This window comes from Theropithecus gelada, chromosome 8, assembly GCF_003255815.1.
Source record: "Theropithecus gelada isolate Dixy chromosome 8, Tgel_1.0, whole genome shotgun sequence".
In the NCBI taxonomy this organism is placed as follows: domain Eukaryota; kingdom Metazoa; phylum Chordata; class Mammalia; order Primates; family Cercopithecidae; genus Theropithecus; species Theropithecus gelada.
The window spans coordinates 39,758,116-40,046,473 of NC_037676.1; the positions used below are offsets into that span (position 1 = coordinate 39,758,116).

The window sequence follows — 288,358 nt, forward strand, 5'->3', positions numbered from 1 at the left end:
GGAACATTAGGAAAAGTGAAGATAACACTCTTCTACTTCCTACCCAGCCTTACTATCTTGTCCTGAGTCTATTTCATTATAGTCCGTCTTCAAAAGCAAGACCAAGAACAGAATGGGGGCACTCCAGAGATGGTCTACCTGAGGCAGAGGATTGCCAATTCCAGTGCCAACCCACAATATCGTAGTCATTTGTAATGGTCTCTATTCACGTCCCAGAATGTAAATGAAGAAGAGACGTTTTGATGATGAGAAACTGTAGTACAACATTTTGAAATGCCAAATGGGAAAAGAAAACTTACTAAGGTATATTTTTTAAGCCAAGCTCCTATAAGTGGTTGTGTTTAAATATTATCGTGTTCCCTGCTATTTCTAATAAAGAAGCACACGAAAATAGATTCACGGGTGACCTCGTTAATAGGAATCTCCAAATTCACTGCACACTCCTTCCTCATTATACAACCAACTGCAAAAATCAAACACTGTGAAAGAATATTCAAGGTATGTGTCGGACCAAGCAGGCCCGTAGGAGTCTGAGTCTCGGTAAAGCAGCTGTGCAACAGAAATAGCTTTAAAGGCAGAATATAAAATGTGTATACTAAAAAAAATTCAAGGGAAGAGAAAATATCATGGCTTTTTCCACTGTTTTATATAAGAATATTGGTTCGAACAAGTCCGTATGCAATTTTTAAAAAGGCAATAAGAACCCCTCTGAAATCAATGACACCTGAGTGGAATACCTGAACAAGTTACATTCCAGTGGGAGGCAATTAGTGGACAAGTGTCAACCTTGTTTTTACATGAGGGCTTTCCTCCAGAAAGAGAGAGCTCTGTCCATGTAGCTCACTTTAGACAACCAGAGGGTCTGATTTATGATGCAAAGACTGGAATTTCCAAGAAGGGAGGATGTCACTTGCTCCTCTCCCCCGGTTTGTTTAGAAGAGGATTTTAGCTTTACTAGCCTTCACTGTCTTCACCAAGACAGCTGGTAAGAAAAAGGAAGAAAAAAAAAAAAACAAGATTTCCAGTTTTTTTAGCCTTGTCCATGGTCCTGACGAGCCCATGCTCTACTCCAGCAGCTGGAGTAGAATCACTGATCACTTACTGGTCAGTCCAATCTGTCCCACCAGATCCAGTGTCTAGTGACCTCCCCCCTGGAAACATTTGTATCGTGCTGTGCCATGAGCCCCTGGGAGATTCTGAGGAGGGATAGAAGAGTAGAGGAAGAGAGGAATTTGATTTCCTGGGTCTGAAACAGAAAGCACCATTTGTACTCCCAGGCCCAGCACATTGCAAAGGCACATTGCAAAGCCAGGCACATTGCCAGGCAACCACTGGAGGATCTGAATGACCTCTCATCACTCTGAAGTACTCACAGAGGATGGCGCTATCCCCAATGGAGGTAAGAGGCCTCCACCTGAGGTGGACGCAGTACTAGAGCAGGGAGTCTGGTCACACTCTCACGTGCTGTCCTGGGGGTCTGAGTTTCTACAGATCTATGTGTATAGCAGTGACAGTGTGAAGCTCAGAGGCGCATCTAGGTATCAGAAATAAAGGGAGCATCAAGGAGGAGTGCTTTTATTGATTCTATAATGGTCTGGGGAAATCTACTATGAGTGAGGCTCAGGGATAACAGAGGCACAATCCCTGTCTTCCAAATCTTTCTGAGCTACTGAGTAAGAAGAGACATACACACACCAACACCTAAGGCACAGGCAACTAATTCCAGCAGAATTTGGCTGATGGAAAGTGATATAGGATTTGAGAAGACAGAAAGCATTATCAAGAATCTCTTCAAGAAAGTTCTACTAGGGTTGAAAATTTGAGGATGGATAGGATTAGAGTGGAGAGAAATGAGTTCCAACTCAGAAGCTAATTCTTTTCCCTGGCACAGAGAAAAATCTTACTACCACTAGGCATGAGAAGATATATAGGAGGGGCATTGGTGGGGCTAATTTGGAATAATTTAACATAAGGAGGAAGGCAGAAAAATGCAAGGAAGAGAATCTCAAAACCTAGATGGAAGAAAAAGAGGCTGGGGGAGAACAGCCAGGTCCCAAAATGTTTCTTGAGGTGCAAGAAATGGCCTTTTTCAGGATCCTCAGATGCAGATATGAAACCTTCCTTTCTGCTTCTTTCTGCTTCTCAAGAACAGATTGAAGGAATGAATGCAGGCTAAAACTCCAGAGAGATCTGGGGCTTCATGGAAAAGAGTCATATTCTTTTCAAATTTTTATTTTAGGTTCAGGGGGTGCAGGTGCCTGTTTGTTACATATGTATATTACATAATGGTGGGGAGAGCACACCTATCCTTCAAATATTAAACACTGTGCCTGCTAGGTAATGGTGTAACCCTCACTACCTCTTCCACTCCTCCCCACTTTTGGAGTCCCCACTGTCCTTCTCTCCATCTTTATGTCTACGTGTACCCATTGTTCAGCTCTCACTTATAGGTGAGAGCATGCAATATTTGATTTTCTGCTTCTGAGTTAGTTCACTTAAAGTGATGTCCTCTACCTCCATTCCTATTGCTGCAAAGGACACTATTTCATTCTTTTTATGGCTGTGTGGTATTCCATGGTATATATGCACCAGATTTTCTTTATCCAATCAACCGTTGGTGGACATTTAGGTTAGTTGCATGACTTTGCTATTGTAAATAGTGCGGCAATGAACATATAAGCACAGGTGTCTTTTGGGGCATCTGTGCAGAGGAAAGAAAAGCATTATTTTAAAAAGATTAATATTCTTCATTCCATTCCATTTCTGATGGTACTGAAATAACTTCTGACTCAGAAAGCCCAAAACCCATGCAGGGCTCTTCAGAGGGAAAGACATTGGTTCAAATCCAGGCGTGGTTGCTTGCCAACTAGGTTGTTCAGCAACTTACACAGCCTCACTGAGCCCTGATTTCCTTAGTTGTAAAATGGGAGGAAAATTCTCACAGGGTTATTGTGAGGATTAGAAATAATGTGGATAAACCATCTAGCACAGACTGTGGCATAGCAGAGACACGCAAAAAGGGGATATTACTATCATTATCATTAATATTATTAATTTTGTATTATCATTATTCTTATTTTCAGAGGAATGCTGTAAATATTTAAGAATAAAAATCAATAGAACAACACGAAAGGCTAAGAGGGAAGATAACACAGTCGGTGTACTGAAATCATAGCTTTTATTGCTATTATAGTCTTTCTCTTTTGTGTCAACAATGCCATCCACAAAGATGGCTCGTTTCCACTGAAATGCAGCTGCCCACTCCTCCTGCCAGCTGAAACTCGGGCCTGTGAAGACCCCTTACTGCATAAACGTTTAAAAATCTATTTTTGTTGTCACAAGGTGCTGACCCTGATAGACGGAGAAGTTTGATGAGAACTTTGTCTCACCCTCTCATCCTCCCATGGGTGCTCACCTCCCATGACCTGCTTCCCAAGGGGATGCAAAGGGAGAAGTATGTCAATCAAAGTATGGCAGAGGCCCAGGCACTCCAGCAAACAGAACCCACAGCACTCACCGTGGCAGGCCCCAGGCGGCCGCAGCCATCAGGGCCCCAGGGTGGCATCTCCTCCAGCCCAGTCCCTTGGGGAGAGAAGACCTTGGCTTGGTGTTCCCCACCAGGTGGGCATCCTTCTGTTACGATTTGGGCTATTTCCTTATAAAGCTTCTCTAGAAGATCTAATAACCTACTTTCCCCCCATACCATACTTCACTGGCCCTTTAAAGATACAATTTAAGACTCACGGGCACTTCAACTAAAGAGCAGCTCTTGCCTTTAGGGTAGGATTTCTGAATTTCCAAACTGCCACTCCGTGTGACTGTGCAAGCTCTCCAGTATCAGGGATTGCGGCTCCTCTAATGATGATCCCAACGGGACCTGGCCCCCTGTGAGAGCTCATGACCCAGAAGGAATAAAGATTTCACTGAAGTGCTTCCCCTGAGCCAGGCCCTGTGCTGAGGACTTTATATAAATCAACCAATTTAATTCCCTCAAAGAGCTGTGTAGACTTGCCTAAATGAGAAGACTCAAGGTTAGCAATTAAGTAACTCATCAAGAGGTCACTCAGCTCCTAAGTGGTGCTCAGTTTTCCAAGCCAGGGCCGACCCCTGTGCCCACAGCCTTTACCCCTACCCTGGGCATCTGTCCTCAGCCCTGGGCATGCCCTTTGGTTTGTCCCTTGCCACCTCCAGCTAGGGACCACCATAAAAATTCATAAAGGAAAGCCAAGGATAGACACTCGGTGCAGAATTAATATGCTGGGGCCTGAGGAGCCTCGACTGTCCAGGTAGAGCCTTGGAAGCTGTTTCTGACCTCAGTGCTCAGACTCTCTTTTCCACATTTGCCTGAACTGAGCTGAGACACGTTAACAACGGCCTGGACATTCTAGTTCTGCTTCTGCCTGCACAACCACGATTCTGCATCTCTGCAGCCTTACTCACCCTCGGTAGATCCATGACCTATTGCTGCCCTCCAATGCGGCCTGACACCTCAAAAAGCCACGGTGCCCTCTGCCCAGTCCTGCTGGACCTTCTCCACTCAGTCTGGGACCTCCCACCAGAGGATGCCCCCTGCCCACCCACGCCACCACCAAACAGCCTGGCTCTGAGCCCAGCTGCCTTTGGCAGTGCTGGCCAGCTCACTGGCTCCCAGAACCGAAGGCAGAGAGACTGAACTTTTCTCTCCTTCAGTTTTGACAAACTCCACAGCAGACTAAAAATGCTACCAATTAAGATGAACTATGACCTGGTTATGAATGTGAAACAGACAGGAGGACTTCCACTGCTGTTTAAACTCAGCCCAATTTAAAAATTATTCATCTCAAAAAAGCAATTGAACTTGTTTCTACTTTGATTTATTAAAACAAAGAAGAGGGGATAAGACTCTGCTCAGAAGGGAGGGGAGTACAGGAGCGAGGGCAGACTTGTTTCCAGACTTGGTTTGCCCTTTTATTATCATTTCAAGTTTTTATTCCCTGAACCTTAAACCCATATTTGGTGCTTTGGTGGCTGTCGCCTGATGTTTGCTCCCTTCCCCCTGCCACTGTCCTTCTGAGGAAAGAAAAAACTCCTTGCTCTCTAGGCTGTCTACCAACAACAGGAAAAAGATTCGGGAGGCAAGCGAGTGGTTTTCGCAAACATCTCTGCCAGGCCTGCCCGTGCAGGAGCCTCAGAGAATGGGCTGGAAGCAGGGTCTGTCCTGTTCTTGTCACACCTCCCTCCACGTGAAGGTGGGTAATGCAGGGCTGGTTGCCGTGGCAGCAGACAAAGCAGACTTAGGGGGGAAAAAAACAGAAACAAGAAAAGTACTCTAGAAATAAAATCATCTGGCCGGGCGTGGTGGCTCATGCCTCTAATCCCAGCACTATGAGAGGCCGAGGTGGGCAGATCATGAGGTCAGAAGTTCAAGACCAGCCTGACCTACATGGAGACACCCCATCTCTACTAAAAATACAAAAATTAGCCTGGAGTGGTTGCGTGCGCCTATAATCCCAGCTACTCCAGAGGCTAAGGCAGGAGAATCACTTGAATCCGGGAGGCAGAGGCTGCAGTGAGCTGAAATTGTACCACTGCACTCCGGGAAAAAAAAAAAAAAAAATGAAATGAAATCATCTTGGTCTTCCACAAAATCATGCCAGAGAAAGGGAACAGCAGGCAGCTGGGGTGCAGCACAGGGGAAAATGTCTGACCCTCACTCCCGGGACCACCGGCTCCAGCACACACTTTTCTTTCATTCACACACCACCTGGGCTGACAGGCAGGGGAATCCCCCATGCAGCATCGGCGAGCAGGGTGAAGGTCAAGTACACAGCCAGTTTGAGGGACATTTTCAATTCCCTGTTCCTCAGGATGAGGACCTTTCTTCTGGTCTGAGGCTGTCTTCCCCATTCCTGATGTTGCTCAGATAAAGGAATCTGGCAGTCTAGGTAGCTCACCATACATCACCCAGATGCAGGTGCAAGCTCTCTTTCCAGCCTGAGCTTTGTTTAAAAAGAGAGAGAGGGAGAGGGAGAGGGAGAGAAAAATGCCCACACCACTGCCTTCTCCTGCCTGGCGTTGCCAGGAGCTGCATCGCTGACTCACACCACTTGAATAATTGCCTTTTAATGGCACCATTTTCTTCACTTATAAAACCAGGCTGTTTGATTCCTGACTCAGAGGCAGCGGCCACTGCTGGGCACATGTGCCTCACCCCAGCCCCGGGCCGTGGAACCATAGCTGTCAGTCTCACATGGCACAGGCTGGCCTGATGACATCTGGGAAGCAGAGCAGCGAAGGCAGCCCCAGCCTGCAGGGTGGTTCTCTGGTCCAACCTCCCAGGGCAGGCCCATGCAGCTGATTCCTTGCCACCTCTCCCCTCTCTGATCCCTTGTCCTTTGTCTGCGTGGACAAGTCTGAATTGTAGACTCCAGGGGGCATGAGCAGAGCAGGTGCTGACCAGCCCAGCTCCAGGCTTCAGATTTTCACTGTAAATTATATGAAAATCCCACAGATTTTCTATGTAACTCACCAAATGGCCTCTGCTTAAGTCCTGGATGTACAACATCACTTGGATTCTGTCTTTATTCATGAAACGAATTTTTATTGAGCATTTACTACATGGCTGGTGCTGCTCTAAGCACTCAGTCTGCAGCAGGGAACAAGATTCTGATCTCATGGGAAAGGTTCACATTCTGGGCTCCAGCACACGCCACCCTCCATAAACACAGACAGACTTCCCACCTGCTTCAACACATAAATAGAATATTCACGCCAGCTGGAAGACAATGGCTTTGGCAGGTCCACGTGTCATGCTTCTGGAACATCTCCTTACCCTGTAGGTCCTTGCTAAGGCTTCAGTACTGTACCTTTGCCTCCACCTAAGAAGACCAGGGACCTGAGTGCCAGAGGCAGGTAGGGACTAGCAGAGACTCTGCAAGGCAAAAGTTATTCTGTCTGGCTTTCCAAAGGCACCCTGCCACGGCAGCTTTGAGGAGAGCCCAAGGTGTCAGGCGGGGACACGCAGCAAGCCCGAATGCGCCCAGCTGATGGGTCCGGGCAGCACGATGGAACACGGTTGTCAGGGAAAGCGCTGGTGCTTTTGTAGGACACTAATGGATAAACTCCAGCACCTTCTCCAGTCACAGCGGGCCCAAAGCATCTGCTTTCTCTTTCTGCACTTTCAGAGGGAAGAAAGTGAGTGATGTGTGGAGAGCTTGGATTTTCAACTAGTTTGCCACTTCAAGTCAGACCAAAAACAGAGCCCATATCATGAGGGAAAGCAGAGGCAGAGAAACAGAAAAGATCACTAGCCTGCAGAGAGAAGCGAGGAGAGGAGGAGCAAATATGAGGGAATAAAACATGCTCCTTATGTTTCCCGTCGCTCATTCCTTCACACCAAAGGGCTGTGCACACAGGCAGAAAAGCCACTTACATTTTAAAGAATAGGTTCCTACCCTCCCCCACTCAATGGAGAAAAGCCCACGTGGATTCCCCCACTTTACTATGCATTGGCTACCTGAGTGAAGCAAGTACCTGCTCCAGACAGGTGGATTTTCTTAACAAGCTGAACGACTACAGGACCCTTCCTTTCAACGTGGATACATGCCTTCAAAAATACAGTTTCTAAATAAGTACTCCATACTGTAACTTGTTTACATGATTTATCTTCACAAGACTGCCCCTATGAAACCAGACAGATTGAGGGCAGATTTAAATGCCGCAATGGCATTCAGGGCCTGGGGAAGCATAGTTCCGCACCTGTATTCAACTGCAGAGGAAGGCACCGACCAGACAGACCAAGCTGCTGCAGGGAAAACTATTATTTTTATTTGAATCCATACTCCGAGGTTGCTGCAAGTGCTGTCAGTCAGCCAGCAGACATTCTAGCTCCCTTCTCCTCTATCGCATATTAACTTGACTGGGCTTCTCCGAGGAATTCTAACTGCTTTGTGCTGATTTGTCTCCTGACCTTCCCAAAATCAGTGAAAATGTAGAGTTCATGTAAAAGTATCTAGAGTGGCCAAGACAGGAAGATACAGGAATTTAAATGTTGCAAAGGCAGAGGAAGGGACTCACCATCCAGTCACTCCCTACAAATGTCTACACAGCAGCCTACCGCATCAGTCCCATCAGTGAAATCTTTGCATTAGAACTTCCTTTCAGATTTCAGAGCTGGTTTGAGATCCTGTGATACCCCCTACTTTGGGATGCAGTAAGAAATTGGGAAAATAATGATTGCTTTGGGAATTCAGCCACTATGGGAAATTAACCATCGAAAGGTTATTGCATGTGTATTAGGATCATCAATAAACAATGGGGAGATTGATGAAAGTTAACATATTTGGCCACATCAAGAGTTGGAGAAGGTTCCTGTATACATTTTCAAGTTCCTGTATACATTTTCACAGGAGGATAAGCTGAAAGTTAAGCATCATCTCATCAAGTTGAGCAACACAGCAACTGCACTCCTAATTTCAGGCAAGAAAAAGTCTTGCTCACGTACGACACAAGGCATGTAAGAGATGATGATAGTAGCATTGTTCAAACAGCAAAGCCTGTAATCAGCCCAAAAGCACACCTACAGGAGAGTGGATGAAAAAACTGAGGTACAGTCACAGCATGAATGGAGCATAGCAACAAACCAGAATATAGAGGAATCATAGCAATCTAATATTTATGTGAAAAATTTGAATCCAAAGGTCACATCTACAAGATCCTTTTTATAATGTCAAAAACAACTGAAATGAAAATATCGACATCTTGGGCATACATATAGAAAAGATACAACTCTAAAAATGTTTGGCAAAGAAATGAGGACAAGATTCAGGATGACGATTGCCTTAGGTGGGGAAGACAGAAGGGATGAGAGAGAAACACAAGGACAGATGTAAGCGGTTGCCAGATCTCAGCTTTGCTTTAGAAGATGTTGTACGGGTGCTCATTCTGTTATTAACGATGGTAACTGATGTTAGTGATAGTGAGATGATGATGATAGATAGAAAAATAGATAGAAACATAGGTAGAGAGAAACTAGATAGATGATGGATTGATTGACAGAAACACAGATACATACATACACAAATAATGGCTGGATAGATAGCATGTAGACAACAATGATGAGAGATTATTTTCTAGAAATGAATCTTCCACACCCTCTGCAATAGAGACATTGTTTTTTTTCCTTTCTCCTGGCCACAAAAGATCAGACTGGATTTCTCAGCCTCCTTTGCAGTTAGTGCACCATGTAATTGAGTTCTGACTGATGAAATGTGCACAAAAGTGATGGACACACTTCCAGGCCTTGCCCTTAAAAATCTGCTGTCTGATCTAACCTCCTCTCCTTCTGCAGGCTGGACGTTGCTGCCCCGGTCAACTTCGGAAGCCACATGGTAAAGAAGGCAGGGTCTCTGAAAACCTTGGTTCCTGGATGACTGTGGAGCAGAACTCCATTTCCCCAACCCCTGGTGCCTACTGGACTTTTGTGTCAATGGGAACTAAACTTCTAAAGCACTAAGCCACTACTATTCCAGGATTTATCCAGCATGACCTTAACTAACTCTACTTGAACCTGAGTAACTTGGCATGGCTGGGGAAAAAAAACCACGAAGTGCCTTTTTACCCAGTGAAACCTCTTATGTGCTTTGTAGGGGAGCATTGGAAAAAGCCAGAGATGTTCAAGGGTCTGAGAGTCCAGAAACTGAACCTGATCTCGTCTCTCCAGCTCAGCTCTCTGGGTCATGGCACTAAACAGTGCAGACCTCACTGAGAATGCTCATTCAGGTCAGTACTACTCGATTTCTCATTTGAACAGTGTGGCTTCTGGGGGCTAAAATCAAGCAACTCATGGGAAAGCAGAGTATCATCACAGGACAAGGTGTGTGTCCTGGCACACAGACCGGGAGCATCTTTACAGGTGCACGGACCAGGAGGATGCTCTCAGGTACCAGTGGTACCTGCCAAGAAGTCTGCTCTGTTTCTCTCTGGTTCAGAACAGACCCACGCTCCTCACCCCTGGCATATTGGTGTTGGTGCCTTACGGAATCTGCTTCGCCGTCTTGTGAGGGGCAAACAGAGCAGATGGCCCTGACCACTGGGATGCCAGGTAATGAGCAAGTGCCACACATTGAAGTCGCAGGGTCTTGTCACCTTGCCAGAGATGACAGCTGGGCCATCTGGCAACAGCCCTGATGCTGGGGAGGAGCCACACATTTCATCACTCCACCTCTTAATGTAGTTACACTGTCTAATTCTTCCCCCAAATCCATTCTTCGCACCTTTTAGCTGAGGTGAGCAGCAGTTGGCCAGTTTCCAGGAAATGAGACTGTATTGATCTAGATTTTGATATAGATTCATTCCCTGGCTGGGAAGTTCCTGGCTTTGGGGACAGCACGGAAGCATCACTGTGAGCTGGTGGTGCCCTTCTTTTGTTTATTTTTTTATTTCTTGAGACAGAGTCTTGCTCTTTTACCCAGTCTGGAGTGCAGTAGCATATCACGGCTCACTCTAGCCTCAACCTCCTGGGCTCAAGCAATCCTCCTGCCTCAGCCTCCAGAGTAGCTTGGACTACAGGTGTGTGCCACCATGCCCAGCTAACTTTTTGATTTTTTTAAAGATGGGGTCTCACTATGTTGCCCAGGCTGGGATGATACACTTCTAATGCACTCCTCACTCTCCTCGTCAGCTCCCCTTAAGCCTGGCAGTGAACTATTGGTATCTTCAACCATCCTGCCCAGCTCATGGCCAGACTGACTCTCAGTCAATGCCACCAGTCCTGCCCCTCCTAACACCCTCTCACACTTGCCAGGTGGGGGAAAGGTGGGGCTGCTCCATGGGGGAAAAGACCAGCATCAGGGAAGAGATGGGAGGAAACAGAAGACATGAACACTTAGGTGGGCAGTGAAGGAAGGATTTGGAAGGGGAAGAGGTCAAAATGAAGGGGTGGGACATGAAGGCAATTGGAAGTGAGTGGCATAGAGAGAATGAGGTCACATTAATGATGGAGATAAGAATGAAAACATCACAGCACCAGAAAGGGCCTTAGGGACCATCTAACCTAACCCTTTCACATTCCCAAAGATACAGAAAAGACACCCTGGAAATTAATGAAACTTATCCAAATGTACCCTGTACATAAAAGGCAAAATGGAGATCCCTACCTCCTGAAATAGCATTCTTTCCCTGCAGCTCATGCCTCGTCCAGAATATTTACTACCTTCCTTTGAAGAATCACCTTGGGCAGGGAGAAACCAAAAGCACCCTTTTAAGCTTTGGAGAAATAGGCCCTCTATGGCTCTGACCAGCAGAAGCAGTGGTGCAGAGATGCCTAAAAAGACCAGCTTCCAGGTCAGATCCCCAGAGGCTGGCGAGAGGGAAACAAGGGGCAGCGACAGGCAGCTGTGCTCAGGTGTGCCTTGCCTCTTGTGGCACCCTCCAGAAACTTACAGGTAAGCATTTTGTCTAGAATGGCAAAGCCCAGAGATCTGTGACACGTGAAGATGTTAGGGTCAAATTGAAAAGTACATTTAAGTAGAGATTCCACCTCAAACTGAGCGCTAGCTACAATCCCACCACTAGGTATCTACCCAAAGGAAAAGAAATCCATATAAAAAAAAGATACCTGCACTTGTATGTTAATTACAGCACTAGTCACAATAGTGAATCAGCCTAAATGTCCATCAATGAATGAATTGATAAAGAAAATGTGGTTTAGCATAGAATACTATGCAGTCATAAAAAGAATGAAGTCACGTCTTTTGCAGCAACATGGATGGATTGGAGGCTATTATCTTAAGTGAAACATGCCAGGCACAGAAATTCAAAAGCCAGGCGCATTCTCACTCATAAGTAGGTGCTAAAAAATGTATAACACATGGACATAGTGTGGAATGAAAGACAATAAAGTCTTGGAAGAGTGAGGGTGTGGATGATGAGAAATTAGTTAATGAATGATGGCTAACCTAAAAACTCTGATGTTACCACTATGCATTCTATGCATGTAACAAAATTGCACATGTATCCCATATATTTGTATGAATTTTTAAAAGCAGTTCCTATTATAAGCAGTAATTTCTATTTCCCACCAAACAAAACTAAGTGGTGATCCTCTCAAGTGAGTTGGCTGTGAGTTGCTTACTGATGGAGTGGCCTGGACTCACATTAAAATAAGTACTTGGAAATCTTGTGGTGGACAAGGGAGATGCATGGCTGAGGTGCCCTTTCAAGGAAGAAATGCTTGCCTTGATTTGCTGAGAATATGGTTGGCACTCAGCCTTCAGCAACCTGTCCCTTCAGGAACGGCTTGCTTCAGAGGGCCATGCCCTCAAAGTCACACTCCTCCAGGACACCCACAGCTACTAACTGACAGCTGCAAAGGTGAAAAAGCCCAGTCACTGCAACACAACATGAACCAACCCTGACCAGCCTTTTCAGCTCCACGACTCCTCATGCAGTTGGCTGAGGCTACTGTACCTGCACCAAAGCCCAGTTTCTCCCTCTTCCCAATCCTGCTTCTGCTCCTGCCTTCCATTGGGTATCCCTCCCAAGAGCCATCTGGTAGGCACCTTAAGCACTAAACTCTGCGAAGTCTGTTCCCTGGCAAACCCTGACTGTGGCGTTTCTTCTCACTCGCCTCCCCATGAAGCAGAGCTCACACAGCCCTACTGTGGACCTCACTGCATTAGACACTGGCAAAGTGCTACATCCTTTAGTCAGAGAGCAGATCCATTCCCAAAGATTCAGAACTCCTCCAGGCGTCCAGAAACGCATTGTCTGAGTAGCATGTATGCAATACTAGGCAGGGCATTGTTTCTAGTGACGCTGTATTCCGAGATAGGTTCAACACTATTTAATCATATGCAAAAGCTAGTGCTGAATTCTAGTTCCCATTCTTTTGATCTCAGTCCCCCATGTGGTTACAGTTACTATAGTACCATCTGACTTGAATCGATGATTCTAAGTTCCATAATGTCAAATAAGTCATATTTCAATAACACTTCCTACCCACTGCTAAAAATATTGTTTCTTCCCACACAGCTATTCCTAATGAGATATTACAAGCCACCTGGCACCCGGGGGAGTTCCTCGGCTAATTTTCTATTGAGCCCCACATAATGGGAACTGTGTATAATAGAACCCTGTTGGATGCTGGCATCAGGGGCAAAAAGAAGAGCAACATCACAGGCTATTTAGTCCTATAGGAACAATGGTCCTTGGCGACGTCATTCGATCTGCAGCTCAACTCCGGGGTGAAACGTACTACAGTCTAAAGTGTTTTGCGGTGAGCTCACCAAATGAGGAGCTGGCCCCAGTAGCGGGTGCGCTCTCCCCAGGACCTCAGTTACCCCTCAGTTTCTGATAAGAGACAGTTTGAAACCTGAATAACTGCTAATTCCTGCTGGATGTAAATGCATCTGGGACCAGGCAAGGCCTCGGGCTCAGCTGCACAACCAACCAATCCCAGCCACTTCAGAGGCCCACGCCGCTGCCACCAACAATGTGCCTGCTCCCTGTCCCCTTCACATCTTGTTCAATGCTAGACTGTGTTCTCTCCTCTGCATCAGCCACGTGCTAAGCATCACCTCTCTGAGACATCCCTCTACTCCTCTTACCCAAGCTGGGTCAGTGCCTCCTCCCCAGGCTCCCAGGCTCCCTGTGCACCCCCGTAGGTGTGCGCCCCACAGATGTCGTACACCCCTGCAATGCTGTGCTTGGCTGCCTGCTTCCCCTCTAGACTGTGAGCCCCTTAGAGGCAAAAAGTGTCTCTCTTCTCTGTACTCAGTACCCAGCACCATTCTAAGCACTTTAGCCGATAATAATAAACTGATAAAATAACAAGATAAAGTGCACTGGGAGTGGAGTGATAAAAGTAAAATGCACTAGTGTAATCTATTGTGTCTCAATAGAACTTCCTGTTTCTATTTTGAGTCCTACCCTGAACATTGTTAAGAAGAGTCCGGAGGGTGGTCCTAAAGAGAGCGCCTGCAGGATGCACCTCTGCACTCTCCTGGCACAGAGCGGTCTCCAGGCAGAGCCTGGCAGCACGTGCCCACTGGTGTAGACATTCCAGTGTCTAGAGTCAAGGGAGGAGCTCCACTCCTGCTTAGAAAATGATGCCTCTGTGATCAGAAACAGGTCTCAGTAGAAAGTATTAGCTCTTCCCTCTCCCCACCCCAACAAGGCCCCCCTGTAGGTGAGGCATCTGAACCTATAGGTGACCCTAAGAAAAAGAAGCAAGTGTGACTCCTGGGGCCAGCAATGGCAGTCCCCCAAGGGACTGAGCAAGCAAGTGCCCACCAAGTGCGCCTCTGTTCTGAGCTCTACCCTCCCATGGCCTCATCCACTATTCAGACCACAGTGAACTTGCAGAAACAGGGCAGGGATTCAAACCCACATGTCCGGATTCCAAATCCAGGGGTCTTTCTAGAACTTTTAAATCAAACTATTGGTTTAGAATTTGCTTTGAGGGTCTTATAATCTTTATTAAAGCATTTCAGTTATCTTCCAGTTAGCTTTCTTTCTTTTCAATAGCTGAAAGGAGAAATAATTTGTGGCTCTGACAAAATTCTAGATCTCGTGGTCAGAAAAGGCAAAGTCAATTGCAGGCTGCTGTCCACCCATCCTTGCACAGTGCCTGCCTGCACTCCTTCACTTGATTTGGGGGTCAAGAGAAAGCAGTGATTTACAAGTCATCCTCACCTGCCAGTGACACAGAGTGTCCATGAACAATAGGCACTTCTCATCACTTAATTCCACTTTAAATTTCTGCAAGAAGAAGGAAACAATGATGGAGCTCTGACCTGGCTGGTCCTTGTCTGATCTTTAGTCAACCAGAGTCCTACAGGATATTATAAAATACATTTATTTTTTGAGGTGGAGTTTCACTCTTGTTACCAAGGCTGGAGTGCAATGGTGCGATCTCTGCTCACTGCAACTTCAGCCTCCTGAGTAGCTAGGATTACAGGTGCCCACCACCACGCCTGGATAATTTTTAGTATTTTTAGTAGAGATGGGGTTTCGCCATGTTGACCAAGCATGTCTCGAACTCCAGACCTCAGGTGATCCACCCACCTCAGCCTCCCAAAGTGCTGGGATTATAGGCATAAGCTACCATGCCCAGCCTAAAATACATTTTTAAATGACTTCTCCAAAGCAACAGTTGCTCTGAAATTCGAGCTCCTGGCAGAAAGGCAAGGCCAGGAAGCAATTTGGGTTTGTCTTCTACCCCTCCCTTCTAAATGCAGCAAAACTATGTCAAAGTCTCTCATTGCTAGGACTTTGTTTATAAATATGAACCAAATCCTTCATTGTAACACATTTCATGTGGGCAACCTCTCCAGTCACTGCTCGACCCCACGGCCCCATGACAAAGGTCAAAGGCCACAGATGTACAACTGACCAAGTGCTGGTTGGATCAGAGACCCAGCAGGAGTTCATGGGGCCCTGTGTCCAGTTCACTCCAAGGTGGCGTTTGTATGTTGCAAGATGGGTCAGAACTAGAAGGGAACTGAGGAAGAGACCCATGAGATCCTGCTTTTCCAAGGCACAGAAGGCTTCCCAGGAGAGTAGACACTTCCTCTTCCCGCTGGACTAAAATCTCTTCTCTGGTCTTTGTAAAGCAGCAGCAGCAAACCCTAATATTTTGGGCTTTTATCTCCAGGCTCTTAGCACTTTTCCAGCCTTCAACACTCACAGTCGTTACTCCACAGAAGTGCAATATTGACTCAACAGCTGCCAGCTCTAGGATCTCAAGGAGACTCAAGAATCACACCTGAGACTGCTCCTTGTCTACTTTCTGCAGAATGTGTGCATGCAAGTCATCATTACTTCATGGTAGCATGAGACGGTAGAAGCTATCAGAGAAACGAAAATCAGTTGAGTGGGTTTGATGCCAGCCTTGAGTTTTGGCAGATTGGGCAATTGGGGCATGACTGGAAAATAAATCCAGCAAGAAAGTGTACACATTTTTAAGATTAAGATCAGTCCCTTCTGTTTTTCCCGTCCATTTTATAGGCTATGTACATAGTGCACCCAGAAAACCGAGACTCATATAACTGGAAATGGAACAATTCAGCAAAAGTCCAACTAATAGACCCTGGGCTTCTTCTTTAGCCCAGTCTGGAGCACTCTGGAAAGTGCCCAGGGATTCTACCAGCCGACCTAACCACTGAAGAGTGACAGGAGAAGAGAATATTGTTTTTTCTAAAGAAAGGAGGTAAATGAAATAATAATTTACCTCATGTGGCAGGTAATTTTATGTGTCAACTTGACTGGACTAAGGGATGCCCAGAGAGCTGGTAAAACAATATTTCTGGGTATGTTGACAATGGTGTTCCCAGAAGAGATTAGCATTTGAATTGCATAGACTGAGCAAAGATCACCCCCACCAATGAAGATGGACATCACCCAGTTGTTGAGGGCTAGAATGGGACAAAAAGCCAGAGAAGGGTGAGTTTGCTCTTTCTCTCCTTGAGCTGAGACATCCATCTTCTCTGGCCCCTGGGATATGGGTGTTCCTGGTTGTCAGGCCTTCAGATTCAAGTTGAATTATATGACTAGCTTTCTTGGTTCTCCATCTTGCAAATGTCAGATTGCAGTCCTTCCCTTGGCCTCCATTACTATGTGAGCTGATTCCTAAAGTAAACCTAATATATGCATATTTACTTTTTCTCTGTCCTCTCTCTCTCTCTGCTTGCTCTCTCTCACTGTGTGTGTGTGTGTGTGTGTGTGTGTGTGTGTGTTCTGTTTTTCTGGAGATCCCTGGCTAATACACCTTGCATTAGCAATAAACTTTCCAGCATTTCAAAGTGATCCCATATCTGTCACATTTTAAACTCACTTGGGGTAGTAAAAGTATCTTTCTTATATCTGGCAGATGAAGAAACTGAGGCCTTTATAATGTCACATGGCCTATGGCAGAATCAGGGTAAGAACTCAGGCACCTATTGATTGCATTGGTGTGATCTCAAATAATAAGATTCTTCCAGTAAGGACGGTCCATTGGGTGACCTCATGACCATAAACTGCACATACTCATGCACCAGAAAGACAAAAGCAAGACACTGAATTCCCTGGTCCACTAGGAGATTCAGTCCCAGTTAACATGACTGCAGGTGCTGAGTGAGTCTCTGAGTAGAACATCAATTACCAATAAATATCACATCTACAGCTCTTACAACTTCACCTTTCAGTGAGCTCAGTTCCTCCATTTTTGTGTAACTTGGATCTCCTCCTGAACGAAGTGCGTGGATGCCCTGGGTCTGTTCCCAGATCAATATGGCCAAACAGCTCCAAAAAGAAAAAAACTTTAGGCATCTTCATTACTATTTTCAAAAGCTTTGCTTCTCTAGAGAAAATGCTTTTACTTCAAGATTTGACAGTCTGTTGATTGCCCGAGGAAGAGGATAAAAAGTTAAAAGTTATTAATGAGTACCTCCAGGCAATTAAAAACAAGCTGCCCTCAGGTTTTGGTCTCTCCCAGACGCTGTGTGCCAGTTGACAATTTTTCTGCATCTGAAAAATAATGTGGCTTTTGCTGAAGTTGGTAAAATGGTCTATCAATAGGCAGATTATAGCAGCCTTCTGAAAAAAAATAGCAGTGTCCTGTAATCTAACTACAGGTAAGACAGGTGCTTATGTTCAGGCAAGATAGTCCTGACACAGTGAGAACCCCAAGAGACGACTGGGAAGACACAGTGAAAACCTGTGTTCACCATCCCAAGGAATTGCAAAAAAAAAAAAAAAATGTTTAAAAAGCCTGCTATGAAATATTTCAACCCCACAAGTTCAATATACTTGGTAGTTAAAAAATAAAATAAAATTTAAAAAAATAAAAGACTAAGGGTGGAGGGGGAAGTGAGGGTGAAAAATGTACTTAACCATGACAGAGCCAAGCATCAATTACAATCGGCCCCAAACGACACCGAGATGTCAAGAGGAGAACCAGCCAACTAACAGATGGCCCTCCAGCAGGGAGGAAGCAGGACTTCTCCTAATCTGTGAATCCTGGAATTTGAAGGTTTAGACTTCAGCCTCTTTCAAACTCCAGAGACAGCACTTCTACCACAGCCTTCCTGAGGCATTAGGAGAGAAGACAGCTGGATCTGCCAAACTTTCACTAAACAGTCTGTAGACCAGCCGGCCCCAGCTGAGACGGGGAGATAGCAACTATTTGTACACCTTCTTCCAAACGCACCCCCCCCCATCAAAAAAAAAATACACTTGCAGTGTTTCTTTTCTTATATATAACCTTTTACATCTCTCTCTCTCCCCCTGATCCATGGTTCATTCCACCATGGCCCCTATCATCCCACTCAACCCAATCCCTAGCCCACGAGGAAGCCAGATTCTCCCATTTCCATAAATTCTTCTGGGACATACAGGCAGAGCAAAGGTGCAGAGCTCAGGGGCTGGGACAGCAGAGCTCTGGTCCGCAGAGGGAGAGGGTGTCCTGGACAAGGCTGAAGCTGCCGCGGAGCTGCCTGGCTCTGGATTTCATAATTAAAGTCACTGGGTGTTTGATCACCTCCTCGATGCAGAGTAATTAAACTCATTGCACTGTTTGTTTTTCATTTCCTTTGATAAATGGTGAAAACTGCTAACGAGCCACGGCAGCGTCGTTCCACCTCACTCCCCCTTGGCATCCCCATTTCCAGGAGCATTCTGCATCTTTCCAGGTTGGGACTGACTCAGGAACTGCAGGAGTAGGGCTGGGCATCGCCAAAAAGTGGGGACTTGGCAGGGCAGACCTGTACGGCTGCTGCAAACCTGTATGAGACTCACCTCTCAGAGAGATCTGCTACCATCGGTTCCAATGTTTAATGGCAGGAGGAGTTCAGGTAGGTCATCATTTTATAGGGAACACTAAAAGCATAAGCTCAGGCTGTTCTGCTTGGCTTTTAAACACACACACTTTTCCCAATCCCTTATGAAAAAGAAGTGGGGAACGCCAGGAACAGTGGCTCATGCTTGTAATCCTAGCACTTTGGGAGGCCAAGGCAGGCAGATCATTTGACGTTAGGAGTTCGAGACCAGCCTAGCCAACATGGTGAAACCCCATCTCTACCATAAATAGAAAAATTAGCCGGTCATGGTGGTGTGTTCCTGTAATCCCAGCTACTCAGGAGACTGAGGCAGGAGAATCGCTTGAACCGGGAAGGCACAGATTGCAGTGAGCCAAGATTGTGCCACTGCACTCCAGCCTGAGCAACAGAGAAAGACTTCCATCTCAAAAAAAAAAAAAAAAAAAAGAAACCTGGGGGAAATCCACTTACCTCGGAGAAAATAGCCTCTGTAAGTTTCAGCCTTTCCCTCTAAAAAATGGGTAGAGTCATATTTGCTGTTGATTACACTAAGGTGTTAATGAGAATTAAACAACATGTTACCCAGGAAAGTGCTCCTCAAACCACAATGTCCTACATGATATCAGGAAGTTGCTGGCATTGTTCTTGCCTCCTTGCAACTCAGAGTGGAGAAGCAGAGAGCTTGGCACTTTCCCAAAGCAACTTAGCCTCCCTAGTTAAAGCCAGGTGCGCTAAGGAAGAACAAGGAAGGGGAGGACGTGGGAAGGCAATGGGCGTTCCTGGGAAATTTCCACTTCTTCCTCTGCAGCATGTCAGGTACGCTCTGAGACCTCACTATCATGCCCCTTAGGCTTGAGGCAGCCAGCAGAGCTCGCAGATCACAGACTGCTTTCCCAAGGAACTCCTTTGCCCCTAACTTTCACGTTCCCTATAGTTGGGCTGTGAGTGAAATGAAGTCACCTACAGAGGTGACTTCTGTCCCAGGAGTCTCCCCTGGCATCCCTCTATGTGGCAGCTGAAGTCCGTCCACCAGGTACAAGCTAGCCCTGCTTAATCAAACTGACGCCTGCAGGGCTCCAACAGAAAACCCTGAGGTCAGCCCTTCTTTGCCTCCAGGGAGTGCTAACCTACCCACAGATTATGTGAAATCATTTTGAAAGCACACATGATGTGGCCTCTAATTTTACGTTCCAGGCTTTTCTCGGAGCCACAGGGACCAGGCTGCCTTCCGGCAGTGGGCAACATTGTAAATAAGGAATGGTTTATCCGCCGGAATGCTAGATTTTGTCTCCCCTTCTGTCTACCTCCTCATGTCATCCGCTGTCCTGGGAAAAAGATGTTAATAACCCAAGCAAAGGAAAACGAAACCCAGCAGCCTAGAGAAACAAAAGGAGAGGGCTAACAATGGTGGAAAATAATAACTCTTGAAGGGAAATGATTGTCCTAAAGCAACGCCAACCCATAAGAAAGAATACAAGCCTATGGGTGACACGTCTACCCTCGATGCGGAAGTCAGACTTTCCACTCTGGGACTCCACCCTTTGTCCATCACATCTGATTTTTAGTGCGATGATTCCCAGGAACACAATACAATGTTTGAATTAAGGATTCTACCAACACCATCACTGAAAAAACATAGTTATTTTCATCTGTTATTTGGAAGGACCTGAATCTCATGGAGAAAAGTGGGAGGTGGCCTGGGCATGAGTCAGGCAGCCATACATTGAGGAGGAAAAAGCACAGGCTTTGGGGACACAGGCAGCAAGCTGTGAATGCTGACCTCACCATTCGCTAGTCATATAACTTTGGGGAAATCATTTAATCTTCAAGCCTCAGTTGACTCATCTGTAAAACAGGGATAATAATAACCACATCATAACATTGTTAACAAGGAGAAAAAAATATATAAAGTACCCAATGGTTCTTGGTGCATAGTAGGAATTAAATAAATGGTCGCTAATATTATCTTTATTACTACCAGTACTATTACTCTTGGTAATACCAGTACTATTACTCAGGAATTGGGGGTGGTTGTATAATTCTTTATTCATTTCCTTCCTTAATTCAAAAATCCCTCCACTGTGGTTCCTGGTTCCACAAAAACAAAGTCAGCACCTACATCATTCCAGCCACCCCCAAATGACCTGCTTTGGAAACGACTCCAGACTCAGCAGCAAGGAGCACTCCAAGGTCCCCTGCAGGTCATCGTGCTGTGTCCTGACAGATGGCGAGCCATGCAGGAGGACAAGCTGCTGTCAGACTGGAGGTGCCATCCCATCCCATGGGATCCCATGCCATCCCATGCCATCCCATCCCATGCTGGCACTGGAAGTCCCCAGGTCAAGCCTGCACAGCTGCCTAGAGACAGCCAGGAACCCAGTCTGCAAATCTAGGAACAAAGTTGGGGGCTAAGAGGTGTCGGAGGGAGCCACAAAGCCTGTTAGCCTCTTCACTGGTTCTGCACTGGCCTCAGGCCACTCTCAACAATTGCCCTGTTTTCATCATCTTTAAGCCAAACAAACACAGCCAACGCCACAGAAAAACAGTTTTCCCTTCTGCCTTTCTGAATCTTTTCATTATTTACTCGTAACATATTTATAAGTAATGACATTTTCCCACCCACCTCTCTCCCACAGATCCAGGAAGAAGGAGTAACATAAAATGCTTGAAGCCTCCCAAGACAAAGAGATAAAAGATGTTCTATTTAAATCTCTTGGGTCCCAAAAACTTGCAAAATGATTCCCCAGGGATGCCACCTGTCCCTTGAAGAACACACACCTGCCTGGATTCTCAGATGTTCTCTTGTACCTCAGTCACCCACAACATAGCCCCAAGAAAAGGGTGGGGAGAGAAGACAACTTACCAGATGGCACCACTCACTCTTTCCTTTCCATGTCCACAGCACCGAGACAGGAGAGAGGGATCAACACGATCTTTTATTATGTGTGTGTGTCTGTCTCATTCATGAGGATCTCCTTCCATGTCTAGATCAGTGGTTGGCACAGAGTAGGTACGTGACCAATATCTCCTCAATTACATAGCAGTTTATGTGCCTCGATATCTAAAGTGACTGAAACCTAACTTGAGCCCAAAGAGTTCAACCAAATGCCATCAGCAAGTGTGCTGCCCCACAGGCTTCCCCACCTAGTGCATGGCACAACCATTCACCCAGCTGCTCAGAATGGAAACCTGGGATCCCTCCTCATCCACTCCCTTTTCTTCCCATCCATCCAATCCACGAGCAGGACATGTTGCTTCGACCTCTGCAGTCAATGCTGAATCAGACAGTATGTTACCGTCCTCACGCAGCACACCCGGGTCTTAAACTGCCACTGTCTCTCACCTGCAGGACACCTGCCCTCCCTGCCTTCATCCAGACATCTCACAATCCATTCTTCACAAGATCGATCAGATCCCGGCCCTCCCTTGCTTCAAGCCTGGAAATGCTAACCAGGCAATGAAAGTAAACTCCACAGCCCTCGGCTAGACTGTGATCCCCACCCAATCTGCACCCTCCTGGCCTCCCCTGCCACTCACAGCCCTCCTTACACACTAGCCTTCCCCTCATCGACTGTGAAGCAAGCACAGATGTGGAATGTCTGTCTCTGCAGCGAGCCCCCATCTGCACGGCCCAGGCCTCCCCTGCCAACATCACTCTACTCTCCTTTCTCTGCTTCACAGGGCGGATCACTGCAGACAGTCATGGAAAGCCTCTGTTTATGTGTTTTTGTCTAACTTCCACCCTGCAAAATGTAAGCTTTGTGGGGTAGAGATCCCTTCTGTCTTATGGATAGCTGTATCCCCACTGCCAGGCACACAGTAGACACTTAGAAAACATTTGTGGGCTGGCTAGATGAAGTTCTTCATCTAGTGCTGTCTCCAATCCCTGACTTCTTTCTCACTAAATTTATTTGTTTACAGATCACATGGGGTGCGATTAAACTCCCCAGAGACACTACATAACCCTCACTTTATACCTCTCCTTACAGTCCAGCAGTTACACATGTAAACATTCTCCTCATACAGAATATTCTAGGTCAGCAGTTCTCAAATTTTTTATTCTCAGAACGCTTTATGCACTTAAAAATCATTGTGATTTCAAAAGGGCTTTTGTCTATGTGTGGCATATCTATCATTATTTACTGTGCTCAAAGTTAAAACTGAGAAAATTTTTAAATCTTCATTAACTAATTTTAAAATAAAAATAAACCATTACATGTTAACATATATAATAATAATATATATAATAATAATATATAACATGTTAATATATTTCTATGAAGTTAACTATATTTTGGCCAGGCGTGGTGGCTTACATCTGCAATTCCAGAACTTTGGGAGGCCGAGGTGGGCAGATCACATGAGGTCAGGAGTTCGAGACCAGCCTGGTCAACATAGCGAAACCCTGTCTCTACTAAAAATACAAAAATTAGCGGGGTGTGGTGGCGGGCACCTGTAATCCCAGCTACTAGGGAGGCTAAGGCTGGAGAATTGCTTGAAACCAGGAGGCGGAGGTTGCAGTGAGCTGAGATTGTGCCATTGCACTCCAGCCTGGGTGATAAGAGTGAAACTCCATCTCAAAAAAAAAACTTAACTATATTTTAAATGCAATGTAGTATCCTAGGTTGGATCCTGGAACACATAAAGAATATATAATAGAAAAACTAATTCAAATAAAATCTACTATCTAGTTAATAGTTATGTACTAATGTCAATTTCCTAGTTTTCACAAGTGTATCATAGTCAGGTAAGATGTTAACATTGGGGAAAACTGAGTGAAGGGTTTACAGATACTCTTTGAACTATGCTTGCAACATTTTATTTTTAATTTTTTAATTGACATATAATAATTGCACATATGTATGGAGTACATAGTGACACTGTGATACATACGATATACAGTGACCAGATCAGGGCAATTATCATACATACATATCTCAAACATTTACCATTTCTTTGTGTTGGGAACATTCAGTGTCCTCCCTTCTAGCTGTTTGAAGCTATGCAATATATTATTGCTAACTACAGTCTTCCTATAGTAGTAGGATGTTAAATCAACAGAACTTCCTATAGAACACCAGAACTTGTTCCTCCTATCTAGCTGCAGTTTTTTATTTATTTTATTTTGTTTTTTGAGATGGGGTCTCACTCTGTTACCCAGGCTGGACTGTAGTGGCGCAATCTTGGCTCACTGCAGCCTCCACCTCCAGGGTTCAAGTGATTCTCGTGCCTCAGCCCCCCAAGTAGCTTGGACTACAGGTGCCTGACTAATTTTTGTATTTTTTGGTAGAGACGTGCTTTCATTGTGTTGGCCAGGCTGGTCTTGAACTCCTGACCTCAAGTAATCCACTTGCCTTGGCCTTCCAAAATGCTAGGATTACAGGCCTAGCTGTAATTTTGTGTCCTTTAACAAATCTCTCCCTATCCACCAGCCCTCCTGCCCTCCCAGCCTCTAGTACCCTCTGTTCTGCTTTATATTTCTATGATATCAACTTTTGTTTAGCTTCCTGCAACTTTACTTTAAATATAAAATTATTTTAAAATAAAAGTTTCATTTTAAAAAGCTATATTCTTAGAAAAACTGTGAGAGGAGGGACATGGTTTTTACATTTTTGCAAATCCCTTGTATGTCTGCCTTACTAGATGATAGCTGGATTTTCTTATCTGCATCTGTATTCAATCTGTTGTGATATACTGTCTTAGTTGAAGTGTGTGAAGAAAATCCAGCTTCACACAGATATATAGTTGGAAAAGGGAAGCTTTAATAGCCTTATCAGGTAGTTATGAATGTTTTTATTTGTTTTTTCACCCAAATTTGAAAGGGGTAGCTCCTTAAAGGTTACTTGCAATAGGCAATATGAAATCATACCAATGAACTTTTTATACTCCATTATAAAACTTATTTTGGTGCATCTTGCACTTCAGAGGGATCCTTTACCCACCCATGATTGTGTAACATCATGCCTTGGTAAAACTGTTCACTGACTTATGTAGATCTTCCAAATTTTGATATATTTCATTATATAATACACAAAAGGAACACTCATTAATATCAACCATTTCATCAGAAAAGCATTTAAGATTTGGGAAGCTGTCAAGTTCATCATGATGGAATTTTCCAAACTTTAACACAATTCTAATTTTTGTTTGAATGCTTGAATTTTATCACTGGCAAAAAATAAAATAAAATAAAATAAATATGGTCACTTATGTTCCTTGAAATGGCAGGCTCATTTCATGCCATTTTAAGAAAATGTCTCCCAAATATTTAAGTGTGAATAGCCATGATTTGTCTACCAGTCATTTTTTTTTTTTTTTCAGGTAAAAATGACATTCCATGAAAATGGCTCTAGGTCATTTCACAACTCAATTGCATTAGGCGTTTTCCTCAAGACAATCTTTGTACTTTGGTAGGAGGCAGAAGTCCTTTATGTATGCTTCTCATTTTGCAACTCAGAATGTTAAAAAGATGTGTATTCAAGGTTGACATTTAATAATTTGTGGGCTGGGCACAGTGGCCCAAGACTGTAATCCCAGCACTTTGGGAGGCTGAGGCGGGCGAATCACGAGGTCAGGAGTTCGAGACCAGCCTGACCAACATGGTGAAACCCCATCTCTACTAAAAATATAAATAACTTAGCTGGGTGTGGTGGCAGGCGCCTGTAATACCAGCCACTCAGGAGGCTGAGGCAGGAGAATCGCTTCAACCCAGGAGGCGGAGGTTGCAGTGAGCTGATATTTTGCCACTGCACTCCAGCCCTAGTGATAGTGCAAGACTCCATCTCAAAAAAACAAAAAAATAAATAATTTCTACCACTTCAGCAAGGACATTCCTAAGTAAAACTGGCAGTCTTTGTTTGTTTTTGGTTTCTTTTCTCTGTGGGTGTGAGGCAGTTGCACTGATTTTCAGTGATTTGGTGCCACTGCCTTGATTTGGATGTAGGCACCCACAGTTTCACCCATCTTTGCTTTTACCTCATCCGTCTAAGCTTCAACAGAGTGAAAAAGGCAAATAATGTTTTAACATCATTAAGCAAGTAGTTTTGACCTCAGAGAACCCGTGAAAGTGTCTGTATTTGTCTGTATAATGCTATAAAGGAATACCTGCGGCTGAGTAATTTATAAAGAAAAGAGGTTGATTTGGCTCATGTTTCTGCAGGCTGTACAGGAAGCATGGTGCCAGAATCTGCTTCTAGTGAGGCTTCAGGACACTTTTACTCACGGAAGAAGGTGAAGGGGGAGCAGTGTGTCATATGACCAGAGAAGGAGCAAGAGAGAGAGGAGGAGGAGCCAGTCTCTTTTCAACAAACAGATTTCATATTAACTTATTACCATGAAGAGGGTACCAAGCCATTCATGAGGAATCTGCCCCCATGACCCAAACACTTCCCACCAGGCCCCATCTGCAATACTGGAGATCATATTTCAACACAAGATTTCGAGGCGACACATATCCAAACTATCTCAGAGTCTTAGGAAACCTCAGTGGTCTATGGACCTTGTGTTCTGAACCACCATTCTGGATGACTTGCCAATGAGATACTCCAAAATGAAAACATGTATTGAGCACTGACTTTATGTAGACACAATTGGAAATTCCTATAGAGAGTGAAGCTAGGACAAAGGGAATGAAGACCAAGACACTTCCCTTTAAAATATAGTTATGCAAATAGCAGATGGGTAAAACAACTCTGAGGAATGTAAGATAACCTCAGTGATGACAAATGGAGGTTGTGGTAAGAATTCTAAGTGCTGAAAGGATGCAGACTGTGGACCTCAGGGAGTCCGATGCATCAGGCAGAAGGGATTCCAGGAGTCCAGTCCTTTGGCAGAGTTAGCTCAGGCTTGTGGGTTTCTTCTTCCATCTCACTCCTGAGAATGGACTTCTGACCTGAGGATCCCAAACACCAAGGCCTCAGTCCACAACCTGCAGGTGGAGCTGGCATGGACAAGGCAAAAGGATAGTAGGCAGGACACATGCACACAACTCCTGGCAGTTAAAACAGTACAGAAGGGAAAGGCAAAAGCCCCTGCCTAGGGACCAGTGGTGGTCAATTCCTGCATTTGGAAAAGAAAGGAGGAGAAATACTGCAAGAAACCTAAACGGCTAATTATAAAAGGGCTAATTATTTTTTAAAGGACTCAATTTTTGAAGGGCTAATTATTGTTTTCACATGCACACACGCAGAAAAAAACAAAAATTGATTTAATGAAAGATCAAAATCCAAGGACAGGTAGGGCATTTTTGAGATGAAGTTTATGCCAAATGCATACTGTACACCAGCAATATCTGAAACTCCCACAGCTAATTGGAACACAGTGGCATTCACGGGTTTTTGCAGTCCCCCACTGTTTGTGTTCATTTCAAACAACACTAGACTTCAAAAACTGGCCACCTGCCCACTTAACTTAGGCTCTTTGTAAGTGGTGTGTCCAGACCAGGAGCCATTGGAGCCTGTATTATTTTTCTGACAAGCTGTGGTTTTACCCTGCATAGCTAGAACATCCTGCATCCTAATGGAGCCCACTGGAGCCCATCAGAGGTGGTTATGGGCTTTTCTGCTGCCTGATTTTGGCCCTAGTGCCAAATGACTCAAAACCCCTCTGGCTCTCTGTTGCTAGGCTCAGATGATTCCAAGCAGAGGGCCCAAGACACTTTTAACAAAGATAAATACTGTCTCCCTCCCCAAAACTCCACAGGCTGTGTAGGAGTAGAGAACCAAAGTGTTCCACTAGGTAGCCAATGTCCCTGGATCAAATCCAAACCAGGTCTCATGGAAGTTGGGGCATTTTCCCAACCAGAATTGACTAGTGACAAATCTTGGTGACAGTAAAACTTGTCCTTCAGTCCCACTCTAGATCTACAGGTGGAACCTACTCTCTTCCACCAGCACACCAGCATTTGGTGCTGTCATTCTGTTCACCAAAACTATTTTTTTTGTTTGTTTGTTTCAGACAGGGTCTTGCTCTGTTACCCAGGCTGGAGTGCAGGAGTGCGATCACGGCTCACTGCAGCCTCAACTTCCTGGGCTCAAGCAATCCTCCCACCTCAGCCTCCTGAGTAGCTGGGACTACAGATGCATGCCACCATCCCTAGCTAATATTTGTATTTTTTTTTTTCTTTTTTTTTGTAGAGATGAGGTCTCGCTATGTTGCTCAGGCTGGTCTCCAACTCCTGAGCTCAAGCGATCCAACCACCTCGACCTCCCAAAGTGCTGGGATTACAGGCATGAGAAACCACACCCAGCCACCACCACAACTTTTTAAAGCAGGATCCAATTTAGTTATCCCTCCCACAAGACCCTCCACCATAAGGAATAGTACATGGGCCCCAGTAAATCTTGGTTCACACAGACCCACAGGACAAGCAGAGGGGATGTACAATGAAGTCTAAATCATGCGGCTACTGATCTCTGCATTTGTGTTTTTCTTAACTCTCTAAATAGATGAGCTTCTTTAATGGGGAGCCATTAGGAAAGATGTGAGCGCCAAAGGAATTTAGAGATACTAAGTAGAGGAGAAACATTGGGGCACTGCTAGATTGGGTGTCCTGAGAAGGTTTCATGGAGGAAGTAGAATTCAGGGGCCAGTGCAAAGCTGGGAAGGGTTAGAAAAAGAAAGCAAAAGGAAGAGAGAACTCCAGGTAAGGGAGGACAACATGGGCAAAGGTGTGGAAAGAGAATTTTGCACAGGATGGTCTGTATACCACTTGGCAGGAGTACAGGTTAAAGCATGGAGATAAGTGGAGCTAATGTAAGAAAAGTAGGTTGAGGCCATAATATAAAGGAAATTGAATGTCAGACTTCTGGGCATTGCAGAATCAAAGGTGATTATGACTACAGGCAGGTGATAGCACAAAGCCAGGAGACATCAACCCTGAAGACCTCCTGAAGGATGAATGCTGGAGCATCTTGTCATAAAGGATGTCATATTTCCCCAGGTGACACTGGGAGATGAGCAGGCGTCCCTTTCCAGTGACAGGGAAGAGCATTTTGCATTCAGGGGCTGGAAGAGAAGGTTAAGGAGATGTGGGATGCTCTACACATGGCAGGTACCGGGTCAGGGAGATCTGGTCAGTAGGCGATTTCCAGCATAGACTCCAAAGAGTGCAGGAGTCCCACTGATGAACCCCAGAGTCTGCCACTGGAAAGGGATTGCAAATGGGGATAGGGAAGAAGCTGGCCTCAGCCCTTTTTTAACCAGGCCAGCTCTGCTCTGAAGGAAGTGTTCTCCATTAAAGTCATAAAGAATTAAAGGTTTGAAAATCCTGATGTTGGTGTTAGTTATTAAAGGTTTTCAGCAGCAAAGGATTGAGATGATCAGGAAGCTACCTGGGCAATATCAGGATCGAGCCTGGTTGCCTAGAGGGAGGCAGACAAGTGACGAGACCACTGCCTAGTTCAGACAAATTGATTAAGACTGGGTTACAACTATAGGCAAAAAAAAAGGAAAGAAAAAGATGGATCTACAGTCCCAGCTACTCAGGAGACTGAGGCAGGAGGATCGTTTGAGTCAGGAGGTGAAGGCTGCAGTGAGCTATGGTCATGCCTGTAAATAGCCACTGCACTCCAGCCCAGGCAACATAGCAAGACCCTGTCTCTTAAAAAAAGCAAAAACAAACAAACAGAAAAGATGGGTCTAAGAGACAATGTCAAGAAATGATTCTCTGGAACTTGATGGTTACTTCTATATGAAGGACCACAGTGGAATTCCACTACCCATTCATTGGAATGATTGCAATTTAAAAGGCTGACAACACATAGTGCTGGGGAGGAGGTAGAGTCCCTTGAGCTCTCATGCACTGTAGGTAAAACGAAAACATGGTTCATCCACTTTGGAAACTTTCTGCTAATATGAAATACATATCTACCCTACCACTCAACAATTTCACTTCTAGATATTTGTCCAAGAGAAATAAAAACATATGTCCCCAAAAAGACTCATATAAGAATATACATTGAAACTATGCAAAAAACTGGAAATATTCCATGTGCACATCAACAGAACATGAATAAGCACACTTGGGTATATTTACACACTGGAACAATTAAAAAATCAGCAATATGAAGAATGAACTACGAATATAATGGGCAATCTCAAAAGACATTATGTGAAGTGAAAGAAACCAGACATTAAAGTGTGCATACTGTATGATCCATTTATATGAAGTTGAAGTGCAGACGAGGCCACCCTATGGGAGAGAAATAAGAACAATGATTGCCTCTGGAGAAGGGGAGTTATTGACCAGAAAGGGGTGACGGAAAGGTTGTATATTTTTATTTGGGTGGGGGGAACACAATGTAAACATTTGTCGAAGCTCACTGAGCTCTACACTTAAGATCTATGCGTTTTATCGTATGCTTTAAAATAGACCTCAATACGGCCGGGCGCGGTGGCTAATGCCTGTAATCCCAGCACTTTGGGAGGCCGAGGCGGGGGGATCACGAGGTCAGGAGATCGAGGTCATCCTGGCTAACACGGTGAAATCCCGTCTCTACTAAAAATACATAAAATTAGCCGGCCGCGGTGGCGGGCGCCAGTAGTCCCAGCTACTGGGAGGCTGAGCCAGGAGAATGGCATGAACCCGGGAGGTGGAGCTGGCAGTAAGCGGAGATCGCGCCACTGCACTCCAGCCTGGGGGACAGAGCGAGACTCCGTCTCAAAAAAAAAAAAAATATATATATATATATATATATATGTGTGTGTGTGTGTATATATATAAATTTATATATATATTATATATATATCTCAATACTTTTTTCACATGAGAAGACTAGAAAACGGGAATGTCAAAGTGACTCAAGAGCTCCAACAGACAGACCAGAAGAAATTTGCCACTAATGAAACAGGGGAATCAATGGGGGTGAGATGGTGCTCATTTTCAGCTTTTATGAAACACTGTTTGCACTTTGCAACATTGCTTTTGTCTTTTGCTTCCTATTAGACCACAGGTTCCCTGAAGTCCCCTTAGTACAAGGCTGTGTGCAAAACAGGTCTTCAGTAACTGGAAGCTGGCTTGGAATTGAGATCAGGTGGTAAATTTTCCTCTTCCCTCTGGATCCTAAGATTAACAGGTTTAATAAGCAAGTATATGGATGCATTAATGAATAATGACAGGTTAAAGTGCTACTCTGGTTGAGAAGATGGCTTCATTTTTGGGGTCTTAAAGAGATTCAATGCCTGACCCAGAGGAATGACTAACTGAAAAATTTTAGGCTCTATGGAAGATCAGTCACAGAGCTAGGGTGAAAACAGTTTCCCATATCGCTCGGTTCACAGGGCTCGTTCCACCAATTAAGAGCCCACCTCAGTCTTCAAGGTACTAGCAAAGTCCTCTCATTAGAGATTTCTTCTCCCTAATCCTCTCCTCTTCTCCACCATGCTCATCTTCCTGCCCTTTGTCCTCCATATCAGCACAATCAAATACAGGAAATCTGTCCATGCTCATTTGTACATGGGTCTTTGCTATTCACCTGCCCTGGGAGACAAAAGAGGACCCTGCGGAACAGCCACATTTACGATCCATGGTGAAGCATGTCCTGTCATCCTCTCAACATTAGGATGCACTTTGTTTGCACCTAACTAAATTGAGGAGATGCCAGAAATCCAAGGAAAGCCTCTGCCATTGCCCTTGAGGAGCAAATAAACACTACGTAAATACTGTTTCCTCCCTAGCTGGACCAGGGCTGCTGGCATCTGCCTTTCCGGTCCTGACCTCAGCAACTTCAGAAGGATTGTGTGTTCCTGGGAAATTAGATTTATGCAAAATACTCAGTGAAGTCCAGTGCCTTCAAGGTGCTCTGATTCCCCCTGCCTCAGAAGCTGCTGAGGAGCCATGCCAGGTAGCTCTCCCTTGCAGGAATGCTGTCCCCACCCTCGTCAGCAGGTGAAGAGGCTGCTTAGGTGACACAAATTCACAGAATGAAAGGCGATGCTCCTTCCTTTGCTTCTGCCCTTTTTCCACCCTCCTCCCCCAGCAGGAGTGCATGTATGGAAACCCAAATCTTCAGTCCCTCAAAATCCCTGCCAGTGGCACTAGAAGTATCTATTAACACACACACACATACACACACACACACACACACACATACACACACACACACACACCCCTTAAGGATTTATTAAGAACAGAAGTTCCAGGTAAGAGGCAGTTTCTCCTCTAAGAGTCTATACGTGTCCCATCAAATATCAAAGCAAATGCTGTGTGTGCACGTGAGAGATGCACTAATTACCAATGGGTGGTGAAGAATGTAAATTACCCTGCATTATAACCAAGCTTCTAGAAGAGCCGTTGATGACTATGAGCAGCCAAGTTAGGTCATGAGGGGTGTGTGGAAAAAAAAAGGCAGGAGAGGTCACAAAAGTTCCTGTTTTGGTGTAATGAGATCACAAGAGCAATTTCTGCAGCACCTCCCGGATCTACTTTCCAGTCTTACTACCTAAGCAGCTTTAAAATAGAGAGAAAGACGTCGAGGTTAGGCTGAAGGAAGAGATTGTTAACTCTATTGAATGAGAAGTAACAAACTTGTATGTAATATGGTCTAGAAAAGGATTCCATGTGGCTAGACCCATTAAGGACTAATCCCAGCTCTGAGAGCTGTGCCTGGAGCAAGACACAGATGTTTTCAGCCTCAGTTTCCACATCTGAAAATATGGAGAATAATATTTACTTATATAGAGTCAGTGTTCAGTAATGACACCTGCCACAAAAGGCTGTTTTGTAGAAATCTCCCAATTCAAAAGAAAATGATGATGGTTGTCATGGCTTTCACAGCCTGAGGGGAGGTAGTGACCATGAGATGAGCAGAGGCCAAGCTGGACCCAGATAGGATCCAGTATTTATCAGGGTTATTGCCACACCCTGTCTCCAGGATTTACAGGCATAATTAATGTATTGATTAAAACAGACAATTTTTCACTTTATTTATCCAGTATCACCTTAGGTCCTTCAGAGGATATAATATTCCTTTTCACCATGACATTGTTACATTGGACAACAGCAATATTCCTTCCTAAGAGCTTCCAGGCCCACACATGAGGCTCTGTGAAGAGCCACAGGGTGAGAATTGCACCCAGCCGTAGATCTGTGTGTTTGCTGCCTTGGACATTAGGATAACAGCTCCCAAATCTTTTCAGTCTATGGAGAATTTTGGCAGAGAACAGAGACTGCATACTACATGTCTCTCACTTGACTGGGAAGAGCTTCCGGTTTTACCCAAAGTGGTCCACAGGTGTTCATGAGTGACCCCTTGTGTGTTTGAAATAGGAGAAGCATCAAGCATCTCCTCCTCCTGGAGTCTGCAGCCTGGAGGTGGAGAGCTAAGTGCAGTGCAATCGGACCAATGACCTACCAGCGGGAGCACCTGGCCCTATGTGAGCCCTTAGGAGGCCGTGGGACCCACCATTGGGAAGTCCAAGAAAAGCTTCCCAGGAGACAGACCCAAAAGGGGAGCAGATCTCAAGGTCAGCGTCACTTCTTCAAGGAAGCCCTTCCTGACCACCCCTCCCAATCTAAATTCAGGGCTTCTGATACTCTCTTATGGTCCCTGTTCTTTCTCTTACTGATCATTATCGGTATTTATGTATTCATAGATCATGCTTCCTCTTCGATTAGTCCAAAACTCTACTAGGGCCAGGGGAGGACCCTGTCTCTTTTGTTTAGCAGCACTTGGTCCAGTACCTGGCACATGCTAAGTGCTCAGTAGGTATGAATTAGATGAATCATGACTGATGACTCTCCTAGGCTGAAAGAACAGCCTGTGCAAAGCACTGAGGGTTGGAAGCAGGTGATGCAGCCAGTGCAAAGAAAAATCCATTCTGGTGAAGTAGAGGTCATTTGAGGGTGAGGAGAGTGGCGAGACCCGAGACTGGAAAAGCAAGCAGTGAGCAAGCCACGCAGCACCATGGAAGATCTTACTGAAAGGGTCTGGGTGTGATCCCAAGGATGGCACGGACCTCAAAAGAGCTTTAAATAGGGGAGTGAGGTGATCCGATTTGTATTACTCTTGCTCCAATATGGAAAATGTTCAGAAAGGAGAGAGAAAAAAAACTGGTTAACAGCATGTGGATTAAATCATGTGAAGAATTATGGAGGGCTGTTCCAGAAATGGAGGAGAATTTGGAGAAAGCAGAGGTACAACGGAAATCAGTATGAAGTGGAATCTGCATGTCTTAGGCATCCTTTGATGAGGTGGCTGAAGGGAGAAGGAGTCAAGAACTACCCTCTGGCATGTGGCGTGAATGGTGGTGCCTTTCACTGGGGCAGAGAAGAACCCAGGAGGAGGTGTAAGTGGAGGCTGTGAGAAGAGCTGTTGATGATGGGCTCAGTTCACAACCAGCTAAGCTGAAAGCTCCTATGCAGCTTCCAGTAGAAATGTCCAGTAGTAATTGCATGGACCACAGCAAAGCAGCTCACAGAAAGATCTAGACTAGGGGTAGAGAGTTTTAAAAATCCATATAATGACAGTCATTGATGAGAGGAATACACAAAATTACCCTCAAAATTAATTAGAATAGTTTACTTTCATGAGATACCAATTATGGAAGACCCTGTAAAAATCATTATGTCAGAAACCAAAGTAAAGCTATCTATCACCAATACTCCTGCTCTACTATTCATATTTTATACACACAAATTTATTATAACACTTACCTATATCAAAATAATTATCACACATTATTTCAATTAGATCCTAAATTCCTAGAAAATGGGAATGTATTTTTGTCCATATTTATCTCTGTATCTCCTGTGCCTCACATGTTGTCCAACATAGGGAAGGTACTCAGTCACTGTGTGCACCGCATGGAATCTGATTACCAGATTAAATTATTTTCTTAATTCTTTTCCCAATTAATGAATGCACCTGACCTGTGCTTGGATGGACATGAGCCAGAGGTGGGTATTCCTGGGCTCAGGAAATCTGGCCCATTTCATCTCGGAGCAGAAAGAAAGGCCCATCTGCCTGAGCCACAAAAATCAGCAAGAAATGACCTCGTCTGGGATTCTTCTTTCCTTGAGAGTTTCCTTTTCTCCTCTTACTATGCTGGATGTATGCCCTCAGATCTGATATTAATATGTCACTAGAACCTTGCATAAATGAAAGCATTTGTATTTTAAAAGCAGTTGGAGAGAAGTTGAGAAAAGTGGGTCTCTAACACCGGGGTGTCACGCAAGACGGTCCTAGGATGGCAGGTGACCAGGATGGCACACCTCAGGTCCTCCCTATGTAGGTGGGAAAAGGTGATTCTGGCAGCTAAGGCAATGTGGTAGCAGGGACAAAAAAGTCAGGCATCACGCATACCCTGTGTGGCCTGGGTACTCACCCTAGTTTGTGGCAGTGATGAGCTGGTGATGACATCATGACCCCAGGTTATAAAGGTGCCACAGGATCTCCATTTTAAATTCTTTGTCTCAGTGATGTCAGTTGGGTCCTGGCCTACCCCAGTGTCTGATATTTTTATGCACTGTGATGGTATAACTTTAAGTTCAGCAAAAACATAGAGACAGCCTCTAGCATGTGAGGAGATGGCTGTAAAAAGTCTACCAAATTATATTTCCCAAAACCTGAACTGTATGTCATAACATATCAAAAATTGAAAATGCACTGAAGCTGATTTGGATATAAAATTCCAATATTTATGAGGTACCAAGTTCCTAAAAATATAAAAGTTCAGAAAGCTTTTATTGAAATGCTTACTGAAATTCTTCCTCTATTTAGGAAGTCAGCTCTTTAAATAAGAGAGTGACATTGCACACAGCACAGAATTTTACTCAATGAATTCTGTGCAAGGTCAAGCAAAAATGTGAAAGTAAATCATATTGGCAAACTTTGATGCAAGATTCCCTTTAAACTTATGCTTTTTGCACGGGCATATCTCAGCAAAAGCGAGGGCTGAAAGAATCGACCTTTTGCTGCATTCACACGTTCTCAACGACTCGTAGCAAGAGTGACAAATGCCACTTATTCTCTTGCTTCTGAGTGTCATACAATGTTTTGCCTTACAAAGTCCCAGACAAAAAGGAAGACATGAAAGCAAAATACAAGGTGCAAATACAAGCCATGACTGATAACCCTCCGAAAATGTCACCTTCCAGAAAAAAGAAATCTTCCCTCAATTCTGCCTGCATCACCAATGCAGCCTGTGCTGGGCCATGCAGGTGGGGGCCATGGAGAGGAGTTAGAAATGACCAATGGCAGAGGGACCTTCCAGGCAGGATATGGCTTCAGCCTCCAGGAGACTCTATAAGTGAGCGCAGGCCTCTCTGTTCCCGAGCCCTCAGAGGATGGACAATGACCATCAACATCCATTTGGCATCTGTGCCATGCTGCACACCCAGCTAGAGGATTGAAATACACAGTTCTGCTCTCCCCAGAAACCGTGGTGGGAGGGATTACGTCCTTTGTATTCTGCTGGCACTCAGAAGAAAAACTGGAATTTAGAATGTTGGTTACCTGCAATCACACAGCCTCAGTTTCTAAAGCTGGGACTCAAACTCAGACTTTTAGACTCCATCTTTTGCTGTTCACTGTACTACAGAGAATGTAGAGAAGTCTGGGCCCTAAGAGACATTCTTTCTTCCCCCTGCCATTTGCTAAACAGCAATCGGGTCGTCCCAACCAATTTTTAGATTTTAGAAGGCCAAACCAACTAGCTTTCCAGCTGCTCAAAAGGAGAGAGAGCTACGATGCAAGCGAATGGGTTTGATAAAGCCTCAGGCCCAGGAGTGCCCTCTGTGTGCCAAGTGCCAAACAAGCTTAGTGCTTCTGAATGTCTCCTGGCTGAAAGCAGGGATCAACAATTCTGTTAAACAGCCTCCCTAGAACAAGGCGCTCCGAAAATACACTATCACCAACCTTGACCTTCAAGGGCTCCTAGAAAGAAAGTGATTCTGTAAAGTTCTTTTCTCTTGAATTTGCATCTATCGCTAAACCGGGGATAGTGGTTGCAGCTGCACTCCTTTGCTTTAGTTCTCTATCTTGTCTTCCTGGTTTGAAGAATTGGTGGTCACCAGAGGACTTAGCACTATGGGCACAAGGGTCCTGCACACAATGCTGGTGCCCCAGGGCTGGCACTGGGATGCCCCAAATGCCCCATTGTGAGCAGAAACATTTCCACTAATAGCTGGTGGATGTGCGTTCTGAGCCCACTGGCACCCCAGGCACGTTTCCAACAAACAATGTGGCACACATAGGAATTCATCCGAACCAAGCAAAAATCACTTAGCTTAATAACGCTGCCCTGATTTAATTTTAACTTTTCATAAAGCATGAAAGATGAGTGGGGTGTGCTTGGTGTTTTATAGATTACTGATGAGACTGGGCTCACATCTGGCTGCTTTATCTTTTTTTTCCCCTAAGTTCCTAAAAGAAGAGGGTTAGGAAAGGAAGTTGATGAATAATTAAGAGGAGGGCAACACCTGCAAAATGTGCAACCAAATGCAAGAGGGAGTTTTTGCTTCTCTCTGGTGTGTAAGTAGCTGGCAAGCGCCCGGGGAGTCCTCGAGTAAGAAATTCAGTACTGTGTATGTGGATATCCAACAGGACACACATATAAACATGCACACACACATGCATATGCATGCATGCAACATGTGAACATATTTAAACACATACATATGGCATACAAATCCCCCTAATCTGCATTTTTACAACACTCGGATGGCACAGTGAGCTCAATGGCTACCCACAGAATGACTAAGATGTGCAAGAGCTAGACTGGTGTAGATGCTCTAACAAAGTCATCCTTAACTCTTCTCTTTCTTCTTCTCTAACTTCAAAATGTATCCATTTCTTTTTACCATCTTCTCACCATCTCTACAGCCTCCACCATTGGAAGGCAACATCGCCTCTGGTCAGTGTTATTACAGTGGATTTCTCCCTGGACCTTCTGCACCTGCATCTTACCCCCTAGGCAAGGGTGTGCAATCTTTTGGCTTTCTTGGGTCACATTGGAAGAATTGTCTTGGGCCACACATAAAATACACTAACACTAATGATAGCTGATGAACTAAAAGAAAATATATATATATATATATATACACATATACACACACACACACACATCATAATATTCTAAAACAGTTTACGAATTTGTGTTGGGCCACATTCTAAGCCCTCCTGGACGATGTGCAGCTGGTGGGTTAAGGTTGGACAAGCTTGCCAGAGAGTCTGTTTTCAAAGTGATCCTGGTGAATATAAGTCAGATTATGATTCCTTTGCTCAGGCCTCCCCAGTGACTTTTCAGTTCTCTCAGAGTAAAAGCCAAAATCCTTGGAGTAGCTGCAGTGTCCTACATGATCTGCACCCTCCACCCTCTGCCTCTTTGCCCAAACCATTAACTCTCTGTCCTCATTCCTCCACTCCAGCCATACCAGCCTCCTTGCTGCCTCTCATATACAGCAGGCACACTCTGCCTCGAGGTCACTGGATTTGCCATTTCCCATCTCCTCAGATGTCCACACAGCTCCATCTCTTTCACTTCCTTTGAGTCTTTGTTCAGTTACCACCTAACCACCATCTATAGAATTCCATTCCTCTCCTGCAAACCTTTCCCCAGACTTCCCAATCCCTCTTCTTACCCTGTTATTTTCCCACCCTGCATTTATTATCTTACAAAATACTACAGAATGCAGTAAACCACCATGGCACACATTTACCTGTGTGACAAACCTGCATGCCCTCACATGTATCCTGGAACCTAAAATAAAATAAAATACAAAAAAAAAAAAAAACAACATTTAAAGAATTTGCCTAATTATTTTTCTGGTTGTCTCCACCTAGCGGACTGTAAGTTCCATGAGGGCAAAGATTTCTGTCCTTAGCTATACCCCAGAGGCAAGAATACTGTCTGGCACAAATATATTAACAAATACATTATGGACATATATATGACACACAACACATATCCATAATGTATTTGTTGAGTGCAGAATGAACAAATGTTTTGCTCTGGTTTGCAAGTGTATTTACATGGGGAAAAAAAATCCCATTTAGGTTTGCATTTATAAATCTCCTGTATTCAACATAATAAAATTAGACATAATCAAGAGGACCACAGGATATCAGGAGACAGAGTGCTGTGTGGGCCACAGCAGCTTGGAAACCTATATTACATAAGGAAAACAAGCCATTCTCCTCTGTGCCTGCAGTTCCTTGCAGCTCCGGGACTCTGCCTGCAGGAGCAGCTAAACCCTGCTACAGAACCACAGGGGAGGAAGTAAACCTGGCACTCACCCTATGTCTGCACTGTCTGAGGGCTTACCCCTGCAGTTTCTCAGGACACAACATCTCCCTACCCTAGGACCAGGGTCAAGAAAATCCACCCACCACAGACTGCACTTGGGCACCAAGGAAGGCTCAGTGGCAGCCAATACAAGAAAACAATAATAAAGAAAATGAGTGGGTTGGAATTATTAAGGCAGAAGAGGGTCCAAGGTCACCTGACCTGTCTACTCCCTTCTCCCATCTTCAAGCAAAGAGTATCACAAATCCCCCCTGTTCCTAAAGCTGACTAGGTGAGCTCTAATGCTGCATTCTTGCCTTAACAGGCTTTTGAGAAGTGCCTGCCCATGACTCTCCACTGCATGGCTGCCACCAAAGGCAGGTACACTAGCCAGCCTCCCTGACTTCAGCTCCGCTTGTCTAGTTCATTCTGCACACCCCCGCCAGAGTCACAATCTTTAAACACCATCACTTTATGTGGTGTCCCTATTTTAAAATCTCCAATATTGCCCATTATACTAAACTGCAGTGCCCCTTTCTGACTTCACAGTCCTGCAAGGATGGGCTGCACTTCTCTACCTGTCCAACCCTGTATGCTATGACTCCCCTAACCTGAGCCCACTGGTTTAGACACTGTTCTTCATCCCCTCACATTTCCCATGTCTGGGCTTGTTTTCCCCTCTACTCACTCACATTTATATTACTCCCTTTACATGGAAAGCCCACCCTTTAGCCATATAAATATGAACCATGCTTCTAGAAGATCCAGACAACCTTCATCTTCATCAAGAAAGTCTACTCATCTTATGAAACTTTATACCACCTTGAGTTTGCATAACACCACTGTCTTACAGAATGTTATTAGTTGAGAGCCCCAGTGAACATTTACCAATTGGCTGCTGTCTATTTCCCTTACACTGATATCTCAGGGGATTTTTGTTTTGTTTTGTTTTTGTTTTTTGCCCACAAGAAAGGAACATAATGCCGGGCTTTGGTGTCAGACAGATCTGGACTAAAACCTCCAGCCTGACACTCACTATGGCTGGATTTGGCTAACACATGTAATTTCTCTCAGTCTCAACTGCATTCTCCAGAAAAGAAGAATAAGAATATCCACATCACAAGATTATTAGAAGAACAAAAGGAGAAAAGGAGATAATCTTGAAGCTCTATTAGGGCAGGGATTTTACCATGTCCACCTGAGTGCCCAGGACAGTAACTGACATTTAGTCCTTCACAATCATGAGAAAATGTGAGTGAATCATATGCATACAATTCATCTTACAATACCCAGTGTTAGATCCTCAAAAAGCAGCTATTCCTGACAGTCTTATTCTTAGGCAACTGAAGAATGATGCATGACCACTCAGTGAAGAGTTCTGCACACCTGAGTGCCATTAGCAGGGTACCTATCTGCCTTCTCTCCTCCTGGCTGAGACAACATGGACCGCTCAGCTCTTTCTTACTGTGCTTGTCCCCTGATCTTTTATTTACCATCCTTGGGCATGTTTCCAGTCTTCCACATGTTGGGGCTCAGGACACTCCACCCCAAAATATGATAGCAGAAGACCAGAATATGCCACCCCAAAATACACTTCTATGACATATTTTGGGCTGGTTATTCTGAGAAACTGCAGACACAGGAGTAGCTCTGAAAAGCTGTCCTTTTGTAAAATAAATGTACATCTATAAAGGAAATCTGCATTAGAAAATGTATCTGTACCAGGAAAAGGGCTGCTCCAGACAACTTTTATTCCCTGAGAGACTTTTTACCTGCACAGCAAGATGGCCTTTGTTCATCATGCATTTCCTCCTCTTGCCCTCCAGTGGCTGGTTGCAGCCTCCCCTGGAGGCTCTGCGCCCTCTTCCTTCCTGTAGCCCAGGACTCTGTATCAGCTTCAATCACTTGACCCTTCCTCAAGTCTCATATCTGGTGGGACTCCCATGTGTATGCATGTAATTAAAATGTTTTTTCTCCTGTTAATCTGTCTTACGTCAGTTTAATTTGTAGCCCAACTAAAGAACCTGGGAAGGCAGAGAGAAGCCATTTTTCCCTCCTCTATACACACAGCTTAAAAATTAAGAAGTCTGATTAATTCTTGAAGAGAAGATTATCCTTCCCTAGAAGTGAATTATTTATTTCAGTTGCATCTTTCTTGTGTGGCTAAAGCCCTCAGTATGTTTCTTTCCTTATGTGTCCTATGTCCTCGTGCAAGGCTGAGAATGGATCATAGAGCCCTAGAATATTTCTGGCACCATCGTGTCCCTCAAACACCAGGCACATGATAGAGGCTGAAAAATATAATTGCTGAGTAACTGAATAAAAAGAGCCAATTGGCTCAATAAAGCCATTTTATAACTGTGGACCTTAACAATTCAAGGCAGAAATGGGTCTGCACTGAGATTTTGCAAATAAAGCAGAGATTCCCTTTCCAGGCTAAAGAAGAGGATGCTGGGGCCACAGTATCAGCAGCTGTTGTGGCCTGGGCCACTTGCCCATTTTGTACAGTGGTATGAGTGCATGTACATCACCCTTCTCTCTCTTTACCAGCTCCCTTATTTGTAAAGCAAGCCCCACGACCTCTTCAGTGACCTTCAAGTGAGGTTGCTTGACGAATAAGACCATTCATTTGAGACAGTCTCCATCCCCAAAAGAAAGGGCTTCTCTATGGGAAGATATATGACTCCACTGCTCACTCATTTAGGTAAAGACAGAGCTTGTGCCTTCCTGCCCCACAGAGACACCAGGCACTAGTTTCTTTTACAAGAGTTGCTACAACATTTGCTTAAGGGTGCTACAGGGCAAATAAAGAGGCCCAAGAAGAGAAGATTAGTACAATTCTATGAGGGCACAATGTCCCAAGACTCCTTTCCGCTTTTCATGTCACCTTCCCCTCCTCTTCCTGTAAAGCCAAATCCTTCTTTTCTTTCCTCCCTACTCCACCCCTACCCACTCTCAAGTCCAAAGGGCTAGGGAGAAAATAGACACAATAAGGGTGAACTTCAGACACCAGAAAAAAGACAGCCATGTTTCTCTAACTTTATATCCAGAAATATCAAAAGCATAAAGATGCAATACACAAGGAATTCTCAAAATCTCCACTGAACTGCAGAGAAGGCTGGGGCAGAGGGGAAGCAGGGGAGTGGTGGAAAAAGGCAGGGAAAAAAGGGATTCCCAACCAGGACATGGAGCAATGAAGGGTACCATTGCCAATAGTGAGTTTGGTCTTCCCAAGGAGGAATAAGACGACCCACCCACTAGCTAGCCCAGGACAGCGCTGAGGTGTGGACTCATCCTTCGTCGACACCATGCACAATTTCCCTTTCAGCACTTTTCCTCTGCAGGGAAGTCTGTCTTTTCCACCGCGTGGCTCATTCCCTCATGCTCTTTTCTCCTCTATAAAAATGTGCTCTCAGGAAAGGATTTGACAAACTACCTTCTGATGAGTTAAAATGAGTTTCCACTCCTAAATATACTTATTTTTCAGCTCAGATTAAAGCTTAATGTGAAAGAAATTCATCTCAAATTTTAGACTTTCAGGGAAAAACATGGGACTTGATTTCAAAGTAGAAGAGGATATCTGAAATCAGGGCCAACTTTGACAAATTCAGAAGTTCTGGCAGCTGCAGCCATCAGCCACAGGGGTGGGAGTTTCTGCCTGGAAGTGGAGAGCACCTTCCCGGACCTCTGAGGTTGCACTGACTGAGGAGCTGCTCAGGCAGCTTCTCCACTCCCATCACATCCACCGTATTCCCACGTGTACGTGGTCACACCCATGTGCACACACGCACACACTGAGCAGGCAAGCCTCTGCTCCACAGAAACAGCGTCCCACAAGGAAGAAGTCTGAAGGGGGCACCCCACAGAGCACCACTAAAAGCTGCCCATCCCTCCAGGTGCCAGTGGAAACATCCTTCCTTCAGACACAAGTCATGTCACAGGATGTGGCTGTTGCTAAGTAACACTGACTCTTCCTCCCTGTAGGCCTCAGTGTCCCCAGCACCCCTCCACCTTGGAGAAGGAGAGTAAATAAGCTGGGAAATGCCTCTAGTGTGCTCTCAAAGCTCCTGTCCTGGGCAGGCAGGCACCTGTTCTCTCTGCCTTAGTGAGCTGTTGGGGGGAAGGCCATGGGCCTTAGGGGCCAAGGGGATTGCCAAGGGTGGCACAGTGGATCAAAGGTGCTGGTGGCAGCAGAGCACTCCCTCCAGCAGTCCCTCACTCCACACCACCTCGGGTAATGCCTGACGTAAGCTGTCTGCAACATTCTGGGTGCTTAGAATTATAAGACAATTGTCAAAAAAACAACACTGGACTTGAATTGGGGGAGATGGGTGATGCCGATTCAGGTAGGGGGTGGAGGGCACCAAAGGGGATTTTGCTTGTTTTTAGTTTTTGTTTTTAGTTTTGGTCAGCTGTTTTGGAATTTAAAGGGGAAAGAGGTGGGGTGCTATTCCATGCAGCCCTTAACAAAACACAGACCACTAGAGCCGTCAGCAGGTTTCGGCCAGCTCCACCCTCTGTGGACCGGCACAGCAGAAACCATGGTCTCCAGGATTCTAAATAATCAGCGCTTGTCAGTACCAATAAGCCTCAGTCTCTGAAGCCCCAAGAGGTCAAAAAAAAATCTCCACACAAGGTGACAGAGACATTTAGATGAAGAATCCTTGCAAGGAACAAAGGGGGCGACCGCAGCTTTGAAGGATGTGTTGCTTTCAACCCATCTGAGAAACCCTCTGTGTCACCTGATTGGCAGCCCAATTCCCAAATCAGAATTCCCTGGATGCACTGCCACATGTGCACAGAAAAAATAATGCTAATGGTGCTTCTTATTTGTTTTTCTGTCTACAAAAATGCCCACTTATCAGGATTTATTGGCTCTCAGAAATAAAGCTATTTTAAAACATTATCCAAAATGCAAATGAGTCACCAAAAGCTGTTGCCATGACCTTTCCTGTGGCTGGGTAGATGTTTCCAAACAACGACAGCCTTCCGTGATGGCCTTACTCAGTGCAGGGATTCCCTGACTTGGCTGTGGAATGTTCATCCCTCATCCTGGCTTTGGGGAGTGACAGACCCCTAAATGGCGCATGGCTCTCTTGTTTTACAGAGGAGTCTCTGTGGCCTTACTAGGCAAGATGCCTTCTCCTTCAAGAGGTTGATTCCTTAGTCTCCCCACCTCTGATGAGAAACCTAGGTCATCCAGCAACAAAGGAGACCCCACACCTGCCTGCCATGCTCTGTCCCTGGAAGATCTAGATTGACAGAATCTAGTCAAATAAGGTCACCGCACAAAGAAGTCCCAGAGGATCTTAAAATGGTTTCACTTCATCAGCGGTTAGGACACGTGACCTTGTGGAGAACGTCCCTCCTGCTCACTATTTTTAACTTCTGTTATTTTTGATGATGGAAATTCCACATGGACAACCTGAGTGTTCCACCGCGGGAACGCTGGTGAGAATCAGCGTGTTCCACCCTGGGGATGCTGGTGAGAATGAGCGTTCCACCCGAGAAATGCTGGTGAGAAGAGCGTTCCACCCTGGGGATGCTGGTGAGAACGAGCGTTCCACCCTGGGGATGCTGGTGAGAACAAGCGTTCCGCCCGAGAAATGCTGGTGAGAAGAGCATTCCACCCTGGGGATGCTGGTGAGAATGAGCGTTCCATCCCGGGATGCTGGTGAGAACGAGCGTTCCACCCTGGGGATGCTGGTGAGAACAAGCGTTCCGCCAGGGGATGTGGGTGAGAACGAGCGTTCCATCCCGGGATGCTGGTGAGAATGAGCGTTCCGCCCGAGAAATGCTGGTGAGAAGAGCATTCCACCCTGGGGAAGCTGGTGAGAACGAGCATTCCACCCTGGGAATGCTGGTGAGAACAAGCGTTCCACCCGGGGATGTGGGTGAGAATGAGCGTTCCATCCCGGGATGCTGGTGAGAATGAGCGTGTTCCACCCTGGGGATGCTGGTGAGAACGAGCGTTCCACCCGAGAAATGCTGGTGAGAAGAGCGTTCCACCCTGGGGATGCTGGTGAGAATGAGCGTTCCACCCGAGGATGCTGCTGAGAAGGAGCATTCCACGAGAGGATGTTGGTGAGAACGAGCGTTCCGCCCGGGGATGCTGGTGAGAACGAGCGTTCCATCCTGGGGATGCTGGTGAGAATGAGCGTTCCATCCTGGGGATGCTGGTGAGAACGAGCGTTCCATCCCGGGATGTTGGTGAGAACGAGCGCTCCACCCCGGGGATGCTGGTGAGAACGAGCGCTCCACCCCGGGGATGCTGGTGAGAACGAGCGTTCCGCCCCGGGGATGCTGGTGAGAACGAGCGTTCCGCCCCGGGGATGTTGGTGAGAACGAGCGTTCCGCCCCGGGATGCTGGTGAGAACGAGCGTTCCGCCCTGGGGATGCTGGTGAGAACGAGCGTTCCACCCCTGGGATGTTGATGAGAACGAGCGTTCCACCCCGGGATGTTGGTGAGAGTGAGCGTTCCACCCCAGGATGCTGGTGAGAACGAGCGTTCCACCCCGGGATGTTGGTGAGAACGAGCGTTCCACCCCGGGATGTTGGTGAGAGTGAGCGTTCCACCCCGGGATGCTGGTGAGAACGAGCGTTCCACCCCAGGATGCTGGTGAGAACGAGCGTTCCACCCTGGGGATGTTGGTGAGAACGAGCGTTCCACCCCGGGATGTTGGTGAGAGTGAGCGTTCCACCCCGGGATGCTGGTGAGAACGAGCGTTCCGCCCTGGGGATGCTGGTGAGAACGAGCGTTCCACCCTGGGGATGTTGGTGAGAACGAGCGTTCCACCCCTGGGATGTTGATGAGAACGAGCGTTCCACCCCGGGATGTTGGTGAGAACGAGCGTTCCACCCCGGGATGTTGGTGAGAACGAGCGTTCCACCCTGGGGATGCTGGTGAGAACGAGCGTTCCACCCCTGGGATGTTGATGAGAACGAGCGTTCCACCCCGGGATGTTGGTGAGAGTGAGCGTTCCACCCCAGGATGCTGGTGAGAACGAGCGTTCCACCCTGGGGATGCTGGTGAGAACAAGCGTTCCACCCCGGGATGTTGGTGAGAGTGAGCGTTCCACCCCGGGATGTTGGTGAGAGTGAGCGTTCCACCCCAGGATGCTGGTGAGAACGAGCGTTCCACCCTGGGGATGCTGGTGAGAACGAGCGTTCCACCCCGGGATGTTGGTGAGAGTGAGCGTTCCACCCCGGGATGCTGGTGAGAAGGGGTGAGGACCTTAATATTAACAGAGTAAGCCCAGTGTGTGTGATCCTGTTTAACTCTCACCACAAACCTCCTGCTCCCATTTCAGATTAGGGAAAAGGGAAGATGGTGAGTGACTCTGTGGGATTTGAGCTGCATTTTCTCCTATCAGAGGTCCTTTCCGCCAGGAACACACACACTCAGGCACACATTCATCTTGCTGCTGCTTTTCTGTGACTTCTGCCCCAGACATGACTACCTATAAAACACTCAGACCTGTAGTCAGCATTTTCACATTTCCCCAGATTTGAGAATCCCCAAACCAGGAGCCATCCAAGATGCTTTCATTTCCCTCATTTCCCAAAGTCTCCTCTGTCTCCCTCAGGCCCTTCATCCGTACAATGGGACAGTCTTACCTCTCTGGGAGGCAGTAATAATGGTGTGATTAAGGGTGTGGATGGTGAAATCAAATGCTCAGACTTATACCCTGGTTAAGTGAGACCTTGGGCAGCTTACTCAAATCTGTGCCTCAGTTTTCCTCACATATAGGATGAATTCATAATAGTACCTGCTTCACAGAGTGGTCATGGAAATTAAGTGAGGAAAGGACCTACCTCTTAATATCAGCTTGGTTGGTGCAAAAGTAACTGTGGTTTTTGCCATCACTACCATTGTAGAGTACTTCTAAGACTCAAAAGTAACTGAGGTGAAGAAAGGTACCAATATCTCTTCAGTTGGCCTGCACCATTTAATGTCCTAATCCAGATCATCATCCCTTCTCACCTGGATTATTGCAAAAAGCCTTTAGCCTGTCTGACTCCAGAATTCTATCCTCCAATCTCACTTTCATGACACTCTAGAGACCCAGTCACTAATTTTCATCATTCTTCTTCCTGAAAACCTTATCTACCCAGTGCTTATTGGATAAAGTCCAGACTTTCGCCATGACCTGCAAGGCTTTTGGTGACTGGGCCCTGCCTCGAAGGGTGTCCCCCCTACCAGGTTGCTCCCATTGGCCTGGAAAGGCCTCCCCATTTCATCTTCAAGAACACTCCACATCCTTCTCCACACAACTCAACCACCATCTCCTCTAGAAAGCACCACCAGGTCCATTGGGTAACTGACCGCTTCCTCTTCCAGAACCCAACTCTCCCTGTTACTGTTTATGCTCCTGCCTCTACCAATAGACTATTCGTTAAAGGGAGGGACAGGGTGTCAGGCCCCTGTGTGATCCCCCGTGCCTGACACAGTGGCTGGCACTGAGCAGAAGGTCTCTAAGCACCTGTGGAGCACAGTCTCCTCTCGCACCAACTTGGTCATGATCAGATTCAATGTCAACCAGTCCTCATCACTGGCACAACCTCACTAGGATTGTTGTAACTAAGTAGCCCCTTGTCTTAGCCTAGGTATGCTTCCCCAGTCTCTCTACCAGCAAAGTGGCATTCTGACCAGAAGCCTCTGAAGTCCAGGTCCCATGCAATGCTAAACACACCCACCTCCCCACCCCCACTCTGGCCTCTCCAGAATCCAAAAGGAACGTTTAATTTTTAACTCACTCACACTCTGCTGGCACACCAATTAACACCAATTAATCATCTTCATTAGGGAGAGAAAAGATTAGAAAGAGATTTTTGCCAACAAAATATTCTGTGCTGATATCCAGTGTTCCAGGGGCTCGTGAGATTAACCCACTCAAAATGAAATCCTCATCAAACCCGCCCCGCTCCCCTGGAGACTCAGCACTGAACCTCTGGATGGTGTCAAAAAAGCGCAAAAGTCCAACCAGGGAAGTAGCCAGACACAGAGCTCCGACCACAGCAACCATCCTGAAATTCACGAATGCCCTCCCATGGCAGGGATGCTTTGCAGTCATAACAGCCTCTGAAATAGGCATCCATCAATTGTTATTCCTGAGTCCCCAAGAGGTGGCAAAGATGAATTGTGCAGCAAACCCACTCTAAGTAGCTTCCAGTCCAGTGGGGACCAACTCAACACTCTTCATTCATCAGTCGCCTTCCTTGCAGCTTTCTTTATCGCTGGTCTGGCAACTCCAGCCTTCCAGTTGTTCAGGCTAAATTTCCTGCAGTCATTCTCAATTCTGTGCCTTCTCCCCTGTCTCACTATCTACTCATCAAAAATAAAATTCAAAATACACACAGAACGGTGCCACCTTCTCATCACCTTCACCCAGCCAGGCCACCTGGATGACTACAGTACAGCCTCTTGACTGCCCCTGCACCTGCTTCCATTCTTCATGACCTTCAGTCTATTCTAAACACAGCACCCAGAGGGACTCTTTTGCAGAGTAAATCACATCATACCGCTTTTCTGTTCAAAATCATCCGATGGCTTCTTGTCTCCTTCAGTCCTTAAAACAGCCTAGCAGGTCCTATGTGGGTGTTCCCACTATGACCTCTCTTGCTCATTCCATACCTCTCTCCCCATTTTCCATCCTTGTATAACAATACTGGCCTCCTTCTTCCTTGAGCACATCAGGCACGCTTCCACCCCACGGCCTTTGCACAGATGCACCCTCTCCAGGAGGCTGCTTAAAGGCCTCCTTATTTAAAATTGCAACCCGGTGCCTTCCCAGTCTCAGCACTCCCAACCCCATTCTCCTGCTCTTTTTCTGTTCTTCATGACAGGTATCACAAGCCAGGTGCAGTGGCTCACACCTGTAATCCCAGCAACTGGGAAGCTGAGACAGGAAAACTTCTTGAGCCCAGGAGTTCAAGACTAGCCTGGGCAACATAGTGAGACCCTATCTCTCAGAAAAAAAATGTTTTAATTAGCCAGGTATGATGGTGTACACCTGTAGTCCCAACCCCAGCTGCTCAGGAAGCTGAGGGGGGAGAATCGCTTGAGCCAGGGAGTTCCAGACTGCAGTGAGCTATGATTGAACCACTACACTTCAGCCTGGGCAACAGAGAAAGACCTTGTCTCAAAAAAAAATTATTATCTCTAAAATCATATATAGTTTACTTATGTTACATCTATTATTCATTATCTGTGTTCCCCGGTTAAAATGTAAGCTCAATGAGAATAGAAGTCTTTGATTTGTTCTTTGATTTACCCAAAGTACAGAGAATAGTGCCTAATACCTAGTAGATTCCCAATAAATATTTTACTAGTAAACAGTAAGAATAATCAAAACACTACATATAAATTACTATGAGCATCTCTTAGAGCCAGGGATGGGAGGGAGAGAATGCCAGGAAAGGTTGAACCAAGGATATGATATTTGAACAAAACTTTGGAGGATGAACGGGTTTGAACCTATAGAGTTGAGAGGACAGTAGTCAGGTGGAGGGGGTCAGTATGTCTTAGGTTTATAGAGGTTCTATAGAGAGGAGTGGATTCATTGGCACAGAGTGGCAATGGACAGGCCGAAGGTGAGAAACAGGTGGAGAAGGTAGACTGGAGCCATTGCCTTGATGGCCAGGGACAGGTCTGTGTTGATGAAAGCTGCTGGGGATATTGCGATGAGTTGGAGGTATTGGTCTCCTTTTAGCCACTTCTGTTTTATAAAAACACTAACTGGGACGATTTTTCAAAACACCATCAACTTTACAGATTGAGGGCCAGGAGGGCTAAGGTTGTTCTCCCTTCCACCCACACCTCCCATGCCCAGTCTGTTAAGGGCCTTTGCTCAGGTCGTCTTCCCAAACGAGGCCCTGGCCCCCTACCCACTTTTTACTTCTTAAAGACTAAGAAGGCCCTGGCTCGACCCCCTCCTTGCACTTGCACCTGCTCTGGCCACCACTCAGGGTCACCCACTTCTGCAAGCTCACAGCACCCTGCTGACTCCACTCAACCCTTCCTTGTTCTCTAAACATTTGATTGTTCTGCCCCCTCATTCTCTGCAATCTGTGGGTAGGGTCAATCTGTGCCTTGGGCCTCTTTCATGGCTTGAGTTCTGAGCACTCAGCACCCCAGTGAATGCCTGCTGTGCCCAGTGTTCTTCCAGAGGCAGAACTGGTGCCACCCAGCGTTGCGCCCCTGCTGGCCACACCCATCACGTCCAGCTGCCGAGATCACCACCGGGCATTCTTTTGCATAGGAGAACCTCCTGAGAGAGCAAGAGTTAACTTTGGGGCTCACCTGAAGATGGTGGGTGGTGACTATTTAGTGGGTTCTGAAGAAAGTGTTTGTTTTGGTTAACAAATGGATATAATGTATACTGAGAGTAAATGCCAGCATTCACTTTAACCCTTTCCTACTTCCCCGATGGAATGATCCACCTCCCTCGAATCTCACAGTTGGGTCTCTGGCACACCCAGAGAAGCACGGTCCCTAAACTACACACATGCATCTTTCCCTTGCTTCCCCTTCTCTCTCACCCTCAGGTGAAAATTATGAAAGTTCTGCTTTATATTTGGAATGTGTTTCTCTGTACTCCTCCCAGGGCAGCTAAGCATACCCAATTTAAGCATAATTTACTGATGGTTATACTTTTGCACCTGGATGGTTTTTGGCTATTGGAATTTATTTTAGTGTTTTTATCTGATCAGTGACCCAAGGCCTTTCCTAATTATAACTCTTGGTCTGAGCTGATTGGACTGCAGGAGGCATGGTTTCAGACATGGCTTATCTTAGTAAACAACATCAGAGAAGGCAGTGATGGCTGGATTCAGAATTCAGTGGAAGAAAAATGCCTCTCCCTTTTCCCATTTTCCTACTGATTTCCTGTTTGTAGCACATGAAGCATTCCAGAATGTCAGGGAAGGGCAGGTGAAAGCCCCCCAAAAAGTGCACATGTGCTGGCCAGTCCTCCATGGGCTGTATTTGTTGGTACCTCACCCAGGAACTGTGCAATATAACCCCTGCAACATCTGGGGAAGGCATTCAGACAGCCAAGGACAAAGCTAGATTCTTGCCTCTCTGTCTATTCCTGGCCTTCAGAGTTCTAGCTCTCTCTAGAAGGGCTCTGGGTTCCTCCTGGGCAAACATAATTGACCCTTTGAGTCCCTGTCCATGTGTCCCCTCCCATAGTACACATACAACCTCTTGTCCAGATGTATGTGCTCAAATCAAATGTACCCCCTGGACTGCATCTTGCCTTTACCCAGGACCAACCCCCCAGGTGTGGTGACTGCAGGTTTAAGATGAGCACATGGTGAAGGGGAGACAACAGAGGACCTGATAAGCTTGTTGTTGTTACAGTGGAATTGGTTGAAAAAAAGAGTTAATGAGCATGGGTGCAAAAGGAACTGGCTATCCATACAGCATATTGGTGCTTGCAGCCACCCCCCTGCCATCTTGGCAACAAAAATACCTGTTATTGCCTATGGGATTTCCAAATGAGAAAGAACAGTGGGAAAGCAGGCTAGAGTGTGTGTGGGGTGTGGTGTCCTCATGGGCCATGGGGGTGGTGGGTGTGTGAACTGACAGAGTCAGCGCTTCAGCCCCAGGGCACCGCCGAGCCCAGGATGGGAACTGAAATGTAGCTGAGGTCATGTTACTCCCCCAGGAAGTATAAATTCTGCCTGCAGTGGCCAGGCCAGTCAGGCAGTGAGAGAATCGGGGAGAGGTCATTAGTCTGCCCTTCTGTGCGTCCATTTGGTCTAGGACACGACCACCCCCAAGACTTTCCTTATAGGTGTCCACTGATTATGTTGAATTAGAAGAGTTCTGTACCAAAGGGAGGCCAAGATGCGATGTGGTAATGGGAAAGACGACAGATATGTCATGGCCTTGAAAATGGCTATTAACCCACTAGACCAAGGGTGACAACAGGCTGTTTTCCACCAGCACCACAGAAGAGGAAATGGGCTTAGCTATAGTAAGGGGATTGGGCTTATAGAATTAAATTTGAAAATAATGTGACTTGTGGAACTCACTCCACAGTGAGAACAGGGGGAGAGAATTACAGTTGACCTTTGAACAGGTTTGAACTGCAATGACCCACTTAATTTCTTCTGCCTCTGCCCCTCCTGAGACAGCAAGACCAACCCCTCCTATACCTACTCAACACGAAGATAATGAAGATGAAGACCTTTAGGATAATCCCCTTTCACTTAATGAATAGTAAATATACATAGTAAATACATTTTCTTTTTCTTACGATCTTTTGTTTGTTTTTGAGACAGGGTTTCACTCTGTGGCCCAGACTAGAATGCTGTGTGGTATGATCATAGCTCACTACAGCCCCCTGGGCTCAAGTGATCCTCCTCCCTCAGCCTCCTCAGTAGATGGAACTATAGGCAGGCACCACCATGCCTGGATACTTTTTTAAAACATTTTTGTAGAGATGAGGTCTCACTGTGTTGCTCAGACTGGTCTCAAGCTCCTGGGCTCAAGTAATCCTCGCATCTCAGCCTCCAAAGTGCTGGGGTTACAGGCATGAGCCTATACCCGGCCTCCTTATGATCTTCTTAATAGCATTTTCTTTTCTCTAGCTTACTTTATAATAAGAAAACAGTATATAATACACAGAACATACAAAATATGTGTGATTTGACTGTTGCTATTATTGGTAAGGCTTCTGATCAATAGTAGGCTATTAGTAGTTACGTTTCTGGGAAGTCAAAATTTATTCATGGATTTTCGACTGTGCAAGGGGTTGGCACCCTTAACCCCTTCATTGTTCATGGATGGACTATATTATGAATCTGGCAGCCTGTAATGGTTTAAGGAAAGTTATTCCCAGAGGGAGAAGCATTACCTAAAAGACTCTCATTACAGAATGAATTGTATCCTCTCTGAATTCACATGTTAAAATCCTAGCCTCCACTCCTTCAGAATGCGACTTTATTTAGAGGGAGGGTCTTAACCCAGGTGTCAAATTAAAATGAGACCATTAGGGTGGGCTATAATCTAAAATGACTCATGTTCTTATAAAAAGGGAAATCTGGACACAGTGACAGACGCGCATAGAGAGGCGATGCCGTGAAGACCCACAGGGAGGAGATGGCCATCTACAAGCCAAGGACAGTGGTCGGGGCAGATCTTTCCCTCACAGCCCTCAGAAGGCACCCAGCCCTGCTGGCACCTTGACCTTGAACTTCCAGCCTTCAGAACTGGAGACAATAAATTTCTGTTGTTGAAACACCCTGGTATGTGGTACTTCATTACCACTGCCCTAGCAACTAATACAATAGTTAACGATCCTCTGTACGGCTGTAAAGTCCCCAGGAATACATGAAAGGTATCTTCTTATATTTCATCCCCAGGAAGTCTGGAATGATTCGCTGCTGAGAAAGATGCCCTCTTGCTGAACTCTGCCCTCTGAAGACAGGAGCTAATTTAACTCAGCACGATGCCTGGACATAGTACGTACTTAGGAAAGTCATTTTGTTTTCCGTTGTTGAAAAGCTTTTTAACTCCTTTTTATCTAAATCCTTAAAAAATGAAAGAAACAAAACCACAGATGTGTTTGAATGCATTCAAAATTTTTACCTCTGGTTAGACATGGAAGTATAAACATACGAGTGTGTGTATGTGTGTGTGTGTAGAGGGAAACAGAGACATGGAGAGACAGAGTAGGGAGAGAGAGAAAGAGAGAGAATTTTCTCCCAAGACTTTCAGTGGGTGGCAGGGAAAAAAATCAGCATCACGCCAGCATTATAGCTGTTGTTTGGGACTATTTATAGAGCTGGCCACGGTCATGTCAGATCTTTAAAAGAAGCAAAACACCTGGGCGCATTCCAAAAGCAGGGAGAAGGAACTCAAGTCCCAACATACTGCAAGTGGAAAACTGCATCCATATAGAAGTCATAATTTACATTCGCTAAACAAAACCCAGAGTCTCCAAGGATTTTAGGGAGCTCATTCTGGCACCCAGTGTAATGAAACAATAACACAATAGCCACTGAATTTTCAAGCCTTAAAAAAAGCTCTGCAATAAATGAATGAATGGCTTCCAATGGCAGAAAACATATAGCAGCTCCTCAGCAAAGGGCCTCCAAGTGGCCAGTGGTCAACGATCAATTATGAGAGCCAGTCTCACTGAATGGACGTCGGGAGGGGGTGCCCTGAAACATTTCAGCAAGGGCAAAGTTAGGGCCAAAACCTGTCCCCTCGCTCCCCACTTGAAGTCAGGTGGCATCCCCTCTTTGCCCCATCTCACAGATGATGGTGTGAAGAATGAATTAAACAAAAATATTTAAACTTATAGAACACTTGGGACATCTGCACTAAAGGGAAAAAAAACCACTATTTCTACAATATTTCACAGATCTAAAGTAAGTGTGTCCTACTTTCAGTAAAACCAATACATTTAAAAATTGCCATTTGAAACCAGATATATCAGAAGTAAGTTGTCCAACTTAGAAAAATGAGTTCGCTCCACACAGGCCAAGGCCTCTATTTTATACTCACCAGGGAATGTCTAGCACATAGCCCAAGACCTGACACGCTGCATATCCTCAAAAGACATTTGTTGTATAAGATAATTATCTCTGTTAAGTAGCCTGTTCCTCGGGTGCATTCAATCTACCACAGAATTTACAAACATTTCCTTCCCATGGCGCCGTTCTTGCCATGCAAGGTGCAGCAGGTGAGAGAAACCAGAGATGCAGCTGTGGCCTCGGAGGACTGTTTCCTGCGAGATGCCCCCTCCTCTGGGTCCATTGCCTCTGCTGAGTGTTTTTCCAGCATCCCAGGCATCTCCAGCCCCATGTTCTATTAGTACTGAGTGGGCAGGGCTGCTTTTTTGTTTTATGAAACTGCTTCCTGGCTTTCCAATGACAATCCTAAAGAAGAGAGAGCAGCTGATTTCCAGTCTGGCTGTGGGTTTGCTACTGACTAGCACCTGGGGAGTCTACTCTGTCTGTGGCTTCCTGGAAGATAATGAAGTTCAGGGCAGGGTGCAAATGGGGACAGGCAATGCACTGTACCTGATGCTGTCTCCACAGCACACCCACGTCTACCTCTTTGTTCCAAAATATTTGTTTCAGCCGAGTATGGTGGTGCATACCTAAAATTCCAACACTTTGGGAGGCCAAAGCAGAAGGATCACTTGAGGCTAGGAGTTCAGGACCATCCTGGGCAACATGGCCAGACCCGAGCTCTACAAAAAATTTGAAAAGTTAGCCAGGCATGGTGGCTCTCACCTGTAGTCCCAGCTACTCAGGAGGCTGAGGCAGAGGGAGCCCTTGAACCCAGGAGTTCCAGTCTGCAGTGAGCTGTGATCACAACACTGTACTCCAGCCTGGGCAACAAAGTGAGACCCTGTCTCTTAAAAAATAAAAATGAAATAAACGTTTGTTTCCATTCCCAAAACATTTGTTACTTCCATGTGAATCAGGGAGGAGTAAAAAATGGTTCCACAGAAAGCCTTCTGATGGGCTTCTAGGGAATCCACGCCAAGACGGATCCTTAGTAAAACACTCACTTCCTAAACAGGGAAATGACTCAGAGGCGACTGCGTCTCCTTTTCTTTCTGTAATTTTTATTATTTGTGCTGTAAAAATGAATAAAGACTCACTGCAACATATTTGAAAACAGTGAAAAAATATATAAAGAAGAAAACAAAAATCATCCATCATCTTATCATTCAAAGAGAATCTCTATTAGCATTTTGGCATATTTTATTTACGTTTATGCATGTAGACATATTCCATTAGCCAGTTTAGAAGATATTTCACTTTCAGCTTTATGAGCATTGTCTCACATCATTAACATGCTTCAAATAATTTTATATGGTAGCCTAGTACTCCACTGTATGCACGTACCATAGTTTACTTAACTAGTTCTCCACTGCTGGGGAGGTTAATTCCAGTTTTTAAGGAAGTGCAGTGAACAATTTTGTGCATGCGTATTTCCCCACATTTCTGATTATTTCCCTAGGATAGGATCCTAGAACTAAATCAAAAGGTACAGAAATCTGGCCAGGTGTGGTGGCCCACAGCTATAATCCCAGCACTTTGGGAGGCCGAGGTGGGTGGATTACCTGAGGTCAGGAGTTCAACACCAGCCTGGCAAATATGGTGAAACCCCATTTCTACTAAAAATACAAAAAAATTAGCCAAGCGTGGTGGGGCATGCCTGTAATCCCAGCTACTAGGGAGGTTGAGGCAGGCAAGAGAATTGCTTGAACCTGGGAGGCAGAGGTTGCAGTGAGCTGAGATCATGACACTGCACTCCAGCTTGGGCAATAAGAGCGAAACTTGTTCTCAAAAAAATATATATATATAGAAATCCTAAAAAATCATGCTTTCCAGAAAGACGGCACCAATTACAGTTCCATACCGTATCTCTGTGACATGGAGCAATGTCATCTTTAACCTTCAATAATTTTATAGCTGGAAAATGGCAACTCATTTCCATTCTAATTAACATTTTTATTATTGTTATTATTGGAATTGTTATTGGTGACAAGTGCTTGGCTTGAATCATCTCCCTTCATCACAAAACGCCAATGAGGTAGGCCGTCTTGTCCTCATTCTAAGAGGAAGAAACAAGGTATAACCAAGTGACTTGCACAAGGTCAAACCTCTAACTTCAGAGCCAGGACTCCATGCTTGGCTCCAAAACCACCCACCTGACTATGATACTATGCTAATTACTCAGGGAGTTAAACATTCTTCCATGTATTTTTAGCTGTTGTAGTTCCCTTTCTCTGAATTATAGTAAATTTATTTTCTGTATGGAAAACACCCCCCAGCATGTTGAATGTTTTGACACTCTACACTTGTACCGAGATTCACACATCACCCCCTAACTCCTCCTCAGCTCAACCCAACCCAAACAACCGCCCAACTCCCCACACCATTAAGTATGACACAGCGTCTTCCCTGTAGGTTAAAAAACATTTAAGCTGGCTTCACCTAACCTCTCTTGAGACTACTTAAAATGTTCCGGAATTTATGTAAGCCTTGATTGAAAAATACCAGTTCACTGACTGGGCATGGTTGCTCATGCACTGTAATCCCAGTGCTTTGAGAGGCCGAGCTGGGAGGATCATTTGAGGCCAGGAGTTCAAGATTAGCCTGAATAACATAGCAAGGACCCATCTCTACAAAAAGTTTTAGAAACAAAAAGTTAGCCATCCTTGGTGGTGCACACCTGTGGTCCCGGCTACTGGGGAGGCTGAGGTAGGAGGATCACCTGAGCCCAGAAGGTCGAGGTTGCAGTGAGCTGTAAGCACACCACTGCACTCCAGCCTGGGCAACAGAGCAAGACCCTGTGTCAAAAAAGAAGGAAGGAAGGAAGGAAAGAAGGAAGGAAGGAGGGAAGGAAAGGAAAGAAAAAAAGAAAGAAAAGAGAGAGAGAGGAAGGAAAGAAGGAGGGAAGGAAGGAAAGAGAGAAAGGAAGGAAGGAAGAAAGAAAGAAGAGAGAGGAAGGAAGGAAGGAAGGAAGGAAGGAAGGAAGGAAGGAAGGAAGGAAAGAAAGAAAGAAAGAAAGAAAGAAAGAAAGAAAGAAAGAAAGAAAGAAAGAAAGAAAAGGAGAGAGAGAGGAAGGAAGGAAGGAAAAAGGAAGGAAGGAAGGAGAGAAAGAAAGAAGGAAAGAAAGAGAGAGAGAGAAAGAAAGAAAGAAAGGAAGGAAGGAAGGAAGGAAGGAAGGAGGGAAGGAAGGAAGAAGGAAGAGAGAGGAAGGAAGGAAGGAAGGAAGGAAGGAAGGAAGGAAGGAAGGAAGGAGAAAGAAAGAAAGAAAAGAAAGAAAGGAAGAAGGAAGAGAGGAAGGAAGGAAGGAGAGAAAGAAAGAAGAAAAGAAAGCGAGAGAGAAAGAAAGAAAGAAGGAGAGAGGAAGGAAGCAAAGAAGGAAGGAAGGAGGGAAGGAAGGAAGGAAAGAGAGAGAGAAAGAAAGAAAAGAAAGAAAGAAAGAAAAAGAAAGGAAGGAAGGAAGGAAGGAAGGAAGGAAGGAAGGAAGGAAGGAAGAAATTGGATCCTTGTCAAAGCAGCAATACTTAGGAGCAACTGTATGGGGTCTGATAACATGGACCAGCTTGAAAAAACAGTTCTCCCAAACCCCATGCTATCAGAACACCCATTCTTTTCCTTGTAGGAGGTGCAGCATGAAGTTGATTGTATTTTTTTCCATACAGAGATGGGAATAGCTCGACCCAACAGCTTCCACGACAATGTAGTGTTTAAGTGCACAGCCAGGGCAGCCACTCTCCACCATCGCCACTCCTCAGAAGCCTGAGGACACATGCCACCACCCTCCCCCATAGCGCGCACAATCACCTGGAAGGATGAGAGCCCCGGAAACCCTGCCCAGGACCTAATTAGAGGACACCCTTGCACCCAACATCGATTCCCCGCGCCGACAGCTGAAGGAAAGGTGAGGAGGGAGGGCATTTATTTCCTTTGAAGTCACCTGCTTGTCCAGGAATTCATGCCGCAGAAAAGTTCTGCAGAATCATACACAGCCTTGTGGCTGCCTCGGAGCTCATTCTGCAACTCACAGCTGATCATTCGCTTGATTCAGCTCAGGTTGGAGAGATGGATAGGGTTTTCCCACAAATCACTTGATTAGTATGAGAAATCTATATTTCTGCTGTTCCAAGCATTGCAGGAATTTTGGGTTCCCTTTAAATCTGTCTCAATATTATGGTTCTAGAAGCTTTCAGAGTTTCCTTTCCAGGATTTATTTTTCTGAAGGTGCTACCCTGGCAATTCTACCTTGTTCCTCTCCGGTGTCTTTCTTTCAAAGAATGCAAAAACCTTGGCCGGCAATATTTGGGAGGAAGTGCTGGAGCTATGAAAGTCGGAGACAGGTATTGCAGCTTTCTTACCTACCACCCCAGGAACTCTGCAACAAGCAGCAGCACAGGTTACCCATGACCTGGCCACCCCAGCCCCCTGGCCTGGCACACCCAGAGAGAGAACCCCTACATACCTGCTGCCACAACCACCACCAGCAGCAGCTTTTATCACTTGTCATAGATCCCGGAACACTTTGTATGTTACAGGCACTATGCTAGACGCTTGGCACCTGCACTCCATCTAATTCCCACCCCAAGCCTATGAGACAGGTACCAGGTGTTTCAGAGCTGGGGACACTGGGACTTTGAGCAGCCTCCTGGACTGTTTGAGTGAAGTCTGTGGAGTTACCTTGGATTAGATCAACTTCGGTTCACTACAGCTCTGTGCTCCTAGGTTCTCTATTTCATCCCAAACAGACCACGGAGAGTCAGATGTGAAGAAAAGATGGGTGAATTCTCTTCCCTGCTTAATCCTGAGCCACAAACTCCTTATTGCTGTTATTACTCTGGCACTTGACCTCACCGTCTAAATGAACCCAGTGTGCTGGGCCCTTTTCAACAGGAAGAGTTCCCTCTCAGAGACGTTGATAGACCCAGGGCCAATTGCACATCGCAAGGCCAAAGCCATTCTGGGCTGTGCTGATGGTGTGCTGACATAAACAAGTCCCTTGGCACCCTGGCTGAGGCTCCCTGAGCAAATGCTCTGTGTCCCTTCAGCCTCAGTTCCCACCCTCAGTCCTGGGCACAACAGTCTCCACAAAAAGTCATTCCGCCAGGTATGTGAGCTTAGATGATTCTCTTTTCCAAAGCCCCAAGCCAGTTTCCTTCCCGACAAGCCACATGTTCCCTAGTCTGTTTTCCTTTTCCTTCCCCTGTGGACAGGGAAATAGAACCATTAAGTGTTCCATTTCTTCATGGTTCACACCATTTCCCTCTTCCCAGACTACCTGGAATGTCAAACCCCTCTCCAGGAGATCTCTTCCTCTCCTTGCCTCCCTTTCTCCCTCCCTCCTGGATGTCTGAGAGGAAAACAGCAAAGGATTCAGCTCCCACCTTCTGAGATCCACCCTCCCATTCGAATCACACGACCATGGGTAAGTCCCTTCTCTCCCCAAGACAGTTTCTTAAGGTAAAAGTTAGAGAAGGTGGTCTTCCTCTCACTCACCCCTCCCTCATAGGAAGATACTTTTAAAAACAAAGCAAGAGGTCTCAAAATCAAAAAGCTTTAGGAGGAGAGAAAAAAGTGCCCCGATCTCCCCTAACTCCTCCCCAGCCCAGGCCAATGGACTCTCTGTTGCCCTGCCACCTGTCTGATTTCTAAGGAGAGTGATTACTCTCTCTGGGCAACAACTCTGTTTATTTTCAATACAATCCTACAAGAGCCACCTCCGCAGCAGCTCCAGGCCTATAGGAATTTATAAAACTGTTTTTGAGGATCTCGATCCATGCCCTCATCCTGGCCTTGTTAATTCAGTCATAACTCTCCAGAGCTCACAGGGCCCCTTTTGCGGTGAAAAGCTCAAGTGATAAGCATCGGCGGAAACCTTTTAATTTTGATTTAGAGACTCGGCACGTCTCTCTGTCATTGTCTGGCGTTCCTCTAGCTCTGTGTGCAGGGGGCATTTGTCTCCATGACCCGCTGGACTAAGGTCCTCGCTGTCCTGTCTCGAAGCTTGTGATCCACCATGCTACTCTCTGAGAAAAATGAAGGCATCCAAGAGGGTCCCCACACTGGCCCACCCACCGCATCACACAACCTCTGGCTACCGACTCCTCTTTCCCTGAGAGCTGTCCAAGAGGCCAGGCCCCACTCCCTCACCCACTCAAGGCCATTCTCACCTTCGACCCGCACCCATCATCTTTGTGCTCTGCCCACTGACTCATTTCCATGCAATACAAACATCCCGCTACTTTTCCCATTTTTAAATAAGCAACACTAGCTTTGACCCCACATATTCCTAGAGTTGATATTTCATATTTTTGCGCAGCTTCACAGCTCCACTCCTCCATGAAGCTGTTTGCATGCGCTATCTCCAATGCCTCTTCTTGAACTCACTCCAAGGAACCTCTCGCCTCATCCTCCACCAAAGTGCTGTCATCAGCTCACCCACGGCCTCTACACTGCTCACGTGCAATTTTCGTCCTCATCCTACTTCTTATGCCAGGAGGATTTGACCCAGCCGATCACTACTTTCTTCTGCAAAAATGCTTTGCTTAGTTTCTGAGGCAACCTCCTCTCCTGGTCCACCCCAATCTCCAGGCTGCTCTTGCTAAGTCCCCATTGCTGATTCCTCTTCAGTGTCCTGGATCCAAGGTCAGCAAATCTATGGCCTATGGGTGGGTTTCCTGCTTTGTAAGTAAAGTTTTATTGGAACACAGCCATGCTCCTTCCTTTATATGTCCTCTATGCCTGCTTCTGTGCTGCAGCAGCAATACTGAGTAACTGCAGTAAACACTATGCAGCCTGCAAAGCCTAAAATATCTACGATCTGGCTCTTTAAGAAAGAGTTTGCAAACCCCATCCTAGATCTATAAATACTGCCATTCTCAGGATCCGCCTTTCTACGTCCTGTCTGTCTACACTCACTCCCTAGGCGATCTCACAGATACCATGAAACTCTGATCACTCCCGGGGTTCTCTAGCTTAGAGCTCATCTCTGAACTCCAGACCAAAACACAACTGTCTAGTGGGCATTTCACTGGAGCTCCAACAACCCCCAAAACAAACCCACTTCCTCCCTCTCTACTCCTCACAATTTCTAATTTGCTCCTTCTACAGTCTTTCCCACCATCGCAAGCCAAAAGGCTTGGAATCATCCTTGAACCCTCTAGTCTCTCAAACCCCACCTTCAACCCATCAGCAAATCCTGCCAGCTCTCCCTTCAAAATATATCCAGGATCTGCCCTCTCCCTCCCCGCTGTTACCACCCGGCCCGAGACCGTTCCCTTCTTGCCAGGACCGGAGCCTCCTAGGGCGCCTCTGCCTCCACACGGCCCCACTCCACTGTACTATGAACACAGCGACCACAGTAACTCATTTATTCATGTTTTACAATTTTTATTTATTCATGTATTTATTTTAAGACAGAGTCTTGCTCTGTCACCGAAGCTGGAGGGCAAAGGCATGGTCATAGCTCACTGCAGCCTCGAACTCCTGGCCTCAAGTGATCCTCCTGATCAATTGTTTTAAATCATGGACGATGTTACTCATCAGCTCCAAACTCCCAGTGGTTCCAGGAAGCACACCCTGTCCTCACTGCTATTCCTGGCACCCTAAGTGTCTCCAGCTTCAGGGACTTCTTGGGCTGGACTGCTGGTGCCCCAAATATCCACAGGGACCATCCCTCGCTGCCTTCAGGTCTCTGCCTAAGTGGCATGTACAAGTGAGACCCTCTCACTCCGTTCCCCCTGCGGGGCTTCGTGTTTCTCCCTTGCACTCACTGGCCCTTCCACAGGTTTGCTTGTTTGCCGTCTGTCTCCCCAACTTGGATCTAAACTCTGAGAGGCTGGGAACTGTTTTGTCCATTGCTGAGTCCTCTAAGCTTAGAAGTGTACTATCAATTCCCAACATTCTGAGCAATGAATAAAAGAACACATAACATGTCAAAAGCTCATGTCTCTTATTAAGGAAACTGAAGGATGGGAAAGAGAAGCACATTGTTTGCCTCATGGAGAAATCAAAGAACAGAGCCATGGCTCCGAGCTCACACAGCCCCAGAGCCAGGGTATCCCTTGCTAAAGAGACTGAAGCCAACCAGTCCCCAACGACAAAGGGGACAGATCAGGGAATGCCCTGCTGGCATCCTTCTTCAGGCCCCTGGGGATCAGGAGGGGCAAATGCAGAAGCGGCTTCTCTGGAGGCAGACAGAGTAATGCCCCAAATGCCTCCTTCCCTCGCTCTTCCAGGCCTCCAGAGTCACGCAGCTTGTAGTCCTGGCTGCAGCCCAGGAGGGGTGAGTGGACAGCGCAGCACAGCAGACGGTGCACAGGTTTGGAGTCGGCCACTCAGAAGCAGTGTCACCTTGGTGAGTCTTGGTTTTCTCATTTGTAAAATCAGGGTGATGACCAAATCCTTAACATCTGAAAACAGTGTGCAGCCTTAGGCTCCTTTTCTTTCTTTCTGGTTTATGTCTTATCACACCTGAAGAGTCTACCTCTAACTTTAAAAGAGATTATGCACAGGCTTGTTGCTGTACCTTGAGCTGCTCCCGAATTTCTGCACATCCCGCCTGGGTTCTCCAACAACTCCTCACTCTGCTCCCTTTTTTTTTCTTTTTATTTTTCTTGTCTCATAACTTCTCCTTTCTCTTCCCATATTCCGAAAATCCTCCTATCCTAACCGTGCTACATGAATAGTAACTGCTTGAACATTTGTGGTTGGAATGACTGATTTAAAAAGCCGGTTTGGGCCAGGTGTGGTGGCTCATGCCTGTAATCCCAACACTTTGGGAGGCCGAGGCGGGTGGATCACCTGAGGTTGGGAATTCAAGACCAGCCTGGCCAACATGGTGAAACCCCATCTCTACTAAAAATACAAAAATTAGCCAGGTATGGTGGTGGGCACCTGTAATCCCAGCTACTCGGGAGGCTGAGACAGGAGAAACTCTTGAACCCAGGAAGCAGAGGTTGCAGTGAGCTGAGATTGTACCACTGCACTCCAGCCTGAGCGACAGAGCGAGACTTCATCTGGAAAAAAAAAAAAAAAAGCGTATTTTCTGATTTGTAAAATAAAGATTTGGTATAGGAAATTTGGAAAATACAAAAAAGTTTAAAGAAATCAAAAGTCATGTGTTTCCCAAAGCACGGTAAGAACTGGCAGGAAAGCAACCCTCCCAATCTTCCCTTCTCTTCCTGCAACCCCGCAGAGCAACTGCATTCTCAACAGGAACAAAACCCAGAGAGACAGCAGAGGGGGAACAACAGGTATGAGACCCCTCAACCCACTTCCCCTGCCTCTCAGCTCCCCCTCCCTTCGGTCCTCTCACAGTCGTGTTATCGCAGGTGTAATTAACAGGAGAGACTTCTGAGATGGAGCCTGGAATGCTGGGCCACCTCTTGCCATTGTCCCCTCCCATCCCCTGGTGGAGCCAATCTGCCCCTGAGCAGCCACAGACAGTTCACACCAGGTCTCAGCTCCAGATCTCCACTTGCCCCCAGCACACCCCTCCTGCCTTCCATGAGGCCCGCATCCTCCAAAGCTCAGGGCTTGGGACTCTCTGGCTCCATGAGTCCTGTGAGTCCATGTTCACCCTCACCACCATCCACTTTTCTCAGCGCCTACACTCTACCTCAACTGAATATGCCCATGGACCCAAAGTTATCTCTTACTCTTAACTCCATCAGCATTGGCCAGGGCCGAACAGAGTGCTACTCCACACCCCGCCTTCTCCAGAAACATCAGGTAGACCAACAGGAAGCCCTTCTCGATGACAGGTAGGGCTGTATTTGCCGGCAGAAAATCGAGCTCATTCCATGCCTGGCTACTATGCCTGCTGCCCTTACAAACTAAGGAGAGTGGCTTTGCCTTTCCAAGTATCGATTTCCCTCTCTGCAAACTGGGGATGCCAGCACCTTCCCCACCCACCTCTGAGGCTTGTGAATACAAAATACCGCACAATGAGTTATTATTAAAATAAACAGAGCAGCAAACAGCCACGCAGCCTACACTACTCCTCTTTGTCCTGCCCTACCTTCAGGCAAGCCTGTCCACTTTTCCCAATTAGCCTGTGAACGGTCCAAGGGCGTGCCCATCAGAGCCATCACCTGCCCTGCTTAGGGAAGGCTCCCTGGAGCCCCCAGGTGGCCCTGGCACACATCACAGAGCCAGCCAGCTGTGACTTTCACCCTGTGGAGACTGCCTCAGGCTGCCCGGAGTTTATGCAACAAAGGAAACCACAGCGGGGAGCAAACACATTCTGGAAAAGCATTAACAAATGCGACACTCCATCAGGAGGAGACCCAGGAGGCCACTTCGGGGAGCCCGCAGCACCCGAAGTCCCTGCTGTAAGTGGGATAGATGCCACGCATGCATTTGGTCTTAATTAATAAGTGGATTAAGCCAAAGGCATGGCTTCTGGGAAGGAAGGACGAAAGGAAGGAAGGGTGGCTTCACGCCTTCTTGCAGAAATCTACCACCCTCTTCTAGAACACACGGAACCCCCAGAGTAGCCCACTCTGGACAGAGCATGGTGTGAGGCAGCAAAGTTTTTTTTTTCATAACTAACAAAACCACTCACTGGCTTTGTGACCCTGACTAAGACAGTCTCTTGATCGGAGCCTCAACTTCTCTGCTTGTGAAATGAGCAGTTATATGTGATGCATCCCTTGAAATGCTAAGACAGGCCTGACCACTGCAGGTGACAGGTCCTGGGGGTGGGAATGCAGCGAAGAGGAAGGAACAAGGATGTTCCCTGCACAGGGATCTTGCACACTCCGCAACTGGCTGCAGCAGATGTCCAGCCCTTACTGACAAAGCAGGCGGCACTTGCCGGATTTCCCGTGAGCGTTTATCTTCTCCCACCAAATGGACTCAGGATGCAGGCATTTCGCATCTTAGTGAACAGCATCGCACCCAGCTTTGCTACATGGATAGTCACTGCTTGAACATTTGTCGTTGGAATGATTGATTTAGAAAGTATGCCCTCTAATTTGTAAAATAACATATTTACTGGAGGAAATTTGGAAAGTACAAAAAAGTTTAAAAAATCAAAAGTCTTATGTTTCCCAAAATGCAGTGATAACCACTATGAAGATTTTGATAATATAATATTCTGTTCTAGTTTTCAGGACTACATACACCTTTTGTTTTAACTGCAATTATAGTCTATTTACTTTTAAGTCTTTACTTACTTAATATATATTATTAGCATTTTCCCATATTCTTATGTATTATTCAATGTAATTTTAATAGTTTTCTTGATTTCCATTTTATGGAGGAGCCATATTGTATTTAATTAATGCCTTCATGCAATGTTTTGTTGTAATGAATAATGCTGAAAGGAATATTCTTAATTAGAACTATTTTGCACATCTCTAACTATTTCCTAGGATAAATTCCTAGAAAAGGAATTGCTTACTGGTTCAAAGGGTATATTTTTTCAAGACACATCTCCTATGTTTCCAAATTATCTCATTTCACATATCCGCCAGCTAAGTCTAAAAATGTCTATTTCCCAACAACACTGGATATGATATTATCATTTTTAAATTCTGCTAATCTGTTAAATGGATAATGATACCTTGTATTAATTTCACATTTTTGTTATTAGTTAGGAGAGACATTTTTACATATTTTTCTGGCCACTTATTTCTTTTGTTATGCGAACTGTCTATTCCCATTCTTTGCTCACTTCTCTATCAGGGAAAGGCTGATTTTTAAAAACACTTTTCAAAAAAGAGAATGAATCCACAAACGCCCTGAATGACCCCATTCCCCACGTCTCACAACCACCTCCATTGAGGCATTAATTCAAATGTCCAGTGTAGATCCTTCTCCTATAGTTTAAATCCATTTCCTCCCATCCCATCTTCAGTGGGAACACTGCTCTCTCTTTCATTTAACACCATGACCTTTCTTTGTCACCTGTCAGCTTTTCCTCCAGGGGATGAATAATTCCTCTTCATTTTTCCCTGATCTAGTGTAACTTATGAAGTCAAGTATCTGCGTCGATGCTGCCCTCCTCCCCCTCCCCATTGCCACTGTCTTCCTGCGGACCCTCGCCATTTCTCACCTGGACAGCAGCAAATTACTTCTGAACTGGCCTCTCTGGCCCAAGTGTGACCCCCTCCCCTTTGTGCCCCTCTCAAACCTCACCTCCACTCTTCATTTCACAACTGCTGGACCATTTTTCCTAGATGCAAATGTGAGCATGTCATTTCCTGCTTGACACTTTTCTGCTCCTTCATGTGGCAGTGACCCCTCCCTACCTAGTGGGTATCCACAACCCTAGCTTCCCTTGCCCCCAAAACATGCCTCGTATGAGCAGATTCAGCAACATCTACATCTCACCGACACATTGTGCCAATCACGCGCTGGATGGAGTTTTGCCACCATGGCACCCTCTTTCCCACCCTCCTCCCATACACCTGATGGTACCTATTCAAGCCTCAGGTCCCATTCAGGTATTCCTCGCTCCCAGAGGCTCCTCTGCCTGCCCAAAATAAGGAGAATCATGGGGTACCCTGCACCCAGATGTACTCTATCCACTTAATACACCTGACTATATTCCAGTAAAGTCTGTGGCATCAAAATCAAGGGCAGGGGTTGGATGTGGCAGTGTGTGCTTGTAATCCCAGAGCTTTGGGAGCTAAGGTGGGAGGACTGCTTGAGGCCAGGAGTTCGAGGCTACAGTAAACCATAATTGCACCATTGCACTCCAGCCTAGGCAACAGAGTGGGGAGAGGAGAGGAGAGGAGAGGAGAGGAGAGGAGAGGAGAGGAGAGGAGAGGAGAGGAGAGGAGAGGAGAAGAGAGGAGAAGAGAGGAGAGGAAGGAAGAAGGGAGAAGGGAGAAAGGGGAAGGGGGAAAGGGGAAGGGGGAAGGGGAAAGGGGGAAAAGAGAAGAGGGAAGGAGAAATTGAAGACAGTGTGGTGATCTCAGTGAACATCATTGCGAGTGGTAAGGACACATGGTGGGCACTGGGTTGGCCACCCTGCCTGGTGTATCCCTTGGGTTCTTCCCATGGTCCATGTGGGCTGCTGTGCCCTCAGCAGATGGGCACTGCCATCCCTGGGTTTCCTCCCTTTCTGGGCTGACCCCCCACTCCTCCTGCATGTGCACCTTCCCAGGCTTGAGCCTGTCTCACATCCTGGGCTCCCTGCCTGGCCCACCCAGCCCCTGGCGTTCCCTGGGCCCTCTGCCCCGAGACTTCTCCAAGCCTTGTCTCAGCCAATCTCTGGAAGGGCACCCTGCCCTGCTGCCTGAGGGGCTGATGGTCTTGTTGGGCCAGTTCTTGAAGGAGAAGAACTCCCCCTTCCTTCTGGTAGATCCCCTAGTCCCTAACCCCATGTGGGGCACAAAGGCCCAGGATGCCTTTGTTAGCACAAGGATGCCCTCGCCAGCCAGGGGCATGGAAGGGTCGTGCCTCCCCACAGGACACTGACTGCCGACCCCGCACTGTCCTCTTGCTGCCTAGCTCAGCATTAACTGGGGTGCTTTCTTCTTTCTTCTCAGGGCTACACACAGGATAGTTTTATTTTGTGGCCCTCAGTTCACCAATTTATCTCGCTTCCTATGTGGCTCAAACCAACACAAAGAAAAGCCTTCCACAGCTGGCCACAGCCTCATTCTCAAAACTGTGAGACTCCCTGACTTCACTGACAGCCCGCCTTTGGGTCTGGAGCTAGGCCACCATGTATGTGGCAGTGTACACTCTCCACTGGGCCACCCCTCCACCATCCCCGAACGCCCTCACATGGTATGTTTCATCCTGTTCCGTAAGGTAACAAGTCATGTGTCTTACCCATGGTGTTCCCATGGTATGGGCCCATCTTGTTTCATTTATCCAATGAGAAGTTTGCAGAGATAATCTAAAGTCTCTCTTCCCTTCATAAGATTCAGATTAAGTATCTCATTCCTCCCGTGTCTCTCTACTCATCCTCTTCTGGTCTACCCATCCCCTCCTCTCAGCTCTGGTTTCTAGAACACATTCCCACCACCCTGGCCTCAGAGCCACACTCAGGAGCCCCCACAGGGATGGGTCAGCAGCCCCTCCCAACCACTCAACCAGAACTAAAGAGTCATCGGCATAAATAGGGAAGGTGGAGTGGAGTGCATGGTGTTAGTAACAGGCACTCAATAAATATTGCTTAACCACAGGTGTCCCTGTCTTTGCCATTTGGTTACAGAGAAATTAAGAGCCTAGAGAGAGCAAATGGTCTATTCAATTTGGAAACGAGAAGAAAATGAGCTACAAAGCAAATAACACTGACTTGGGAGATGGAGGACCTGGATTCTGGTCCTCCCTCTGCTATCGGCCACTGTGTGACAACGCCAAGGCCTGCTACCTCTCTGGGCATCATCTTCCACATCTGGAAGTGAAAGATTAGACTTGATGAAAGATCCCCACACAGTTGACAGAATCTGCCAGTCCAGGTGGCAGCTGGTGCAGGGCAAGGGAGGGGTCTCCAGGCTCAGGGTAGCAGCCCAGGCAAGCTACACTCCTTTTTCCTTCATCCCAGGGACTCTGGTTTTCAGCCACTTCAACAGCCCCAGAGAGAAGGTGAGGTTTTGGAGAAATAGGTAAGGGTTCTCATCAGCAGAGGGCACAGATGCCTGGATTCGATGGCCCTTGTCTTTCCCTCCTCACAGATCCGTGGCTCCTCCTCCAGCTAAAACCCCTGGCTTATCCATTTCCTAAAGACCATCACAGAGGCTCAACAACCTTCCCTTTTTAGCACTCTTGCTGATGGAAAATTCTTCCTCATACCTAATCTAAGTCCATCTGCTGCAATTTCTGTCTATTTTCTCTAGTTCAATCCTTGCTGGAGATGGAGAACAGCTGGTCGCCATCCTCCATATAACATCCCCTCCTAAACCAAAATCAGTTATTACATCAGCCCTCATCCTGTGTTTCTTCTGGTACAACAACCACTGTTCCCTCCGAGCTGCCCTCATGGATTCCAGCTCTGAAAGCACCGCTGATCACCATGGCCCACACGGGAGGATGCTCTGCAAGCTCCAAGAGCTTCCAGAGCTGTAGCATCTGCAGTGGGATGTAGGGCTCTGTGGCAAAATCGAGAGAGAAAGTTGGAGCGGAAAGGAGCCTGTGAGGACGTGGTCCTGACCTCTGGCTCTATGTCTAAGGGGATTGAAAGTCAGAAAGGGCACATAAGCACGTGCCCAAGTTCAAATCTGAGGGTTCTAGCTCAAGTGCCAGAGTCCAGATAGTAACATCACAAAGTCCCGTGCAGCATGTTGTCAGCACGGGTCAGAGCAGGACCAGCCAGAGCTAAAAAGTGAAGACCACCATTCCTCACTCTGCTCCCCATCCAAACTCTGTCTACCCAATCCCACTAGCAGGTGCCTGGAATTCGACTGCACACATCTTTTGTTTTCTTTCCAGCTTTTTAATTTTAGGTCCAGGGGTACATGTGCAGGTTTGTTATAATGGATAAATTACATGTCGCGGGGGTTTGGTGTACAGGTAGATTATTTCGTCACCCAGGTAATAAGCATGGTACCTGATAGGCAGGTTTTTGATTCTCACCCTTGTCCCGCCCTCCACCCTCAAGTAGGCCCCTATTTTTCCCCTCTTCATGTCCAAGTGCTTAGCTCCCACTTATAAATGAGAACATGCACACATCTTTGATTTCCTTTAAGAACTTAAATACCTCTGTAAGTGGCAACACTATTAACTGTTCACACCTTAGTATGAATGAGTAGATTTGATCCTTTCCAACTATTAATAGATTTAGGGGTGAAAACAAAGAACAAAGAAACTGAGAGCACAGCAGACAAATTTCCCTGCATGCTAATGTTTCCAAGGTCAGCTCTGTGCATGGGGCTGCAGCAGGCACAGGCCTCTGCACAGTGGCGCAGTGAAGGCTTGCGCCTGGTGGGACTCCCTGGGTGTCAGACAGGACTGTGCTTCAAAGCATCTGCCCTGTCCACCTCGCACAGGTCAGCTGCACCACTCCAGGTGCTCTGGCGAGGTCTGCATACAACTGAACTTGGGGAAAGGATTACCTCATTGCTCCCCCAGGACAGGCTCCCATCACATCCCACAGTTCCTATTGTCCCCTAGTTAACTCTTTCAGGAGTGAGGTGCACAAGGCATCTACAATTAGATCTCCACCCTGGGGACCCCTGAAATGACAGGAAGGAAGAAACAAAAAGTAACCAGGAAAGAGAGGTACCCCTGCGTATCAGATTAAGATTACCTAGATACCTGCTTCAGCATGAAATATCTCCCAAGGGGGGAAGGGAGGAAGGGAGGAAGAGGCACGAGCATGAGAAAGAGAGTGAGACAGATGAACAATTTACTCATAATTTGGGCTATGAAAATTTCCTAAATGAAAGATGAAGAGGGAAAATAACAGAGTGTGGTTAATACATTTCAAGGTCTAGGTTTCAAAACAGCCTTCACCCCACCTTTAATAGATGGAAATAGTGTGCTCCAACCTCTTCAACTTTCTGAGATGTTCCTGAGTGTTTCAAATCTCCAGAAATACCTTCCCCTAGGACAGTCAGGGAATTCACACATCCACAGAAAAAAACAAGACATTGCAAAAGCGTTTACCAAAACAAACACAATAGACGTGCTTATTAGATTTCCCCAAAGCCACAAAATTAAATGTTAAAGTAGAAGGCAAAAAGGCTCTTCTCTGATAAAAATTTTAATATGTTTTCAGTCTTATTTCAGGGGACAATTGTCTTTAACAGAAAAATCAGCACAAAATGATAAGATCAAAGTAGGTTGGCAAAAAGATTACTTACGGATATGTTTAGGATGAAAAGGGATAACAGAAGGATGACAGGGATGGAGGGACAGAAGAATAAAGAGAGGACTTTTATTTGCCAGGTAACTCACGCAGGGCTTGGAAAAGCAGAAAGACACAACCCCTTCCCACCATAGTTGGTTAAAAGAGAGAGAGAGATCCAATTTGGCCAATTGGGAAGAGGAGAAAACGCTGGGTCTGTGGAAGGTGCTTATCCAGGGTCCTGGCCAAAGCCATCATGTTTGATGAAATGACAAGTAACACATTTAATCTCCTGAGCATCCATCGGTCTTTGCACACACAAACAGGCACGCAGCTTCACAAGGAGTTAATTAGCCTAACACCAGCAATTCGATTCTCCAAACTGGATCGCAGCAGAGGCGCTGGGTCCTGGGTTTCACACCTCACCCCATCCAAGGTGAAGCTGTGATGAGGGTGTTTTGCACTTCATCAATTATTTTTCAGCTCCTAGGATCCTTTTTTTGGTCTAAAGTTGTTATTTTAATGATCTCTGTTCCGAATGGGGAAATACAAGAAAGAGGAATGAGGAGGAGGCAGAGGGAAGGAAAGCAAGCGCTCCAGTGTGTCCCACTTGTACTTTCCAAGGCCCCCTCCACCCCCTCCCCCAACACTGCCTCTTCTCTCTATGCATGAGTCACCCTTCAGGAGCTGTTTCAAATGCCTTACTTCTAATGTTTCCTATCACGATAGAAATCCAACAGACTGGCATCAATTAAAGGGAACCCCCAGTTTTGCTATCCTCAAACTCAAAAGCATTTTCTGGTTTCCTTACCGCCTTCATGAAAGCCAAGGTGCTCTCATGCAAGATCCCCCATGTGCTGGCGGCTGCCCCTCCTGGGCTTCCTGGGGGTCACGTGCCCCGGAGAGGCCACAGAGGACGACGTCCATGGCTAACCATGCCCACTGGCTGGGAAAAGTTCAGCTTCCACTCCAGGTCCCCCAAACACAAAGGGATTATAATTGGCAGGGCTGCAAATTTGTTTTGTTTACTGTCAGATAGGATGTACAGAAGAGAACGCTGATGGTATTTTGACCCCCATCCCCCCCAAAAACTAGGCAGGCATTTTTTTTTTACCATTGTAAATAGAGCTTCAATAATCACAGTTCCCACCCAAAATAGCTGCCTACAGGAGGTGGAGGAGAATCTGTTGTGGTGGTTAAAGAAAGTAAGAATTAAAAAGTGAAAGAGATTTGTGGAGCTGGAGAATCAAGACTATCATCTGCATCTCCGCGGAAGGGTGCCCTGAGGAAGAGGTGTCACTGGAGAATCCCTCCCCAAACATGCATTTCTTGTCGGGACTGGGAATCGAAATCCCCAGCTGCAGGTTTAACGGGAATCGGAGAGAAGAAAATCATCTGAACTCTCCAACACCCCTGGGACTTGGAAGATCTCCCCCAGACTATCAGCTTCAGAGTATCCCGCAGGTAGGCAGCGTACCTGGTGAAGTGCGGTGGGCACACAAGCAGAAGCTGCCTTCGCAGAAGAGGAAGGAAGTTCAAGACCAAGCACATTGCCTGCTTCCCCATGGGTCACTGTTTCCTAGTGGCTCACCTCCCTAACATCTCCCTTTGGCAGAAGGGAGGCAGAGGGAGAAAGGAGTTTCCCAAGGGTCTCAGAGCAAGAGAGTCCCTTGAGGTCTCATGATTTAGAACGCTCAAGGGTGCTTCTGGGCTGAACCAGCTGCCTGCCAGGGTGAGCTGTTTTACTTGAAGAGCAGTTAGCAGAAGCAGTGTGGATGGTGACTTCAGCATCACCTCTGCCACAAATGCACCTGTGCACCAAAACTACCTGCGCACCTACAGGGAGCCAGCCCCTCCACCAGCCTCCACCTCCCAGAGCTGCGGGGATGCTCCGGGCCAGGCACCCGTTCTGGGGACAAGGGAGTAAGCTTCAAACAGTACCAAACCGAACTCTCTAACCCGTTTTTTTGTTTGTTCTTTTTTTTTTTTTTTTTTAGGACACCCCAAGCCTCGAAAGTCTTCCAGAGTTTTCAGGAGCTAATTGATTATGTGATTTCTTTTCCTCTGAGAATTGTTTTGATGGTGTGTCACCAAGTTGTCACGTAGGTGCCCACCAGGTCAAACAGAATAGACCACCCCCCCCCGCCCCCCACCCTGGGGAATGTCTCCTTCCACCAAATAAAATGAACTGAGACAGGGCAGGAGGCAGGAAGGAAGCAGAAGTTTGAGGAAGGACTCCAGCTGAAGGTCACAATAGTTTGAGGAAGGCAGATCAAGGTAATACGAAGCGGAGAGACCCTATAGTGGAAAACACAAACAACCAATCACGTTTCTCGGAACCAGCCTACCCATGATGGGTGCACCAGGAAGCAGCACATCCTGGGATCCAACTTCTTTCACCCAGCACACCCGAATCTCCACCCCAGCCCTGCAGACACCCTAGCCCGATACCAGACCTAATTAGACAGACCTGAGCGCAGCTAATTAGTAAACAAGCCCATTTCTTGCCAGCGCAGAAGTTTCCCAAATTGTCCGCTTGTTTTCCTCCCAACAAAAGACAGTGATTTCCCACCTTTGTCACATTTCCTACCAGAAACTTTTCTTTCTGCAATCCCTCCACCTAGGCTAAACTGCAAAGCCACTGGCAATGGAGACGCAGGCGCTGCACCCCCGGGACACAGGCAGAGGTACCTTTTCCGCGAAGCAGAGGGACCGGTGCCCAGAGGCCAGCTGCCCTGCCGAGCAGTGGAGCGAAGCTGTGGGCTGGAGCACGCTGAGGATTACGCGTTCCTGTCTCTGCGACCAGACCTTTCGGCAGCTCGGACCAACTGTGCTAGCGATGCACTTAGCAATTATCTGCTGGCGCCGACGCCCCGCCCTCTGCTCTTGCGATTGGCTCTCCAGTCCCGGGCAGGACTGCATTGGTTTCAGCCGACCTCACTCATTGCTTTGGCTCCTACTATTATCTAAGCCATCAAAGGAAATAATTCCATGTTTCATTGACAACCTGTAAGGCTCTCCTCCAGCCCAATGTGGGGGCAGGACCCGGGAGGCCAGTGGAGAGAGGGGAGGCGAGTGGGAAAAGGTGGGGGAGCGGGGTGGGGGAAGGAGGTGGAGGGGAGAGGAAAAGAACAAGAAGGTGTGGGGGGTAGAAGGGTAGGAGGGAGAGAGAGAGAGAGAGATGGAGCTATCAAGCAATCAGATTCTTGCTCTAGCATTTTAACTTCCACAAAACAGAGCCCATAGCAACAATTTTCTGGCTTTCTTTTTCCCCCTAATTGGTAAATGTTGCTGAGGGCAGACAGAATAATAACTATGGGGTGTCTGCCGGCATGAGACAGACTCTAGAAAGCCGAGCAAGGTTGAGGGCTGAAGGAATGGAGTAATGCTTTTCACAGGGCCACCCTGGAGGGCATGTGAAGGTCATGGCAGATTGTTTGGAGAGCATGGTAGGTGCATACCTGGAGTTTATCTATTAGTACTTTATCTCACAGTCTCCCTCATCTCCCAACCTGCGGAGACAATTTTCCTTTGCACCCTATCCAAAGAGTCTCAGAAGAGCTTTTCTTAAAGTCCCTAAAACTCTGGAGTTTCTCACTGTTCTCACTGAGAGGTCCAGAGAGCCAAGCATTCTAGAGCTAAGGATTCTGCTGGGCCCCTCACTCTGGTTTATTCTGACACGGCTTAAATTAATCGCTTAGACTTTCATCGACAGCCTAAGCACAGGAAGAGAGAACATACCCATCAAAGGGTGGGAACAGCTTAAACACCTTTCCTTGTTCACCAAGGAATCATAAAGTCTCACCCCAGTTAAAATGGCTTTTATCCAAAAGACAGGCAATAACAAATGCTGGCAAGGATGTGAAGAAAAAGGAATGAACCCTCCTACATTGTTGGTGAGAATGTGAATTAATGCCACCACTATGGAGAACAGCATGGGGGTTTCTCAGAAAACTAAATATAGAGCTACCACATGATCCAGCAATCTCATTGCTAGGTATATACCCCCCAAAAAGAAATCGGTATCTTGAAGAGATACCTGCACTCCCATGTTTATTGCAGCACTAGTCACAACAGCCAACATCTGGAAGCAATGTAAGTGTCCATCAACAGACAAATTAGATGAAGAAAAGGTGATACATATGCACAATGGAGTACTATTTATCCATAAACAAGAATGAGATCCTGCCATTTACAACAACGTGGATGGAACTGGAGGACATTCTGTTAAATGAAATAAAACAGGCATGGAAAGACAAACTTCACATGTTTGCATTCATTTGTGAGAGCTAAAAATTAAAACAATTGAACTCATGGACATAGAGAATAGAATGATGGTTACCAGAGGCCAGGAAAGGGCAGTGGGGAGGGGAGGAATGGTTACTAGGTACAAAAATAGAGTTAGATAGAATGAATAGGATCTAGTATTTGATAGCACAACAGGTTTATGACAGTCAGCAAAACATATTATACATTTTTAAATAACTGAGAGTACAATTGGATTGTTTGTAACAAAAGGAAATGCTAAATGCTTGAGGTGCCAGATACCCCATTTACCCTAATGTGATTATTACACATTGCATGCCTGTATCAAAATATCTCATGTACCCCATAAACATATACACCCACTATGTACCCATGAAAATTAAAAATTAAAAACATTTTAAAAAGAAATCATAAAGCACAAATTTTGACCTTCCTCTCTCCTTAATGTATTTGTCACCATATGGAAAAGACATCACTTGGCAACTAAATTTTCTTAACTAGGTAAAATATTTATTATTAATGTTTCTAAAATAAAAGAGTTTTTATAAATCAATAAGTAGAAGACCTATAACCCAATTCAAAAATAGCAAAGGACAAAATTGGCTGAATTTTTTAAGACAGAATTATAAAAAAGGTCTTTTAAAGAAAGCTTTTAGAATATCAAATTTCAAATGATCCAGAAACTAATCCTTCAGCCTTCTCATCCTAGGATCTCCATGTCTTTGGTGAGGCTATGGTTCCAGTCCTGCCCTGGCCTCCCCTGGGGCCTTGAACAACTGTAGTCCTTATCTTCAGCTGCATCCTCTGCAGCAAATGGCAGGCGCCCCAATGCCTTGTATGGTGACTTTCTATTTCATGCGTACATGCCTGGCTTCCCTAAATACATTTCAAGCCCTGTAAAGACAGAGATGGTATCATACACATCTTTATCACTCCACAGATAGCACCTAGCACTCAATAAGTGGTCTGACTACTAAAACCCAATCCAAAGCATCCAGGGTGCACAGCCCTGAGCCTCATGCGATCCTCATTCCACTCGATTACTCTTCCAGCTGAGCAGAGTGTGGACAGGGCCCACTCTGGAGTCCAGGAGCTAAAAATTCAGGACTAACCACTGTGAAATACGGCAGTTCCAGAGTCACTTGGGGCTCTCACTACATATTCTCTCTGGAATATGAGGCAGGTCTTCACCCAGCGCCTTCCTTCTCCCTCAGGCATTTGAAGGATATGAAAGGATGCGGGATGGGCATTGTACTTGTGAGGCATAACCTCAAAAAATGAAGTCCTTTCCATAATGGCTTTCCAAATGTCAGCATGAGTAGGGGAGAGTGGCCGTATATTAGGAATTCAAAACTAGGGCAAGGGATGTAACAAAATATTTGTTTTCTATTTCATTCCTTTGTCTAGGTGAAATTCACGCAAAGGCACAATAATGAAACTAAACTTAGCTATACATTTGAAATTGACACTGTCCTAGAAAAACTGGTGTGTTCAGTCATGGTGTAAAAACCATAAATAACACTTTTATTATTTAAGCAGTACAATTTTTGCTTTCGAGTGAAAGTAGGCTTCAGCTTTGTGCCTTCATAATATCTCTTTTTCCTCCCCCACTAAGAAAATAAGAGAAATAAACTAAATTATAAGAACTCTCTTGAGTACCTATCAAAGGTTTAGTTGTCCCTGAAGGAAAAGGAAAACATTTCAAGTGATTTTATAAAACGCTTTGTCTAAAACAGCATGTCCTTACATGTACTTTTTGCCTTTTGAAGATGAGAGAGAGAGAAAGAAAGAGAGCAAGCCGCAAACACTTGTTTATGTCAGTGTCTTTTAAACTGACTGGTCATAAAATATTCTCTTTGAGAGAAGGATGCTTCCTTTGTGTCCCATAGATCAACCGCTTAATTCTGAGAGTTAGAGAATGAATATTAAGTATGAAGATTCCACTGGTACTTGCATTTGTATTAAATATCAGCACCATACAATTTAAATTCATTGGGGTATGAAATGTACCAAATTCCATTTTGTGGGCCGTACTCAGCAAAGCAGTCCATTTTGATTTAACAGTTTCAGGACATTAATGGTCGGAAAGGCTTTTGGGGGTTCCTGTTCCATTTTGAGTAATTAGGGAAAGAATGTGGGTTTCTTTATTAAAACACAAATTACACAGCAGCCGCCAGAACCACCATCTTCCTTGTGAGTAACCACTTGCTACAACAAATTACCATGACCTACAGTAGGAGGATGGAGAAATCTTGCATTTACTTGTCCGTTTATGCCATTTTCTCAGTTATCATTTATTTATGCCAAATTCTGTTTCTAAAAGGGAGAAGAGGAGAATAAATTTAGGCAATGCCAAGAAAGAGGGAAATGTGTGAAAACAAGAGGAAAAAAAAAAGAGGGTGACTTTCAACACTACATCTTTGCGTATTGACTTCAGCCATACAATACTATTTCAGTGAAAACATAGTATTAGCAGGATTTCTTGAACCCAGCATTGGAAGAACGAAAGGTTGTTCAGAAAACTTCTCCCAGCACAACCTGCTAAGTAGAGAAACCTGGAGAAACATTTTCACAGCTTTCTGTTCTAGCTGATAGCTGTTGTGAAATCAAACTCCCTTCCTCTCCACCCCCACCCCCACTCCCACCATGAAAATCAAACCTGTGGAGCCAGTGACATTTCAACAAAGCATAAGAGGAGATTGTGGCTGCCAGGAGAGTGTCAGTCACCGTGAACCATTCTCAATGATTTCATTAATTACTAATGAGTCTTTAGAAAGTTGGTATTAGAATATACAGACTTCATGAGGTTTGAAAACAGTAAGGACATTTTATTAGTTAACATACCCTGAAGAATTAAAGCAGATGATTTTGTTTCTTTAAATCACAATCATATTTATTAGTGAGCCAGAGTTGTAAACAATCTGAAAAAGAGAAAGAGGAAGACAGAGACAGACAGATGGAGAGATAGAGAGAGATTTACAAAGCTAGATTGCCCACCTAAATTCTGTTTTCCTTCAGTTAAATTATTCATAAGAAATATGGAGCTGAAAACTGTCATGAAATATTGTCCAGTGATGCAACAATTGACAGGAGTAGGGAAGCTGAATTAAGAAGGTCAGCTTGCCTTCTGTGAGGCTGGCAGACCACGTGTAGTGTGAAGCACCCTTCTAGAATAAAGGTCTGTACACATGGAGACAGCTGTTGGACCCCTGCCAGCCAGGACCCACATTCTAGCATAACTGCTTTCTTGAAAGAACCCATCAGGCATGTGTTTACAACACCTGCCACACACCGTTTCCTCATTTATAAAGCAGAGTAGTCATTGTTTATAAGGCTGTTGAGAGAATGATGGCAAATAAATCTACAAAGGGAGAGACAGATGTCCTCACCCTTGATGTTAAGCCTAGTGACAATAGCAGCAATGTCTTGGCATGGGTCAATATTCATGTGATGCATAGCCACTTGGCTGTCCTAGACCAGATGCCACATCTGCTCTTGGGGTAGGACCTGAAGATGCTCAGAGGGGAAGGAAAGCTGCTCTGGGCATAGGGGGACAGCTGCAGGAAATTGTTGTCTAAGGAAATTCTCAAACTGTTCCACTGATTTATGCCGCTCTGGAAGAGAGGACCGGCGCATGTGAAGGTGTCATCCAAGTCACCTGCCACAACCAGAATTTCTTCAAGTGTGCATGCTCTATTATTCAAATCATGTGGACTTCGTATTCTACTCCAAAATATGTCAACTTTGATATATGAGTTAAAAGAATAATTTGGGCTGGGTGCAGTGGCCCACGCCTGTAATCCCAGCTCTTTGGGAGGCCGAGGGACCAGCCTGGCCGACATAGGGAAATCCCCTCTCTACAAAAAATATAAAAATTAGCCCGGCGTGATGGTGCACACCTGTAGTCCCAGCTACTGGGGAGGCTGAGGCAGGAGAATGCCTTGAACCCGGGAGCCGGAGGTTGCAGTGAGACGAGATCGCTCCGCTGCACTCCAGCCTGAGCGACAGAGCAAGACTCCAACCAAAAAAAAAAAAAAAAAAAAAAAAAAAATTTAAATTAAAAAAATTTTTAAAAACCCATGTTTCCATGGTGCAGACCTTTCCAGCCCCTTTCTTATGCAAATGTGCGTGCAGGCACACACCTATGTGGACGCGCTGTGGACATTCTCCGCTGCCGCCTGCTTTGATCGATCTGTGGTCCCCTTCGTTCCATCTCACTATATTTTGACTCAATTAATACCCAAACCTGAATTGACCAGCCGAGACTGCACCACTGCCCTCCATCCTGGGCAACAGAGCGAGACTCTGTCTCAATCGATCAATCAATCAGTAGATTTGCCCCAAATATTTGTGCAGCACTGACTTTCCAGAAACACATTCCATATTGAAGGAGGCTGGAGTTTAAGCATCCCAAGCCTAAAGCCCCTAGTTTGCCCCCTGCCTGGCTTCCAGAGATGGGTGAGATCTGGCCCCATCCTACCTGCCTAACCTTGTTCTACTCTCATCTTCATGTACCCCAACTGAATCACAGCCTTCCCATGAGTCTGCACATTCTGACCTCCTGACCTGCCCGTGGCTGCCTCAGCTTCTCCCTCCCACCCTGCCTCCTCGTTTGAGATTGCAGTCATCCTTGAAGGACCAGCCCATATCTCCCCTTCCCTCACTATTCCTCTCTGTCCAACCCTTTCAATTGTACCCTGCACCACACAATTTAAAATCAATCACATTTTTGTTTGTATTTTCATTATTGTTTCCATAGGAACCACCCCCACCCCCGACCCCTGCCATTCACAATGATGCCCACAGCAGTTAGAATTCTCCTAGACAAACACATAGAAATCCCAGCAATGGAGAATTGATGAGAAACTAGGCAGATCTGCTATATTCACAGCTGGGGGAAATTGACCACTTTAACAAAAGGAAGGATGCTCAGGTAACATCTAGCCCAAAGGTAGTTCAGGCCTGTTCAGAGCACTCAGGAGACAGTGAAGTATCCCATCTTTGGGACACACAAGTCCCACTCAGCATCCGTTGAAAGCACAGCACCAAAAGCATTGAGATGGTGGCAGGACCTCATTTTCCCTCTTCTTTAGTCCCTTACTCTTTCTCCAGCAAGGAAGAAGCATTAGTAAGGCCTGAGCAGTTGTGCTTTAGCAAAGACTGAATGTACGTTACGCAGGAAAAGTATTAATAACAAACACAAGCAAGGAGGTACTGCTCTGCTGTGAAGCTGGATTTGGAGGAAGCACTTTTTATCTCAGTGTTGCAGGACAGGTATATTAGCCCCCTTTGAAATAAAGAAGGAGTCTTGGCGGTGGGAGAGGCTGGCGTAGAAAAACTGAAGGAAGATGAGAAATGAATTGAAGTGGAAGGCAAGAAAGGGATGGAACTCCTGGACGCTCAACAGAAGCGGTCACTGTTAAGATGGAACGAAGTGATCACTGTTAAGACGGAAAGGTGATTGATGGAAAAAGCAAACCAATATTTTTGAAGAATCCTCTGTACTCTGCATGTTCAGGATGGGCTCATACTAGGAGTCTTCTCTGACCAGTGATGAGCTGCGCCTCTTTCCAATCACTGCAGCACAGCCAGCTGGTTACAATATAAGGTGACTGGGGCAAATAGTTGATATTGTGGTGATACCCAAAATTATTAAGGAAAAATGAGATTATGTTAGTTTATAGTCTCTTCAAGAGAGCATCACGTGTCTAGAAAAGACAGATCTCAAGAATAACTCCCTCTACAAGAGTTTACTATACGATAGTTGCCTTCAATAGAAGGTTAGCCACCATAGAAGCTACCTCAATCATCTACTTATTTCAAAGGCTAAAAAACACAAAATGCTTAGGACAAATGCCTAATGCATGCAGGGCTTAAAACCTAGATGACAGGTTGATAGGTGCAGCAAACCACCGTGGCACATGTATACCTATGTAATGAACCTGTACGTTCTGCACATGTATCCCAGAACTTAAAGTAAAAGTTTAAAAAAAAATCCAAAATGCTGTGAAGTGGAAACATCCCAGTCACAGGCTTTGGTTACCTAAATGTTTAGTTTTGTTTAGACTTAGATAAACACTCTTATTGTCCCCATTCAGGGCTGCTTAGAACCACTCCCCAGCACCTGAACTATCTCTTCCAAGCTATTCCTCAGAAGATGGGAAGACGGGGCAGTTTCCTCTATAACAACTCCCAGAACTGCAGCTTCCACTGGTTTCTTCCCACCATCGCCCCTCTTGGTTTGCTGGTACAGTGCTGAGCCTTTTATTCTATGTCTTTGCCAAAGGCTTTGAACAGCCCTTCTCAAACAGGAGCTGAGAAGATTCTGATAGGTTCCCCTCATTTCCCTCTCTCCACCAAATAAAAAACAAAATCTCTTTTCTTCTCCTTAATGAGAGTTGCTTCTATTTCAACACCTAGTTTATTAAGTGACCAGACGCTTCTTTGTGTGTATGTGTGTGTTTTATTATTCACTGTATTTATTGAAGAGTTTTAAATCCTGTTCATCATTTTATTTTATTTTTTCTTTTCTTTCTTTTTTTTCTTTTTTTTATTATACTTTAAGTTCTAGGGTACATGTGCACAACGTGCGTCTTTGTTACACATGTATACATGTGCCATGTTGGTGTGCTGCACCCATTAACTTGTCATTTACATTAGGTATATCTCCTAATGCTATCCCTCCCCCCCCTCTCCCCACCGCATGACAGGCCCCAGTGTCTGATGTTCCCTTTCCTGTATCCAAGTGTTCTCATTATTCAATTCCCACCCATGAGTGAGAACATGCGGCGTTTGGTTTTTTGTCCTTGCAATACTTTGCTGAGAATGATGGTTTCCAGCTTTATCCATGTCCCTACAAAGGACATGAGCTCATCCTTTTTTATGGCTGCACAGTATTCCATGGTGTATATGTACCACATTTTCTTTATCCAGTCTATCATTGATGGACATTTGGGTTGGTTCCAAGTCTTTGCTATTGTGAATAGTGCCTCAATAAACATATGTGTACATGTAAAGACACTCCTTTTAAGAAATGAGGTCTCACAGTGTCACCCAGGCTGGACCTCCCAGGCTTAAGCGATCCTCCCATCTCAGCCTCCCAAGTAGCTGGGACTATAAGTGCAGGCCACCACACGGCTATTTTTTAAAATTTTTGGTAGAGATGGAGTCTCACTGTTGACCAAGGTAGTCTTGAACTTTTGGACTCAGGGGATCTGCCCACCATGGTCTTCCAAAGCTGGGGTTGTAGGTCTGAGCCACAGACTTTTTTTTTTTTTTTACTTCACTTTATCATTATAAAAAGGGGGAGGAGGGGCTGTTTTAAACAAGGTCTCTTCCCACGTGGAAAGAGTAGGGAAAGCCCAATCATGACCAACAGCCCTAGAGACCAGGGCAGGGGGGCGGGTTTTAAGCTGCAGCAGATGACAGATGGGCTGCCTATAAAGAGGCAATCTTGGATCCTAGACTGGAAGGCAGCACCAGCCCCTCCACGGATCTTAGGAAATAGGAAGCTCCCCTTGTCCTGTTGGAATTCTGTCAAAGAGTGTTCCTGTAAGCGAGGCTTCCATGTCTCCTGGAGATTCCCTGTCATCTTTCTTGCCTTCCTTATACTTCCTAGATTCCTTTTCAGTTTCCCACATTAGACCCTCATGATAGATATTCCTAAAGGTAACTTCTTTCTCTTACAAATCAGCCTATGCTGATTATTGAGCCAGTGAGAAGAAAGGGGACATGAAAATCTCATCGCTAATCTTACTGGAGGGAATGCAACTCCACCTCTTCACCTAGATTTCCTAGTGGGGGGAAAACAGATCAGCAAATACTTAATTTTTTAAAGATTTTAGGCTAAAAGTTATTTATGAGACCAGTAAGACATAAAGTCATAGCATAATGACTACAGAACACGTTACTGATTTTTCTCAGGAGTTGGGTTGTGGGGGATTATTCTCAGGTAACCTCAGCAAATGATTCCTTTGTATTGAAATTCATCAAAATTACTCCCATTTCTAATCAGGATGAGTTGTCTCAGGGGGGTTAGGGATCAAGAAAGTGACAGATGAGGAGGAAAAGAATGATGGTGCCAACATTTCGGTTTAAATCCTCTTAACATCAGTTTTACAAAATGTCTGAGTGATGGAGTTTCAGAATCCAACTCTGCCTTTTAGCTATTAAAGAACTGTTAAGAAGGGCTTAGACTTCCAGAGGAAAGCTTTGAAATCGACACAAGCTCCTTAAGAAAGCCTCCACAGCCCAAGATACTGAAGGGCTGGAAAAGGACAGAGCTGCCAATGTATTTAGAGCAACGCCACTGCCATGCATAGGGCTGGCCTTGAATCTTTTTTCCAACTTCCAAGGCACTGCTAGGCTTCTGTGATTTACAGCATCTAGGAACCAGTGTTCTCTTCATGATTCTTCCTCCGTGGTGCCACTGAGAGAGGCATTTGTGTAAGGAAATATGGTTCTTCTGCCCTTGTAATGGGCACAGTGGAGTGGCCTGGTCTGCAGGAGTAAGAGCACAAATGTGGATTCATGATTGGAAGTTTTAATAAAGCTTATAGTCAGTTCCACCGGAAGTCCTAGCTGGAATTCACCATCCTGACTGGTTCAGAAAATACTTTCTGAGGTTATGATGTAATCGCAGATCTTCTTGGAGATTAGGCTTGGAAAATATGTCTGGACTCCTCATCCTGATGCTGAAGGTCTTGAGTGGTAAATAAACAAAAGTTTGCCAAAGAGCCCTGGCCAATAGAACATTCTGACTCCCAAAAAGATCAGCAAAAAGTGTTTTTCAAGAGGTGTGAGGGGCTGGGCCTGGTGGCTCATGCACAGGCATGCACATTGGGAGACCAGCACATTGGGAGACCGAGGTGGGCAGATTACCTGAGGTCTGGAGTTCGAGACCAGCCTAACCAACATGGTGAAACCTTGTAGACACTAAAAATACAAAAATTTGCCGGGTGTGGTGGTGGGCACCTGTAATTCCAGCTACTTGGGAGACTGAGGCAGAAGAATCGCGTGAGTCTGGGAGACAGAGGTTGCAGTGAGCCAAGATTGTGCCACTGCACTCCAGCCTGGGCAATAGAGTGACACTCTGTCTCAAAATAAATAAATAAATAAATAAAAAGAGGTATGAGGATATAACTGGAAGGATCTAAGTGAGCAGCTTCCTAACATGACCAGAGCACAGGGGCTGATGCACACTAGGGCTCCATAAGTATTAATATTTATTGAAGAATGGATGAATGGATGAATGAATGAATGGTATCATTGACTTAAACCTTGGCCCATGTAGCATGACCTTTCATTTCCAAGTATGTTTGCAGGAAGGATTTTCTTTCTTGATTTCAAATTCAAAGACTAGGAATGTCTCCCAAACATCACATCTTTGTAAGTTTCTATACACACAAGCAACTCTACATAAAGCTACCCTCAACTTTTCCAACTTATCTCCTCAAACATCTCTACAAAATGTTGAGGGGTCCCTAACCTAGCCTGAAACTACCTCAGGATGGTGGGATAAATGTCATTAACAAAAGACCTGCTGAATGATTTAATATGAGTTGCTCTGGGAGATGCACCTCACCTCATTGCTGCTTGTTTATTTCCGATCACTGCTAAGGCCACTGGTGTTTTTGAGAGATTTTATTGAAGAGTTCTAGTTTTAGAGAAGATTTCTAAGCTATATGAGTGTGCTTACATTCATCATCTCAAGCTACCATTACAAAATACGACAGACCAAGTGCAGACCGAGTGGTTTAAACAAAGGAAGCTTAGTTTTGCACAGCTCTGGAGGCTGAAAGTCCTAGATCAAGGTCTGTCAGGGCCAGGTTCTGGGGAGGGCTCTTTTTCCAGCTCACACATGGGGGTTTTCTGGCTGTGTCCTCACATGGTGGGGAGAGAGGAAGCTCTTTAGTGTCTCTTCATTATGAGGACACTAATCCTGTTGATTAGTTGGTGTTTCTTCATATAAGGACATTAATCCTGTGGAATCAGGGCGGGCCCTAGTCTTAGGCCTCATTTAACCTTAACTACTTTCATAAAGGCCCTATTTCCAAATATAGTCACATGGGCAGGCGAGTTAGGGCTTCCAACATAAATTTGGGTAGGGGAGGGATACAATTTAGTCCATGGGAATGTTCTGTCACCTCATTAAAATATTTTGAGTATAGGCCAGTCATAGTGGCTCATGCCTGTAATCCCAGCACTTTGGGAGGCTGAGGTGGGCGGATCACCTGAGGTCAGGTGTTCGAGACCAGCCTGACCAACATGGAGAAACCCCATCTTTACTAAAAATACAAAATTAGCCAGGCATGGTGACACAGGCCTGTAATCCCAGCTACTTGGGAGACTGAGGCAGAAGAACTGCTTGAACCTGGGAGGCAGAGGTTGCAGTGAGCAGAGATCACACCATTGGACTCCAGCCTGGGCAACGAGAGTGAAACTCCATCTCAAAAAAAAAAAAAAAAATATATATATATATATATATATGTATGTATGTGTATGTGTGTGTGTGTGTGTGTGTGTGTGTATATATATATAGTTTGAGTAAATTCTCCATGAAGATGAAAAAATGGAAAGGATGAGATTCCAACATCTTTTACCTTTCGAATTGTGATTGTTCGTGGTTTCTGTAAACTGTCTTTTCTTTCCTTTTATTTTGCCTCTCCTTTTTCTTGTCACTGTTGTTGCCATTAAGTTCACTAATTTTCAACATTTGAACATTAAAACAAAGCATGGGACATAAGCCCAACTATTTGTAGGCTGCAATAGATGGTATCCTGCTCTACTGGCAACCTCCCCTCCTGCCTGCTATATTCCTGCCTTTCAGAGCCTCCAACTGCATCTTAAGTCTTCAGAGCCTCCTCCAGAATCCCGGTCTGCATACTTCTCCTTGAACTCCTCCTCCTGTTCCTGGCACGCTCTGCCATTCCAAGTCCTACAGCCTGTCCCCCCCGTCACATGAACAGGCACACTCTGAAGGCAGAGAGATCTCTTCCACTGGGAGATCTCTGTGGGCGGAGGGTCTTACAGAAAGTGGTGCTCAATAAATGCATCCAGAAAGAATAGCATTTCTAACATAATTGCTGTTTTCATAGCATAGCAGATGGAAGAAAAGACTAGTGTACCGATATTTGGCTCACTCTTTTTAATCTGGCAAGAGCCGGATCAGGAGTCTGCAGATCTGGCGTTAATTCTCACCTATGTCCTTTTCTACCCAGAGCTTCTCTAAGCTTCAGCTTCCATGACTTTAAAAGGTAATCAGCACCTATCTTAAAACGCTTTTAAGGAGGGTTATTACATTACTTAATGTAGCTAAATTAATCAACACAGTGCTAGACATACAATAGTTCTCAATAAATGTATTGTGAGTTTGAATAATGTTACATGAGCGTAATGCATTACTTCCTGTTAATTTATATATCGAAGAGTGCCAAACCTTTCACTACTTTTCGGGTGAACTCTCCTTCAGTGAAGTACATTGCTACAAAGTATATTATAGTTTCCTCCTTATGAATTTTAAAATAGTTCATCTTAAGACTGTTACTTGAAAGGAGTTTTGGAGACCAAAGATGATAGTAATTTTTTATTTGTTAGGTATTACTTAGCGAAAAAATTATCAATCCTTTTAAACATGAACATTAATTCAAAAGAGACCATTCAGAAACAACGTAAGGGGGAAATTAAACAATACGTACAACTCAGTTCTTTTAACACTTGCCGAACTCATGCTAATCTGACCTGATTTTATTCTCCCAAATATTAGAGTAGAAAATTCTTTCAAATGAGTTTATACATTACTTTTCTACTCAAGAATCTTTAAGATCTGGATACTGACTTGAGCATTATAGGGACATGTGTCAGTTTAGCATCAATAGTTTTTAAAATACTATGTAACAAAAACTATTTGATACAACTAGTGTTTTGAAGAAAATTCCTTAAGAATGCATTAATAAACAAGAATGCCTTGAATGCTTTTATTTATTAATAGTTACAATAAAATAAAAATAAATATACCACAAATTAGAGACAACAAAATACACCTACAGTAAATTGATGTTACCAGAAATTAATAAATTTGGAACCTAAAACTGGAAGAATTAATTCCTAAATTATGACTCTTTGACTAAAGCAGACACTGAAATTAGTAAATTACTACCTCACCGAATCAAGTAAAAGAGAGAAGTACAGCTATTCAACATAATAAAAAATAAAATGGAAATAACCTCAAATATATGATGTTTTAAAATATGCATACATTGTGGAATGGCTAAATTGAACTAATCAGCATATGCATTCCCTCATGCAAGTACTTTTTTGTCGTAAGAACACTTACTTATCTACTCTTCTCATGATTTTCAAGTATTCAATACATCGTTATTAACTATAGCCATCATGGTGTACAATAGATCTCTTGAACTTATTCCTCCTAACTGAAATTTTATATACTTTGACCAACATATATTTTATATACTTTTTAATAATTTTATATACTTTGACCAACCACCAACCAGCAATTCTTCTTGATAAATTTTATTTTATTTTATTTTATTTTATTTTATTTTATTTTATTTTTGAGACGGACTCGCTCTGTCGCCCAGGCTGGAGTGCAGTGGTGTGATCTCCGTTCACTGTAAGCTCCGCCTCCCGGGTTTACGCCATTCTCCTGGCTCAGCCTCCCGAGTAGCTGAGGCTACAGGCGCCACCACCACGCCCGGCTAATTTTTTGTATTTTTAGTAGAGACAGAGTTTCACCGTGTTAGCCGGGATGGTCTTGATCTCCTGACCTCGTGATCCACCCGCATCAGTCTCCCCAAGTGCTGGGATTACAGGCGTGAGCCACTGTGCCCCACCAAAAATTTTTAATGATATAGGAATAAATGGTTACTTAATAAAAAATATAAAACTCATATATGTATATTTGTGTATATCCATGTACAGTGATCACCACAAAAGCCAGATAAATGTAGAAATGTAGCAACTATTCTCATTCACATCAGAAACAGAATAGGTATATCTATTACAGCCATTTTTATTTAATATTGTTCTGGAGACACTAGCCTATATAATTATACGAAAGAAAAAAGAGGTATGGATTTGGGGAGAAAAGAAGTACAACTATTGTTATCTGCACATAATACTATTGTATACTTGGAAAGCATAACAGAATAGTTACAAAGAGTACAAATAAGAAAATGGATAAAGATGACTGGGTAAATAATTAATATATCAAACTAAATAACTTTTATATAAATAAAAATAGAAATTGTTTGGGAGATATAATGAAAGTATACTAACGATAAAGTAAAATACCTAGAAAATATGTTAAAAATGTGTAAAAATCTATGTAATTAAAACTTTAAAATGCAATTGACAGACATAAAAGAACAATTTAATGAATAAAATGAGTGCCATGTTCTTGAAGAGAAATACGCAGCATCATAAAGATGTCAATTATCCCAAATTAATCTTAAAAATAGAGTAACCCACAGTGTTTTGGGAGGAAGAGGGGGAAAGTGACAAACTGATTTTATTTTTCATAATAAAAAAATAAGCAAGAAGAAGAAGAGTGAGAAATTTTTTTTCAAGTAGAACCCCAACAACTATTAAAATACGTTGTAAACTATAGGAATTAAAATAGTGTAGTGTTTCTTGACTAAACAGACCAATTAATGTCTTCAAATAGAAAGGGCAGAAGTAGACGCAAATTCATGTAATAAAGATAGCATTTCAAATGAGTAAACATGAATTGTTTTATAAATAATATTGGAACAGCTGGGTAAACATCTGCAAAAATAAAGCTGTATTCTTTAGTGCATATTTTACATAAAATAAAGTTTAGATGTATTAAAAATTTAAATACAATAATGGAACTATTAAAAGTACTCAAAGTATACTGTAAGGAGATTTCATATTATAGTTTTTAATGTGTCTAAGTATGACACAAAATCCAAACACAGATAAAGAGAAAAGTCCACATATTTGATCACAACAATAAAAAAGCTTCTGCAAAGTCAATGGGATGGGGGATCAGGAGACAAGTAACAAAATGGAGAAAATATTTACGCATAATAGAGCAGATAAACAGCTGATTTCTATGGTTTATAAAGATTTCTTATAAATCAGTAAGGGAAAAGACCAGTAACCAGTAGGAAAATGAGCAAAAGCAACAGAATATTTTTTCCTGCGAAAACTCTTAAACATATAAAAGAATACTCAACCTAACTCCAAATGCAGATTTTTTTTTTTTTTTTTTTTTTTTTTTTTGAGACGGAGTCTCGCTCTGTCACCCAGGCTGGAGTGCAGTGGCCGGATCTCAGCTCACTGCAAGCTCCGCCTCCCGGGTTCACGCCATTCTCCGGCCTCAGCCTCCCAAGTAGCTGGGACTACAGGCGCCCGCCACCTCGCCCGGCTAGTTTTTTTTTTTTGTATTTAATAGAGACGGGGTTTCACCGTGTTAGCCAGGATGGTCTCGATCTCCTGACCTCGTGATCCGCCCGTCTCGGCCTCCCAAAGTGCTGGGATTACAGGCTTGAGCCACCGCGCCCGGCCTTAAATGCAGATTTTAAAAAAATACAATAAGATATTTTTCACCCATCACAATTTCACTTAGCTGAACATTTAAAAAGATAAACAGCTTGATAATGCTATGTGTTGGCTGTACTGTGGGCAAACAGGCTCTCCATTTTTCGCTAGTGGTATAGAAAGTTGGCAATATCGAGAAAATGTAAGACGTATCCCCTTTGTCCCTATAATTTCATTTCTAGGAATTTATGCTACGGTTATATTCCCACATGTGTGAAATGATGTATGTACAAAGATATTTATCACAGCATTGTTTGAAATAGCAAAAAAGAGGACATGACCCAAATGTATTAAATAAATTATAGTACTTTCAGACAATGCAAGACTATGCAGCCATTTAAGAAGAAAGAAGCGACTCAGTGGGGCCTGATATGTCAGTAGTCCCCAAGGTGCATTGCTAAATAATAAAAGCAAGATGAAGAATGCCATGAATAGAGTGTTAACAGCTGTTAAGAACAGAAAGAGAAAGAGCAGTGCACATTTGCAAATGTGCTTGTGCATGCATGGAATACCCTGGAAGGGCACATGAGGCTCATCAGCAGTGGGTGAGTCCCACCAGGAAGGGGTGCTGCCCAGCTGGAGCCAGGGTGAGATCCAGATGCTTTCCTAAGTCTGGAGCTTTTGTAACTTTCTGATTTTTGTATCGTCTGTACATATTGTTTTAAGGAACAAAACACTGGGCACAGTGGCTCACGCCTGTAATCCCAACACTTTGGGAAGCTGAGGCAGGAGGATCACTTGAGTCCAGGAGTTTGAAACCAGCCTGGGCAAGATGGTGAGACCCCATCTCTACAAAAAAATATAAAATTTAGCTGGGTATGGTGATGCATGCCTGTGGTCCCAGCTACTCAGAAGGCTGAGGTGGGAAAATTGCTTGTGCCTGAGAGGTGGAGGCTGCAATGAGCCACAATTGTACCACTGCACTCCAGCCGAGGTGACAGAGCAAGACCCTGTCACAAAAATAAATAAATAAATAAAATAAAATAATGTTTGAAGTCCTTGACTTTATTCTTTTCTTTAATGAGACCTTACTGTTTACAACTAATCAAAAACAAGAGTGTTCAACATAGGGAGAAAGTAAGGTTTTGAAGTTAAATATTAAAGAGGAATGGTCATAAACTAGAAAAGCAAGTGTTCTCCACCTTTTCTGTTTTCTCATCCGCACATCCATACAACTACTCAAAAATAATATTTACTGAAAAAGACATGATTTTAATCTTTTTATGGCTGAATAGTATTCTGTTGTGTATACATACTACACTTCCTTTATCCAGCCATCCTTTGATGAACACTTAGGTCAATTCCGTGACTTTGCTGTTGTGAATAGTGCTGCAATCAACCTGCAAGTGCAGGTATCCCTTTGATATAATGACTTCTTTTCCTCTGGGTAGATACCCAGTAGTGAGATTGCTGGGTTGAATGGTAGCTCTGTTTTTAGTTTCTTAAGAAATCTCCATACTGTTTTCCATGGAGGTTGGGCTAATTTACATTCCCACCAACAGTGTATAAGCATTCCCTTTTCTCCACTTCCTCACCAACATCTGCTATTTTTTGTCTTTTTAGTAATAGCCATTCTGACTGGTTGCCTTTTGCTGTAGCGCAAATGTAACCGGAAGCCATTATCTTAAGTAAAACAGCTCAGAAACAAAGTCAAATACCATATGTCCTCACTAATGAGGAGTAGCTCAATGATGTGTACACACGGGCATCGAGTGTGGAATGATAGACGCTGGAGACTCGGAAGGGTAGGGTGGTGAGCGGGGCACAGAGATGGGAAGTTACCTAATAGGTACAAAGTGCATTATTTGGGTGACGGTTACCCTGAAAGCCCAGACTTCACAGCTAGTCAATATGTCCATGTAACAAAATTGCATTGGTAACCCTTAAACTTATACAAATAAAAAAAAATTTAGTGGGTTTTATGCACAACTTTATCTCTGTGAGCACAGGGAAGTCACCCCTCCTCTTCCGGCCTCAGTTCTTGCACTTTTGTAATGAGATCTTTGGACCAGATGCTCTCCAAGGTCCCTTTTAGCTCCAGAATTCTATAAAACGTCACTTTGATCTTTCCCTAAGGTCACTTTATTAACTTGCTTCAACATGAGCCCACAAATTGGGGATTACCAGCTGCTTAGTATTGCTTGAAGCTTCCTCTTCATTTAAATAAAATGGTTCCCTTACCAACCTTTCTCTTAAAGCGAAGTTTATGATACAAACAGATTCTATTTGTGTGTTCCTTTTTTAGTTCCCAAAGCTTGTATTTATATATATCCCAATTTAGACCATTTTCTGTTTTCTAAAAGCCAGTATTCTTTCTGGTTCAAACTATGCCTAACCAAAATATGGTAATCTTTATGGCTAAGCTGGAGGTATAACGTGTTTTCCTCTCATAGGATTTTTTAAAAGACAAGACAATGCTCAGGAAAGAACGTTCCATTTGCTGTTAACTTCAGTGATTTGCAGAAGAGTCCTCTGCCCTGCTTTTCTGAAAGCTACCTGGGGCTCAGGACGAGCTTCTCTTGTGGACCTGGGTGCATTGCTCGCCAGAGAGATCTCTGAAAGGTGGTTCTGCTTTCCAGGGAACTATTTAGTCAATACACATTACCCAGCTCCTCAGCCTTTTCCTATGATCCCCGCCTGATGGTGCCTTTTGGTGATTTCTGGTAAAGCATCGGCACCTTATCATCTGCTTTAGTGACCAGCTTGGGGAAGTAACCTAAGTCACGACCAAAATATGTCTTGATGGAGCATGAACAAAACATAGACTTTTTGTGGGGAAAAAAAGGTGTTACTTAGTTTCAAATTGCCATTCAATGATTTGTTAGTAGATGTGGTGACATTGTATAAATTTCTCAGGCTGTTAGACTCTCTATTTTTTAATCTATAAAATAAGAGTAATAATAGCTACCTTATAAGGTTTTTGTGAAGATTATAAGAAATACATAAAATATATAATATAATAATATAATATGAAACATTACATATAATATGTATCATGTTATCTTTTTTGTTGTTTTTTGTTTTTGTTTTTATTTTTTGAGATATAGTCTCACTCTGTGGCCCAGGCTGGAGTGCAGTGGCACAAGTTTGACTCACTGCAACCTCCATCTCCCGGGTTCAAGTGATTCTCCTGCCTCAGCCTCCCAAGTAGCTGGGACTACAGGTACCCGCCACCACACCTGGCTAATTTTTGTATTTTTAATAGAAACGGGTTTTCACCATGTTGGCCAGGCTGGTCTGGAACTCCTGACCTCAAGTGATCTGCCCACCTCGGCCTCCCAAAGTGCTGCAACTATAAGCATGAACCACTGCACCCAGCCAATATGTATCATAAGTTATCTATTACATAATATATATTAGTGTAGGGAGCAAAATCACAAGATTTTACACTTGACCACTCTGCACGTTTGTTCCCATTCAGTAAAATAGGCATTTCAATAGGTCCTAACTTACAGTGTTATTGGAAGGGTTAAGTGAGTGAACACATGTAAAGCATTTACATACTAGCTGACAAAAAGCTCCACAAATGTTGTCGCCATATGGCAAGGTCCCCCTTATGACATCAGCCCTCGATTCATGATGGGTGTTGTGTCATTCATTTTTTTCGGTGACAATCAAGAAGCACAGATGCAGATGTCCGGTGGCATTTCAGGGGTAGTACAGGAATGGAGCCCCTGCAATATGCTGAGATGAAACTACATGTAGCCTGCAAGATGAGGGAGTGCAGGGAAAGCAGCAACAGGAGCATGGTCTCTTTCTGCTGTCTCGGCTGAGATGGTCTCAATACCTGGCTTCTTATTTTCAAAATATGGTGCGGGCCTCCGTTAGAGAAGAGGAGGTGCTAATGGTTATTGAACTGAACTGAGGCCCACTGGCCTTGTGCAGCAAAGCCAGACACTGACGCTGGGACTGCAGGGAGAGAAAGTGAGGCATTTGTTACACGGCACCAAGCAAAGAGAATCAGGCAGCTCATGCTTAAGACTAGAACTCTGATGGGTTACAGATAAGGGCTTTGAAAGGCAGAGGCAGAGGGTCCAGGCAAAGCCATAGTTTAGTACTTAGAGACTATAGATTGGTTTGGCCCCAAAACAGACCTCGAAACAGGGCAGGTCACAGGTGGATTCAAAGCTTTTCTGGTTTACAATTGGTTAAGGAGTCAAAGTTTTGTCTAAAAATTTGGGATCAGCAGAAAAACAATGTTAGCTCTGGCTCCCGGGTGTTACCTCCTCCAGACCACTTAGGAAGAACTTTAGAATACAGCACAGTGGTCAGAGCTCAGTCCTTAGTTTCTCCTTATCTGAGGTTTGTATGTGGGTGGATCCATTAAGAAGAGGGCCCTGGTTTCTGAAAAACAACCCAGGGACATATGCTAAGATGTTATCTTCCGTTTCCACAGGGAACCAAACACCTCCTGCCTCCCAGGGCCTTGGCTGCTGCCTTAGGCTACTATTACCTTCTTGCTTATCAAGTTGCTGATTTATTTCTCAAGGCTAGCTGGGTGCCTGGAATTTCCCTTGAAGGAACTCAAGATTTGTCTTTATTTCCATGCTTAGAGGCCCCCTAAGGTGGGGCTAGGGGGGGCGGTCTTGCTCTGTCTCACAATGTGATAGGGTAATGAAGGTGTTGGATTCAGATGGGAAGACACAGGTTCTAGCAGCAAGGCAGATACTCAACCAATGCCTGGCTCTCTGCCTCCTCACCTGTTTAATGACAGTTTATTTTCAGGGCAAGTACAAAACACAATTCCCCAACAATCTTACCTTTGGATGTAATTTTCAGATCTTCTCCTGGGAATGGGAGAGGGAAGCAAGAGAAAATAAAAAGAACAGAGAGTGGGGAGGGGCAGAAATGTCAATGAGAGCTTCACAGAGGATCTTTCTTCTGGGCACAAGAAAAGAATCACATCCATCCTGGGGAAACTCCTGTGAAGTTCATTCAAACTGTGGTATTGCCTGATCAGCACCTCTGAAAACAACACAGTGGAAGGACCTCCAGGCACACATTAGAGTGTCCAGGCTTCATGGCTGCGGCACCTGCACATTTGAGAGCAAATAGCTCACTCCAAAGCATTGACTCAGCAGCCACAGCAAATGGGCATTCCGCTTAAAAAGAAAAACACCTGTTTGTGTATAGCAATCACGCTGTGTCAAGAAGGATGAACAGGAGCAGAGGTGGACAGAGCATGTTGCCCGAGTAGTCCCCAGCACACAGCTCCAGATGTGGCCAGGAGCTCTTTACTGCCTGAAAGTTTTAGAGCATTTGGGGAAGGCTTTTCAACTCAATTAGCATTTAATTGTCCTGATGTTCAGTCTCAGGGATCAGCTGTGAAGTTACTAAAGCCATTGCCGTGGGGCTAGAGTAGCCAATTGTGTTTGAAATGTCAATGCATTTCCCCTGACACTACCTTCTCCCTCCCGGCAGTGCCGCCCAACCTGAGGTCCTGATAGTAACATTTCACAAGGGCAGGTGGTCATCCTTCAGTCTTGAAAGCAGGGCCCTTGAAGCAGCCATGGAGTCAACTCAAGCTTTACTCTGTACCTGGGAAAGCAAGCCAGTGTCAGAGAGGCGGGAGCAGACTGGGCACCTGGGCACCACAAATGGGTGAATCCCAAAACAAGAGAGCACCTTCTCCCATGAGGTCAGGGGGTTCTAACTGACCTAGTTGTCTAGCTAACTAAGTGAGCAAACTACCAAAAAGTGCTGAAAGTTGTTACCTCTATATGATGGGATTATTGTTGAAATTTGTTTCCTTTTTATACCTTTTCAGTATTTTCTGAATTCCTCACATTGAGAATAAGTTATTTTATAAACAGAACAAATTGCACATCATTTATGTACTAAAACCCGCATAATCCTTTTCCAGCTGAACACCTCCCAAGCAGATGGCATCAGAGAGAAGCTGGATGTTTTTCCTCAAATGAATTAAGAAAGCAGAAGCTTCTGCCAGGGGTAACAATGCCACTTGTGGGCACCACTGATTTTTAAAGCACTCCACATTCATTAGCTCTTAGAGCCTTCACAGCATCCCTAGAAGGCAAGAAGTTGGTGGGTATCATTCCCGTTTCAGAGAGGAGAAACAGGGTCAGAGAGGCACCTCATTCTGTCATCAAGTGTCACTACTGAAATCTTGAGCACTCCCTTGGAGCTCAAGTTTCCCTGGACCAGAGCTGCATGGCACTACGACATTTCTCATCTGCAACACACACCCATGCCCACAAACCCTCATATGCATAAGCCTACAGCTTGCATGCTCCCAGCCATCTGAGTCTGGGACTTTCGTAGGAGTTAAAATGGAATTGTGCAACTCCAACCATGATGCTGGATGCTCCGCTCTGCCTCATCTTGTTTCCCTTCCAAGGTGGGGTAAGTGGTGGTCGGTAGAACTGGGGCTTGCTCATCTTTGGATGGTCAGGGGCAAAGACCCAGGGTGAGCCGCCCAGCCATGAGCTGTTCATTGCATCCGTTGCATAACATTTTTATAAGACTGTGTGTCTTACAGAATCAGGAGCTCAGGCTCGTATCTGGATAAATAAGAGAATGCCTCCCCACCATAGCCCTCTTCTCTGTAGGCTGTATCTTTTTCTAATCACTTTGGTAGGTGAAAGTGTTTTCTTCCTTTAAATGAGTCAGATGGGCTGGGAATGTGTAACTTGGAAAAGAAGATGCTCTCATACCGGTACATAAAAAAGACAGACTGCCAGTTACCTCAGCCTTACCACCTGTGCTGGGTACCTGTTCAGAGTTCCTGAATGATTCCATTAGTGGGGAATTCTTAGTTGATAGGTATGAATTAGTTAACTAATAAAACTATGCTATGCCAGCCAAAGACTAATTAATAGTGTCTCAAAAGGCATGTATTTTGCTCATTGTTAAATTTTTGTGCAGGTGGGGTCCTTTTCAACTCTGACCCAAGTTAGAAGTTATTTTTCTCACCTAAATGCTCAGAATATAAATCTCAGCCTCAAGAGAATGTGAGCAACAGATCAGACAGAAGCACACTCAAGAAAGAGAAAAAAGGAGAGAGCTGGAAAACCGAATCAAGAGACAAACAACAGACATTTTGCAGAGAGCATTAAGGGCAAACCAGTATTTCAATGTCATTGAAGGTAACACTACTTAAAACAGAGCTATGAGCTACTATAACTACAGGGACTGGAAGTCTCTGTAATTAGTAAATACATTGCATGCATCACCTCAACGTAGAATCACCTGAGATAAGTAGGGGGATGAGATACTAAAGATCAACAGAGCCTGAATTTTGAATGAGGGGACCTCTGAACTGCGCAAGAACGGAGATTATTGCACAGGACACAAGGTTTAAAGTACAGCCATCCATGTGAAAAAGAACAGAAGGTTAACACTAAAACTTTGGTAAAAATAATTTAGGTTTTTTTCAATTAATCCTTTTGTTATCTTGGTAGAAAGTGGGGAAGAGGCCAGGTACAGTGGCCCAGACCTGTAACCCCAGCACTTTGGGAGGTCGAGGCAGGAGGATTATTTGAGGTCAGGAGTTCAAGACCAGCCTGACCAACACAGCAAAACCCCGTCTCTACTAAAAATACAAACAAAATATCCAGGCATGGTGGCACCTGCTTGTAATCCCAGCTACTCTGGAGGCTGAAGCAGGAGAATCACTTGAACCCGGGAGACAGAGATTGCAGTGACCCAAGATCATGCCACTGCACTCCAGCCTGGGCGACAGAGCAAGACTCAGTCTCAAAAAAAAAAAAAAGTGAGGAGGAATAACTTTAGTAATTGTTATGATCAATATCTGGACTAGGTGTGTCTCATTGGCAACTGTGGATAATGATATCATAAACCATCCACTGAGTATGATAATACACTGGTCACTGGGCAGGGTGCTTTAAAAATATTGAAGTGGATCTTCTCAGCATCCTGTGACATAGGCATGATGAGTTCCATCTTACAGAACAGTACACTGGGGCTCAGAGAGAAGATGTGATTCACTATTGTAAATAAAATACAGAAAAATACAAAGGGAAAAAATGCCCCTGTGATAATATCCCTGCTGTTTTTTATAACTTTTTCTGTACTTGTATGATCAAATGTTAACCAAATTGAAATACTTCATCCAGCATCTTGTGCCCTACTTTTTCACTGTTTCCTTCCATCATTAAATATTCTTAGATAAAACCTTTTTTTTTTTTTTCTTTTTAAACAGAGTCTCACTCTGTTGCCCAGGCTGGAGTGCAGTGGCACGATCTCATCTCACCGCAACCTCCGCCTCCTGATTTCAAGCAATTCTCCTGCCTCAGCCTCCTGAGTAGCTAGGATTACAGGTGCCTGCCACCACACCCAGCTAATTTTTTGTATTTTTAGTAGAGATGGCGTTACAACGTGTTGGCCAGGATAGTCTTGATCTCCTGACCTCATGATCTGCCCACCTTGGCCTCCCAAAGTGCTGGGATTACAGGCGTGAGCCACCGCGCCTGACCCTGAGAAAACCATTTTTAATGAATAAACTGTTTTCCATTCTTTAGTTGTATCATCAGTTATTTAACCAGCCTCCTATGTGGGACATTTGGGTAGCTTCTAATATTTTTTCCATTACACTAATAGCTGAGATGAATATTCTCAAACATAAATCTTGTACATAAATTTGATTATTTCCTAGGATAAAGAGCTAAAAGTAAAATTACTGGCTCAAAGTGTATGAACACTTCAAGGCTGTTCATACACAAATTGCCAAATTACCCTCCAGAAAGCTTGCACCAATATACATCCCCATCAGCAGCAGTGGGTGAGGGGTGAGAACACCCATTTCTCCACATCCCCTGCAGTGCAGTTTTCTTTAAATTTCTACCAATGAGATGAGCAAAAACTTCCCATATTTATAACTTGCATTTCCTTGATGGCTGGTGCAGTCCACGTCTTTCCTTGTTTGTTGGGCATAAGCTCCGGCTCTATTTTGTGAATGTCTTATCATGTTCTTCCTGTTTGTCCATCACTATGATTGGAGATGCTGGAATTTAAGACCCCAAGGAGGCTCTGCCTGACCTTTTCAGCACTTAGTGTCGTTCCGCTTGTGGTGAGGATGAGGCAGAGTCCTTTCTCCCTGAAAGAAAGACAGTTGCTCCCTCGATACTTAGCAAATGTCATCCCTATCAGCAACTGTACTGAAGTTGGAGGCTGTGGCTACTCCATTGAATCCCTGTGGCACTGTGGGCATTATCAGGTACCTAGTTTAGAAATGCACCAGGAGCCAGGGCTGGAACTATAGGACTAAAGGACTCTGCAAAACGTGTGATGTCTCAGAGACATGACCTTTCTCCTGCATCCACTTGGGGACTGAATCAGGCTATGTTGCATGGAGCACAGCTGCACCTCTCTCCTCCCAGGATGGGGCCTGAAAGCCCAGCATGGTAGCAGAGTCCCTGCAGCTGGTGAAGACGCCCTCTGGGTGACCCTGAGGCACAGCAGGAGGAGAGAAGGGTGACAGTCCTCACACTTCTGGGAGGGAGCAGTTCTTCTGGAAAGGCTGCAGCAGCCCCCAAGGAATGAATACAAACCACACAGCCGCCTGCCATGAACTTGATCTCAGTGGTTGGAATTCATCCCTCTTTTCTGCTATTCCTACACCCTTGCCTTTCCCATGCCTTTCTCCATTGGGAAGCAGTCTGGTCTAGCTTAAAAGTCAGTGGACCAAGTTTGGAGCATCCGGGACAGGTTAAACCCCTTTTAGTTGTTATGAGTGAATGAACAATGACACAATTGCTTTCTAGTATTTTTCATGGTATTTTGAAACAACGTATGCAGCTGCTTCCTTCATACAACCACAGACTCTTTTTTTTTTCTTTTGAGACAGATTATCGCTCTGTCGCCCAAGTTGGAGTGCAGTGGCACGATCTTGGCTTACTGCAACTTCTGCCTCCCAGGTTCAAGCAATTCTCCTGCCTCAGGCTCCTGAGTAACTGGGACTACAGGCGCCCACCACCACACAACTGCAGACTCTTTGAAGACATTTATGCCACCCCTTGCATGCCTGGCACATAGTAGGATAAATGCTTCTTGAAGTCATGAACGAGCCAAAGTATATTTCCACCCAGAAACCCGTACTTGAGCTCATCTTTGTAGCAGCTCTTCCCTTGGGAGCCACGTAGAATGCAGCAGGACTCTCAACCGTTCCCCACTGCCACTCGTGCTAAACGGAGCATTCTCCATCGCATTGCTCTGCATGGGCCGGGGCAGCCAGATTAACGCGGTGTGACAGCTGCCCCCACAGGACTCGCAGAATAACGAAATGTTGGTCTCCCCAGCTCGATGCTGCTGGGAGCAACACTTCCCGGAGAAGGAGAAAGATCCAACCAGCGTATACCTGTGTACACCTTTGTTTATGTTATACAGATAATGACAAGCTCTGTTGGAACAAAAGGCACCTTAAATTCACACAACTCTTGGTGCCAGACCCTGACAGCAGCTGAAGGGGGTGTTTGCAACAGGCACCTGCCTCAAACCAAACCCTAGTCTGAATCAGAAATACATTCTGTAGCAAGAAATAGGTTGTTGTCACACTTTAATTGCATGTTTTGTCGAGGGCGGTGGGGGTAGTGACCCAGAGCTCAAGTACTCTGCAAAGAAGCCCCACGGCACCCGCGGAGCAGAACAGAGGGCAGGTGGCTGGTGAGTCTCTAGGGCAGGACCTCCAGTGCTCATCCCCCGCCAGCAGCAAAGCGGCCTCCTATCAGCGGGACAGGGAGCACAGCCTCCCGGTGTGCTCCTGCATTTCTGGACACCCAGAGAGCTCTAGCCTCACTGAATAATTGAATTTCCCATTGGAAAGAGGCTCGGCTCTCTCCTCACACAAGCATTAGAGCTTCTGAATATTTCAGGATTTCTGGATTGGGTAGGGTCACTCACTTGCCCCTTTGGATAACATAAAGCCAACGTCAGCGGCTTTGGGCACAGCCTTGGACAGAACCGCAGAAAGTCTCTGCGTGTGCCCTTCCTCCCCTCTGTGCCATTTTCTGCTGTATTCAATAACCCGTCTGCTTTGTGAACAGTGATTGGGCACCTGCTGTGAGTGAGGTTCTGTGGTCTCCACCAAGAAGAGCCGGCTCAGGGAGGAGGGTGTGAAAAGACAGGTGCCAGGATTCTCGCCCGGGCCTGCCTGCTGTCAGTAGTAGACTGCTCCCTGCTGTGTTGATGGGCCTCCATGAATGCAATGATTCAGGCGCCCCACCCTTGTCTCCCTGGGTCCTTTGTTTTTCAGGATTTAAAATTTTTTGAATTTTTTTTTGGTAGAGATGGGGGTCTCACTATGTTGCCCAGGTGGGTCTTGAACTCCTAGCCTCCAGCAATTCTTCCATCTCAGCCTCCCAGAGCACTAGGATCACAGGCATGAGCCATTGCACCCAACCTGGGGCTTTTGTTATTGGCTTCCACACAGCCCCATTAACAATGGGGAGGCCTTGTGGGACCACTTGTTCTTCAGGCTGTTACTGGGGCCCAAGAAAGCTCAGATCAGTGCAAAGCAAGCTCTGTAAATAGCTCGCATCACCAAGTTTGATAATTTCACCTTCTCCTTAACTCCATCCATATCCCCCGACACACATACATTTGTTTTCCCCAGGAAGAGCCTCCAAGACAATGTTGAAAGTCGGCCCTGCAGCCAGCTTCAGCAGGGCAGTCCTCAATAGCTGCCACTCCCACCAAGGACCACCCTCTCCAGGATCCACGAAAGTTCATGGTGCCTTCTCCACCCAGCAGAGCCACTTCCTGGCAGTCACCACACACTTGCATCTTACTATGGTTCTTCTTCTGTGTCCCCCAGCCATCTGCCTACACAGAGAGAGCACAGCCACTGAAGCCTGAGCATCACCAAAAACGCCTGTGCTTTGAGGGGCTGCAGGGGTGCTGCTTCCAAGGCAAGCTTCACTGCAGGGTTCTGATGCCCCCATCTGCTTCCCACTCAGGGGGTTAATGGGACCCCACAACAGGACTCCCAGAAGTTCTCCCTGCCTGCATGTGATGGTTAATTTCATGTGTCACCTTGACGGGGCTGAGGGATGCCCAGATAGCTGATAAAGTGTTATTTCCGGCTATGTCTGTGAGGGTGTTTCTGGATGAGATTAGCATTTGAATCGGTAGGTTGAGTAAAGAAGATCCAATCCCTCAGAGCCCTGTAGAACAAAAAGGCAAGGGAAGGGCAGATTACTCTTTCTCTTCCTGAACTGAAACATCCATCTTCTCCTCCCTGCCACGTTGGCACTCCTGGTTTCTGGACCTTCAGACTCCAAGACTTAGAAAGTCTGCCACCCAGTCCAGTTCTCAGGCCTTCAGACTGGACTGGGACGCACACCAGCAGCCAACCTGGTTCTCGAATCTTTGGACTCAGGCTGAATTACAGGTTTCCCCGGCTTTTCAGCATGTGATGACAGATCGCAGGATACTCAGCTTCCATGATCATATCAGCCAATTCCCACAGCACATCCCCTCATATACAATATATATATATGTAAATATGTATGATATGTACATATACCTCTATCTCAGATATAGAACTCCTATCGGTTCTGTTCCTCTGAAGCACCCTGACTAATGTACTGGCCTCTCTAGTGCTGGTTCCATCAGAGAGGATCATGTAGATGCCCTGTCTCACCTGCTGCAGTCACCTATTTCGGGAACTACCCCTCACATCCCCCTGGAAGACACAGACTAAACCTCCTGAGACAAGGCCAGGAGACAGGGGCTCTGCACGGGGTCAAAGCACATCCCTCTCTCTCTCCCTGCCCCTAAGTTTGTAGAGTAAGACTCAGAGCATGACTCAACAGCTAAATTTATGTTGCCTCATCTCTCAAATCACCAAATGATATGAGGGGAGGGATGTATGTGAGCCTGTAAAGATCCCTACATCCTCTCCAATCAGTATCCTGGCTCTGGAGAGCTTTCGTAAACACCCACCCTCACTTCCTTGGCCTCAGGTACACACACCAGGGACCCCCAAGGCATGGTTTCTTCATTCTTACTACCCTCATTTCCACTCCAGCTACAGAGTTAGCTGATAGCAGGAAATCTCAGGAATTTCCAAGGGCTCATTTTTTTTAAGAGACAGGCTGGAGTGTACTGTGAGATCATAGTTCACTGCAGTCTCCAACTCCTGGACTCAAGCAATCCTCCTACTTCAGCCTCCTGATTAGTTGGGACTACAGGCATGTAGTGCCATTTACCATGGGACTGCATTTACCATGCCTGGCTAATCTTTAATTTTTTTTTTTTTTGTAAAAATGGAGTCCCCCTATATTGTCCAGGCTGGTTTCCTACTCCTGGTCTCAAATTATCCTCCTTCCTTGGCCTCCCAAATTTCTGGGATTAAAAGCATGAGCCACCATGCCTGGCTTTCCAAGGGCTCTTGAATATAGAAAAATCTCTGAGTCAAAGTGCCTTTTTGTTCTACAGGACTCTCAAGGTACTGGATCTTCTTAACTCAACCTACTGATTCAAATGCTAATCTCATCCAGAAATACCCTCACAGACATACCTGGAAATAACATTTTACATGCTGCTGATAAAGATCATACCCGAGACTCAGCAATGTACCAAAGAAAGAGGTTTATTGGACTTACAGTTCCACATGGCTGGGGAGGACTCACAGCCATGGGGAAAAGTGAAAGGCATGTCTCACATGGCAGTGGCAAGAGAGAGAATGAGAGCCAAGTGAAACGGGTTTCCCCTCATCAAGCCATTGGATCTCATAAGACTTATTCACTATCACGAGAACAGCACAGGAAAGACCTACCCCCGTAATTGAATCACCTGCCATGGGGTTCCTCCCACGACATGTGGGAATTGTGGGAGTTACAATTCAAGATGAGATTTGGGCAGGGACACAGTCAAACCATACCACTGATTTAGCTCTAGTGATAAAATTATAGGTAGCCCTATTTAGGGCTAAAGAATTTATGAAGCGTTCCCTTACATCTCACCGCATGGACAGCTGACTCTAGCTGAAATGCCCCTATCTGAAATGCTACACTAGGCTGACTCTAGCTGGCCAGTTTGGTTCTCTTAAGGGTGCTTTCAATATTGTAATTCTTGCTGTCTCTCCTGGCTAAAGATGTAGCCTTAATGATAAAGCTACACCCAGACCATCAGGCTATTGCACCCATTTATCTACATCTTCCTCCCTTCTTCCTCCCCACTTTGGAAGCTTTAGCAAAACACATTCCAATTCCCACTTTAAAATGCAATCACCAGCCTCTAAATAATTAATCTTGTGTCAATAGGAGGGCATGCAATCTGCACATACACCTATGGTGGTCGATCTGCCCAGTGAAGGGGAGAAGCAAGTTTCTCCTATGGGGTTTCCTTGGAGCTTCAGAGACTGAAGTTTGGGGAAAGATGTGAAATTTCAGGACAGTATGTGTTTAGAAGTGACAAAGGGAGAATTCTTCTGTAGGGGAGGAGGTAGGGAGCCCCTCAGTGCTATTCCTAGGTAGCGAGCTGTAGTAACAATTGGCATCATACCCCATCACCACCATGAAACATTAATACAACCCAAACTTATCTCCATACCCCTTTCCCAACATTAAAATTTTAATGTTTAACTTTGTGTACTGTTTTCACAGAACAGTACTGAGTGATACATTTGAAATTGTACCCCTGACATCATGAGTAGCAGAAGTTAATCTCTAATGCAGCCAAAATGCTGCACAGCTTCCTGGAACCCCTAGCACCAAAGACCACCATGCACTGAAGCACCACCTGCAGCTCTCCACACCGTGAAGTGCATATGTACCCCTCCTCTCTGCATCTCGCATGGCCCAGCCCATGGTGCTAAACTGACTGAGCAAGAAGCATCCAGAGCCTCTTCTGCTGGGTGCGTGGAACACACTCCCCAGAGATGCAGCCCAAAATAGGAATCTATGGTCAATGAAATGGACTGAGAAATGCTGCACAGCGTGTCCGCTTTATAAGGATGCATGATTTTATTGTTGTCGTTGTTGTTAGTGAAACCTCTTACACAACCTTCAGGAAAGTCATCACTTTTTTTCCCCAAACTTTCTAACCTTTCCCCTTGATGAATTTGTTTGTTTGTTTGTTTGTTTTGGTGAGATGGAGTTCCACTCTTATTGCCCAGGCTGGAGAGCTCACTGCAACCTCCGCCTCCTGGGTTCAAGCAATTCTCCTGCCTCAGCCTCCTGAGTAGCTGGGATTACAGGCGCCCACCACCATGCCCGGCTAATTTTTTTTGTATTTTTAGTAGAGACAGGATTTTACCATGTTGGCCAGGCTGACCTCAGGTGATCCGCCCATCTCAGCCTCCCAAAGTGCTGAGATTACAGGAGTAAGCCACTGTACCTGGCACATAATGAAATTTTTATTAGTATCTGCAGACTTGCACTCCACAAAACACACATGGAAAAGGCTTTTCCAGAATGGTATAGGATGGTGTCTGTGACCATAGTTCTGCAAATGTAGCAGTGAACTTTGCATGATTGTTTCTAGCATGTTTAATTAAAGCCAAGGGCATGATTCTCAAAATGCAATCCAAGGAAGGTAGCTATGTAAGAAAATAAGTGAATATCTTTCAAGAAATTTGCCTTCTGATGGTCTGCTAAGATCATAGGTCTCAGAGTGCTTACAGGGGTGGATGGGATGTGGGACTTTGGACAGTCATCCCTAGATGGCACTTCTCTCACCACATAATGTGAGTACTAAATGGGCAACAATTCTAGGTGAGACTCTCAGAAGAAAAACAAGAAAACCATTATCTTACATTGATAATTGAGGATAAGATCCAGATGCCTTGGAAACCAGAAAAGCAAATGGCATAGAGCCATGTGAGAAGTATGATCCATCTTCCTATCTGAATGGTGGTCTCCACCGTCCTCAAGGATGGGAGGCATGAAATGGTTCAGCTGCAGCCACACCAGGCTTTGGCAAAAGGTGGAAGCCATGTTTAGCCCTCTTGACTCTCCTCATTGTGACCCCATTCAGTTATTACTCACCCTACCAACTATCCAAAGACCTCAGCTTTGCTCGAATATTTTGAACTGAGTTATGGACTGGCTGTTTTAATATATTCAGTTATTTTATTGTCTGTTTTGTTTTTTTAACAAATATTTAGTGCAGATTTTTTACATGCATATACCGCATGCTGATGAAGCCTGGGTTTTCAGTGCACCCATCACCCAAACAGTGAACACTGTACTCAATGGATAATTTTTCAGCCTTCACTCTATTGTTTTGTTTTTATTAAGTTGATGGAAGTCTGAAACCATGAGTAACCGGGAGCTAGAGAGGAAAGAGAAGGAAAACAGACAAAATGTGGGTGCACATTTGCTATTTTTGCTTAAAACTATTTTTTCCAGTAGTCTAACCATAAATATTAGGATGATTATGATGATGGTGGGGGCTGGGTTTTAACTGAGCTCCTGCTCTGTGCTATGTACCTGACTGTCTTTAGCATGCTTTCTAGATTCCCCTGCTGGTTCCTTCTCATTTTTCTGACTTCTAGACACTGGAGTATTCCACAGACCTTTTCTCTTCTCTATCCTAATGCACTCCTTATGATCTCATGCAGTCCCAAGATCTAAAAAATTATCTACAAATTGGTGATTCCCTACTTTATGTTCCAGCCCCAGTCTCTCCCCTAAGCTCAGACTCTCACATCCACCTGCCTCCTCAACGCCTCCACTTGGTTGTTTAATAGGCACCTGCAACTTAACATGCCTCAAGCCAAACATTTGATCTCAGCTCCTGCCACAATGGAAACAGTCTCCTTCCAGCAGATTCTTCATCTTAGTCCATGAAAGCTCCATTTTACCAGCTGCTCAGGACAAAGCCTTGAAGGCACTCTTTGTGTCTCACAATACACACACCCCACATCCATCTATCAGGAAGTCTTATAGCTTCTAAATGCCAAATATATCCAGATCCTGACTATTTCTTAACACCATCACTACTTCCATAATCCAAGCTATCACCATGTCTCACCTAAAGATGCAGCAGCCTCCCAACTGGTCTTCCTCCTTTCCCAACAGCAGTCTTAAAATCTCCTTTCCACCCATCAGCCAGAGTGATGCTTCTAAAATGTATGTCAAGCCATGTTATTTCTCTGCTCAAAGCCTCCAATGACTGTCCACTTCCCTTAAAGTTATTATGCAAGGCCCGCATGATCTGACTTCCCTGTACACACACACACACACACACAATCTCTCTACCCTCTTCTTCTCTACTTTCTCCTCATTCCCACTACTCTAGACATACAGAGTGTCCTAGTCCATTCTGGTTGCTATAACAGAGTACCATGTTTGGGAGGCCGAGGCGGATGGATCATGAGGTCAAGAGATCAAGACCATCCTGGCCAATATGGTGAAACCCCATTTCTACTGAAAATACAAAAATTAGCTGGGCATGGTGGCGCAAGTCTGTAGTCCCAGCTATTCGGGAGGCTGAGGCAGGAGAATTGCTTGAACCTGGGAGGTGGAGGTTGCAGTGAGCCAAGATCACACCACTGCACTCCAGCCTGGTGACAGAGCGAGACTTCGTCTCAAAAAGAAAGAAAAAAAAAAGAAGGAAAAAAAAAAAAAAAACATGGACTGGTTGGCATATGAACAAAAAAAAATATTTCTTTTATTTATTTCTGGAGGCTGGGAAGTCCAAGATCCAGGTTTCTGTAGATTGAGTGTCTGGTGAGGGCCTGTCTTCAGGTTCATAGATGATTGGCTTTTCACTGTAACTGTACAGGGCAGAAGGGGCAAGGGATCCCTCTGGGGTCTCCTTTATAAGGGCACTAATCCTATTCCTAGTCACCCCCCGAAGGCCCCGCCTCTTTATGTTATCACCTGGAGAGTTGAGATTTCCATGCATGTATCTGAGAGAACATAAACCTCCGGTCCTCGCACAGAGGGTCTCCATGGTCTCCAAATGTGCCAGGCCCTGGTCCACTTGGCACCTTTAACCTTGCTCTTGCCTGTGCTTGGACATCTACATGGGACCTCACTTTCTTCCAGTTTCTGTTCAAGTATCACCCATCAGAGATAGTTTCCTTGCCCACCCTTAAAAGATAAAAAACACCCCTTCCCATGAACACATACACACATCACTGTCACTTTCAATCCACTTATCCTGTTTATTTTTCTTCATAGTGTTATTACCACTTGATACACCATATATTTATTGAGTTTTCAACTCTCTCACATTAGAATATAAACATGCTATGGCCAAATATGGTGGCTCATCCCTGTAACCCCAATACTTTGGGAGGCCAAGGTGGGAGAATAATTTGAGCCCAGGAGATTGAGACCAGCCTGGGCAACATAGGGAGCCTCTACAAAAAATAAAACAAAATAATTAGCCAGGCATGGTGGCACACTTGTAGTCCCAGCGACTTGAGAGGCTGAGGTAGGCGGATTGATTGAGCCTGGGAGTTGGAGGCTGCAATGAGCTATGGTAGCTCCACTGCTCTCCAGCCTGGACAACAGAGTAAGACCCTGTCTCAAAAACAAAAACAAAAACAAATCCTAAGAGGAGAGACTTTGTTTTGTTCATTACTTTTAGCGCCTAGAATACACTTTAGTGTGGATTTACATATATCCATATTGTTCATTAAATAAATGAGTGCAGGTGTCATGCTCCAGCTTTACAAATGAAGACGCAGAAACTCTAGAAGTGAATCACATGCCAAATACCAGGAAGTGGTGGAGCCACGATTTGAACCTACGTTTCTCGGGCCCCACAGGCACAGCCGTTTCCATTGTATCCTTATCCAGTCCTCATCGCGCCTCGCATGCACCATACTCACAATGATAAGACACCCCCTTACCCACCTCCCTTCTCCTGCCTTTGGGAACAAACAGCTGTCAGGACTGCTGTGGGAAATGGAGAAGCAGGTGCAGAGGAGAAGGCCCGGCTGTTTGACGTTGTGTGTGTGCAGTGCACCCTGCCTCCTCAGTCTCTCGTCATCAGACTTGTGGAATATCTGCAGCTGGCATGGATTTCCGAACCACACCCCCACCCCCGCCGCCCCCGCAAGAGGAAAAGCAGGCGCTCAGAGGAGTCCCGGGCTTCCCGCAGCCCTTCCGCGGCACTTCCTGTGGGCCTGCTTGCCAAGCACGCTGTTCAGGCTTCTGTATTAATAATGAGACGTGGAAAAGAGCAGGAAATCCATCTCCCTAATGCAACTCAGCTTACGACCTTTTCCACCTCAGTGATGCCATCTCTGCTCTGCCAGCTCGTCGGTCCCATGAGATTCCACATGCCTTCTATGAGAGCAGAGCGCCCCGGGCGTGGCTTCTGCCCAGAGGTGCAGGCCGAGGCAGGAACGCCCCTGATTGAGATCTGCACCAGGCCCACCCCAGCAGCCCCCACTCGGCTGCCCCCGAGGCTGAGGACGGGCAGAAATAAGGGCAGCGGGGAGAAGGCTCTTAAGAAGCTTGCTAGGGCCTCCTGCCCTCTCCCCGAGGAGCAGGGGCTTTCCCCAGGTCTCTCCCGAGAGCAGCAACCGACCTGCTCTGCACACTCAGGATCAGCCCTGGAGAAATCAAGCTGCTTCCCTTGTTCTCTGCCTCCCAGGCTCTTCCCTGAGGCCACGGGAGATTTCATTAGAAGAGCGTCAGTCTATTGATATGGGTGCCAGGCAGCCTTTCTGAACGAAATACTAAAGCTACAGCTCCTCTGTCTCCTGGCTGCCTCTGGGACTCTCGCGTCCTTGCCTCTGTTGACTGAGCTGTGGGCTGTGCTTTAGTGTTTCAGGGCCTTCACTTGGTGGACGAGGGTGTACGTCGGAGAGACAAGGAGAAGGGAAAGAAACACAGCCAGGCCTCCAGCATGGGCAACAGAGGGAGACCCTGTCTCTAAAATAAAAAAGAAGAAGAAGAAGGAAGGAAGGAAGAGAAAGAAAAGAGAAGAAAAAGAAAAAAAGAAAAAGGAAAAGAAGCCACAACTGGGGGGGTGGCAGCTTCTGGCAGGTAGGGAGACAGGAGGAGCCCACTTGGGCTTGGAGAGTCCATGGCCATGCATTAGAGGCTGAGAGAACTGACCTCATTTTGAAGGAGGGTGGCTTAGGTGTTACTGAACAAAAGAAAGCATTGTTTCCGGGGAGATGTGAGCCTTTGTATTTGTGAGAAGGAGAAGAGCTGGTAGCTTGAGAGGGAGTGAACCCAAAAAGAAAAAAGATGGCAGCCAAGGTAAGGTCCCAAGGTAGAAAGGATGGGATGGAATCTGACTTGTGCAGGAAAGGAGCGCTTCATTCTCTGCACACAAGGAAAGGAAGATACATGTAGTGGATGAGGAAGGAAATCCTGAGGGAGATGTCAGGGAAGCAGAAGCAGCATCCACCTTTTAGATTCAGTCAGAAAGCTGGGTCATTTCCTGAGGGCCGGGGTGGGATGAAGCAGTGGAGACCCTGAGGAGAGTGAAATGTTTTCACAAGGCTGCTATGGGAAAGGAAAAAGGGACATGAGGAATAAAGTTCCTGACTTAGTGTAAGTTCTCCCAGTAGCAGATGCTGAGATCCTGATTTGGGTGCAAGCAGTATTTAAGAGGTGGTCCCCGAAGTGTGGTGAAAGATGGAGAATTGAGTCAGACAAGGGAGGAAAGCTACTCAAGGGAATTTTATCAGGTGGAGTGCTGCTCTAGGACTTGGAGTTCACTCCCTCTTGGAGACCCTTGTGAAACTGGGCAAAACACACCTCAGAGTTGTCTCACCAAGGGACCAGAAGGCCAGGGTACTTATGCGCCCACTTTCTCCCCTCACTGTTGAGAGTGCCCCCTGGTGGTGTTAAATTCTTTGCACTTCAGGCTTCCCCAGTGCTCCTATGGCCAGAGACATCCCTCAGGCAGACACCTGGAGCTTGATGAAAGAAGCTGTGGTAGTCGGAATTCTAAAGGTGGCTCCAAGCTACCCCTCCCAGTGCACACACCATGTATAATCCATCTCCCTGAGTGTGGCCTGGACCATGACTGTGATGGGATAGCATTCCTGTGAATGTGTTATATGGCAGGAAAGATTTTGCAAATTTAATTAAGGTTCGTAATCAGTTGACTTTGAGTTCACCGAAAGGAAGACTACCCTGGGCAGTGCTGACCTCATCAGATGAGCCAAGAAAGAGACAAGAAGCAGCAGTAGACACTCTCCTGGAGGTGTGACATGGAGTGGGCCACAAGGCAAGGTCCTGAGGGCAGTCTGCAGGAGCTCAGAGTGACCGCCGCGAACAGCCCTCAGGAAAATGGATACCTCAGTCTTAAAACAGGGAACTGGGTTCGGCCAATTACTAGAAAGTGTGGAAGAGGACCCCAAGCCTGAGATGAGATTGCAATCCCAGGTGACACTGTGACATCGGCCTGAGACCCTGAACTGGCAACCCAGCTAAGTCATCCAGAATCCTCACGGACCCACAGAAGCTAGGAGCTAATCCATGTGTGTTGTTTTAACCTGCTACACGTGTGTCATTTGTTGTGCAGCAATGAAAAACGAATTCAGGCCGGGCACGGTGGCTCATGCCTGTAACCCCAGCACTTTGGGAGGCGGAGGTGGATCGCCTGAGGTCAAGAGTTTGAGACCAGCCGGGCCAACATGGTAAAACCCCATCTCTACTAAAAATACAAAAAATTGGCTGGGCGTGGTGGTAGGCGCCTGTAATACCAGCTACTCAGGAGGCAGAGACAGGAGAATTACTTGAATCTGGGAGGTGGAGGTTGCAGTGAACCGAGATAGTGCCACTGCACTCTTGCCTGGGTGACAAGAGGGAAACTCCATCAAGAAAGAGCAAGCAAGAAGGAAGGAAGGAACGAAGGAAGGAAAAAAGAAGGAAGGAAGGAAGGAGGAAGGAAGGAAGGAAGGAGAGAGAAAGGGGAAGGGAAGAGAAGGCAAGGGAAGGGAAGGCAAGGGAAGGGAAGGGAAGAAAAGAAGGAAAGAAGGAAGGAAGGAAGGAAGGAAGGAAGGAAGGAAGGAAGGAAGGAAGGAGAAAGAAAGGAAGGAAGAAAGGATGGAAGGAGGAAGGAAGGAGAAAAGAAGGAAGGAGGAAGGAAAGAGAAAAGAAGGAAGGAAGGAAAGAAGGAAGGAAGGAAAGAAGGAAGGAAGGAGAAAGGGGAAGGGAAGGCAAAGGAAGGGAAGGCAAGGGAAGGAAAGGGAAGGGAAGGGAAGAAAAGAAGAAAGGAAGGAAGGCAGGAAGGAAGGAAAGAAAGAGAAAGAAAGAAAGGAAGGAATGAAAGAAGGAAGGAAGGAAGGAAGGAAGGAAGGAAGAAAGAAAGAAAGAAAGAAAGAAAGAAAGAAAGAAAGAAAGAAAGAAAGAAAGAAAGAAAGAAAGAAAAATAAAAACAAATCCAGAAGCCACAAGTGTCCACCAAAGCTGCAGGTGACCTTCAAGATGGGCCACAGGGAGACGGATGAAGCATGGTAGCTTCCTTCCTCATCCTGAGGACATCATTAGGCCCAGAGCTTCAAATCCAAATTCCAGCAAAGCAAGAGGCAGAGGCAGAGAGTCCCCTCTCTTCCGGCCCTGCAGGGATCAGCCAGTCTGTTTGTAGGATGCTAACACCACGTGCTGGGCCACTGGGCTGTGTGGCCTGGAGGCTAGCGTAGGCAGGCAATCAGAGCTGGAGGCCCTGCTGGCTTGTTAATGCCCATGTTCTGGGACTGCCATAGTTTCCAGGCACCAGGCAGGTAATTTGCTTTTCCATCTCTCCTAGAGTTCTCCCATTACATTTTGGCACCTCAGGCATCATGGTGAGGAGCACGGAGCTGACTCTTCTCTTTGCAGATAGACATGCTGCATTTTCCTCTTAGAACACAGTCCCTTATGCAGCTTGGGTTGCTCTGCCTTCAGCTTTCCTGCTCCTCAACAAAGTAGAAAGTAAAGTCGACAGAGGCGATTTTTACAACCAGACTAAGAAAAGATACTTTAAATTTGATACAACTCCACATTTAGATGTCTGGGATCCCCTGCATGGCTAGATTCTGTGCTTAATCAGTTTGAAGTGCAGCACTGAACGCATTATCCTGGACTTTTCTCGCCTAATTGAGACTGTTGCTGTTAATGCAAAAGCTCTGAGGAAGATTAATGGTCAGAAGGTTAGCCAGAGGCATTATACTGTATGAGGCTGTGCCTTAAGGTGGCCATAACAAAGTTCAGATGTGTCTGAGTCTGTTTTAAAGATTAATAAATTGAATTGCATTGGTTCATCTAAGGATGAACACATATTTGGGGAAGAATCCATAATCACCAAATTCACAAGGGACTGAGTAGTAATCCCTCAATGGGAGAGGTGTGTCCAGCAGGATGGCCCATTCAGGTCATTGCCCAGGTTTAATTTTTGGTAGGTAGGTCCTGCTGTAAAATAAAATTAAATATCTTGCTCAGCAAATACCTTCTGAGTCTTTACTTATGCACAAGGAGCCATGCCAGATGCTGTGCTGAGGGCAGCGATAAGTTATACACGGGTCATGCCCTCGAGAAGCTTCCCTGCACCTAAATACAACACAGGTGAGAACATGCTATAGGAAGATGCAGATGACTTGCTAAGGGAGCACAGAAGAGGGAAAGATCCCTCCAGCAGGGAGTGTGGGGAGTAGGGAGAGAATCAGAATCTCCCTTGGTTCTTGGCAGCATTCAAGCTGAGTCTGGAAGGAAGCGTGAAAGTTTGTACAGAAGATGATACGCGGCGGGGGGGGCATTCTAAGGAGAACACAGGTGAGCAAAGACATGGAGGATGGAAAATGAGGAAATTGTGTGTGCAGCGGAGGGAAGACGTGCTAGAACGATGAGGAAGTACCAGATTCGGCCTCACAGTCACCAAACAAATGGAGCATAGAATTCTTTTTCTCTTTCTTTCTTTTGAGATGGAGTCTCGCTCTGTCACTGAGGCTGGAGTGCAGTGGCGCAATCTCGGCTCACTGCAACCTCCACCTCCCAGGTTCAAGCAATTCTCCTGCCTCAGCCTCCAGAGTAGCTAGGATTACAAGTGAGTGCCACCACATCCGGCTAATTTTTGTATTTTTAGTAAAGATGGGGTTTCACCCTGTTGACCAGGCTGGTTTCAAATGGCCAACCTCAAGTGATCCTCACACCTTGGCCTCCCAAAGTGCTGGGATTACAGGCATGAGCCACCTCACCCAGATAGAGCAGAGAACTTTTAAGGGAAGAGTCCATTGAGCATTGAAAGCTTGATGAAGTTGCTTTTTCCAGGGTGTGGAGCCTTCTGTCTACATAATCTGTTGTAGTCACTTGAAATTGCATCTTCCATGGGTAAACCAAAAAGTATTTGAGACAGGTCTCAATCAATTTAGAGGTTTCTTTTGCCAAGGTTGAAGACCAGGACCTGTGACACAGCCTCAGAGGGTCCTGAGAACATGTGCCCAAGGTAGTTGGGTTGCAGCTTGGTTTTATACATTTTAGGGAGGCATAAGTTACAGGAAAATATATAAATTAATACATGCAATGTATACATCGATGTGGCCAAGAAAGGTGGGACATCTTAAAGCAGGGGGACTTCCGGTTACAGGTAGATTCAAAGATTTCCTGATTGACAGTTTGGTCAAAAGAGTGAAGCTCTGCCTGAAAAGTTGAAGTCAATTTGAGTTAAGAGGGGTTCTTGTCAGATAGATGAAGCCTCCAGGTAGCAGGCTTCAGAGAAAAGATATGTGAATATCTCTTATTGGACCTTAAAAGGTGTCAGACTCTCCAGAAAGGATCTAGTAAGGGAAGGAGATTCTCTGCAGACTGTAAATTTCCCCTACAAGAGACAGCTTTGCAGGGCCATTTCAAAATATGCCAAAGAAATATATTTGGGGGTAAAATACTTTTATTTCCTTCATGGCCTGCTATCTGTCACGTAGTGCTATACCAGAGTCAGGTTAAAATTTGGTATCCTGTTGCTACAGAGTCTGTTTCATCAGTCTTAAGATCTCTCTTATAGTGTTAATGCTGGTCAGTTGTGTCTCACCTCCAAAGGAGGGAGGCTACAATGAACATGTCTGACCTCCACTTCCCATCATGGCTGTTTTCTGTTTGTTTGTTTGTTTTTTGTTTGTTTGTTTTTTGAGATGGAATTTCACTCTTATTGCCTAGGCTGGAGTGCAATGGAGCAATCTCGGCTCACTGCAACCTCTACCTCCCAGGTTCATTCTCCCAATTCTCCTGCCTCAGCCTCCTGAGTAGCTGGATTACAGGTGCCTGCCACCACACCCGGCTAATTTTTTGTATTTTTAGTAGAGATGTGTTGGTCAGGTTGATCTCAAACTCTTGACCTCAGGTGATCCACCTGCCTCAGCCTCCCAAAGTGCTGGGATTACAGGCGTGGGCCACTGTGCCCATCTCCCTCCACCCCCATTATGACTTTAACTAGTTTTTTAGGTTTCTTTGGGATCCCATTGGCCAAGAGGGGATTCCATTCAGTCTGTTAGAGGCCTCAGAATTTTAGTTTTGGTCTACACATGTATTGTGGGGACACCTTGACATGCCTCAGCCTGCTCTGTTTAGGTCCCTTGTTCTTTTTTTTTTTTTTTTTTTTTGAGATGGAATTTCTCATGACCCAGGCTGGAGTGCAAAGGCACAATCTCGACTCACTGCAACATCCACCTCCCAGATTCAAGTGATTCTCCTGCCCCGGCCTCCTGAGTAGCAGGGATTACAAGCACCCGCTACCATGCCCAGCTAATTTTCATATTTTTAGTAGAGACGGGGTTTCACCATTTTGGCCAGGCTGGTCTCAAACTCCTGACCTCAGGGGATCCGCTCCCCTCAGCTCTCAAAGTGCTGGGAGGGTCCCTTGTTCTTTATCAGTCGTTCAAGTCTTCTGCCATTTTGTGACGCGGTGATGGTGTCTTACAGCCCATTAGATTGTAGCTTATCTCGAATGAGTTACTCTGTGCATCAGAGGCCCCTGACAGCCTTCTACAGAGCACCCTTGACTCTGCAGTAAGGGCCAAGGGACCCTCTGGTCTTCTCAGCAACACAGAGACAAATTACTCGTTAGAGTGTGTATTCTTCTCAGGTGGCTGTCCTCCTCCGCCTCTGGCAGGAATTAATTTGTTTCCATAGCAGAGGGTGGCATTTCCTTGCCACTATCCTCAAGGTGAAGTCCACCTGGGCTTCCATACTCCCCACTGACTGCAGTGGTGCTGGAGCGAAGACAGGCCTTGGGTGAACTGAATGTGGCAATCTGGCTTCTGGGGCGAGTCAAGGAAGGCCCTGTGAGTCTGTATCTCACAAAGCCAGAAATAAGAAATGGCAGAGGATATGTCCACATCACTAATGTCCAGAGTTCCAGAAAGGGCCTGCAGTCAAACAGAACCAGCTTCAAATCCCAGCTCTACACTTACCAACTGTCACTCGGCATGCAACTTATTCCAAGCCTCAGTCTTCTTTTGCTTAAAGCAGGGAAAAAGATTGTGCTTACCTCCCAGGGTTGTTATAGAGACTAGCAAATGAAGTCTGTTTGGCAGCCGGTGCAGTGCCTGGCCTGTTAACGAAGCTCGATTGATGTTAGCCATCATGATCGTAAACCAACGAGGCATGCTCGGGCAATATCAGAAAACTTGCAGCTGGTGAGAGGAGCAGCAGTCTATATCCCTAGCAGGCAAAGAGATCTGGATCAATTGCCAGCCAGCCGATCCCTTTGTTTCTGAGGTGACGGCCTTGTTTCCTTCCTGTCCCTCCCTCATTCTTGCACTTGACTGTGCTGCGTGATTGGGCAGTACCCACAGCACTCAGAGAGCCCAGAGAAACTCTCTGATGCTCCATGTAGCTTTCCAATTGATAACTTCTGCACTGGTGACCTGCCCTGGGGCCAGCGAGACCCAGGCTCTTGGCCACCTGAGGCACAGAGAGGCAAGATACTCAGTTCCACTGTGGTTGATAGAGTTTGAAATGCTTGTTCCCCAGTGCTGTAAAGAAATAGCACTTGAACATAAATTTAATTTACTCAGCAAGGCCATTTTTATACTTTCTGCAGAAAGGGTACACTCGCCAGCAGTTTTGCCATGAGAGTACACCGAACAAAGGAGACAGGGTCATTTATAACCTGATATGTCCACCCTACTGCTGTGTCCAGTTTTCATTGGCTGGAACAGGACCTCTCATTCTGTATTTGTCCTGGTTGGCTAACAACTTAGAACTTTTTAAAAGAGACAAAGGTAGAGGAGAACAAAGGAAGAAGGGAGTAACTTGTGGAATGCTGAGAAAGGTAAAAACAGCTTTAAATAAGGAAGAGGAATAGGCTACAACCTAATGCTTGCTTGGACCAGTATAACCATGCCAGGGCAAATATTTAGACTAAATTGTGGGAGCTAAGAACATAAAGTACATTGATTTCTTTATCACAGCTAGCAGATATTTAAGAATGTTAGCACAAGTCTTTGAACAAATTTTGCTTCTAAAAGAAGTTACTATTTATTCCTATTTAAATGGGGAGGAAAGTCTTTGATGAGGATCCTTTAGTTTATTTTTTACAATGGTAAAATGCATGATGGCACCTTGGGCTTGTAAACTTCCAGAGACAGCAGAACTAGGGATGCGCTGGTGAAAGTTCAAACCAGCTTGTGTGAGTTTATTTAGGAATTATGCTAGCCACTTGACATCCTGTTTGTAGCTTGAAATTGGCCAGGGGGAGAATGTTGACACCACAGAAATCAGCAAACTTTACAAAGCAACGTCCTCACTTTCATCCCTGTTAAACATTTATCAACACAGCCCTGGGCAGGCCCTTTCTCACTTCCCTCCCCACCTCACTTGCTCTTAACTTGCCCTCACCACCCCCAGACAGCCCAGCAAAATCTTAAGCAGTTCAGAAATAAACTGCCAGAGACAGTCTGATGAGAAACAGCTTGAGTTGCAGCGAGAGTGCCCTTGAGAGCGGACGCTGAGACTCTAGAGCCTGGTCTCTCCTTCTCTCTGCTCCTCAGAAGGGAGTTAGTCGGCAGATATTCAGGTACAAGAACTCTTTGCTGCATGTCATAGGTGAAAGATCTCCGTGCCAGTTCTCTGAGGAGCAGGTGGATGAAAGAGGAAAACCCCATAGGGTCACAGGGACTTCTCAATGTCAACCCAAAGCACAGAAGTGCCCATAGAGGGGGCTCATGAGGACAAGCTTGTGAGGCACACAGAAAAGAAAAATAATTCGATGTCAGCGAGGACCAGTGAGTTTAGCAGAGACCAAGTCTGTCTTTCTCCTTGCAGGAGCCAAGGGGAAGCCAGAGAAGCGGCCTCAAGGCTGAGAGGGGACGCCCTCCCTACCCTTACCACGTGTACAGGTTCAACCTGCCACCTCAGCGCTTTCCAGAGCAGCAGCAACCCTCACCCCTGAGAGAAGCCCCACCCTCCATCGGAGGCATGCACCTCTGTCTCCTTCCTCTGTCCCCAGAAAGGAGCTCTTCCCACTGCAACTGAAGGGGAAGCTGCTCCCTCAACACGATCCTTGTGTGTATCTGGTGCTTTCACTCCTACAATATTTATGATCTGCATCAATTTTTTATCCATCTCATCCCTCACTTCTCAGGCAGGTTTGGAGACCTTGTCCTCCCTCTGCGTTCTCCTTCTCCTTCGGGTGGTTGGAGACCATGGTAAAGCATCAGGTACGTCCTGTACCTCATGGGTTTTGCTGCTCCCTGCTCAAAGCCAGTGTCGGTTATATTGCCTGCCAGCTCCTCTGTCACACTTTCTGAGCTGTTCAGAGTCTAATTGCACCTTTAATATCCAGCCTTACCTCAGCAGCTTCTCCTTCACCTGAGCTTTCTTCTCACTGTGTTCTGTAGACACAAGCCTTCTCCCTCCCACCCTGCCGGGCTCCTGCTGTTTCTGCCACCTGGATGACTCTTTTCTTTCTTTGATGCATCAAGGAATGCCTCTTCATCTAAATTCAGCCCAGATTTCCCATCTTCCAGGCAGCCATGTGTCCCCTAATCTAACCCCCACATCTTCTCCCTTCTGTCTGTATTCTACTTTGGCCAGTAACTTATGACTTAGGTCTTAGCTGTTCTTTAAATGCTCTCCCCAGCTGAACGGCAAGCTCCCTATTCAGACTCTGCATCTGGATAGTGTTCTGTGTGTTCCCCACAGTGTTTAGCATAACGCCGGTATCCATTAGGTGCTTAATAAATACCTTGCTTGGTTGGAATTATTAGGGACCTCTGTCTATAATATTGAGTTTTTTTCTCACTGGGTCCCATCTCAGCTATAGTAATAATATTTGCAGAGATATTCTTATCTCTGAGTAATACATGAATACGTTAATTTTATTCATAACAATAATTGCTCCAATTTATTGAACAGTTATTCTGTGCTCAAAACGGCAAAGCATTTTACAAGCATTATCTAATTTACCTCTAAGGTCAGAACTATCATAATCCCCATTTCATACATGAGGAAACTGAGAAACAAAGAGGATGTGATTTCTCCAAGCAAACAGGCTAGAGCTCAAGGTCTTCAACGTTGCCTTACTCTGCTGTTGCCAGAAGCCCTGCACACATTCTGTGGAAGTACAGTCTAAAGTGCAGTGAATAGCATTAGCCACCAACTATTCATGCAAATCAGCATGGCAAAATAGGCGAATTTCCAGCTAAATAGGTCAAATGAGCATCAATATTGATACCTACTCTCCCAAAATAGCAGTAATATTATAAGAAAATAATGAAAGAGGAGTAAATCTACAAAGACAATGAGAAGAGAAGAATCTCTACCAGCAGAGAGACAGCAGCAAGATTCCAGAAGTCAGATGGCGGGTGAAAGAGCGCTGCACCCCCACACAGGCCAGGGAGGCTGGGCAGCTTGCTGGTCACTGCAGGACCCTGGGAGGCCCAGAATGAAAGCATTGAGTTCCGAGGGAAAGTGGGGCGAGAGAAGAGACTAAAAAGAGACCTGTCTGAAAGCTTTCATACAGAATAGTCAGGCTCGTAAATCCCCTCCCCATACCCTGCACAGCCAAGGAATGGCCCTTCCTTGGTCCTGCAGGATGGACTTCAGAAAAGGACCCTTGAGGCCCACAGGCAAACATGGGCCGGCTGCCAGGCTGAATGATCTCTGTCTACAGAACAAAGACACCTTCATCCTCCCTCACTCCTCACCATCCTCTTCCAGTCCCAGTCCCCAAATGCCAGTGGCAAGACAGGAGATGGGAAAATATTCGAGAAACAGAATTCTATGCTAACAAACAGAAAGTCCTGAGTACATGTACAGATACAGTTGAGTATCTCTCAGGGAAAAAGCCAGTTTTCAGCCCCACCACCCTACTGCGAAGTCCAGAATCAGTGCTCTGCTGCAATCAGAGAGCCTCACAGCAACCCTTGAGTCCTTAATTTCAAAATGTAAACAGACAGCAAATTCTCAACAGATGTTCTAAGGAAAGAATCTAACATGAAGATCAAAACAAATTATTTTTTAAATCAGGAAGCAGAGATTATGTGAAGAACAGAAAAGAAGCTCCAAAGACTATCAATATCTTTAGAGAGATACGAAAAAGAAATGACATCATGAAATGAGAACAGAGGGCCCCAATAGCAAAATGAGAGTAATTAGAGAATAAGAAACCCTATTAACTTTGGGAGGCCGAGACGGGCGGATCACGAGGTCAGGAGATCGAGACCATCCTGGCGAACACGGTGAAACCCCGTCTCTACTAAAAAATACAAAAAACTAGCCGGGCGAGATGGCGGGCGCCTGTGGTCCCAGCTACTTGGGAGGCTGAGGCAGGAGAATGGCGTAAGCCCGGGAGGCGGAGCTTGCAGTGAGCCGAGATCGCGCCACTGCACTCCAGCCTGGGCGACAGAGCCAGACTCCGTCTCAAAAAAAAAAAAAAAAAAAAAATGAAATAATAAAATTATGAACATCAAAAATTGTTTAATCAATAGAAGAGTCAATAAAGTCAAGGAACTATTCCAGAAAGTACTTTAAAAATGGAAGAAGAGGAAGGGGAGGAGGAAGAGGAGGGACAAACAAATGAGCTATGGAGAGGCAGGGAGGTAAATTCAATGACCAATTCAGGGAGACCAAGAGTTAACTAACAGAAGTCCCATAGAGAAGAGAAAAAAAAATGAATAGGATGATATTAACAAAGAAATAATATGGGAAAATTCCAATCTAGGCAGATTTAAAGGGCCCATTTAATAACCAATGCAATGAATTTTAAAAGGTCCACAGCAAAGAACATTAATCATGCAACTTTACAACATGTGGATAAAAATAATAACCAAAATAAAGAAGGAAAGACAGGAAGGAAGGAAGGAAGGAAGGAAGGAAGGAAGGAAGGAAGGAAAGAAAGAAGGAAGGAGGGAAAGAGGAAAGGAGGGAGGGAAGAAGGGGGNAGGAAGGAAAGAAAGAAGGAAGGAGGGAAAGAGGAAAGGAGGGAGGGAAGAAGGGGGGAGGGAGGAATAAAGGAAGGAAAGAAGGGAGGGAGGGAAGAAGGGAGGAAGAAAGGAAGGGAGGGAGGAAGGAAGAAAGGAAAGAAGGGAGGGAGGGAGGAAGGAAGGAAGGTAGGTAGGTTGGTTACATGCAATGAACTAGGGATATGAATGACATCGGATTTCTCAAGAATTTCATCAGATGTTAGAAGGCTGTGGGAAAATTTATTTAAAGTTCTGAGGGGAAAAATAACTTTTAGTTCAGAATTAAATACTTAACCTGTCAACCAAATTTGAAGGTAGATTTGTTTCTGTCTCTCATGCAGTATTTCCTAGAAGCTACCAGAAGATGAGTTGAAGCAATAAACACGTGCATACGTACCAATAAACAGACAGATGGGGGGAGTGAGCCAATAAAGGGGAAGACTGGATGCAGAAATTAGTGATCTATCAGAGAAACAGGGGATAGAAGTCCCAGGAGGACAGCCATGTCCTATGTGCCATAACTAGAGAAGGGGCAGAAAAACAGAAAACTTCAGGGGGAAGATACCCAGGAAAAAAAGGAGAACTCATAATAATAATTTTTAGAAGCCCTAGTGGTTCTGCTTCTCTGATAAAATCCTTATCTATACTAAACTAAGCACATTAAAAGCATTTCTAGCTCCAGGAAAAAACAAAAGTTTGTACAAGAGCAAAAATTGTACATTGAATGGGTTAGCAGTCAACAATATTTGCATAAGCCAGATAATGGAACAATCAACTCTTAACTTATCCAAAGCATGTGCTATAACTGTACTGAGAAGATTGAAGGGGAAGTATATGCCTGTAGGTGGGAAGAATAAGAATGCTAATCCTCATCCAAGTTTATTCCTACCTCTAGCAGGTGCCTCTGCCTAGAACTCCCTTCTCCAGACAGGACATGACCCACTCACTCATCTCATTCAAGTCCCTGTTTAAATGTCTCTGCTTTTGTCCAATGTATCAGCAATAATGCTCGCCCAAACTGTAGCACTCTTACCATCCTACTCTGCTTTATTTTTCTTTATAACATTTTCTAACAGATATAATGTAACTTATAGACTATTGCTTGCCACCTAGGAGATTTTTAATAAATACTAGTTGAATAAAGTCATGAATGAATTACCATGACAGAAGATCAATAATTAATGTCTGTCTTAGCTTGAGTTTCTCCTGAAGCAGACCCAGAGACAAGAATTAATGCAAAAGCTTATTTGAAGGAATTGCCAGGGCCTGGGGGAGAGAGGGAATGGGGAGTTATTGTTTAATGGATACTGAGTTTCAGTTGGAGATGATGAAAAGTGCTGGAGATGGATGGTGGTGATGGTTGCACAACAGTGTGAAGGTACTTAATGATACCAAACTGTACACTTAAAATGATTAAGATGATAAATGTTATGTTCTGTGCATTTTACTACAATAAAAAGTATTTTTTAAAAGCTTGCTTGGGAGATACAGAAAACACCATAGAGGAGAGGAGAGAGTGACAGGAAGGGAAGCCACCAATAATGGTGCAGAAACCCCTTGAGGAGACTATGTCTCAATCCCTCAGAGAAGCTCTGGAGAATGGTGCAGCACCTGTCTGAGTTAGCCCACCGCAGGGGTGAGGGCGTGGGGGGATTTATACACCAAGTCCTGCCAGGTTGAATCTGCTTTTGGGGAAATTGCCTGACATTTCATGCCTGCTCCTGTGCGCAGGTGAGCAGTCTTTGAAGAAAATTCTCCAGCAAAGAGATGAAGATATTGCCAGCTAGAAGAAGGCAAGCTGCACTGAGGGGTGAGGCCCAAGGGAACAGGTGGGACCCTGGCAGCTCAGCTGCAATGCCTAAAACTGATGACCCAAAGGATTGTGGTGTGCACATGTTACTTAGAAACATGGAGTTCAATACCTCAAGACCCAGCTGGAAAAGTTCACAGGATTTGCATCTAGGGAGCAGGACTGAGGCATGGGAAAGGGATGACTATATTTTGTTATAATTTTGTCCTAATATTTCAAAGAATTATTTCACTTTACCAGGATAAAGTGGTATATAATTTGGATAAATTACCAGGAAATCATCCCATGCTGACTTGATTCTAATTTTTCTTGGGAAAATATTACAAAATGATTAACCAACCAAAATGGAAAAAGGAACTCAGTGAATGTTAATTGAAGAGAACTGAAACCAAACACCTTGGAAGCCAGTAATCAGTTGTATTCAATTCTGAAAACTTTTTGTTAAGCTCCTACTACCTCCTAGACATGGTGCCTCATGTTGCAAGACGGAGAGATAAGACCCTTGTAATGAGTTGAATAGTGTCCTCCCAAAATTCGTGTGTACCCAAAACATCATTATTTGACATTATTTGAAAATGGAGTCTTTGCATTTGTAACTAGTTAAGATGAGGTTGCAGTGGATTAAGGTGGCCCTTAAATTCAGTGACTGGTATCTGTATGAGGAGGCCATGTGAAGACACAGAAAGAAGGTGGAGGCAGAGGTGGAAGTGATGCATTATAAGTCAAAGAACACCCAAGGTTGTCAGCAACCACTAAAGCATGGGAGAAAGGCATGGAATGAGTCTTTCCCTAGAGCCTTCAAAGGGATCATGGCCCTGCAGATGCCTTGATTTTAGACTTCTGGCCTCTAAAACAATGAGGGAATAAGTTTCTGTTGTGTTAAGCCACGGGTTTGTGGTAATTTGTTATGGCAGTCCTGGCAAACTAACACAACCCTGTTCTTACAAGTTTGAGTCTGGAGAGGAAGTGGCCTTGGACCAAGGAGATGTGTCCTTCACCCTGTGTTTCTCCTCTCTGCTGGTCAGAATACAAACCTAACAGGCTGAGCTAGAATAGCCATTGTGGACCAGGAAGTGGAAGCTGTGCATTAAGGGAAGTGGATCAACAACGTAAGCCCTGCATCTCCCTGGCCCAGGGAAGCCATGTCGACCAGGCACTGCCGATTTGCAGATGACTTCTATGTGAAAATAAGCGCTGACACTGTATGAGCTACTGTCTTTTTTGATTTTCTCTCACTTACTGCTGAATCCAATCCTAATTCAGATCTGGAATCAGACTCATTAATGAAAATACAAAATTCAGTGTGGTCAATAACATGACGGAAACAAACCATGGTCACAAAGAAATGAACGATCAACTTAACCTGGGAGTTTAGGGAAGTCTTCTCAGGAAAGACAACAGCAGCCAGATTTAATAGCATGAGAAGATTGCCAGGCAGCCTGGATATGGGATGACAGATAGGCATTTCAAAGAGGGGCCCCACTTACAGACATGGACGGGGGAGTGAGAGTGCAGTGTTTGGGACCACGTGCATGGAGAAAGTATAAGGTGAGAGGCAGTTAATGATGAAGAGGGAGGCAAAGGCAAGGTGATAAAGTTTTAGAATGCATCTGATGTTGTGAAGAAGAGCCATAAACAGGTGTGCAACATTGGCACAATGTTACCAATTAGCACTTTAGAAAGAACACTTAGGTTTGCAAGGAACAACAAAAAAGTCAAAATGGTCAGGTAAAAGGTATTGCAGTAGTTGCTCAGTTTGATGATGATGAGGGTCAAAATGAGTGCAAACCCATCTGCCTTTTGATATATTTTACAAAACTAAAATAAAAATGCAAGGCAAACTAGTTGGTCAATTGTTATTTGTGTCATTTCCAAAATGGCACTGATGTCTATGTGTCATTTCCAAAGTATTCTTTGAATAATAAAACCAACACTTTCTCTAGCAGAAAAGAAAGAAAGAAAGAAAGAAAGAAAGAAAGGAAGGAAGGAAGGAAGGAAGGAAGGAAGGAAGGAAGGAAGGAAGGAAGGAAGGAAGGAAGGAAGGACGGACCAGGTGTGATGGCTCATGCCTGTAATCCTAGCACTTTGGGAGGCCGAGGTGGGTGGATTGTTTGATCCCAGAAATTCGAGACCAGCCTGGGCAACATGGTGAGTCCCCATCTCTACTAAAAATACAAAAACTGAGGTGGGTGGATCACCTGAGCCTGGGGAAATCGAGGCTGCAGTGAGCCATGATCACACCACTGCACTCTAGTCTGGATGACAGAGTGACACTCCATCAAAAAAAAAAAAAAAAGAATGCAGAGGCACTGGGGACATACAGGAAGAAACAAATGTATTTATGTGTGTATGTATTTATTTATTTTTTTGGAGATGGGGTCGCATTCCACACCAGTGCAGGCCAGCCTGGAAGACAGAGCAAGACCCTGTCTCTAAATAAATAAATAAATAGGAAGTCGAATTTATTGGCTATTGGATATGAGAGAGTGGAGTCCAGGATGACTTCACTTTTCTGGCGTGGAGCATGAGCAGATAAATCATTACCTAGGACGTCAGGATACACGGTGGAAGGAGCAGACTCAGAGGTGAATGACAGAACGCTAATCATCAGTTCACCTCCAAATTCATCCTTGTGAATTCCGAAAACCACTGCCCCCTTTCTGGCGGGGTCCCCACCAGGCTCTACCAACAGGGGCCTCTAGAGGGTAACGGAAGGCTGGAGGAGGGGAGGACGCGCCTTTCCCCCACAGGGTGCCAGCAATTGTTCATTCTCCTGGCAGCAGGAGAAGATGCTGAAGTCCCAGCTCCAAGAATCAGCCCCTTGTATCCCTTCAGAAATAGCAGCACAAGATATTCAGGGCCCCTCCTCAGAGGCCTGAGTGCCAGCTCTGTGGCTTCTGCTGAGTTTTCACCCCCAGCTGGCTGTGCCCTCTGCAGGGTCTGAGTCTCAGCTCTCCCCAGCTCTGCTCAAAGTTTCTGGGTTCCATTAGCAGCAACTTCTTCCTTCATTCCCCCTGCAGTGCTGCAGTAGCTGCTTCCTCTGGTTATCTGAATGCTTCTTCTCTGCTTTTCCATTCATCCTAATAAGTTCTACGTCTTGACAGGTATAGTTGCTGGTACGCAAGTGGTCTCAGGAAATAGACTTTCCCCAAAGATGAGATTCTGTGATTGGTTTCCTCGCGTCTCTGGGTCTCCTGGGAAGCATCCATGTGGAGCCACCCAGGAAAAGTCTGGAGTTGGGAATGGAAGTGCAACTGGAGATGAATATCTGTGCACCCTCAGCATATGGGTCATATTAATCCCTCAGGAAGCATAGGAAGTGAGAAGAGAAAGGGCTGAGGGTGGAGCCCTCAGGAACCCCAGGTTTAGGGGGTAGACAGAAGAACCCAGGGCTGGGGGCAGAATACGACACAATGATCTGAAAATCAGGAGAAACACCGGTAAAGCACAATGTTTCCTCCCGCAAGAGAGGAAAGTTTTGGGAAGGAAGCAGCTTATACAAAAGCTGAGATAAAGACTAAAAAGCCAACAGTGGACTCAGTAGTATAGCCACTCACAACCTTGACGAGGGCCCTCCCAGGGGAGTCGGGGAGACAGAGGTCATGGGAGAAGCATGAGGAATAAATAGAAATAAGCCAAGGTAATCAGACTATCAGCTAGAGGGCCAGAGAGTGTTTCTATTTTTACATGAGGGAGACTTGAGCCCCTTTATCAGCTGTGAGAAGGCTCCAATAGAAAGTGCGATTGAGGTGCAGAGACGGGAGGTGGAAAAAATGAGGTGAGCTGGGAGTACACAGAAGGATGAGCCTGCAGAAGACTCATCTTCTCTGAGGCTACTCGTTCAGACAGCAAGTATTGCAGCTTTTAAGATGTAATGGACACTGTTCTAGATCCTGGGGATAGCAGTAAATAAAAAGAGATAAAAATCAGAGGCTACAAGTGCGGTATCAAAGAGGGGCTTAGGGTGTGAAATCTACAGCAAAATTCCATCCGATTTCTTGGGGAGGGAGGCAGTAGGTTTAGGCAGCTTCCTCTGGCTTTATCTGCTTTTCACTGAGGTGGCTGGCAGGTTGTATTCTGAACAGGGTAGGGATACTATCCATTCCCTGCGACTTGATGGCTGCTCCCCAAGTCAGGGATGTCTCACGTACCCTGAGGTCACCTACCTTAGAAAGAGAATCAGAGAGAGTAACTTGCTTGCTCCAATCCCCTTGGTACCACCTGGGATTCCACAGCCGTGGAGATGGTGCTGGTCATTCTTGTGATTTTATAACGCATGCCAGCTTGCTTTCTTCAGATTTCCAGCCATGGGGTCTAGTGGACTCTTCCTCCCACTAGACCCTGTCAATGTAATCATAACTGATGGTTATAATTACTAAGATGACACCCCCAGCCATGTCTTCAAGGAAGGCAACAACTAAAGCATGGATTTAAAAGCCAAAAGGAGTATTAGAAGACTCATGCAGCACTGGTTGTCAGGAATCCAAGGCTGTATTATTAGAATAACCCTTCACTCCTTTTGTGGCTCCAGTCCCTCCTCCTTGCAATCCATTTGCCACACGTGCCATGTGCCATTTACAAACTTGGCATGTGAGACTGGTCCCTGCTCACCTCTCCAGCAGGCTCCCTCAGGAACGCCTGCTACATGGGTATGTTGATCTCTGGCCCAAATATTCCTTTTCATCATTCTTTGGCCAATTTTTGCTCAACCTTTACAATTTAACCCAAGTGTCACCCTCCCTAGTGATCATAATAATAGAACACATCCCTAATTGATCCTCTCTACTTTAGGCTGGGCACATTGCAAATGAATCTTCAATCCTGGCAACAGTTTTGCCTGACAAATATGGAAGCAGGACTGAATGAAACTTTATCTCTCACCAACCACTTAGAGAAATCTAGCGTTAAATAAAACATGGGTTCTAGCATCAGAATCACTTGGGGACTTGTTAAGCTGCAGATTCCTGGATCCCACACATGTCCACAGATCACAGATTCCTTGACTGATTTGGTCATGGACCTGTTATAGTTGTCAAAGTAGGAAGTTTGGAAATTTTAACTCAGGGCCAGAAAGGAAGCGAGTGTTCTCAGCATTATAAAGCCAGCATTATTTGTTCATAAGAAATAAAATCAAAGCTACAATTTTAACAGGCATAAATATTAGTCCCTCAAGTTGTGTGTAAGAAATACCAATTTATTTATTCTCTTTAAAATCTAAGTTTAAAGCTCATCTCTCTGGGATGACAGCAAAGTCACTCTCTGTTTTATCTCCCATCCCATCCCTCAGCCAGCTGAGGTCCATGTGGTACCCAGGAAACAGAACAGCCCCCAATTCCCATGGTCAGTGCTGGCATCCACGTTGTCCTTAGTTGGAGGAGACCCTTGGAGATTGGCGTCTTCCTCTTCCACAGGTCCTTGGGGCATGGTAATCTTTGCTGAGGCTGAAATACCCCTGTCTTCTGAGATGCTGCCCCTCCCTCAGGGAGCTTCCAGGGCTGGAGGTGCCGGTTCCTGCTGCTTGCATTTCCTCCAATAATCTCCCCTTCCCCAGTCACAGAGAAGGCTGTATGTTCTCTCTCCTCCATCAAAAGCTCTCCTTTCTCTCCCTTACCTATCCACATATAATCTACATAATGAGCTTAGGCCTCCGAGAAAACAAAAGCCTGGGACAAAATCCTAGTGGGAGACGTCCAGCGTCCAGAGTTCACCCTTCCCTCCCTCCCCAGGAGATCTGCCAGACACTGAGACCAGAGTGTACTGTCGCACATCAGTAGACGGGTGGAAGAGAAGAGATGTGGACTACCTCGCAATACCAGCGACCACAGCCCTTGCAAGACATAAGAAGAAACTGAAAAAAATTCTTGAAAATGTATGATTTCTGTAGAGAAGGGTGACAGATCCCAGGATAAAAGAAGAGAAGAAAGAAATAAAGGGTAAGGATTCTGGAACGAGAAAAGGATGGAGGAATCCGTATCATGCAAAGAATGCATGTATATAACATCAGAAAGCAAAAAATCAAGAGAAAACTAAGCAAAACACTTAAGTGCTTGATGGAAGAAGGAACACAAATAACCCATTAGGATATATTAAAAACAAAATACTCAACAGGCCAATGCAAATTAACACCATAGTGAGGTGCTCATGCACATGCACCATGTTGGCCAAAATGTAAAACTCTGGTCACATCAAATGTTGGCAAGAATGCAGAAAAATGATAATTCTTTTACATTCCTTATAGAAGTAGAAATTGTTACAACTACTTGGAAAACAATTTGACATTCTCTAGGAAATCTAAAGATGTGAATACTCATAACCCAACAATTTCATTTCCAGGCATTTAGAGCAGGCACTTAATGTGTGGTCCACGAACTCCTCGGGGTCCCTGAGACCCTCTAGGAGGTTCCACAAGTCAAAACTATCTTCATTATCACACTTAGACATAGTTTGCTTTTTTCATTCTGTTTACATTACACTATCATGTATGCACAACAACAACAACAACAAAATCGCCAGTATTACTTAAGAATGTCCTTGAGGCAAGAAAAGGTACTAAATTTATTAAATCTCAATTATTTTATTTTATTCCATTTATTTATTTATTTTTTTTTTGAGACAAAGTCTCACTCTATTTCCCAGGCTGGAGTGCAGTGGTGTGATCTCGGCTCACTGCAACCCCCGCCTCCCCAGTTCAAGCCAGGGTGGTCTTGAACTTCTGACCTCAGGCGATCCGCCTGCCTTGGCCTCCCAAAGTGCTTGGGTTACAGGCATGAGCCACCGCAACCAGCCTAAATCTCAACTCCTGATAAACATCTTTTTAACATTCTATGTGTGAAATGGGAAATATACCTGAAACACCTCAGCTGCATATTGAAGCATGAAGTGTGTCTCTCAGAAGACCTGTACCATTGTTTGAGTTCTGAACTGAACTAACCATTGCTTCCAAAGAACACCATTTTTATTTGAAACAAATACTAACAGAAAAACCATACCTATTCAGACTTGACTATCTGACCAACATTTCATCAAAATGGATGAAGTGAGTCTATCACTTTAGGGAAACTAACATTATTTGTCGTTTTTTATTGTCAATGACAAAATTCAATCTTTCAAGCAAAACTTGGAATTTTGAAAAAAGTCCCAAAATGTAAAGGCTTTTCTGATGAGATCAGTGGTGATATTAATGAATGTGATCTTTGGATGTCTTATAAGAAAATGTATCAATATTTGTGATATCTGCATAAGACAGTGAACATTCAAATGACACATCCATGATTTTACAAAATAATGCATGAATAACATTTTCACAAAAGGGCAAGAAAGAGCAATAATTTAGTGTAACAGAGGATGGAAAGGTCATTGATATGGTTTCAGATTCCATATTGCAACTAATCTTTAAGAAATTACCATTGACCAAATTTAGGTATAGTGTCAAAGAAGAAGATTCACAATTATCTGAAAAGGTTCATAAAATACCATCACCTTTTCCAACTACATGTTTGAGTGAGGCCAAATTTTCTTCACATATTTCAACCAAAATAATATGTAACAGTTTGAACATAGAGGCACATATGAAGATCTAGCTGCCTTCTAATACAGAGATTTTCAAAAATGTAAAACAATATCACTCTTCATTAATTTTTCTTATTTTGAAAAATAGAATTTTTATGAAAATATATTATTTATATCAACATACAATGGGCTTATTGCTATAATTTTTAATTTATTATTTTTTATACTGCAAATAAAAATTATATACATTTATGGCATAAGACATGATATCTTGAACTAGGTATACATTCTAGAATGGCTATAGTTAATTAACATATGCATTACCTCACACACTTATCATTTCTTGTGGTGAGAACACTTAAAATCTACTGTCAGCAATTTTTTTTTTTTTGGTCACCCGGGCTAGAATGCAGTGGCGCGATCTTGGCTCACTGCAACCTCCACCTCCTGGGTTCAAGCGATTCTCCTGCATCAGCCTCCTGAGTAGCTGGGATTACAGGCACCCATCATCATACCCATCTAATTTTTGTATTTTTATACAGACGGGGTTTCACCATCTTGGCCAGACTAGTCTTGAACTCCTGACCTCAGGTGATCCACCCACCTCAGCCTCCCAAAGTGTTGGGATTACAGGCATGAGCCACTGTGCCCGGCCTACTCTCAGCAATTTTAAAGAATACATTTTTATTAACTATAGTTACCACATTGTACAATAGAACTCTTAAACTTATTGCTCCTATCTAAATGAAATTTTGTATCCTTTGACCATCTCTCTACTTCCATAAGTTTAGCTTTTTTAGATTCCACATGTAAGTGAGGTCATACAGTATTTATCTTTCTGTGCCTGGCTTATTTTACTTAAACATAATGCCCTTAAGGTTCATCCATGTCATTACAAATAATAAGATTTTTCTCTTTCTATAAGGCTGAGTGGTATTCCATTGTGTCTGTAATACAACATTTTCTTTATTCATCATTGATGGAAACATCAGTTGATTCCATATCTTAACTATTGCGAATAGTGCTGCAAGACACATGGGAGCACAGATATCTTTTCAACATACTGATTTTATTGCCTTTGGGTGTATATTCAGTTGTGGGATTGCTGGATCATATGGTATTTATATTTGTAATTTTTGGAAGAAACTCCATACTGTTTTCCATGATGGTTGTACTGACATTCCCACCAACAGAGTGCAAGGGCTGCCTTTTCTTCACATCCTTGTCAGAACTTATCTTTAACCTTTTTGATAATATCCATTCTAGCAGCTGGGATGTGACATCTCATTTTAGTTTTAGTTTTCATTTCCCTGATGATTGGTGATGTTGAGCTTGTTTTTATATACCTGTAAGACTATTTGTGTGTCTTCTTTTGAGAAATGTCTACTTAGATCCTTGCCCATTTTTTAATCAGGTTGTTTTCTTGCTGTTGAGTTGTTTGAGTTCCTCATATATTTTGGATATTAACACTTTATCAGACGTTTAGTTTGCAAATATTTTCTCTCTCATTTCATAGGCTGTCTCCTCACATGGTTGATTGTCTTCTTGGCAATGACCTCTTTTTAGTTTTATGTCATTCCATTTGTCTAATTTCACTTTTGTTGCCTATAATTGGGGGTCATATAAAAATATCGTTGCTCAGACCAATGTCATGAAGCTTTATCCTATGTTTTCTTCTAGTAGTTTTGCAGTTTAGGTCTTAAATTCAAGTTTTTTATTCATCTTGAGTTAGTTTTTACATGTAGTATGAGATAAGGGTCAAATTTCATTCTTCAGCGTGTAGATATCCAGTTCTCCCAACATATCACTGCTATTTTAAATGAATATATAAATACTTTTAAATTTTCTCAATTTTAATTTTTAATAAAAAAATATAAGTATATACAAACTGTATAATTGAAAGCTCTTTAGAGTTCTTAATTTAAAAAAAAAAATGAAAAGTGTCCTAAGGTAAAACAATTTAAGAAACTTTATTGTAGAAAAATACTTTCTCATGAGCAGTGTGAAAACTATACAAGAATATTTACAGCAGTACTGCTAGTAACAGCAAAAACTGGAAGCCATTCAGCACCAATATGATAAATGGAATATGGTATATTCATACAATGATATCAGTGGAAATTAATGATCTAAAACATGCACAACAACAAGGATGAATTTCACTAATATAATGTCAAGGAGAATGAAAGAAAGCAGAGGGAGAATACACCCAGTATAATTACATTTCTATACAACTTAAAAATAATCAAAGCTAAAAAAAAAAATCAAATCTAAATAATCTACATATAGTTATGCAACGGACCAAGACAAGCAATGGAATGATAGACACAAAATTCAGCATAAAGTTGAGCTCTGAAGAATGACCCTCAGGAATGGATTGGGAAATGGTGTGTCGGGAACTTCAAAGATAATGCTTCATTTTATATATTGGGAGTAAGTACATGGCTACTTGTTCTACTTTTATTCTTCATACTATACATATATTTCATAAATATTTTGTATCTGACCAGCTTTTATCAAAAAAATAAAAATTATATAGACAAAGCTCACACAAACTAAGTCCATTTTGAAAATGAAGACTGAAGTAGAAAGACTTGTCCTACTAAATATATTATAAAACCATACTGATAAAAACAATATGGCACATACAAGGACAAAAATAGTCCAAAGTAGCAAAAACTAAAAATAGGACTACCATATCATCTAGTAATCCCATTGCTAGGTATATACACAAAAGAAAGGGAATCAGTATATTGAAGAGATAGTTGCACTCCTATGTGTATTGCAGCATTATTCATAATACCAAGGTTTAGAAATAACTTAAGTGTCTGTCAATACATAAATGGATAAAGAAAATGTGGTACATATACACAATAGAGTGCTATTTAGCCATGAAAAAAGAATGAGATCCTGTCCTTGCAATGACATGGATAGAACTGGAGAACATTATGTTAAGTGAAATAATCCAGACACGGAAAGACAAATTTTGCATGTTTGCACTTATTTGTGGAAGCTAAAATTTAAAACAATTGAACTCAGGCCAGGCACAGTGGCTCACATCTGTAATCCCAGCACTTTGGATGCCAAGGTGGGTGGATCACAAGGTCAGGAGTTGGAAACCAGCCTGGCCAATATGATGAAACCCTGTCTCTACTAAAAATAAAAAATAAAAAAAAAAATTAGCCAGGCATGATGGCACGTACCCATAGTCCTAGCTACTCAGGAGGCTGAGGCAGGAGAATTGCTTGAACCTGGGAGGCAGAGTTTGCAGTGAACCAAGATCGCACCACTGTCACTCCAGCCTTGGTGACAGAGCAAGACTCCATCTCAAAGAATAAATAAATGAAATAAATAAATAAAACAATTGAACTTATGGAGATAGAGAGTAGAATGATGGATCTACTCTTTACAGAGGCTGGGAAAAATAGTAAGGCTGGTGAGTGTACATGGTTAATGAGTACAAAAATATAGTTAGAATAAGATCTAGTATTTGATTGCATAACAGGGTAACTGCTGACTGCAATCAATAATAATTTACTGTACACTTTAAAATAACTGAAAGTATAATCGGATTGTTTGTAACACAAAGAAAGGATAAAGGCATGAGTGTATGGCTACCCCATTTACCCTGATGTGGTTACTACACATTAAATGCCTGTATCAAAATATCTCAAGTATCCCATAAATATATACACTTGCTATGTATCCGCAAAAATTAAAAATTAAGAAAAAAACAATGCGAAGCCAGGCATGGTGGCTCACGTCTATAATCCCTGCACTTTGAGGGGTCAAGGCATGAGGATTACTTGAGGCCAAGAGTTCAGGACCAACCTGGACAACATAGGGAAGCCCTATCTCTACAAAAAAAAATTTAAAAACTAGCCAGTCATGACGGCATACATCTATAGTTCCAGCTACTCTGGAGGCTGAGGTGAGAGGATCACTTAATCCAGGAGGCTGAGGCTTCAGTGAGCCATGATAATGCTGTTGCACTCCAGCCTGGGTGGCAGAGCAAGACCCCTCTGCAAAAAAAGGTAAAATTGAAAAAATAAGAGTCTAAAAGAAAGAAAGAAAACTATGATAGAGCCCTTGTATGTTTGGGGATAATACATTCCCACAGATTAAACTGAAACTGATTATTAATACATGGTGTTGGGAAAATTGTCCTACTAGATTAACAAAAATAGAAGATGGCTTCATAGCTGAATTCTGCAAACATTTAAAGAAGAAGTAATACCAATTCTTCCAAATTCTTCCAAAAAGTTAAAGGAGGGAGCTCTTGGAAACTCTTATTTTATTATTTTATTTTATTTTATTTTATTTTATTTTTTGAGACAGAGTCTCACTCTGTTGCCAGGCTGGAGTGCAGTGGCACAATCTCAGTTCACTGCAACCTCCGCCTTCCAGGTTCAAGCGATTCTCCTGCCTCAGCCTCCAGAGTAGCTGGGACTACAGGCACCTGCCACCATGCCCGGCTAGTTTTTGTATTTTTATTAGAGACGGGGTTTCACCTTATTGGCCAGGCTTGTCTTGAACTCCTGACCTTGTGATCAGCCCACCTCGGCCTCCCAGAACGCTGGGATTACAGGCATGAGCCACTGCACCCGGCCCTTGAAACTCATTTAATGAGGCCAACATTACCCTAATAGGAAAGCCAGAGAAAGACACTACAAGGAAAGAAAACTACAGGCCAATATTACTGATATATATAGATGTAAAAGTCCTCAAAAAATAAACTAGCAAACTTTGTTTACCGGCACATTAAAAGGATCATTAACCATATCAAGTGCAATTTATCCTTGGGATGCAAGGTTAGGATGTGCAAATTAATAAATGTGATTCACCATATTAAGAGAATGAAGGATCAGTCAAAATTCAATATTCTTTCACGACAAAAAAAAAACCCTCAATAAATTAAGTATAAAGAATATTTCTTAACACAATGCAGGCCATATATGACAATCCCCCAGCTAATATCATACCCAGTGGTGAAAAGGATCATCAAGACAAGGATGCCCACAAGATAGTCTCACCACTGCTGCTCAACATATTACTGGAAGTCCTAGCAAGAGCAATTGGGCAAAAGAAAGAAATAAAAGGAATCCAAATGGAGAAGAATGAAGTGAAATCATCTCTGTTTTCTGAAGACATAATTTTTTTATATAGAAAATCCTAAAGACTCCACCAAAAACCGCTAGAACTTAGAAACAAATTCAGTAAAGTTGCAGGACATGAAATTTACTGACAAAAATCGGTGGCATTTCTATACACTAACAACAGCTGCCTGAAAAAGAAATTACGAAAACAATCCCATTTACAATAGCATCCAAAAAATTTTAGCCAAAGAAGTCACCGATCTATATATGTAAAACCATAAACTTTAATAAAAAGAAATAGGAGATGACACTAATAAGTGGAAAGACATCTCATGTTCATGGATTGGAAGAGTTTCTATAATTAAATGTTCATACTCCCCCAAACAATCTGCAAATTCAATGTAATTCCTATTAAAATTGATTCTTCACAGAAATAGAAAAAAAAATCCTAAAATTTGTATTGGAAATACAAAAGATTCCAAATAACCAAATCAAGCTTGACCAAACAAACAAACGAAAACAAAGCTGGAAACATCACACTACAGAATTTCATCTATTACAAAGCTGTAGTAATCAAAATAGCATGAAACTAGCATAAAAACAGATATATTAACCAGTGGAATAGAATAGGAAGCACAGAAATGAACTCACACAGTCAACTGATTTTTGACAAAGGTGCCAAGAACACACAATGAGGAAAGAAAAATGTCTTCAATAAATGGACAAACTGAATATTAACAGACAAAATAATAAAAAGGGGCCCTATCTAACCTCTTACAAGAATCAACTCAAAATGGTTTAAAGTCTTAAACTTAAGACCCGAAACTGTGAAACTATTAGAAGAACACATAGGAGGAAAGCTCCATGACATTGGTCTGGACAGTGACTTCTTGAATATGACCCCAAAAGCACAGTTGATAAAAGCAAAAATAGATAAATGGGATTGTTTCAAATGAAAAAGCTCCTGCACAACAAAGGAAACAAGTAATAGAGTGAAGAGACAACCTACATATTGGAAAAAAGTATTTGCAAATGACACATCAGATAAGGGGCTAAAATCCAAAAAACACAAGAAACTCAACGTACTTATTAATAATAAAACAAATAACCCTATTTTTAAAATGGACAAACAACTTGTATAGACATTTCTCAAAAGAAGACATACAAATGGCCAGCAGACATGTAAAAACATGATTAATATCTCTAATCATCAGAGAAATGCAAATTAAAATCACAATGAGTACCACCTTACATCTGTTACACTGGTTATTGTCAAAAAGATGAAAAATAACAAGTATTAGTGAGAATATGAAAAGAAAGGAATACTTATATGCTGTTGGTGGTATTGTAAATTAATTACCATATGATTCAGCAATCCCACTGATGGATATATACCCAAAGGAACTGTAATTAGTGTATCAAGAAATGTCTGCACTCCCATGTTCATTGCAGCATTATTCACAATAGCCAAGTTATGGAAACCTAAATGTCCATCAATGGATTAGTATATTTTTTAATGTGCTATAGACACATGCAATGTAATTCTATTCAGCCTTAGAAAAACAGAAAATTCTGTCATTGGCAACAACGTGATTAAACTTAGAAGCATTATGTTGAGTGAAATAGGCCACGCACAGAAAGACAAGTATTATATGACACTTACATGTGCAATCTAAAACAGTTGAACTCATGCAAGTAGAGAGTAGAATGGTGATTTCAAGAGCTGGCAGGGTGAGGTGAGGATGGGGAAAGAGCAGACGTGGGTCAACAGGTACAAAGTTTCAGTTAGATACATATAAAAAGTTCTGGTGATCTATTATTGCATAGCATGGTGACTGTAGCTAATAATAGTGTGTTGATTTCAAAATAGCTAAAGATGCATGATGACTACAGCTAATAATAGTGTGTTGATTTCAAAATAGCTAATAAAAGATTTTAAGTGTTTTGAAAAATTAGCCAGGCACAGTGGAAGGTGCCTGTAATTCTAGCTACTCAGGAGGCTGAGGCAGGAGAATAGCTTCAACCTGGGTGGCAGAGGTTGCAGTGAGCAACCTGTCACGCCACTGTACTCCAGCCTGGGTGACAGAGTGAGACTCCATCTCAAAAATAAATAAATAAATAAAAGAAAATAAATGATGAATATTTGAGGTGAAGGTTATGCTAATTGGCTTGATTTGATTATTCCCCAACGTATAAATGTGTCAAAACACCACATCGTACCTCATAAATATATGCAAATATTATCTGTCAATGAAAATAAAATAAAACTTTAAAAAAAGAAAGAAATACAGAAATGGATCCTTACCTACCTCAGCATCTCACAATGGACTCCAGATGAATTAAATATCTAAATATGAAAGATAAATATTTATATCCTATTTATAACTTAGGGCTAGAAAAGAACTGCAGAGATGAAACCCAAAAAAACACAAGCCATAAGGTAAAAATCAATGGATTTTATAACATCAAACAAACAGAAAGGATTTTCATGCAATAAAAGTTGGCCGACAAATAGGAGAATGGGAGAAGATATTTACAACGTCTGAAACTGGGAAGGGACCAATATCAAGAATCTTCAAGGAACTCCCACAAATCAAAAAGTCAACAAGAAAAATTGAGAAGATCAAAAGAAAATGGTCAGACAGTGTAAAAAAAGCTGCCAGGAAGTTGGGACTGGGCAGAGCCCACTGCAGTGCTGCAAAGCCAGGGTAGCCAGACTGCCTCTCTAGATTCCTCCTCTCTGGGCAGGGCATCTCTGAAAGAAAGGCAGCAGCCCCAGTCAAGGGCTTATAGATAAAACTCCTATCTCTCTGGAACAGAGCACCTGAAGGAAGGGGTGACTGTGGGCACAGCTTCAGCAGACTTAAATGTTCCTGCCTGCCAGCACTGAAGAGAGCAGTGGATCTCCCAGCACAGCCCTCAAGCTCTGCCAAGGGACAGGCTGCCTCCTTAACTGGGTCCCTGACCCCTGAGCCTCCTGGTAGGGAGACACTTCCTGGCAGGAGTCAACAGACATCTCATACAGAAGAGCTCTGACTGGCATCTGGCAGGTGCGCGTCTGGGACAAAGTTTCCAGAGGAAGGAGCAGGTAGCAATCTTTGCTGTTCTGAAGCCTCCACTGGTGATACCCAGGAAAAGAGGGTCTGGAGTGGACCCCCAGCAAACTCCAGCAGACCCGCAGAAGAGGGGCCTGACTGTTAGAAGGAAAACTAACAAACAGAAAGCAATACCATCAACATCAACAAAAAAAGGACGACCAAGAAAAAACTCCATCTGAAGGCCACCAACAGCAAAGACCAAAGGTAGATAAATCCACGAAGATGAGGAAAAACCAGTGCAAGCAGCCTGAAAATGCAAAAACAAGGATGCTTCTTCTCTTCCAAAGGATCACAACTCATCGCTAGCAAGGGAAAAAAACCAGACGGAGAATCAGTTTGACGAACTGACAGAAGTAGGCTTCAGAAGGTGGGTAATAACAAACTCCTGCGAGCTAAAAGAGCATGTTCTAATCCAATGCGGGGCAGCTAAGAACCTTAGTAAAAGGGTAGAGGAATTGCTAACTAGAATAACCAGTTTAGAGAAGAACATAATTGACCTGGTGGAGCTGAAACATATAGCACAAGAACTTCATGAAGCATACAGAAGTATCAATAGCCAAACCAATCAAGTGGAAGAAAGGATATCAGAGATTGAAGATCAACTTAATGAAATAAAGCATGAAGACAAGATTAGAGAAAATGGAATGAAAAGGAACAAACAAAGCCTCCAAGAAATATGGGTCTATGTGAAAAGACCAAACCTACGTTTGATTGGTGTACCTGAAAAGTGACAGGGAGAATGGAACCAAGTTGGAAAACATACTTCAGGATACTTCAGGATATTTTCTGGGAGAACTTCCCCAACCTAGCAAGACAGGCCAACATGCAAATTCAGGAAATACAGAGAACACCACAAAGATACTCCTCAAGAAGAGCAACCCCAAGACACATAATCGTCAGATTCACCAAAGTTGAAATGAAAGAAAAAATGTTAAGGGCAGCCAGAGAGAAAGGTCGGGTTACCCACAAAGGGAAGCCCATCAGACTAACAGCAAATCTCTGTTCGGAAACCTTACAAGCCAGAAGAGAGTGGGGACAAATATTCAACATTCTTTTTTTTTTTTTTTTTTTTTTTTGAGACGGAGTCTCACTCTGTCGCCAAGGCTGGAGTGCAGTGGCCGGATCTCAGCTCACTGCAAGCTCCGCCTCCCGGGTTCCCGCCATTCTCCTGCCTCAGCCTCCCGGGTAGCTGGGACTACAGGCGCCCGCCACCTCGCCTGGCTAGTTTTTTGTCTTTTTTGGTAGAGACGGGGTTTCACCGTGTTAGCCAGGCTGGTCTTGATCTCCTGACCTCGTGATCCGCCCGTCTCGGCCTCCCAAAGTGCTGGGATTACAGGCTTGAGCCACCGCACCCGGCCCACAACATTCTTAAAAAAAAAAAATTTGGGGCCAGGCACAGTGGCTCACGCTTATAATCCCAGCACTTTGGGAGGCCAAGGCGGGCGGATCATGAGGTCAGGAGATTGAGACCATCCTGGCTAACACGGTGAAACCCTGTCTCTACTAAAAGTACAAAAAATTAGGTGGAGTTTGCAGTGAACCGAGATTGCACCACTGCACTCCAGCCTGGGCAACAGAGCAAGACTCCATCTCAAAAAAAAAAAAAAAGGGGGGGGGGGAAAGAATTTTCAATCCAGAATTGCATATCCAGTCAAACTAAGCTTCATAACTGAAGGAGAAATAAAATCCTTTACTGACAAGCAAATGCTGAGGGATTTTTGTCACCACCAGGCCTGCCTTACAAGAGCTCCTGAAGGAAGCCCTAAATATGGAAAGGAAAAAACAGTACTAGCCACTGCAAAAACAAACCGAAATGTAAAGACCATCAACACTATGAAGAAACTGCATCAACTAATGGGCAAAATAACCAGCTAGCATCATACTGAGAGGATCAAATTTACACATAACAATATTAACCTTAAATGTAAATGGGCTAAATGCCCCAATTAAAAGGCACAGATAGTCAAGACCCATCGGTGTGCTACATTCAGGAGACTCATCTCACGTGCAAAGACACACATAGGCTCTAAACAAAGGGATGGAGGAATGTTTTCCAGGCAAATGAAAAGAAAAAAAAAGAAAAAAAGAAAAAAAAAAAACAGGAGTTGCAATCATAGTCTCTGATAAAACAGAATTTAAACCAACAAAGATCAAAGAAGACAAAGAAATGCCATTACATAATAGTAAAGGGATTAATGCAACAAGAAGAGCTAACTATCCTAAATATATATGCACCCAACACAGGAGCACCCAGATTCATAAAGCAAGTTCTTAGAGACCTACAAAGAGACTTAAACTCCCACACAATAAGCGTTGGAGACTTTAATACCCCACTGTCAATATTAGACAGATCAACGAGACAGAAAATTGACAAGGATATTCAGGACTTGAACTCAGCTCTGGACCAAGTGGACCTAATAGATATCTACAGAACTCTCCATACCAAATCAACAAAATATACATTCTTCTCAGCACCACATAGCTCTTATTCTAAAATCAACCATATAATTGAAACTAAGACACTCCTCGGCAAATACAATAGAAGGGAAATTATAACAAAGAGTCTCTCATACCACAGTGCAATCAAATTAGAATTCAGGATTAAGAAACTCACTCAAAACTGCACGCTACATGAAAACTGAGCAACATGCTCCTGAATGACTACTGGGTAAATAACGAAATTGATGCAGAAATAAATAAGTTATTTGAAACCAATGAGAACAAAGACACAACGTACAAGAATCTCTGGGACACAGCTAAAGCAGTGTTTAGTGGGAAATTTATAGCACTAAATGCCCACAGGAGAAAGCAGGAAAGATCTAAAATCAACACCCTAACATTGCAATCAAAAGAACTAGAGAAGTAAGAGCAAACAAATTCAAAAAGCTAGCAGAAGACAGGAAATAACTAAGATCAGAGCAGAACTGAAGGAGACAGAAACACAAAAACCCTTCAAAAACTCAATCAATCCAGGAGCTGGCTTTTTGAGAAGATTAACAAAATAGATAGACTGGAAGCCAGACTAATAAAGAAGAAAAAAGAGAAGAATCAAATAGACACCATAAAAACTGATAAAGGGGAAATCACCATTGATCCCACAGAAATACAAACTACCATCAGAGAATACTATAAACACCTCTACACAAATAAAATAGGAAATCTAGAAGAAATGGATAATTTCCTGGACACATACAAACTCCCAAGACTAAACCAGGAAGAAGGCGAATCCCTGAATAGACCAATAGTAAGTTCTGAAATTGAGGCAGTAATTAATAATCTACCAACCAAGAAAAGCCCAGGACCAGATGCATTCACAGGCAAATTCTACCAGAGGTACAAAGACGAGCTGGTACCATTCCTTCTGAAATTATTCCAAACAACAAAAAGAGGAACTCCTCCGTAACTCACCTTATGAGGCCAGCATCATCCTGATACCAAAACTTGGCAGAGACACAACAAAAAAAGAAAATTTCAAGCCAATATACCTGATGAACACTGATACGAAAATCCTGAATAAAATACTGGCAAACTGAATCCAGCAACACATCAAAAAGCTTATCCACCATGCTCAAGTCAGCTTCATCCCTGAGATGCAAGGCTGGTTCAACATACACAAATCAATAAACGTAATCCATCACATAAACAGAACCAATGACAAAAATCATATGATTATCTCAATAGACGCAAAAAAAGACCTTTGATAAAATTCAACACTCTTTCATACTAAAAAACACTTGATAAACTAGGTATTGATGGAACATATCTCAAAATAACAAGAACTATTTATGACAAACCCACAGCCAATATCATACTGAATGGGCAAAAGCTGGAAGCATTACCTTTGAAAACCAGCACAAGACAAGGATGCCCTCTCTCACCACTCCTATTCAACATAGTATTGGAAGATCTGGCCAGGGCAATCAGTCAAGGGAAAGAAATAAAGGTATTAAAATAGGAAGAGAGGAAGTCAAATTGCCTCTGTTTGCAGATGACATGATTGTATATTTAGAAAACTCCATCATCTCAACCCAAAATCTCCTTAAGCTGGTGAGCAACTTCAGCAAAGTCTCAGGATACAAAATCAATGTGCAAAAATAACAAGCATTCCTATACACCAATAATAGACAAACAGAGAGCCAAATCATGAGCAAACTCCCATTCACAATTGCTGCAAAGAGAATAAAATACCTAGGAATGTAACTTACAAGGGATGTGAAGCAATGGCAGCAAAAGCGTATGTTTATTGCACATATGTTTATTGCAGCACTATTCATAATAGCCAAGACTTGGAACCAACCCAAATGCTCATCAGTGGTAGACTGCATAAAGAAAATGTGGCACATATACACCATGGAATACTATGCAGTCATAAGAAGAAATGAGTTCATGTCCTTTGCAGGGAAACGGATGAAGCTGGAAATCATCATTCTCAGCAAACTAACACAGGAACAGAAAACCAAACACCACGTGTTCTCACTCATAAGCAGGAACTGAACAATGAGAACGTATGGGCACAGGGAGGGGAACATCACACACTGGGGCCTGTCGGGGAGTGGGGGGCAAGAGGAGGGATACCATTAGGAGAAATACCTAATGTAGATGACAGGTTGATGGGTGCAGCAAACCACTATGGCACATGTATACCTATGTAACAAACCTGCACATATATCCCAGAACTTAAAGTATAATTTAAAAAAAAAAGAAAATGGTCAATAACTATGAATCGTCATTTCACAGAAGAGAAATCCCAAAAGCACAAGAAGCACACAAAGAGATCCTCAAATTGATTAGTAATTAGAGAAAAACATATTAAGCAACAATGCTCTATCTTAACATTGGTCAGCTTGGCAAAAACTTAGAACCCTGGATAATGCGAGTGATTTTTGAGGCTATAAGAATGTGGGAGTCCTGGTGCAGTGGTGGTAAGGGTGCAGGGAGGTGCAGCCAATTCTGGGGACCATTCTGTAATAACTCAGAAGAAACATTTAGTTACTCTCTCTGGCCTAAAAATTCTGCTCCTGGGTAAGTATAGTAGAGAAATTCTTCCATAGGTCCCAAAGGGACTCATATGAGGCTGTTTATTGCAGTATTGGTTGTGCTGGAGAGAGGGTAAAAGGCAACGTGAGTGTCCTTTCTAGAGGGGAAGGGATAGAATACATGTGGTCAGTGCACAAGGTGTAATGCTCTGCAGCAGTTAGAAGCAAGAGACCAGAAGTACACAGACCAACATGAAGAGAGGCTACAAATATATTGCTGAACTAAAAACAAAGAAATGACAATTCCATTTATGTACATCAGAATACTTCCACACACTGTTGTAGAAAAAAACAGGTTCTTGTCACAAAACCAGGAAAGATTTGGCTCACAGACACTTTGAAGGGTGAGGAGAAATGGAATTTATTGGGCAAAAAGGAAAATAACTCAGCAAAGTAAGAGGGGTTCCTATTAACAGACCCCCCACCTCACAGATTGAATTCCAGGTCACCACCCAGGAACAGGAGAGGCCAGGCTCCTCCCCTCCTGCAAATGGCGAGAGCCTCCTGAGGCTCCACCCCGTCCTCCCAGTGCTCAGGCTGGTGGGAGATTCTCTGGGGACCTTCTACCTTATCTTCTTCCTGCACCTATCAACACTATATATAATATATATTCTAAAACAACAGAAACCAAGATGAAAGAATACATACCAAGTAGCTTAGAAAGATCTTCTAAGAGGGGGAAGTAAAAGGAAATGAGAATTTAAAAGTCATGAATAACAAAGCATAGCAATAAGAAAGGAATCTTGCAGAAATAAATGACAAGATGCCCTGAAACAAACACCATGATTAACTAAATCCTCTGCACCTAATGTAAGAAAAAAAAAGAGCAAGAGTTTGAAAATCATAGTGTGACTGCCTGGGGCATTCCCTGAATGCTTGGCACATGGAGAAGAGGCAGAGGAGCTCCTCCAGAGGAACCATCTCTGATTCTCCACCTCTGTCTACTTTTCTGTGACAATCTGCTTAAACTTTCATAGGGTCTAATAAGCATTTGGATGGAAACAAAAGGAGAAAGATGGCAGATTAGTCAGGATTCTCTAGAGAAACAGAACCACCAGGATATATGTATATAATATGTATTATATATAGTGTGTGTGTGTTTACAAGGAAACTTTAAAAAGTTTATGGAAAATGCTTATTATGAAAAAAACTATGCCAGCATGGATTTTAATTTTTTATACCAAAATCAACTTGTATTAACTTGTTATGATATGTCTGAACAGGATCTAGCTTGGGACCCTAAGAAGGATGAGATACCAGTTTGAAAATAGCCCCTAATGGAGCAACATGAATTCTGCTAAAATTGAACCAAGAAAAAACATCAAATTGGTAGTGAAACTTCAGTGGAAAAATGGTGAAATCATTGATGCTTTACAAAAAAATGTATGGGGAGAGTTCCCCAAAGGAATCAGGAATTTGCATATGGATAAATCCTTTTAAGAAGGGACAGGACGATGTTGAAGATGAAGCTCGAAGCAGCAGACTATTCACATCAATTTGCAAGGAAAAAATTTATCTTGTTCATGTTCTAATTGAAGAGGACTCGTGATTAACAGCAGAAACAATAGCCAGCACCGCAGACATCTCAACTGGTTCAGCTTACACAATTCTATCTGAGTAATTAAAGTTGAGCAAACTTTCCTTTTGATGGGTGCCAAAACTGTTGCATCAAGATCAGTTGCAGACAACAGCAGAGCTTTTGACAGAAATTTTGGACAAGCGGGATCAAGATCCTGAATCGTTTCTTCAGATAACTGTAGCAGGAGATGAAACATGGCCTTACCAGTACAATCCTGAAGACAAAGTACAAGCAAAGCAATGGCTACTGAGAGGAGGACGTGGTCCAGCCAAAGCAAAAGCAGACCGGCCAAGAGCAAAGAACATGGCAACAATGTCTTGGCATGCTGAAGGCATTTTGCCTGTTGACTTTCTGGAGGGCTTGCCAGGCACAATGGCTCATCCCTGTAATCCCAGCACTTTGGGAGGCTGAGGCAGGGAGATCACTTGAGGCCAGGAGTTCAAAACCAGCCTGGGCAACAAAATAAGACTTCACTGCTACAAAAAAATTTAAAAAGTTAGCCAGGCATGCTGGCACACTCCTGTGGTCCCAGCTACATAGGAGGCCGAGGTAGGGGGATTGCTTGAGCTTAGGAGTTGGAGACTGCAGTGAGCTGTGATAAGTGCCACTGCAATTCAGCCTGAGTGACAGAACGAGCCCCTGTCTCAAAAAACAAACCCAAAAAACAACTTTCTGGAGGGCCAAAGAATGATAACATCCACTTATTACAAGAGAGTTTTGAGAACATTAGCCAAAACTTTAGCAGAAAAACACCCAAGAAAGCTTCGCCAGGTAGTCCTTCGCCACGGCAACACTCTTGCTCATTCCTTTCAACAAACAAGAAGGAGTTTCAGTGGGAAATTATTAGGCATCCACCTTAGAGTACTGATTTGGATCCTTCTTTCTTCTTTTTGTTTCCTGATCTTTAAAAATCTGTAAAAGACTGACATTTTTCTTCAGTTAATATGTAAAAAAAAGTACTGCATTGATATGGTTAAATTCCCAGGACCCTCAGTTCTTTAGGGATGGACTAAATGGCTGGTATCATCACTTTCAAAAGTGTCTTGACCTTGATGGAGCTTATATTGAGAAACTAAGCTTATATTTTTAGTCTTATCTTTCAATTCATTTTTCCATGAACTTTTTGAAGTCCCCTCATGTGTGTGTGTATGTGTGTGTGTGTGTGTGTGTGTGTGTGTTTACACATAGAATGAGAGGGAGATGCATTGGATCTATCTATATATATATATACACACACACACACACACACACACACAGAGAGAGAGAGAGAGAGAGAGAGAAAGAGACATAATCAAGGAATTGGTTCCCACAATTGTGGGGACTCACAAGTCTGAAATTCACAGGGCAGACTGGAAACTCTTGGGTAGGAGTTGATGCTGCAGTGTGGAGGCAGAATTTCCTCTTTCTTAGGAAAACCTCAGTTTTGCTTTCATTGGATGAGGCCCACCCACATTATGAAGGACAATCTCCTCTACTTAAAGTCAACTGATTGTCCAAGTTAACCCCATCTATAAAATACCTTCACAACCCCTAGATTAGTGATTAGTGTTTGGCTTAATAACGAGATACTATAGACTAGTCAATTTGAAACATAACACTGACCATCACAGACTGTATCCAGAAGGGATACAGATCCAGAATAGTCATCGGCAACAAATTCATTATGGGCAATTGAGAGTCTAGGCCTATCTACCCACAAATAGCATCCAGACAGGTCAATGATTTCACCTCCTCTCCCTCCTGGTCTACCACTTCCCCTTCTTATTCCCAGGAATTCTAGAGCTATGCCTTGTCACACAGGATTTTGTATTATCATCTTAATTTTACAAATGAGGAGGTGTTCAGAATGGTTAAGTATCTGAATAGCTGATGCCAGGCCACTCACTGGTGCTGATATTTTAGCTCCAGTTGGCCTGACCCCTTCCACAAGAGTAAGCCCACTTTCAAACAGTACAAACTTCCTAAACTCCTTCCTCTAATCTGTTAGTTGCCTCTCCTTTGAGCTCTCATGATAGCCCATGAAAATCGGAAGCCTAGCTCTTACCTCTTTATAATATAATTGTCTATTCAACTCCCTGTCTCCCCCGCCAAAATCCAAACTCTAGGTCTTCCCTCTGTGTGCATTGCCTCATCTGATTCTGACATATACATGGTATGAGACACACCTGTTCAGTGTTCCCATTTCCAGAAAAGACTGTGAAAAGCAAGAGGTGGATGGCCTCGGTGTTCACATTTCCATAAGCACTTGCTCTCTCCGGCCATAGCTTATGGATCCCAGCATAGACACCTGACCCAAGCTGAGTCAGCCAAATCATCTTGTGAGAATGTGAAACTAGAATGGAAGGACACAGTAGTGACAGACAATAAAGAGAGCTGGCTTCCTGGCAGCATCTGAGAGCATTAGGTCTATAAATCCTGTCGCTTGAGATATCAAAGTTGCCCCATCCCTGCCTTCCTGAGGCTTAGTTATTCAGCAATTCTTTGAATTCAGTCTCCTGAAATTGTTAGGGTAAAGGTTAAACTGCTAAAACAAAGGGCCCCCAAATGCAATGGCTCAAACAAACTTGATGTTTATTTATTGCAAAGTAACAGTCCCTCGGGACCACTCGGTTCCACGCAGTCATTTATCAGCCCTGATCGCCAGCAGCTCTGCCTCCTTCAACACTAAGTGCCTGCCAGAGGCACTCAGGCTAAAATGATTCTAGCCAGACACAAGGAGGGGAACATGTGCAGAAGTGAAACTCCAAAGTCTTGGGGGCAAGGCCTGGAAGTGACACCTGAAACTTCTGCTCACGCTCCCTGGCAGAAACTTGAACATCAGCCGCACCTAGCTGCACAGGTGGGGCTGGGCCATGTCCTTGGCTGGGCAGCCATACCCTGCTTCAACTCCATTGCTATGGAAGAAGGAAGAACAGCTTTGGCTGATGCCAGCAGTCTCCAACTATGAGACATTTCGAATGAATCTCCCCTCCACCCACCAAATAGTTAGAGTCTATTTCTATTGCTTACAATCAAAAGAGACTTAATTAACACAGCAGATGCCCTACACTCCTGATGAACAGAGGGCTCATTGACTGATCATTTAGAATAAATCTGTATTTTGGGGACTGGCAGTTCTACACCTGGGTTGGGAGGAACTTGGTGGTGTCAGAGATAGACAGAAATGAATCCTAATCCCTCTGGGGCCAGAAAAGAACAGAACTCTTTAGAGTTTCATTGAATCAAGGCCTGGTACTCAGATGTTGAGGAGACTCTGACCTACAAGGAAAGGCTGCTCTTGGGGACACAGATCCAGGTGGAAGGCGACTTATGCTGAAGCCTTATCAAACTTGCCCAGTGCCATCCACAGAGAAGTCCATGTGAGGACCCAGCGGCATGCTCAGCAGTCCCACTGTCCCACAGGAATGTCCAGATGCAGCTAAGGTATTGGTGCTGGGGCTGTCTCTTTGGAAAGAATCCAAACAGTTCTAGAAGGTAGGGCAATGCCTAGATACCCATAGCACTGCCCTCCCCCAGACCGGCCCTAAGTCCTGCAGACACAAAGCCCTGAAAAACACTTCCTTGTGCTTTCAGTACTTTTTTTTTTTTTTTGAGACACAGTCTCACTCTGTCACCCAGGCCTGAGTTCAGTGGTACAATCTCGGATCAATGAAACTTCCTCCTCCCAGGTTCAAGCGATTCTCCTGCCTCAGCCTCCCAAGTAGCTGGGATTACAGGTGCATGCCACCATGCCAGGCTAATTTTTGTATCTTTAGTAGAGATGGGATTTCACCATGTTGGCCAGGCTGGTCTCGAACTCCTGACCTCAAGTGATCTGCCCATCTCGGCCTCCCAAAGTGCTGGGATTGCAGGCATGAGCCACCACGCCTGGTTCTCCTTGTGCTCTCAAAGTGGAAGTTTCCACAGTCATCTGGTGAGCTATTAAGCTGTTTGTGTTAGCTGTTCTTATGTTACTATAAAGAAATATCTGAGCTGGGTAATTTATAAACAAAACAAAAAAAAAAGAGGTTTAATTGGCTCACAGTTCTGCAGGCTGCACAAGCATGGCAATGGCACCTGCTTGGCTTCTGGAAAGGCCTTAGGGAGTTTGTACTCATGACAGAAGGTGAAAAGGGAGCTGCCACCTCACATGGTGAAAGTGACAGCAAAAGAGTGTGAGGTGGTGGGCAGGGGGTGCCAAACACATTTAAACTAGCAGATCACACCAAAACTCACTCACTATCATGGAAACAGCACCAAGCCATGAGGGATTTGCCTCCATGACCCAAACACCTACGACTGGGCCCCACCTCCAACATTGGGGATTGTATTTCAACATGAGATTTGGGCAGGGAAAAATATCCAAACTATATCACTGCCCCCATATCCCCACTATGACTGAGCCCTCCAGGTGCCGAGGGACCCAGAACCCAAGCAGCCTGGATGGGTCCAGGCACAAACCAATGGTGACCACATGCCCAGGGAGGCTGCCAGACTCCTGCTCCCCTCGGGGTCACCGCCTCCTGCCCCTCACTAGCTCCCTTTTGGAAGAAGCACCAGTTAGCTCCTGTCTATGACAAAGGAAGTTATTCATAGCTTAAATAGTATGGCAGGGGAATCTCCTTAAATTACATACAGGAAAATGAGAAGGAAAAGTTCCATGTGGCCAAAGGAGTGAGACTCTGTGGGGAGGTGAGAGGACATCGAAAGACTTGCTTACTAATTTTCCAGATGTGCATTGCACTTACTCATTCATCTGTGTTTTCAACTACAGGATCTCATTTGACTCTCAAAGCAACCCTGTGAGGTCAGCCAGGCAGGTGTTTTATTCCATTATACGAATGAGAAAACTGAAAGTTTGTAATATTATGTTATATTCTATTCTATTCTATTCTATTCTATTCTATTCTATTCTTATATTTCTTATGTCAATTTCTTAACTCCAAGCCTGATGACTTTCCCTTTGGAGATAAGACATAGTTGTGAGCACTTACTACATCCTAGGCATTCTGCCTTCCCTTGAGATACTCTGTCCAAGCCTTGCATCATCTAAGTCAAGCAAATGACTGAAGTGTTGTCATTATTCCCATTTGACAGGTGAGAAGACAGACTCAGAAACACTGGGAGGAAGATTTCCCACAAACTGATATAAAATCTGAATTTCACAACATTCTAATATCTTAAGGCTACTTGATTTCCAGAGGTGACCAAATTTTACCTATCTTGAGCCAAAAACGGTCATAGGAATTCAAGAAGATTTCACCACCTCCCCTGACTATGCCACAAGGCCGCTCACAGATCCAAATTTTCATTTCAGGAACCTCTTTCTTTGATAGAGACACAACTATTAAAGCATGGAAAATCCCCCCAAAATTAATCTTTAACAAGGGACTCCAGATTGGCTCAAACCCCATTCTCCCCAGGTCTGCTCAGCAACTCAGGGACACTGCACATTTTGCACTAGCAAGAATTCCATAACTCTAAATTAAGTCTAAGGTAAGACAAAGCACGGATCAATTGCTTTCCAAGTGGGATGCTGTCTCCTGGCATCCATGATCTCAGCAGGGGTCCCTGCTTGTGCTTCAACAATGGCAGGAGTGTCAAATTCCAGGTGTATTTCTTGGGACTCCAGCCACATATCCAAGGATTCTCAAACCTGTGAGTGGATTGAGAGCAAATCTCAGGTGGCACATATTCCATTTCCCTTCAGAGAAGTCTAAGTGCTCCTGTCTGAAACCAGGCAGTTCCTTCTGAGCACCTCTTTCAAATAAATCCCTGGTCCTAGTGAACATTAGCCCAGGGAGAATCATTGTCAAGTACCCCAGCCGGGAGAGCACTTTCTATCTTGGATAGGGAATAAAAAAAATCTCTCAAAGATAATAAGAGCTGCCTAAGAAGCTGTTTGTTTATTTAGTCCTGCCAGTCATGAGTTTCATTTGTCAGGGTTTTCAATTAGATACCATCACACATGGTCCCCTCTCCATTCAGCCCCATACAACTTTTGTTTGCATTACACGGATGAATAGGGATGGACCTTTGCGGGCTTTCTCACCCTCTCTGCCTCTCACCCTGCCTTCTGCCAGTGTGCTGGAATCCTTCTCCCTTACCTGACCTGTAAAATCTAATTGCTTTTTGTCAAACACCTTGCTTTTCTTTCTTTTTTAAATAGAGACAGGGTCTCGCTGTGTTGGCCAGGCTGATCTTGAACTACTAGCCTCAAGCAATACTCCTGCCTCACCCTCCCGAAGTGTGGGCATTACAGGTGTGAGCCACCATGCCCAGCCTACATTGCTTTTCCATGTGACATTTTCATAGTGCTCAAAGGAATCTCAATGTCCAAAAAACACACCAATTTTTGGAATGCTGTTAACAGGGCTGTGACACTGTCAACACTCTCGCTAGTAATAACACTGCAATCCCCCTTTTAAGCTTTACTATTTATGACTGACACAGGAAAGATGCAGTTTCAGTGTGGATTCCAGTGTGATTCTGTGTGCCAAACTCATTCTCTGTCCCCTGAAAGGCCCACAGTGGAGACAGCCAAAGTGTTGTGTGCAGAAGATTGCAGCAGCTGGGGAATTTGCTCTTGAAAAACTTCACTGAAGAATTTAGTACAATGGTGAAGCAATGTTTTGGTTTTATCACTGTTCAAAATTTGGCAGGTCTTAAAGGCTGGAATGTGAAGTTATGGAGATATCATGTAAGATAAATTTCCAACCATGGTATTCATTTCTCTTTTTTTCTTTTTTGAGACGGAGTCTCGCTCTGTCGCCTAGGCTGAAGTGAAGTGGTGTGATCTCGGCTCACTGCAAACTCCACCTCCCGGGTTCAAGCAATTCTCCTCCCTCAGCCTCCCCAGTAGCTGGGATTCTGCCACCATGCCCAGCTAATTTTTGTATTTTCAGTAAAGGCAGGGTTTCACCATGTGGCCAGGCTGGTCTTGAACTCCTGACCTCAGGTTATCCACCCACTTTGGCCTCCCAAAGTGCTGGGATTATAGGCATGAGCCACCACGCCTGGCCCATGATACCTATTTCTTAACCATCAGCTGAACAATCCACTTTTGATAATGCCAAATCCATGAGCCCTCCATGTCACTTTCACTATGATATCCCTTAAAAGCTGCAATTCAGAAAAAAGGTACTGACCTTCAACTTAGTTTCACATGGAGTCTGGGTTTTCTTCCCATTCCACCTGCTGATCATCTATAGGAAAGTGGGCTGATCACTTGACCACATTTCAGTAACCCATACAGCTGGAGCAGGACAAAATGAAGGATAGCAAGCTTAGAGGGGTAAGAAACCTGATGTACACTTATTCAGTTTTTGAGCTCTTTAAATATCTTGTAAAATATCTGACCTTGCAGACGGTAGAGGATCTTGCAATTTAATGTGAATCTGTAAATGCTTTTTAAAGAGAAGAATTCTTGCACCATTATTAATTACTTTGAAAATAATGATTCCTAAATTTAGAGTCAATATATTGAGTTATTTTTTTTTTCTCCAAGTGGGTTACCAGTAAACATCTTTGGCTTACACCATATTGGGAACAGATGGCTGGATGTCACACAAAAGGTCTGGACTGAGGTGAGAAGAGCTGCATTCAAGTCCCAGCTCTGCCACTCTCAAGCTGCGCAGGCTTGAGTCTCTTTCCTTCCCTTGACCTTGTTTGCTCAGATGTAGGAAAGTGAGGCGAGGCTATCCATGCTTATAAGGTGTGCGGCTTTTAGCGGTGCTGGGTTTTGAGTGCACACTGTAGTGGACACTTTGGATCCCATCACTGCCCCTATCTGTGCACTTTGCATCTAACAGCCTGCACCCGGGGCTCACTTCTCAGGGCTGCCCTTGGACTACCAGAGCCATTTTTTCCTCAAGCCCAAAGAACTGAAGTGTCCGAGAGTTTATACCCTCTCTCTTCTTACCTGACACCTAATTTGGAGGTGTTCAGCTCCCTTCTCCATGTCAGGACAAACTCAGAAGTAATTCCTCCAACAGAGCTCCACTGTAGGATCAGGCAGAGGCTGACACCCTCACCCAGCCTCTTCTCTCCTTATCCAGCTCTTTCACTCTCTCTTTAGTTTCTCCTGGGAACATTTCCTTAACAAATCCTTGATCTGTTTCTGGGGAACCTGACGTAATCACACATTTTCATAGGCAGAGCAAAACAATAATAGTAACAGTAGAAGAGCTTTCTTCATCTGAAGTGCTATGCTACTGAAAAGTAAAGAGATTTGCACCTGAAATAAATAGACACAGACTCACAGCACCTAAGAGTCACTGAATCTCTGTGACTGGTGGATGAGATGTTCTTGTCAGGAATCTCATCTAATTTAAAACTCTACTTTCAAAGTGGTCCCGAGAGACATCTGTGTGTCTTGAGCTTGGTAATTCCAACAAATGGGGGTGGTCATAAGACATGGTGCAATGGGGATGAAGTCTGCAGGTTGATCCAGGACAGAAAGCGCAGAGAAGGAACAGTGTTCGAAGCTAACCTTCAATGTTGGCTGCATGAACAAAGGGATGTAGCTATGAAGCAGAGTATTACCTGGTTCCTTAACCAAATGCCCAGGCCCAGAGATGTGTTGAGTGTCAAATGGCCTTTCCCTCCTTTGTAGCCTGCACTGCCCTTCCTCCCTCCTTCCATCTTCCTAGTTCCTTCCTTCCCCCCTGAAGAAGTCAAACATCAGTGAGACCCAGTGGATATGAAGACCCTGTTCACAAGGGTCTATGGTCCAGGTAGGACCAGCAAGAATGTGCAGTGGTGTATTATCCATAAGGTTTTCAATATCTCTGCAAATTATAAGGAAGCTACTGGCTATATCTAGAAAGTTAAAAATGTTCTCCTAGAGAGGTGGACGTTTGAGGTAAGATCTGAACAATTCCGGCGGGGGACAGGATGCAGGCAGGAAGAGTGGGGCATTCCCTATGGAGGATCCTAAGAGCAAAAGCCAGACACAGGAAGCTGCAGGAGTTGCCCTGAGGGTGACGCTCTGTAGCCACAGTGATCACCTGTTAGGGAGACGAGGTAGGAAGAAAAACATCAGTTAAGATAGGAGAGGGGCCAGGAGTGGTGACTCACACCTGAAACCCCAGCACTTTGGGAGGCCAAGGCAGGAGGATTGCTTGAGCCCTGGAGTTCAAGACCAGCCTGGGTAACACAGCAAGACTCAGTCTCTACCAAAAGTAAAAATAAAAATAATTAGCTGGGCAGGGGGCATGTGCTTGTAGTTCCAGCTACTCAGAGGCTGAGGCAGGAGGACTGCTTGAACTCAGGAGCTCTAGGCTACAAGGAACCATGATCAGCCACTGTATTCCATCTGGGATGACAGAGCAAGACCCTGTCCCTATTGAAAAAAAAAAGAAAGAAAAGAAAAAAGATTGGAGAAGGAAGCTACAGAGAAAACAACGTAAGATCCTTCCATGCATGGTAAGGAGTTTGAGCTTTATCCTGTGGGCAGGGAGGAGGGATGGATGGGAATGTCCTTCAAATACCTCCAAGGTCACTCGTATGGCTTCTCATCCCTCAGCCCTCAAACCCAGAAATGGTGGGTGCTCAGGGGACTGCATTGCCTTTCCTGAAACTCCCTATTCTTGCCCCACCAATGACACCAGGGGAAGAGTCCATGAATTTAAACTAGCTTTCAGCTCTGCTGCAGGGCCTTGAAGTCACTTAATGAATAGGAATGTGATAACCTGTTCTCCACAAAAGGAGGAATTAAGAACTCATTTATATCAGTGACAGGGTAGAAAGAAAACAGCAATCTTACTCTGGCCAGATAATGGAGATACCAACCCCTGCTTTATGGAGTCTTAATTAGATCTCCTCGGTCTTCTTGTTTTTATTTCATGTTTGCCTTTTTGAAAAATTAAGGAAGAACAGCCATAATCTCCCACAATGGAAGTGCATATTTTATGGACAGAACACGGGTGATGAGACTGTGTTCTAACAACTCACAGGGGGGGTGAGTAGGGAGGGGAAGGTGGAATTTGTTATGCCAATGGCACATGAATAATCACTTCTCATAATGAACTCTCATTCTAAAAGGACCACGAGCTACCTAAGGATGAGAAGGACCTGCTGCAGGAATCTCAACCAGGGTGGTTTCCAGGGTGAGGTGGGGAACAAAGGCAGGGAGAAACAGAACCATAATAAACGATCATGAGAAGAAATTTCATGGCAGTCATTTTCACATTTCCTGGCTTTTCCTTTTTGAAGCAAAAATGTGACCAACTCAGGAAATTTAGGAGTGAGATACTGTGATGTTTTGATCCGATGGATGGATGGATGGATGGATGGATGGATGGATTGACTGGTTGATTGAATTGATAGGTAGATTGGTAGGTAGGTAGGTAGGTAGGTAGATGTAGGTTTTCATCGACAGTTCCTGGCTCATAACCTCCATGGCCCTTGCTATAGTATTTTGCTATCATGTTGGCTGTGTTAGGCCTCAGGAAACAGAATCTCCTGACCTCTCCTGGCCTGCTTTCATCTGTCCCAGGCAGGACTCTAATCATCCCTCACCTTTAGGATTGTGGGTCTTAAGGCCCCCACCCCAGAAAAGGCCTTGTCCTATATCCTGAGGAAAGGAATGCTGACACCATGAAGATTCCATAAAAACCCAAGAAGACCGAGTTAGGAGCTTCCAAATGGCTGAACATGTGGAGCTTCCTGCAGGTGGTGCCCAGGGAAGGCAGGGAGGCTCCGCGCCCCTTCCCCCGTGCCCCACCCCACACAACTCTTCATCTGTATTTCTCATAATATCCTTTATAATAAACAGATAAGTGTTTCCCTGAGTTCTCTGAGCCACTCAAGCAAATTTATCAAACTCAAAGAGGGAGTCCTAGGCACCCCAACTTGAAGCTGGTTGGTCAGAAATTTCGGAGATCCGGGCTTGTGAGCGGTGTCTGGGGTGGGAGGGCATTCTTGGGGACTGAGCCCCGTGGTATCTGCCACTCTCTCTAGGTAGACAGTGTTGGAGTTGAATTGGAGGACGCCCAACTGATGTTCGCCACTTGGTGTGTGTGGGGAAAACTCCGCACCTTTGGTCACAGAAGTCTTCTGTGTTGATAATTGTTGTTATATTGGTGTGAAAGTAGAGGAGAAACTCAGTTTGAAAGGTTTTTTCAAAACAGGCACCCAAAAGGGAGCAAGGTGGAAGAGGTAAGTGCCATGCCCGGGACAGATGTCAGCACCAGGAGGCTTGAGTCCGGCTCCTAGCTCTGCTGTTGACTGGCTTGTGACACTGGGCAAGTTAGTTTCTCCCTCGGAGATTTGGTTTATTTACCAGTAAAACGCAAAAGTTAGATCCAGTGATCTCCAGGCGCCACCCAATTCCCTCAGGCTTTGAGAGCGAGAGAAAAAGTTAACACCCCGGGCAAGTGCGGTGGCCCATGCCTGTGATCCCAGTGCTTTGGGAGGCCGAGATGGGTGGATCATCTGAGGTCAGGAGTTTGAGACCAGCCTGGCCAACATGATGAGACCCTATCTCTACTAAAAACACAAAAATTAGCTGGGTGTGGTGGTGCATGCCTGTAGTCCCAGCTATTGGGGAGGCTAAGGCAGGAGAATTGCAAGAACCCAGGAGGCAGAGGTTGCAGTGAGCAACAATCCTACCACTGCACTCCAGCCTGGCAACAGAGCAAGACTCCATCTAAAAAAAAAAAAAAAAATTAACACCCCAGAGTCAACCTAGAGATGGGAAGGGAGCCCTAGCCCAAAGTGGAAAGAGCATTTCCCCTGGAGGGCTCCACTGGCTTCAGGTGATATCAAAGTAAAGTCAAGAGATTTCACCTAAACTCTCAAAGACATATAAGCCAGCCTGGACCAGAGTTCTGCAAATCCCTCCCAGGAGAAATCTAGCACTGTAAAGTTGGTTTTGTGCCAGGGAGACTCTAAATAGCAGTTTCAGTTCAGCTCAGAAAACAAGCTTGGCAGACTGCTCTTCCTCATCAATCCACCTGAGATAAGTACTCGCATCTTCCCTCTTGGACAGCTCCACTCTTTTCACTCATTGCTCTCCACTAGTTTCCGTGTGCTTCTTCTCTGTCTCCATGGGTGTGTGGCTGTGCCAGGGCCACTCGGAGCCAGAGTCCAGCCCAGGCAGCAGACACCATGGCAATAGGGCCTGGGTGACCAGGCGAGGGTCCAACACACAGACATCAGGATCTGTGGGATTCAGCAAATAGAAAACAAGGTCAGAAAAATAGAACCAAAAATCAAGTCATCTTGTCAGAGGTGTAAGCTTCCAGATGTTTCCAGAAGGAAATAGCAAACTGCAGCTTGTGGCCAAATCCAGTCCATTGCACACTTTGCAAATGCAATTTTACTGGAAAACAGCCACACCCATATATTCATGTATTGTCTGTGGCTGCTTTTGCACTAAAACAGCAGAACAGAGTACCTGCAACAGGGACCATAAGGCTCATAAAACCCAAATGATTTACTGCCTGGCCCTTTACAGAAACGCTTGCCGACTAGTGGCTTTGAGTGTGATCCAGCATGCGTAAATAGCTGACTTGCTTTATATAGAGTGGTGGACTCTCCCTTGACCCCCAGTGGTGGTCTCCCTCCTTGACCCCCAGGCAGAGCTTCCTTCAGCAGGCTGGCACTCTGATCAGGGCAAGTCCGAGTAGCAGCCCCAGGCCTCCTCCCCACCCTGACCCCACCCCTGGGGAATGGAGAGAATGTCCTGCTTCCTCCCAGATCCACTGGAGGCCAGGAAGCTGATGGCAAAGGAGAAAGCCGCCAGGCCTCTTCAGGAGGAAGGACTGCCAGTGAAGCTCTCCCCTGCCCTGTGGATAGGGCTCTAGCTCCGCTGCTGCGGAAGAATTGACCCCTTTCCTTTTCTCCATCACTCCCATTGTGCCTGCTGTTTCCCAGGCCTGGCCAGAAGAGTACTTCTGCGTCCCCCGGCCTCATTTTAGAAGTCACCCCATGCTCAGCCACCATCTCGGGCATGACCCTTCCCAAGGCAGGACTTTTGTCAACTCGTCATCTTGTTTGATCAACATAGGCACTTGAATTCTCAAAGAAGTCATGTTGATCATGCACTTGCTGAATGCCGCTGAGCGCCCACTGTGTGCTGGCTGCTGTGCTCAGCACTAAGGAAAGAAAGAGGTAAGACTTAGGCTCTACCTCCAAGCCTGCGGCCCACAGTCCACCATCCTGCAGCCCCCCTCAAAAGTCCTGCTGATCCTCCTCAAGCGGGAGTGTTGGAAATCCCGATCCCAGGACCATGCGATCTATTTAGGATTTTAATAAGACTGTTATAACTGACTATTTGTAAATTACAATTCTTCAATTGCCAAAAGACTTAAAAGTGGATAGTAAATCTGTTAAGAAATTACATACACATACTTATATATTTTTGTATTTTTAAAAAGAGTAGGTACGGAATCAGCTGCATTGGTTCAAATGTGTGTGAGGGCAACCTCAGGTTTTGGGACATCCTCAGAGAAGATTCGTGGGGAGGAACCCCGATGAAAGCTGCAGAGGCTGTGATTCAGCTCACGGGCATGAATATTCTGGTCCATGAAGGAGTCTGCTCACCAAACCAGCTCCCATGCAGGCAGAGTGAGGGGGCATAAGCTTCAATGGAATAAGCATTTGGGCAGGCACAGAGCAGAGGGGAGAGAGACTGCTGTGTGTTAGGTGGAGACACAGTCAGGATGGGAAGGCCATTGTCCAGCCTGAGCTATGAATGTTGAATTTTTTTTTTTTTTTTTTTTTTTTTTTAGAAATAAGAACCAAATGCCAGCCTCCTGATCCTCTCCAGAAAGGTGCCCAAGGTGAGATCTGGATATCCAGGGATTCATCCAGGGAGATGAAGATGAGCCCAGCAAAGGTGTGAGAAAGTTTCTCTCTTAGGGAGCTCTACTTCCTGGCCAGGCCCTAATTGTAACTTACGGAATGTTTCTTTCATAAAAACAGAAGTCACCAAACTGAAATAGCTGCTTTTGTTTGCAAATCTCTGTGAGAATTCTCCAAGGTCTCCTTCCCTTTCTTTGCCCGCTGGGAGCACAGATCAAGCACACACTAGAACAATCTCTTTGAAGCACTCCCTTCAGCAGGTTAACCAGTTGTATCATTAGAAAGATACCTAGAGCAGCAAAACAAAATGTTTGGATTGGGTCTGATGTGATTATTTATTCCAGGAACAAGTCATGTGTATGATTCCAATCATTTTAATAATGGATTGACATCATTTCTGGCTAAATGGAGATTATCCAGCCATTAACCAAAGCTAAGCCAGTGGCTTCTGTAGAGGGGCCTTTTCCTCCTGCAGCCTGGGCTCCAGGGAGGAACACCTGGACCTGGCTGCAGGTGTGTGAGCTTCCAGATGGAAACAGACTCTGTCTCTGCATACAAAAAAAGAATTCTCTTTACCTGTGCTTTTCCTGTCCTTTCACACCAGAAGAACAATCATCAACGCAGAGGAAGATTCCTGTGACTAATGTTGCAGGGGGAGGGTTCCCCACACACCAAGCAGTGGACACCAGGTGGGGTCCTCTAATCCAGTTTTGACACTGTCTACTCAGAGGCAGCATCAGATCCCACAGGCTGGGGGCTCAATCACCAAGACTGCCCACCCCTCCCTGCTTGCAAGTCCAGGCTTCCGGAACTCCTGGCCAACCTGTTTCAAGTTGGGGTTCCCATGACTCCCTCATTGCATTTGATTCGTTTGCTGGAGTGGCTCACAGAACTCAGGGAACACTTACTTACATTTACCAGTTTATTATAAAGGATTTCGCAAAGGACACTGATGGAGAGACGTGAGGGTGAGGTATGGGGAAAGGGGTGCGGGGCCTCCCTGCCCTCCCTGGGCACCACTGTCCAGGAACCTCATGTGTTGGAAAGCTCTCCTAACTCAATCTTCCTGGGTTTTCATGAAAGCTTCATGTTGTCAGCATTCCTTCCCTTGGGGTATATAGGATGGAGCCTTCTCAGGGGAGCACCTTAAGACCCACAGTCAGAAAGGCAGGGAAGAGTGAATTCTGCCTTGGGGCAGGTGAAAGGAGGGCAGGAGAGAGGTTCTGTTTCCTGAGGCCTAACACAACCATCATTACAACAAAAGACTCTAACAAGAGATGTGGGAGTTATGGATCAGGAACAGTGTGTGAAAACCCATATATAGGTTAGACGGATGATACAGATGCAGATACAGATGCGGTTGCCGATGCAGATACAGAGACAGATGTAGAGATATCATCACATCACAGGCTCAAAGAGGTCCTGTGCTCTCTCAGCCCCCCAGGCCTCTGCCTGTGCTATTCCTTCTGCCTGAGGGTCCCCTGCTGACTCCCCCGTTCCTCCACACTTCGCCTGGCTTAGGATTTATGCCTTCATTCACAGCTCAGATCTCAGCTCCTCTCCGAGCTCTTCCTGGCCTCCCACAGACAGAGGGATGAGCACACTCTTCTGGACTGGACTGGCCCTTGCCCAAGTCCCCATTAGAGCCCTTAGGTGATTTCTCTCGCCAGATCGAGTGCCCCAAGGATGCTGGATCACATCTGTCTTCACGTCTTCAATGGGGATATTAGGCAATCAGAAATAAAAGATTTGAGCCCCAGCTGGCAGATGCCTCTTGTATCTGTGGTCATCAGGCTGGGGTTCCTTGCAGGCAAGGCTCCTGGAGCAGGATGGCTGGCAGATCCCTGGGGGTATGTCCTGGGCAGAGCCCAGTCAGGTACACAAGATAGAATCAGGGAAGGCTGCAGTCCCGGGAATGACTTTCCCCTAGGTATGCACCGTCTTCTCCTCATCCTCTCCGTCATTCCACATCATTGCCCCCTTATCCCTCTGCACCCCAGATCCCAACAGAGTAAGAATCTGTACCCTAGATCAGGAGCTACTGCTTCCAGATGCCAACAGAGGGATTAACTCAGAATCTCAACAACTGTCAGAGCTGGAGGGCTGAAAGATCACCTGGTCTGGGGCTTCCAGCTGTGCTCAGCAGGACGGGGGGAGCTAGGATCCTCGCGGTGGGATGGAGACGCTCCTCGAGCCACCTAGTGTACACGTCTGAGGGGAGATTCTCAATCAGGGGTCTCTGGGCCACTGCAACTTCTCTCCTTTTGAGAGCAGTTTTACTTTTGATTTGATCTGGAAAAGCCATAAAGTTGCCTTCCACATGAAATATCTTTTTAAAAAATTATTAGAGATAAATAAAACAAGATGGGAAACCTTGAGGACTAGAATAAGAAAGTGATTTGTCCAAGGTCATAAGATGAGTAAACATCACATCCAGGACTAAACTTAGTAATCTCAGCCCCCCTGGACCCTACCCTGTCCCATCAGTCACTCTCTGGCAGCAACAACAAACTGTTTCCAAACCCATTCACACTCCGGACTCTGGTCAAAGCTCAGTTTCTAAGCAAACACCCAGAGGTACAAGCAGATGGTGGCAGTTGTTGCCTCAATGTTTAAGTGGAGCTGACTCTACAGATGAATCCTCTGCATCCAAACATGTGATCACTTAACCACATTGCTGCTCCAGACCCGAGATGTTCTTAACTCTGCGGTCTGAGGGAGAATGAGCCAGTGATCTGCACAGGGCCCGTCTGGAGTGAAGAAGGGGTAGGCAGTTACCTGGGGAGTCAAGGCCCTGAAGGTCACATGGGTCCCATCTACCCCTGGCCATCACCTTCTGGTGTGACACGGAGCCCCCAGTGCCATGGTCCAGTGGGGAATCCATCGGAGCTGTACAGGCAGAGCTGGGCTGATGGCCAGGGGATGGCTCTCACTCTCTCCCAGAAGGGGCCCAGTGTCCGTGCAGTGGGACAGAAGGAGCTCCTGTTGGTCTAAACATCCAAGGATTATGAAAGGGGGAGCAGGAAGAGCAGGGAAACCCAAATTCAAGTGCAGTCTGAAACCTAGCACCAAGTGACCATGGTGTTGTGATTCCACAGAACTTTACTCATCAGCTGCAGGACCTAGCAGACCCTAGGAACACAGTCCGCAAGGTTTCAGACTTCTATCCAAGACTAACAAATCCTGTGACTATACGAGCCAGGCTCGACATTATAATGTAAATAGTAGTCTTATCTTTATTTTACAGATGAAGAAGCTGAGGCCTAAAAATGTAAGCAGAGGCACACAGACAGAGCAAACTCCGTTGATGTTCCTTGGGAACGCAGAGAGACAGAGCAGAGAACCTGCTGCCATATCACTGTCTACTCAATAAAGGGGAACTTTCTGGTGACAAGGATTGGGAATAGGAGGTTGCTGGATCAGAATTTTGAGCCAGGGAACTGTGGCAGGTACTGGGTTGGAAATTGTCCCATCCTATGAAACCACTTTCAACACACACTCAGTCCTTTCATAAAGGGTTACCACCCACAATTGACACCAGGCACTCTCCTAGAAATCGGCTGCACAGTGATGAGCACATCTGCCGTGGTCTATGCATTCACAGAGAAAAGTCTGGAAGCCTGTCCTGTGCCTCACACTGGAAACATTCATAGAGCAGACCTCCAGCCTCCATGTCACTCATGACCAGGGTCTCAACTGTGCATCACGATTTCATTTTACATCTCACATCTCAATTCTCCCTGAATCCTCTTGTACTCGGACTTCTCTGAGCTCAATTTTCTGTGTACATCCCCCTGTGACCCACTAGACCTGAGGCTTTGCCCCACTTCCCTGGGCCGCCTTGACCAGCCGCTGATGGCAAACACGAAGCATGGCCCAGACCCACCCAGTCTTGCACCCTATAAGAAGTGCTTTTTGATGTTAGCTGCAGCAGGACCCACACCCCATCCACGTGGGGTTGGCTAATGAAGAAAGGTTATCAAATAGCCAGGATCTACGCACACCCCAGGAGGAACTGAGGTGTTAATATCACTGACCAGTTGTATTCATTCGATCATTCATTCATTCACTCAGCAACAAATATTTGTTGAATGATGACTGTGAGCACTGCTCTAAGCGCTTATACATCTCTGAGTAAAATAGACAAAGATCTCTGCCTTGCAGAGTTTCAACCTAGGGAAAAGAGAAAAGGAAACAATAAACGTAATAAATATACACATGCATGAATAAACAGTGATAAGTACTATTGAAAAAAAGAAAAGGTAATGCAGGACAAGGAGCATAGCGGGCGCTAGGAATAGGGTGGTCAGGGCAGAGCTGATGAAAAGGGAATTGAGCACACATCTTAAGAAGGTGAGGGGGAGTCCAAGAAGGTAGGACAAGAGTGTTCCAGGCAGAGGGAGCACGAGGAGCAGAGGCCCTCAGCCTGTTTGCAGAGAAGTGGGCGGGCCAGTGTGGTGGAGTGAGCAGGGGAGAGGAGGCAGGAGTAAAAGTAACCAAGAGCCAGATTTCCATGCAAGACCCAGTCAGCTATTGCTCATATTCCATTCTTTTACCCTGGGGCCGTTGGAGCCATCAGAAGGTTTTGACCCGTGAAGTGATAGGACGTAAAACCCATTGCCTTATAGGGCACAAGGGTCAATAATAATGGGCCTGGGCCAGGTGGGTAGCAGTGGAGACGTTGGGAAATTGATTAGTATGTGACTTATTGTGAAGGTACAGCCTGTAGAATTCCCTAATAGATTGATAGGTTAAAGAAAAGTAGGAGTCACTGATAACTTTCAGATTTTTGACCTATAAAATTAAATAATTCAAACTTAAAGCGGTTGGAACTTATTTTGAGCCTTGAGAGGAATGTGGCTATGTGGCCTGAGCCCCGCAGTATGAAACCGCAACTTCTGCTTTTTCCTGTAAATGATTAGAGAAGGTCTTGTGTCACCAGAGATAAGACCCCCTCAGATCATCACCCTTCCTCGCAGAATGTTAAAGAAATCTTCCTTGGAATGTAGCAAGCTGTAACCAATCAAATTGCTACGACATTGTACTGACCTTGCCCAGGAGATATTGCAGCCCTGTTCAACCTCTGTGTCTCTGCCTGTGTAAGTGAAACCATAATTTCACTCTGGAAGGCTGACCCATTCTTTTGGAGTCTGTGTTTCGCATATGGCTATCCTTAAGATTTGCGCTCTAATAAACTCTGTAGTTCATCCTATTTTCTGAATCTCATTAGTTAAGGTTGACAGGCCAGAGCAACTGTAAGGATGGAGTTATCATAAAGAGAGATGGGAAAGGCAGCCAGTGGCACAAGTTTGAAGTGGGAAGACGACAGTGAAGCTTTGTTCACGTGGAGTTTGCCACATTTGTGGGCTACCAAAGGAAAATGTGAGAAAGCAATGGAGATATGAGTGTGAGGTCTAACAAAGGGGTGTGAGGCCTGGAGATGGTGGTTGGGAGTCATTGATGTAGAGACTATCATTAAAGCCACTCTACGCGTAAGATCACTCAATAGTAGGTGAGCATTTTGGAGAAGAGGAGAGGTCTACAAGCTGCACCTTGGGGAGGAACTAGCAAAGGAGCCCTTGAGGGAGAGATGAGTGAGGTAAGAGGAGGAGCCAGCGAGCGTGCTGTCCTGGACAGAGAAAAATGTGCATCCAGGAGGAGGAGATGGAGGCCATCAGTTGGCTCAAGGGCTGCTGACAGGTGCTAGAAATTGAGAACCAAGAATTGACCGCCAGATTTAACTACGTAGAGGTCACTGGTGATATGAAGAGCCATTACAGCAGAACTGTGGAGGTGTGTCAGCCTGACTGGAGAGGGTTCCAGTGGCAGGAAAGCAGTTTTATTGCAAAGACAAGCAAACATTTGGAGGGAAATCTAGTAGAAGTGGGATCAAGACACATTTGTTTTTATTGTCTTTTTTATCTTTTTATTTTATTTCTTAATTTTTTATGATTATTTTTGTCAATCTTGCTCCTTCTCTACTTTTTTTAAAAAAGTGAGAAAAATAACAGCATGTTTGTTTGCCAGTTGAAATAATCTGGTGTAATCATTTATGAGGGGAAGAGAGGGGAACATTTCTGGGGCCCTGACGGGGTTCCTCATCACATGGGTGTGAACAGGAGTGGGGACAGCTCCTCCATGGTGACAGGCTGGAGGCCACAAAGGAGAGATGTGGTGGCCAGCAGAGTCTTCGGAAGTTTCCTTCCAGCTGCTTCAATTTTCCCATTGAAATAGGGTGTGAGAGAAGTTCGGCCACATGAGGAGAGAGGAAAATTTTCTTAGATATGTTGACAAGCAGGAAAGTGACTCGATCAGGCAAATATAGCAGGATGGCCTGGAGATGGTGAGGTCCACTGAAGTTCTGAAGTTGTGATTGTCGAACGGGACCAGTTCTCATGATGTGTCTTTTTTCCCCGCCTTGAGAAAAGGGTAGGAGCTCTTCACTGCCTGGGGTGGGGGCACCTGAGGCTGGATTTCCCGAGACTCCCTGGGCCTTCAGGTGTCAAACTTTTCATTGCTACTGCCAGGCATTTTAGGGGCCAAAAATAAAAACCAACTGATGCTGTCACACTGGACCTGCCTAGCTTGTGAAATCCCCATTACTCATTCTCCTGGGTTGAGGATTTGAAAGCAACAGGCTTGGAATTCAAGGAGCTCTGTTTGCATCCTTAGGCACAGCACTGTGAGAAAAGGGGTCCTCTATTAGCATTACTCCACAGAAATGGCTTTTGGGGAAAGCCTGTGGAAGCAATATTTGGCAGGGCTCCTTGATCTGTACGTCAGCCGGGAGTAGCTGGCTCATGCCCAGCCAGGAGCCCAAATTCCCAACTCCTGCAGGTGTGCCTCTCTGTCAGTGCAGAGTGGCTGGTTTCCCTGCCTTTACTGTTGGCTTCCAGGCAAATTTCCTACCAGCTGTCTCCTCCCCTATTTGTGTAATTGACATGAGTCATTTAGGTGATTTCTGCCTTTGATCTGAGAGGGCCTGTGTGGTCATCTGGGTTACGTAGCTCAAAATTCCAGGAATAGAACCTCTCCTGTTAGACTTCTGTCAGTGCACAGTGGGTTATGATCAGGTGAGCAGGTGCCAGGGACCGTGACAATAGCATGAGAGGGACAGGCAGCAGTAATGAGGGGACTCTGTCATCTTTGTTGCTCAACTGTTTATCTGCAAGCTCATTGCCTTTGCACGAGATTTCAAATCAGTATCATGACTGCAAATTTATTTAAGACTTTAAAACATAAAACACAAAGAGTGAGAAAAGTGCTCACCAAAATGTTGTTTCAATAATAACTGTAAGAGTTTTCTGATGTGTGACGTGTTTCTTTGCCTTTTCTAATGTCTTTTTGGCTAGAAGTAAAGAAAGGCTCAGAAGCAGAGACTCCCAGTATCTCCTTAATTTTCTATCTCCTCTGAAATATGATTCCTCTGTATTTTTGTTTAGGAAGCATTTCTAGGAACATTTATCAGCAATTAGGAAGGAAGCAGCCCGCAGAGCCCTGGCATCAGGATTCGGGGAAAACATCCTGAGGTCTAGATAAGAGCAGGCACCTGAAACTGTGTGAGCTGGGCAGCGCTCCTGCCATGGAATCCATCCAGACCCTGTTCCTGAACCTCACTTTACCAACACAAAGGAATGACCGAAAAGCCATTCCCAGCTTTCCGAATGACTGAAAACAAGGCAATATCGAAATATTAACTACACACAGTGAAGAAAACAATTGTATGGAAGGCTCTCTGCCTGTTAGCTACCTACATTCAAAAGTTGTTTCTTTCACCTCTCCCCGCCACGTCTTCCCCCGGAGTTCTAACGTTATTATTATGACTGGTCCATGGCAACGAGCTATTGAAATGGTTAAAGCTTTATTTGTTTGTTTCTTTTCCTAAACAGAAAAAGCAATAAACATCACCAGGAATGTATCCTGAGCACACATTGTCTCTAATGCATTAACAAAAGCAATCAATATAAATGTCGTTTGTTAATAATTCTGTGAACCCACGCCATTCAGGTTCTCCTTTTCCAGGCAAAACCTGCCACCATGTGGAAGTTGGTGGCATTGCAGCCGCCTGTCCAAAAATCCCGCTTCCACAAGGACAAAGGGATAGTCTGAGCCAAAACACAAAGTCGAAACACAGCAAAGAGCTCCTCAAAACGATGATCAGCAAGAAGCCATTCTCAGTCTACTTTCTCAGCTTGCACCATAAAAGGGATAGCGAGAATTCGCCGTTTATTTCAGATAACAAAACAAAAGAGAAACAAACAAAAGAGAAAGGAGAAGCAACAGGATGGTGGAGATGTTTACCACTTCTTGTGCTGTGTTCTCTCTTTATATAAGTAATAGACAAAGGAAGTAACGTCTCCAGAGACCCCATCTGGAAGGCAGCAGGGTAGTTCCATCTGCAGACAGACTCTGCCACTGCTGCGACCACCTCCAAGCCCCCTTTCAGATCAGCCAGGAGAGGCACCATAGACAGGCCAGAGCTGTCTCTGAGGAGATGAGGGAGGGGCCAGCACAGTGGCTGTGCAGGACAGAACCCAAGTCCCAAGTGAACAAGCTGAGGGAAAGGTTCTGCAGGGAACCTGCAGGCAATATGGGAGAAGCCTGTGAGGTCAAGAGGGTGCGCTTCTGCACATGCCTCCCGCCCACCTAGCTTGGTGGTCCGCTTTTGGGGTAGCAGACACTCTTCCTGCAGTACAAAGAATCAGGGTGGTGGCCCGAGACAGCCCTGGTGGGTGAGGATCAGATGAGAGACACAGTCCCGCTCCTGGTTTCTCAGAGCATCCTCAATTTCCTTTCCTAGAGCGCACGGCAGTGAGAATTATACTTATCTGTTGCTTCCGCATTTGCCCCCATAGATTATGTGCCTCTTAAAGGAGGGAACTGTATCTCTTCCATCTCTGCATCCTCAGAGCCCAACACAGACCCTGATAAATAACAAGCACCTAATAAATGTTAAATAAAAGGGGAAAAAAAAGACAGAGGGAGAAAGGAAAAAGGCCCGAGGGAGGGAGGCCGAGACTAGACTTATGACTGCTGCAGGAACATTGCTGATGAATGCAGCAGACCCTCAGGTGATTAATTTTAAAAAGGGTTTGCCCCCAGACACATGACGACAGTTCACCCCACGCTGCTTTCCTTGCCAATCAACAAGGCAAAACCTCAGGACACTTTCTCTCCCCTGACATAATCCCCCTGGTAGGCTGGGTTTTTGTAGTGATTTTGTTCTTTTAATTTTTAACATTATTTTCTAAAAATTTCAAATCTACCAAAAAAAAGAAAGAAAAGAATAGAAAGGCCAGGCACTGACACACCTGTAATCTCAGCACTTTGTGAGGTTGAGGTGATAGGATAGCTTGAGGCCGGGAGTTCGAGACTAGCCTGGGCAACATGGCAAGACTTCATCTTTACAAACTAAATACAAAAAGTAGCCAGGCATGATGGCACGCACTACCCGGGAGGCTGAGGTGAGAGGATCACTTGAGCCCAGAAGGTCAAGGCTGCAGTGAACTGAGATCATGCCACTGCACTCCAGCACAGGCAACACAGAGAGATCCTCCCTTAAAAAAAAAAAAAAAATCCAAGACCACCAGCATGTCATTCATGGAAATCCACCCTTTTATTAGGATCAAGTTAATCCTGCCTGTATTTCTTCTTTGCAAAAATTAACAAATGTACACACACACACATGATTTAGTTTCCCCATGTTTCTTACACAAAAGTTAATCAAACATATGTAACTTTCACGTTTTTCTTTTTTCTGTTAATGATATATCTTGAAAATGACTCAGTGTTGGTTCAGAGAAATCTTCCTCATTTCTACGATGGTGTCAACAGTCTTCCATTATGTGGATAAGTCACAATTTACTCAACCAGTCTCTTATGGATTGGCTTTTAGTTCATTTCCAGCAGTTTGTCATTACAAATAATTCCAGTAATAAATAACTTTATGCGTAGCATATTGTTTTAAACATGCAATGAGTGAAGATACATTTTCAGAGAGAATTCCTAGAAGTGGGGTTGCTGGTCAAAGTGTAAATGCATGTATAATCTGTTTGCTATTTTCCAATTTCCCATCCTAGGCCCTGTCCTATTTCGCAGGCTCATCATCACAGGCTATTTCGCAGGGCCGGTTTTCCCACAGCCTTGCCAAAGATGTGCTGTTAAAAAAGCTTTTGCACGTTTGCCAAATCCATAGGTGAGAAATGATACCCCCATGCAGTTTTAATTTACATTCTTCTTTTTACAGTGAAGTTGTATATCTTTTATAAGTTTAGAGGTCACTTATATATGATTTTTGTGAACTCTTTGTTCATTATTTTTCTCATTTTTCTATCTGGATTATAATCTTTTGTTCCCCTCAATTTCTTTTTTTTTCTTTTCTTTTTTTTCTTTTTTCGTGTATATGTGTGTGTGAGAGAGAGAGAGAGAGAGAGAAAGAGAAAGAGATTTGCACTCTGTTGTCCAGGTTGGAGAGCAATGATGCAGCCGCTGCTCACTGCAGCCTGGAACTCCTGGGCTCAGGCAACTCCCCCACCTCAGCCTCCTGAGTAGCTGGGAATACATGTATGCACCACCACACCCAGCTAACTTTGGTATTTTTTGTAGAGATGGTGTCTTGCTATGTTGCCCAAGCTGGTCTACTAGCCTCAAGTGATCCTCCCGGCTCAACCTCCCAAAGGGTTGGGATTACAGGCATAAGCCATCATCCCTGTCCATATGATTCATTTGAGTTAATTTTTGTCAATGGTGTTATTACGGGGTCCAACTTTATTCTTCGGCATGTGGATACCCAATTGCCCTAGCCCTGTTTGTTTCAAACACTGTTCTTTCCCCCACTGAATTATCTTAGCATCCTTGTCAAAACTCAATTGACTATAAATATATGGATTTATTTCTGAGTCCTCAGTTATTTTCTACTAGTCTATATCTGTCTTTATGCAAGTACTACACTATGGATTACTGTTGTTTTGTATAAGTTTAGAAATTTGGACACAAGTCTTCCAACTACGTTCTTCTTTTTCAAAACTGTTTTGATTAGTCTGGGTTCCTTGTATATTCATATGAACACGAGGATCACCTCATTAATTTCTGCAAAGAAGCCAGCATATTTTGAGATGTATGTGTTGAATCTGTAGATCAATTTAGGTAGTATTGCTATCTTAAGTTTTCCAATCCACAAACACAGGATATCTTTCTATTTAATTTCTCTTTTTTTTTTTTTTTTTTCTTTTTTTGAGATGGAGTCTCACTCTGTCACCCAGGCTGGAGTGCAGTGGCACAATCTTGGCTCACTGCAAGCTCCGCCTCCTTGGTTCACACCATTCTCCTGCCTCAGCCTCCTGAGTAGCTGGGATTACAGGTGCCCACCACCATGCCTGGCTAATTTTTTTTTTTTTTTTGTATTTTTAGTAGAGATGAGGTTTCACCTGTATTAGCCAAGATGGTCTCAATCTCCTGACCTCATGATCTGCCTGCCTCAGCTTCCCAAAGTACTGGGATTACAGGCATGAGCCACTGTGCCTGGCCTTCTATTTAATTTCTTTTAAGAATACTTTCTGATTTTCAATGTACAAGGCTTACACTTCTTTTGTAAATTTGTTTCTAAGTATTTTATTCTTTTCAATGCCACTGTAAATGAAATAGTTGTCTTAATTTCATTTTCAGATTGTTCACTGTTAGTGTATATAAATACAATTGATTTTTGTATGCTCATGTTATTAGTTTTCTATTGCTGCCATACAAATTACCACTAACTTGGGGCTTTAAATAATGCAAATGTATTATCTGACCATTCTACAGGTCAAGGGTCCAATACGGTCTCATCAGTGGCAGAAAGGCTACGTTTCTTTCTGGAGGCTTTCAGGGAGAAACTCTTGTTTTACCTTTTTTAGTATCTGGATTCTTGGTTTATGGTCACTTCCTCCCTCCACATCAGGTCACACCTTGCCATGTTCCATCACTCTGACCTCCTCCACTGCTTCCATCTTCCACCTGGAAGGACCCTCATCTCTACATTGGATCTCCTGATAATCCAAGGCAATCTCCCTATGTTAAAATAATCTGATTAGCAATCTTAATTCCAATCTGTAACCTTCAATCCCCTTGGACATGTAACCTGACATATTCACAGGTTCTGAGATTAGGTCATGGACATCTCTGGGATTGGGGGAGCATCATTCTGCCTATGGCATTGATCTTGCATCCTGAAACACTGATGAACAAATTTATTAGTGTTAATATGTTTGTGTGTTCCTTAGAAATTTTTGTACAAGATCATATTATCTATAAATATAGTTTTACTTCTTTCTTTTCAATCTGGACAGATTTTATTTCTTTTTCTTGCCTAATAGCTTTGGCTAGAACTTTCATTACAATATTCAAAAGAGGTGATGAGAGCAGACAGCCTTGTCTTGTTCCTGATCATAGGAGAAAAGTATTCCATCTTTCACCTTCAAGTATGATGTGAGATGTGGTTTTTATATAGGTGGCCTTTATTTGATTGTGAAAGTTCCCTTCTTTTCCTAGTTTGTTGAGTGTTTTCATCCTGAAAATGTGTTGAATTTTGTGAAATAAGTTTTCTATGTCTATTGAGATGATCGGTGGGATTTGTTCTCTATTCAATATTGATTTATAGTTTTTTGTGATGTTTTTGTCTGTTTCAGTTTCAGGATGATACTGCCTCGTTAAATAAGTTGGAAAGAGTTCTTTCCTCTTTTATTTCTTGGAAGACTTTGTGAATGATTGGTGTCAATTTTTTTTTTAATGTTAGGTAGAATTCTCCAGTAATGCCATCTGGACCTGGACTTCCCTTTGCAAGAAGTTATTAAATTACTAATTCAGTCACTTGGTTTGTTACAGGTATATTTGATTCTCCATTCTTTTTTAAGTTCTTTTTGGTCATTTTTGTATTTCTAGAAATTTGTTCATTTACATCTGGATTATCTAATTTATTGGCAACAATTGTTCAAACTATTTGTATGTAATCTTTCTTATTTCTGTAAGGTTGATGGCGATGTTTCTTATTACGTTGGTTTTTTTTTTTATTTTTTAGAAATTCTACAATTTTGATTTGCAGTTCCCAATTTGTCCTAAATGTGCTTATATAAAAAGTTGTTTGTTTGTCTGTTTGTTTGTTTCTTTGTTTTAACTGGAAGGCAGAAGGCTCTTCTTCACTTTTGATTTTGTTATTTAATTTTACGACATTGTGATTAGAGTATGTTATTTATGTTAATTCTACTTTGTGGAACTTATTGGGGTTTACTTGTCATTTACCACATAGCCAATCCTTGTCAATGTTCTATGTATGCTTGAAAAGAATGTGTGTTTCTATGAGTGGTGTCAAGTTTGATGTAGAGCCATTAGGTCCACCTTATTAAGTTATTTCACATCCCAGCTAACATTGTGCCCACATGGTCTGTCTTGGACTAAATGTTAAAGTCTCATGTCAATAACATGCTTCTATTTCTCCCTGTGTCTCTTGTTGCTGCTTCAAGAGGTTAGTTGTGGGGGCACGCCCAAGATGGCCAAATAGGAACAGCTTCAGCCTCCAGCTCCCAGCGTGAGTGACACAGAAGATGGGTGATTTCTGCATTTTCAACTGAGGTGCAGACCGACACCTCACACCTCACACGGCAGGGTACACCCCTGAGACGAAGCTTCCAGAGCAAGAATCAGACAGCAACACTTGCTGTTCAGCAATATTCTACCTTCTGCAGCCTCCGCTGCTGATACCCAGGCAAACAGGGTCTGGAGTCAACTTCAAGCAAACTCCAACAGACCTACAGCTGAGGGTCCTGACTGTTAGAAGGAAAACTAACAAACAGAAAGGACACCCACACCAAAACCCCATCAGTACATCACCATCATCAAAGACCAAAGGCAGATAAAATCACAAAGATAGGGAAAAAGCAGTGCAGAAAAGCCGGAAATTCAAAAAATCAGAGCACATCTCACCTTCCAAAGGAACGCAGCTCATCACCAGCAATGGAACAAAGCTGGACGGAGAATGACTTTGATGAGTTGAGAGAAGAAGGCTTCAGTCGATCAAACTTCTGAGAGCTAAAGGAAGAACTACGTAACCAGCCCAAAGAAACTAAAAACCTTGAGAAAAAAATGGATGAATGGATAACTAGAATAATCAATGCAGAGAAGACCTTAAAAGAACTGATAGAGATGAAAACCATAACATGAGAAATACGTGACAAATGCAAATGCTTCAGTAACTGAGTCAATCAACTGGAAGAAAGAGCATCAGCGATTGAAGATCCAGTGAACGAAATGAAGCGAGAAGAGAAGTGTGGAGAAAAAAGAGTAAAAAGAAATGAACAAAGTCTCCAAGAAGTATGGGATTATGTGAAAAGACCAAATCTACATCTGATTGGTGTCCCTGAAAGTGACAGAGAAAATGGAACCAAGTTGGAAAACACTCTGCAGGATATCATCCAGGAGAATTTCCCCAACCTAGTAAGGCAGGCAAACATTCAAATTCAGGAAATGCAGAGAATGCCACAAAGATACTCCCCAAGAAGAGCAACTCCAAGACACATAATTGTCAGATTCACCAAAGTTGAAATGAAGGAAAAAATGTTAAGGGCAGCCAAAGAGAAAGGTTGGATTACCCACAAAGGGAAACCCATCAGACTAACAGCAGATACCTGGGCAGAAACTCTCCAAGCCCGAAGAGAGTAGGGCCAATGTTCAACATTCTTAAAGAAAAGAATTTTCAACCCAGAATTTCATATCCAGCCAAACTAAGTTTCATAAGTGAAGGAAAAATAAAATCCTTTACAGACAAGCAAATGCTTAGAGATTTTGTCAGCACCAGGCCTGCCCTACAAGAGATCCTGAAGGAAGCACTAAACATAGAAAGGAACAACTGGTACCAGCCATTGCAAAAACATGTCAAAATGTAAAGTCCGTCGATGCTAGGAAGAAACTGCATCAACTAGCAAGCAAAATAACCAGCTAATATCATAATGACAGGATCAAGTTCACACATAACAATATTAACCTTAAATGTAAATGGACTAAATGATCCAATTAAAAGACACAGACTAGCAAATTGAATAAAGAGTCAAGACCCATCAGTTTGCTGTATTCAGGAGACCCATCTTACATGCAGAGACACACATAGTCTCAAAATAAAGGGATGGAGGAAGATCTACCAAGCAAATGGAAAACAAAAAAAAAGCAGGGGTTGCAATCCTAGTCTCTGATAAAACAGACTTTAAACCATCAAAGATCAAAAGAGACAAAGAAGGCCGTTACATAATGGTAAAGGGATCAATTCATCAGGAAGAGCTAACTATCCTAAATATATATGCACCCAATACAGGAGCACCCAGATTCATAAAGCAAGTCCTTAGAGACTTACAAACAGACTTAGACTCCCATACAATAATAATGGGAGACTTTAACACCCCACTGCCAACATTAGACAGATCAATAGGACAGAAAGTTAACAAGGATATCCAGGAATTGAACTCAACTCTGCACCAAGTGGACCTAATAGACATCAACAGAACTCTCCACCCCAAATCAACAGAATATACATTGTTCTCAGCACCACATCGCACTTCTTCCAAAATTGACCACATAGTTGGAAGTAAAGCACTCCTCAGCAAATGTAAAAGAACAGAAATTATCACAAACTGTCTCTCAGACCACAGTGCAATTAAACTAGAACTCAGGACAGAGAAACTCAATCAAAACCACTCAACTACATGGAAACTGAACAGCCTGCTCATGAATGACTACTGGGTGCAAAACAAAATGAAGGCAGAAATAAAGATGTTCTTTGAAACCAATGAGAACAAAGATACAACATACCAGAATCTCTGGGACACATTTAAAGCACTCTGTAGAGGGAAATTTATAGCACTAAATGCCCACAAGAGAAAGCAGGAAAGATCTAAAATTGACACCCTAACATCACAATTAAAAGAACTAGAGAAGCAAAAGCAAACACATTCAAAAACTAGCAGAAGGCACGAAATAACTAAGATCAGAGCAGAACTGAAGGAGACAGAGATACAAAAAACCCTCCAAAAAATCAATGAATCCAGGAGCTGGTTTTTTGAAAAGATCAACAAAATTAATAGACCGCTAGCAAGACTAATAGAGAAGAAAAGAGAGAAGGATCAAATAGATGCAATAAAAAATGATAAAGGGGATATCACCACCGACCCCACAGAAATACAAACTACCATCAGAGAATACTATAAACACCTCTACACAAATAAACTAGAAAACCTAGAAGAAATGGATAATTTCCTGGACACTTACACTCTCCCAAGACTAACCCAGGAAGAAGTTGAATCCCTGAATAGACCAATAGCAGGATCTGAAATTGAGGCAATAATTAATAGCTTACCAACCAAAAAAGGTCCAGGACCAGACGGATTCACAGCCAAATTCTACCAGAGGTAAAAGGAGGAGTTGGTACCATTCCTTCTGAAACTATTCCAATCAATAGAAAAAGAGGGAATCCTCCCTAACTCATTTTACGAGGCCAACATCATCCTGATACCAAAGCCTGACAGAGATACAACCAAAAAAAGAGAATTTTAGACCAATGTCCCTGATGAACATCGATGCAAAAATCCTCAACAAAATACTGGCAAACCGAATCCAGCAGCACATCAAAAAGCTTATCCACCACAATCAAGTTGGCTTCATCCCTGGGATGCAAGGCTGGTTCAATATATGCAAATCAATAAACTTCATCCAGCATATAAACAGAACCAAAAACAAAAACCACATGATTATCTCAATAGATGCAGAAAAAGCCTTTGACAAAATTCAACAACCCTTCATGCTAAAAATTCTCAATAAATTCGGTATTGATAGAACGTATCTCAAAATAATAAGAGCTATTTATGACAAACTCACAGTCAATATCAAACTGAATGGGCAAAAACTGGAAGCATTGCCTTTGAAAACTGGCACAAGACAGGGATGCCCTCTCTCACCACTCCTATTCAACATAGTGTTGGAAGTTCTGGCTAGGGCAATCAGGCAAGAGAAAGAAATCAAGGGTATTCAGTTAGGAAAACAAGAAGTCAAATTGTCCCTGTTTGCAGATGACATGATTGTATATTTAGAAAACGCTATCGTCTCAGCCCAAAATCTCCTTAAGCTGAAAAGAAACTTCAGCAAAGTCTCAGGATACAAAATCAATGTGCAAAAATCACAAGCATTCTTATACACCAGTAAAAGACAAACAGAAAGCCAAATCATGAATGAACTCCCATTCACAATACCTTCAAAGAGAATAAAATGCCTAGGAATCCAACTTACAAGGGATGTAAAGGACCTCTTCAAGGAGAACTACAAACCACTGCTCAGTGAAATAAAAGAGGACACAAACAAATGGAAGAACATACGATGCTCATGGATAGGAAGAATCAATATTGTGAAAATGGCCATACTGCCCAAGGTAATTTATAGATTCAATGCCATCTCCATTAAGCTACCAATGACTTTCTTCACAGAATTGGAAAAAACTGCTTTAAAGTTCATATGGAACTAAAAAAGACCCCGCACTGCCAAGGCAATCCTAATCAAAAGAACAAAGCTGGAGGTATCACGCTACCTGACTTCAAACTATATACAGGCTACAGTAACCAAAACAGCATGGTACTGGTACCAAAACAGGGATATAGACCAATGGAACAGAACAGAGCCCTCAGAAATAATACCACACATCTACAGCCATCTGATCTTTGACAAACCTAAGAAAAACAAGAAATGGGGAAAGGATTCCCTATTTAATAAATGGTGCTGGGAAAATTGACTAGCCATAAGTAGAAAGCTGAAACTGGATCCTTTCCTTACTCCTTTTACGAAAATTAATTCAAGATGGATTAGAGACTTAAATGTTAAACCTAAAACCATAAAAACCCTAGAAGAAAACCTAGGGAATACCATTCAGGACATAGGCATGGGCAAGGTCTTCATGTCTAAAACATCAAAAGCAAAGGCAACAGAAGCCAAAATTGACAAATGGGATCTAATTAAACTAAAGAACTTCTGCACAGCAAAAGAAACTACCATTAGAGTGAACAGGCAACCTACAGAGTGGGAGAAAAATTTTGCAATCTACTCATCTGACAAAGGGCTAATATCCAGAATCTATAAAGAACTCAATCAAATTTACAAGAAAAAAACAAACAACCCCATCAAAAAGTGGGCAAAGGATATGAATAGACACTTCTCAAAAGAAGACATTCATACAGCTAACAGACACATGAAAAAATGCTCATCATCACTGGCCATCAGAGAAATGCAAATCAAAACCACAATGAGATACCATCTCACACCAGTTAGAATGGTAATCATTAAAAAATCAGAAAACAACAGGTGCTGGAGAGGATGTGGAGAAACAGGAATACTTTTACACTGTTGGTGGGACTGTAAACTAGTTCAACCATTGTGGAAAACAGTGTGGTGATTCCTCAAGGATCTAGAACTAGAAATATCATTTGACCCAGCCATCCCATTACTGGGGATATACCCAAAGGATTATAAGTCATGCTGCTATAAAGACACATGCACACATATGTTTATTGCGGCACTATTCACAATAGCAAAGACTTGGAATCAACCCAAATGTCCATCAGTGACAGACTGGATTAAGAAAATGTGGCACATATACACCATGGAATACTATGCAGCCATAAAAAGGATGAGTTTGTGTCCTTTGTAGGGACACGGATGCAGCTGGAAACCATCATTCTCAGCAAACTATCGCAAGAACCGAAAACCAAACACCGCATGTTCTCACTCATAGGTGGGAATTGAACAATGAGATCACTTGGACACAGGAAGGGGAGCATCACACACCGGGTCCTATTGTGGGGTGGGGGTAGGGGGGAGGGATAGCATTAGGAGATATACCTAATGTAAATGATGAGTTAATGGGTGTAGCACACCAACATGGCACATGTATATATATGTAACAAACCTGCACGTTGTGCAAATGTACCCTAGAACTTAAAGTATAATAATAAAACAAAAAGAGGTTAGTTGCTGTGTTATTTGGGTAGGTATTTGGGCCTGTCATATCTTTATTGTAAATCGTAGCCGTTAGCATTTTAAAGTATACAATTTTTATTTCTTTGTTATTGTGTTGCCATTCCACAAGGTTTTTGAGACTAAATTCTACCTTGTCTGATACCAGAATCTCTTGTTTCTGTTTCCTGGAAATGCATTTACTCATCTCTATTTTTAGCCTTTCTGAATCACATTATTTCAGGTATGCTTCTTTTATGTGGTTGATTTTTGTGTTGTGAGCCAGTCAGAGTTTTTTTTTTTCTGAGGCAAGGTCTATCTCTGTCACCCAGGCTGGAATGTGGTGGCCCAATCTTGGCTCATGCAGTCTTGACCTACCTGGCTCAAGTGATCCTCCTGCCTCAGCCTCCAAAGTAGCTGGGGCCACAGGTGCACACCACTATATCTGGCTAATATTTTTTTATTTTTAGCACAGACAAAGTCTCGCTATGTTGCCCAGGCTAGTTTCCAACTCCTAAGCTCAACCAATCCTCCTTCCTCAGCCTCCCAGAGTGCTGGGATTATAGGCATGAGCCACTGCACCTGGCCTAGAAGTTCTTTTTCTTTTAGTAGGGAACATAAATTCCTTATATTTATTAGCATTGCCAACATGTTTCATATCAACTTTGCCATATTTTTAATCATTTATTTACTGATGTATTTTGTTCTATTTACTCTTTTTGTTTTTCTTTCCTTGTTGTTCTTTCATTGTTTTAAATTTATAGGAAAGAGTGGAGTTTTGAAGGTTTGTGTTTTTATTCTACCATGTTCCCCTATACTAATATCATTTCTAACCAATTTATTTCTTTTTTCTTATTTATTTTTCTACTATTTGGTTTGTCAGCTTCAAAGGATGTTATTTGACACCTACCTATTAGCATCCAGAAATCAATGAGCTTATTTCCCTTTCCTTTTTCTCGCCTCTTTATCTTCACATTTTTAGTTAATTACTTTATTAGAACTCACAATATTTGGTGTTCTTCTATTCTTACAAATTTATTAATTACAATATTGCTCCTCTGTTGTCTTGCCTCAAACTTGAAGTTGAGAACGCTGATGCCAGCACAATTTTCTTTTTTTTGTAAATGGTTTGCAATATTGTATTGAACACTTAAAGGATTTTTTCCTTTGTCTTTAAAGTAATATCGTTTTATTAAGTCAACTGAGAACTGATCATTTCAACCCAGTTCTTTTAGTTACATGACAGATCTTTGAAATATGAAGATTGTGTTTATTTTCAGAAAGAGTTTTTGTGCCATGGCTTTACACAAATATTAGTTGTTGTTGCTGTTCTTCTATCTCCTTAGTCTTACTACTCTATTTCAATTACGTGTAAGTGAGATTTTCTTTGCCTATTTATTTATAGCTGTTATTGTCTTTGAGATCCCATTTTTACCTCTTGTTTTAATTTTATTTTTGTTCTCTTGGCTATTTTCATTCCTTCAATTTCCTTGTTTTATTTTCAAGTGAACCAATTCTCTCAATGAATCTTGTGATGGAGTTTTTACTTCTGAGGTGGTTCTTACTTATCTTTTCTGATAGCAGTACATCATTCATTTCACAAATTTCTGGCTTTTGTCATTTTTATCTTTAAAGTTTTGTCGAGTTAGTCACTTTGCCTTTAGTTTTCTGAGCCAAGATATTTGCTTCCAATCCGAGAATTCTTGGTAAAGAAGGCATAGATTGGATGAGGTGTTGACGTATGCTCTCCCCTGGTTTGTGGTGGTTTGGATGGGGAGGGTGGTGTTCATTGCCATTTCCCATTTTCATCTCACAGTAGCTCTGTATGGAAGTTGTCCTTTGTGCTGCATTCCTCTAGCTGGTCTGATATTTTCCTGGTCAGCAATAACAGATGTAGGTGGGCAGGAGGATTTAGGGGACTATACTTCTTAGTTCAAGATTCCACTCATCTTTCACTATAATAAGATGCAGTTTGTTGCTTTTGTTTTAGTACAAATGTATTTTTTATGGGGAATGATTGGGTGTATATTTTGATCCTGTGGTGCTCTTTTGTTTCCATAGAAACTTTAATTTATGTCTCCGGATTCCTTCTTTCTCTTTCCCATTAAGCCTCCAAAGAACACCTGCCCTCTCTGAGTCACCAGCCAGAACTGGCACTTTCCACCTCCGGTCCACTACACGTTTATGCTGCGCAGCTGCCTCCTCCTTCTCCTCCTCCTCCTCCTCTTTCTCTTTTCCTCCTCCTGCTCCTTCTCTTCTCTTCCTCCTCTCCTTCTTCTCCTTCTTCCCCTTGTTCTTTCCTCCCCCTCCTCCCCCTCCTCCCCCTCCTCCCCCTCCTCCTCCTCCTCCTTCTTCTTCTTCTTCTTCCTCTTCTTCTCCTTCTTTCTTCCTCCTTCCTTCTCCTTCCTTCTTTTTAATTAAAATAGAGACAGGGTCTTGCTAGATTACCCAGGGAGGTCTTGAACTCCTGAGCTCAAGCGATCCTCCTGCCTCAGCCTCCCAAAGTGTTGGGATTACAGGCGTGAGCCACTGCCCTGAGAATACTTTTTCTTTTTGATCCTCCAGTAGCTTTTTGTCAGGTTCACCCAGCTCACACTTGTTTTCATTTTCCCCACTCACACTCAGGCAGACCTCTCACTTTTTTGTATTGTTTTGTTTTGTTTTGAGACAGGATCTCATTCTGTTGTCCAGGCCAGAGTGCAGTTGTGTGATCTCAGTTCACTGCAGCCTCTGTCTCCAGGACTCAAGCAATTCTCATGCCTCAGCCTCCCAAGTAGTCGGGATTACAGATGCACACCACCAAACTGGCTAATTTTTGTGTTTTTAGTAGAGACGGTGTTTCTCTATGTTGCCCAGGCTGGTCTCAAACTTCTAGGCTCAGGCCATCTGTTTGCCTCGGCCTCCCAAAGTGCTGGAATTACAGGCACGAGCCAGGTCTTTCATTTCCTAAGAATAATTTCATCTGAGCTCCTTCCCCGCTGGGGCCTGGGTGCCCTTCCCTCTGCTCTACAGTCCCCATCTGACTCCACCGTGGGGAAGGTGCCAGCACTGGCTCTATTGTTTCAGATGTCTGTCCCTTATTTACACACGCACTGAAACTTGCAGTGTTCTCTGTCATCTAGTAATGTTGTAGAAATGGGTTATAGATACTAGGACTTGCTCTCTTTGTTGCTCTATACAGTTTTTGCAGAACATATGGAGAGATTAAAATTTTGGCAGCCACTATGATCCTAAGAGAACTTGGAGGTTCCTCCAACTGCCTTTTTTTAAGTTAACCTTGAAATATTTTTTGTATTTGTATAGATTTAAGGGGTACAAGTGCATTTTTATTCCATGGATATCTTGCACAGAGACGATGTCCGGGTTGTTAGTGTAGCCATCACCCGAATAGTGCATATTGCATCCATTAAGTAATTTCTCATCCCTCACCCCCTGACCCTTCTGAGTCTCAACGTCCGTCATCCCACAGTCTATCCACGTGTACATGCTATTTAGCGTCCACTCATTAATGAGAACAGGTGATATCTGACTTTCTGTAACTGAGTTGTTTCACTTAAGATAATGGCCTTCAATTCTGAGGGCCACGTTGCTGCAGAAGACTTGATTTCATTCTTTTTTAGAGTTGAATAGTATTCTGTGGTGTATATATACATTTTTGTTATCCAATCATTTGTTGATTAATCCAATCATTTGTTGATTAATCCATAAGTGGATTCTGTGACTTTGCTATTGTGAATAGTGTTGCAATAAACATATGTGTGCAGGAATCTTTTAGATATAGTGATTTCTTTTCCTTTGGGTAGATACCCAGTAGTGGGATTGCTGGATCGACTGACTCTCAAGATTCCTTTTTACCTCTTCAAGCTTTTTCTGGAATTTCTTAACTTGGCCTCACTCATAAAAATGGGTTGAATGGTTAAAAAATGGAAGCTACATAAAGTGATTGGACTCTGCCATCCCCTAACCTAGGAAGTAGCTAAGAGACACTTTCTGTTTTCAGAATGCTTGGAGAGTCCAGAGATCACATAGGAGGAGGCCTACACCCCCATGTCCTCCTTTTCCTATGCCTTCTCCTATCCCCCTGTCCCCCTAAAATAATCCTTTACCTCATCATTATAAGGCAGAGCAGGTTCTACTTACCATGGAGTCCAGTGAGAAAATGTTCCACATATAAAATAGTACACTGAGAGTGAGGTCAGAAGATTTAGAGGCCAGCTCTGTTTCTCCCTAACCCCACTTCTTCACATGCCCACAGGGAACCACTTACCTTTCTGAACTCAACAAATGTCACTATCACAAATGTAAATGAACTCATTGTCCTTCATTTATGCAGCTTAAGCTTACGTATGAAGCTGGGGTAATTACCTTGTAAAGCTCTTTTGAAACATGAGCGTGCTTGAAAAAGTAGAAAATGCTATAAAAATATGAAGTTTTTTTATACAAGCCAGAGACAAACATAGATATCATCCTACCAGGAATTTCAGTAGGATTCGTGGCCAACCCGGAGGAAGAGGCCTCTAGGCCTTGGCAGTGGAGCAAGAGAGGATGAGGGAATGAGAAAATAATTACCTTTGCTATTGACTTGAACATCATCTGGGAATACCCTGCAAGTGCCACAGAGATGTTTATATTGGGTTTGAATTGCAAAACCCTGAAACAGGTTCATAATAGTTTCCTCCGGCAACAGACGGTTTTGTACTAGGCCATCTGGGGACCAAAGTGAGAGCAAAGGCAGATGCCCTTGGCATCTCTAAGATTTCATTGTTTCTCCTTCCCATCTTTATTTACTGTGAGAGTAGAAAATAGGAATTGGAAAAGTCTCAGCCTTTTCTTTGGTTCTTGGCTTGCTAACCCTCTTCTGAGCTTCAAAACAAATGAGCAACTAGAGTAGCTTTTTATGGAATTCTGAGAAAGAAGTTCTAAAAACTGCTCATGCTCCGGGAGGCGGCTTGAGGATTTTACCCACTCATTTGTTTATGATGCGATTTGCAAAGTGGCCATCAGAAGCCTCCAGCCCTGTCTTCCCTACATGTCTTAAGATCGCCAGAGAAGACTCTAGAACCCCTGTACCCTAGAACCTTTGACCTAGCAGAATTATTAGTTAGTGTCCCAGGGAAAATATACCAGCACCCAATTTATGCTTCATACTTTGAACAAGTCCCCTTTTCTACCATCATCTTAGGGGACTCCGAGGTGAGGACGCATGCTCTGTGTCACATGTATAGTGTGGTACGCTATGTGTATGGTGCTGTAGGCTACGTGTACGGTGCGGTACACTGTATGTATAGCATGCTATACTAAATGTGCCGATCTAGCAGACATTGTTAGTTATCCATCAAGTGTCCATTTCCCCCTCCTTCTTTCTAAAAGAGTTCTATTTTGTTTCAGTATCTGCTCTGTACGGTTCAGGAGAAGGAGACCCCATTCCCAAGGCCAGCCTGATTATTCTGAGCCAATGTTGGTTCACGCCATTCCTCTTGGCCCTGATTGACTTAACAGTAAACAGATGACTTAATTCTGGCCAAGGATACGTTACAGGGAGTATGCCAGGGTACTCCTGAGAAGGACCTCTCACCCTCAAGAATGAGTCAAAGGAATAAGCACCCCTTTTTTGTTATGCTTGGAGGCAAGGCCTGGAATGTCCCCAGCGACCATGCCCTAGACTGAGAGTGAAACCAGAGGAGCCCAGAGAATAGCAGGGAGGCCCTGCCCCATGCGCCATGCCTGGCTCTGTCTCATCCCGGCTGCTTGTTACGTGGAAGAATACATTTTCTTTTGTTTAAGTTATTAAGTCAGAATTCTATGTTCCTGCAATACAATAGTGTCAGTCACATAAACAACTTCTACTTTAAATTTTTCACACACAATAATTCAGACCCACAAAGGATATTTCCACATCCTCACAAAGCCCCAAGCATAAAATGGTTTTATGGAAGGAGAAAAGGGTAGTTTGGATGGACTGAAGATTTTCTGCACAACCCTTTATACAATAAGGTATGTAAATTTTATGTGAAAATAAATGTTCCCAACTGGGTGTGGTGGCTCACACCTGTAATTCCAGCACTTTGGGAGACCAAGACAGGAGTATTGCTTGAGCCCAGGAGTTCTAGACCAGCCTGGACAACATGGCAAATCCCCGGTGTGTGGCGTAAACCTGTGATCACAGTTACTTGGGAGGCTAAGGCGAGAGGATTGATTAGGTCATGAGGGTGGGGCCCTCTTCAGTTGAGTCTGGGAGGTCAAGACTGCAGTGAGACAAGATCATGCCACTGCACTCTAGCCTGGGGGACAGAGTGAGATCCCATCTCAGAAAAAAAAAGAAAAAGAAAAAAACCACAGTGCTCTCCTCTCACTAGGTTATATACTTAAGAACGTTTTAATAGAAGCCTTGGCTTAAAAGGGCATACTCTGAGTGTATCACATTTCAACTCCAAGAAAGCGGAAGCTATACCTTTGACTTGTTCTATAGACTGGCTTCTGAAAAAAGGCTAGACACTAACAGAAGTTATGCAGCTCTTGCCTAGCCCCTGGTGAAAGGGAAATGAAATTGAGTCTTCATCACAAGCCATTTTGAGTGCCTTTTCTCAGCCACTCAGAGTTTGTCACCAGAACCTAGTATTCCAAACAGCCAACCCAAAGTTATCATCTTGTCAAAGATGAAAATAAGCCAAGACTTCAGGGACGTTTAACTCCCCAGAATGTCACCAGGAAAACTGTTCATAAAGTAAAAGCCACTGTATTTCAAGGCATTGCTGTAAGAGAGAACACCACCTTCACAGAGTCTCAGAAAGGGGTGGAGAGAAGTGAGATATTTTTGTGGCTTTGATGTCTCAGCTCAAGTGGTTAAATTGGGTTTTTCAAGGCAGGGGACTGATTGGGAAGATTTGTGATAAAAGACTTTAGATGCAGCAGACACAGCAAACAAGAACCCTGAAGAAGGTCCTGATAAGTAAAATTCTATTTAATATGTGCTGTGGTCTAAATGTTTGTGTCCCCACACAATTCATATGTTCAACCCTAATCACCAATGTGATGGTGTTAGGAGAGGGAGCACTTGGGAGCTGGCTAGGTTATGAGGGTGGGGCCCTCTTCAATGAGAGGAGTGCCCTTATAGGAAGAAACGTAAGAGAACTGCTGTGCCCCTTCCACCACGTGAGATTACAGCTAGGGGGCACCATCTGTGTGCGAGGAAGAGGGCTCACCAGGCACTGAAACTGCTGGCACCTTGATCTTGGACTTCCCAGCCTCCAAAACTGTGACAAATACATTTCTGTTGTTTCTAAGCCACCCAGTGGATGGTATTCTGTTACAGCAGCCAGAACAAACCAAGACAATAAATGAGCCATTTTCCCAGGAGAGTGGACAGTTGTCTCCAGTAACTGAAGTGTAGGGACTTCCTGAAAAGAGCACTGAGGTTGTCTACAGGTTTGTAGTGTATTTCCTGGGAAATTTTGATTGTAACAGACACCTGAGTCATGTTGCCACAAGCGATCTCAGCATTGCCACAGAACATCGTGTGTCTCAGGAAGCAAGAGAGAGGACTCGAACTCAGAGGCAACAGGAGAAAACACACATGCATGTGATCATGTCTACTGACACATCCTCCTGCATTCTGCTCAAAAGGTGGCTTTATTTTCTTTTGTTTTGTTTTTAAGGATGATTTTTGCTTGGCTCTTTAATGAATTCTAACTATATGCAAGACTCAACGCTAAGTGTTTTGTACTAAAACCTGCTCCGTGCCTGTGTGATCTTAGGCAAGTCACAATTTCTTGGAGCCTTCATTTCCACAGCTAGAAAATATGAATAATGGGCCAGGCACAGGGGCTCATGCCTGTAATCCCAGCACTTTGGGAGGCCGAGGTGGGAGGATCACTTGAGGTCACGAATTTGAGATCAGCCTGGCCAACATAGCAAAACCATGTCTCTACTAAAAAAAAGCTACAAAAATTAGCCATGCATGGTGGCACATGCTTGTAGTCCCAGCTACTTGGGAGGCTGAGGCAGGAGAATCACTTGAATCTGGGAGGTGGAGGCTGCAGTGAGCTGAGATCGTGTCACTGTACTCCAGTCTGGGCAACAGAGAAAGACTCCATCTCAAAAAAAAAAAAATGTGAATAATGCATCTTGGAGCTGGTATACGGGTTTATATGGGTTAAACTACCCATCTTCCTGAAGAGAGTACTGAGCACCCATCTCAAAAAAAGAAAAAAAGAAAGAAAGAAAGAGAGAGAGAGAAAATGTGAATAAAGAATCCTGGAGTTGGTATATGGGTTAAACTACCTGATGAATACAAAATGAACCAAGCATGGTACCTGGAATTGCTCAATAAATGTTTACTTTCTTTCTCTTTCTTCAAGGGAGATTTTGAAAGTTTTGGAGAGGTAAGGCTAATAATTGAAAAGTTAACAGCAAATGCGAGACTCCACAAGACAACAAATGCCAAGTGGGTCAAGTAGGCATGACGGATAATCCACCGTGGAGGTCGCAGTGTGCCCACTGCTAACTTGAGAGACAGTCTTGGTGTTCTCTTCCAATTCATATTCAAAAGAGACCAAAATAACATTTGTTTTCATTCCAAAACTCTCAGGAAAGAAAAAAAAATTCATCGAAAGAAATGTGAGTCAGGAATCCCTGGAGGAGGAAACCCCAGGTAAAGACGGTGATGAAGCTGTGGGGAGAGGATGAGGCTTGTATAAAATGCTTTTGCGGGCACCCTAGGCAGTGGGGAGAAAACATCTAGTATGAGACCAGCAATGGTTTTGAAATGAAGAAGGCCAGCTTACACAGTAGAACCATGTGCCAGCACTGGTAAGTATTCATTAAATAAATGCTACTAAATTATTTAATCCTTACAAAAACACGATTGTAGCAGATAATAATATATTTGTCCCTTTTACAGAAGACAAAGCTGAGCCAATGTGAGAAACAGGATTCCACCTTAAGGCATCTAATACCAGAACCTGTGTTCTTTTTTTTTTTTTTTTCCAGACAGGGTTTCCTCTGTCACCCAGACTGGAGTGTAGTGACTCTATCTTGGCTCACTGAAACTTCCACCTCCCAGGCTCAAGGGATCCTCTTACCTCAGCCTCTCAAGTAGCTGGAACTACAAGCACGTGCCACTATGCCCAGCTACTTTTTGTGTAGAGAGGGAGTCTCACCATGTTGCTCAGGCTGGTCTCCCATTCCTGGACTCAAGAAATCCTCCCACTTCAGCCTACCAATGTGCTGGGATTACAGGCGTGAGCCACTGGACCCAGCTGAGAACCTGTGTTCTTAACCTTGATATTCATTGGCATATTAATATTTTTCAGTACATATTTTTCAACTACGTATTTTTCAGTAAAGAGTTCATATACGAGTTTCTTTTTCAGAGATCAGGAAAAAAAAAAAGGTCATATAGGTGAACACATGGATAGGTAGTCGAACTTGTCTTACACACTTGTGTCTACCCCCTAATAAAAGAGTTTACTGATACAGCAATATTAAATGCTTTGGAGCAAATGTGGGTATCAAGATGGCTTCTAGATATAGTTCTAAAATGCCTTACCCATAGGCAGCTATCACAAAAGGACACTGTCTACTACATGTCTATTTCTATAAAAAAGAGAGAAGGATAAATAAGGCACGACCCCTTCTCTGTCAAAGCTGACATTCTAGTGGAAGAGATCCAACGCACGCGCAGGACCAGGCCCTTGGTAACTACTTGAACGATTGCACAGCACAGATAGCCAAGAGCCTAGGAATCAAGGGAGACCTGGAGCAGCCAGGAGAACTTCAAGCAAGAAGCGAAAGTTGCAAGATATTCAGAATCTGAAACTGCACAGGCAATAAGAGGGGTGCACTGGTGTGGGGAACAAGAGTACTGGGTTTGCTAACAGCAAGGAGTTGTCTAATTTAAGGAGGAGGGGGTTCAAGTGTGGCGCTGTTGGCGGGGGCACAATGGTAGACTCAGAGGAAAAGTTCGCCCTAAAGTGCCCTGGGACCAGCAGCCTCTGATGTAGCCCCTCTCAAAATGCCCACAAAGACACAGAGAAAGATGAAAACTTAAATGAACATTAAAGACTACAACTGATGGCTAATCTATTTCCACAGGCTGGTAGAAATTTCCACTGACTATAAATCAACTGGAACTGAACTGAAAAACTCTCCATCCATGTGATGTTGACAGTAACAGAGCAATCTTATCTTCCTTAAAGAAGGTGGTTGAATTCCTCATCTCTATCCCATCATCTGGCCCCTGGCTAGAAAAATACCACACCACCAGGTAGCTCTGTATTTACTGCACCACGCTTTTTTGATGCATACATATCCAGTCAAGAGCTATAGCATCCAGAAAGCACATAAGCAGGAAGAGGCCCTTGAGAATGGATATGCTGGGAGATATGATCCCTCAGAAAAAGCATTAAAGGAGGAGCTGGAGACAACACTCAGCCGGGTCATGCATCCTGAGAACCGGAGCGTATGTGTGTGTGACGGGGAGTGTGTGTGATCGCTGGGCCATAGAAATAGGAGAAATTCTCTCTCAGTCTAGGGGAGTAACACTGAAGGAAAGTCTGCAAACACTGTGAAATTTGATGCCCAAAATACAGTTTAACCAGTGTGTATTATAGACAGAGAGTGGGGCCGATAACAGTCTACAAAGCTCATCAGGATAGGTTTATCCCTCCTGTTAGAGTGAAAAAGTTGAAAAATACCAGCAAGATATCTAAGTGGGGAAGAATGCTGAGATCAAGGAAAATAAAACTGACGATTTTTTTAAAACCCTCTAAAATTATTTGCTATTTCAACTGAATGAAAATCCTTAGAAAATTAATTTAGTATTTATAAGAGGGAAAGAACAGATTCTGACAAAAGAATAACAGAATTATCTAAATGAGGTGAGAATTTCAAGGAAATGAAAAATGCAAGATCAGGATTAAATGTAGGCAGTGAAGAGCAGAAATGCCACTGGGAAAGGGACTGAAAAAGTTACTTGTGAAACAAACCTAAAGAAAACCCCAAAATGTAAATACAGAGAACCAAGAACTTCCTTTAAAATGAAACCTAAGATTGTGAATCTGGAGGAAAGGAAAGGAAATTCTCGCCTGAGAAGCCCAAGCTTGCGAATGTGCTCGCTGTAGTTCCTGCTCCTCCTTGGAGTTGTTTGGTGCCTCTGGCCCCAAGGATGCTTGGCCACTTGCTCAGTGGAGAGCCTTGGCTTTGATGCCTCATCTCCTGATCCCATCACTGCCTCAGGTCCCAAGGGGCGAGCGCACTCCTCCATTGGTAAGAGTAGGCCAGGCCTCCACAGACCACTGTGACTGAAGTCAGGCAGCTCTCAGCAGCCAGGCCAGATCCCATCTGACCCTAGAGGCCCTGATCCTTCTTCCTGCACTTCTGAACCCCAATGGGGCACCCTGATTCAGGGGACAGGGTGTGGCTTCCCCAGAGGCTGCTTGAAGAGGCAGCACATCAGGACCTGGAAAGGAGAGAAAGTTAACACCCCAAGGAGGAACTCTGAGCAATGAAAGGCAAGAGACTGTGAGGAGCAGCAGATCAATTTCTCTCTCATTTTGCACCCAGCGATGGTTCCAAGGTGCAGTGGTACCACAGCAACTCTGGAAGACGTGCTTATAACCAAGGGAAGAGTGATGGTTCTAAGGTGCAGTGGTCCCGTAGCACCTCTGGAAGATGCACTTATAATTAAGGAATAAGAAGCTACAGCCAGCTCTGTCAGTCACTAACTTATATTTGCTTTCTCTCTCTTCTTCCCTTGCCCTTGGCCTTGCCTTCCTGGGATCATACTTTCCATGAGGCTTCAGCATATAAGCTTTATCTCAGGCTCTGTTTTCTAGAAAACCCAGACAAGGACAAAGACCACACAGATGAAAGGTTTCACAACAAGGATTAGTAAAAAGAGAGTTTACATAAAAGACATACTTGATTTGTAATTTTTACGCAAATATTAGATAAAGAAAAGGTATGACAAGATTTCAGTCCAGGAAAAAAAATAAGTGTTTTTAAAAACTTTATGTAAATTGAGGAAAAGCCCTTGACTTCATGTTTCTCTACAAAAATAAATGCTAAAAGACAGTCTAGCCACATATAGCCACATATAGCGACTCCGAAGGAAGAACTTTGTGTCCATAGAATTTTTCAATAGCCCCTGTGTTTTTCACATGTGAATTTTCAGATATTCAGATATATATCTCATATGTGTACTCCCTTATACGTTTATTGACAACTAAACTGATGATGCAGTCTAGCCAACCAGTAAATGAATACATATTCACCAATAAATATTTTAACCAATAAATTTTCACCAATAAACATTCATTTGCTGGTGAAAATGAAATTTAGGTGAAAAGGGATTGGCATTCTTTTGTTCTCATCAAAAGACCAACTAAAGCAAGATTAGAGAGGCAGCATGGAGAGAAGGCCATATTTGTAAAAAAAAAAAAAAAAAGAGTATAGAAAGGAAGGGAGGGTATTCTATTTGTAGTTTCAACATATGATATGCAGATGGTCTCTTACAATGGTTTGACATGATTTTTTGACTTTATGATAGTATGAAAACAATATGCATTCAATAGAAACTATACTTGCCTTTTTTTTTTTTTCGAGACAGGGTCTGGCTGTGTTGCCCAGGCTGGAGTGCAGTGGCGTGATCTTGGCTCACTGCAACCTCTGCCTTCTGGGCTCAAGCAATCTTCCCTCATCAGTCTCCCAAGTAGCTGGGACTACAGGTGCACGCCATCACAACTGACTAATTTTTGTGTTTTTTAATAAAGATAGGGTTTTGCCATGTTGTCCAGGCTGGTCTCCAACTTCTGAGCTCAAGAAATCTGCCCCCTGTGGGCTCCCAAAGTGCTGGGATTACAGGCATGAGCCACCACACTCTGCAATACTTGGAATTTTGAATTTTGATCTTTTCCTGGGCTAGCAATATGCTGTAAGATACTCTAATGACACTGGGTAGCAGCAGCAAGCTACAGCTCCCAGCCAGCCATGCAATCACAAAGATGAACCACTAATACTATGCCTTACAGTGTACCGTATTCATTCAATCACATGAGCCATTTGTGGAATCCTGATAAGATAAGGTAGCAGGGAGGGAATCCCAGGGTTGGGGCAAGCAATTGTTCTAAGAGAGGGCTAACCACAAACAACTCCCTGGCATAACATCCTATTCCCAAATACCTTGCTCTTCATGTAGCCCAGCACCATAGCCTTATCTGCTTGTAGCCGCTCCAGCATGACCCTATAAAGCTTCCCTCCAGCCTCTGCCTCTATGCGGAGGGCCCCTTCTCTGCTGTGCTGCCCATTGCACTCTGGCAACATATCTTCATACTTTCTCTTATAAATCTGCCTTTCTTTACCCATGATTGTTGGTAAATTATTTTAGTGACTGTAACGCTGGCTCCAGTCAATTGCACCTGCAACAATATTTATTTTAAAATGGGCTTCATGTTAGAAGATTTTGCCCACCTGTAGTCTAATGTAAGTGTTCTGAGGACATGTAAAGTCAGCTGGGCTAAGATATGACGCTCAGAAGATTAGATGAGTCAAATGAATTTTTGATCTATGACATTTTCAACTTACAATGGGTATATTGAGACATAATCCCATCATGAGTTGAAGAACATCTGTATATTTACGAATCTGTGAAATCTTAGTAGCACAACAGACTTGGCATAGAAAGTAATCTACATAAAATATTAAAGAAGAGAAGGAACTGTACACATTTCTCAAAAGGAGAAATGAGGCCTTTTTTAACTTTTACATTCAGGGGTACGTGTGCAGGTTTGTTATACAGGTAAACTAATGTCATGGGGATTTGTTGTACAGATTATTTCATTACCCAGGTACTAAGCGTAGTACCCAATAGTTATTTTTTCTGCTCCTCTCTCTCTTCCCACCCAACCACTTTCAAGAAGGCCCCAATGTCTGTTGTTCCTCTCTTTGTGTCCATGTGCTCTCATCATTTAGTTCCCACTTATAAGTGGGAACATGTGGTATTTGATTTTCTGTTCTCACATTAGTATGCTAAGGATGATGGTCATCAGCTCCATCCATGTTCCTGCAAAGAACATGATCTCATTCTTTTTTATGGCTGCATAGTATTCCATGATGTATATGTACCACGTTTTTCTTTATCCAGTCTGCTACCAATGGGCATTAAGGTTCATTTCATGTCTTTGCTATTATTAAGAGTGCTGCAATAAACATACATGTGCATATGTCTTTATAACAGAATGATTTATACTCTTTTGGATATATACCTAGTAATGGGACTGCTGGGTCAAATGGTAGTTCTGTTTTTAGATCTTTGAAGAATTGCCACACTGTCTTCCACGATGGTTGAACTAAGTTACACTCTCACCAACAATGTATATTTGTTCCTCACCAGCATCTGTTATTTTCTGACTTTTTAATAACAGGCATTCTTACTGGTGTGAGATAGTATCTCATTGTGGTTTTGATTTGCATTTCTCTAATGATCAGTGATGCTGAGCATTTTTTCATATGCTTGTTGGCTGCATGTACTTGCTCTTTTGGAAAGTGTCTGTTCATGTCTTTTGCCCACTTTTTAATGGGGTTGTTTGGGGTTTTTTTTCTGTAAATTTGTTAAAGTTCCTTGTAGATGCTGGATATTAGAGCTTTATCAGACACATCATTTGCAAAAATTTTCTCCCATTTTCTAGGTTGTCTGTTACTTTGTTGATAGTTTCTTTCGCTGTGAAGAAGCTCTTCAGTTTAATTAGATTCCATTTTTCAACTTTTGCTTTTGCTGCAAATGCTTTTGGCATCCCCCTCATGAAATCTTTGCCAGTTCCTATGTCCGGAATGGTGTTCCTTAGGTTGTCTTCTGAGTTTTTGTAGTTTGGGGTTCTACATTTAAGTCTTTAATCCATCTTGAGTTTATTTTTGTATATGGTGTAAGGAAGGGGTCCAATTTCAATCTTCTGCATAATGGGTAGCCAATTATTCCAGCACCATTTATTGAATAGGGAGTTCTTTCTCCATTGTTTCTTTGTGTCAGCTTTGTCTAAGATCAGATTGTTATAGATATGTGGCCCTATTTCTGGGCTCTCTACTCTGTTCCATTGGAGACCTTTTTTTTTTAAAAAAAAAAAAAAAGATAAGAGAAATGCTATGTAAGAAAGAAAATAGAAACCAGGAGTCAAATGACACAAGACTGACTCCAGGCTCTACTCCTAATTGTGTATGTTTTGGCATGTTGTCTAGCAGAATGAATATTTATTTCTTCATTTTAAAAATCAAGATAATAATTAAACCTACCTCACAGGTTTACTGCAAGCACGAATTAAATAATGGATGCCAAAAACTTCCACAAAACACTATAGAAATGTAAGAAATTATTATTAATAGAGATTTGTACCTACAAGTTCTCTAGCAGAAACTCCTAGTAGACTTATCTGTTTTTTCTAGGAATGTCCCTGCTCTTACGGCATTTTGTCTTGTCTCTGTCTATGAACAAAAATATGAAGATGAAAAATAAATATCCCTTTCTGATCTTAGAACAGTTCTGGATCTAGCTAAATAAAACTTGCTAGAACTAACAACAAATATTTTCCTGATAGAAAACAGCAACTCTTTGGACTGGTTTGCAGGTTCTCCAAAGCCTAATTCACCCTATTTTTGCAAACTTAATTTTTATTCATTTCCCGTATGAACCACTAAATCCAGTCCTGCTGCCAACCCTCTCCATAGACACATCCTCACTGACACTGCGGGACTCATTGCTGATGCCACTGCAGCCTGCGATCACCTGCCCCTGTTGCCTTATGACAGCTGCAGCAGCTCACAGTTGTCTGTGGTGGCCTTTGCTGCCATTGCCATTGCCAGCTTCAAGAGTCAAGAGTCCATGAGCTTCATGCTCCTGTTAATTGGGACAGCAGAATCTCATAGTGACCTCTCTGTCTTTCAATTCTCATCTCTTGCCAGTAGTTGTCTTAGAAATGTAGTTTTCGGACTTGCAGCTCCTGGAATCTAGAAGAGAGTACTAAAGACCATAAATGAAGCCCAAAATGTTTCAGTCAAATACTGATAACCAAGTGTTAGAATTAACATTTGACTAATGTCAAAATAGTGCACTCATAGAATGAACTTACGAGATATAGAGTTGGCCTGGAATATTATTCAAAAAATTTATTATTACATTCTTATTATTAGAAGATTTAGTAGTAAATCTTAAAAGTTTAACATTATGCTGCAGCAACAATAACAGTTTGTAAATTGGTGTTCACTTTCAATCAAAGGTGGTGAAGGAAGAAGCCAGATATTTGGGGTATGTTATTTTGCTATCAGATTTTAATCTTTTCTAAATACTTTTCACAATTTGTATTATGTTTGGGTCAAAGATAATTAATCATAAGAATCATGGTATATGACTTTAGAGTTTTCATTTCATGAAACTTTGGGTTTACAAAGATGACAGTCTGCCTGGCTTCTCCTTCATAAAATGTGAAAGAATCCCAAACAGTACTTTGTCTTAAAAGAATTTGTGGCTTCAATGAAATTAAGTGACAAACACTAGATAGAGTTTTTCAAGGTCCTTAAATGTCGTGAATGACACCAATCAATTATATAAAGATTGGAATATCATATAATATCTTAGCTATGATTTTGTGTTGTATTATTTTCTAAATGTTTACAAGCATTGGTTGCCTCAAAAAATATGTAAGCATCCTTCATCGTTATCCATCTAACATACTATCCCTTAAATTTGTATAATGATCAATGTATTTCTTTGTTTATTTAAAAGTTTGAAAGCACTTGATAATTTTCCAATCAAATGAACAGCTTTTCATAAATGATTAATGATTGTAGCATTTGACTGATAGAATACAATGTCAACATATGAAGGACATAAAGAGATTTTTATACTCTAGGTTACATCTATAGTGCTTTTTGTGAAAGTGAATGTTCACACATTAATAATAAATTGAAGGCATATGCCACGTGAATATGAATAGCATTCAGTGCGTTGTTAATCTGTGTGATCTCACAGTCATTGATTGCACACGAGTTCAGAGATGGCAGAAATGACACTGCAGTCAGCGTGGGGCTCTTTGACTTTCCAAAGGTCCCAGTCAAAGCCAAACAACAGATTTTCAGAAGAATATCAAGGCAGGAGCCAACCTTTGATGTATGATAAGCTATGAGTGAGTTTTATTTTCTGTTTCAGTTCTTTTACTCAAAAACCTCATTTGAGCCCATACCTGTCTAGAATTGGCCATACCGAATGAGAGCAGCTTGTTGATGAAGTCAGGGCTATTTCCTCCCCTAAAGAATAGCGAGGTTCCGTAGGAAGAACGTGGCTTCATTTCCAATCCATCAGGCAACTTCCTGGCTGTCCTCAGATCTTTTACATGCACCACTGGCAGCCACAGAATCTAGGATATCTAAGCTTCCAGATCACTTGCTCAAGTTTTCAAGCCAGGCAAACTTTCTTGGTAGAATATGAAAACAGCAAGTGTAAAAGACTAAGTTATGTGCCTCTAAAAAACCTCTTGTGAAAATGCCTAAATGTCTCCAAAGATCTGTTTCCTGATCCTTTTCTTATCTTCCCACCATTCACTTAAAAACTTCTCCTTTTAATCACAAGAAGTAATCTGGGGGAAGGCATTTCTCAGAGGCATCCCTAGAGGAAGGCAAAAGAAGATGTTTTAGATCTGCAGTGGAGAAGCAGTTGAAGTTTATGATCATCTCATGTGTACTTGAGGTTTCATATTCTTCCAGTTTCAGTCTGAGAGGACCTTCTACTCTCCTGACCTGAGACTGATTGGACATTGACCCATCCTGACCATGAAGCTGAGCTAAGGGACCTTGAATGGGTATGAAGCCAAAGACTAATTCCACTGAATATCCTTCCTTGCCCAGCAGGTCTCTCCAGGAGGACATCAAAAGCACATTGAGTAAGAAAAGGAAGTCAGGAAGTCACTAGAGGTTTGGATGGGAGAAAGCAGTGAGCTAAATTGCCTTAGTTGGCCAATTGGCCTGTAAGTGAAATCCAGCCTGCTGCCTGGTGTTTTTGTTTGTTTGTTTCTTTTGTTTTGATTTTTGGTTTTATTATACTTTAAGTTCTGGGATACATGTGCAGAATGTGCAGTTTGTTACATAGTTATACACGTGGCATGGTGGTTTGCTGCACCCACCAGCCATCATCTATATTAGGTATTTCTCCTAATACTATCCCTCCCCTAGCCCCCCACCCCCTGACAGACCCTGGTGTATAATATTCCCCTCCCTGTGTCCATGTGTTCTCATTGTTCAACACCTACTTATGAGTGAGAACATGCGGTGTTTGGTTTTCTCTTCCTGTGTTAGTTTGCTGAGAATGATGGTTTCCAGCTTCATCCATGGCTCTACAAAGGATATGAACTCAACCTTTTTTATGGCTGCATAGTATTCCATGGTGTATATGTACCACATTTTCTTTATCCAGTCTATCATTGATGGGCATTTGGGTTGGTTCCAAGTCTTTGCTATTGTGAATAGTGCCACAATAAACATACATGTGCATGTGTCTTTATAGTAGAATGATTTATAGTCCTTTGGGTATATACTCAGTAATGGAATTGCTGAGTCAAATGGTATTTCTAGTTCTAGATCCCTGAGGAATCACCACACTGTCTTCCACAATGGTTGAACTAATTTACACTCCCACCAACTATATAAAAGCATTCCTGTTTCTCCATATCCTCTCCAGAATTTGTTTTTTCTGACTTTTTAATGATCGCCATTCTAACTGGCCTGAGATGGTATCTCATTGTGGTTTTGATTTGCATTTCTCTAATGACCAGTGATGAGCTCTTTTCATATGTTTGTTGGCCGCATAAATATCTTATTTTGAAAAGGGTCTGTTCATATCCTTTGCCGACTTTTTGATGGGGTTGTTTTTCTTGTAAATTTGTTTAAGTTATTTGTAGATTCTGGATATTAGCCCTTTGTCAGATGGATAGATTGCAAAAATTTTCTCCCATTCTGTAGGTTGCCTATTCATTCTGATGATAGTTTCTTTTGCTGTGCAGAAGCTCTTTAGTTTAATTAGATTCCATTTGTGAATTTTGGCTTTTGTTGCCATTGCTTTTGGTGTTTTAGTCATGAAGTCTTTGCCCATGCCTATGTCTTGAATGGTATTGCCTAGGTTTTCTTCTAGGGTCTTTATGGTTTTAGGTCTTACATCTAAGTATTTAATCCATCTTGAGTTAATTTTTGTATAAGGTGTAAGGAAGGGGTCCAGTTTTCCCAACACCATTTATTAAGTAGGGAATCCTTTCCCCATTGCTTGTTTTTGTCAGGTTTGTCAAAGATCAGATGATTGCAGATGTGTGGCATTATTCCTGAGGCCTCTGTTCTGTTCCATTGGCCTATAAATCTGTTCTGGTACCAGTACCATGCTGTTTTGATTACTGTAGCCTTGTAGTATAGTTTGAAGTCAGGTAGCATGATGCCTCTAGCTTCGTTCTTTTTGCTTAGGATTGTCCTGGCTATATGGGCTCTATTTTGTTTCCATATGAAATTTAAAATTGTTTTTTCTGATTCTGTGAAGAAAGTCACTGGTAGCTTGATTGGGATAGCATTGAATCTATACATTACTTTGGGTAGTATGTCAATTTTCACAATATTGATTCTTCCCATTCATGAGCATGGAATGTTTTTCCATTTGTTTGCATCCTCTCTTATTTCCTTGAGCAGTGGTTTGTAGTTCTCCTTGAAGAGGTCCTTCACATCCTTTATAAGTTTTATTCCTTGGTATTTTATTCTCTTTGTAGCAATTGTGAATGGAGTTCACTCATGGTTTGACTCTCAGTGTGTCTATTATTGCTGTATAGGAATGCTTGTGATTTTTGCACATTGATTTTGTATTCTGAGACTTTGCTGAAGTTGCTTATCAGCTTAAGGAGATTTTGGACTGAGACAATGGGGTTTTCTAAATATACAATCATGACATCTGCAAACAAAGACAATTTGACTTCCTCTCTTCCTATTTGAATACCCTGTTTTAATTCTTTCTTTTGTCTGATTGCCCTGGCGAGAACTTCCAATACTATGTTGAATAGGAGTGGTGAGAGAGGGCATCCTTGTCTTGTGCCGATTTTCCAAGGGTGTGCTTCCAGCCTTTGCCCATTCAGTATGATATTGGCTGTGGGTTTGTCATAAATAGCTCTTATTTTGAGATATGTTCCGTCAGTATTTGTTTATTGAGAGTTTTTAGCATGAAGGGCTGTTGAATTTTATCAAAGGCCTTTTCTGCTCTATTGAGATAATCACGTGGTTTTTGTCATTGCTTGCTTATGTGATGGATTATCTATTTATTTATTTGCATATGTTGAAACCAGTCTTGCATTCCAGGGATGAAGCTGACTTGATCGTGGTAGATAAGCTTTTTGATGTGCTTCTGGATTCAGTTTGCCAGTATTTTATTGAGGATTTTTGCATCCATGTTCATCAGGTATATTGGCCTGAAATTTTCTTCTTTTGTTGTGTCTCTGCCAAGTTTTGGTATCGGGATAATGCTGGCCTTATAAAATGAGTCAGGGAGGAGTCCCTCTTTTTCTATTGTTTGGAATAGTTTCAGAAGGAATGGTACCATCTCCCTTTTGTACTTCTGGTAGAATTCGTCTGTGAATCCTTCTGGTCTTGGGCTTTTTTTTGTTTGGTAGACTATTAATTACTGCCTCAATTTCAGAACTTGTTATTGGTCTATTCGGGGATTCGCCCTCTTCCTGGTTTAGGATAGGGAGGGTGTATGTGTCCAGGAATTTATCAATTTCTTCTAGATTTCCTAGTTTATTTACATAGAGGTGTTTATAGTATTCTCTGACGGTAGTTTGTACTTCTGTGGGCTCATTGGTGATCTCCCCTGTATCATTTTTTATTGTGTCTATTTGATTCTTCTCTCTTTTCTTCTTTATTAATCTGGCAAGTGGTCTACTTTGCTAATCTTTTCAAAAAAGCGGCCCATGGATTCATGGATTTTTTGAAGGGTTTTTCGTGTCTCTATCCCCTTCAGTTCTTCTCTGATCTTAGTTATTTCTTATCTTCTGTTAGCTTTTGAATTTGTTTGCTCTTGCTTCTCTAGTTCTTTTAATCGTGATGTTAGGGTGTCAATTTCAGATCTTTCCTGCTTTCTCTTGTGGGCATTTAGTTTTATAAATTTCCCTCTAAACACTACTTTAGCTGTGTCCCAGAGATTCTGGTATGTTGTGTCTTTCTTCTCATTGGTTTCAAAGAACTTATGTATTTCTGCCTTAATTTTGTTATTTACCCAGTAGTCATTAAGGAGCAGGTTGTTTAGTTTTCATGTAGTTGTGCGGTTTTGAATGAGTTTCTTAATCCTGAGTTCTAATTTGATTGCAGCTGCCTATTTTTATATGCACTTTGAACTAAGAATAGTTTTCTTTTGTCCATTTTTAATGGCTGAAAAGTTGTAAATGGTTAAAAAAAGAATATTTTATAATGCAAAAAGTATATGAGATTTACATTTTTGTTTATGTATTGGTTATTTACAACAAATAAACATCCTCAGGGACAAATGACCCAAATTTCAAACCAAAAAATCAAACACAGTGATTTATTTTCAATATATACAACCCAGATGTCTGGGAAAATCTCAGAGTCTTCATAAGCGATCTGAGTATTCATCCACACATCAAGAACTAATGAATAAATCCGTCCTACAATTATAAATGAATCAAGTGTAACTGCTATAGTGATTTATAAAAGAAATTCACTTTAGAGGTTTACTTTTTTTTGTCATTGTGCTTCCTCTTTTTCAATCTGCTGTTTCTATCAACCGGATGGCCTCCTATTGCAATGACTGGGAATCATGGCTGTGGCATTTAGTCTGACAATGGAGCAAATGTTTGCAGTTAGTACTCGCCAAATAACTCCAGGACGTCTGGGCACTTGATTCAGAGCCCCTCCATTTCTACAGTCTTTCCAGTTGAATTACCTAGCTTTATCTGTGTGTAGCTACAAGAAATGAGTATAGTGAGAATTTATTTTGGGTCCCATCCAGAAGTTTATTCTAGAAACAGATTATATTTTGAGTCAGCTACGAAGTGGCTACTTGCTAACATAAGCTTTCTATTTGCTCATAATGACAGCTGCCTCAAGCTGCAGTGAGCTCCCAGTCACTGGAAACTTTTTTTTTTTTTTAAGGCTAGATATAACCATTTATCGCAGTCCCTGCAGATGGAATTTTTACCCTGGGCAGCAGATTACCTCTAAATTCTGATAACCTTTAAGGTCCCTTCTGATTCAAAATCTATTATTCTTAGATAGGGACCAGGAGCATTTTTCTGAGACTGCCCCAGAAAAAAATTTAAGAACTCCAGGCACAAAATGACTCTTGTTCATCATTTACCTGTTACTGCTGCCTGCCTCCCTTGCTTTCCATTAAGTTTGCAAAGAGTAGAAGATCTGGCTTCTGGGCTGCAATTTAATATGTGTGCAAAAGTGGTATCAGAATCCTGCCATTAATAGGGCTGTACTCCCAGGAACAAGGCCATGCTTTATTAGTTCCTCATCAATTAAGCAAGGGAAACCTTCAGGCTTCAAAACGAACTGTGTCTCAGTGGCGACAGAGAGAGATGATTTTGCCTGCAAGAGCAGAAATCCACCAGGGACAATGAATGCCTCTGTTCCACATGGGGAAAGGGTGGGGGTCATATCCACCCTCAGCAGCTATTTTCAGTGACAGAGAAAAATCCCCTCCTGAGGGAGGGCGTGACAAACAAGGTGACTGGGGGCTTTCTCAAACTCCACATTGTTCCGTACCAAGATTCCAGTACATGATACTCTGTAGGAACACACATGGGGAATCCCAAACAAAGGAAATTTTTTCCTAGGAGAATATTTTTTCTTAAGAAAAAGTCATGGGCTGGGTGTGGTGGTTCACTCCTATAATCCCAGCACTTTAGGAGGCCAAGGCAGTTTTAGGTCAGGAGTTTGAGACCAGCCTAGCCAATATGGTGAAATCCTATCTCTAACAAAAATACAAAAATTAGCCAGACATGGTGGTGGGCACCTGTAATCCAGCTACTCAGGAGGCTGAGGCAGGAGAATGGCTTGAACCCAGGAAGCAGAGGTTGCCATGAGCTGAGATCGTGTCACTGCACTCCAGCCTGGGTGACAGAGCAAGACTCCCTCTTAAAGAAAAAAAAAAAAAAAAAGTCATGGTTAGTAGTGACATCTATATCTCAACACATCAGTGCAGAAAGAGTTGAGAACTTCAAGGTATACCAGGTGTGGCACACAGGGATGGAAGGGAATGATGGTTATCAGATGTTATTATGGGACATAGTGAGAGGCAAGGACTGTAAAGTGGTAATGCTAGAAAATTAGGCTGATGCCTGGTCATGGAAGCCCTTGTGTGCCCAGTTACATGCTCCTGCAGGTGTTAAAGAGCCAGTAAAGGATCATGTTAAGGGATGTGACATAGACGCAGCTCTGTCCACAACATACTGAGGGGACAGACTTGGATGCTCCACAGGCTTCTGAAGCCAAATAAAGAAGCTTTAATTGGAGATATTAGTTTGGGCATCATTAGGGTATAAGTAGTTGATAAAGTTTGAGTGTTTGTCTCCTCCAAATCTCATGTTGAAATGTGATCCCCAGTGTTGGAGGTGGGGCCTAGTGGTGGCTGTTTGGCTCATGGGCACAGATCCCTCATGAATGGCTTGGCGGAGTCCTCAAGATAATGAGTGGCTTCTTGCTCTGTGAGTCCCCATGAGAACTGACTGTTGGGAGAAACCTGGCACCTCCCCCTCCTGCTCCTCTCTCTTGCTCCCTTTCCTACCCTGTGACATGCCTAACTCCTCTTCTCCTTCTGCCAAGATTTGAAGCTTTTTGAAGCATCACCAGAAGCAGATGCTGGTACCATGCTTCATGCACAGCCTGCAGAACTATGATGCAAATCAACCTCTTTTATTATTTTTTAAAATTTATCTATTTTTGAGACACAGTCTCACTCTATTGCCAAGGCTGGGGTATTGGAGTGTAGTAGTAGGATCACAGCTCACTGCAACCTTTGCCTCCCAGCCTCAAGTGATCCTCCTGCCTCAGCCTCCTGAGTAGCTGGGATTACAGGTATGCCTCATCATGCCTGGCTATTTTTAAGTCTACTTTTGTAGAGACAAGGCTTCATTATATGGTCCGGGCTGCCTCTTTTCTTTGTAAATCACCCAGCCTCGGTATTTCTTTATAGCCATGCAAAATGAACTAAGGCAACGGATGACGAGGTCATGGAAAGTATGAAACCACCCAAAGGAACAGAAAATATGACAAGTGTGAAGAAAATCAGGAACCTGTGAGTCAGATCAGAAAGCAACACATGAATCCATACAAGAGCAACCAGGAGAATCAGGAGAGCAAGGGGGCCCAGAGAGAGACACCACCAAAGCACCACAGAGAGCCACCTTCTTCCATCCAAGCACCACTTCCGCGCTGGGGGATGGAGAAGGAGGTACTTACATGCAGGCAAGTCTGAATCAAGGGTGAACTCTCCTTGAATATCAATTTTATTCTTGGAACTAAAGAAAAGAACACACATATGGAGATACAGGATAGTGAAGTGGACACGGTCCTAGTCTTGGTGCCAAAAGGTTGAGTTCTGATCTCTGTCCATTCTGTGTGACTCTGGGAAGGGCACTTTACTCCTCGCAGACTTTATTGTCTCATCTGGCAATTAAGGGTGTTGTTTAGTATGTTCTCTGCTCTAAACTCAAAAGCCATTTCTATTAGGAGATGAAGTTGACCATTGTCTTCCCAGTCAAGTTGAACCAACAATCACCATCCTTCCCAATATCAGAAATATATCTGGCAATATATATTTTGAAATAGCAAGTAGCAAGCTATTTCAAAAAATATCACGTTTCCTTTTCTACCTTAAACCTGCCATAATGGACAGGTCCCAGGTCACATCTGGCTCTAATATGAAAATTATAAGCTCTGTTCCTTCTGATCATCAGGAGGAACATTCCTCTTGTACTACTCTAAAAGTCATCACAGAACATTCTTAAAAGTCTTGAATGAATCATTACATTCAAGCTTCTACAAGCTCATTTTGGGAAATGCAGTATTTCAGGGCACAGAAGGAGCATTTTACATGCACCTTAAGTGGGGACTTGTTGGCATTCACCCACCCTCTGCCAGGATCATTGTTCTGCTGTGCGGCAAGGTACCTCATCCAAAGCCCCAACCCACATCATGAGATATTCTTGTCCAAAACCCCAGACACACACATCTCAAGTTACTGTAGCCCAAATCTCCTCTATGTTCCAAGATACTCCTGGCCAGAGAAAAGGTAAAACAATAGTTGTTGGGGGAGAATAAAAGGCCTCTTATTACAGATAAAGACAATCCTCATAAAGAAATCTTGGCTGGGCATGGTGGCTCACGCCTGTAATTCTAGCACTTTAAGAGGCAGAGGCGGGCAGATTCCCTTAGGTCAGGAGTTCAAGACCAGCGTGGCCAACATGGTGAAACCCCATCTCTGCTAAAAAAAAAAAAAAAAGCCAGGCATGGTGACATGCACCTGTGGTCCCAGCTACTCAAGAGGCTGAGGCAGGAGGATCACTTGAGCCTGGGAGGTCGAGGCTGCCGTGAGCTGTGATTGTATCATTCTATCCCAGCGTGAGTGACAGAGTAAGACCTTGTCTCAAAAAAAAAAAAAAAAAAGAGGCAAGAAAGCAAGTTAGGAAGGAAGGAGGGAAGGAGGGAGGGAGGGAGGGAGGGAGGGAGGGAGGGAGGGAAGAAAGAAAGAAAGAGAGAGAGAAAGAGAAAGAAAGAGAGAAAGGGAGGAAGAGAGAAAGGAAAGAAAGAAAGAAAGAAAAAGAAAGAAAGAGAGAAAGAAAGAAAGAAAGAAAGAAAGAAAGAAAGAAAAAAGAAAGAAAGAAAGAAAGAAAGAAAGAAAGAAAGAAAGAAAGAAAGAAAGAAAGAAAGAAAGAAAGAAAGAAAGAAAGAAAGAGAAAGAAGGGAGGGAGGGAGGGAAGAAGGAAGGAAGGAAGGAAGGAAGGAAGGAAGGAAGGAGGGAGGGAGGGAGGGAGGGAGGAAGGAAGGAAAAGAAATCCCTGACCCCTTGCTTAAGTGACTAAGCTATCTCTGCGTAAAGGTGTATAAAGGACCAAATGTGGCCTGAGAGTCACAGAGTTGGGACTTGAGTGCTTGCCATCACCTCTCCATGCATTCTGACCACCAGTGAAGGCAGAATCTGTTTTAAAATATTCAAGACATGGTCCCTAGTACTACAATAGTACCAGCGCATGAAACTGAGGTGTGTCAGTGATTCATTCTATGGGCATAGCGGATAATATACAGACTAGCCAGCTGAAGAACTGTGTCTCTAAAGAGTTCAACAGCAGGCATCACCAGCCCAGCCCACCATTAGTCCTGATACAGTGCTACTGCCACCTCCATTTCCTGGAATGTTTGAAAAGTCCAGGGACCTCCTTCCTCTCTTTCCCTCTGGAAGCGATGTCACTGAGCCTAGTGTTAGGAGAAAGTGTAGTAAATTGCAGCAGAGAGAGACCAGATAGACGACAACATCTGTGAATTGGAATGAGCCAAACCCCAGTGCCACTGTGTCCCCACGTACAACTGAAGCAGCCAGATTCCCTCTGCCCCCACTGTCCCAAGCTGTCACCCCCATTTCCAAGGGCTCACCCTAGTCACTCGCACCCCTCTCCAAACTACAAACCCATACGTGATTGCCTCTGCCTGCCAATCGCTGCTACGCACCTCAGGGGTGAAGCCCCTCCCCACCTCACAGCCCCTTTCAGGAACCGCTGAATTCTGAGAGGCCTGAGTGTCTGACGTCCCTCAGGGAGTACCAGGCCTCCAACCGCAACTGGCGGACCCCACGTCTCTGCTTTCATCCAAGTCCACACATGGAAGTCCATTCAATCTTTTATTCTCTATGCTCATCAGGGGCTGTGCTGCCTTTCCCAAACCTAACCACACCCCCTAGTCTTGCCATGGTCCAGTCTGTAATTCCCAGTCGTTCATTACTCCATTGTCTCGTACCTCTGGGCCCACAGCTCCTGTCCGTGTCTTTCCCCCAGACTGTTCTCCTGAGCTCTAGGTGGCAGGTGCAGTGCTCACGGACTTGTGCATCTAAGCAGCCTGGAAACACGACCCAAACCAGCACAGCCCAAGCCAGCTCGATGTCTGTGTCCTGATGCCTGCTCTTCCTAGGGGGGTCACGGTCTCAACAAACAGCACTGTCGTCACTAAGGATAACATTGAGAGTCATCCCTGATTCCTTGCTCCTTCCTGCTCTCAGCCCACTGCATCTGATCCATCTGGAATCTTCTCTCTTCTACCTCCTGCACCTCTCAAACTCATTCACCCTTCCTCTACTGCCCACAAATCGAGTCAGACTACCCTCCCTCACCAGGACGACTGCCATCGCCTGTTCATTAACCTTCTGGTGTTCATATTGTCCTTTCTATTTATTCTTCATCCTGAAAAGCAAGTTTTTTTTTTTGAAATGGAGTCTTGCTCTTGTCCCCCAGGCTGGAGTGCAATGGTGCGGTCTTGGCTCACTGCAACCTCTGCCTCCCAGGTTCAAGTAATTCTTCTGCCTCAGCCTCCCAAGTAGCTGGGATTACAGGTACCCGCCACCATGCCCAGCTAATTTTTGTATTTTTAGTAGAGACGGGGTTTCACCATGTTAGCCAGGGTGGTCTCAAACTCCTGACCTCAGGGGATCTGCTTGCCTCAGCCTCCCAAAGTGCTGGGATTACAAGTGTGAGCTACCATGCTTGGCCTGCAATCTTCTTTTAAAAAAATCAAGTTATCTTTCTGTTTAAAACCCATTAATAACTTCTCACATCCTTTAGGCTGAATCCAAATCCTTCCAGTGGACTCGTGTATCCTCAGCCTTCTCTGCCAGCTTCCCCTGCCTCACCCTTCCCCACCCACTCTCTCACTCTGTGCTCCAGCAATGCCTGCTTTCTGTAATGCCTCTTGAATTTTTAACTGAAACATCGATTCCATAAGGAGGCTGGTCCTGCACTTCATTTTATGATGCAAGCCCCACATCACCTCTGTCTCTAGCACCTAGAACCATTGAAGGCAAGTAGTAAGCATGTCCTGGATGAATGCTTGTGGAAACGAATGAAGGAATCACCATTTCCTAGACCTTTCCTCTTTCCAGAAAAGTTTGCTTTCTAATAAGAATTGCATTTGCCAAAGTCAGTTTTCCCTGAATGGCCTGGCCTATGAAGACTTTATAGTTAGGGTGGCTACTTGTTATCCAAGTAAAACACCTGGGAGTAAAAGTGACTGTTAGAAATAGTTAAAATGATGTGGAGTTCTTTTTGTTGTTGTTGTTTTGTTGTTTTGTTTTAAGATGAAGTCTAGCTTTGTTGTCCAGGCAACAGTGATCTCAGCTCATTGCAGCCTCAGCTTCCCAGGTTCAAGTGATTCTCCTGTGGCAGCCTCCTGAGTAGCTGGCATTACAGGCCTGTGCCACCACACCCAGTTAATTTTTGTATTTTTAGTAGAAACAGGGTTTCACCATTTTGGTCAGGCTTATCTCGAACTGCTGACCTCAAGTGATGGGCCCTCCTCAGCCTTCCAAAGTGCTGGAATTATAGGTGTGAGCCACTTCGCCCATCCAAAATGATGTATTTTTGAATATATATTTATCAACTGACATTGATTGTGGTATATTGGTAGACCAATAGAGTAGTTCTACTTGAAGATAAAATAATTTATAAAAGTATTTCAAAAGGAAAAAGCTTCCATTGCAAAAATTAAATATTTTTAAAAACTATTGCAAAATTAAAAATATTTCTTTAAAAGTTTAAATAATGAAAAATTTGTACACTAAAAGCAAAATAAATTATTGATATTGATTATCCAAATATTGGAGAATAAAGACAGCAGAATTACCGTCTTGCATTATATATGTATATGTAAAATATTATATAACATATAATATATATTATAAACTATATAGCAATGTATTATATTACATATCCTAATAATATAACCTAATACATTATTATAATATATTACACATCCCATATAGTTATGTAAGTATTCATATTTTTAGATCAGCTTGTAAGATGCATTTGTCTCAAACACCACAAAATTGATTTTTCAAATCATTTTTTTCCAAATGATCTTATTTTTAATTCTTTCACAAAATATAAATATTTTAGCCCAAATCTTTTCATGGACAGCATTTTTTGTTGCCTCCACTCATAATAGCTCTCTTTGACAAATACTTTAATAAGACAAGGCATCAGAAAGATTGCCAGATCCTTTTGAACATTCAGCTATACTTAGATTGATGCAATGTTGTAGGTCTTCTTCATTTCATTTCATTTTAGTACTAAATATGTATTATTTTTCAGTTGAACCAAAGTGAAATCATAGAATATCAAAATTAAGTCCTGTTCATCATTTGCATTTGCATTGTTTAGTTTATTCAATTCTCCCCTACTTTTATGGAGATAAATTTCAATGGTTTCCTGCTCACAAACTTTGTTTTCGTTAATGGCAACACTACAATTGGCTTAAAGTTTCGAAATCTAAAGGTTATTGGTGTTCTGTTTATTGAATACTTTTATAAAGATTTTCAACACATTTTGAATAAAATGTAAATAAAAACTAAAGGACTTATTTCCAAAAAATGTCAAAATCAACACAGAGCTTGGTTCACAAAGGCCCAGACATTTCTAAAATCCAACCAGGGATAAGTAGCAAGAAAGAGAGCACCAAACACCGTGCCAAACTTGTTATTTAATTCAACAACAATTTCATTAAGATAATTTCATGGTTTATTCTGTGTATATCTGAAAACCTTCATAGAGTGTGGCAACGGTGGCTTCTGTTTTGATTGGTAGAGTATCAGAGCTTGTTTGGACACAAGTATGAATTTTCAGTGTACCAATTCCAAATATATTTCTGCTCCACATCATTTTTTTGAGTAAGAACATTAGTTTTACCAAAATGCGGTGTTCTGCCAGGTTTTGTTTTTATTATCACTGTAAAAACTATAATTTTTTCTTCAATGTGGAACTTTATAACCACATTTACAATAGCATTCACAACAATGTTCAGATGTTGAATTCGAGGAATCTTCCAGAAGCTTTACTTTGATGAATTGGACAAAATAAATATATATATATATTATTGCAATCAACTGATTTTTCTACTTGGAGCATCTGATTACACTTTATAAAGCTGGCATCACCTAACTGCATGATGAGTTTTTCTGCTAATGACACACATCAGCAGCTATGATTTTACTGTTTGTTTGTACCCAGGAAACCTTGGAATTGAAAATGAGTGAAATTAATTTGGAAGATATAGATGATATAAATAAATACATAGCTATAAATGAAAACTCATACTTCTCAGAGTAATCTTAAAACATGCTTTCTGCCACTGCCTACAATCTTCTTAAAATAACTGTCATAGTAACTTTTGAAATAGATGTGGCTGTTCCTTTATCAGATTTGAGACAGCTGGTACTGACACTTCTGTGGTCCTCATAGTGCACAGCAAATGTTAACAAACATTAACATTTTGTACATAATATACGTCTATCATTAATGTTCTTACAAAACAGAAATTTAGTACTTTATTTTTATTAAATTTAATACTTTATTTTATTAAATATGTGCTTGTCTTAGCTCATTTTTGCAAATGGGTTTAGGGCAAGCTTGTCTAACCCACACCCACAACTTTGAATGCAGCCCAACACAAATTTGTAAACTTTATTACAACATCATGAGATTTTGAGAGGATTCTTTTCCTTTTTTTTTTTTTTTTTGCTCATCAGCTATTGTTAGTGTTGGCGTATTTTATGTATGGCCCCAGACAATTCTTCTTCTTCCAATGTGGCCCAGAAAAGTCAAAAGACTGGACACCTCTGGTTTAGGGCAAGATAAAAATGCATTTCAAAAAATTTAAGTAGCAGGGTACAGTGGCTCACGCCTGTAATCCCAACACTTTGGGAGGCTAAGGCGGGTGGGTTGCTTAAGGTCAGGGGTTCGAGACCAGACTAGCCAACATGGCAAAACCCCATCTGTACTAAAAATACAAAAATTAGCCAGCTGTGGTGGTGCATGCCTCTGGTTCCAGTTACTCGGGAGGTTAAGGCAGGAGAATCGCTTGAACCTGGGAGACAGAGGTTTCAGCGAGCCAAGATCATGCCACTACACTCCAGCCTGAGTGACAGAGTGAGACTGTCTCAAAAATAAAATAAAATAAAATAAATAAAAATAAGTAAATAGCAATATATTACACCATACAATAAATGAAGCCCTCCAGGTACATTTTAGTGGAACTGTTAATGATAACAGCTCAGTGCTCACTTCAGCAGCACATATACTAAAATTGGAATGATACAGAGAAGATAAGCATGGGCCCTGCACAAGGATGATGTGCAAATTCGTGAAGTGTTCCATATTTTTGCTTTAAATTTCATATGTAACCAAAAATGAGCCTGCGTAGCCAAGACAATCCTAAGCAAAAGGAACAAAGCTGGAGGCATCATGCTACCTGACTTTGAACTATACTACAAGTCTATAGTAACCAAAACAGCATGGTACTGGTACCAAAACAGATATACAGACCAATGCAACAGAACAGAGGCCTAAGAAATAATACCACACATCTACAATCATCTGATCTTTGACAAACCTGGCAAAAAGAAGCAATGGGAAAAGGATTCCCTATTTAATAAATGGTGTTAGGAAAACTGGCTAGCCATATGCAGAAATCTGAAACTGGATCCCTTCCTTACACCTTATACAAAAATTAGCTCAAGATGGGTTAAAGACTTAAACATAAGACCTAAAACTATAAAAACCCTAGAAGAAAACCTAGGTAATACCATTCAGGACATAGGCATGGGCAAAGCCTTCTTGACTAAAACACCAAAAGCAATGGTAACAAAAGCCAAAATCGACAAATGGAATCTGATTAAACTAAAGAGCTTCTGCACAGCAAAAGAAAATATCATCAGAGTGAACAGGCAACCTACAGAATGGGAGGAAATTTTTGCAATCTATTCATCTGACAAGGGGCTAATATCCAGAATCTACAAAGAACTTAAACAAATTTACAAGAAAAAAACAAACAACCCCATCAAAAAATGAGTGAAGGATATGAACAGACACTTCTCAAAAGAAGACATTTATGCGAGCAACAAACATATGAAAAAAGCTCATCATCACAGGTCATTAGAGAAATGCAAATCAAAACCACAATGAGATACCATCTCAGACCAGTTAGAATGGCGATCATTAAAAAGTCAGGAAACGGCCAGGCATGGTGGCTCATGCCTGTAATCCCAGCACTTTGGAAGGCCAAAGTGGGCAGATCACAAGGTCAGGAGATCGAGACCATCATGGCTAACAAGGTGAAACCCCTTCTCTACTAAAAATACAAAAAATCAGCCAGGCGTGGTGGCAGGTGCCTGTAGTCCCAGCTACTCGGGAGGCTGAGGCAGGAGAATGGCGTGAACCTGGGAGGTGGAGCTTGCAGTGAGCCGAGATTACTCCACTGCACTCCAGCCTGGGTGACAGAGCGAGACTCTGTCTCAAAAAATAAAAATAAAAATAAAATAAAAAGTCAGGAAACAACAAATGCTGGAAAGAATGTAGAGAAATAAGAACACTTTCACACGGTTGGTGGGATTGTAAATTAGTTCAACCGTTGTGGAAGACAGTGTGGTGATTACTCAGGGATCTAGAACCAGAAATACCATTTGACTCAGCAATTCCATTACTGAGTATATACCCAAAGGACTATAAATCATTCTACTATAAAGACACATGCATATGTATGTTTATTGTGGCACTATTCACAATAGCAAAGACTTGGAACCAACCCAAATTCCCATCAATGATAGACTGGATAAAGAAAATGTGGTACATATACACCATGGAATACTATGCAGCCATAAAAAAGATGAGCTCATGTCCTCTGCAGGAACATGGATGTTGCTGGAAACCATCATTCTCAGCAAAATAATGCAGGAACAGGAAACCAAACATCGCATGTTCTCACTCATAAGTGGGAGTTGAACAATGAGAACACATGGACACAGGGAGGGGAACATCACACACTGGGGCCTGTCGGGGTGTGGGGGATAGGGGAGGGATAGCATTAAGAGAAATACCTAATGTAGATGACAGGTTGATGGGTGCAGCAAACCACCATGGCACATGTATACCTATGTAACAAACCTGCACATTCTGCACATGTACACCAGAATTTAAAGTATAATTTAAAAAGAAAGAAAGGAAAAGAAAACCCTCCAAATGCCTTTCTCAGGTTCTGTGCTCCTCATACTGCAGGAGCCTGCAGAACAGCAAAGGGCAGTCTCTTTCCAAAATGTTCCAATCAACCCCTAAATAGACACCCCAAGATTTTATAACATTTTAAACAAGGCCACTCACTTATCTTTTGCCTGACTTAAGATTTCTCTGAGATATTACATTGACCAAACTGTTAATAAACATGCATACATATTAAAAAATAATAATAATGATGCCTCATATTATTAGTTCTGTGCTCCTCATACTGCAGGAGCCTGCAGAACAGCAAAGGGCAGTCTCTTCCAAAATGTTCCAATCAACCCCTAAATAGACACTCCAGGATTTTATAACATTTTAAACAAGGCCACTCACTTATCTTTTGCCTGACTTAAGATTTCTCTGAGACATTACATTGACCAAACTGTGAATAAACATGCATACATATTAAAAAATAATAATAATGACACCTCATATTATTAGTATTTTGTTTGTTTGTTTTGAGACAAGATCTCACTCTGTTGCCCAAGCTCAAGTGCAGTGGCACAATCACGGCTCATGGGAGCCTCAACTTCCCAGACTCAAGCGATCCTCCTCCCTCAGCCTACAGAGTAGCTGGGACTACCGGCATGTGACACCATACCTGGCTAATGGGATTTTGTATTTTTAATAGAGATGGGGTCTTGCTATCTTGCTCAGGCTGGTCTCAAACTCTTGGGCTCAGGTGATCCACTCACCTCAGCCTCCCAAAGTGCTGAGATTACACGTGTCAGTCACCATGCCTGACCAATATCTCATTTTAAAATGAAGAATCGAAGACATGTTACATCAAACAGGCTGCTAAGGCAATGGGCACAAACTAACTCAGTCCCAGGCAAACCAATATATGTGCCTCCTATATTCTTCCCTGGCACGAGATTTTCATCATTTCCCATTCCTGTATAAGGGTAAAATGTGGTAAAAATTTGGTAAATTGGCTGGGTACAGTGGCTCACTCCTGCAATCCCAGCGCTTTGGGAAGCTGAGGTAGGTGAATCATTTGAGACCAGGAGTTCAAGACCAGCCTGGCCAACAAGGTGAAACCCTGTTTCTACTAAAAATACAAAAATTAGCCAGGCATGGTGGCAGATGCCTGTAATCCCAGCTACTCAGGAGGCTGAGGCAGGAGAATTGCTTGAACCTGGGAGGCGGAGATTTCAGTAAGCCGAGATCGTGCCACTGCACTCCAGACTGGGTGATAGAGTGAGACTTCATCTTAAAAAAAAAAAAAAACATAAATATCTTCTTCCTCTAAGCATTTCTCCTGAAGAAATGCTTTAGTTAGTAGTGTTTTACTAACAAAAGTAACATGTGTCTTGAAATCCACTTACAGCCCCTCGGGCATCAGCAAAGTCAGATGCCACCTCTGCAGAAGCTGCCAACCTCCCTTGCTTTTCCCTCAAAGGGGGAGTCAAGATATTCCGTTGTTGCCAGCAGGATAAATCCAGGTTTCAAACTACATTTAGTCAAAACTCATTAGTGCAAACCTGACTGACCCAAAACTCACAATAATCTCTTTATGCTGGACTGAAATTAAGGTTTGCTATTGTTATCAAACATGGAACAAAGGGGAAATTAGATGCTGAACAATGGATAAGGATACTTTCTATTTAGGAAAGCATTTCCTGATAGGTTCTCTAAGACAAGGGCAGCCTCCTCATTTCCACTGTTTCCTCTGACAACAGTGTTTACCTCATGGGTGTCTAAAAAACAAAAAGCAGAATTTGACTGTGAATTTTTTTTACTACAGATATGCAATCGATAGAAACCAATCCATCTTTCTACTTCTCAAATAAGGATGGTTTGTACAGTTTGTAGACTTTCTCAACTGTTCTTTCTTTAGCCAAGAGGTCTCAATACTGTAAAAACACTGCCTGCAGCAGCTGGGTCCTACCCACAGGGCTATCTGCTATTAGCAGAGCCACTAACGTGCTTTGTGGCCTTCGATGACAGCAGGTACCTCTCTGCGCCATTGTGCCAGCATCCCAGGCACTGAGAGGATGTAATCTCACATCCGTAGATGCAAGGGGGCCAAGTGAAAATATGCAGTTATTTGCTGCCAGCATCCTCTGCCCAACCATCAGTTCCTTGAAGGCAGAGTCCAGTTGCCTCCTTCTTGTCTTTATTGAGTTACCAAGCATGGTTAGTGCCTGGTACCCAGTAAAGACTCAGCAAGCAATTCTTCAATTGAGTTCATCACTGCATTCCAAAGGGTCAGGGTGCCACAGCAAGGAGTGTGTGCTATTTGAATAGATTTGGACCTTATTTTGCCCCTTAAATTGAATAAACCCTTTTCCCCAAGAATGACAAATTAAATTAAGTTAAATAGCACAAGCATTTTCAGACACAATAATCTGGACAGGGTGTACACAGCATGCCAGTATGCACAACATGTCTTCCTTTTTTTTTTTTTTTAATGAAGATGGGGGTCTTGTTTTGTTTTGTTTTGTTTTGTTTTGTTTGAGACAGAGTCTTGCTCTGTCGCCGGGGCTGGAGTGCAGTAGCCCGATCTTGGCTCACTGCAACCTCTACCTCCTGGGTTCCAGTGATTCTCCTGCCTCAACCTCCCGAGTAACTGAGGTTACAGGTGTGTGCCACCATACCTGGCTAACTTTTGTATTTTTTTGTAGAGATGTGGTTTCACCATGTTGCTCAGGCTGGTCTCAAACTCCTGACCTCAAGTGATCCACCTGCCTCAACCTCGCAGAGTGCTGGGATTACAGATGTGAGCCACTGCACCAGGCCAGGGTCTTGTTTTATTGCCCACGCTGGTCTCAAACTCCACAGTTCAAATGATCCTCCTGCCTCCACCTCTCAAAGTGCTGGGATTACAGGTGTGAGCCATCGTGCCCAGCCTTGGGATAGAGTTTTTCTTGTCTTTTTACCTGCAGCAGCTGGGCCCTGCCCACAGGGCTATAGCTTAAATTATTCTTATTTTAAAAAAAAACAATTTTTGAGGAGCTCCCACATATGTTATCTAAGGTTATGATAAATGCTATTGTTGCCTTACCGTCCTCAAACTCACTGAATTTAACAGACCTGCCCAGAAAGTGTTCTGGTGCTGACAGCATAGTCACAGTAAGACAACACAGCTTCTCAAAGGTGAGCTGGTAAACAGCAGCCAGAATGCAAACCCAAGGCCATCTGGGGGACGCTCTTCACGACCAGGCTGACCTGCTCCCACATCAACACTTCAAGGTTGGACTTGTGGTCCTAGCCGTGCGGGGGGTGAGAAAAACTGAAATTAAAGATAGAGTGGAGAAAAACCCAAGTGCTAAACTTTGAGCAATTGCAGCCAGAAGGATTCGAAATTCTCTATAATTAGTATTGCTAGCTGCAAGGAAATGGATTTGTGATTGCTTTTTGGAACTAATCTGGTAAATGTGTATTAAATTGGCAGAGGGTAATGGTTGGTATCCCTGGGGAAATGGGAGTCCAGTCAACTGGAAACAAGAGGGTGAGCTGAGATGCAGAGGCACCCGAGCACTTATCCTGCTTTCTCAGTTGGGTGAAAGAACCAGGGGAGCTCAGTGTTTGCAAACATGTCTCTAAAACAGTGGTTCCCACTGGAATAGCTGGAGAAGCTTAGAAACTATTGATACCTGGACCCCACCCCCAAAAATATTAATTTCACTGATCTGGAGTACAGCTTGGGTATCCAGGTTGTCTTATTTTTCTTTTGGTTTTTAAGTCTTATTTATTTTTGAATAGGGAATATATGCATATAGCATACAATTAGAAATGTACACAAGGACAATACAATAAATGATATATGATGTTGAGCATTTTTCATGTGCATAATTGCCAAATTTATATCTTCTTTCATGAAATATCTGTTCAGATAGTTTGCCCTTTTTTTTTCTAATAGAGACAAGGTCTCCCTATGTTGCCCAGGCTGGTCTTATACTCCTGAGATAAAGTGATCCTCCTACTTCTGCCTTCCAAAGTGCTGGGATTAAGACATGAGCTACCATGTCCTTCCTCTTTTCCTCATTTTTTTAGTTGGGTTGCTTGTTTTCCTTTTTTAAAACTTTTTTTATTTCCATAGGTTATTGGGGAACAGGTGGTGTTTGGTTACATAAGTTATTTAGTGGTGATTTGTGAGATTTTGGTACACCCATCACCCAATTCGTAGTCTTTATTCCCCATCCCTTCCCACCCTTTTCCTCTGAGTCCCCAAAGTCCATTGTGTCATTCTTGTGCCTTTGCATCCTCCTAGCTTAGCTCCCACTGATGAGTTAGAACATTCAATGTTCAGTTTTCCATTCCTGAGTTACTTCACTTAAAATAATAGTCTCCAATCTCATCCAGGTTGCTATGAATGCCATTAATTCATTTTGTTTTATGGCCGAGTAGTATTCCATAGTGTATATATACCACAGCTTCTTTATTCTTTCATTGATTGATGGGCATTTGGGTTGGTTCCACATTTTTGCAATTGCGAATTGTGCTGCTATAAACGTGCGTGTGCAAGTGTCTTTTTCGTATAATGACGTCTTTTCCTCGGGGTAGGTACCCAATAGTGGGAGTGCTGGATCAAACGGTAGTTCTACTTTTAGTTTTTTAAGAAATCTTCATACTGTTTTCCATAGTGGTTTTAGTAGTTTACATTCCCACCAGCACTGTAGAAGTGTTCCTAGTTCACCACATTCATGCCAACATCTATTACTTTTTTATTTTTTATTTTTTGATTATGGCCATTCTCGTGGGAGTAAGACGGTAATCACTGTGGTTTTGTTTGCATTTCCCTGATAGTTAGTGATGTTGAGCATCTTTTCATATGATTTTCAGTCACTTGTATATCTTCTTTTGAGAATTGTCCATTCATGTCCTTAGCCCACTTTTTGATGGATTGTTTGTTTTCTTCTTGCTAATTTGAGTTTATTGTAGATTCTGGATATTCGTCCTTTGTCAGATGTATAGATTGTGAAAACTTTCTCCCACTCTGTGGGTTGTCTCTTTATTCTGCTATTTATTTTGCTGTGCAAAAGCTCTTCAGTTTAATTAAGTCCCAGGTATTTATCTTTGTTTTTGTTGCATTTGCTTTTTGGGTTCTTGGCCATGAAATCCTTGCCTAAGCCAATGTCCAGAAGGGTTTTTCTGATGTTATCTTCCAGAGTTTTTAGAGTTTCAGGTCTTAGATTTAAGTCTTTGATTCATCTTGAGTTAATTTTTGTGTAAGGTGAGTGATGAGGATCCAGTGTCATTCTTCTTCATGTGACTTGCCAATTATCCTACCACCATTTGTTGAATAGGATGTCTTTCCCCCACTTTATGTTTTTGTTTGCTTTGGCAAAGATTAGTTGACTGTAAGTATTTGGATTTATTTCTGGGTTCTCTACTCTGTTCCATTGGTCTACATGCCTATTTTTATTTTTTTATGAATAAAAATATGTGGTCTTATGTGGTGACTATGGCCTTATAGTATAGTTTGAAATTAGGTAATGTGATGCCTCCAGATTTGTCCTTTTTGCTTAGTCTTGCTTTGGCTATGCAGGCTCTTTTTTGGTTCCATATGAATTTTAAGATTGCTTTTTCTAGTTCTGTGAAGAATGATAGTAGTATTGTGATGGGAATTGCAGTGACTTTGTTGGCAGTATGGTCATTTTCACAATATTGATTCTACCCATCCATGAGCATGGGATATGCTTCCATTTGTTTGTGTCATCTATGATTTCTTTCAGCAGTGTTTTATAGTTTACCTTGTAAAGTTCTTTCACCTCCTTGGTTAGGTATATTCCTAAGTATTTTATATTTTATTTTGCACCTACTGTAAAAGGAGTTGGGTTCTTGATTTGATTCTCAGCTTGGTTGCTGTTGATCTATACGAGAGCTGCTGATTTGTGTACATTAATTTTGTATCCAGAAAGTTTGCTGAATTCTTTTATCAGTTCTAGGAGTTTTTTGGATGAGTCTTTAGGGTTTTCTAGGGACACAATCATTGTGGGGAAAAGAGAGATCAGCCTGTTACTGTGTCTATATAGAAAGAAGTAGACATAAGAGACTCCATTTTGTTCTGTATTTGAGATGCTGTTAATCTGTGACCCTACCCCCAACCTTGTCCTTGCAAGAGACATGTGCTGTGGTGACTCAAGGTTTAGTGGATTTTGGGTTGTGCAGGATGTGTCTTTGTTAAACAAGTGCCTGAAGGCAGCTGGCTGGTTAAAAGTCATCACCATTCTCTTAATTTCAACTACCCAGGGACACTTACACGGCCAAAGGTCGCAGGGACCTCTGCCTAGGAAAGCTAGGTATTGTCCAAGGTTTCTCCCCATGTGATAGGCTGAAACAATGCTGCTAAAGGTTTATGGAGATGTTTGCATATGCATCTCAAGGCACAGCATTTTCCTTTAAACTTATTCATGTCACAGAGATTTTTGTTCATATATCTTACAGCTACAATGATCCTATTGTCCTGCCACTCCCTTATCTTTAAGATGGTAAAGATAATTATCAATAAATACTAAGGGAACTCAGAGAACGGTGCCGGTGTGGGTCCCCTGTAAGCTGAGCGCCCGGTCCCCTGGGCCCACTTTTTCATTCTCTATACTTTGTCTCTGTGTCTCATTTCTTTTCTCAAGTCTCTCGTTCCACCTAACGAGAAACACCCACAGGTGTGGAGGGGCAGGCCACCCCTTCAATCACATCATCAGCAAACAGCAGCAGTCTGACTTCCTCTTTATCGATTCGGATGCATTTATTTATTTCTCTTATCTGATTGCTCTAACTAGGACTTCCAGTACTGTGTTGAAGAGAATTGGTGAGAGTGGGCATCCTTGTCTTACTCCAGTTCTCAGGGGAAATGCTTTCAACTTTTCCCCATATAGTACAATGTTGGCTGTGGGTTTGTCATAGATGTCTTTTATTACATTGAGGTATGTCCCTCGTATGCTGATTTTGTTGAGAGTTTTAATCATAAGGTGATGCTGGATTTTGTCAAATGCTTTTCCTGCATCTATTGAGATGATCATATGATTTTGGTTTTTAATTCTGTTTATGTGGTGTATCACATTTATTGACTTGCATATGTTAAACCATCCTTGCATCCCCGGTATGAAACCCACTTGATCATGGTGGATTATCTTTTTTATATGTTGTTGGATTCAGTTAGCAAGTATTTTGTTGAGGATTTTTGTATCTATGTTCATCAGGGATATTGGTCTGTAGTTTCCTTTTTTTGTTATGTCCGTTCATGGTGTTGGTATTAGGGTGGTACTGGCTTTATAGAATAATTTATAGAGAATTCCTTCTTTCTCTATCTTGTGGAATAGTGTCAATAGAATTGGTGCCAATTCTTTGAATGTCTGGTAGAATTCAGCTATGAATCTATCTGGTCCTGAATTTTTCTTATTGGTAATTTTTTTATTACCATTTCAATCTCACTGCTTGTTATTGGTCTGTTCAGGGTGTCTAATTCTTCCTAATTTAAGCTAGGAGGATTGTATCTTTCCAGGAATTTATCTATCTCTTCTAGGTTTTCTAGTTTAGGTGTGTAAAGGTGTTTGTAGTAGCCTTGAATGATCTTTTGTATTTCTGTAGTGTAGTTGTAATATCTCCTGTTTTATTTCTAATTGAACTTATTTGGATATTCTCTCTTCTTGGTTAATCTTTCTAATGGTCTATCAATTTTATTTATCTTCTCAAAGAAACAGCTTTTTCTTTCATTTATCTTTTGTATTCTGTTTTTGTTTCAGTTTCATTTAGTCCTGCTCTGACCTTTCTTCTGCTGGGTTTGCGTTTGGTTTGTTCTTGTTTCTCTAGTTCCTTGAGATATGAACTCAGATTGTCTGTCTGTGCTCTTTCAGACTTTTTGATGCAGGCGTTTAATGCTATGAACTTTACTCTTAGCGCTGCCTTTGCTGTATCTCAGAGATTTTGATAGATTGTGTTACTATTGTCATTCAGTTTGAAGAAGTTTTTAATTTCCATCTTGATCTCATTGTTGACCCAGTGATCATTCAGGAGCAGGTTATTTAATTTCCGTGTACTTGCATGGTTTCAAAGGTTCCTTTTATAGTTGACTTTCAATTTTATTCCACTGTAGTCTGAGAGAGTACTTAATATAATTTCAATTTTCTTAAATTTATGGAGGCTTATTGGGTGGCCTATCATATGGTCTGTCTTGGAGAAAGTTCCTTGCACTGATGAATAGAATGTATATTCTGTGGTTGTTACGTAGAATGTTCTGTAAATATCTGTTAAGTCCATTTGCTCCAGGGTATACCTTAAATTGATTGTTTCTTTGTTATCTTTCTGTCTTGATGACCTGTCTACTGCTGTCAGTGGAGTATTGAAGTCCCCCACTACTATTATGTTGCTGTCTATCTCATTTCTTAGATCTAGCAGGAATTGTTTTATAAATTTGTGATCTCCAGTGTTAGGTGCATATTATGGGATTGTGATATTTTCCTGTTGAACAAGGCATTTTATCATTATATAATGTCTTTCTTTGTCTTTTTTAACTGCTGTTGCTTTAAAGTTTGTTTTGTCTGATATAAGAATAGCTACTATTGCTCACTTTTGATATCAATTTGCATGAATTATCTTTTTCCACCCCTTTACCTTAAGTTTATGTGAGTCCTTATGTGTTAGGTGAGTCTCTTGAAGGCAGCAGATGTTATCCATTCTACAACTCTACATCTTTTAAGTGGAGCATTTGGGCTATTTACATTCAATATTAGTACTGAGATGTGAGACACCACTCCATTCATCGTGCTATTTGTTGCCTGTACACCTTGGTTTGTTGTTGTTGTTGTTGTTGTTGTTTTCAATTCTAGTTTTGTTTCATAGGTCCTGTGAGATTTATGCTTCAAGGAGGTTCTGTTTTGATGTGTTTCCAGAATTTGTTTCAAGATTTAGAGCTCCTTTTAGCAGTTCTTATAGTGCTGGCTTGGTAGTGGCAAATTCCTCAGCATTTTTTTATCTGAAAGAGACTGTATCTTTCCTTCATTTATGAAGCTTAGTTTCAGTGGATACAAAATTTTTGGCTGATAATTGCTTTGTTTAAGGAGGCTGTAGAAGGGATTGGGGCTGAAGATAGAGCGCCAATCCCTTCTAGATTGTAAGGTTTCTGCTGACAAAACTGTTGTTAATCTGATAGGTTTTCCTTTATAGGTTACCTGGTGCTTTTGCCTCACAGTTCTTCAGATTCTTTCCTCTGACTTAACTTTAGATAGCCTGATGGCAATGTGCCTAGGCAATGATCTTTTTGCAATGAATTTCCCAGGTGTTCTTCGAGTTTCTTGTATTTGTATGTCTAGGTCTTTAGTAAGGCTAGTGAAGTTTTTCTCAATTATTCCCCCAAATATATTTTCCAAACTTTTATATTTATCTTCTTCCTCCGGAATGTTGATTATTATTAGGTTTGGTTTTTAAACAAAATTCCTTACTTCTTAGAGGCTTTGTTCATATTTTCATGTTCTTTTTTCTTTGTCTTTGTTGGGTTGGGTTAATTTAAAGACCTTGTCTTTGAGCTCTGAAGTCTTTCTTCTGCTTGTTCAATTCTATTGCTGAGACTTTCCAGAGCATTTTGCATTCCTATAAGTATGTCCATTGTTTCCTGAAGTTTTGTTTTTTATTTATGGTATCTATTTCACTGAAGATTTCTCCCCTCATTTCTTGTATCACTTTTTTTAGTTCCTTAAATTGGGCTTTGCCTCTCTCTGGTGCCTCCTTGATTAGCTTAATAACTGACCTTCTGAATTCTTTTTCAGGTAAATCAGGGATTTCTTCTTGGTTTGGATCCATTGCTGGTGAGCTAGAGTGATTTTTTAGGGGATGTTAAAGAGCCTCATTTTGTCTTATTTCCCGAGTTGGTTTTCTGGTTTCTTCTTATTTGGGTAGGCTCTGTCAGAGGGAAGGTCTAGGGTTCAAGGCTGTTGTTCAGATTCTTTAGTCCCACAGGGTGTTCCCTTAATGTAGTACTCTCCCCCTTTCCCTAGGGATGTGGCTTCCTGAAAGCCAAGCTGTAGTAATTGCTATCTCTCTTCTGGATCTAGCCACCCAGCAGGTCTACAGGTTCTGGGCTGGTACTGGGGGTTGTCTGCACAGAGTCCTGTGATGTGAACCATCTGTGGATTTCTCAGCCATGGATACCAGCACCTGCTCCAGTGAAGGTGGCCGGGGGGTGAAAGGGACTCTGTGGGAGTCCGTAGTTTTGGTTGTTTAATGCACTCTTTTTGTGCTGGTTGGCCTCCTGCTGGGAGATGGTGCACTCCACTGAGGAGAATCAGGCAGTGGGCAGGGCCCTAGAACTCCCAAGGGTATATACTCTTCTTCTTCAGCTACTAGGGTGGATAGGGAAGGACCATCAGATGACGGCAGGGCTAGGTGTTTCCAAGCTCAGGGTTTCCTTGGGTGGGTCTTGCTGCTGCTGCTGTGGGGTCCATGGGTGTGTTTCCCAGGTTGATGGAATTATATTCCCAGGAGGATTATGACTGCCTCTGTTGTATCATGCAGATTGTCAGGGAAGTGGGGGAAAGCAGCAGTTGCAGGCCTCACCCAACTCTCATGCAATCCAAAAGGCCGGTCTCACTCCCACCATGAGCCTTTAAACAGCACCGAGTCTGTTTCCAGGCAGTGGGTGAGCAGGGCTGAGAACTTGCCCCAGACTAGCAGCTTCCCAGCTATGAAAGGAAGTAGGGCTTTCGTGCTTCCCTGCCTGTGGAGTCTGCACAACAGATCCACATCCTCCCCCGAGTTCTGGCCAGGAGACTTTTCATTTGATTGGAATTGTTACGTAGTTCAGCTGGTGGTTTACTTCTCCCTGTGGCCTTTTCCCAGTACCTCTGGCAGCCCTCTTCAAGGACCCCTGTGAGGCAAGGCAGAAATAGCTTCCTAGGGGACCCAGAGAGCCCACAGGGCTTTTCCAGCTGCTTCCTCTACCCCTGTATTTTACTCAGCTCTCTAAATTGACTCAGCTCCTGGTAAGCTCAGAATCTTCTCCCATGATCTAGACCTTCAGACTCCCCAGTGAGGGTGTGTGTTCAGGGGTGAACAATCCCCCTTTCCCAATTCCACAGTATGGGCACTGACAGTATTTGGGGTGTCTCCTGGGTCTTGCAGGAGCAATCTTCTTCCTTCTGAGGGTGTCTGAGTTCTCTTGGTGTTCCTGGTTTATGGCTGCAGTATTTCTGGAGCAAAAGTTCATGATGTGAGATTCCACATGCTGCTCTGTCCATCCGAGTGGGAGCTGCAACCTATTTATGCCTCCCATTCCCCATGGAATGGTTATTTTCTGGTTATTTTCTTACTGCTGAGTTTTTCTAGCTTCTATCTCAGTCACCCACTTATCCAGGAGGCAACTCACAGAGATCATTTTAAAATAGACAAGAAATAATATATATTTATATATAAAGTGAAAGTGTGGCATGCACTGTTCTGCACTTTGCATTGCTATGTTAACTATATAGCCTGAGTCTACTTGTTTTTTAAAATGTTTCCCCTATTATTAACATCTTGCATTAGTGAGGTACATGTGCTACAACTGATGTGCCAATATTTACAGGTTATTATTAAATAAAGTCCATAGTTTACATTAGGGTTCACTTTGTGTTATACATTCTGTGGGTTTTGACAAATATACTAATGACATATATCTACCATTATAGTGTTACACAGAATAGTTTCACTGCCCTAAAAGTTGTCTGTGCTCCACTTATTCTTCTCTCCTTCCTTTCTTCCCCAACTCTAGTGGCAAGCACTGATCTCTTTACTGTCTCCAGAAGTTTGCCTTTTCCAGAATGTCACATAGTTAGAATAGTACACTATGTAGCTTTTTCAGAGAGGTTTCTCTCACTTAGAAATACGCAATTAAAATTCTTCCATGTCTTTTTGTGGCTTGACAGCCTATTTATTTTTATCATTGAGTAATATTCCATTGTATGGGTGTACCAAAATTTATTTAGCCATTCATCTATGAAACATCTTGGTTGCTTGCAAGTTTTGGCAATCTCAACTCATTTGGGTAAATACCATGGAGCATGATTGCTGAATCATATTATGAACAGAATGCTTTGTTTTGTAAGAAATTGCCAGCCTGTCTTCCAAAGTGGCTGTGTGTCTCGAGTTTGTTCCTTCTGGTGTGTTCGTGGTCTCACTGACTTCAAGAATGAAGTTGTGGACCCTTGCGGTGAGTGTTACAGCTCTTAAAGAGGTCATGGACCCAAAGAGTGAGCAGCAGCAAGATTTATTGTGAAGAGCGAAAGAACAAAGCTTCCACAGTGTGGAAAGGGACCTGAGCAGGTTGCCACTTCTGGCTAGGGTGGTCAGCTTTTATTCCCTTATTTGTCCCCGCCCATGTCCTGCTGATTGGTCCATTTTACAGTGTGCTGATTGGTCCATTTTACAGGGTGCTGATTGGCCCATTTTACAGAGTACTGATTGGTCCATTTTACAAACCTCTAGCTAGCTACAGAGCGCTGATTGGTGTGCTTTTACAGAGCATAGGATTGGTGCATTTTACAAACCTCTAGCTAGTTACAGAGTGCTGATTGGTGCGTTTTACAATCCTAACTACAGAATGCTGATTGGTGCATTTTACAATCCTCTTGTAAGACAGAAAAGTTCTCCAAGTCCCCACCTGACCCAGAAGTCAAGCTGGCTTCACCTCTCAGCTACACCATTTTGCATTCCCACCAGTGATGAAGGAGAGTTCCTGTTGCTTCACATCCTTGTCAGCATTTAGTGTTGTCAGTGTTTTGGATTTTAGCCAGTCTAATAGGTATGCAGTGGTGTTTTATTGTTGTTTTAATTTAAAAATCCCTAATGACATATGATACTGAGCATCTTTTTATATGCTTATTTACCATCTGCATATCTTATTTGGTGAGATGTTTGTTCAGATATTTTGCTCATTTTTTAGTTGGGTTGTTTTTCTTATTGCTGAGTTTTAAGAGGTATTTGTATATTTTGGATATAAGCCCTTTAAGAGACACATGTTTTGTAAATATTTTCTTCTAGTCTGTGACTTATCATTTCCTTCTTAAAATAGTATCTTTCCCCTGAACAGAAGTTTCTAATTTTACTGATATCCAACTTATCAATGTCTTTATTTCATGAATCATGTATTTGGTGTTGCATTTAAAAGTCATCACCAAATCCAAGGTCACCTAGATTTTTTCCTATGTTATCTCCTAGGAGTTTTACAGTTTTTTATTTAGAACTATGGTTTATTTTGAGTTAATATTTGTGAAAGGCATAAGATATATAGGAATTTTCTGAATGGTTTAGACTCTATATGAGCCTAGATTTTTTGCGTGGGTATGTACAATTTTTTCAGCCCTGCTTATTGAAAAGATATCCCTTCTTGATTAAACTGCATTTGCTTCTTTGCCAAGAGTTTAGTGATTATATATTCACCTAGAATCCTGGGTATCTGGGAATTTTAACCTCCTACCCCCAGGTGATCCTAACATGCAGCCAGCTTTGGGAACCAGTGCTTAGAGGAAAGTGCATGGATGCTTATAGAAGCTCTTCTGGCAAGATAATAGAAGCCCAGCAGGCAGCAGCTTAGCAAGAATACACCTGCTTTCTCCATTCTGGAAGGTCCTACACGCAGGAAAATTGTCATCAGCAATTGCATGTTCTGTTAGAATCCCAGCTCCAAGAAAGCCACCCCAAGACATATTGCTGCTGCTTCTACAGGAATTGCTTCCCTACCTTTAAGTGGAAGATGCCTAACTAAAGAAAGAGGGAATTTATAGCAGGTAAGTGTACCTGTAGCCTCCTCCTTCCAATCCCTAAATCATCTGAGGTGCTGCAGAGGGATGATTGTGGCCAGGTGTTCTGGCATGAGCTGTGCAAGGCTGAGGCCTGGAGCCAGAAGAGCAGAAGATGAGGCCAAAATAAGGATGGCAGAAGGAAAGGATTCAAACTCTCTCATTTTGGAAAAAGTCCCCATGGCTGATTCTGGCTAAGAGTTTCCCAGAGCACCATTTCACATGAACAAGATATAGGAGCAAGGCCATGGCAGGTAGAAGAAATCCGGGCTTGAATATTGTGGCTTAGGAAGACAGAAGCAGGAAGAATAGGGCTGGGAAAAACAAGTCCACGTTGGTTCTGGTAGCAGAGTTGAGGTCTGCAACTGGAGGCCTGGCACAGTCCCTGGGTCACCGACATGGGAATGAGATCACACAACAGGGAGAGAGCCATGGCCAGGAACCAGGTAGGAACCTGGACCAGAACAGGAGCTGGGTGGGAAGAAATAAAAATGGTCTGTCCCTGGCACCTGCATGCCATCAGCTCTCAAAAGGCGTTGTGGACATAATGAGTAAACAAATGAAGGAGTGCTGCAGATTCAAACCCTTTAAATCACCATTTCTGTGGTCAGTATAATAATTTTTTTATGGATTTCACATTCTGTGCTAGGTGGTCACCTTATTAGGTAAATATTGTTCCCATGTGTTATAGATTGAATGGTGCCCCTCAAAAAGATACATAGCAGTCCTCATCCCCAGTACCTCCAAGGGTGACCTTATTCAGAAATAGGGCCTTTGCAGAGATAACCCAGTTAAAATGAGGTTATTAGAGCAGACCCTCATCCTGCATGGCTGGTGTCCTTATAAAAAGTGGAAATTTGGACACAGAGGCAGGGACACAGCAGGAAGGTGATGTGAAAATTCACAGAGAGAAGACGATCATGTAACTAGAGTGACACAGCTCAAGCCACAGAACACCACAGATGGCCGCCAGCCCCGGAAGCAGGAAGAGGCAGGAAGGAGCTTCCCCAGATGCTCCAGAGGAGATGCAGCCCTGCTGTCACCTTGCTTTCATACTCCCAGCCTCCAGAACTGTGAGTGAATAAATAGTTGTTTTGTTGAGCCACCCAATTTTTGGTACTCTCTTATAGCAGCCCTAGGAAGCAAATATACGTGTCAAGGTGAAGCCATCAAGGTGCCATGCTATTATGTAAACAGCCCAGGTTCCTACAGGTGGGAAATGGGTCCCTTGCTATTTGGACCATGCTCTTATTTCTCCAAATCTTTGTTTCAGTCTACTATGCAGCCATGTTGAAAGTCTTAAGAAAAAAAAATTATTCCAGGAAAGAAGTGGCTTGCCTCTGTAAATTCCGTGAGATAGCCAAAACACTGTGAGTGCCCAACGTGTGAGTGGGGAAAGTCTGCCTCCAAACACACATCTACACTGGGGAAACCTGAAAATCCAAATCATGGGAGAAGGATTTAACCTTACCTAGAGCTGAAACAAATTTACACAGCCAAGAGAAATATAAAAGTAGAAGCAGTAGAAAGAGCCCTGTAGGCACTGCCACTCCCCAGAGAAGCCCGAGGGAGCCATTTCTGGCTTTATCTCATAGGAGTCCTTGGGGTAGTCAGCCAGTGGAATTGAAGAAGGGCCACAGGAAGAAGGAGAGTTCTAGCTGAACTTTGTAATAATTTTGACTGAGCATGAATTTTTTCCTGGGTAGAGTCTAGGAGGGAGCAATAAACAGAAACTGCAGATATCAGCACAGAAGCCATGGCAGACAGGGAGCAGTGAGGCCTGAAAGCCCTGCTTGCTTTCTCAGTGGAGAGGCTTGTAGCCTGAAGCAAAATCTCAGCCCTGTGCACCAGAGGTCTGGATATAAATTCAGCTCTGTTGCTATTGAGGGGGCATGGTGGAAGTGAGACTGACCCTGCTGGCTGCATGGGAGCTAGGTGAGGCCTGTCATTGCCAGGTTTCCCCCGCTTCCCTGGAAACCTGTTTGAAGAAGCAAAAGCAGCCATAAACCCCCTTGGGACATCACTTGATTAGCCTGAGAACCAATCCCCCATCTCCCACAGTGACTGCAGCAAGCCCTGCCCAAGGAGGGTCTGAGCTCAGACCCATCTAACACTGCCTCCACCTGACGGTATTTCTCTACCTGACCTGGTAGCTGAAGACAAAAGACATGGGAGTTCTATGGCCCTGCCCATCACCTGAGAAACCCAAATACTTATCCAGGAGACTGTAGGGCAAGCTTATAGCCCCACTATACTATAGCAGCTGATGCTGTTTTGAAAGTGCCACCTCCTGGTGGGAGGCCAACCAACTCAAGCCACTACAGGAACTCATGAAAGAACAACCCTGCTCCAAGGGAGGAGAAAACAACAGCTAATTTCACTGCCTATAATATCCTGGCTAATCAGAGATATAGAGTCTGTCCACATGACAACTTCACTGCTAGCATAAGCAGCATTCAAGAAAACCAGTGCACTAAATAAACCTACAACCAAGGATTCTTGGAGTCCACTTCACTCTCCTGGTATCCACAGCTGAGAGACCTGAAGACAGATCACATCACAGGACTATTTGCAGACACTACCCAGTATCAGCCCAAAGCCCGGTGGCTCTTCTGGGGGACAAGGCTCAGAAGAGCAGTAGCAATCACTGTAGTCTGGCTCTCAGGAAGCCCCATCCATAGGGGAAGGGGGAAAGCACCATATCAAGGGAGCACTCCTTGTGATGAAAGAATCTGAATTGCAGCCCTTGATTCCCAGATCTTCCCTCTGACATAGCCTACCCAAATAACAAGGAAACAGAAAAGCAATTCTAGTAATACAACAAAACAAGGTTCTTTAACACCCCCAAAATATCACATGAGTTCACCAGCAATGGGTCCAAACCAAGAAAAAATATCTGAATTGCCAGGAAAAGAATTCAGAAGGTTGATTATCAAGCTACTCAAGGAGGTACTAGAGAAAGGTGAAAACCAACCTAAAAAATTAAAAACACAATGCAGGATATGCACAAAAACATCTCCAGAGAAATAGATATCATAAATAAAAAGCAATAAAACCTTCTGGAAAAGAAAGACACACTTAGGGAAATGCAAAATATAATTGAACAAGTAGAAGAAAGAACTTTACAGCTAAAAGACAAAGTTTTAGAATTATCCCAACCCAACAAAGACAGAGAAAAAAAAGAATTTAAAAAAATGCAGACCTCCAAAAACTTTGGGATTGTGTTAAATGACCAAACCTGACAATAATTTCTGTTCCTGTGGAATAAGAGAAATCTAAACATTTGGAAAACTTATTTGACAGAATTGTCAAGAAAACCCTGACCTTGTGAGTGATCTAGACATCTGAACACAGGAAGCTCAAAGAACACCTGGGAAATTCATCACAAAAATATCATGACCTAGGCACATAGTCATCAGGTTGTCTAAAGTGAAGAAAAAGGAAAGAATCTGAAGTGCTGTGAGGCAAAAGCATTAGATAACCCATAAAGGAAAATCTGTCGGATTAACAGCAGATTTGTCAGCAGAAACCCTACAAGCTAGAAAGGATTGGGGCCCTATCTTTTGCCCTCTTAAACAAAACAATTATCGGCCAAGAATTTTGTAGCCTGTGAAACTAAGCTTCATAAATGAAGGAAAAATAAAGCTTTTCTTAGACAAACAAATGCTGAGAGAATTTGCCACTACCAAGCCAGCACTACAAGAACTGCTAGAAGGAGTTTGAAATCTTGAGATAAAAACCTCAGAATACATCAAAACAGAACCTCCTTGAAGCATAAATCTCACAGAACCTATAAAACAATAATACAATTTTAAAAAACAGGTATTCAGGAAACAACTGGCATGATGAATAGAATAGTGGCTCACATCTCAAAACTAATGTTGACTGTAAATAGCCTAAATCCTTCACCTCCACTTAAAAGATGTAGAATTGCAGAATGGATAAGAATTCACCAACCAAGTATCTGCTGTCTTCAAGAGACTCGCCTAACACATAGGGACCCACATAAACTTAAGGTAAAGGGGTGCAAAAAGAAAGGACACCAAAAATGAGCAAAAGTAGCTATTTTTATATCAGACGAAACAGAATTTAAAGGAACAACAGTTAAAAAAAAAAATGAAGAGGGACATTACGTAATGATAAAAAGATGAGATGAGTTCAACAGGAAAATATCACAATCCTCTATATGAACCTAACACTGGAGTTCCTAAATTTATAGAAACAATTACTACTAATGTAAGAAATGAAATAGATGGCACAACAATAATAGTGGGGAACTTTAATACTCCACTGACAGCACTAGACAAGCCATCAAGACAGAAGTTCAACAAACAAACAATGGACTTAAACTATACCCTAGAACAAATGGACTCAACAGATATTTACAGAACATGCTACTAAACAATTGCAGAATGCACATCCTATTCATCAGCACATAGAACATTTTCCAAGATAGACCATATGATAGGCTACAAAATGAGTCTCAATAAATTCAAGAAAATCAAAATTATATCAAGTGAAATAAAATTGGAAATCAACTCCAACCCTCAAAGCCATGGGAAATTAACTAATACATGGAAATTAACTAATCTGCTCTGAATGATCTTTGGGTCAACAATGACATCAAAATAAAAGTTAAAGAAGTATTATCACAATGATAATAGTGACATAACTTACTAAAACCTCTGGGATATAGCAAAAGTGGTGCTAAGAGGAAAGTTCGTAGCATTAAATGCCTATATCAAAAAGTCTAAAGAGCACAAACAGACATTTAAGGAATCTCAAAGAACTAGAGAAACAAGAACAAACCAAACCCAAACCCTAACGCAGCAAAAGAAAAGAAATAACAAAGATCAGAGCAAAATTAAATGAAATTGAAACAAAAAAATACAAAAGATAAATGAAACAAAAAGCTGCTTTGAAAATATAAACGAAATTGATAGACCATTAGTGAGATAAACCAAGAAAAGAAGAGAGAAGATGCAAGTAAGCTCAATTAGAAAAGAAATAGGAAATATTACAATTCATGCCACAGAAATGCAAAAGATCATTCAAGGCTACTATGAACACCTTTATGCACACAAACTAGAAAAGCTAGAGGAGATGGATAAATTTCTGGAAATATACAACCCTCCTAGACTAAACCAGGAAGAAATAGAAACTTTGAACAGACAAATAACAAGCAGTGAGATAGAAGTGGTAATTTAAAAAAATTACCAACAAATAAAGTTCAGAACCAGACGGATTCACAGCTGAATTCTATCAGACATTCAAAGAAGAATTGGTACCAATCCTACTGAAACTGTACCAAAAGATGGAGAAAGAGGGGATCCTCTCTAAATCATTCTATGAAGCTAATATCACCTTAATACCAACACCAGGAAAGGACATAACAAAAAAAGGAAACTATAGACCAGTATCCCTGATGAACATGGACGCAAAAATCCTCAACAAAATACCAGGTAACCAAATCTAGTGGCATATCAAAAAGGTAATCCTCCACGATCGTGTGAGTTTCATATCAGAGATGCAGGGATGGTTTAACATGGGTAAGTGAATCAATGTGATACACCACATAAACAGAATTAAAAACAAAAATCATATAATCATCTCAATAGATGTAGAAAAAGTGCTTGACAAAATCCAGCATTGCTTTATGATTAAAACCCTCAGCAAAATTGGTGTAGAAGGGATATACCTTAATGTAATAAAAGCCATCTTTGACAAACCCACAGCCAACATTACACTGAATGGAGAAAAGTTGAAAGCATTCCCCCTGAGAACTGGAATAAGACAAGGATGCCCACTTTCACCACTTCCATTCAACATAGTATTGGAAGTCCTAGCCAGAGCAATCAGACAAGAGAAAGAAATAAAAGGTATCCAAATTAGTAAAGAGGAAGTCAAACAGTCACTGTTCATTGATGATATAATTGTATACCTAGAGAACCCTGATGACACATCCAGAAAGTTCCTAGATCTGATGAATGAATTCAGTAAAGTTTCAGGATACAAAATCAAGGCACACAATTAAGTTGTACTGCTATACACAAACAGTGGCCAAGCTGAGAATCAAATCAAGAACTCAATCCCTTTGACAATAGCTGCAAAATAAAAATAAAAATACTTAGGAATAAACCTAACCAAGAAGGTAAAAGATCTCTACAAAGAAAACTACAAAACATTACTGAAAGAAATAGATGACAAAAACAAATGGAAACATACATCATACGTTCATGGGTAGGTAGAATCAATATTGTGACAATGACCATACTGCCAAAAGCAATCTACAAAGTCACTGCAATTCCCATCAAAATACCATCATCATTCTTCAGGGAACTAGAAAAAAACACTACTAAAATTCATGGAACCAAAAAAGAGCGCACATAGCCAAAGCAAGATTAAGCAAAAGGAACAAGTCTGGAGGCATCACATTACCCAACTTCAAAGTATACTACAAGGCTACAGTCACAAAAACAGCATGGTACTGGTATAAAAATGGGCACGTAAACCAATGGAACAGAATAGAAAACCCAGAAATAAACCCAAATATTTACAGCCAACTGATCTTTGACAAAGCAATCAAAAATATAAACTGAGGAAAATACACCCTATTCAACAAATGCTGCTGAGATAATAGCAAGCCACATGTAGAAGTATGAAACTAGATCCTCATCTCTCGCCTTATACAAAAATCAACTCAAGATGGATCAAAGGCTTAAATCTAAGACCTGAAACAACAACAATTCTAGAAAATAACATCAGAAAAACTCTTTTAGACATTGGCTTAGGCAGAGTTCATGACCAAGAACCCAAAAGCAAATGCAACACACACAAAAGTAGATGAATAGATGGGGCTTGCTTAAACTAGAAAGCTTCTGCACAGCAAAAGAAATAATCAGCAGAGTAAACAGACAACCCACAGGGTGGGAGAAAATCTTCACAAACTATGCATCCAAAAAAGGACTATTATCCAAAATCTACAAGGAACTCAAACAAAAAAGGACTAATATTCAAAATCTACAAGGAACTCAAACAAATCAGCAATAATAACAATAATTCCATCAAAAAGTGAGCTAAGGACACAAATAGACAATTCTCAAAAGAAGATATACAAATGGCCAAGAAACATGAAAAAAAATGCTCAACACTACTAATTATCAGAGAAATGCAAATCAAAACCACCTTACTCCTGCAAGAATGGCAATACTTTAAAAATAAAAAAATAATAGATGATGACATGGATGTGGTGATCAGGGAACACTTCTACACTGCTGGTGGGAATGTAAACTAGTACAACCACTATGGAAAATAGTACAGAGATTCCTTAAAGAACTAAAAGTAGAACTACCATTTGATCCAGCAATGCCACTACTGAGTATCTATCCAGAGGAAAAGAAGTCATTACATGAAAAAGACACTTGCACATGCATGCTTACAGCAACACAATTTGCAAATTGCAAAAATATGGAACCAGCCCAAATGCTCATGAATCAATTAACAGGTAAAGAAAATGTGGTCAGGCCAGGCGTGGTGGCGCCTGTAATCCCAGCACTTTTGGGAGGCCAAGGCAGGTGGATCACAACGTCAGGAACTCAAGACCAGCCTGATCAACATGGTGAAACTCCGTCTCTACTAAAAATACAAAAATTAACTAGGTGTAGTGGCGTGTGCCTGTAATCCCAGTTACTCAGGAGGCTGAGGCAGGAGAATTGCTTGAACCCGGGAGAGAGAGATTGCAGTGAGCCAACGTTGCGCCACTGCACTCTAACCTGGGCAACAGAGAGAGACTCCATCTCAAAAAAAAAAAAAAAGAAAAGAAAGAAAATAAAAGAAAAAGAAAATGTGATATATATATACACCATGGAATACTACTCAGCCATGAAAAGGAACAAAATAATGCCATTCGCAGCAATCTGGATGGAATTGGAGATCATTATTCTAAGTGAAGTAACTCAGAAATGGAAAACCAAACATTGTTATGTTTTCACTTATAAGTGGGAGCTAGCTATGAGTATGCAAAGGCATAAGAACGATACAATGGACTTTGGGGACTGAGGGGAAGGGTGGGAGGGGGTTGAGAGATAAAATACTACACATTGGACGCAGTGTACACAGTTCCAATGATGGGTGTACCAAAATCTCTAAAGTCACCACTAAATAACTTATCTACATAACCAAACACTACCTGTTCCTCAAAAACTATTGAAATAATAATAATAATAAAAGTATACTTAAAGTAAAATTAAAAAATAAAAAGGAAAGAAAAAGATGGTTATCTGTCACATTTAAACAGAACCAGTTAGGACAGCTGATAATTTCAGTAAGGATTCTGCAGTCTGGCATAGAGATTATCCTTGGAGGCTGGTGCCTTCACAAGGCTTATTCCCATCTAGATAAGCTACTACTTCTTGTTCATATAAAATGAGAGTTTAGGCTGGGCGTGGTGGCTCACGTCTGTAATACCAGTACTTTGGAAAGCCGAGGCTGGCAGATCACCTGAGGTCAGGAGTTCAAGACCAGCCTGGCCAACATGGTGAAACCCCATCTCTACTAAAAATACAAAAAAATTAGCCGGGCGTGGTGGTGGGTACCTGTAACCCCAGCTACTTGAGGGACTGTGACAGGAGAATTGCTTGAACCTGGGAGTCAGAGGTTGCAGTGAGCCAAGATCATGCCCATCAAATAAATAAATAAATAAATGGAGATTTTAAGTAGGACGTTTGACCCAACTTCATTTTTGTGAAACGTGCAGAATCTGTGATAATTCCAAGGGAGTATTCTCTTAAGACAAGGTCATAATATGGTTAATGTCAGAATTTTCTCTCTTTCACCCAGGCTGGGGTGCAGCGGCATGATCTCAGCTCTTTGCAAACTCTGCCTCCCGAGTTCAAGGGATTCTCCTGCCTCAGCCTCCTGAGTAGCTGGGATTACAGGCATGCACCACCCCGCCCAGCTAATTTTTGTATTTTTGTGTAAAGACAGGGTTTCACCATGTTGGCCAAGCTGGTCTCGAACTCCTGGCCTCAAGTGATCCACCCATCTCAACTTCCCAAATTGCTAGGATTACAAGAGTGAACCACTACACCCAGTCGGTAAAGTCAGAACTTTAAAATTTGGTAAACAATTTTTCTGCCAAAACATCAGCCTCCAGGAGACTAACATAAGGTTTGGGTCCAGTAGTAGGACTGGGTCCAGGCACTGCCCCGAAGTGATGAGAAAGGGTCACATCTGAAGAGTTTGCCCAGGGGGACAAAGATGCTCTCCTTTGACCAAAACATTTGTCAGGCTCTGCTTGACTAGGCCTGACCTTGAGCTTCCCTCTCCATCCTTGTAGAATCCAATTTGAGCAAGAATCCTGCTAAGTCAGTTTAGTGAAAATTCCCAACCCTAGATATCTCACTACCTTCAATATTTTATCACCCTGACCTTCCTTGGGCAATAATCCTATCAAGTCAGTCTAGTCAGAAATCCCCTTTACCCTTGAGGTTTCTTCTTAGTAATTTCCCACCCACTGCCCTCCACCCTGTCCCTTGACTGTAAAGGCCCAATTGTCCTTGTTGTGGGAGTCGAGTCTCATCTCTATCCCTCACTGCAAGACGGCATTGCAGCGGTCCCATCACCATGATCCCTCTTGAATAAAGTCTGCCTTAATGTCTCTACCAAATGGCTGATATTTTTTTCTTCTTTTTGTTTTAGTTTCAGTTTTTTGTTTTTTGGTTTTTTTTTTGAGATGGAGTTTCACTCTTGTCACCCAGGCTGGAGTGCAATGGCATGATCTCAGCTCACTGCAACCTCCACCTCCTGGGTTCAAGTGATTCTTCTGCCTCAGCCTCCCAAGTAGTTGGGATTACAGGCATGAGGCACCATGCCCAGCTAATTTTTATATTATTAGTAGAGAAGGGGTTTCACCATGTTGTCCAGGCAAGTCTCGAACTCCTGACCTCAGGTGATCTGCCCCCTCGGCCTCCCAAAGTGCTGGGATTACAGGTGTGAGCCACCACACCTGACCCAGTTTTGGTTTTTACAGAGATGAAGTCTTGCTACATTCCCCAGGCTGGTCTCAATCTCCTGGCTTCAAGCAATCCTCCCACCTTGGCATGGTGGCTCACACCTATAATCCCTAAACTTTGGGAGGCCAAAGTGGGAGGATCGCTTGAAGCCAGGTGTTCAAGACTTGCCAGGGCAACATAATGAGACCTCATCTCTACAAAAATTTTTAAAACATAGCGAGGCCTGGTGGTGCATGCCTGTAGTCCCAGTGACTTGGGAGGCTGAGGAGGGAGGACAGCTTGAGCCCAGGAGTTGGAGGCTGCAGTGAGCTATGATGGTATCACTCTACTCCAGCCCAGGCAACAGAGAAAGACTCTATCTAAAAAATAAAAATAAATAAATTTTAAAAATCCTTTCACTTTTCGCAAATATGGAAACAAAGAGCAGGATGAAATGGGAATGAGCCAAGGTAGAGTAGAGCTACACTGGGGCCCTGCAAGAGCAAGGTCAGGAGGGAGGCCAGGAGCGCCAGGAGTTTCTGTCGATGGCTCTGTGAGATGCTGAAGCTGGCTTTAATACCGTGTCGGCACTGATCAGCTGCCCTCGAGCAGCGATCCCGACAGCCACTTCCTCACTATCTGAGAGAACTCCCCTCCAACAAAGGCTGTAAGCACCTCCTCACATTCCTGTCCCTGCCCGCCCCTGACTTCTCTGCAGAAGAGAACAGCACATAGCAGGCATGCACATAGCGAGCATTCACTGAATGAATGATTGTGTGGAATTTGCGGACTGGTTAAAATGCAATCACAACAGTACCAAAGTAGCATTGTCTTCCCAGGCAGTGTTCCTTTTCATTTACTTTAAGCTATGAATAGACAACCACTGTATCTCAAGGATAAAATCACGGAAAGCAAGCACACGTGTAGAACTTATTGAGTGAGTAAAACCGAACCTATTGAAAGTGGCATGTTGACGAGTATACATAATTGTTACCATATTGCATGATAAGTAAGCTTAAATGGTCAATCATTCTCATAAATGACCTCTGTTAATAATATTCTTACCCAGAAAAGCAAATTTTCGCGTTTTATTCTTTAAGCTAGTTCTACAGTATTTATAACTGATATCAATGTCAACGACTCTCTTCCCTATGTTTCCCAGCTCTCATTTAACCAAATATCCTTAGAATGTTGAAGTTGAGCTGGAAACTCAGAGGTGTTCTATTTGAGCCTCCACTTAACACAGACAATCTTTTCACAGTATCCTCCATCAACACACCCATACACACAGACAGAGACAGAGACAGCTCTAATCAGATGCCTCTAGCTCGCTGCCTCCAAGCTAGGTGCCCTAGGAGCTCTAGAGCCTTGACATCAGAAACTTCAAGCCTAGGATTCTGAGTAGCCTGCCCAGAGGTCAAGGTCACACACAAGAAGAGGAAATGAAGGTGAAGGGCATTGGCACAGGAAAATTTCTGGGCATGTGAGAATCTTGGATTCAAGAAATAAAATGAGATGAGTTAGAACTGGAGGGAGGGGCAGTAAGAAGGAAAGGAAATGACCTGGTCCCCTACTGTTTCTTTTAACTCCATTCTGCTGTACATCTAAAGCAGATTTACTTTCCCAGGCAGTCTCTGCAACAATGAGTCAGTGGCCAGGAGAAATCTATCTCCACCTCCCTAAAAATACTGTCTTGCTATTGCCAGATGTTGCTCTAACCAGAGACAGAGCACTCCCAGCCCCCAGTGAGAGATAAAAGTCTTTTACAAGCAAATACCTAGAAGGCAGAACTTATTGGTGTGAATGAGTTTCTGTCAATGTGTAAAAAAGATCAGGTATTTTTCTGTTTGGACAGAGAACCAGCCAGATGGCAAAGAATTTAGGCAAGAGCAAAAGAAAAAGAAAGTATAAGTTGTGCAGAGGAAAGTACAGACATAGGACTCTTCTGATCCTGGCTTTTCCTGATGATTGATCGTATTTCCAACTGCAATGTGCATTATTTTTTTCTATGAATTTGCCTTTTTTTTTTTTTTTTAGAGGAGTCTCGCTCTGTCGCCAGGCTGCAGTGCAATGGCACGCAATCTCAACTCACTGCAACCTCTGCCTCCCAGTTTCAGGCGATTCTCCTGCCTCAGCCTCCCGAGTAGCTGGGACTACAGGCATGCGCCACCATGCCCGGCTAATTTTTGTATTTTTAGTACATACAGGGTTTCACCACGTTGGCCAGTGTGGCCTCAATCTCCCGACCTTGTGATCTGCCTGCCTCAGCCTCCCAAAATGCTGGGATTACAGGCGCGAGCCACCGCGCCTGGCCAAAAATACCCTAGCTAGATTGTTCGCTTTCTTCCCTAAGCCACCTGACCCTGTAGGTCTATCTTATGTATGTCTTGCTGTGTGCCTCACATTGTATTTGGGGAGTATTAATGGCCTCTCTCACTAAATCACAGACTCCCTGAAGGTAGACAGCGTCTGGACCTAATTTCTCTCTTTAAGATAATTGGGGTGTACAGCACAGTGGGCAGAGGGATCAGTGATGGGGGTCCCCAAGACTACTCTCAGGTTCAGGGACACTTCAGAAAAACTTGCAGAATTCAGAAAAGCTATTACACACATGGTTATAGTTCATGACAGCAAAAAGACACAGAGAACAATCAGCAGAGGTAAAGCGCACATTAGTCAGGCCAGGCCCGGTGGCTCACGCCTATAATCCCACCACTTTGGGACGCCGAGGCTGAAGGATTGCTTGAGCCCAGGAGTTCAAAACTAGCTTGGGCAATATAGTGAGACCCTGTCTCTAAAAAAAAAAAAAAAAAAAAAAAAAACACATCAGACAGAGACCAGGAGAAGAAAGACCAACTGTCCTCTTCTCATTCTAGATGTTTCTAGATGTCCTCTCCTCTCCTCATGGGTTATACAGGCTGCACCTGTCATTCTCCCAGCAATGAGGTATGACACCAACCTGAGAAGCTCACTTGAGTCTCAATGTCCAGGATTTTTATTGGGTGTCAGTCACACTAGCATAGAGTGCCCACATGGCTCACCCTAGTTTCTCAATCTCCAGCCACTCCAGATGTCAACCAGATACTGTGTCACCCAAGTCCCCTACCATAAATCACATTGCTAGCATAAACTACCTGGGCGGCTCAGGGTCCCAGGTAAACAGAAACACTTTCATCAGACAGGACTCTCCAGAGGCTTAGAGGTGATCTCCCAGGAGCAGTCAAGGGCCAGCCCTTTCTTTGTAAAGTGCAGGGTTTGAACTCCCCAGACCTGCTGTGCCAAGAAAGAAAGAAGGGAGGGAAGGAGGGAGGGAGGAAGGGAGGAAAGAAGGAAGGAAGGAAGGAAGGAAGGAAGGAAGGAAGGAAGGAAGGAAGGAAGGAAGGAAGGAAGGAAGGAAGGAGAAAGGAAGGAAGGAAGGGAAAGAAAAGAAAGAAAGAAAGAAAGGAAGGAAGGAAGGAAGGAAGGAAGGAAGGAAGGAAGGAAGGAAGGAGAAAGGAAGGAAGGAAGGGAAAGAAAAGAAAGAAAGAAAGAGAGAGAGAGAGAGAGAGAAAGAATAAAAGAAAGAGAGAAAAGAAAGAAGCATATGCAGCAAAACAATGTCTTTCACCTTAAGGCAAACTTTAAAAAGAGATGAGGGCTTATGCTTCAATATTGTGGACACACTAATGCTTTATCTAAATGCAGTGGGACTCCACTGTAACAAAATTTGGAAGTATAAAATTGGGCCAGGTGTGGTGGTTCATGCGTGTAATCCCAGCACTTTGGGAGGCCCAGGCAGACAGATTGCTTGAGCTCAGGAGTTTGAGACCAGCCTGGGCAACATGGTAAAACCCTGACTCTATAAAATATACAAAAATTAGCTGGGTGTGGTAGCACGCACCTATAGTCCCACCTACTTGGGAGGCTGAGGTAGGAGGACGGATTAAGCCCAGGAGGCAGAGAGTGCAATGAGCTGAAATTGCAGCACTGCACTTAAGCCTAGGTGACAGAGCCAGAACCTGTCTGAAAAAAATAAATACATACATACATACATAGAACATATATATATACTTTTAAAAAAAAAAAAAAAAAGGAAGTATAAAATGCAATACACCTATATCAAAAAGGGAATTTAAAATGTCTCCGAGGCTGGGCACAGTGGCTCATGCCTGTAATCCCAGCACTTAGGGAGGCTGAGGCAGGCAGATCACCTGAGGTCTGAAGTTTGAGACCAGCCTGACCCACATGGAGAAACCCTGTCTCTACTAAAAATACAGAATTAGCCGGGCCTGGTGGTGCATGCCTGTAATCCCAGCTACTCAAGAGGCTGAGGCAGGAGAATCACCTGAACATGGGAGACAGAGGTTGCAGTGAGCCAAGATCGTGCCATTGCACTCCAGCCTGGGCAACAAGAGCGACACTCCGCCTAAAAAAATAAAAAATAAAAAAATATATCTCTGAAAGAAAGTGGATGGGAGTCAGGTGATGGAAAAAATAGGCCAACAAAGATTTGGCCTAGTTGAGCAGTTCTCCAAGTGTGGGCTAGAACCCCAGAGGTCCACCAGATCCTTTCAGAGGATTCATAAGTCATTATTATATTTTCATAGTAATACTAAGATATCATCAGCTTTTTTCATTTTGTTGACATTTGCACTAATGGTACCAAAGCAATGGTGGGTAAATTTTATGTACTTTCCATGAATCCAGGCAGTGGCACCAGACTGTACTAGTAGGCATTGTGTTATTCATTCCCATGCATATTCCGGAAAAAAATCAATTTCACTTAAGAATCTTGTAATAGTTGTTAACTTGTTGAAATAATAAAATTAATAATTTCATTAATTTGAGCTTTATGTTTTGGTGTAGAAGAATATTCACAATCAACAGCAAGAAAAGGCTATTGAAATACACCTCTCTTTGCCAGATACATATCTGGGTGAAGCCAAATTTTATCCCTATACTCCAACCAAACAACATATTTTTGAAGATTGACTGCAGAAGTAGACATGGAAATCCAGAAGTCTTTTATTAACCCAGATGTTCAAGAGATTTGCAACATGTAAAACAATGCCGCTCTTCTCACTAAATTGTTTTGTTTTGCTTTGTTTTGGAAAATGGAGTTATTTTTCAGGGAAAACAAACAAACAAAAAAACACTACTTTTTTCCCAACCAACACGTAATGATTCTATTATTGTTGCTTGAAACTAAATGAACATATAACTTTTTTGTAATTTCTCAGTTTTAATTTCTGATGTAGTCAATATTGGTAGATATAACCCAGATAAATAAAATCTCATTGGGGTCCTCAAAAATATGTAAGAAGGTAAAGCTGCCAGGCATGGTGGCTCACACCTGTAATCCCAGCACTTTGGGAGGCCAAGGCAGTTGGATCACCTGAGGTCAAGAGTTTGAGACCAACCTGGCCAACATGACAAAACCCCGTCTCTACTAAAAATACAAAAATTAGCCTGGCATGGTGGTGCGCACCTGTAATCTCAGCTTCTCAGGAGGCTGAGGCAGTAGAATCACTTGAACCCGGGAGATGGAGGTTGCAGTGAGCCAGGATTGCGCCACTGCACTGCAGCCTGGGCAAAAGAGGAAAACTCTGCCTCAAAAGAAAAAAAAAAAAAAGGAAGGTAAAGTGTCCAGAGACCAAAACATTTGAGAGCCCCTGGCCTAGACCATGCTCAGAGGAGGATGCAGTCTGTCTGACAGTCCTGGAAGCTTTGAAGGCTGAGTCCACTAAGATAACAAAGGGTGACACTGAGAAATGGACCTGAAAGCCTGGGATAATCTGTGTGTCAGTATGGGGGACAATTGTGTCTCTGCTCCTACTCCTTTCCCCACAGAGCACAGGAGTGCACCTTTCTAGGGTAAACAACTGTCTAACTTTGCCCAACACAGTCTTGTTTCAACACTGAATTTCCCATGTCCTGAGAAATCTTTCCTGAATGTAAAATGTCCCTTTTTTTTTTTAATCATGAGTGGAAAACTTGAGAGAAAAGTACAGAAGCCCAAAAAATAGGAGCTGCAAGTGACACTGCTTTTAGTGTCAAACAGATATGGCCCATATTACTCACCCTCCAAAGACACTATCACTGTCATCTCCCCTGACCTTTGATGCTGCTAACAGTAATCTGTAGTTCACAGTACTGGATCATTCATCGTTAGCTCACTCTGAGTGACGCGACTTCAGTGCGCAAGTTAAGTGCACTGTAACTTTTTCTTTGTCTGTGTAGTAACTGTTGTGCTTTGTATTAAAATACTGCTATTTTAGTTTTTCACATTGTGAATACTGTGAACATGCTTTCTAAGAGTTCAGGTCATCAAAATGAGAATGACTACAACACTAACACCAGCATGACCCAGATATCATCAGACAAAAAGGCAAAACAACTGCGCTGTGTTAATGACAGATGGAAGGACACATGTAGCTGGATTAGGAAGGTAAATAATCAACACAAAGCATGATGTACAATATGTCAGAAAGAATCTGGGATCGGACACAGTAGAAAAGTGGATGTGGAAGCACCTATGGACACCAAGTCTCAAAAGTCTGGGATGGGACAGGCAAGTACTTTTCAATCAACCAAGTTTCCTTGTTTTGTGTTTTTGGATTTTTTTGGAGAAAGCATCTCCCTCTATTGCCCAGGCTGGAGTGCGATGGCATGGACACAGCTCACTGCAGCCTCGGCCTCCCTTACACAAGCGACCTTCTCACCTCAGCCTCCTGAGTAGCTAGAAGCACAGGTGTGCACCATCACACCTGGCAAAGTATTTTAAATTATTTTTTTTTGTAGAGATGGGGTCTTGCCATGTTGTCTAGGCTGGGCTCAAGCAATCCTCCTGCTTCAGCCTCCCAAAGTGCTGGGATTACAGGCATGAACCACTATGACTGGACAATCAAAATTTTTTGTTTCCCAAAAAGACACCAATGCTCAGTTGGAAGTAGTGGCTGCTGAATTACCTTGGGTATTCCACACAAACACACATTATTGTGTCCTTAACCTGATTGCTCTATGAAATTGAGTAAATTAATAAAGTTACATTTTCTGATTCAGAAAATGATTATGAATCAGATTCTGCTTTCTATGGTATATCAAGTGAAGCACTGAATCTCAGCAACAAAAAATACTCCCCCTAACTCTTAGGTACTTTAAATTTAAGATTGCAGTGTCAAATCATCTTGATCAACAATCTTGCCCAAATAAAGCTAGACTTTGCTCATCTACCTGCATAATTGGCAAACTGTACAAACCTAAATTTTAGCAAATCCTACTCAGTCTACAAACTTGTTACCAAAGATAATGAAAATATCTGGCAAGACATGGTGACTCATGCTTATATTCCCAGCACTTTTTGGGAGGCTGAGGCGGGCGGATCACCTAAAGTCGGGAGTTTGAGACCAGCCTGACCAACATGGAGAAACCCCGTCTCTACTAAAAAAAATAAAATTAGCTGGGCATGGCAGCACACGTCTGTAATCCCAGCTACTCGGGAGGCTAAGGCAGGAGAGTCACTTGAACCTGGGAGGCAGAGGTTGTGGTGAGCTGAGATTGTGCCATTGCACTCCAGCCTGGGCAACAAGAGTGAAACTCCGTCTCAAAAAAAGAAAATGAAGATGAAAATATCGGCTGGGCACAGTGGCTCACGCCTATAATCCCAGCACTTTGGGAGGCCAAGGTGCGGGGATCACCTGAGGTCAGGAGTTCAAGATCACCCTGGCCAACATGGAGAAACCCCATCTCTACTAAAAATATAAAAAATTGCCAGGTATGGGGGCACATGCCTGTAATTCCAGCTACTTGGGAGGCTGAGGCAGGAGAATTCCCTGAACCTGAGAGGCAGAGGTTGCAGTGAGCTGAGATCGCACCACTGCACTCCAGCCTGGGCAACAGAGTGAGACTCTGTTTCAAAAAAAAAAGAGAGAGAGAAAGAGAGAAGGAAGGAAGGAAGGAAGGAAGGAAGGAAGGAAGGAAGGAAGGAAGGAAGGAAGGAAGGAAGGAGAGAAAGAGAAAGAAGAAAGAAGGAAAGAAAGAAAGAAAGAAAGAAAGAAAGGAAAGAAAGAAAGAAAGAAAGAAAGAAAGAAAGAAAGAAAGAAAGAAAGAAAGAAAGAAAGAAAGAAAGAAAGAAAGAAAGAAAGAAGGAAGGAAGGAAGGAAGGAAGGAAGGAAGGAAGGAAGGAAAGAAGAAAATGAAAATATCTTACCTGTTAAATGTCCACCATACCTTGTACATTAACACTGCCCAAAAAAAGGAAGGCTATGATTTGCTTACCTGTGATACTGAGGTTTTCATAATGAAAGTCTTTGATTACTTTTTAGTTTATTTGAAATGTACAGAAGCACTTAATGAGATTTTTGACATTATAAAAATAGAGGTGTCTCACTGCCTATACGATGATCACCTTGTTGCGGGCCATAGGAAACATGTTAAAGGATGGCTTGCCGTAAAATTGCCATTTCTAAATATAGGACAAGAAGAATGTCCTTCTCTGTTTGGAAATACACTGGAGATGAGAATGAGAAAAACATTTTAGTAAAACAGAGATTTATATGCTCTTTCTCCAAAATAGTGTTACAGTCTGTGAAGAAGTCAAAAGGATGAACTGACTGTACCTGATGTTTGAAGTTACATGTAGGTTGCAATAAAAAGTCAAATAGCAAAAAATAAAACACAAAATTATTGTTTTGGAAATAAGACTACTTTAGTGCTCAAAAATTTGTTACCGGGAGAGAGCAACCAAGTTAAATAAGACTTTTTCATTTCTTTACTAAAACTACAACTTATTTGGAATCCAGCTTTAATTTCACAAGTTCAAAATTACTTCTGTGCTTTAAAATCATTTTCCTTGAGAAATAGAGATTTAACTTATAATGACATCAGATGTGATTCAGGGTCTGTAAAAATGGTGGACATTTTAGACATGGATAACATAATTATGAATTTATAAATATGAAAGATCCAATTGACAAACAGATGGTCTACTATCCTATAGATACAAAGTGAGTGGGTGGTTTTGGTGAGATGGAAACTAATTAGTACAAGTCTAAAAACCTGCTATTTCTAGTAAGTAAAACCTTAGCCATCATATGGCCAAATGCCTTTTTGGAGAGGATAATTAGCCTGATGTTATCCCATTGGCCTGACCCCAGGAATCAGAATAATGTGGACTTGATAAGTGAAGAGCTGCAAGTGTGTGGATTTTACTTTGATTGTGTTCAGTTTTACTACCACATGAAAGAAAAAAAAATGCTGTTCTAAAAACTGCAATCAGGCTGGGCATGGTGGCTCACGCCTGTAATCCCAGCACTTTGGGAGGCCTAGGTGGGCAGATCACTTCAGGCCAGGAGATCGAGACCAGCCTGGCCAACATGGTGAAACCCCGTCTCTACTAAAAACACAAAAAGTAGCTGGGCCTGGTGGTGGGAACCTGTAATCCCAGCTACTAGGGAGGCTGAGGCAGTAGAATTGCTTGAACCCGGGGGGGCAGAGATTGCAGTGCACTGAAACCGCACCACTGCACTGCAGCCTGGGTGATAGAGCAAGACTCCGTCTCAAATAAATAAATAAATAAATAAATAAATAAATAAATAAATAAATGCTGCAATCGGCCTAAAGAAGGATTATTGGAGAAGGAAACAGAAAGAGTAAAAATATCCAAACATATCATTGCTATTTTTTATTAAACATATATATAAAAACTGGGGTTTTTGTCTAAGATTTGCTTTTGTTTGTTTGTTCCGTCTTGTACAACTGCATCGCATGTTGGTGCTCTTAAATATTGATCACCCAACCTTTACCACCAATACTGTGCTATCCAGATCTTTTCTAGATAAATCAGATAAACTTGAGGGGAAAGTGAGGTTTTTTGTTGGAATACTGGTAACTCAGAATAAGGCCTTCTTCATTCAAGCATGGAGGAGGAGGAGCCCAAGTTGGACAGTTCATGCCCCTTTCACTCAGCTCACGCAAATCCTGCCAGTTAAAGATCCGTGCTGGCCCCATACAGTTTCTGGTAAGAATCTTTACTGAAGGGAGGGCCTCGTCAGAAAATAGGCTACTTAACCAGCTCTCAAGGAACCCTAGCTGGCTACAGAGTCTTTTTACCTGAAATGTGAACAGACCACCAGAGATGACCAGGAAAATGAACAGAATCAAATATCTTCATTCTGAACAAAATTTTAAAGGAGAGGGTGGCAAAAAGAACGATAAGAAATAGAAATAACTTAGGAAGCAGAGAAAAATTTTAAAGCACCCTCTTCAAAAAGGTGTTTTACATCCCTAAACAACAGAAACATGCCACACAAAAAAATAAATAAAATTTTTTTAAGCCAGATACAATGCACTTCTGTAAGCCCTGTAATCCCAGCTACTTGTGAGGCTGAGGCAGAAGAATTGCTTGAACCCTAGCGTTTGAGTCTAGCCTGGACAACATAGTGAGAACCCCATCTCCAAAAAATAATATGATAATAAGACACTTTAGAGATTCAAAGTATGTTTGATAGCACTCTTTCAGGTACCAGAGACCAAAGTAAAATAAACTTCTTAAAACAGAGAAAAAAAAAAAAATCTAGGGACATAGGGATTGATCCAAGAGACCCATATAACAAATGTCCCAGAAAGAGAGTATAGAGAGAAAGAGTCTGAGAAACCATCAAAAAATAAAATAAGGCTGGGCACAGTGGCTCACACCTATCATCCCAGCACTTTGGGAGACCGAGGCAGGTGGATCACCTGAGGTCAGAAGTTCAAAACCAGACTGACCAACATAGTAAAACCCTGTCTCTATTAAAAATACAAAAAATTAGCCGGGCATAATGGTAGGCACCTGTAATCCCAGCTACTTGGGAGGCTGAGGCAGGAGAATCACTTGAATCCGGGAGGCAGAGGTTGCAGTGAGCCAAGACCACGCCACTGCACTCCAGCCAGGGTGACAGAGCAAGACTCCATCTCAAATAAAACAAAATAGGCCGGGCACAGTGGCTCAAGCTTGTGATCCCAGCACTTTGGGAGGCCAAGGTGGGGGATCACAAGATCAGGAGATCGAGACCATCCTGGCTAATAAGGTGAAACCCCATCTCTACTAAAAATACAAAAAATTAGCCTGGCATGGTGGCATGTGCCTATAGTCCTAGCTACTCGGAGGCTAAGGCAGGAGAATCGCTACTCGGGAGGCGGAGGTTGCAGTGAGCCGAGATCATGCCACTGCACTCCAGCCTGGGTGACAGAGCCATACTCTGTCTCAAAATCAATCAATCAATCAATCGTCTTCTCCAGATGAAGAGAAAGATTCTTCAGATTGAAGAGACCTACTGAAGATAAACTCAGTAAATGAAAAAGACCTAGCCCAATCCTCCTAAAATTATAGAACATCAAGAACAAAAAGAACATCCTAAGGGCGTTTACTGAGGAAAAAGAAATTACAAATAAACAAATGTGTTTATACAAATAAACAAAAATCAGACTAGGATCAGACTTTCTCTTCAGCAACATTGGTGGCCAGGAGCTATGTGAACAATGCCTTCCCATTTCTAATGGAAATCATTTCAATTCTAAAATTGTATCAACCAAGAAATAAGTGACCAATTGCAATAAGACAATAAAGATGATTTGCGATGTGCAAGGACTCAGGAGATTTATATCCTATGCACACCTTCCTACAAACTTCTGGGAGGTCTCCAGGAGAAAAGAAGGGAGGGTAAGAGGCTGAGGATGGGGATTCAATAAAATTTCTATTTTATTGAATATATTATCAATATATATAATTGATATATATATTTTATTGAATATAAATAAAATTTCAATAAAATTTTATTGAAAATATATATTTTATTGAATATATTGTTAATATATTATCATGAACTTAGAGAAAACTTAGAAACTAGCAAAAAGAAAGAAAGAAAGAAAGAAAGAAAGAAAGAAAGAAAGAAAGAAAGAAAGAAAGAAAGAAAGAAAGAAAGAAAAGAACGAAAAGAAAGAAAGGAAAATTAGAAACTTTTGGAAGAAAAATCTAAATACAAACAACGTCCATAAAAGAGACAAAATAAATTATGAGATAACATGAAACAACAGTAAAGTGTAAGGAAAATAAACCATGGATTGCTTTAGGAGCATTCTTTTTTGAATGACAATGGAATCTGTGGGTAGGAGCATATCTCCTTCCTGAAGATCCCTTTGTCATTCACTGGAGACACATCACTTGCCCTAAATTTAGTAGCCTTCACCCAGTCACAAAAATTTAAGAGCTGCTTATTGGTTTTGAACTTTTAGAATCAACTTGAACTGTGGTAGCAAGAGAGCAAGTCAATGTAAACAACCTGAAGGTGGTAAAAATACGTGCAAATGACAGCACTGGGAGTCAAAATGAGTCAAGGAAAGGGTAGAAATCCTGACACCTTATAGAAACTGGGCAGTAAAGAGATAGTATTTAAAGTTGCTAAAATAAGATATACTTTACTCAAAGTTGTAAAGTTAATCAGTAAAAGAACTAAAAATAATAGCGCAAATATCAAACAATAGAAAGTGGCTGGAGAAAAAAAGGTGGAGGGCAAACCCCCCAGTGTATCCCAATGAGATTAACAGCCCACCAAAGTGGTATGAAAGTACTTCAAACTAAAAACATCTAAGCCCTCAGCAGCCCCCAAAAGATACATGATCCATACTTAAGCAGAGCCTCCTGAAAATACAGATGCCATTGATCTCCCTCAAAAGGAATTTCCTGTTTGGGAGAAGACTGACCCTCAGCAGTGATAAGTGCAAATTCATCTGCCTGCCAGCATCACAAAGACCAATGGAACCTTCCTTCTTTTCCCACTGAAGCCCTAAATCATCCCCTCTTTGTTAGGTTGGTATGTAAAGCTCTATCTCCGGCCCTTCAGTGAGTTATTCACTACTGAATACTCCCACAATGCATAATAGACTTTTCTCCTTTTTATCTGTCCCTTCTCAGTTAATTCACAGATCATCAACCAGCCAGACCTAAAGAAAAGTTTTCTTTTTTTCTTGTTCTGTTAGAGACAAGGTCTTGCTCTGTCACCCAGGCTGGAGTGCAGTGGTGCAATCATAGCTCACTACTGCCTCAAACTCCTAGGTTCAGGTGATCCTCCCACCTCAGACTCCTACAGGTGAGCATCACCACAACTGACTAATTTTAAATTTTTTGTAGAAACAGGATTTCGCTGTGTTGCCTAGGCTGGTCTCGAGCTCCTGGTCTCAGATGTCTTCCCTCCTTGGCCTCCCAAAGCATTGGAATTACAGGCATGAGAAACTGTGCCCAGCCTCACAGCTAAAAGTTTTTGAATGAAAGCCATACAATCTCTATTTGCATTTGTCTGTATCTTTTTGTATGTATATATGTGTGCACATGTATGTTACATATATGTGATATTTTCCTATCTGCAGATGCTATTGGCAAATTAATTTATAAATCCCATGATGTAGCTCTATGCCAATTCACTTAGAGGAAAATAAGCACTTATATAAATAAAATATTCCTAAAACACCCAGAAGTATAGAAACTAATCCAAATGCTTTTCAAGTTCATGTAATTTTGATAACTAAGAATAGTCTGTTATTCTAGGTTTACTAAAAACTGGTATATCTTCAGGGTTGTCAGCCTTAAATATAATGCAGTCATATATTTTTATTCTACCTGTATTTGCAAACCAAATATGCTAATATTACATATAGTAGATGTTTAACATAATAAAACTTATAGATTTGAATTTAATCAAATGGAGTCATTATTGTAGCAACTTGCATTTAAACAATTTTAATCATGTTTTATGTCTGCCTATAGATAGTTTCCAAAATCTTTTTGGTGACTTGGAGCCTTACTGTTATGCTAGGTAAAATATATTCATTAAAAATCTAAATAATTTCAGGCCAGGTGCTGTGGCTCATGCCTGTAATCTCAGCACTTTGGGAGGCCAAGGTGGATGGATCACCTGAGGTCCGGAGTTCGAGACCAGCCTGACCAACATGGAGAAACTCCATCTCTACTAAAAATACAAAATTAGCTGGGTGTGGTGGCACATGCCTGTAGTCCCAGCTACTCAGAATCACTTGAACCAGGGAGGCAGAGGTTGCAGTGATCCAAACTGCACCACTGCACTCTAGCCTGGGCAACAAGAACAAAACTCCGACCCCACAAAAAAAAATTGAATAATTTCTAAGTAAGAAACTACTGAAATATCTATTCATAAGTAAACATAATTTAAGTGTATATACTTTTGGCTTCCTATTTTTACAAAGATACTAAAAATATCTGGGTCTCCCTCTCTCTCTCTTTTTTTTTTTTTTTTAGATGGTTTCACTCTGTTGCCCAGGCTGGAGTGCAGTGTTGTGATCTCAGCTTACTTCCACATCGCCCACCAGGGTTCAAGAGATTCTCCTGCCTCAGCCTCCCAAGTAGCTGGGACTATACGTACATGCCACCATGCCTGGCTAATTTTTGTATTTTTCATAGAGACAGGGTTTCACCACGTTGGCCAGGCTGGTCTTGAACTCCTGACCTCAGGTGATCTTCCTGCCTTGGCCTCCCGAAGTGCCAGGATTACAGGTGTGAGCCACCACGCCTGGCCTGGGTCTCTTCCTAAACATGTCATTAATATTTCGCCACCTTGGAAATTTTTTCTTTTTACTATAAAGAAGCATATACCTCTAGAAATTATGAGATGATATATTCATAAAATGTGCTAATCTGCTACAAAATGCCGGCATATGACAAACAATTCACAACTGTCTACTTCTTAGTTTTCTCTGCAAAATAAAAGTTACAAATAGATACAAATTATAATGTGTAAATGAAACTACTAGAAATAAGGGTGAAGAGAAACAAGTTTGAGGCCAGGCTCAGTGGCCATGGTGAAACTCCATCTCAGTGGCTCAAGCCTGTAATCCCAGCACTTTGGGAGGACAAGGAGGCAAGATCACCTGAGGTCAGGAGTTCGAGACCAGCCTAACCAATATGGTGAAACCCCACTCTACTAAAAATACAAAATTAGCTAGGCATGGTGACCCATGCCTGTAATCCCAGCTACTTGGGAGGATAAGGTAGGAGAATTGCTTGAACCCAGGAGGCGGAAGTTGCAGTGAGCCAAGATCGCCCATTGCACTCCAGTCTGGGCAACAAGAGAAAACTCCATCTCAAAAAAACAAAACAAACAAACAAACAAAACAACTTTGTATGTTAGGCAAAGGATACAAGGGATGTAAGATGGGTTTTTGTTAAGGGAAAAAGAGTATTTTTTCCTAACGTGGTTGTATAGTGGTTATTTAAAAGTTGTTCTAGAATGAGAAAGAGAAAAGTGTACAATTGAATGGATATAACAAGCTGTAAAAGATCCATGAAAAAGAGAAAGAGAATCTTATCTCATGTGATCAAACTTGTCAAGATGAAATGGATTTACTTATAAGGTATTATAATGAGCCTTAATGTCAACAGTGCACTGATGCAATATTAGTTTGGTTTTCTCTCTCTTAAAAATGACAACATGGGCTGGGCGCAGTGGCTCACGCCTGTAATCCCAGCACTTTGGGAGGCTGAGGCGGGCGGATCACGATGTCAGGAGATCAAGACACCGTCCTGGCGAACACGGTGAAGCACCGTCTCTACTAAAGATACAAAAAATTAGCCGGGCATGCTGGCGGACTCCTGTAGTACCAGCTACTTGAGAGGCTGAGGCAGGAGAAAGGGGTGAACCCAGGGGGCGGAGCTTGCAGTGAGCCGAGATTGCGCCACTGCACTCCAGTCTGGGCGACAGAGCGAGACTCCGTCTGGAGGAAAAAAAAAAAAATGACAACATGGGCCATGCATGGTGGCTCATTCTGTAATCCCAGCACTTTAGGAGGCCGAGGCAGGTGGATCACCTGAGGTCAGGAGTTTGAGACCAGCCTGGCGAACAGGATGAAACCCAGTCTCTGTTAAAAATACAAAAAATTAGCCAGGCGTGGTGGTGGGCGCCTGTAATCCCAGCTATTCAGGAGGCTTAGGGAGGAGAATCACTTGAAACTGGGAGGCGGAGGTTGCAGTGAACCAAGATTGTGCCACTGCACTCCAGCGTGGGTAACAAGAGTGAAACTATGTCTCAAAAAAAAAAAAAAAGAAAGAAAGAAAGAACATATTTTTGAATTATTGGTCTGCTTTTAATAAAAGGTCATAGTAGGTTTTTCTTTACTTTTTCAATAATCCATCTAGGAAACAGATTCTGTGTTTTATCAGAATAATTTGTTGTGTTATCTTTATCATCTCCTCAATTATTTAAGAGAAGTGAGTTTTCTCCCTTTTACAAGCTAGGCTTTGGGGCTGGGTACAGTAGCTCACAACCGTAATCCCAGCATTTTGGGAGGATAAGGTGGGAGGATTGCTTGAGGCCAGGAGTTTGAGGTTACAGTGAGTCATAATCACACTACTTCACTCCAGCCCGGGCAACAGAGACTCTGTGTCAAAAAGATAAAAAATAAAAATAAAAATCTAAGCTTTTTTTTGTTTGTTTTTAAATCATGTTACCTTCTATAGTTACCTTTAAAATATTTTATTGTCACTTTGGTTAGATATTATTTCATGGTGACCTATGATCCTATGTAAATAAGTGTTTAAACCTTTTGGCATTTTGACAACTTGTGATGTATTGCCTTCCCAAAACCAAATCCTAAATGAAATCTGTAATTCAAACCGACTTAGATTTCTCAGAGGGCTCCTGGAAAATCTCAAAGGATTTGTTCTTTTACCTTCTAAAAAGAGGAATGTTCGAAAATCATTAGTTTTTCTGATATGTCAAGTTACATGAAAATCTTTGTTAAATAGAAGTGATATTTAATCTTCCTTGTGTTATATTTGCATGAGAAAACATTATTAATATAAATATTTCAGAAATGTTATAAAACACCTAGAAATGTATTAAATTTTTTGCCACCCATGATAATTCTTAATGCTGCTTTGGCTGAGAGTAGAAAATAATGATGTAATTGTTGACAAAAAGAGTCAAACTCTGTAAAATATTTGAAGATATTTATTCTGAGCCAAATATGAGTGACCATGGCCCATGACACAGCCCTCAGGAGGTCCTGAGAACATGTGCCCGAGGTGGTTGGGGTGCAGCTTGGTTTCATACATTTTAGGGAGGCATGAGACATCAATCAAATACATTTAAGAAATACACTGGTTTGGTCCAGAAAGGAAGGACAACTCGAAGCAGAGGTCGGGGGAGGCCTCCAGGCTACAGGTAAATTTAAACATTTTCTGATTGACCATTTTTTGAATTTGTCTAAAGACCTGGGATTGACAGAAAGGAAATGTTCAGGTTAAGATAAAAGTTTGTGGAGATGAAGGTTCCTTTGAAGTCTTATAGTGGCTACCCTTAGAGGCAACAGATGACAAATGTTTCCTATTCAGATCTGAGACATTTCACAGTGTGTATAGAATCAGGTATGACCAGTTTTATAGAACTAAGGTTGACTTATGGAGCCACTATTCATGAAGTTCTCTGGCAAATATCAGCATAGTATGTGGCTTGCAGCCTTCCCAGCATTTCAAGTGAGTAAGGAAGGCCACTTCCTAGCAGGCCAAAAACCACCCCATGGTTTTTGGTGTATGAAAAAATAAAAATAGGCCAGGCACAGTGGCTCACGCCTATAATCCCAGCACTTTGGGAGGCAGAGGCGGGTGGATCACCTGGAGTCAGGAGTTCAAGACCAGCCTGGCCAACGTGACGAAACCCCGTCTCTACTAAAAAATACAAAAATTAGCTGGGCATGGTGGTGAGCACCTATACTCCCAGCTACTCAGGAAGCTGAGGCAGGAGAACCGCTTGAACTAGGGAGGCAGAGGTTGCAGTGAGCCGAAATCACGCCATTACACTCCAGTCTGGGTGACAAAAGTGAAACTCCATCTCACCAAAAAAAAAAAAAAGAAAGAAAGAAAAGGGAAAAATAAAAATAAAGAAGCTTAAGATATTTTGTGCATCTTGAAAATGGAGGGGCTGGGCATGGTGGCTCACATCTGTTATCCCAACACTTTGGGAAGCCAAGGCGATTGGATCACCTGAGGTCAGGAGTTTGAAACCAGCCTAGCCAACATGGTGAAACCCTGTCTCTACTAAAAATACAAAAATTAGCTGGCGTGGTGGCATGCACCTGTAGTCCCAGCTACCAGGAGGCCAAGGCAAGAGCATTGCTTGAACCTGGGAGGCAGATGTTGTAGTGAGCAGAGACTGAGCCATCACACTCCAGCCTAGGTGACAGAGCAAGACTCCATCTCAAAAAAAACAAACAAACAACAACAAAAAAAAAGAGAAATGAGGAATTCACCCAAATCTATAGGTACAGCAGGTGAAGTCTGATGTTGAGTTCTTGGTTTGACTTCATGGCCTCAAGATGCTTTTAAAATCTAATGGGAGATTCCTTATAACAGTTGCTACAAAACAAACTTTAATAGACCTATGTAGTCAATTACTATTCTTGCTGCACTTACGTAAATAATCAGGCCACAATGAGATAAGACTTATTTTGTAAACAAGAATACTACTACTTTAATGATCTGATCAGAGAAGGAGGTGACTGTGTAGAGATTTTATGCTGCCATAGAAAACTGTAACACATTCTTTTTTTTTTTTTTTTTTTGAGACGGAGTCTCGCTCTGTCGCCCAGGCTGGAGTGCAGTGGCCGGATCTCAGCTTACTGCAAGCTCCGCCTCCCGGGTTTACGCCATTCTCCTGCCTCAGCCTCCCGAGCAGCTGGGACTACAGGCGCCTGCCACCACGCCCGGCTAGTTTTTTGTATTTTTTAATAGAGACGGGGTTTCACCGGGTTAGCCAGGATGGTCTCGATCTCCTAACCTCGTGATCCGCCCATCTCGGCCTCCCAAAGTGCTGGGATTACAGGCTTGAGCCACCGTGCCCGGCCAAACTGTAACACATTCTTATGGGTTATCAGATTCTAGTCCTGTTCGTTATTTTTAAGGTGCTATCATCTAACTGTGTATTGGACTGCCCCATGCCCTTTGCACACTTTGTCAGACCTCACCAGTTCTCCATTCTTTTGTCTTCCTTCAATTTCTGGTCACTGCCTTCCAAATTAACATTTCATAATATTCTCCTACCCACTTGACTTGGCATCACTAAATACTGAGATCTGACTACACAGATCTTTATTTAGGACCCTAGCATGTCTTGTAGCTGCCCCTTTCCACAGAGCGTCTGTAAAAGTCCTGCAAGCTGAAGCTGGTTGGCTTGATAAAAAGTTCAAAGGACTCATCACAGCAGATCACATATGGGATGTCATCACCAAAGACATTCAAACTACAAACTGGAAAATCCACCGGATTGCCACTACCATTCTCATTCCACTGTCTACAAATATTGTAAACCCAATGTTTAATTTCTGGACTCAGAAATTTCATCTTTTTTTTCATCCATTCATCTTTTTCTTTGTTTTATCTATGTTCTTCTTTCTCATTGACAATTGATTATCTCCAACTTCCACCCCAAGCCTTCTGTCTACAGTAATCAGCCCAGCTTCTTGTTTGTGAAATTTCTTAGGAAGTTTCAAGTGTTATAAATACAGGGATTAGCAGCCTGCCAATGTGGCATAAAAATCACTATAAACTGAAAACATTTGAACAATCAGCAGCTATGGATAAAAACATTATCTAAACTTAAAGAGAGCCTCCAGAAAATACAGCTGCCATTGACCACCACCCACTCCCAAAGGAGTTTCCTGTTTGGGAGAAGATTGACCCTTTTTGGAGAAGACTGGGGGAAGTGTGAATTCAGCTGCTCATTAGCATGAAAAAGACCAATAGAACTTTTCATGCTTTCTCACTAAAGCCCTAGCCCCTTCCTTCTTTTTTGTTAAGCCAGTATGTAAACTTTTATCTGTGGCTCTTCAGTGAGTTACTCATTACTGAGTACTCCCACATGCATAATACATCTTCTCCTATTAATCTGTCTATTGTGAGTCTTGACTAGTCAGACCTAAGTGGGTAGAGGAAAAGCCTGTTTCCCAACATCAATAATTATTGTCTAAAAGGGACTAGTAAAGAAATAGGGAGGTATATCATAAGCATATTGTCTATAGTTATAAAGATAACCAGTAGAAGACCTCAAAAACATATTTAAGAGATTTTTTTGAGGAAATGGGAATGGGGTCTGAGAAGACAGAGGAGGGACAGTTCACATGTTTTTCATCATAAACTCTTCCATAGTATCTGATTTCTTGATATGCACATATTACTTTAATAAAAAGAAAATGAAAGGAGTGAAATGCAAAATGTAAACTAAAAATAAAATTTTAAGCCCCTCAACTGACTGGATGAATCACCTCTTGGCCTAGGGGATCCCAGAGGAACATTGAAAACTGAGTTCTCAGCCATGACAGGATGGAAGGTCGGTCAGACACAACTTGTTACACCTTCTACCTCACTAACTTTTCTTTTCTTTTCTTCTCTTTTCTTTTTTTCCAGATGGAGTCTTGCTCTGTTGCCCAGGATGGAGTACAATAGTACAATCTCAGCTCACTGCAACCTCTGCCTCCTGGATTCAAGCAATTCTCCTGCCTCAGCCTCCCAAGTAGCTGGGATTACAGGTGCACACCACCATGCCCAGCTAATTTTTGTATTTTTTAGTAGAGATGGGTTTCACCATGTTGGCCAGGTTGGTCTCGAACTCCTGACCTCATGATCTGCCTGCCTCAGCCTCCCAAAGTTCTGAGATTACAGGTGTGAGCCACAGTGCCCAGCCCCTCACTAACTTTTCAAAAGCCCTACTGCTGATACCAACCAAGCACCTGACACTGCCCCTTCCTTTTGCAGTTTCCACAAAACAACCAACCAGCACTCCTTTTTGAAAAGAGACCACCAACCATGAAGTGGTTCTGCCCAGTCTACAGAGAATGCAGTGAGGGTTTTCACATCCTCTGCTTCTCCTTTTGATGTCAGAGGGCCAAAAACTCCACCCTCAGGTCCTGCTAACATCACCATTTTTGGAACATGAGTCCTGTGGAGATGTGTGAAGCTCCATTGTGCTTATGCATGTTTCTCCTTTCATAAATATTCATGACTCCTCCCATAGCTTATTGAATATGTATGTTCAGCCACTCTGCTCAGCATAAATTCCTGTTCCCTTTGCTCCTCCCTTGAAATGCCAGTTTCTGGCTTCTGACTGGAGGCCATGCTCCCCAGTATGTCAGAATGGCCACCCTGCAGGTTGCAACCCTTTAAGAGGTGTTCATATCTTCATATAGAGTCATGTGTCACCTGACATTTCAGGCAGTGATCAATCACAAATATGATTCTATTGCCTACTGATGTCTTGATGATCTTGACCCTGCATAGGCCTAGGTTAATGTGTGTGTTTGTCTTAGTACAAAAAAGCTTTCAAAGTTTTTAAAAATTCATAAATAGAAAAAACCTTACAGAATAAGCATATAAAGAAAGAAAATATTTTTGTACAGTGGTACAATGTATTTGTGTTATTGCAAAACAAGTCATAATGTTTAAAAAATAAAATGTTTATTAAGTTAAAAACTTACGGTAAGCTAAGGTTAATTTTTTATTGAAGAAAGAAAGATACCTTTTATAAACTTAGTGAAGCCTAAGTGTACAGTGTTTATAAAATCTGTAGTAGTGTATAAAATCCTAGGCCCTCACATTCACTCACCACTCACTCACTGACTCACTCAGAGCAACTTCCATTCCTGCAAGCTTCATTCATGGTAAGTGCCCTGCATAGATGTACTTTTTTAAAAATCTTTTTTTTTTTTTTTTTTTTTTTGAGACAGAGTCTTGCTGTGTTTCCCAGGCTGGAGTGCAGTTCAATCTTGGCTCACTGCAACTTCTGCCTCCAGATTTCAAGCAATTCTCATGCCTCAGCCTCCTGAGTAGCTAAGATTACAGATGTGCATCACCACACTTGGCTAAGTTTTGTATTTTTAGTAGACAGTGTTTCGCCCTGTTGCCCAAGCTGGTCTCAAACTCCTGGCCTCATGTGATTTGCCTGCCCCAGCCTCCCAAAGTGCTTGGATTACAGGCGTGAGCCACCACACCTGACCTAAAAATCTTTTACACCACATTTTACTGCACCTTTTCTATGTGTAGATAAGTTTAGATACACAAATACTTATGACTGTGTTCCAATTGCCCACAGTGTTCAATGCAGTAACATGCAATACAGGTTTGTAGCCCTGAAGCAATAGGCTATATCATATAGTCTAGGTGTGTAATAAGCTATATATCATCTAGACAAAATGATAAAATCGCTTAATGATGTATTTCTCAGGATGTACCCCATTAAGCAATGCATAACTGTATTTCATCTGACAGTTTGCTCCTCACTATTCCCATTCCTTCAATGAACGTTCCATAAAACTCTAAGCACAAGATATTTACATCCCAAGGGAATCACATCTGGGCAAGTGTCCCAGCAGAGTATGAGGTAGATGTGGAAATTGATTAAGATTTCAAACTCCAGCCCAAATGTTAAGTGCATATTCAATTGCAAATGTGCCTGCTTTGCATTCCCTCAGGCCCTAGTGTGGTATTCATGTGCTAATCAGAACTCACCAAAACAATGTTGTTCATCAGTAACTAAAATCTGTACAAATTGTTAATGCAGAGAAACTTTCAAGGAGCCAAGAGGGAACATACTTCAAAGTGAAGAAGCAGCTTCTAGTTAATTATGAAAAATGCAATTCCCCACCTCCTCCACATGTATGCCTTTCTTTGGACTACTGAAGGATTTGTGCACAAGATAAACCTGGGTTTGCACAGCTTCACCTCCACACAAATTTCCCAGGGCTGTGTTAGCCTCCTTGGCTTTGTTGAACTGTAGGCACTGCCCGATTTCATACACTTGTGCTTTTTTAAAAGAAAATCCAGAAACTTAAGGATCTACCCCCAGAAGTTTACAAATATTCTAGTTCTCAGTACCTTGGCATCTCAGTAATTTTTTTTTACAGCATTTTAGACCAAAAGAAGTACCTAACAATTTGGTTATTTAAGTAGTTGGTTCCCAGACCACTCAATACACCTTTATGTTCTAATAACTTAATCACAATTTGAAAAAATAACACACTTAAGTTGAAAGAAAGATAATATTTCATTCTTAACTACAACTATATACTCCTGGGATGTGCAGTTGACACTGCCCAGCGTTCAGACCTTGGAATCGGATGGGACACCTTTACCCTCATTTCCTGTTTCCCATTGATTTTTCACATAGTCCTTTTTTATTGCAGCAACAGAAAACACACCTTTCAACGATACGATACCACCAAAATGAATTCGTGTAATCAAGCTGGTAACTCATGATGTGTCTGACAGATGTCAAGTTTCTCCCAAATGTCACAGTTTCCCACAGTGCTCCTGTTGCTGGTGGGCCAGTTAAGGTTCTTGACTTTGAGATACAGGACTCGCTAGATTTCCTAGGCCGACTAAGAACTCCTACGGCTAGCTGGGGAAGGTGACCACACCCACCTTTAAACATGGGGCTTGTAACTTAGCTCATACCTGATCAATCAGGTAGTAAAGAGGGCTCACTAAAATACAAATTAGGCTAAAAGCAGGAGGTAAAGAAATAGTCAAATCATATATCATCTGAGAGCACAGGGGGAGGGACAATGATTGGGATATAAACCCCAGGCATTCTAGTCGGGAGTGGGCAACCCCCTTTGGGTCCCCTCCCCTTGTATGGGAGCTCTGTTTTCACTCTATTAAATCTCGCAACTGCACACTCTTCTGGTCCATGTTTGTTCCGGCTTGAGCTGAGATTTCGCTCACTGTCCACCACTGCTGTTCACTGCTGTCACAGACCTGCAGTTGACTTCCACCCCTCTGGATCTGGCAGGGTGTCCCCTGCGGTCCTGATCCAGCCAGGTGCCCAGTGCCGCTCCAATTAGGCTAAAGGCCCGCCATTGTTCCTGCATGGCTAAGTTGCCCGGTTGGCCCTAATTGAGCTGAACACTAGTCGCTGGGTTCCACAATTCTCTTCCGTGATGGGGCTTCTAATAGAAGTATAACACTCACCACATGGCCCAAGGTTCCATTCCTTGGAATCCATGAGGCCAAGAACCCCAGGTCAGAGAACAAAGGGCTTGCCGCCATCTTGGGAGCTGCCCACCACCATCTTCAGAGTTCTAAGAACAAAGACCCCCGGAACAACTCCACCACGCTGAAGAATTTGAGAGCAAGTCTGAAGTGAAAAGAGGTAAAGAAGTTTATTGCAAAGTGCAAGGACAGTTCGATAGCTGGGTCAGAGCAGGCTGCTCGAGCATGAGCCGGTGCTGGCTGGCTCTGAGGAACCTACCTTTATGAGAGATGTACATGATTATTCATAAAAGGACGGGAAGGGGTGTTATGGTTAACCATGCTGTGGGTGGTTTCTTAGGCCCACATGCACAGTGGCTGTACATGCTAGTACATACATCATGTGCCTCATTAGCATTTTAATTCTCCTCCCAAGGATATGTTTTTTACTATTATAATGAGCGCAGGTCAGCCCAAGGAAACCAATCATGAGTTTGTGCGCTTGCACAAGTTTGGGGATTTTCGCTTCTTTTCCTTTACCTCCTTGCTGCAGGATCTTCTCACCAGGAGCCGAGGATGCCTTGTGTGTACTGATGGGCAGTTTGTTCGCTCCATCTATTTGGCAAGTTTGTTCCTCTTTAAGGGTCGCTATGATCTCCTTATCCAACCTACCTCACTCCTACCTGTTTGGGTGAAGGAGAAAGGACAAGATGGAGGAAGGTGAACAAGAAGGCATAATCCATGTTGCTTCCGGGTTCTTCCTCACCAACTTTCCCGCGCGCGGGAAGATGCAGATCAACCGAGCATGCTCCAGGTGATGTCAATCCGAAGAGATCAAAACTTACCCAGCCACGCCTATGGAGACGCCCCTATCACACCCTTATCCTGCCCACTGCCCTCCCCCTTCCAGTACCAATGCATAAAAGTCTGCCACTGGCAGGAGCCAGCGTGACTTCTTCGGCCCCCGCATTTGTGGACCGGAGAACATCACCCGAGAGCGCCGGCGCGACTTCCCTGGCCCCCCACACCTGAGGACCAGAGAACCTCGTCCGAGAGTGTATGCATATTTGCAATAAAAGACTGCCACTTTCTTATGTACTTTGGCCTCATGTTTAATTACTTAGCTCTCCCAAATTAAGTTACATTAAATTAAATCAAAACAGTTAGTGCCAAATTAAATTAAATTAAAACACTACCAATTCATTGTGATGCCCGAGATGGACTGGCACATAGTTTAGGAAGAACTTTTTTTCTTTTAATCTTATAACCATAGGTTCACAAAGAAAGAACTTTTATCTGAGGCATTCGAGTCCTTTTAAGTTATCAGGCCCAGAGAGGCATTAAAATGAGACAGCAGTCACCTCCTACCTTCCCGCCTTTTGAAGCTGTGTGTTCATCTACTGAAACTGCTTGATATTATCACAATAGCATTATCAGGCTATTATAAATTAACTTAGTAATGCCATAGTGGGGCCGGGCGCGGTGGCTCAAGCCTGTAATCCCAGCACTTTGGGAGGCCGAGATGGGCGGATCACGAGGTCAGGAGATCGAGACCATCCTGGCAAACACCGTGAAACCCCATCTCTACTAAAAAATACAAAAAACTAGCCCGGCGAGGTGGCGGGCGCCTGTAGTCCCAGCTACTCGGGAGGCTGAGGCAGGAGAATGGCGTGAACCCGGGAGGCGGAGCTTGCAGTGAGCTGAGATCCGGCCACTGCACTCCAGCCCGGGCTACAGAGCGAGACTCCGTCTCAAAAAAAAAAAAAAAAAAAAAAGTAATGCCATAGTGAACTCTATAACACACATTCTAGAGCTTATCAATGTATAGCCAATGAGTAACTTGCATTACTTTAATGTAAATTATTGGTAAACAACTCAGGAACTGCTTCTTCTTTCCTTTTAACAATCCATTTGAAACTGCTGCTGAACGGAGTGCACATCCAGAGCAACTGGAATCTGTGCTCCCTGGTTGCAATCCTCAAGCTTGGCTCAATAAACCCTCTACTTACATTGATTTTTTCCCTCAGCTTCTTTCTTTCAGGTTGGCACAGAGCTACTCCAAGAAAAAGTTGAGGTCATACTTAGGTTTCTGGAAAGTTAAATAGATCATATCAAGTGACAGATGATGAGAATTTGGGGACTTCATCTTAATACCAAGTAATCAGGAATTTCCATAAATCTATAAATTTAAATTTTAATGTCATCAGTAGAAGACTGTTACAGCAAAAACTCCTGGATTTAAAGTACTTCTTGTGGCCAGGCACGGTGGCTCATGCCTGTAATCCCAGCACTTTGGGAGGCCGAGGAGGGTGGATCACCTGAAATCAGGAGTTCGAGACCAGCCTGGCCAACATGGTGAAGCCCTGTCTCTACTAAAAATACAAAAATCAGCCTGACATGGTGGTGCACGTCTGTAATCTAGCTACTTGGGAGGCTGAGGCAGGAGAATTACTTAAACCCAGAAGGCAGAGGTTGCAGTGAGCTGAGATCGTGCCACTGCATTCTAGCCTAAGCAACAGAGTGAGACTCCATCTCAAAAAATTAAAAAAAATAAAAAATAAAATACTTCTTGCTTTAGAAAATGCATATGTAAATATCAAAGAACATATAAACTAGGAGGCATGACAGAGATAAGATAGCTCAACTCCTCCATTTCAAAATAGAAGGCCAGGAGGTGGCTCACAGCTATAATCCCAGGGTGAGACCAGCCTAAGCAACAAAACAAGGCCCTGTCTCCTCAAAAACAAAAACCAAAAAAGAAAGAAAGAAAATTAAAAAAAAATTTCATCTGGTTAGACAGATGGAAAAAATAATAAAGGAAAAACATTTTTTTTGAGACAGGATTTCACTCTGTTGTCCAGGTAAGAGTGCAATGGTACAAGCTTGGCTCACTGCAACCTCTGCTTCCCAAGTTCAAGCCATTCTCATGCCTCAGCGCCCCCAGTAGTTGGGACTAAAGGTGTGCATCACCATGTCTGGCTAATTTTTGTATTTTTAGTAGATACAAAGTTTTGCCATGTTGGCCAGGCTAGTCTTGAACTCCTGGCCCCAAGTGATCCACCCAGCTTGGCCTCCCAAAGTGCTGGGATTACAGGCAAAATAAATTTTTAAAAAGAGAATAAATAACATTGTTTAGCTCTTACATACATGGGTCACTATTCTAAGTACTTTACTACTGTCAATGAAAATAATTGAACTCTAAAATATTTGAAGAGATTTATTCTGAGCCAAATATGAGTGACCGTGGTCTGTAACACAGCCCTCAGGAGGTCCTGTGCCCAAGGTGGTTGGGGCGCAGCTTGTTTTCATACATTTTAGAGAGGCATGAGACATCAATCAAATACATTTAAGAAATAATCGGTTTGATCCAGAAAGGCAGGGCAACTCAAAGCGGGTTGGTGGGGGAGGGGTGTTCCAGGTTATAGGTGAATTTAAAATTTTCCGGTTGATAATTGGTTGAATTTGTCTAAAGACCTCAGATGGATAGAAAGGAAATGTTCAGGTTAAGATAAAGATTGTGGGGACCAAAGTTCTTTGAAGTCTTATAAGTGGCTGCCCTTAGAGACAATAGATGACAAATGTTTCCTATTCAGATCTTAGTTAATCTCTTCAGGATTGGGAGGGTCCGGAAGAAAAAGATCTAGCTTTGTTAATAGAGATTCTTTACAGATGCAAATTTTCCCCCACAAAGAACAGCTTTGCAGGGCCATTTCAAAATATGGCAAAGAAACATGTTTTGGGATAAAGTATTTTGATTTTCTTCCTTGTCTTGTAATGTTATGCCAGAGCCAGGTTGGAAAGTAAGTCATGGTATACAGGGCTAAATAAAACCCATCTGATGAGAATTTATGATTTGTAGGGCATGATTCCCCAGACCACTTTGATAGGAATTTGGGCCAGAGAAAAATCAGAGTTTAGTCCTCACTACGTTAAGTCATTAATTCACATTGCAACCTCATGAAATGCTATAATTATTCTTATTTTATATATGAGTAAACTAAGGCACAAAGAGCCTAAAATATTTGCCCAGAAACACACAACCTCTAAGCGGAGGAACAGGTATCAAACTCCAGTCCATCTGGCCCCAAAGCCCAAGCTCTTCTTCAAATGGAAAACAGAGCCTGAGAAGATTTTTCTCTAAGTATTTAATTCAGTCCTTGATAATTTGCAAAGTGATTTATTTGTTTATTTCTTTATTGAGACTGAGTTTCGCTCTTATCACTCAGGCTGGAGTGCAATGGGGCGATCTCAGCTCACTGCAACTTCTGCCTCCTCCCAGGTTCAAGTGATTCTCCTGCCTTAGCCTCCTGAGTAGCTGGGATTACAGGTGTGCACCACCGCTCCCCCCCGCCCCCAGTATTTTTAGTAGAGACCGGTTTTCACCGTGTTGGCCAGGCTGGTCTGGAACTCCAGACCTCAGGTGATCCACCCACCTCAGCCTCTCAGAGTGCTGGGATTATAGGCGTGACCACCACGCCCGACCTAAGAAGTGCTTTAAATCCATTATTTCTCCTCTGAGAGTTACAAAACTGCAAAGCGGGCCGGAAAAATATTACATCCAAATTCCAAGTGAGGAAAATGATGTTGAGCAGGGTCGGAGTCAAGGTCAAGTTGCTAGCGAGCATAAGGCAAGCCCAGATTCCCACCCGGAAGTCTAGGGATCAGGGCACTGGACTGCATTTGGGCGATATAAAAAAATACTTTGTCTAAGATAATGTACGTGACTTCTTGAAGAAACATGGAAAGACAACTGCTGTCCCGTGTTCTTCAGAGAAGCTGATGACAGCTTCAAACCATTGCGTCATGTGCCGGGCATCCTGCCAAGCATTTTCCCTCCTTATTCTGCTCTGCAGCCTTACAACGCTGATGCTTTTCCTCATTTGACAGATAAGGAAACTGAGGCTCAGAGGACCTGAGTCACTCTGCCAGCATCACTCAGCTCATGAAAAACTGGTTGGCCAACTGTCAAAAGCCTGTGTTAGCTTAACCACTGTGCAGGTTTTACAAAACTCAATTTGTGGAATATGCTTTAATTCTAGAAACAAAAAAGGATTTTCACCACCAATCTCTGTTTTCTGAAAACATTTATCTTACTTGCTGGAAAATACAACTGTGACATTGTAATCAGTGTTTCCCTTATATGGAAATCACTGGAAACACCTGGAAGGATAACATGAAGAGGTCAGGAGATACAGTCTTTATTTAATTTGGCTTCCTGTGTAAGCAGAGCAGTGAGATTTAAAAAGATAAAATGTCACCAAGAACTACATTTGCTGAGACAGTAAGTAAAGAAAAGAAAAGGAGAGGAGCACCATTAAACTCCTGCTGCTCACCACAAGCTCTTGATCCCTTGTTTCCTCACATTCCCCACCAGATGAGCATTTTCCTGGTTTCTAGATGAGAAAACTGAGGCTGGGGTGCTTAAGAACTAGTAGCCTACCCAGAGTGTCATGGTTTGGGGTCGAAAGTCTAACTCTCAAACCTGAGCTGTCTCTTCTGACAAACTTTCTAGACCAAAGAAACTCAGAATGCAAGCACTGGAAAGTGATGATTTGTGCAAATCCACGAATCAACAAAGAGGAGAAATATTTTACAACAACGTTTAAATAGTCCATAAAGGATTCATAATGAACCATTCCTTTGAAGATCTTCTTTTTTTTTTTTTTTTTTTTTGAGACGGAGTCTCGCTCTGTCACCCAGGCTGGAGTGCAGTGGCCGGATCTCAGCTCACTGCAAGCTCCGCCTCCCGGGTTCACACCATTCTCCTGCCTCAGCCTCCAGAGTAGCTGGGACTACAGGCGCCCGCCACCTCGCCCGGCTAGTTTTTTGTATTTTTTAGTAGAGACGGGGTTTCACCGGGTTAGCCAGGATGGTCTCGATCTCCTGACCTTGTGATCCGCCCGTCTCGGCCTCCCAAAGTGCTGAGATTACAGGCTTGAGCCACCGCGCCCGGCCTTGAAGATCTTCTTTCATAAAGAAAGAGATGTAGACAAACTGACCAAGGATACTCAGAGACAAGTTGACCAGGTTAGAGAGGGGCATTCTCCTTGTATTGCCCAGGAAGCCAACCCTTTTTTTTTTTTTTTTTAAATATCACTTTGATCAAAAAGCAAAGAGAAGCCAGGCACGTGGCTCACGCCTGTAATCCTAGTCCTTTGGGATCCTGAGACAGGTGGATCACCTGAGGTCAGGAGTTTGAGACCAGCCTGACCAACACGGTGAAACCCCGTTTCTACTAAAAATACAAAAATCAGCTGGGCTCAGTGGCACGTGTCTGTAATCCCAACTACTTGGGAGGCTGAGGCAAGATAATCACTTGAACCTGGGAGGCAGAGGTTGCAGTGAGCCGAGATTGCACCTCTGCACCCCAGCGTGGGCAACAGAGTGAGACTCAGTCTCAAAAAAAAAAAGCGAAGAGGCCCAGTACAGTGGCTCATGCCTGTAATCCCAGCACTTTGGGAGGTTGAAGTGGGAGGATCCCTTAAGCCCAGGAGTTGGAGACCAGTCTGGGCAACATAGTGAGATTCCATCTCTGCAAAAACTAAATAAAAATTAGCCAGGCATGATGGCACATTCCTGCAGTCCCAAGCACTTAGGAGGCTGAGGCAGGGGGATCATTTGCGTCCAGGAGTTTGAAGCTGCAGTGAGCTATGACTGTACCACTGCGCTCCAGCCTGGGCAACAGAATGAGAACTGGTCTCTAGAAAAAAGAAAGAAAGACAAAAAAAGCCAAAGAAATCTTTTTCTTGTTCATGAATGGTTTCCAAATACAGTGCTTAGATTAGAAAAATGGAAAAGAAAAAAAACCCTCAACTGTAACTATATTAAGTATGAAACTCTAAGTCAAAAATAGTTCAAAATTCTTGCAAAGAATTATTACAAAGCATTGTTTTATAGAAAGATAAGTTCCAGAGGAATATCACAAATACCAAAGGGTGCATTTCTATAATTTGTCAAAGGCATATCTCATGCCTTTCTTGGTATTTGCCGGTACCGCCGATGAACCCTTGATGTTTCTCTCCAAGGGAAGTTGATATACATGTGTTTAAATACATTTAACTCCAACAGTGCCACGCAGGCACACACATGAAGAACATGCAGGTTCCGGTGCATGTGAACTGATTCGGCACCTACAAAAGAGAAACATGAAGTGCTCCATGATGATGCTACATTAGCATGAAAACAAAAGTGGGTATTTGTGGTCCTTTCTGTCTTTTCAAATTAGTATCTACAGTGTATGGCAGTGGTTAGAATAAAGGAGTGAATGCATGCCACATGCTTACGGTTGCAAGCATATAAAAAGCCTTTCACGTTGGGAGGCTGAGGCAGTCAGATCACCTGAGGTCAGAAGTTCAAGACCAGCCTGGTCAACATGGAAAAAACCCCATCTCTATTAAAACTACAAAAAATTAACCGGGTGTGGTGGCAGGCGCCTGTAATCCCAGCTACTCCGGAGGCTGAGGCACGAGAATTGCTTGGACTCAGGAGGCAGGGGCTGCAGTGAGCCCAGATGGCACCACTGCACTCCAGCCTGGGCAGCAGAGTAAAACTACGTCTCAAAAAAAAAAAAAAAAGCACTTCAAATTAACACTGCCCATTATTGTTGTCATTATTACACCCACTGACCTACACTGGCATTCTGACGAGACTTGCAGGTAACGGTTTGCAATGACAGAGCGGTCATGAGAAGTACGCTCTGCTTGGGTTTAGTTTCCCTGTGACTGCCACCAGGGGAGCCTCTTGAGGTAGAAACAACTATTAGACCAGACTCGTTTTCAGTTATTAGAATGTCATGTCAGAGTTGCAGTTGTTAGAATACGCCATTCAAATGACTGAGGATTAATTCTGATGTCAGTATTTGGTTTATTAAGAATAAGTTACTACTATCATGTCAAACTTGAAAAAATTGTGGTTCTATTTTATTCTTTAACCTTACAATTTTACAACAAAGAGTAGCATTTATTTATTTAGTTTGTTGTTTGTTTATTTGTTTATTTTGAGACAGGATCTCACTGTTGCCCGGAGTGCAGTGGCATGATCTTGGCTCACTGCAACCTCTGCCTTCCAAGTTCAAGTGATTCTCCTGTCTCAGCCTCTGGAGTAGCTGGAACTACAGGTGTCTGCCACTATGCCTGACTAATTTTTGTAGTTTTTGGTAGAAACGGGGTTTCACCATGTTAGCCAGGCTGGTCTCAAACTCCTGACCTCAAGTGATGCACCCACCTTAGCCTCCCAAAGTGCTGGGATTACAGGCATGAGCCACCATGCCCGGCCAAGGAGTAACATTTAAAAAGTTTAAATTGATGGTGGCTGTTTCTACTTCTGTTTTTTCTGATGTTAAAACTGAATTCAAATGACACATGATGGAAGTATAGGAAGAAGGGAGTAGTTTGAAAGACAGAAGTTAGCATTTATCAGAAAGTGGTATCTGGTGTTTTCTAAGCACTCCCTCCCCCAAAAGCTTGTATCTACTAGAGACATATCTTGTTTTAGTGTACTTTGCTTTATTGCACTTTGCGGATATTGCATTTTTTTACAGATTAAAGGTTTGTGGCAACCCTTCATCGATTACGTCTATTGGCACCGTTTTTCCAACAGCATGTACTCACTTCCTGTCTCTGGGTCATGTTTTGGTAATTCTCATGATATTTCAAACTTTATTATTATTACCATATCTGTTAAGGAGATCTGTGATCTGTGATCTTTGATGTTACTATTATAATTTTTTGTTGTTTTGGTTTTGGTGTTTTTCTGTTTTTTTTTTTTGAGTTTGGGGTGTCACTCTGTCACCCAGGCGGGAATGTAGTGGTGTGACCATAGCTCACTGCAGCCTCAAACTCCTGGGCTCAAGAGTTCCTCCCTCCTCAGGCTCCTGAGTAACTGGGATTACAGGTGTGAGCCACCATGACTGGCTATGTAATTGTTCTGGGGTACCATGGATCTCATCCATGTAAAATGGTAAACTTAATCTATAAATGGGTAATTTCTTTCTTTCTTTTTTTTTTTTTTTTGAGACAGAGTCTCGATCTGTTGCTCAGGCTATAATGCAGTGGTGTGACCTCCGCTCACTGCAAGCTCTGCCTCCTGGGTTCATGCCATTCTTCTGTCTCAGCCTCCCAAGTAGCTGGGACTACAGGTACCTGCCACCATGCCTGGCTAATTTTTTTTGTATTTTTAGTAGAGACGGGGTTTCACCATGTTAGTCAGGATGGTCTCGATCTCCTGACCTCATGATCTACCCGCCTCAGCCTCCCAAAGTGTGGGGATTACAGGCGTGAGCCACCGTGCCCAGCCTAAATGGGTGATTTCTGACTGCTTCACCAGCTAGCTGTTTCCCCCTCTCTCACTCTCTCCTGTGGTCTTCCTATTCTCTGAGACACAATGATATCGCATTTAGACCAACTAATAATTTACAACGGCCTCACAGTGTTAAAGTGAAAGGAAGAATCCCACATCTCTCACTTTAAATCAAAAGCTAGAAATGATTAAGCTTAGTGAGAAAGGCATGTTGAGAGCTGAGATAGGCTGAAAGCTGGGCCTCTTGTGCCAAAGTTAGCCAAGCTGTGAACACAAAGGAAAAGTTCTTGTAGGACTTTTGTGCTTCTGCTCTGGCAAACACATAAGTGATTTAAAAAAAAAAACAAAACAAAAACAAAAAAACCTTATTGCTATTGCAGAGAAAGTTTGAGTGGTCTCGTTAGAAGATCAAACCAGCCACAACCTTCCCCTAAACTATGCCTAATCCAGAGCAAGGCCCTAATTCTTTCAATTCTATAAAGTCTGAGAGAAGTGAGAAACTGCAGAAGAAGAGTTGGAAGCTAGCAGAGGCTTATTCATGAGACTTAAGGAAAGAAGCTGTCTCCATAACATAAAAGTGCAAGGTGAAGCAGCAAGTGCTAATTTAGAACTGCAATAAGTTGTCCAGAAGATCTAGCTAAGATCCTTGATGAAGGCTGCTGCACTAAACAACAGATTTTCAGTGTAGAGGAAAGAGCTTTCTATTGGAAGATGCCGTCTAAGACTTTCATAGTTAAAGAGGAGAAGCCAATGTCTACATTTAAAGGACAGCCAACTCTCTTGTAAGGCTCATTTACCATTCTGAAAATCCTAGGGCTCTTAAGAATGATGCTAAATCTACTCAGCCTGTGCTCTCAAAAAGGAACAACAAATCTGGGCTGTCAGCACTTCTGTTTACAGCATGGTTTACTGAATATTTTTAAGCACACTGTTGAGACCTTCTGCTCAGAAAAAAAGATTCCTTTCAAAATATTACTGATCATTGACAGTGAACCTAGTCATGTACAGAGACCAATATTATTTTCCTGCCTTCTGACACAGCATCCATTCTGCAACCACATAAATCAGTAAGTATTTTTGACTTCCAAGTCTTATTATTCAAAAAATACATTTTGTAAGCCTATAGCTGCCATGGATAGTTATTCCTCTGATGGATCTGGGCAAAGTAAATTGAAAACCTTATGGAATGGATTCATCATCCTAGATGTCATTAAGAACACTCATAATTCATAAGATGAGAACAAAATATCAACATTAACTGGAGTTTGGGGGAGGTTGATTCCAACCCTCATGGATGACTTTGAGGGGTTTAAGACTTCGGTAGAAGAAGTTACTGTGGATGTGGTAGAAATCGTAAGAGAACTGGAATTAGAAGTGAAGTCTGAAGATGTGACTGAATTGCAACACTCTCGTGATAGAGCTTTAACAAATGAGGAGTTGCTTCTTATAGATGAGCAAAGAAAGTGGTTTCTTTTTTTTTTTTTTTGAGATGGATCTCACTCTGTCAGCGAGGATGGAATGCAGTAGCACAATCTTGACCCACTGCAGCCTCCACCTCCCAGGTTCAAGGAATTCTCCTGCCTCAGCCTCCTAAGTAGCTAGAATTACAGGCGCCCGCCACCATGCCCCCGCTAATTTTTGTACTTTTAGTAGAGATGGGGTTTCACCATGTTGGCCAGGTTGGTCTCGAACTCCTGACTTCAGGTGATCTGCCCACTGCGCCCAGCCAGAAAGTAGTTTCTTGAGATAGAATCTACTCCTGGTGATTCCATGGAGTAAAGATTCTGTGGACATTGTTGAAATGACAACAAAGGATTTAGAATATTCCATAAACTTAGTTGATAATGCAGCAACTGGGTTTGAGAGAATTGAATCCAATTTTGGAAAAAGTTCTGCTGGTAAAATGCCATAAAATAACACCAAATGCTACAGAGAAATATTTTGTGAAAGGAAGAGACAGTTAATGTGATAAACTTCTTTGCTGTCTTATTTTAAGAAATCGTCACCGCCACCCCAAACGTCAGCAATCAGCATCCTGATCAGTCAGCAGCCATCAACATCAAGGCAAGACCCTCTACCAGCAAAAAGATTTCAACCCGCTGAAGGTTCAGATGATCACTAGCATTTCTTAGCAACAAAATGTTTTTAAATTAAGGATTATACATTGTTTTTTAGACATAATGCTATTGCACACTTAATTGACTGCAGTGTAGTGTGAACACAACTTTTATAAGCACTAGGAAACCAAAAAAATTCATGTGACTGACTTTATTGTGTTATTCTCTTTATTATGGTGGTCTGGAACTGAACCCACAATATCCAAGTATTCTATAAATAGAATACTGAATTTTTTTTTTTTTTTTTTTGAGGTAGAGTCTTGCTCTGTTACCCACACTGGGGTACGGTGGTGCGATCTCAGCTCACTGCAATCTCTGCCTCCCCGGCTCAAGCATCTCAAGTCTTCCCACCTCTGCCTCTCTAGTAGCTGGAACTACAGGTGCATGCCACCACACTCAGCTAATTCTTTAATGTTTTGTAGAGATGAGGTCTTACTATGTTACCCGAGCCGATTTTGAACCCCTGGGCTCTTGTTCTCGTCTCCCACCTCAGCCTCCAAACGTACTGGGATTACTGGCAGGAGCCACCAAACCCAGCTTGAATTATATTTAACAGCGGCCAGGATCTGTATTGTAAAAGACACATGTATATGTGTCTTTTAATGCAATCAGTTAACCAATATATCCCTTTCTTTTATTTTATCTTTGATCTCCAGAGTGTTCCCTTGTGTGCTTTAGAACATAACAGCCTCTCAACTACTACTTAAACAATCGAGTTAATCAATTATTCAATGAGTATTTAATGAATACCCACTTAATTGTATAATCCTATCTTGACACTGGTGGATGCAGATAGATATGAGTAATAGCTCCCATTTGAAAGAAATTCAGAATGAAGTAGAATAGACAGGACTCTCAATAGAAAGGCAGGCAGACAGGCAGGCAGACAGGAAAAAAGTGACTAAATTCTTCCTGCTTAAGGATGATGAAAATCAAAACAGTGATTCCTGGAGGGAGACCACCTGCCATGTTCTCATCCTGGAATCTCCTACAGTGTCTAGCGTTATGTACTACATGTGGTAACTGTCTACTGTTTGTGGATCGAATCAATGAACACGATATATGCTGTGAGATTTGAATGTGAATTTTAGAGCTCACAGTCTCACCTCCTCAGGTTACAGATAAGAGTTGCTCTAAATGGCGATCCCCCCACTCCCTGCTTCAAGCCCTCCTCCCGCATCTCCATTTCTCAAGACCTGGGTCATACTTCCTCCTCTTGGCAAAGTCTTTGCCAAGTCTTTGCCAAGACTATGTCCATGCAAAGTGACCTATGAATTCTTAGAGGTCTCAAGTTCTTTCTCTTTCTTTGTTTCTTCTGTTCCTTCTTCTTTCTTTCTTTTGGGTTTCTAATTTTATTATTACACATCATCCATAATATTCACTCACAAATTTTTTCTGCTTCTACTATATAGCAGCTCATACAATCTTTAAGATTTTAAGAAATTTCCAGCCAGGTGCAGTGACTCACGCCTGTAATCCCAGCACTTTGGGAGGCCGAGGCAGGTGAATCATGAGGTCAGGAGTTCGAGACCAGCCTGGCCAACCAACATGGTGAAACTCTGTCTCTACTAAAAATACAAAAAATTAGCCAGACATGGTGGTGGGCACCTGTAATCCCAGCTACTCAGGAGGCTGAGAGGCAGGAGAATCGCTTGAACCTGGGAGGCAGAGGTTGCAGTGAGCCAAGATCGCGCTGTTGCACTCCAGCTCAGGCGACAGTGCAAGCCTCTGTCTCAAAAAAGAAAAAAATTTCAAGGATACATAAATACAGAAAAGATGATAAAACATAAAACCAAATGCCCACTGTCCAGATTTATCAAGTGTTCACATTTTGTCACATTTGCTTTAACTCTTTATTTAAACATATGTAATGAAACTGTAAAAATTGACCTGAGAGAAAACACTCCAATCTCAGTGTAGTGATTACCCCTGTGAAGGGAGGATGTGGCGAAGTGATGGGATAGGAGTGAAGCTTGGGGATGAAGCTATTAACTGCCTTTAAAACATTGACAGCAGCCAGGCACGGTGGCTCACGCCTGTGATCCTAACACTTTGGGAGGTAGAGGCAGGTGGATCACTTGAGGTCAGGAGTTTGAGACCAGCCTGGCCAACATGGTGAAACCCCATCTCTACTAAAAATACAAAAATTAGCCAGGCGTGGTGGCAGACACCTGTAATCCCAGCTACTTGGGAGGCTGAGGCAGGAGAATCACTTGAACCCAGGAGGCAGAGGTTGCAGTGAGCCAAGATCGCACCTTTGAACTCCAGCCTGGGTGATAGATCAAGACTCAGTCTCAAAAAAAAAAAAAAAAAAAAAAAGAAAAAAAAAAATTGACAGCAACAGAAACACGCTGGAAATTGGTTTCTGTTCTTGCTGCCCACTCCCTCCACTCTCATTTAACCATCAGATGGCTCTTTGTCCTCTGGCTGGGGCTGTCAGGCTTTGAGATTCAGTGTCCTACGTTTAAGCCTTGTCTCAACAACCAACTCAACTGCAAGCATCCGGAGGGAAGGGGCTGTGTCTCAGGCTTGTCTTCTGCTCACCACGGAGCCATACGGAGCATATTAGAGGCTTATTTCATTTTCTTACATCATGCAGTTCCCATGAATAGGGCATATGCAGCTCATTTTTAACATTTTCATGAGTTTCTCTCCCAAATTATGAACTTCACAACGTCTTCATTTATCATCTTACTCCTAAGTCTCCCCAAGAATGTTGTAAGTGTAGCCCGTCAAATTTACATATGATCTCTAGCTTGTTTCAAGGGATTCCCATTACAATGAGGATGAAAAATTGCCAAAGACCATTTCCAACCCATCTGCACATACTGTGCTTTAGGGATTCATTAGACACATTTTCCTTGCCTGGTTTGAAGATGAACTGTTGCAATGTCTCCGCGGTGGGGCAGATGTAATCTTCCCTGGCCTGATCCTCTGCAGATGCTTAGCTGCATGCTGGATTGAATGTCTCAAAGGTCAATAACTCTTTCTATCATTTTTCATTAAAGTGCTTGGAGCGGGCAGTTCCTGCAGGAATAATTACTTGGAATCTGGCATACAATTCTTGTTCACCCCAGCAAGTTAACCTTGAGAATTCAACTCCAAAGCCAGTCCTTGACAGGTTTTTGTGGGAGTTTCACCTCACACCTTGGAACAACTGAAACGTCTTAGGAAATCCATATTTCCAAAGCCCGGGTTCCCAGGCTGGGTGCACAGACTATAATGATCATGGTGCCTGAGCCCGGGCAGGCCTACCCCACGGGAAAGGGAAGGGAAACTGGGGGAAGGCAGAAACGTCATGCCTGCTTCTTGGAATTGCTTTTTTTTCAAACCTTGCTTTCCTCTAGGTTCAGGGGGAGTCAAGAAAGCTACAGTTACTCTAAATTCCAGACTCTGATAACGTAACCCAGCTCCTAAGAACAGCCTCAGCATGAACCGGAACCTTGAGGAGCTCACTTTCCTCACTGACCGGCAGACGCCTTGGTTTAAATCCAGTTCTGGTGACCAGAGCTAGATGTCTTGGGGGACAGAGGCAGGGGCAGGGTCTGGGGAAGCAGAAATGATGCTATCCTGAGCGGCTCATGGCAGATCATGCTGGAGCGTCACCCGCTGTGAGCGCTGCCAGTGTTCTGTGCAACCACCCGAGGAGGCTCCGGTTCGGTTGATCTGTTCGTTAAAGTGTCTTTGATTACAAACAATTCAAACTATTTTGGTTGGGATCAACTGAAAAGAGAAGTGGGGTGACTCCAGGAAGCAAAACGCAGCTGAGTAACTCAGGCCTGCAGAGGATGGGAGCTCCCCAGCAAAGGGGACTTCAAGGACCACTTCTCCGGAGCAGAGCTGTCAAATGACATACAGCTCCAACCGTGTGTGCAATATTACATTTTCTGCTAGTCACATTGTAAAAAGTGAAAAAAGATGAGAGAAATTGATTTCCATTATATATTTTATTTAACTCAATATTTCAAATGTGATCATTTTAACATAGAATCAAGGAATTGTCAATGAGATATTTTGAATCTATTTTTTCATATTTAGACATTGAAATCCAGTGTGTATTTTACACACACAACACATCTCTACAATGAAGTAGGTTTGGGACACACTGATCCATTATCTCTGTATTTTACAGATTAAGAACTGAGGCCGAGAGTGTTTATTTAACTAGCTTGCTGACATTGGCCCTCTTTGCCCTGCCATAGAGCTGTAGTTTGGCAGAGCAGGGGTGCAGCTTTGGTGACTTTATTTCTCCACAGAAGGTCTCAGTTGAGTGCTCTCAACTCCCCAGGGAGGGGCTGGCCCTTCCTAAACCCGTGGAAATGGGTAACTTTGGTTCTATATGATTCATTCCCGGAATACTTCAGAATCCTGCCTAGACCACATCGGCCCTTCTGAGCCAATCTCAGACTCCAGGCCTCAGGGGTATTTTTCTTCGCTTCCCTTCTCTATCTCCACTTCCAGTGGAGTTCCAGTAAACCAGAAGGTGAGAGGGGTGGGAGCTCTGATTTGTAGCATCTGCCTATTTTGGTGGTATAAATACTCCCACTGTGGCCAGTTTCAAGCTATCAACATGACATCAGCTTATCTGCAAAAATCCCGAAAATTTAACAACTGGGTCTTAAGACCCAGGGCAAGCTGGACTCAGCTCATCACTGCAGTATTACCAAAACACTTCCTGCCCTGAGCCAGGCCTGTGCTCTTCTCTCACTTCTTTCTGTTCCCCAGAGATGCCACGTGCTGTGGACACTGGCTTCAGAGCAAGTCAGACAGCCTAACTCAAGTCTGTCTCTTTCTCCTTTGTTTTTTTGTTTTTGCTTTTGTTTTTTGACATTTGAATTAATGTTAACTAACTTACAGGATGTTGGAGAGGATTAGAACAAATCCTTGTGAAGCCCACATGTAGGAGGTACTCCATATATGCTGCTATTACTGTTATTAGCTTTTTTTTTTTTTTTTTTTTTGAGACGGAGTCTCGCTCTGTTGCCAGGCTGGAGTGCAGTGGTGTGATCTCAGCTCACTGCAACCTCCACCTCCAAGTTCAAGCAAGCCTCCTGCCTCAGCTTCCCAAGTAGCTGGGACTACAGGCACGCGCCACCACACCCAGCTAATTTTTGTATTTTTAGTAGAGATGGGGTTTCTTCATGTTGGCCAGGATGCTCTCGATCTCTTGACCTTGTGATCTGCCTGCCTCTACCTCCCAAAGTGCTGGGATTACAGGCGTGAGCCACCGCACCCAGTCAGCATTTTTATTTTTCAATTTTTTCTTTCCTTTTGAGACAAGGTCTTTCTCTGTCATTCAGGCTGGAGTGCAGACGCACAATCACAGCTTACTGCAGCCTCAACCTCCCAGACTCAAGTGATCACCGCCCCCCAACCCCAGCCCTCGGAGAAGCTAGGACTACAAGCAGGACGACCACGCCCAGCTAATATCCTTAAATTTTTTTCTAGAGCTGGGGCTCTCACCAAGTTGCCCAGGCTGGTCTCAAACTCCTGGGCTCAAGCGGTCCTCCCACCTTAGCCTCCCAAAGTGTTGGGATTACAGACGTGAGCCACTGTACCTGTCCTCCTTTTCTGATTTTTAACATACAACCAGTCAGAACTAAAGCCAGCATTAGAACCCAGAAAAGCCCCTTCAAGGATTCCAAACTAAATTGCCACAACTGACTGGTTCAAGATGGCGTGAACAGGTGAGACATTTCTTCTGACCTTTGCATGTATCCTTTGGAGCAAGTCAGGGGAGAATCACGGGGAGCGGAGGTGAAATCATCATCAGGAATTGTGATGATGCTGAAATGGAAAATCATATTAGGACCTGTGTTAGTTTCCTAGGACTGCCACAATGACGTACCACAGGCTGAATGGCTTACAACAACATAAACTTATTCTCTCACAGTTTTGGAGGCTAGAAGTCCAAAATCAACGTGTTGGCAGGACCACCTTCTCTCCAAAATCTCTTCCTTGCCTTTCCCAGCTTCGGATAGCCCCCGGCATTCCTCGACTTAGAGCAGCATAAGCCCACTTCTGCTTCTGTCTGCAGGGGGCAGGAGAGCAGTTTTCTCTGTGTGGCTCTTTCATCCACTTCTTATAAGGACACCAATCCTATTGGATCAGGGCCACCCTAATGACTTCATCTTAACTTGATGACATCTGCAAATACCCTGTTTCCACATAAGGTCCCATTCACATGTACAGGGGTTAGAACCTCAACCTACCTTTCAGAGGACACACTCCAGCCCGTAACAGATCCCTTGTGAGACCTCGATATTACAACATAAAATCTCTAGATGTTATTCTGGGTGTTCCAGCCTCTTTTCCCCAACCAAAAGGAAAGTTTTTTTTGTTTGTTTGTTTGCTTGCTTGCTTTTGAGATGGAGTCTCGCTCTGTCGCCCAGGCTGGAGTGCAGCAGCGGGATCTCAGCTCACAGCAACCTCTGCCTCCCAGGTTCAAGTGATTCTTCTGCTTCAGCCCCCTGAGTAGCTGGGTTTACAGGTGCCTGCCACCACACCCAGCTAATTTTTGTATTTTTAGTAGAGACGGGGGTTTCGCCATGTTGGCCAGGCTGGTCTCGAACTCCTGGCCTCAGGTGATCTACCCTCCTCAGCCTCCCAAAGTGCTGGGATTACAGGCATGAGCCACTGCACCCGGCCTACAACATAAAATCTGTAGATGTTATTCTGGGCCTTCCAGCCTCCTTCCCCAAACAAAAGGAAAGGATTTTTTTGTTCTTGTTGTTTGTTTTTGTTTTTGTATTTTTTAATGAGAGGCAGAGTCTCATTCTATCACACAAGCTCCAGGCTGGAGTAAAGTGGTGTGATCACAACTTACTACAGCCTCAAACTCCTGGGCTCAAGCAATCCTCCTGCCTCATCCTCCAGAGTAACTGGAACTACAGGTGCGAGCACCATACCCAGTTAATTTTTATTATTTTTATTTCTGTAGAGACAGAGTCTCACTGTGTTGCCCAGGCTGGTCTCAAACTCCTGGCTTTAAGCAATTCTCCTGCCTCAGCCTCCCAGCGTGCTTGGATTACAGTTGTGAGCCACTTCTGCTGGCCAAGAAACACATTTTTTAAATAATCCTAAATTAAACCAATGTATGTTAAATCTTTGTTGACAACATTGGAGAATCTGGGTCCCTTCTCTAGGTCCTGTTGACCAAACTCCCTCTAGCAAAATGTACTCAGCAAATCCGCTTCTCAGCAAGAGGAATGTGAGCCCACAGATACTAAGAGGTCCCCCATGGTCACACAGCACTAGAACTGAGTCGGGAAGCTCAGATGTGTGGAATATAGTTTTATTAGGTTTTATTAAAAGTAATGGCAAACACTGCAATTACTTTTGCACCAACCTGATAGCTTTCTTGCAAATCCCTTCCATCCCTCCTCCACCTCACCTCTCTTACAATATGTTCGCAGTTCACTCATTCATTCATTCAACAAGTAGGGATTCAGTGCCTACCACTAAGGGGCAATAGTGCGTAGTATTTAAGTCATGCCTGTGTTTGCATTCTGGCTCTAACTTACTGCTGTGTGACTTTGGGCAAGTTGCTTCGCCTCTCTGTGCTGTCTGTAATAAGAGAATAATAACAATACCCATGTCATTGAGTTGGTGGGAGGGTTAGAGGACATGGAGCACACAAGGCACTGGCCACAGAGCCTGGTTAAGCACTGACATATCACTCATTTTTGGTTACTGAGTATTTGCTGGTTACTAAGTGCCTGGCCCTGAATCAGACCCTGGAGATACCATGACAAGAAAACAGACAAGGCCTGGCTCAAGGGCTTACAGTCCAGTGGAGACCACTGATCTCCAAATGAACACAACAATTTCAGATTTAAAACACTGTGTTTCTAATTTTGTGGCCAGATACGTTAAAAGAACATCATCTGAGCCGGTCAAAATTTTCCAATCCCATCCAATCCAGTCCAGTCCAATCCAGTCCAATGCTTTGATGCCATTATCTACACATAGGGGCTTTGTAGGTAGGATGGAAGTGGGGAAAGGGGTAAGACATGGGGCACTCATTTATTACTCCCATAGAGCTTTCCAGTGTGGGTGCTGTTGAAATAAAGAAGAAAGAAGAGACGAAGGGGTTGAAACAATTGGAGTTTCACTAATATAAGCCTGAAAGCAATTTTGAACCATTCCACACATTCTCTAGTAACATTAAAAGAAAAATGTACAGTCCTATCAGGGCTCAGTCCAGTGAGAAACATCCCACTGAGTTTTATCAGCAATCGTTCTGGGAGGTGGGAGGCAGGGGGTACCAAGACATGGGTCAGTGTGACCCACGCCAGGAGGGCTGTGTTCCTTGGCGGGGGTGGGAGGCCTACCAGAGTTAAGACACAGGCCTTTGGCTCTTATAAAAAAACTCCTTTTGTTGCATGTGTGTATTGAACCCATTTATACACTATCTTCTATCTGCAATGAATCTATGAGCCAGTTCTGATTTCACATATCCAAGCGCGAAGTTAAGAACTATTTTTATTTTGTATTTTTGACTTACGTTTTTACTTTTTTTTCAAGAAGACACATTATAGCTGTCAGAGGTGTGTGAACCAGAGCAACTCCATCTTGAATAGGAGCTGGGTAAAATGAGGCTGAGACCTACTGGGCTGCATTCCCAGACGGTTAAGGCATTCTAAGTCACAGGATGAGATAGGAGGTTGGCACAAGATACAGGTCATAAAGACCTTGCCGATAAAACAGGTTGCAATAAAGAAGCCAGTCAAAACCCACCAAAACCAAGATGACCACGAGAGTGACCTCTAGCTGTCCTCACTGCTACACTCCCACCAGCGCCATGACAGTGTACAGATGCCATGGCAACATCAGGAAGTTACCCTATGTGGTCCAAAAGAGGGAGGCATAAATAATCCACCCCTCGTTTAGTATATAATCAACAAATAACCATAAAAATGGGCAACCAGCAGCTCTTCCGGCTGCTCTGTCTATGGAGTAGCCATTCTTTATTCCTTTACTTTCCTAATAAACTTGCTTTCACTTTACTCTATGGACTCTCCCTGAATTCTTTCTTGCGCGAGATCCAAGAAACCTCTCTTGGGGTCTGGATTGGGACTCCTTTTCTGTAATATAGCTATCTTTTAATTATATATCTTGGTGGGACTTTTCATATAAGTTATTTCATTAATCAGGAAAAACATCGTTTTTTCAGGTCACATATGTTGATGTCTATCGATGGATTACGGTCACTGCTAGAAATCTGTCATCTGCTAGACAGCAAAAACAGAATCAGTGAGAAGGGAACTTAGAGGAGGGTGTGTGTGTGAGAGAGAGAGAGACAGAGGGAGAGAGCACATGTGCGAGTGTGAGAGAGAGACAGAGAGAGAGAGAGAGCATGTGTGTGTGTGCATGTGTTAGAGAGAGAGAGAGCATGTGTGTGTGAGAGAGAGAGAGAAAGAGTGCATGTGCGTGTGTGTGTGTGAGACAGAGAGAGAGAGCATGTGTGTGAGAGACAGAGAGAGTGCGTGTGCATGTGTGTGTGTGTGTGTGTGTGAGACAGAGAGAGAGAGAACATGTGTGTGTGAGAGAGACAGAGAAAGAGAGAGTGCGTGTGTGTGTGTGTGTGTGTGTGTGTGAGAGACAGAGAGCGAGGGAGAGCAGGGGGAGGGGCATCTCCCCTGCCCATTCTGATATCCCACTGGGTTTGGGAACCACTGAGCCAGTCCAAGCCCTTAATTTGACAGATGAGACACTGGTGACTTGGCACACATGGAGGGTGTATGACGCCTGTGTTCTCCCTGTCTGCTCCAGGGCCACACACACAGTAACTGTTGAATTAAAGTGCAGCCAGCTACCGTGGTGGGGACAGGCCGGAAGTGAGCAATGCAAAACGGGATGGCACAGAGGTGAAGAGCACCAGCTTTGGAGCTGACAAACCCCCTCCTCAGCCCTAGCCAGGACACCTGCAGGCACACTAGAGGCAGAGCAGGGAGCCACAAAAATCTACGCTCTCTGCTGTTCCAGCTTCCCATGGAGGTTCCAATGTGTGTTTCGCAAATTTATAAATGTCACAGAGCATCAGAGTCACTCTCAAATCTTTGGAACCACAGATGTTGAGTCCATCCACAGAAAAGGTTGCTGAAGTTAGCAAATTAGATCAACCCCTGCTCAGCCTCTACATAAAGCCGAGTCCAAGGGGCCTCAGCTAAGCGGTTAATCAGGCCCTTGCTGGATGTGCGTGGCCATCTCAAAGCAGTATTTTGGGGTAGCGAACCTCTCTCTCTCTCTCCTGGTGCAGTTTCTCAAAGGAGAGTGGAAATCTACATGAGGAAGGGAAGAGAAGGAAGCCCTGGGTGGGGAGGAGCTAATAGGAATCAGGGATGCTCCCAGGAAGGAACCTCCTTGTGAAGTTTAACTTGCTAGCTCTCAAAAAGAAAAGGCCATTTGATGTGCCTTTAAGAATTTACTTAATTATCCTTCTTTCCATTGCAGTGAATGCAGCAACATGTGCACTTTAAATCTTCCTTCTTCCTTCTTTTTATTTATTTTCTTTTGTGAGATGGAGTCTCTCTGTGTCACCCAGGCTGAAATGCAACCTCCACCTCCAGGGTTCAAGCGATTCTCCTGCCTCAGCCTCCCGAGTAGCTGGGACTACAGGTGCCCACTACCACACCTGGCTAAGGCTAATTTTTTTTGTATTTTTAGTAGAGACAGAGTTTCGCTTTGTTGGCCAGGCTGGTCTCGAACTCCTGACCTCAAGTGATCCGCCCACCTCAGCCTCCCAAAGTGCTGGGATTACAGGCATGAGCCACCGTGCCCAGCCTTATCTTCCTTCTTCCTTCTAATTATCACTGCTTATGATTCCTGATACACCGTGCTGCTGTGTCAGGGAGAGTTCGCAGTAGGGCAGCCCCACAAGGGAGGAAGGCTGCCTGTACCCTCCAGCAAGAGGAAGCCCCTGTGCTGAAGTTCCAGTGGCTCTTGGGCCATGTGAGGGTAACAGTGAGTCCCCAGTGGAGACGGGATGGAAGATTACATCTGCCCTTTCCCAGGGAGGCTGGGTGGCAAATGCAGGTAGTGGGGCTCGCTTCATTTACCTCTCTTTAGCCCGGTGCCAGTTGCAATGCCTTTAGGAGTGTATATTTGCAATGCTGAAAGCAAGCGAGAGTGTTTGTGGCCAGGCAGGCATAAAGGCCCTGTGGTTCTGATGGTCCCCGAGGAAGGGTGAAAAAGAGGGGCCCCTTTCTCTGCGCAACCACCCTCCTAGTCCTGTCACAGATGGCTCCAGGGCACCATAATGCTTCCTGGTTGTAATGGAATTCAATATCTGTGATTCCTAAAATTTAAGAATGACCTTGACAGTGGCAGAATTCCTCATAATCCAACTCCCTCCATAGACAGGAGTCGGGGAGCACAGGCAAAGAGTAGGGTCCCCCATGATGTATTTGTACTTACAGTCTGAGCACAAGTCCCTAAAACGAGCTTCAGAAACATGAGCGTCCCCCCAGGCCTGCTCCCTTCGGCCACATACTCCCACCTGATCTCCTGTGGAGCCTTTTCCAAGAACCTACACATTTGAGAGCTAAAGAAAGACGCAGGTGGGAGCTGTCTCCTCTCTACTTCTGCTCGCAGCCCCTGGAGCCTCACCAAGTACTGATGAGTCACCCCCATCCCCACTCTTCATTCTTGTCTCCCTGGGGCAGGTGACACACTCAGGCTTTCAGAGTTAGACAAAGCATCGTTGTCTTCAGGGCTTTTTCTGCGCAGGGATCAGGATAAGAAAAGGAAATACATCCCAAGGCCTAACAGTGAAGGTGTCTGTTGCTGACCACACTGAAGGCAGTGACTTCTCATTGGACTTGGACTGGTGAGATCTGCAGGCCTCTGGGCTGAGCTCGACTCCTCTTCAGCCTCATTAACCCAGAAAAGGGTCTGGAGAGGTGAACTTAGGCAGATTCCAACGTGCAAGAACTCATCATCATTCCTGCTTAGCGCTGGTTGTGGTGGACCGAAAAAGAAGTGATTGGTGAGGGAGTTTCTAGCACTTTACTTTCTTTAAGTCATCTTTCTCATCTCTTGCTCTTTCTTTATTTTTTCTTTTTATTTTCTTTTTTCTTTGGTTTTTTTTTTGTTTTGTTTTTTTCTGTTTTTTTTGTTTTTTTTGAGATAGAGTTTCGCTCTTGTTGCCCAGGCTGGAGTGCAATGGTGGGATCTCAGCTCACTGCAACCTCCACCTCCCGGGTTCAAGCAAGTCTCGTGTCTCAGCCTCTTGAGTAGCTGGGATTACAGGTGCGTGCCACCATGCCTGACTAATTTTTTGTGTTTTTAGTAGGGATGGGGTTTCACCATGTTGGTCAGGCTGGTCTTGAACTCCTGACCTCAGGTAATCCACTGAGGCCAGAGTGCAGTGGCACAATCATGACTCACTGCACTGGAGCCTCAAACACCTGGGCTCAAGTGATCCTCCCAGTTCAGCCTCCCAAGTACCCGGAACTACAGGTGCATGCCACCATGCCCGGCTAATTTCTGTAATTTGTGCAGCAGTGGGGTCTTCATATGTTGCACAGATTGATCTCAAACTCCTGGGCTCAACCAGTCCTTCTGCTTCGTTCTCCCAAAGTGCTGAGATAACAGACCAGAGCCACTGCACGTGGCCTGTGCTCTTTCTTTAAAACAATGTTTATTGAGCACCTACTACGTTGGGAGTTAGGGAGAGAAAACTGCAGTCTCTGTTCATGAAGAATTCAGAGGAGATTTTCCTGCATTTCTTGAGGTAACTGTCATGGCCTCGCCTTGGCAGTGGGTTTGGGAGACACTGCTGTTTCTCCTCAGGACCAGCTTATTTCCAGACCTATAACCAGATTCAAATCCAAGGCCACTAGCCTGGAGACCCAGTTGCAATTCAAACCTGAAGCCAGTGTGTTGGAAATTCCTTTTTGCTCAAGGCCAGTCAATCTTTTGTTCTAGTCAGGTCTTCAACTGATTGGATAAGGCCCACCCACATTATGGAAGGCAATCTGCTTTATATGTTAATTTCATCCAAAAACACACAGAAACATCCTGAATAATGTGTGAGCACCTATCTGGGCACCACGGCTTAGCCAGGCTGACACATAAAATTAACCATCGCAAGTCCTCACCTTGTCACCTCGGCACTCAGGCACCTCCTTACACCATACTTAATCCCTGAGAGAAGCACTTTAGGAGACCAAGGTGGGAGGATCACTTATGGCCAGAAGTCAAAACCAGCCTGGGCGACATAGCAAGACCTCATCTCTACAAGAAAAACTTTTTTTTTAATTAGCCAGGCATGGTGGCACACACCTGTAGTCCCAGCTACTCAGGAAGGCAAGAGGATCACTTGAACCCTTGAACCGGGAATCCCAGGCTGCAGTGAGCCATGATTGCACCACTGCACTTCAGCCTGGATGGCAGAGTGAGAATCCAACTCTTTTTAAAAAATAAAGTAAGAGAAAAACAGTCACAAGGTCATCATTCTGCCTAACATGATACAACTATCCTACATAAAATCAAAAACACTAATTCTTGTCCCAGAAGAAGTTGCAAAGTTATTGGGTGATGTTTACCCTTCTCCTTGATATTCTGTAATTTAACAACTATGATGTAAAGTTAATAATACTTAAATAGTATAAGGTCAACACATCTTATGTTACATGATAGAAGGATAAGAGAGGGAAGAAACTATAGATACTTGCTATAGATACAGAGATATGTACACATGGATATTCACAACAAATAAGGAAGAAATATTCATTTCTGTTGTGGGTTTCTATAACCATATTTTTGTAGCTGGTCATGAGGTCATGGCTTGTAGTTGCAACTACCCCTTCTGCTATATCCCCTTCACCCTCAGCAAGCAACTCAGCTGGTGTGGTTTTTTACCTTTGGGGTGATCCAAGCCTTCTTTGCTAAAGGGTCTGGCCCACCTTCCTGCCTGGATTGACTTATTGTAGTTTTCCATTGTAGTTATTGTAGTTTTCCATTGACCTGAATCATAGGCTGTGGTAATACCAAGATACACCCTAAGGGATCTCTTGCATTCCAGACATGCTCTTCCTCGCCTCCATGGTGAAAGAACAGTTCAGTTTCTCCCTGGTAGGCAACTCTTCTAAAAAGAACTTGTGCCTAGCCCCATTGCTGATAATTAGGCCATGTCTTTGGTGCTGGAGCCTGAGTAACTGAGGCTTGGAAGTGCTCTCCTGTTGGCTTTAATTTTCACCCATGTGGAGACCTTCTCACCTTGTGGGAGAGCAGAAAGGGAAGTGAGTGGAGGGCACAGTACAGCTAAGGAGGAGAAGGTGACAGGACAGGCCCACCTTCCCACCACTGATGCCATGTATATACAGTTCCATGAAGCAGGTACATTTCAGGAAGGCTATGGTGGGAAAGAAGGCAGCATCACAAAATCTAACAAATAGAATGTCTCCATCAAAAATCTAATCCAGGCCTGTATTAGTCCATGCTTGCATTATGATAAAGAAATATCTCAATTTATGAAGAAAGAGGTTTCATTGGCTCACGGTTCTGCAGGCTTTGCAGGAAGCATGATGCTGGCATCTGCTGAGCTTCTGTGGAGGCCTCAGGAAACTTCCAATCAAGGTGAAAAGCAAAGGGGAAGTAGGTTCATCACATGGCCAGAGCAGGAGCAAGAGGGGAACGTGCGGAGGTGCCGCATACTTTTATTTTATTTTATTTTATTTTATTTTATTTTATTTTATTTTATTTTATTTTTTGAGACAGAGTCTCTTTCTGTCACCCAGGCTGGAGTGCAGTGGCCCAGTCTCGGCTTACTGCAACCTCAGCCTCCTGGGTTCAAGCAATTCTCCTGCTTCAGCCTCCCGAGTAGCTGGGAGTACAGGTGCATATCACCATGCCATGCTAATTTTTGTATTTTTAGTAGAGACGGAGTTTCACCATATTGGCTAGGCTGGTCTCGAACTCCTGACCTCATGATCCACTTGCCTCGGCCTCCCAAAGTGCTGGGATTATAGGCGTGAGCCACTGCACCCAAACCCTGCACACTTTTAAATGGCCACATCTGCAGAGAACTCACTAATTGTTAGGACAGGACCAAGTGGGATGGGGCTAAACCATTCATGAGAAACCACTCCCATGACCCAGTCACCTCCCACCCGGCCCCACCTCCAACACTGGGGATTACAATTCAGCATGAGATTTGGATGGGGACACAGATCCAAACTATATCAGGACCATAATATCCTGAGACATTAAAAAATATGGGCTGATTTGGGAAAGAGGAAAGGTAGCTCTGATTTTGAGGAGCGTGAGAGGGAAGGGACAGTTATTAGGATCACGCTTCAGAGAATAGTCCCGCATCAGCCCAATATTTAAGCAAGGACCCCATGGAAGCGGTATTTCTTCTGAAACAAGAAGGAGCAAGTAACTGGCCCGAGTGTTGAATTTCTTCCTCACAGCTGAGAAGTCTTCGGTTCTGTGGGCTTTGGGACATGGTCAGTCTACTTCTCCATGAGAGATACTTCACGTTCAGAAACTGTAACCACAGTGCACAACCTGTGGGCGTGTGATGATGCTAGGGGACGCGGCCTCCGTGACCCCTGGCAGAGAGTTGCTCAGGTAAAGTGTGAGTCATTGAGTTAAGCATATAAACCCTAGCCTCCCAAACTGCTGAGATTGCAGGCATGAGCCACCGTGTCTGACCTCAGGTTTATAGGCTCATGCCTGCAATCTCAGCAGTTTGGGAGGCTAGGGTGGGAGGATCACTTGAGCCTAGGAGTTTGAGACTAGCCTTGGCAACATAATGAGACCCTGTGTCTACAAAAAATACAAAAATTAGCCAGGCATGGTGGTGTGTGCCTGTAGTCCTAGCTACTCAGGAGGCTGAGGTGGGAGGATCACTTGAACCTGGGAGGTTGAGGCTGTAGTGAGCCATGATCACACCACTGCACTCCAGCCTGGGTAACAGACAGAGCATGACCCTGTCTTAAAAAGAAAGAAAGAAAAAAAAGCATGTAAACCTGTTGGTTAGTTTACTTTTACAAATACAGTTTGTTTCCATTATAAAATGAACATATAATAAAAGTTAGGAAATACAGAACATTCAGAAAAAGAAATGAATGCTCACATCATCTTGCCATGTAAAGATATTTATTAACTTTTTAATGTAGTTTTCATTGTATGTGCAGCTTTCTGTTCTTTTTGTACAGAACATTATGTGATGGTTATTTTTATATATTATTACTAAAAACCATTCATAATCATTACTTGTGCTTATTTGAAATTAGCCATTGAGTGACTAAGCTATTATGACAATGAGTTCTACATTTCTGGGACTTTTAGATTGTTTCTAACTGCTTACTAACAAAAATAAGTGACCATCTTAACTCGGAAGAGTTTTTTTCAGTTCCCAAGAACAGATTCACTGGGTCAAAGCAAATAACACTTGACATATAAATTATAAAATGCTTTTCCAAATTGTCTCACCACATTTCAGTTTCATGTTTGTTGTAAGTTGTAAGTGCATGGGAGAAGCACAAGAGATGCTGTTGAGGTAGTGCTATAAGCAAGGGAAGTAGATTCCCCTTTAGGAGTTAAGCTGCAAAGCCAGCAGGCACACCTACAGCGCAAGCGCAGGAAGTGAGTCCCTGCTGACTTGGCAAGGAGACTGTCCACTGGGGAAAATAAAGTTTCATCTCGCCGGGCGCGGTGGCTCAAGCCTGTAATCCCAGCACTTTGGGAGGCCGAGACGGGCGGATCACGAGGTCAGGAGATCGAGACCATCCTGGCGAACACGGTGAAACCCCGTCTCTACTAAAAATACAAAAAACTAGCCGGGCGTGGTGGCGGGCGCCTGTAGTCCCAGCTACTCGGGAGGCTGAGGCAGGAGAATGGCGTAAACCCGGGAGGCGGAGCTTGCAGTGAGCTGAGATCCGGCCACTGCACTCCAGCCTGGGTGACAGAGCGAGACTCTGTCTCAAAATAAATAAATAAATAAATAAATAAATAAATAAATAAAGTTTCATCTCTTGCTCATGCCTACACAAAGATAAACTGCAGATGGATTAAAGGCCTAAGAGCGAAAGGCAAAACCAGTGTAGTAAGAGAAATGTGCAATGGATGAGAGACATCTTGTCTCTAAGATGTCAGGAAGCTAAGGATTTCTTACATAAGCCCCTCAAAAGCATAAACCACAAAAGTGGGAAACAATAGATTTAAATCTCTTAAAATTAAGGATTTCTGTTCATTAAAAACACAATAGATGAAATTGACAAATAGGTGGCAAATCTGGAAGACATTCACAATTTTAAAAATCAACAAGGGATCACGTCTATTATAGAACATGCAAAAAACCTTTAGCAATCAACTAGGAAAAGATGGAAACCCATAGAATGTGAGCAACAGGTAGGAATTCGCAATTGACAGAAAGGAAAGCCTATGTGACTATAACAAGTATATATAGTGTTCAATTTCACTGGCATTCACAAGTGCCCAAATTAAAGCCACTTACCACCTTCCCCTCATCAGAGCGGAGAAAGTGGGCAGTTAAACAATCCTCTCAAGTGCACTGGTGGGTGTGGAACAAGGACCCCATTCTGAGACAGGATCCTACAGTCCT

The 288,358-nt window shown here is 43.4% G+C and overlaps 1 non-coding gene across 1 annotated transcript; it reads left to right on the plus strand.

Moving 5' to 3' along the window:
* Positions 1–209,661: 209,661 nt before the first annotated feature.
* Positions 209,662–209,768, plus strand: LOC112630937. The gene has a single exon (XR_003121042.1). It is a non-coding gene; the product is annotated as a U6 spliceosomal RNA (small nuclear RNA).
* Positions 209,769–288,358: the final 78,590 nt, after the last annotated feature.